The sequence below is a fragment of the Boleophthalmus pectinirostris genome, unplaced genomic scaffold, assembly GCF_026225935.1.
Source record: "Boleophthalmus pectinirostris isolate CB_2022bp ecotype Guang Dong unplaced genomic scaffold, ASM2622593v1 HiC_scaffold_7, whole genome shotgun sequence".
Classification (NCBI taxonomy): Eukaryota; Metazoa; Chordata; class Actinopteri; order Gobiiformes; family Gobiidae; genus Boleophthalmus; species Boleophthalmus pectinirostris.
Window position 1 is genome coordinate 29249868 of NW_026571473.1, and position 252531 is coordinate 29502398.

Sequence of the window (252531 nt, forward strand, 5' to 3'; positions counted from 1 at the left end):
CAGGAAAGGTCTGTCTTTATCCTATAGTCTGTGAATTTGTGACTCAAATTAGTCTCAATTTAATGCTAGTTTTACAGTTTTTGCACATATTTTGTCTAGTTTTTTAGATTATACTGGGATATTGCCTTATAGAAAAGACTTCTCATCTTTTTCCACAATAGAAATGCATAGTTTTGTATTTTTTTCTTGTTAACAACACAGTCATATTTTTAGAAGAGAAATGGCCTATATTCACAGTACACTGACATCTCCAGCTGCTCCTATCCTGCGCCTGTGTTTTCATGTGACGGTAATTGGCTGCAAACTGGAGATCAAATGAGCCTGAGCACAGATGTCTAATATGTGTATCTCCCTGACAGTGTCCCAGGCCGACTCCCAGGGGCCACAACACTCATGGGACAGAAATGAGAGGAGGAGAGGAGGAGAGAGGGGAGGGGTGACCACGTTCTGTCTGGACTTCGAACGCATCAAAACACGGAGCTGGATCGGACTTGGAGGATCAGGGAAGAAGATGGAGGCATGACAAATGAGGTGTGGAAGAATTGATTTGCTTTGTGTGGGGATAATGAAGACAGTGGAAACAAAGGCTATTCCTTTCTTTGGCTAGGCGTGTTTAATGTAGATAAAATAGTGCGCTAATTTTACTGCAATGTGTAACAGTAAATTACTAGTTTTCCTAATCTGTGTAACTATTAATGGGCCCATAGTAAACCATTTTTACAATGTTGTTTCCTCATCAAAAACATACCAGGAGACAGCTTTATGCCCTTTCGAAGACTATCTTGCTGGTCGTCCCTCCATCTAATAAACTACATTTAGTATATTCACAGGGTAGCCGCAAGGTTTTAAATTTCATCTTTCTAAATTAAGGCCTTAAAAAGTCTTAAATTATGTTGTCCTAATTTTTTTCACAAAGGTCTTAAATTTCATTAGCCTATTTTTTTATTTACTCAACCGGGCTGCAGTGCAATGTTAAATGGAGGGAGGGAAAAAAAACAACAATGTGAAATAACGTAATGTGAATGAACGTCTAATTTGGAGTATGCTCAAACAATACTTTGGCTTTTGGCACTGGCGGCAATGAGTAAATAATCAGTTTCATCTACACTGCCCAGGACGCAAAACTCTGGTCAGGTCTGCTCACATCACGTACACGTTTATGTCACATACATCACCACCTAAAGTCACTTCCGAGCCACCTGGCATGCATACCCAATCCAATTTCACACACCTTTGCATCACTGTATGCACACAGATTTCCTCCTGAAAACACTTGTCTAAACGCGGAATAAAAAGTGAAGACGTCGTGCCACTTTTGTGTCTTCTGTTAGGACCATCATCATATAAGCGTAGCCTTAGATTCTGGATATAGTACCGGTAGTTGGTTGGTCATTATTAGAATTAGACCTGGTGTTTTTTGCCCACATAATGGGTGTGAAGTTGGTCTGAAATTTTCATTTAAGTGGTCTTTAAAAGGTCTTAACAAAGTCTTAAATTTGGGGTAGTCAAACCTGGGGATACCCTGATTCAGCTGGAGTGCCTCGTTTGTACCTTGCCGACTTTTACATGTTTAAATAAGGGCTACATTTTGTTAAGATTCCAAGTTAACCTTTGTAGAGCACATGCACTGCTACTTTTGATTTTTTTATGATCTAGTGAAGCGCTTTACCTCTTTTCTTCATTTGACGGTACCAGGAGTTGTGTTTTGTTTCATTCACACATGTTTAACACACAAACCCTGCATATTTAGGCTGAGTTCTTCTCTGAAAACACTCCATCCACCTTGTGAGATAATTACAGCCCTGAAATTGCCAATCTTTGCTAAACTAAAAGGAAAAGGCAGTGGATTCCAGGACAGAAATCATCCCAATTCCAGTCAATTCCAGTGAATGGCTGCAGGATCTAGAGGCTGCCTTGTCTATATTTTGGGGTTGAGTCCATTTCCCTCTCCTCCCCAGTTACTAGTCTTGTCGTTATTGTCTGTACTGTGTTTTTGTTGTATGTGCTGATGTTGCAGAGGGGTTTATTCCTTTTTTTCCCAGACAGTTAGTATAAATTTCCAGATTTCAGATAGTTAGTTGTGAAGAAGATAGCTATGTCAGATTCCAGATAGTTTGTAGAAGGAGTAGAATTAAAAGATAATTATGTCACAAATCTCAAGACCAAAGTGTTCAGCTTAGCTTTGTGTGTCTGTATGGGGGTTTTGGAAGGAAATGTGTAATAGTTTTTAATCACTGTAAAGCGCTTTGTGTGGCATTTTTGTATGAAAAGTGCTCTATAAATAAAGTTTGTTGTTGTTATTGTTGTTGTATGGAGTTTAAAAACACAGTGGTAATACTTTACTGTATTATCGAATGACATCACAAGCTGGAGTTTTTTCAGTTTGAGAGAGAAGAACTTTGCCAAAATATGCAGGATTTGTGAATAAAACAAAACCCAACTCCAGGTATGTTTTTGATGAGGAAACATTATTACAACAGAAATATATGGGTCCCTTTAACATTCATTCACAATTGTGCAATAACTGAACCGCTTAAAGACATTTGCATGCATATTTAAGCTTATTTCTTGTTGCTATAGAAAGAATCCACCAAAACATCGTAATTTTCCAAGATATTTTGCGTGTATTTTACAAACTATAGAATGCTTTTTCATCTTGTCATTCCTGTGAGTCCATTCCAGAATAATCCAGTCTCCTTTTTTTCCTCCACAAACCTCTTCCCCCCTCCCTCTGTCTCTCTCCCCTCGTGTCCCCCAGGCAGGTACAGGGCTGCTCTCTGATTGGCCGGCTCCATCTGTGACTCAGCTCCTTCATCACAGTCTTCATCACACGACGCGCCTCTGTGGAACGGACAACCCCATACTGGAACTGCTCTTTTTGATGCTTGTGGAATATATATTTTTATTTTTATATTTATTTATTATAGGAAGAAGTGCAATGGATGAAGAAGACACAGGCAAAAATTGTGTTTAATTTTGATGATTTAGCAACAATGTAAGTAGCTATTGTGTCTGTGTTGACGTATGGCTCCATATGACATAGCAAATTGTCTTTGTTTAAATATGTTTTATTTCAGTAATGTTTTCTTTTAGGCTGATTCATTATGGATGTGGCAGTAGTGAAATTAATACTGCCACAGCATTTTTGAAGTGATATTTTTAGTAAATTACAAAACAAAACAAAATTAGGCTAAATTTAAATAATAAATCACAAAAAATTTTGGTTAGTGTATTGGCAAGATTTTTCCTTGGTATTCACCTTCAATTGTTTGAAAAAAAAAAGGTTAGATATTAAAATGTATCGTGAAAATGCATTCAATTCTTAACGTCTACTTATTTGCACCAGCTAGACTAACTTAAGTATCCATGAGAAATAAACATGCATCGGAAACACAGTATCTCAAATGTTTAATTCTAAAAAAAAAGAGTAAAGAGCAAATAGAATGGTCAAAAAAAAGTAAAATAATTAATAAAACATTGCACAATACAAACAATATTCATGATTCGTCACATTTACAAACAATAATAGAACTATGAATTGATAATACTGTTGTAAATACATCATAAATCAATATATTTTCTTTATTCTAACAGACACATCTGAACCAGGAAACTACCTAGTATCCAAAACAAGGAAGCGCTCACCTCTCCGCAGCAGACTATAGGGAGCAGAGGAGACCTAGGGGGCGTGGCCTGTCTCCCTGCCTTACGAGGTGGGCGGGGCTTGTCGGAGGAGAGGAAGAGGAGAGAGAGAGAGAGTGCGTGTTCGTCGGATGCGGTCCCCTCCCTGCGCTCCCTGAGATGCTGCTGTGGCTAAGGCAGGACGAGATGTCTGTTCAGGAGCTGCTACAGAGGGTCCAGTGTGTCATCACTCATGTCGGTGAGTCAGAAAATCTATAATCGGGTTATAAACATGAGGATGAGGAAGAAGGGATGCTCTGGTTGTTAAAATGGAGGAGGTTTAAATATGGAAAAGAGAAGGATGTTGGAAAGATGGAAAGATGGTGGCTAGTGATGCTGTGGTCCCATTGAGGTGTAATGGGATTGAACGCACTTTGTGGCAGGGAAGGGTTAAACTGCGCTGACTATTTCTTGACCTATTTATATAAAGTATTAAGTTATTTTGTCTATGTTTTTTTTTTTATTGTTGAATGACTAACACACTCTATTTTCTAATGTGGGTATAGACAATTTTGTTAATCCTCAAATTTTTTAACAAAAGAGCGAAAACTGATACTTAGTTTAAAAGGTTTTGCAGATTTTGTTGTTGCTTTTTCATCATTTCTGTTGTTTAGAATGCATCAAGAATTAAAAAAATAGTATATAGCGAAGCAAACTTGCCAAAATATTGTCACCTTTAAATGTTATTGTAACATGAAATATCTGATTCGAGCAATTACTGCAAGTTTTCATTCAAGATATAGTTTTTACAAAATTTCTGATGCTGTAGAAACATATTTATAATGGCAGACATAGAAAAGATGATTGTGTCCATTGTTTAATTTCTAATAAAATGGTTAGGTTTGTAATTGCAAGGTTATAGAGCACTGAATGAAAAACAGCTCAGTCTCCTTGGTTTGTTTGTTTGTATGGTTCAAAGTTGAGAGTGTATTGGTGGTTTTGTCGCTTATATCAATGACAAATGAATGTGAGTGCGCTGGGTGTGTTCTGTGGTGTGTGGGAGGCGGGGACCCTCGTTCTGTGGATGCAGAAGGATGCTACGGGCGCATGAGGGAGAGAGGCTAGGCTAGTGGTTTTACAGCACGCTAGCACCAGTATTAGTATTTGAAAACACAGAGACGGTGTGGAAAAATGAGAAGGCTTTGGAAAAATATCTTGCTGCGACTATGGTTGAAATGTTGCATATGATTTCTCAAGGGAACACAAGATTTCATTCAAGTTAATTTTGCCTTGTTCTTTGTATTTTGCAAAGAGTATAGATGATTTTGAGTTTTTAATGTTGCATTCAAAGAGCAGTACTCACTAAATAAAAGAACTATATTTAGCCTGCACTCTTACACTAAAAAAAAGTACTACAATCACTACTGTACCTGGGTTGCTAATGCCTTAACCTTCAGATAGAGAAACCTCCAGAATTCTCTCCCTGAGCTGCATAGACTGCACTAGCACTGCTTCATGACTCGCTGCAGGTGCTGGGGTTTAGTTAGTGACCTTTCAGATTGGAGAGAGGCATTTTTAGATTTACATCAACGGGATTCCAGCATTGAAACTGGCAACACAAATGAGAGACTCATATGAGGCTAATTTAGTTTTTCCAATCAGATTTTCTCTGAGTGGATAATCATCTGATCATAATCATCACGCCAAATTACATAAACAACCTGGTCATCATATCCGATGTTTTTGTAATTAAAAATAAATCAGCATTAGAACTGTTCCTTTCATTATAATAACACTGGAACACACAAGCTGACCATTTGGACAAAAAGGAGCATGAGATTGGCTTGCTCATATCACGTAATCATTAATATTCTTTATGAAAAACAGTAAAAATAAACTTTCAGTGCTTTTATATTTATTGTGAATGCTGATGCAGTTCTTGGCAGATCTAGAAAATGAAAAGGATTGTACTGGTGTTTCGTGGTTGTAGACATGTCTGTTTGTATAATGATATTTTTCAAACCTGGACTGATGAAGCATCTATTTCTTGGTACTGGATAATATATTGGTCTTAAAACTGTCTGAGCCATATAGTATACAAATTGGTCTACAGTATTTCCTTAATCTTCTTTACCCTTGGGCATCTAAGACCAGACAGACGCATCCCATTTGTCAATTACCATTTGGTGTTTTAAATCAATAGCATTAAATTCCCAGTAGGTTCTGCCTTGATCCTGCCTTGGCATAGTAAAGTGTATTGCTTCAGACCTCTGTGTTGATTAATCATTTCGGTGAGAACAGAAAGATTCTCTGACCAGTGTTATAAAAGGTATATTTTTAGAATTTGTTGGTAGGAGCAGGCAGATTTCCAGAATATCAATGATATCGTAATAGTGTTTTGAGAAGAAAATCTATTGTTTATAATAAAAATGCAGCAAAAAGAGGAGATTAAAAATTAAAATAGAAAAAAGTATGGTATGTTGTAAACTTATAACAAATAAAGTAAAGAGTATACAGTGATATTTGTGCATGTTTGTGTGTGATAATTTTAAATACTTACAGTAAATGGTAATACATTTAAAGATATTAATTTCTGTTAGATTGACATAATATCATCTGATTATTGTATTATCTGGATACTCCCTAAAGTAACTGTATTTTAGAAGTAACAGTACTTTATTTACATGTAATTCAAAATCCAACAAATATGGAAAAAAACTATACAGGATGGACTTAATGAGCTCTCATTGTTCAAAGATTTCCAATAAGGATCAATTGTACCGTTGACAGAAGCCGTGACCAGCATATAGTGTTTTCAGTTGTCAGGTCAGTGTCATTTTTGAAGAGAGAAACAAGCATTCAAATGATAACTCTATGACTATAATCCCCAAAAAGATGACAAGTGAGCTCCCTACTGGACAGAATATACCAAAACAGTGGGTCTCAGCATTCACTGTGAAAAAGCATTTGACATGTTGAATTGATAGTTCAGAGACTGCAAAGGCTAAATTTTGTTTGTCATTCACAAAAACTGAGCTGAGCTGCTACAGATCATTTTACTGTATTTTCAACACTATAGGGCGCGCTCTTAAACCTCCAAACCCATCAAAAATCGAATGCGCGCGCCACAATCCAGAGCGCCCTGTGCACACATCCACTCGGGTGTCCCAGCACGACTTCAGTAAACTACAAAACCGCACCACCCGCAGCACACGCAAACACGCACGGAGCAGACAGCGACCGCACAGCGAAAAACACCCACAGCCACACTCATCACTCCACGTCGACGAGGAACGGAAAGGAGGAACGAACTGAAAAAGTTAGTGCAATGTGCCACTTCTAGACACAACTGAACAACTGAGTCACTGCGAACACGCCGACAATCCAGCGGTCCCAGACAGCACCCTCCCTACACGCCACAACTGAACAAAGCCCAGAGTCGCAGAGAGTCACCGTGAGTGCGCCAAACAAAGTCCGACTGACCCATCTAAGTGTTGTGTTTCGTTTAAAGTCCGGTGCGGTTTATTTGTGAAAAAAATTTGAAAATAGACCATTTAATGACGGTGCGCCTTATAATCCAGAGCGCCTAATAGTGCTTAAATACTTAAACAGTAATACATTTAAAAACATTCATTTCTGTTAGATTGACTTAATATCATCTGATTATTGTTATCAGCATACTCTCTAGAGCAGGGGTGTCCAAACTTTTTTCATCAAGGGCCACATATCTAAACACAGACGAAGCAGCGGGCTGATCGAGGGCCGTAGACTGGTGCTCAGTACAGGGAATAATTGAAATATGTAGATGTTTAACACGTTAAAATGAGCCATCAGTCTTTATTCATGCTTAGATCCTTAAAACCACACACTCAATTAAATATTAGCTTTATCAAGGTAGATTTTCAAAAAGCTTGCAGTAAAAAGTTCATTTTTAATTGAAACGGGCCATAGTTTGGACATGCCTGCTCTAGAGTACCAGTAATTGTATTTTATAATCTTTATTTACACATAATGCATATCCAAAAATGAGATGTAAGAAACATGATACAGGATGGACTCGATGAACTTTAAGATGAATTAAGTCAAAAGCAATTGTAATGGGTGCATATAGCAAATCCCAAAGCTTGCAGTTATTTGAAAACTATAATGTCCATGCCAAAATTATCTTGACTTACTGTTGAAAACCTGCTTACCCTGCAGTTTGACCTCTACAAACAGTATAGCAGTTCATATTTTGGTTTTCTTTTAAATGGTAAGGCCCCTTGATTGAATTATAAAGGAAACTGAATTCTCATTTTAAAACACAAATCACAAATTCAGTCATAGTTTTTGTCAGATAAACTGTAATTAGGTGTTTCTCAGCCTTTCACTGTCATTCCTTCATATTATTAGAGCCAAAATGGTGACGCGGTGTCCATCTTCCTTGTGCGTTTCCCCTCTCTCTCCTTCCTCTTCCTGGAAGTGGGTTAATGTGCCACGCTGGAGAGGAGAGCGCCGCGTCGCTGTATACGGCGAGACTAGAGAGGGGGGTGTGTCGCCATGGAAACTGAGCTCATCTTTAACCAATCAGAACGCTGGTAATTGATTTATCGGCAGCAGGAAGGGCTTCTGCAGCATCAGCGACTATACAGTTTGTGTGGAGGTGAAACAGACGCTTGAAGCAGTGCAGTCCAGCTGAGAATGTAGTAGCGACAGAAAATTATGGTTATTTTATCATTTAGGATATATGACACAATTACAGCTGGAGTAACCCGTATTGCGGTATTTTCTGATTTATGTTATGATGTTGTTTCCACACCACAAACATATCTGGAGTTGTGTTTTGTTCCATTCACACATGTTTAACACACAAACGCTGCATATTTAGGCAGAAAACACACTGTTCCACCTTCTGATATTATTTGGGAATAGAAAGTGCTCAGTTGTGTTTTTAAACGCCATACACCTTCGCTAGAAAACATTTGGATGATTTTACACCTGAAATTGCCAATCTCAACTGAATAAAAGGTAAAAGGAAGCTGTTAACTTGCTGCTTCAGGAGATCACAAGGTGGAACAGAGCATTTGCGATCAAAATTCATTCTGAGCTTTGGAAATGTGCTCCAAAGCGCAGAATGAATTTTGATTGCGATTTCGATTTGTGTCAAACCTCCATACTCATATAATCGAGTTGAAACAAAACCTTAACAAGGTTTATTTTTGGAATATTTTTTATATGAATAAGTATATTTATTTTATTTTAAATTTTGAAGATTATAGAACATTGTTTCCCAAAGACTGACTCTTGACCCTCAGGTGGGTCACAAGAGATTTTTTTTTTTGCAGTCCCCTTGTCATTTATCTGCATGTAAGTCTGCAGTATACAGTTCTCACACATGCTGAAATGTTAAGACATGTTTTGTAGAATGTCTAATCTTTTTGTAATTATTTTATTGACTATTTTGTTCCAATATTGCTGGTTCAATTGAATGCTGAAAAGAAAAAAAAAGGGCTACATTTAATGTCCAAATAGGCGATTTATAGATCCTTTTATTGCAGGTTCAGTTACTGTTTTTCATTGTTTAAAACTTGAGTAATACTAATTGTTCACTCAGTCAACAATAAATATCACCATTAATGTCCAATAACAGTCATGTCCACCTTTATTTTGTGATTTACAAATAATGTCTATTGACTTGGGTTGCCAAGGTTTGTGACTTTTAAAATATGGGTCGCCAGAAAAGTTTGGGAAACACTGTTTTAGAACAGCTGGATATATGTTTTATTTTGGATATATTTATGTTTTTCTTTGCCTTATTTCATGTTCAAAGTATATTTTATTCATTTTATGTTTTATACATCACAAAACTGCTCTAAGGTGCACATTTGTAGCCTATATTTATTTTCAATTTGAAATTTTTGCATAAATTATCAATAACAAAATATTTTTTTAGAGAGTGTTATGACCCAGCTCGTTTGGGGTGAGGGAAGTAACAAAAATAAAAACCAAGATGTAAAATGGAATAAATTAAATAATGTTTAATTAACAGGAATGTAAAGGTAAATTAACAAAACAGACTAAAATATACAGAAAACAACCTAAACTAAGAAACAGAACAACAGAATAAACAGAGTTTTGTGCCAGAAAAGGGGTCACGCAGGCTTACACACAAAAACGAGTGGTAAAACTTAGGGACACACACTAAACTAAAACACAAGTTCCCCAAATTAAACCACATAAACCCACAAACAGAATCGAGTGACCAAATCAAAAAAGGCCCAAAACAGAACTAAACTAAACAATAGTGATGTGACGTTTCGTATCGAGGCTTCGAGGCGTGTGTCGAGTAGGGAGGGGGCGTTTCCGCGATGCGCGTATCGAGGCTTGCTTCTTTTAGGGGAGGAGCTGAAAATGATGACGTCCGAAGCCTCGCTGCCCGGCTGTACCATGTGACTGCTTCAGGAAGTGGTTCGGATTTTGCTGCGATTTCCGTTTTCATAATTTTCAAATAATAATTTTTCCATACTGCCAGTATATAGATACACAGTTCACTGCCATCACTACAATATACATGTTTTGCATACTTCTTTATTTTGCTGACCGTTCTATTCACAGGCTTTTTGCAAAATGTCACACAATTCAAATTCATGTCAACTGATATTTTTGTGTCCAGTAGATGTCCTGCTAGAGCAAATGAAGCTTCAAGAAGCTTTGCGCTAGAGTGAACCAATTGAATGAAAGGCTTCAATGCGTCATGAAGCTTCATTTGCCCATCACTACTAAACAACACACACACGAAACAAAATGGCAGACTGGCCACCAAGGCCAGCAGCCCCGAACAGGTGCTAGCAATCTCCTTAAATAGGGGGAGGTGGCTGCAGGTGAGGTGGGCGTCGACCTGCCCCACCAATCACAAACGAGGGCTCCCACAGCAGGAATCCAGGTGTGTCAGCAAACTTATTTAGAACACACAGAACAAATGACAATCCAAGGTCTGGGGCCGTAACAGAGAGAAATGCTGTATAAATGTATTGTTTATCTAAAAAAAAAAAATCATTTGAATAATCTTGATTTCAATATTGACCAAAATAAATGAATAACTAAATCGAGCAGCCCTAACTCCAGGTATGTTTTCGAGCTGTGCACAATTACAAAAGTGCTTTGACTGACACACAGATGACGTGACCTCAGATCTGACCCTGGATCTGTGTGGTTTATAGAGACTTGTGCATCTCCCCTACATCTCCCAGAATTGTCTTATTTTAATGCACATATGATACAAAACTAAATGCAGTATTGTTGGATTCAGCCCCTTGCAGCTTATTCAAATCATGTTCAGTAAAAATAGCAAGAAGTTACATAAAATCCCTCATTCTAATGCTGTAATGATGTCATCCTGAGTCATCCTCGTATCCCCCAGGCTCACTAACATTGTATAAATAAGGAGGGCTGGGTGATTTGGTGAGAAAAATCAAATTATGATCTCATCTCCATGTCAAAGTCTGCTAATTTGGTTCAATCATCATATTTTTGATTCATTATTTCTCTATTTAATGAAGCTGTGTGCTCAGACAGTCCGTGTGTCACATGTTCATTCGTTTTTCAAAATAAAACCAAAAATAAGAAATAAGAAAACGAAAAAGACAGCTGTTTTCTTTATTATTTGTCTCCAAAACCAAAATGAAAAAACAGATAACTATTTGTTTTTGTTTTTTCAGTTTTTGATTTTGTGTTTAAATGAATAATGGAAAAAAAGGATAACGGCCGTTTTTCATGTCAGTGATTCAAACTGCGATGCCAAACTGAACCAGGACTAAACCAGGACTGAACCAGGACTAAACAAGGACTGAACCAGGACTGAACCAGGACTAAACAAGGACTGAACCAGGACTGAACCACGACTAAACAAGGACTGAACCAGGACTGAACCACGACTAAACAGGACTGAACCAGGACTGAACCAGGACTAAACAAGGACTGAACCAGGACTGAACCAGGACTAAACAAGGACTGAACCAGGACTGAACCAGGACTAAATCAGGACTAAAGCAGGACTGAACCAAGACTAAACCAGGACTAAACCAGGACTGAACCAGGACTAAACCAGGACTAAACCAGGACTAAACCAGGACTAAACAGACCGGGACCAGACCAGGACTGAGACGGGAAACAGGACCAGGACTGAGATCGGGACTGAGGCCGGGACTGAGGCCGGGACTGAGGCCGGGACTGAGGCCGGGACTGAGGCCGGGACCAGACCGGAACCAGAGCGGGACTGAGACCGGGACCAGACCAGGACTGAGAGCCGGAGACCAGCACTTAGACCATAACCAGAGTATGACTGAGACTGGGACCAAGACCGGGAGCAGACCGGGACTGAGGCCGGAACTGAGGCCGGAACTGAGGCCGGGACTGAGGCTGGGACTGAGGCTGGGACTGAGGCCGGGACTGAGGCCGGGATCAGACCGGAACCAGAGCGGGACTGAGACCGGGACCAGACCAGGACTGAGAGCCGGAACAGGACCGGGACTGAGATCGGGACTGAGACCAGGACTTAGACCGTAACCAGAGCGGGACTGAGACCGTGACTGGGACCGAGACCAGACCGGGACTGAGACCAGCACCAGACCGGGACCAGACCGCACATTTTCACTGTTTTGATGATTAAAATGGGTGCGTTTCATATTCACTTTGCACAAGAAGCGGTTTAACAAAGACTTTTAGCATCACAGCCATGATTTATCCATAATTCTTTTAAAGAACTGTATCGAATCATAAGCTCACTGCTTCAAAATACGTATTGTGGCTTATGTATCGAGGTATGTATCGTATCTAAAACTTCTGAACGATACCCAGCCCTAATTATAACATGGTAAAAAGCTCCAAACAGTCGATTTCGCATAATACCCCCTCTGCAAAATAAACCCATTTATGCCTTGGAATAAACAGTGTAGCTTCAAGAGTATTTTTTTTTTGTCTAGTGAAGGCAATTTGAGAGCGCTGACTGGGGTGATGTCATCCTGAGTCATCCTTTCATTCTCTTCTTGCTTACACAGAAGTTGCATCTGCGGCATATTCCCACTATTGTAAAATTATACAGATTTCTATAGAATCCAGTCACAGCAGGACCCACGATGAGCCACCTATCCTGTCCTTTTTGTGTTTCTAAAGGAGGTGCATTGACCCTCTCGGCTGTCATATAACCTTTATTCAAACGTATGTCAGAGCTTTGATAGAAAGGCCAATACGTGAACAATAAAAGGGGCTTGAATGTTATCTGTGGTCAGAGTTATCACCCGGACGGACACCACAGCGAAGGGGCAATGGGGTGGCCATTTTGAAGTGGTGTAGTCCAATGCATTATAGATGTGAGGAAGAGAGGGATGGAAAGGAGAGAGGGAGTGAGAAAGAAAGAAAGAGAGAGAGGGTTACGGTAAATTACACAGATGCTGCCGCTCTGATGTCACCGCCTCCAAAGGGGAACCTGCGTGAGTCATGAGCAGAAGGGGATTATGGGTAACAAGAAACGACAGGGATTCCAGAAAGGTGTGAGAGAGAGCAAGAACTCGGGTCTAAATATGATCATGCGTAACGATTTATATAAGCTGTTCAGTAATGCAATTTATTAACAACTTATGAACACGTTTAATGAGTTTCGGTTTTGTTTTTGCTCCTCTGAGTCCCCCCCTCCATTTCTTCTCCCTCCCACTCCCCCTTCAGAGCGCTGTCACAACACGATTCGTGAGCATCCCGCTAATTAAAGTACCGCACATCACATCACATCATGTTTGTCAAGTTGTTTGGTGTTTTTGAATCATGCTTTTGTATATTTCTAGAGAACTGTAGGCTTGTGGGCTGTTCTTTGGATAAGATTGTACTGTGAACTGTAAGGAGGGTTTAAATAGGGCCCAGGAGAGATTGCTAGATTACTCAAACATGCATGGATGACATATAAAACCTCTTCGGGCATGTTTTTTTGATGAGGAAACAGCATTATAACATGGTAGAAAGCTCCAAAAGTCCATTTTACTTAATACTGCCTCTTTAAGGTACAGTTTAAAGTTGCTGTATGGAAATTTGTCCTTACTGAAAGGCCTGGGCCAAGAGCAGTGGTGGTGGTCAATGTTGTTATTTAAGTAAAAGTACAGATACTGATGACTGATTGCTTAGGTAAAAGTACCTTTTTAAAAATGTACTTAAAGAGTAAAAAGTATTTTGCAGAGAGTTTTAGAACAATTAAAAGGTTAAATGTTATGATTTTGATAATAAGTTTAGTGAATTTTAAGTGATTCAGTTCATTTTGTGATTTTTCTAGCTGTTTTGTGTTTTTGTGTGTTTAGTTTGCTCAAAGTTGGGACGGTAACTTAAAATGAAATAAGTCTCAGCCATTTCAGGAGGTCTCAAACGATGAAGAAAAGTACTTTTTACTTCTCAGTCCAGATCTAAAACTTAGTGGAGTAGAAAGTACAGATAAATGCTCTCAGATGTAGTGAAGTAAAAGTAAAATGTATTCACCGTGAAATGCACTTAAGTAAAATACAGATACCTAAAAATTTTACTTTTATTTTTTTACTTCATTGCTTTACACCATTAGGCAGGAGTTGAACTTGGAACATTTTTGTTAAGAGGTGAGAATTCTAGCCACCATGACACCATCTGCTCATTTGCTTGTACTTACATATAATATTTTCCAAAAAGCCCAAAAGTAGTTACACAGTTCGGAGCACAGAGCCTGTCACACCACCAGCATCTTCATCTTATTATTATACAGTGTGCTTCATCACCGAGGAAGCAGGTGTAAATGTGCTCTATTTTAAGGCGTAGGGTTGTGAACAGAAAGTCTAACACTTTTCTGCAATTCTGAGCAACTTTATCTTTCATGTACAGCTACAATCAAAGTTTTATCGTCATAAATTTGTATATAGTGTATTTAGTTTGTATCTTTCTCTTCTCTTAAAGGTCCAATATTACATAAAACTGACTCTTGTGAAGTTTAAGACATGTTATGTTGTTTCCTCATGGAGTTATGTTTTGTTTTGTTTCATTCACACATGTTTGAGTAACACTTTATAGTAGATCTCCAAAGCTCAAAATATTCTGTTCCACCTTGTGATGTCATCCAGTGGTAGTTTTCAACAGCTACCTTTTTACCTTTACTTCGGTAGAGGCAGTTGCGCTGAAATGATCTAAATGATTCTAATGAAAGTGTGTGGATTTTAAAAACACAGTGGAGCACTTCCTGTATTACCTCATGACATCATAATGAGACACAATGAGTGTTTTCTGTGGCTTTTAACATCGAGTGAGTTGTGTGGTCCTCTGTGTCTTTTATTTATTCGACTTATTTACTGCTATTTTATGATTTGTATGGTTTTTGCTTTTATTTATATTTTACTGGGTTTATGGTTTCAGGACTGGTATGACCACATTTTAGCAATTTACCTTTTTGTTGTCTTCATGTTATGATCTCTGTGCAGGACTTTGGAAACTGCTTTGTTTGTAAAATGTGCTATAGAAATACAGTGGATTTAGATTTGGATTCTGCTTGAGAGAAGAATTAAGCCTAAATATCCATGGTTTGTGTGTTAAACGTGTGTGAATGAAACAAAACACAACTCCGGGCATGTTTTTGATGAGGAAACAACATTATACCAAAGCAGCAACATTAGAAAATAATGTTTCTATTGCAAGTACTTATCAGGGATTATTGCACATAGTTGAAAGGTGCATGCTGAGCTAAATGGGCGAGAGACCTTTTTAACAGCACAAATAAGGCTGTGCAATTAATCGAATTTTGATCACAATTTTCGATTTGTGTGTTAAAAACGATCTCCAAACTCATATAATCAAAAGTTGAAACGATTTATTATAAAGTTTAACAAAGCTTATTTTGGGATATTTTTATATATAAATAATGTATGTTTGTTTTATTTTTTAAATATAGAGAACAGCTGGATGTATAGTTTATTTTGGATACATTTATGTTTTTCTATGCCTTATTTAATGTTCAAAGTAATATTTTATTCATTTTATGTTTTATACATCGCAAAACTGCACGTTTGTAGCCTATATTTATTTTCAATTTGAAAGTTTTGCATAAATTATCAATAACAAAGTGGGTTTTTTTTTGAGAGAGAAATGCTGAATAAATGCACTATGTAACAAAAAATAAATAAAAATCATCTGAATAATTGTGCTTTCAGTATTGACCATTGTGATAAGGATTTTTTCCATAATCGAGCAGCCCTAAGCACAATTCATCAGGTCATGTGTTGTAATTCCAGTTAAATCAGTTCTTCACGGTCAGATTGTGTTAAATAAAACTCAGATTAAAGTTCACAAGTCTTCAGACAGAGCAGGGCCTACAGTTAGAATCACATCCTTAGGGAACGTTGATGACCTGAGCTGCAAAGTATCAATAGAAACACTTTTTTTCAGCGCGTTCTGCAATATAAGTTCTAACAGAGGTATCAAGTGCAGTGTAAGATAATTTTCCCATTGTTCCGTTGCTGGTTAACCGTTCCCAGGCCAGTACACTGAAAAAAAAAATCGATGAATGGAGCGTGGAGAGAGTAATGTGGTTAAGAGGATTAGCACAGAGCCCCCTGACAATCCACACAAGTTATACACAGACAAATGTGCCCAATGTTTTTTTTTTTTCTTCTTCTAACTTTCCGAGCGCTGTGAACTGGCGGGGAACAAGGGTCGGATCTGTCGTTTGCATGTAGCTAATAGCTCCATCATGGACACATCAAAGCCCGGCATATTTTCCACACATGTGCTCAAGATGTTCAACATAAAGAATACATTTATTGATGGTACAATGAATGGAGAGTGTAGAAAAACAAGTCATTTTGAAGTATTTATGGTCTTGTTTATTCTTGGAATTGCTGTGGTGGAGATTAGTGGTTTTGACTCAGCCGGTTCATATGAAAACTTGAACAGGTGGAGAATTTTGGGAATTGTTAGTAATAATGTTTTTTTAAAGAACATGTAATGCATTCTTGTGGCTTTAATTATCTTTGAAACATGCTATTGGTCATCTTAAGATAATTATTATACATTTTCTAACTTTAAATAATGTCTGTGTAATAGGGCTGGGCTGAATTTCTCCTGCGGCTCAACAGCGCGGTATGCGGTGATATCGCACCCCCTCCCCCACCCCACACCCCCCGGAGTTACAATATTTCCAGTCGCTGAAAACTCTCTCTGATGATACACTTGTTGCGCAGATGCACATGTACCTTGGTTGTCGTGTGGATATATTGTGTGTAGCGTGGGAGAAGTAACATTTGGCTTTGGAACAAGTGCCGCTGCATCTCTCCAGCTCTCACTGTGGCAGCTTGGGTCAGAGTTCTGCACCAGGTCGCGTACCCACGGACTTAAGAGAGAGAGAACCCTGAGCCCGCGGAGCAGGTGTCCGCAAAGAGCGATTAGGCGACGGCCGCACTTACATCAGTGTGGCGCGGAGCTCTGCGCCGGTCCTTTCGCCTGAGGTCATCCGAGCGTCTACGTGGGCGCAACTTACTCCTGCGTTAGTCCTGTCCTGTGTTAGTCCTGCGTTAGTCCTGTGTTAGTCCTACGTTAGTCCTGGGTTAGTTCTGGGTTAGTCCTGGGTTATCAAGGGCATGGATGGTAACGGGTGGAATGATAATGAGTCTGGGCAGGTGCGGGTCTCTAAAAATGGAGCCATGCAGAACTCTGGGTCGGGTCACGTTGGTCACATGCGGTGATCGCGGTGGGCCTCTTAGTACCGCAGTGATTTATTTTTGCGGTTATCGCGACAGCCCTACTGAGTAAAAAAAACCAAAAAAGCTTCAACTCGGTTTGTAGTGAGGCCTTCCTCTGCTGTCAGCAGCGTGATTAACATTTAGAAAGTAAATTAAGTCTTTTTGCATTGTGAATGATGTGCTAATAGAACCCTTCGTTGTGAACATAATTCAACCATAGAATGAGTCTGGTGAAGGTTTATGGGCTTAAAAACAGCACAGGAGAAGTCTGGAGTTTTAGCTGTGATGCAACAGTCTGAGCAAAATGCAAACTGGGCATTTTTGAGAATCAGAAAAGACAACTTCTTAGATTAAAGAAACAAGGACGACTGTAACAAAATACAACTCCAGGTATGTTTTGGATGAGGGGACAACAATATAACTTGGTTTAAAGGTCAAAAAAGTTAAATTTGCATAATATGTGTTGTATATGTCTTTAAATCTTGCTGCTAGTTTTAATACCATGTCAGTTCATTGCATTTAGACAGCAGGAAATGTCCCAGAGTGCGGTGTAACTGAGCAAGACACTTTGTTTTGTTTTTTCAAGTTCGACCAGCACTGAATTAAAATATAACTTTACAAACAGTGCTGGATCTGTTGGTGTCTTTATTTATTATCAAAACTCAAGTAACTGTATTGGGACTGTAAATTGAATTGGTGCATCTTTATTGTAATTTCCCATTCAAATATTCACATTCAAAGTAAAGTTACTGTAAATATTAAATAATATGAGTACATAACCAGTTGAAGTAGACGCTTGTTCTGTTTATGGCAAGATGTCTCCATGATGAGCTGTAGATTCTTACGTAAGTGACAAACAGTAGACATATATTAGACCTGGAGGTGCTCTGTTCTAAAGATGTGTTCTCGTCTAACAATAGGAGCTGCTTCTGAGTGCAGACCGATGACAGATGGTTTCCTTCCAGCTACAGTTACATCACACTCACGGAAACACTTAAAGACACACTCAGAGGAGCAAACAGGAGCTACCCCCAAAGACCTGTCCGCACCACCAGGACTGTTCTAGGAGGATATGGGAGTGAAGGTCTTCTGCCTGAATTTTTTCCATGTTTTTGAACAAAATTTGTCTTGCCCCAGTGCAGATATATTGTAGAAGCAGCTCTTGTGGTCAAAATAAGTCTACTGTGTATTGTCTGCATCTAGTTTTTTGTCTGAGAATCAGGGAGTGCGTGTTTACATGCTAGTTACCGTGATGGCAGAACTATGTCTGGCATCTGAAAATTGTGAAAAGAGCCTATAAACTCATTGTAGTGAATAATTAGGATGCTCAGAACACATAAAGTAAGTAAGGAATAACTTAGGGATGCTGTAAACTGTTGAAAATAAACTAGTTCTTTTTTTTCACGTTTTAAAAATCAGGTACAATGCCTTTAATGAAAAGAGAAAATAGAATAAAATAGAATATCGAGCCACTCATATAGTAAAAAAAAGTATATGTTCGTAGTGTAATGCTCCGAATTGAGTTCTGTGATGTGTGGCAAAAATTTTCTCTGTATCTGAGCAAGATTTATCTTACCACAGCAATATTAGTGAAGATCTGTATCGATCAGATATGGAAAATTTAGACAATATTTTGACACCAACATTTATTTCTGACCATGTGCCAGTCCCAATTTGTCCTCAGAGCATCAGATTTGTTTTTTTATATCCCAGATTTTTTTTTTTTTTACAAAAGCGAAAAGTTAATTTGTAAACTTCACTCTAACTTAGAAATTTGAGGTAGAGGTCGAGGTGGATTAATATGATTTTTATTTTATTTTTTCATGGCTGATACTGATGCCGATTGTTTAGAATTGTTTATAGATTGTTTATGGCCTTTATGTAGGAAAAATTTTGATTTTTTTCTACAAATTTTGTAACGTAAATTTATTTTTTTACAAAAGCGAAAAGTTAATTTGTAAACTTCACTATAACGTATCAATTTAGTCCTTGCAATGGGTTTTAATATCAGTATCTGTGAATATCGGTTATCGGCCACAACAGCAAGACAAATATCTGAGATCGATATAGGCTCAAAAAATCCGTAAAAGACCATCTCTAACCTCAATAGATATTAAGGATGTAACGATATCTAAATCTCTTGATACAATATTTTCACGATGTGCATCTTACGGCACGATATTTATTGCAACATTTTGTGTTGGCTAAAAGTGGGAATATGCTCCTTTTCTGTTATAATCTAAATAATTAAATGTAATAAATAGTTGTGTAAGGATATCCAAGTCTCACGATACGATATTGTCACTGTATGAACATCACGGAACGATATTTATTGCGATATCGTGGGAAAGCTCACGTTATGGTGGAAAGGCTCACGATTAGAGATGTAACAATATCCAAATCTCTTATTATACTTACGCAATATTTTCACGATATACATCTCACGGTACGATATTTATTGTGATATTTGTGGAGGCAAACAAAACTCTTAATATGCTTCTTTTTCCTCCTAAAATGACAAGACTTAACCCAAAGAACTAAGACTCAAAAGTGCTTAGAACTGTTATTTCTTCTTGTAGTCTGCACTGAAATTGAGCAAAGGATCATGGTCTATGTAGTTCCCTCTGCCTTTTTTTAGCTATTGCTGCACCATAACTCTTGATTTAAGCAGAGAGACTTGTAATTCGATATATTGTGATGGTCCACGATATTATTGTGAGAACTTTGACGATACGATATCACGATATTTCGGTTATTGTTACATCACTAGTAATAAAGTTTAACACAAGTTATTTCTTCAGTTCTCTCTGTTTTTAGCTGTTGCTGCACTAAAACAATGAATTTCAGCAAAGAGACTTGAAATTCAATATTTTGTGATTGCCCATGATATTATTGCGAGACTTTTGACAATATTTTGGTTATTGTTGCATCCCTAGGAAATATACTGCAGCTCTTAAGGTAGAAATAAGACAACTGTGCGCTGTCTGTATTTTATTCTATTGTGCTGTCCTCTGATAATCTGTAACACTGCAAGCCCATTAACTATTTACCTCAATTATAATGCGTTAAACCACTATAGCAGATGCCCCCTGTAGCCCCCGAGGTAGAACATTCCTGTCTCCTGCAGTAAATCTGACTCTCATGTTGTGATGTCCTCCGCCGCTGGATTCCGAATAAACTGCTCTTTGTTGTGATGACGTCCGAAGCCCATTCTCCACACTTCCTCTTCCTGTCCCAAACCGCACTGAGGGGGGGAGGACGGAGGGGAGGGCAGGGCAGGGGGGGTACTGTATGGGAGGAGTGGGTGGAAGGAGTTTGTCTTTTCGGTGTCACCTGGGCTCGCGTCCAACTGAGTCCAACAAAACAACTACAGGACAATGGACGCTGTTAGCTGAATGGTGTGTGGGTGAACTCTCGTCTGACCTCTTTCTGGTGTAATGCTCGGAGCTTAGAGCGATCGCCAGTCTGGGTCAAGTGTGGCTTTGTAGCAGGTATGAAAACAGTTGAGTTTGATATTTCAGGTTCAAGTGAAGATTGTCATTAATGGCCCTGCCCTCGATTTTTTTCATGTATTGCTGCAAAACTTGTCTTCCATGAGTAGAGATATAATCTACAGGAAGATCTTGAGGTCAAAATAAGACAGCTGTACACTGTCTGCGCCTAAATATAGCGTTTTACTGTCCGATAATCAGGAAGTGCGTGATTAGCATGTTGTTGTTAGCATTACCATGGCAGCAAACTTTGCTCTGGCCTCTGAAAGCACTTATAAACTCATCATGGTGAATAATTAGGATGCTCAAAATGCATAAGGTGTGGACTTCAGACCACTGCAATCATCTCTTTCATTTTTTTAAGACTCCTTAAGTTGATTTACTTTTATGGTAGAGGATTGTTAACATACATAACATGGAGGCAGTGTGATGTCCACAGTTTACCAGTGGGCGATAGTGGCGTCAGGTGCTTGTTCACCAACCCAAAGTATGTGGTTCTAACTCCTCTCTGATGGGTTTTTAAGCAAGGCATTTCACACACTACCTATAGTGTAAATGTGGTGTAGGAGAAAAGAGTTTGTGGTGGTCGAAGGAACTTAACAGTAGAGGTTGACTGATATGTTTTTTTTTTCATAGCCGATACTGAGTAGCCTGATTCATCAGCTGGTTTCACTTCGTGGAAACCGTCTGACCTCACAGCATTAGAATTCGTTCACTTGACAGTAGGCGGGTACTTTTTTAATTTAACCAATCGCTGCTATTTGGTTGTGACTTTTGTAATGCGCCAAATCCTGTAGGAAGAAGGGCAATAACCTCTTTCCCCTTGATTTATTCACCAAACATTCTCTTTATTCCGTCTTTAAATCCTCGATCTCGGGAAACACAGAATGTATTGCTTCATTTACATCCATCATGTTTGCTGTTGTGCTGTACCACAAAAAGGCTCCAGACAGGCGCTTGAGTTTGTTGTCATGACTTCACAGCTCTTCACTGCTTGGCTGGTGTGCGATCTACAACTTCTGGGGTTCTTGCAAACCATCTAGTGTATTCTGATTCCGGACCTAGTCGCTGGAGAGAAATGAAATTGAGCAGAGACACTAGGTGGTGCCAGCCTGGCTAGATTCTGCTGCCGATTGTTTAGAATTGTTTATACATTGTTTATTTTTAGGCCTTCATGTGGGGAAAATTTTGATTATTTTCAACAAATTTAGTCATTTAAATTTATTAAGAACTCTGCCACTGCTGTTTTTACCACAACCCTTTAAGAGAGCTGTGTTCTCATGTTTTGTGTAATCTCTTTGCATTAATGGGTGTGTATTTTAGACAGTAGATTAACCAAAGCAAAATATCGACTTGTGCTGACGATTGAAGGCTGAAAAGTCCAAGTATCGGCCCCGATATATCAGCCAGACAATTCAAATGAAATGTTGCAGAATTAACTGTTAGCTCCACCCACATAGTGCTATTTCTTACTCCAGTGTTTCTGAGGAGGATCCATGAGGTCCGGAGGGACGTAGTCCAGGTGGGAGGCAATTGTTGTCAAGGCGGCTGCTGTTGTTTCTCTGGTGGAAACAATGAGATAGTTACAGGAAATTGTTTGCACATGGTTCTCATCCAACACACTCTCTGATTGGTTAAAATTGCTTGTCCCTGGTAGTTGCTTCCTTATGGTTCTCCTTCAACGAAATGCCTTTAAAGGGACAGTTCGGAATTTTGGACATAGAACCTCGTTTCCTAGTGAGCCAGAGTGTTGGAGAAGTGTGGAGACACTTTTTAAAATATTTCATCCAGTTCTTGTATTTGCAGAGGTCACTGGTGTTAGGCTAGTGCATGTCAATGGCCATAGTTATCCTGCAACTAAAAACAGTCTTTCCCACTCCACAAAACACCCGAAGCAAATCTATTATTACACCAGACTGTCGATGTAAATGCCTGTGTTGATAGAACAATGTTTGAAATAAAATTAACCTTGCATTGCATGAATCGTCGCATGTTGAGGGACTATTTTCTCATATATCAGTCCGCCGCTGCCAAGCTTTCTATCAGGAAGTACAACTCGCTGCTGCTGCTCAGACATAAATCCTTCAAATGCAAGGTTGGATTTACTTCTAAAATTTTTCTATCAACACACATTTACATCAACAGTCTGGTGTAATAACAGATTTGCTTCGGGTGTTTTGTGGAGTGGGTAAGACTGTTTTCAGTGGCAGGATAACTATGGCCATTGACATGCACTAGCCTAGCACCAGCGACCTCTGCAAATACAAGGACTGGATGGAATATTTAAAAAAGTGTCTCCACATGTCTCCAACACTCTGGCTCACTAGGAAATGAGGTCCTATGTCCAAAATTCCAAACTGTCCCTTTAAACATGTAAGCAGTATCATTCAGTCTCTTTTCCATTAATAACCGCATTGAGTTTTGTAAAATAAACTACTGTATGAAATAAAAAGCATTTTTACATACCCTTTGAATGAATGAATAATGATGTGAGTTGTTTCTGGACTCTATAGCTGCACAAGTACTTTCTGAATTGACAATGACGTCCAGTGTGGGATTTCCTTGATAAATGTGAACGTGGTTATAGTTCATATCAGGGGTCTAAAATGTCCCAATTCAGATTCACAAAAACATGGACAGACATTTGGCTGTACTGTAGAGGGGAATCCTAGAAAACCTCATTAGTGGAGACGACAGCTGTTCCTTGAGTTGTGGCTCTATTATCATTAATTATTCAGACAGACCAGATATCACAGTGTTTACCGCCTCCTCCCCCTCTGTTCTCTTTCCTCCTGTTTCTCTCTATCTCCTCATCTCTCTTGCACTGTTTCTGTCTCTCCTTCTTCCTCCATTCCCAGTATAGACAGATATTGAAGATTATCATGGATCGGATATCAGTTCCAAATTGATTTCCCATTTTGGTCTTTAAACTGGTTTAATAAGACTATTTTCTGGCCAGTGTAGCCTGAAAACTTCTCATACTATTAAACTTGGTTCTTTTTGTTTGTTTTTAAAGCTGTTTTGTAGTTACTTTAAATGATAAACATCACATCGGATGATTTTTGTCCATACATGATTATAGAAAATACATTATATTATTTCATTAAAAAAAATAAATTAAAAATTAAAGACAGCAGAATATAACATTTAACAAAATACAATAATCAACATAAAAACAAAGCACAAAAACACCCACAACAAATACAAAACAACAAAAATGCCCCCCCCCCAAAAAAAAACACACTGACACAAATTTTGTTAAATAAAACAAAAGTACAAAAGTGCAGCATAAACACACTGCTAGGCCCCCTTACATTGATATTTTGGCCAACTTATAATTGAAATTCATTTTTTTAATAATCATTTTCAGTCACTGTACTTAACTAATATTATTTTCACCATCATCATTCCTATCCTATATATCCTTTCTTCATCTTTTACTATTTACTACAAAGCATAATTTTAAAGGCATTCACTTCTTTTTTCAAATATTTTTTATAAATTTTCAGACCAAAAATGTTTACATGAACAACTGACCACATTAACATAGGTCAACATGTAACCAAAAAAAAGGAAAACAGGCCAATTCACACACTCACACACAAGCACATTCACATAAATAAATAAATAAAATAATAAATAAATAAATAAAAAATAAAATAAAAAATAATAAATAAAAAATAAATATATAAATAAAATACACACAAAATAATAAAATAAATAAAATAATGAAATAAAATAAAATAAAATAAACATTATTGTCATCATTATCACCACCAGTGCCAACAACAACAATAAAATATATAAATACACCTCAAAGGCATTCACTTTTATTTCTCCAGTCTCTTTCAGTATTAGTTGATATCGAGTATTGGCAGATACTTAAAGGTGCATCAGACCAGAAAAATGGACCAGAAAAATCTGGATCGGTGCACCTCTACTCTATACTCTCTCTCTCTCCTCTCTTCTTTCTCTCCATGCTCACACTGTAATGTTGTTGACGTTAATGTAAAGGGGAGACTCGGTGACTTAAACCCATGATGCAACAGGACCCCTCCCTGCAGCTGAAAACACTACATCAGTATCGACCACCTCGGAACTAGAGGCTGGGATCGTTATTCATTTCATAAATTGCTTTGGCAAAGGCTATAAACTGTATAATATAATAGGGACTATTTAAACATAATAGCTTTGTAGCAATCGCAGCAGTCTTAGTAATAGTAGGAGGTCTGTTACAAACCGTATAGGCCAAATGAAACTGACTCAAAATAAATACTGTAACACAAGATGTCAACTATTATGTAACCATATCCAAATCTCACGGTACGATATGATCACAATATGCATCTCACGGTATGATATTTATTGCAATATTTTGAAGAGGCGAATATAATTGTAGATGGGACACTTTTCTGCTTTTAAAATACCTTGACAAGATTTTGGTGTGAATTTTTTTCGTCATAATCCCAAGAATTCAAGTAAAATACATATTTCTTCATGTTTGCACTGAAATGAATCATGGGATATGTAGTTCACTGTGTTTATAAGATGTCGCTACTATAAAACCATGCATTTAGGCAAAGGAACTTGTAATTTGATATATTGTGACAGCCCATGATATTATTGTGAGACTTTTGACGATACGATATCATGATATTTTGGTTATTGTTACATCCCTAATTTTAACCATAGACTTGTAAATGTACATGTAAACCCAATGCACCTGACGACATGGTCTGAACGTAACATCAAACTAGACTTTCTGCACTAATTGAATGTTACGTTTTGTTATTTTAATTGTATAAAAAAGAAAAGTTCATAAAAAGCTTGACGTCAAACTTTAGATTATGTAACAGTGAGGACCTACACCCAGTTTTCTCCACTTGTATTTTTGAGTGCTTCAGTTTGACATATAAATGTAAACGTATACAGAATCAAGAATACTCCAATTTCCTGTTTACTTGAGAGCTGAATCTGATTTATATGAGCGTAGACTTTTAGAAATGACTGTTGTGATGTTTTAGCCAATGCCCCTATCAATCAAGATAGTTTTTTTCAAAGAAACAGGAGGTGCAATGAAGTGAAAGGAGTCCTTAAAGTAGACAAAATCTTTTAAACTTCACAATCACTGAACTTTTGAAACTCTTTATGTATTATATTCTTATTTTACAGATGATTTGTTTTGTTTACTTGGTGTTAATGGTGAATGCGACTAAAATTGAAAAGTGCATTGTGTAACTTTTCTGGTGGAGTGTCTGTTAACTGCTCTTCTCCATGGAGACGTTATTGCTTTGTCTGGAAAGTTTCACAGTATGGCATTAAACCTTTCGATCTTCATGGAGACCAAACCAGACCGAGTTACAGGTCAGATCTGTGGCGAGGCAGTCAGAATGTCTGTTTTTCTAGGTATTTTTGAGCTATAAAACCACTTGTAATTGTGGAAATGCAAGGTAGAGCTGTTTAATGTCACACTGTGGAACATTTCAGGCAGAGCAATGACATATCCATAGAAACAAGCAGGTGACAGATCCCTAACAAAAAAGTTACATAGTACACTGAAAATATAATCAATATGAACAGCTGCCTTCAACAATTGTTTAAATAAAATATCCAAAATAAATTTACCAATGAGCAGCAGTTCTGTGGTTAAAATGCTTTGATTCTAGCTGTTAAATTATCCATTTTACTTGTACAGCAACCTTGAAAATAAAAATATATAGAAGTAGTCCAGCCTTTTTGATGTGTGTATTTTTGTATATTAGTTGTTACTGATACTGAAACTGGACTCTATTGTTTTGCAGTTTGTGTTGAAAAAACATGTAGTTAAATATAGTTTTTGACTGTAAATTGCGCAGAGTAAAGAGGATTTACTGGAGACAATGAGGAAACTCAGCGGGACTCTGTCTGCTCCCGTCTATTTTCATTTACTTTATTATCCTTTTCTGTGTGCACGTGAGCGGCGGGTGTACTGCAGGTCAGTGTGTCTGAATATATTGTGTTACAGGGGTCAGTGACTGGGGAGAATTTGGTGTCAGATGCCTTGCCATTGTTTTTTATGCTTTATTTTCCTCATAGTGAGAATATTCTGACACCCTTCACCAAATGAATAGAATTTAAGAAGATCCCAGAAAGACCTACTGGCTCAGGTGGTAGAGAAGTAATCTTTTACCAGAACATTGACAATAAAAAGTCTCTCATTTAAAGGTTCTGTACCTAATTTTATCAATTTTTTAGCTAAATTGACAGTACAGATATATTGTATGATGTCCACTGTGTGCTGCCTGCTTCTAATTATAGTGTTTTATTGCCTGTTAATCAATAAGTGCGCAATTAACATACTAGCTGTTACGGTAAAACTCTGTCCTGGTTTCTGAACTTTGCTGAAAGTGCATATAAATACTAGCAGATAGAGACATGCACATCCAGCAAAAATTGCGACTGCGTGCTCGGTCCAAAGACAAAAACCTGAAGAAGTGCTTGACCTGAAAATATCACATTATGGTGTCATTGAAATAAAAATTTGGGAGCTTCAAAGAACTGCAGTGTGGATCTCTTTCTTCTTTTGCAAAATGCTTATAAACTCATCATGGTGAATAATTATTGTAAGGCAGTATAAAAATCAGGTACATAGGGTTCTCACAGTCATGGAAATCCTGGAAAAATCATGAAAATAGAAAATGTAATTTCCCTGGCCTGGAAAAGTCATGGAATTTTAGTACCCCTTTCACGCAATTACAGCATTCTGTTAAGTTATCATTAGACTAGTATGATTATTTCCGAACGTCTGCGCTTTTTGTTTAAAAGAGACGACAATAAATGCACATGACAGTATTTTGAATGTTATAAAATCTATAATACCAAACCATAAAGTGAGTGGAAAGGGTTAACATTTTATATTTAGCTCTGAAAGTCTGATCAATTCTACACATTTTGGTGCTGCAAAGTCATCGAAAAATTCACTTTAGGGCATGAAAACCTCATGGAAAAGTTTTGAAATTTTGTCACTGAAAAAGAGTGGAAACCCTAGATACAGCACAATACCGTTGTTGTGTCCTGGTCAAGGCATTTTACTCTTTTTGGCAGTCTTGGTTGGAAAGTGGTCACCAGAAATGTGAAAAGTAGGCATTATGTTTGTAAAATAACTTAACTGTACACTGCAAAAAAAAAAAAACATAATCTAGCCAAGTTAAGATGACTTGAATTAAGAAAGTTTCATCATGATTTGAGTAAATTTGACTTGACAAGTAAAATGATCTGCCAGTGGAACCAGACTTTTGTACTTAAAATATGAAAATACATCTTGCTACACTTAATAACTCTTAAAATAAGAAAAACAACAACTTTTTCAAGCAAAACTCTAATTTTGCTTGAATTAAGAAAAACACACTTATTCCATTGGCAGATCGTTTTACTTGTCAAGTTTAATCGACTCAAATTAAATGTCAAGTTAAATGTTCTTAATTTAATAAAAACTTAATTTACTTACACATTGTGAAGGTAAGGATTTTGAACTGCAGTAATAAGAACAGCTTTTAGCATTTTAGTTGACAAGTTGCGTAGCATCCTGACAGCAATTTGAGAAGTGAAATGATCAGAAAGTTGTGTAAACTTTAAATAAGAAAGACTAAATAAATAAGACTTTTAAGAACTTTTACCCGTGTTATAATTTACCCACTCAAAGCAGTTTTCAGAGTAATTCATGCATGTTTGAGTTAGGGATGGGCATGATTAATCGATTAATCGATAATTGATCATTAAGAATTTCATCGATTACGTTCATTTTAATCGACAAACCGAATGTAGGTTGCTGTGCGTAGCGTGACCAAACAGGGGTCCGTACATGTAGCTCTTTGCACTCAGAAGGAGCGAGCAAACACAAACAGTCGGTCAGTCTGCAACGCAAATGTGTATTTAACGATGACTTGTACAAGAAATTCCACGCTTTCCGTTGCGTTCGGGACAAGTGTGAGTCCATGTGCACAGTGTACAAAGCAGCACATATGTTTCGGTGTCCAGTGGGAAAAAGTTTTACCAGGTGAGAGTCGCGCAATGTCAATGACGAGGACCCACCTCCCACCCCCCGTACGGTGTCCTGGTTTTGACAAACGCAAATATGGTCACACTAACCTGTATTCCACTGAGTCATGTCTTTTAATCCAACAGAAGTTGACCGCATCAGCGACACAAGAGCTGTAGTTTTATCTTCGCTGAGTTTATGCAAATTAGCGATGCGGTTTTAAGTTTTGTTTTTGTGAGAGTTGCGCAAAACTGCGTTAAACACATTATAATCTCAAGCGGATTGATGTGGCTCTAGAGTCGTTACGGTTTATATGTCGTAAAGTTGAATTTATGTATGCAGGTTAGTAGTGCAGATAGTAATAATAATGATGATCATTTTAATATAAACACGTTAATGATTAATCGATAATCGATCGTTAATTCTTCCGACGATCGATTAAGAAAATTTCATCGAATGCCCATCCCTAGTTTGAGTAATCTTTATTCTCATGACACCATTGCTCTCTAGTCGCTTTGTTTGGTTCATTTTTGTTGTAGTACTACGGTATCCACGGTGATAGGGTACTACGATGTCAACACTTTATAGCCTCTTAAGGACTATTTAGTATCAGCAAGTACAAGATTTACAGTACTTTGACGTTTGGGAGTAGATTCCTGGGAGTTTCCAAGGGCCTCTCACGTGCCCCTTTTTGTTGTTTTGGAGGTGGAGTCTTGGGGAGGCAGTGGTCTGAGGAGGGGAGGATGCAGAGGAAGTGCCCGGTCAGAAGGAGCCTGGTGTGGGGCAGGACAGGGCACACAGCGGACCCTCCTCTCCAGACCGGGAAAACTAGAACGGGACAGGACCGGAGGGGTTATGGTGCCGGGGAGAAAAGATTAGAGAGAGGATATTGGAGCGCACACAAGCATGGGGTCTGTTATATGTAAGTACTTTCAGATTAGTGTACTTTTTTTTTTTTAGATGTGAGAGCTAATACAGTGACAAAATTTGAGTTTTCTTAAAGGTGCACTGTGTAACAAATGCTTTTCTCTATGGAAATGTTATTGCTTTGTCTGGAATGTTTCACAGTATGGCATTAAACCTTTCTATCATCCAAATTAGACCAAGTTACAGGTCAAATCTGTGGAGAGGCGACACCGCTCAGAGTCAGAATGCCTGTTTTGAGCTGTAAAACCATCTGTGATTGATTGAATAGAGCTGTTTAATGTCATACTGTGGAACATTCCAGGCAGAGCAGTATCCATAGAAACAAGCAGGTGATGAACTGTCCACCGTAAAAGTTACACAGTGCGGCTTTAATACAGATTGACTACTGATTGTCAATCCTCTGTCCATAAAAGCATGTGGTTTGGAGTAGAGCTGAGAATTTTTTTTTTTTTTTTTAAAGGCAATTATTAGAAGTATGTCTTGTATACATAAAATCGAATACAAAAAATATTATGTTTTTTAGTTTTATAGCTCTAAAATGCTTGGAATCCCATTTGCTGTCACATAATGAGGACATATTTTATAGAGATAAAGAGAATGCTTTTTGGGTTTATTGCAAACAGTTTGTCGCTGTAGCATCTGGCAACCCAAAGACTTGTATAGACTGTATGAGAGGGATGAGAAATAAAACAAAAAGTGTCAACATGAACAAATTGTGAATGATAAAATGAAGGAATAGGTTCGTTGTGAATAAATTAAAACATTTAAGAGGCACTGTGCAACTTTCCTCCATGGATTTGTCATTGCTTTGCTTGGAATATTCCACAGTATGGCCTTTTAACTTACCTAACTTGCATTTATTCAGGTAGTTTTATTTCTATAATACCTAAAACTTGCATTCTTACTGTGAACGGGTTTGCTTCTCCATAGATCTGACATGTAACTTGATTTGGTGGTGTCCCCATGCAGATGTTATGTCATGAACGGGTGGGTTCATATACGTTTTTTCTTCTTCCCACTCCTTTTCGAGAAACGTGCTGTTCTGTTGTTTACAATGTATATGTGGTATGATTATTGTTTCTCTCTTGGCACAAACTCAAAATTAAAAACAAATCAATGTTAAATGCTTCACCGTGGAGCACTCCAGACAAAGCAATATTCAGAAAAGTTGCACGGTACACCTTTAATTAAAATTGATGACTATGGTCTTTAAAAGTTTGTGTTATTTATTAGTTTTTTTGAGAAACACAGTTAGCTCAGAATATTTGGTAATATTTTTATTTTACAAAGTGCTGATAAGCTGAGGAGTGGCAGAACATTTTGCCAACTTGTTAAATTTACAAATAAAAACTAATTCTTTCCGATGATGACAACATTGAGGAAAAAAGTATGTAATTCCAGCTTTGCTCTCCGCATTTTTTGACAGCCTACAACTATTGAGCCGTAGATAGAAAAACGCTTACCTTGCTGTGACATTAGTGTGTGGTAATGGCTGATTTAATGATAGACTGTACACTATTGGCTCAGCTCCAGAAGTGTTTGAAATGAGAGGGTTCAGCGCTGAAAGAATTCCTCTTTAAATGTCAGAGTCGGAGTCAGAGTGAGATCATCAAGTCCGGCCTGGTTTGGAACAGACCGAATGTCAAACAAATGTTAAAAATAATTGAACTGATTTGAAATGCGCTCGTAAATCGCTCATGGACAGTTACACGAACCAAAAAATTGCAGAAAAAAATCACCCTTTTGACACTTTACAATGAGGTTGTTCTACATGTATGTCTATGGCAGAATGTTTATCAGTTACCATGGCAGCACGATGCACAAAAAAAGTGTTAAACTCATCTGAAAACGTATCTGAAAAACACTAAATGGATTTAAAGAGCACATTTTCAAGAGCCTGTGGTCAATGCAAGCGTTCATGGGTCTGATTTTCAACAACAATGATGAATATGACTGTAAATGTAGGGTGACCAGATTTTTTAAAATAAAAAAAACTAGGACATCCCCGGTTTGGGTTGGTTGGTAATAATAAAACTGTGAAACGAGTGCGTAATTAAGGAAAATTGTTATGTACTCAGCACTAATGTGAGTCAGTTTAGTTACATTTTCTTTGTGGTTTTGTCGTTTTTAAGCAGCTTTTCTGTATTTTGCCTCTCTTTGGTGATGGCAGGGATCAGATTGGTCAAAAATAAGGACACCTGGGACATTTCTTGTTTAAAACTGGGACAAATCACAAGTTTTGGATAAATCTGCTGGGACAGATCACCCTATGTAAATGAAAAACTAGCTTGTGACTGTAATTTTATGTGTGAGAGACTTGTTTAACAGCACAAATCAGCTAATTTATTGTAATCAGTTTGTTATGGTCAGATTGTTTTAAAATAAAGATCAGATTAAAGTCTAACACAGCTCCAGACAGAGCAGTGTCTACAGTTAGCGTCACACCCCCAGGAAATGTTGAAGACATCAGCTGCAAAATATCAGTATATTAAAAAAAAAAAAAAGAAAGAAAAGAAACCAAAAAAGTATTGATTTGAGCTGAGCAGGTATTGATAATAATTTAAAAAAAAAATCACATAAATAAACTGAACTGTTCTGGTGTAGTTTTAGAAGGTCCTGATTTACAGTAAATCAGAACGATAAGAACACTTGGTAATTAATATTAGAGTCTTTTATTTTGTGTTGAAAATGACATTGCTGTTGTACTACTGTACTTCAGATTGTGGTAATAAAATCAACATTGAGAATTAAGCCTTTCCTGAATTTTAGTATTGTAACTATATATTAGGGATGTAAGAAAAAATCTATTCAGTGATATATTGAAATACTTCATTGCACAATTCTCAAATCGATTTAAAATGCATCCAAATAGATTTTTCACAAAAATTAATTATTTACATTCACTGTTCTGATGATTTAAACATTTTTATAAACTATATTTCATACAATTGTCTTCTCGTGAAGGTGTAGCTGACTGTATTAATAGAAGTAATTATTGATAAATCGCCATATATTGTTCTGTTTTAGTATCGGGATATATCGAATCGTGACATGCATATCATGATATGTATTGTATCATCAGACTCAATACACATTTTAAATATATAGCTTTGTTTTATTTTTGCTGCCTTTTTCTTTAAACATGTTATAGCATTTTAATTCTGCATATCTTCAAAACTGTCACTTTAATATTATCTTAGGCTATTGATATTGTCCTTCCCTACAACTCTCTTCAGGCAATATAATACATTAAAATGAAACTAGTCAGGCTTTTTCATATATTTTCTCACATGTCCAGAGAACAGCCCCGAGATCAAGCTGTATAAAAACATTATATTTTCATGCTGAGCAAAATATGTCTTCTGTGTTTGACCAATCTTCCAATTCCACCATTAGAAAAAAAAAAGTCTTCTGTGTTTGACTCTTCTTTCAATGACAATCTGTCACAAGCAATGACCATAACCAAATCCAATGAGCTAAATTTAAGGTGAGGATTACATAATCTACTGTGCACCTGAGTAAACCGATATAGACACGGTGAGAACATCCAAACTCCGCAGAGAAAAACACCGATCACGTCTCGGAATCAAACATAAATACCTTCTTACTGCTATTACGCTCCCTATAGGCCACTGTGCTCCAAATTCCTATCTTGTTTTCTTCCTGTTATTAAGTCAGAGATTACCTTGCTGTCGGCCAATCCACATAAACACAGGGAGAACATGAAAAACTCCACATACAAAAGCACTGTGCACTCAAACCGATACCTTTTTGTGTTAATTTGCTTACTCTATTACGTGCTGCTGTTTCTTATCTTGTTTAATTCTCGTTGTTAAGTCAAAGATTATCTGTAGAACATGCAAACTCCACATGAACATCTAGAAAATGAACTTGTTACCCTCTTGCTTTGTGCTACTCCGCTCACTACACCACTGTGCTACAATTTTTTTCTTCTTGTGGGAGTTGCCGTGTGCGAACATCTGCTAATTGGCTTAAGCTTCTAACGCCGGATTATGACGCTGCAGTGAAAGCCCGCGTCCAGACGGCCTTCCTCGTTTTCATGTTGTAGTTAGTTTGTCTCCGGATGAGCAGATATCATGGAGCCGATACGCCGTTTGACTTTACCCAGCCGCTGTCCCCTCTGCGGGCAATACACTCGGGCGTACACCACCGTCCGCATCTCCACCAGCGAAATGGAATCGTACTACCACCTGCTGGGGATGTGCCGGCTGACCGCGTATCCAAGTAGGTAGAAGATCCCAGACCAAAACAAAACCCTCATCCCTAGACTGTATATATAAATGGCAGGGATGTAGCGGTATCCAAATCTCACGGTACGAAATTATCACGATATGCATCACACCGCACGATATTTATTGAGATATTTTGAAGAGGCTGATATAATTGAAGATAGGACACGTTTGTGCTTTTAAAATACCTTGATAAGATTTTGGTGTGAATTATTTTTGTCATAATCTCAAGAATTCAAGTAAAAAACATATTTCTTCATGTTGTTTGCACTGAAATGAATCATGGGATATGTAGTTCCCAATGTTTATAAGCTGTTGCTACTGTAAAACCATGAATTTAAGCAAAGGAACTTGTAATTTGATATATTGTGACACCCCATGATATTATTGTGAGACTTTTGATGATACGATATCACGATATTTCAGTTATTGTTACATCCCTACTTAACATGTCTATATTGTTGGTTTAATAATTATATAACTCATATTAAAGAATATATTTATATATATATTTTTAGCTATTAGAATTGTATTTTTCTGAGGAAATCCAGCTGTCACATCGCAGGACAGCACACTGACGCATGTTCACATATTTTCAGAAAAGTTGTATTTTACAAAAATAAGAAAATGATGATTATTAAATTTGTTTTGTATCTCAAACCCTGAACCCCAGATGTTTTTCTGGTGCTTACGTGACAGATGAGCTCCTTCTGGTTTTTGTGCAACTTTTTAAATGTGTCATTTTCATGTCATACTGCAGGAACATATTATTGTGAGACTTTTGACGATATGATATCACGATATTTCAGTTATTGTTACATTACTAATTGGAAGTGAACTTTTTTGTTTTGAAGTGAAGATGTTTGTTTATTTCATTCATAAAGTATAAAAAGACATTAACAGTGTCACAACATCAAACATACAAGAAATGAATGAAAAGGAGTAGAAAGAAGAGTCACCATCTTATGTTATCTGCCCCTTTTCCCCTTTCCAGACAAAACATCAACACCGATAGTCACTTTAAAACATTTCAAATCAGTACATTTCAGTTCAGGCACAATTATTAATCAACTGGAAATAGAAATCTTCACTTTTATGCACAACAACTTAGTTTCCTTTTTCATACATACACATTGCTCTGGGTTTTATGTGTTTTTTAAATGCCATCATTGTACTTGATTCTTTTATATCTTTGTCACAACTATTCCATAAATGAACTCCTTCGCTCCATAACTTTGGTTCTGAATACTTTTTTTTTAAACATGTAGGTTCCTTTTAAATGTTAGTGGCTTGTTCTTGTCTCAAACAGTCTTTGAATATTTACAGGTAATACTTTGCAAACATGGGCGGCGCTTCCGGCTCCATTGACTCTGGCTCCAATTGACTCTACATTGGAAAATTGTCATCCCTCCCTCTGTAACTGCAGCAGTGAGCTCTGTTCAGAAAATTGACTTTATTTTGCTATTTTGTCTGTAAAAAAATTGCTCATCCACTCTCCTCCACTTATGCCCTCAATTTAACTGTAAAGTCTAAAATACCTGCGTGACGAAATAGGTTTCAGTCAGCATCACAATATGTCCTTTTTGTTGGTTTAGTATAAAATAAAATTGTTCAGCATTAAAACCACTATACTCATCATACTGAATTCTATACTGGAATGAATTTTATTTTTACAGCGTATGCATATTTTAAGCCCTTTGTTTTTAATTGAGAAGTGGTAGTAAACAACTTTTTTACTACGGGTTTGCAATATAGTTGGAGGATATTGTCTATGATTTTATAACCAAATATACTGTACAAATGATAAACAACAAGATTAATAGCCCCTTATTCCATCTGGTCGCCTAATATCTAAAAGCCAATAAGAAAAAATGAGTTGTTGAATAGTTTTTCCCTTTTTGTATCAATATTCCACTGTAGGTATGGCTGCATTGTTGAGATGGGTGTTGTCTCAGTGAGAATAAGGAACATAACATTGTATTTCCGGACAATAAAGGAAGGAGGTACAATAACCTAAGTGGACTGTCAGTGGAGCCTGGGGCAGTACCAGTGATACATGGTTTGCATTGATTTTTAACTTGGCGTGGCTTCACATGAACATCCAGGAGCCTTTGAGAGCGGTCTAATAGAAAAAAAAACAACAACATGCGTTTCAGGACATGTTTTAAATAGGTTTGGAAATACAAGTTTAACAAATTGTGTAGACTTGTTATTTTTTGTTCATGACTGAAAATATTACTCGATAATTCCTGTAGTTTAAGATTGAGCTGGTGGACTGGTCAGAATCCTGTGGAAAAATTTGCTCTCAGATTGCAAATTCTATTGACCTATTTATGGTTAATATCTCAACAAAAAAGTAAACAATTTCCACAATAGCTTCAGAAAGTGGTGCCATTCACTCAACTCACAATATTTGCATGCTGTCAGTTCAAAGGACTTTAAGAAATAAGATTAATGTGGCAAGTTTGTGGAGCATGTTCCTAACAAATTATGATGAAGCTGAACATTTGTGAATCATAAATTTCTTTCCAAAACAGTAATTCTCCCATAGAGTTATATAGACCCCCATCTGTCATCTGAAATTATAAAATCTGAACGCTATATTGCTGTTGGTACTTTGCATCTGGTGTTATCAACATTTCTTGGGCGTTTGAGGCTAACTGAGGGACTGTTGTGTCTGAAGCTCTGTTACTCAATTTAGAATTTAATCTGAGGTTTGTTTTAACTCAATCTGATCATAAAGGACTGATTTAAGACAGGCATACACTGTGTGATTTTTAGCCCTTTTTGAGACGATTTTTCGACTCGTTTTTTTCAACTGTTTTCGGTATCGGGCCGAGTTTTGGCTTAATCTTGTCTTGTACTTCGTGTAGTACACATGGGGTAACAAGAACCGATTAATACCTCACGACCAACTCCCAATCGGCAATCGCAGTTTGCAAGAATATCAATTCTCGTTAAGGTTTCACACTGTTGAAATAGTTCGTTTAGTGATGTGAGAACATGAATCGTGAGATGTGAACTTTAAAATCCTGTGATTTCGTCGTACAGTTTGAGCTGGGGCTGAGTGAAATGATTGAAAATATTGCACAGTGTATGTCTGGCATTTGCTGGAACTACAACAGAGGAGATGATCTGCACTGTTAAACAAGTCATTCTCAAAAGACACTAAGTAAGTTTTTTCACTTTGTCACGCTCAACTTTTTTGTTGAAAATCAGTCTTAAACATGTAAACTGAACCATGAACGTTCACATCGATCAGATAAGTTGGAAATGTCTTGCATAAATTCATTTGGTATTTTTCTTGAGTTGTCAGACCATCTTAAAACTTTTTTTGGCAGTGTTTGCCAATGTTTGTATTGTGTCACCGTGGTAACTGCTAAACATTCCGCCATAAACACACAGGCAGAACTCCCAATCTTTCAGACCTATTCATGCATTTCAGCTTCTTGTTATCAGAAGTCGGAACTGGCAAGTCGACACTTGGACTCAAGCCAGACTTGAGTCTCTATTTTTAGAAGAGACTTGAGATTTGACTTGATAAAATGGTCTAAGAGTTGGGATTCGACTTGGACTTGAAGGTCAGGGATTTGGGACTTGACTTGGAATTGACGCCTGTGACTTGAGAAGACTTGATGCTTCTCCTAAAAAAAACTTCTGTTTTTAGAAAATACTTTTCTCTTTACAGTTGATAAATGCGGTGCTGAATTTTACAGGAACAAACTGGAACATGTCCCTCACACTTCTCTGTTTGATACTGTGATCTGCTATCCTCAAATGTAATACATTAATATACAGTACAATACAATAAAACAGAGGGAACTACAAAGGATATGATTTTTCCATTTCAGTGCAGACTACATGATAAAATAACTGTTAAAAAACACTCTTAAATTTTAATTCTTTCTATTCTGACCATAATCATTCACACTAAGATCTTGTCAAGACATTTAAAAAGGAAAAATTTGCATTTCTAAATACTTATATATAAATATACCATGACTTTTTAAGAACAATTTAGTTTAAAAATAATATAAATAGCACAAATCTAAGCTATATTTGGTAGTTTTTTTTTTGTTATAAATGGTTTGAAATGACTCAAGCTCAAAGCAGACGATTTGGACTCGACTTGGACTTGCCTGTATTTGACTTGGGACTTGACTCGCACTTGAGGTCAGCGATTTGAGACTTACTTGAAACCTTTGCAAAACAACAACTTGGACCCACCTCTGCTTGTTATATGCATGTTTTTTTGTTTTTTTTTCAATAGATTTACACATTATTGTTGTAAATTGTTAAAGAGTATTTCAACTGTCCTAATTTTTCATCGTTCCAAAAGTTCTTCTCTTCTCTGTAGAGGTAACCATGGACATCCTGTTTTGTCACCGACCTCCCTACAAATCTTTTTAAAGTCCTTGCGTAGGAGACAGGGTATTCCCAGTCCCCAAAGCAATACTTAGGTGTCATTTAAACTTTGACATGGTGCGTTTGTAACAGTGCGAAGTGTTGACTGGCGGACTGGACTACATGTGTCTAACAGCTATTATGCGCACACTGTGTCATTAGACATCCTCTGATTGTCTTCGCTCTCTGGCGCCTGTTTCCTGGACACTTCAGCCCCCGCCCTCTCCACCCACACACCCCTCACACCCCTCCTCCGCTCCGGTCCTTGAGGAATGACCGAAAATAACTACCTTTGTACAGTGTTATAGTATAGCTTCCTCCATGCCTTCTTTACATCTCAAACTTTTATGGATGCATTGGAACTGACTTGTTAATAGTTGTCAAGGGGCTGATCAGTGTTATGTAATGTGTATGTTTGTTCACTGTATAGAAAACTATTTTTTTTTAAGATTGTTGGCTCTACATGATTTTTATTGTCGTAAAAACACAAAGAACAGAACTACCGTAAATTCTGGACTATAAGCTGCTACTTTTTTCTCACACTTTGAAACGATGCGGCTAATATATGGACAGATTCTTCGCATTCATATTTATGGTTTATGGTTTGGCAACACAGTGGATACATGCAGCCTGAGTACAGAAAGCGTCACTGTCTATGTGGTTACACGTGGATCGAGGGTTCACATGAAGTTGCTACACTAACTCGCGATATTGTCAGCGCACTCAAATAGTTTATCGCCGTGTGATAAAATAAGTTATGATGCTAAATGAACATTAGTGAGGGGGATACATCTTACCTATATGTGTAAATGCCAAGAAGAAACGTCTCAAACTTCAGTAGGCCGACATCCACGCCTACCTGATGGAGAACTGAAATCTGCTGAAATCCTAAAAGACACTGACATGAGGCCAGACAGGACAGAGGCTCTTTCTGCAGGAGACATGTGCAGTAGAGCTCAGGGAGAGACGGGGGTTATGCGCTGAGGAAGATACTCGTATGATTGTGTTTTGAACAGTTATTTTGCGCTTCATACTAGGGATGGGCATGATTAGTCGATTAATCGATAGTTGATCATTAAGAATTTCATTGATTATGTTGGTTGCTGGAGGTTGCTGTGCGTAGTGTGACCAAACGGGGGTCCGTACATGCAGCTCTCTGCACTCAGAAGGAGCGAGCAGACACAAACAGTCGGTCAGTCTGCAACGTGCCGAAGCACAAATGCATATTTAACAATGACTTGTACAAGAAATTCCACGCTTTCTATTTTGGTCGGGACAAGTGTGAGTCCATGTGCACAGTGTACAAAGCAGCGCATATGTTTCGGTGTCCAGTGGGAAAAAGCTCACCAGGACAACGAAAACATGAAAAAGTTTTGCCAGGTGAGAGTAGCACAATGTGGATGACGAGTCCCCACCTCCCACCCCCCGTACGGTGTCCTGGTTTTGACAAACACAAATATGGTCACACTAACCATGTCTTTAAACTTTCTGAGAGAAGTTGACCCCATCAGCGCACAAGAGCTGTTTTTTTTTCCCTTCGCTTAGTTTATGCAAATTAGCCATGTAGTTTAAGTTTCGTTTCTGTGAGTTCCGCAAAGTTTATAATCTCAAACGGGCTGATGTGGCTCTAGAGTCGTTACGGTTTATATGTCGTAAAGTTGAATTTATTTATGCAGATTAATAGTGCAGATAGTAATAATAATGATGATACATTTTAATATAAAAAATTTTAATGATTAATCGATAATCGATCGTTAATTCTCCCAACGATCGATTTAAGAAAATTTTATCTAATGCCTATCCCTACTTCATACACACAACCTCCTCATGGAAAACACACGAAGAAATGCAGATGATGTGGCTTGTAAGTTATCGGCAATTGATGTGGCTGTAGAAGAAGGAAACAAAGCTGCTGCACGTGAGCTCGGCGTCAATGAGTCGATGGTGAGACGTTGGCGACGGCAGTGCGACGAACTGATTCAATGCAAAAACATGACAAAAGCTTTCAGAGGCGATAAAGCAGACGGCCCGAACTTGAAAACGTTCTTGAAGATGTGGACACCTGCGGTTTATATTCAGGTGCGACCTACATAGGTACAATTTTAAAATTTTGTTCAAATTTTGTTGTAGCGGCTTATATTCAGGTGTGCTCAATAGTCCGAAAAATACTATAATACAAGAACAGAATAAAAGGGAAAAAGGTCTTCTAAAAGGGAAAGTTAGGAAATTAAAATGTACCAGCTTTAGTGTTTGTCATAGAGGTCTGCAAATATGGAATGGATTAGATAACAACATGAAACAGTCTGCCTCATTATCCGTATTTAAAATAAATTTAAAGCATAAATTACAAAAAAATTATAGTGACGGACTGAGTACAGCTGATGTTTCTTCTTTTGCATGGTGATCTCGCTTTGCACATAACATACCTATATTATGTAGTGCCAAATTTCTGTTTCAAACCAATATAGAAATAAATAGAAACAATTAAATTAATGAGTTAAATATAAAATAAAATAAAATAAATATCATCAATTCTAATTAATCTAAAGGAAAAAGGGAAACATACGGAACCCTTTACTTAATTTTATTTATTACAATTTTTTATTAAATTTTATGATGTTATTTATTGCTTTTTTTCTTCTTGCTCACTTATTTTAATTTGTTTTGTATTGTTTTTGTTTGTTTTTGTTTTTGATTTTTTTCCTTTTTGGTTTATTATTATCATTATTGTTATTAATTTATAGTTTTGTGTGTGGCTGTAATTTAAACAAAAACTGAATCTGTTAAGACACTAATTTAATCACGCTGTGGTGATGGACCCCATATATACAAGCTTCCAAGCTTCCGTGGGAATCCATATTTTTTTCACAGTTAACACATATGGGCATACATAATATACATGTCAATACATGCATCCTGAATTTCTGACTTCCGGTCATCGTGCAATGTATACTGGGAAGGATCTTCCGAAAAAGTGAGCATCAGACTGCCATGTTTGTTTTCCCAGTGGGATGCGTCTATTGACAAAGCCGATCTTTTCAAGTCTTTTGAAACATATTGCTTTTGTTTCTGGTTCTGTTATTGTCATATTTTAGTTTTGGGATTCGGACATCGTAATTGTGTGGTTGTTGGATGTCCTAACAGTGGAAAACGTGCTTTGGAAGTTTGCGAACTCCATAACTGCAAAAGGGAATTAGATCTGACAAAAGGAGGATGAAAAAGGTAACAAAAAAGGTAACGAAAAAGGTAACCTTTGGCTGTCTAAGACATTCCAACAACCACACAATTATGATGTCTGAATCCTATAACTGAAATATGACAATATCAAAACCAAAAACAAAAGTGATATGGTTCAAAAGACTTGACAACTTTGACAATAGACGCGTCCCACTGGGAAATCAAACGTGACAGTTTGATGCTCACTTTTTCGGAGGACTCTTCCCAGTGCATTGTGCGATGACCGGAAGTCTGAAATTCATATATGTATAAATATAAAAATGTAATTGAATCGAACTAGCTTCAGATGGTTTGCTGTGTTCCAAAAATATTCTTCACTTTTCTAGCGCATTCCTAATTATTTACTGCTCAACTTTTTGCTAACAACTGCTAACATGCTCACAGGGCTACTTCCTGGTTCACAGAGGATAAAAACACTCAATAATTAGATTTAGACAGCTATGTTTCACTAATCTAATGCAAAGATTTTATATTAAGTTCCCTTATACTTGTCTGCAATTGCATTTTTGTTTCATTTGTGTTAATTAAAGTAAACTGGCATCATAGCAGCATACTCTGTCCCACTTTCTGATGTGATAATACAGTAGAGCTAATTTGTACCTTTAAAGTCCAAACACTTTCACCACACTCGTCATTTAAGTCTTTTTTTTGTGAAACTAAAGTTGAGCCATATTTGTTTGTGGTAGAAATTGTGATGGTTGAAAAGACTTAAATTACAAGCCTCTGCAGATTTTGTTAAACGCCTCTTTCCTTTTGGTTATTTTTACACATCTTCAAGGTGATTTGGCAGTCGCACGGTGGCACGGTTTACCACAGGAATGACGAGAATGTGCCAATATCCCGTTGAGCTGGTGTTCCTCCCTCACTGTCTGTCTGCCCTCTGCTGAAGGTCCACTCCAGGGTTGCCAGATTTTCAGAGAGAAACAAGCAACCAAGCCTTAAAAAAATAAAAAAATAAAATAAACATGCAACCTGAGCTCTATAAAAGAAGCACGAAATAGAAGCAATGAGTTAAACATTGTGGTCACAGCTGAGATGTGCATATTTAACATCAATAACAGATTTCAAACATTAAAGAAATGGTTTTACACTCCTATGGGCGAGTTTGAAAATGCTATATTATTCTCCGAAAACAAAGTATTCATATGTTTTTAATTCATTACAGTTTTATTCCCTCCTCAAAACGATGCAGAATCAAGTTATTAACATTAACGCCATTCATACTCACCAACAGAACATGAATCATAGGCTACAACACATGAACCAGGACTGAACCAGGAGAACTAAACCCGGACTGAACCAGGACTAAACCAGGACTAGACCAGGACTAGATTAATCTTGGACTTGAGAGCGAGAGGGACAACCCGAAGCCCTTGGAGCAGGGTGTCCACAAAGCGCAATCGGGCAAAAGATGTGGAGCTCTGCACCGGTTCTTTCTCCTGCGGTCATCCGACACTCAGTCCTGGTTCAGTTCTGTTTTAGTCCTGTTTTAGTCCTGGTTCAGTCTTCCTGGTTTAGTCCTGGTTTAGTCCTGTTTTATCCCTCTTTCAGTCTTGGTTGAGTCTTGGTTCAGTCCTGGTTCAATCCTCCTGGTTCAGTTCAGTTTTAGTCTTGTTTTAGTCCTGTTTTAGTCCTGGTTCAGTCTTGGTTCAGTCCTCCTGGGTTCAGTCCAGGTTTAGTCCTGGTTCAGTCCTGTTTTAGTCCTGTTTTATTCCTGGTTCAGTCTTGATTCAGTCCTGGTTTAGTACTATTTTAGTCCTGTTTTAGTCCTGGTTCAGTCATGGTGTTGTCCTGGTTTAGTCCTATTTTAGTCCTGTTCTAGTCCTGTTTTAGTCCTAGTTCAGTTTTGGTTCAGTCCTCCTGGGTTCAGTCCTGGTTTAGTCCTGGTTCAGTCCTGGTTCAGTCCTGGTTCAGTCCTGGTTTAGTCCTGGTTCAGTCTTGATTCAGTCCTGGTTTAGTACTATTTTAGTCCTGTTTTAGTCCTGGTTTAGTCCTTCTGGTTCAGTCCTGGTTTAGTCCTGGTTTAGTCTTGATTCAGTCCTGGTCCCTCATGTCTCAGGTGACTATAGGACAGTACTGCAGATATCATGAGCATATGCAGGTTGTTTTCACCGTTGCCAGTCGCTCCGGTTTGACATTTAAGTTGTAGATATTTTATATTTGTTTTGTTTTTTTTATATCTCACGTCGGGAGAAGTGGGTGGACGTCGTACCCCAACATACCACGGCCACTACACCCCTGATTATCACATTTACATCGGCGTGTATTCCGTTAATGAAACTACTGCAAATCACATCAGGTTTGTTAAGTCGTAGTGCATTTTTTGTATTGTCGTTGAATTTTGGGCTGAGCTTTAGGTACGGTTATACAGCTAAACATAAAGAGGGTTTAAATAGGGCTCGGGAGAGATTGCTAAATTACTCAGACCTGAATGGATGACGTTTAAGACCTCTTCAAGTGTGTTTTAGATGAGGGAATAATTGTAAAACTTGGTAGAAAGCTACAAAAGGTCAACTTTGCATAATAATCCCTCTATAACAGCTCGTAGTACCATCGACTGTATATAATTACTGGCTCTTTTAACAAGAAACAGCACTGAAAAAAGATCAAAATCACCTCTGTTATGACATTAAAATCCCTCTCAGTAGCAAGCCCAGAAAAAAACCCGCAACCCATGACTGAAATTGTGCCGAAGGTCGCTATAAAGAAGCAGACTTGGCAACTGTTGCGCGCTCAGGGAGGGTCTGGACTCTGGGCCGTAGGAGGCTGTTTACAGGAGCTCTGCCCAGATGTTAACCAGTCACTATGTCAGGCATGTCCCGGGGAATCCCTGCGTGGGAGGGGGAGAGATTAGCCACTGTTTGTGACACAGAGAGAGAAATGTAATCCCATATGATGCCAAACATGTGCGTGGGATTTTTACATGTGGTAATGTTGTTTCTTAATCAAAAACATACCTGGAGTTGTGTTTTGTTTCCTTTGCAAGTTCGAGTAAAGAGGAAGTAGATGTGTGGATGTTTGAAGAAGAAATTAGGTTGCTTGTTTAAATAATTGCTCTCTTTGCACTTTACTTCTTGGGTTCTTTTAAAAAGAACCCAAGAAGTTTAAAGTATTAAGAAGACAAAATGAAATCTTTTGCTTGCTCTCTTTGCAGTTTGGTTATTCTGAATATTTTGATGTTGCAATTTCATTTAGTTAAAGGTGCATTATGTAACTTTTTGGCGAAAGGTCCACCATCTACTTTTATCCATGAATTGCTTATCCTGGGATGACATTAACCAGACTGGCTCCACCTAGTGCCTCCGCTCAATTTCATTTCTCTCCAGCGACTAGGTCAGGAATCGGAATACACTAGATGGTGCGCAAAAACCCCGGAAGTGCATGTTCGGGCACCAGTCAATCAGTGAAGAGCCATACATTCTGTGTTGGCAAAGATTCCCGAGATTGAGGATTTAAAGCCGGAACAAAGAGAATGTTTGTTGAATTTTATCAAGGGGAAAGACGTTATTGCCCTTCTTCCTTCGGGATTTGGGAAAAGCTTAATATACCAGTTAGCCCTGTTAGCGGTGCATTACATATGTCATGACCAAACAGCAGCGATTGGTTAAATAAAAAAAAAGTACCCACCTACTGTTGAGTGAATGAATTCGAATGCTGCAAGGTCAGACTTTTCCCATGAAGTGAAACTGGCTGATGAATCAGGCTAGGATGTCATATCGTATAGCTGGCGAGGAGAAAATTCAGTTTGTCGACTGGACGAAAGTTAGTTTGGTTGAAGACGTTTGGCAGCTCATCCAAGCTGCTTCTTCAGTTCTGGTCAGAATGCTGATGGACATATCTGCGAAACGTCCATCCATCCATCCATTTTTGTCCGTTTATCCGGGGCCGGGTCGCGGGGGCATCTGCGAAACGTCTTCGACCAAACTAACTTTTGTCCAGTCGACAAACTGAATTTACTCCTCGCCATGGATTCTACCTGGACGGCTGAGGGATTCTTCACACATATCGTATAGCCTTAAACTTATCTTATTACCGTGAGTTTCATTTTCAACCCCAGGACCTGTAGCCAATCATGAATCAGTGCTAGTGCAGCCTCTGTGAGTGAATTCTTGAGGTTCTGAGCTTTCACACGATACTGACAATGAGAAAAACTTGTACTATGTGTCCGGTTGTGATTGTAGTACCTGTACTGTAAAAACGCAGGATACATACAGTTCCCTAAAAGTACATCGCTTGCTGTGTAAAATGCTTTCTGTGAACGTTGTGGAAAGTTCTAGATAAAATATTTGAAAGCAGTTAATTATATCTTAAGTTTAAAGGTCCCATATTACGCTATTTTGTGATCTACGCTTAAAAGCCTTACACTGTAGAAGCCTTTAAAAATGTGTATGAAGTGTCATGTTTTGAAAAATATAGAGCTCTGGAATGAATGAATTATGCATAAGATTTTGTTTATTTTATTGTTTATTTTGTCTCTTATATATACTGTAAGTCGTAAGTGAAATTGTAAACCCAAACTTGCTGGTTTTACTGATTTTCTTTCTTGGAATTCTGTCATTGTTTAAAAGGGTCAGGCATTATAAGTACTTTTTACTTCAGCCTAAACCCTTTTGATCATGATCCACGGGGGTTGTAGTTTATGTTTTGTTTTAGGTCTGCGGCTAAATGATCGAATATAACTACTACTACTAATGTTGTTTCTTCATCAAAAACATACCTGGATTTGTGTTTTGTTTAATTCACACACACTGAATACACAAACCCTGCATGTTTAGGTTCTTTTTGTAGTTCTTCTGACAAACGGAAAACACTCTGTTCCACCAAGTGATACAGGAAGTGCTTCACTGTGTTTTTAAATTCCAAACACCTTCATCACTCGAATCATTAGGAAAATTTTGGCCGTGGAATTTTCCATCTATACTAAACTAAAGATAAAAGGTAGCTGTAAACTTGAAAACTACTTTGAGGAGGTAACAACATTCTAACATGACTTACAGCTCACAAGAGTCAATTTTGCATAATTTATGACCTTTTAGACATCAAAATTTACAAGATTTCTACAGATATGAACATAAATAGTATAATAGAGTGTTTACTACTTGTTTATAAGTCTATGAAATGCAGGCCCTTGCTTTTATTTCCTATGAACTTCATCTGTCTGCTCCTGTTCCAAGCTCTATCTATTCTCAGGTATTTCACTTCATCACACTTAAACAAAAATGCTTTGCTCGTTGAAGTGTGTTTAATCCCTTGTGTCACATTACGCTGTGGAGTCCCATACATTTCTCTTCTCTGAAACCATAAATCTTCAAGTTTTTGTTGACTCTGCTGTAAATCAGTGGTGATAGGAGGGCATTCCAGGTTGCTTTCTAGTTTTGATACAGATCCAAAAATTCCTGTTCATTCTATTGCAACTACATATTTTCTTTGTTATGGCATTTAGACTTAGATAAACTTTACTGATCCACGAGGGGAATTTTTGGACACAACAGCTCACACATCATAATATAATATAATAACAAAGAGACACAAATATAAATGGTGATAATAAATCATAAATAAGTCGCAAAAGTAGCAAGAGGCTGGGGTCAAATAAGGCATAATTATACAAATTTTGAGACAAACTGCACTTTTATCTTATATCTATCAAGTGAGCATAAAAAAAGAACATTTATTGATAGTAAATATGCTGAAAGCTTTATTATTATTTACATTATAATGATTTATATGTGAGCTTAAGCCTGGGCAATTAATCGAATTTTGATTGTGATTTCAATTTGTGTGTCAGACCATTTCCAAACTCATATAATTGAGTTGAGACAATTTAAAAGCTTAACAAATTTTATTTTGGGATATTTTTACTATGTTTATTTTATCATTTAAATATAGAGATTGTAGAACAGCTGGATATATAGTTTATTTTGGATACATTTGTTTTTTTTATGCCTTTCATGTTCAAAGTATATTTTATTCATTTATGTTATATATATATATATATATATATATATATATATATATATAATATATATATTATATATATATATATATATATATATATATATATCGCAAAACTGCTCTAAGGTACATATTTGTAGCCTGCATTTATTTTCAATTTGAGGTTTTGTGTAAATTATCAATAACAAAGTGTTTTTTTTGAGAGAGAAATGCTTAATAAATGCATCATGCAGCTAAAAAAATAATCATTTAAATAATCGTGATTTCAATATTGACCAAAATAATCGTGATAATGATTTTTTCCGTAATCGAGCAGCCCTAAATCAGATGAAGATTTGGCATTTTTTGGTATTTAAATGCAGCTCAAACTCATCTTGTAGAAGTTTAATCTCGCTTTACAGTGTTTCCTACTACTTTTTTCTGCATAACATAAATAGTTTTTGTGCAGGTGTAGTCTTGTGAGTGCAGTTGGGTCAGAAACACAGAGATACACAATAGTTTTGACAGCTTTTTGAGTTGACTAATCAAACAGAAGGGTACGTCTTAAGTCAGCCAAGAATTTATTTTGTCAGCTACATGTGTAATTGACTTTTTTCATGGTGGAGGTTTTCTATATAGCTCCATATCTGATTCTCACACCATGAAAGAAGAAAGTAGTTATTTTCCATGTGGCTCTTTATTCTGTTTTTGTGATCAATAAACATTAGGTCAGATTAGGGTATGTAATTTGCATTCTTACAGTTTTAAAAAAGGTACTGCCAAAGATGTCACGATACTAACATTTCAAACTCAATGTTGATACTCAAGTACATATTCCATTACCCTCATTATAGTAAAAAACACTCTGTATTTAGACAATAGAATGTGATTTTCAACATTAAATCATAGTACTTTCTTTGATATTACCATGTGGCCTTATATCTGTGTAAACTTTCAGTCGTGGAGGTAGTTTCTAAAGTGGTCCATGGGCGTGTACTAGTCTGTTTGCTCTTACACTTGTTCTGATTCAGCTCAAGATTATTCTAAAGCTTCAGGAAAGGTTAATTTCTGTGCTGTGAATGTGAAGTTTTAAGTATGAGTCTCTAGTTCTAACCTTTTCAAGATAAAAGAAAAAGATAAAATGTTAACATGGAAAACCTGCACTGTAGCTTTAAGACTTGATATTACTGAAAAGCCTCTGTACCGATGGGGTTTGTGTTGGTCATGTATTCGGTCACATGCAGGGGCCTCCTCTGTGTGTGACCTCAGATGCCCTGGATTTGGGCTCGGTCACCTGCTGATCCTCAGGCTGCACTCCTCACTGTGGTCCATTGACTTCTATAGGCGGGATTAGAGCACTTCACTGCAAATGGTCCTTCATAATACGCGGCTGCTATAATCCGTCAGAATTAGGAATGCACCGATATCGATACTGGTATTGAATATCAGAGACGATACTGAAAAAAATTGCTGGATCGGATTCCAAATATCAGCTGATATTCCGGCTGGACATATAAATTGATTTAATAAAACTACTTTCTGATTGTAGTTGGTCCAGAAAGTCTCAGAATGTTTGAACTTTTATTTACACAAAGCTGTTCAGTTGTAAATGGTCACTTTTCTACCTTCAAGACACTCAGAGCACTTTACAACAAAGAACCACTCGCCCATTCACACTCACATTCATACACCAGTGCACGCAGCTGATGGGTGTGAGGTGGGTTAAGTGTCTTGCCCAAGGGCACAACAACAGCATTCATCTTTGGGGCCAACCTGTGGGTCAATGGATCTGACCACTCAACCAGTGATGTTATTATTATTATTTTTTTTATTTATTCTTTTGTGGAGAGCTACTGCTGCCCCAAGTAGTAATAGCAGAAAATAAATGCTGTTTTCAGTCCAATGAGTTTCATATGGTTTTCCGATAATTTATGTTTTTAGGTTATATAATAATAAGTTATGATTTTTTTTCAACTAGGGATCCAGCTTTTTCTCTTCTGATACGGATTCCGATACTATGGCTTTAAGTGTCTGCCTATACTCAACATTAAACAATACCACTGCAGAGACTGAAAAAAACACTCTGAGAAAGGCCGCAGGGAGCAGTCGAAACTGTCAGGTATGAAAACAAACTCTTGGTCTGAAATTAGGGCTGGGTATCATTAAGAAATTGACGATACGATACATATCTCGATACATAGGCCACGATACGATACATATCTTGATATATTCCACTTTCAATTCAGTATGATATATTTCAAATCAATTCGATACAGTTTAATAAAAAATAATGGCTAAATTGTGGCTGTGATACTAAAAGTCTTTGTTAAACGACTTCTTGTGCAAAGTTAACAGGAAACAGTAATTTTAGTCATCAAAACCTGTAAATGTTAAATGTGTTGCATGAACAAATTTACTTCCTCTAAACAAGCAACAAAACTGTACCACTGTAACAAGATAATTTTGTAAAATATACCAAAAAAATACTCTTGGCGATATATCGATACAGCAGCCCACAATATCGATACTGTATCATCACATTAAACGATACAATATATCGATATTTCAGTATTTTTGCGCATCCCTATCTGAAATAAGAACCTAATAAAATAAAGTCTTTTTTCAATTTCAGTATCTGCAGACACTTAAAGACATAGTATCGGAATCCGTATCAGAACTGAAAAAGCTGGATCGGTGCATCCCCAGTCGAAAATAATCATAACTTATTGATTTTTACCTCCGCCAAGGAGGTTATGTTTTTGCCGGCGTTTGTCTGTTTGTTTGTTTGTTTGTTTGTTTGTTTGTTTGTTTGTCTGTTAGCAACATAACTGAAAAAGTTATGGACCGATTTTGATGAAATTTCCAGGATTTGTTGGAAATGTGAAAAGGAAGAACTGATTTCATTTTGGGGGTGATCCGGAAGAAATCCTGGATTCTGGATCACTTTGAAATTTTAGTTAACATTGTGGTAAATGGGGCCAAAAATTTTGTTTCTCAATATCTCGGTTAATTATTGACCAAACCCCATGAAATTTGACTCAGGGATGGACAATGGGATCCTCTTTCATATTCCAAAGGCTGATCCGGATCTGATCCAGAAGACTGATTTTATTGCAATTTATATAAAAAATGGGGGTAGTCCTTGGCGGAGGTCTGCGCTCTCTGAGTGCTTTTCTAGTTTTATTTTAAATATATCAATACATAATGTAGTACTAATAGTATTTGAGATGCTGTAGTTTGTGCAAGTTTAAGTTTGGACATAAGTACTATTATATTCACTCTAGTGTCCATTTTCAACTTTTCGTCAGCTGCAAATGGCCACTCAACCTTAGGTCCTTGTTACAGTGTGCTGGACTAATCCTGTCAGTTATGTAAGAGTGTGTTGTGAGTGGGAGGTCTGAGCCTTCCTCAGTCCCACACACATTAACACTTGTGGACTTGGTCTTATTAAGCCTTATTAAATCTAATTTCCTGTAGTAGCACGCTCACCGAGGTACCTTTTGATAATAACGTGTTTGGAACAGATTTACTTCACTTTTTGTTGGAGGAAATGAATCTTAATTTCATGGCACTGCAGAAAACCTGTTTTTTATGACTCAAATTAAACACTTTAAACTCCGACATGCAAAATCTAACGACAATTTCAATCTCTAATAGGCTCTATTCACGCTTACGTCACAAACCAGGAAGGACGTTTGGGAAGATGCGATCACAACTTCCAGTGTGAGTTACCAACAAACCGACTGAAGTAAATGTGATCAGCGGTAAAATGAAGACTGCATATGTATCTTGAATTTGGTGTCCTCATCTCTTCTAATTGCATGTACCCAGTGCGCTCGAAGTTGTGTGTCAGCGGGGAAATGATGAAAACTGAAGTATTGTTGTAACTGTTGATGAGTCGAACATAACAGAACTCTACAATGACATGTAGATGAAGAAAACTGGGCCTGGGAAGTTGTAATCGCATCTTTCCAAGTCTTTCTTCCTGGTTTGTGACATAATTTTGTCATGCTATAGAAATACTAATCTCAGTTTTGACACTTCATTGATGATAAAATTAATAAACTAAATATTATTCATTGCACTGTCAGTATGGTAGTTGTTGTTCGCATTATTGTCATAATGAAACTCCACTTTGTCCCCTGAAAGTTGTGAAAAGCGATTAAACTCATTGAACTCACTCACAGAATTAGGATGCTAGGAATGTGTTAATAAAGTGAAAACTGATTATGGAAATCAGTACAAAATGATTTCACAGTTTGAAAAGTGAGAATTGAGTACAGCCTCATGACAATAAATAGTACAGTTGTTTTAGTCATTTTGCCAATTTATTGTTGTTCTTTTTTTTTTTTGTATCTATTCTATTGCCTAACAATTTTGGGAAAACATCCAATTGCAAATTTTCTGATGAGCAAATTTTCTGACTGCGATCAAGTTGCAATTAAAGCCACTGTACCTGATTTTGAATGTCTAAAAATGTGAAAAACAAAACTAGTTAAATTTAAATGGTTTGCAGTGGTCCAAAGTTACTCTTCAGCTACATTATGCATCAAGAACAAACTAATTATTGACAGCGATGAGTTTATAAGTGCTTTTCACAACTTTCAAAGACCAGAACTGAGTTTTGTCATCAGGGTAAAGCTACCAACATCTAGCATGCGAATCCTTGACAATGGATGTAACAATAATTGAAATATCGTGATATCGTATCGCCAAAGTTCTCACAATAATATCGTGGACAATCACAATAAATTGAATTACAAGTCTCTTTGCTTAAATTAAGAGTTATAGTGCAGCTATAGCTAAAAAAAGACAGAGGGAACTACATAGACCATGATCCTTTGCTCCGTTTCATGAAGAAATAACAGTTCTAAGCATTTTTAAGTCTTAGTTCTTTGGATTAAGTCTTGTCAAGGCATTTTAAGAGGAAAAAGTTGCATATTAACAGTTTTGTTTACCTCCACAAAATATTGCAATAAATATTTTTTAATTTTATCGTATCGTGAGACTTGGATATCGTTACACCTGTATTCTTGACTATCAAAAAAAAACCAAACACTTTATTTAATTAGATTGGAGACAGTTTGCGGGGGACTCATTTTGACCCCAAGAGCTGCTTATTAGGAGTGTAACGATATCCAAGTCTCACGATACGATATTGTCATGATATGGACCTCACAGTATGATATTTATTGCGATAACATGGGAAAGCTCACGATATGATTTGGAGGCTCACGATATTACGATATTATACATAATAACAAGACTGACATTATAAAATGCTTTGACCAATCTTTTGGTAAAACATTTATACTCATATTCTAGAGATGTAACAATATCCAAATGTCACAGTACGATATTATCACGATATATATCTCACTATATGATATTTACTGCGATATTTTGTAGAGGCAAATAATTAAAGATGGGACACTTTTTTGCTTTTAATATACCTTTACAAGATTTTGGTGTAAATTATTTCCATCATAATCCCAAGAATTTAAGAAAAAAACATTTCTTCATGTTGTCTGCACTGAAATGAATCATGGGATATGTAGTTCCCGATGTTGATAAGCTGTTGCTACTATAAAACCATGCATTTAAGCAAAGAAACTTGTGATCTGATATATTGTGGCAGCCCACGGTATTATTGTGAGACTTCTGACGATACGTTATCACGATATTACGGTTATTGTGAGACAAGATACAGTAAATTTGAGCTCAAATACATGGTAAAAACAGAGTACAGGGCCTTTAAATTGCAGCCATATTTATCTCCATTGAACAGTTCCCACACTGTTACTTTTCCATTGTGTTTGATGACAGAAATGCGACCTCATTGTACTCACTTGATCCCAATCCCCACTTTTGCCTTTCTTCACATTGTGGCTTGTGTTTTCATACAGAAATGTACAATGGGCCCTACAATAACAGGCCCATGGGAACGCCGCACTGTTTACGCACTTGTAGGAAATCGCTCCCAAATCCAGGCGGTCATCTTGATATAGTCTTTGTGCTTAAGACAATATGTGGGGGCGTGCACGTGAATGCTGTGTACATAGAGCCATGTGCTTCCATGTTTGTCTGGGCCAGGGCGCACGTGCGGGATTCCTGTGTTTGCATTGTTCTTAGTGTAAATCTAAAAGGGAGGTGTTGGGAGGCTTTTTTTGGGTCTAATTTGGTAACGTTCACAAAGAAGCTCAACATAAGGCCGGGATTTCTGGTTTCAGGAAGTACAGTTTTAGTTTTTTACTCAAACATTTTACTCAGATTTTTTTTCTCTCAAAGTTTAACAAACATACATGAAAGAACACACACACAACAAAAAACATTTCATAGTATAGTGTTAAACCTTTCTATCTTCATGGAGATCAAACCAGACCAAGTTACAGGTCAGATCTGTGGAGAGGCGACCCTGCTCACAGTCAGAATGTTTGTTTTTCTAGGTATTTTCGAGCTGTAAAACCACCGGTAATTGAATAAATGTAAGGTAGATATGTTTAATGCCATACTGTGGAACATTGCTCTGCTGCTAATGCTCTATAAAGCATCTTTGAGTGTCCAAAAAAGCTCTATATAAAACTGTAGTATTATTATTTATTATTATTCCAAGGGCAGAGGTATGACATATCCATTGAAACGAGCAGGTGACAGACCCTCAACCAAAACGTTACATAGTGCACCTTTAAACAAATTTTTAAATAAATAAAATTACATTTATTATTATTCTATATATATATATATATATATATATATATTATATATATATTATATATATATATATTTTATTGTCATCAAAATACTGTATATAGTTCTCAGACTCTTTGAAATAATGTGACATTTTCAAGCAAGTTGTTCAAAATGTACAGACTTTCACCCACTGACTGTAAGTTTAACAGTTTGATCCCAGCTATTTACTGTACATAAACCTCACCTGTTTTATCCTTTAGGTGCAGTTTGTGTAAGTACTGTACTTTTTCCTCCTTAAATCATAAATTATCAGTGGTTCACAACATGTATTTAAGTTCCAAAACAATAATAAGAAAAGCAGTCGGTGGCACTTTTTCCCAGAGCTCCAACACAAACATTTCAGATTTTCCTCCGTGTTGAACTCTGTGTACCCACTTTTGGCTGTGGACTTGTAAAATCTGGATCTAAATCACTGCCAGACAGAACATGCTTTTATACACTTTGAACATCTGTGTCCAGTCACTCCTGCCCACTTTGCCTGTTCTGCAATGCGTCTGTTCTCTCTCCTTCTCTTTTTTTTTTTTTTGACCCTCTTTCCCTCTTTCTCTCCCTGTTTCCCCATTTCATCTCTCTGTTGGTCTTTTTTGTTCTCTCATCTCTCTCCCACTCCCTCTCTATCTTACCACTCTCTTCTTCTTTCCTAACTTTCCTCTCATCATCTCTCTTTTTTCTCTCTCTACCCCCTCTTCTTTCATCCCTGACTCCTCTCTTTTCCAAAACTTTTTGCCGCCTTCCTTCTCCTTTTCTTTCTCCCCCATTACCTCCTCTCGTCTTCTTTACGCTTTTCTCTCTCTCTACCCCATCTCTTTTTCATTTTCTCTCGCTTCTCTTTCCCCCTCACACCTCCTTCTTTGTGTCACTATTACCCCATTCCCTTCTTCATTCTCTTGCCACTCTCATCCAACACTTCCTCACACCCTGCCCTCTCTTTTTTTCCTCCCCTCTCTCTCTCATCATCTCTTTCTCTCTCTGCATCCTCTTCTTTCATTCCTGACTCTCTTCTCCAAAACATTTTGCCACGTCCCTTCTGCCTTTCTCTCTCGCCCATTACCTCCTCTCCTCTTTCTCTCTCTACGCTCTTTCTCTTCCTTATTCTCTCTCTCTTCCTCTCTCTCCCCCTCACCCCTTCTTCTTTCTGTCACTATTACCCCCTTTTCCCTTCATCATTTTCTGTCTCTCCCCCTTTTCTATACCCTCCTCCCCACTGTTCCTCTCTTGCCCTTACCCCTCCGTCCTTCTCTCTATTACCCCCATTCCCTTCTTCATTCTCTCATCAACACGTCCTCACACCCCACCCTCTCCTTCTCTCTACCCTTTCTTCTTTCATCCCTGACTTCTCTCTTCCCCAAAACGTTTTGAGACCTCCCTTATGCCTTTCTTTCTCCCTCCTATTACCTCCTTTCCTCTTTTCTATTCTTCTCTCTCTCTCTATACCCCATCTCTTCTTCATTTTCTCTTGCTTCATCTCTCTCCCCCTCACCCCTCATTCTTTCTGTCACTAATACTCCCTTTTCCCTTCATCATTCTCGGTCTCTCCCCCTTTTCTATACCTCCTCCCCACTGTTCCTGTCTTGCCCGCAGCCCTCCGTCCTTCTCTCTCTATTATCCCATTCCCTTCTTCATTCCCTCATCAACACATCCTCACGCCCCATCCTCTCTTTCTTTCCTCCTCTCTCTCTCATCTTCTCTCCTTCTCTCGCTACCCCTTCTTCTTTCATCCCTGACTCTTTTCATCCCTCTCTCTTTTCTAAAACTTTTTGCCACCTCCCTTCTGCCTTTCTCTCTCCCTCTCTCTATTACCCCTCTCCTTTACTATACTTCTCTCTCTTTTTCTCTCTCTTACACCTCCACTGCTTTTCTTTCTCCATCACCTCTCCTTCTTTCTTTCTCTCTCTCTTCCATTTTTCTCTCAGTGTTGCCCCCTTTTCTCTTCTTAATTCTCTCCCTCCCTCCTTTCTTTACTCCCTCCTCTCCGCTATCCTTCTCTTCCCCTCACACCTCCTTCTTTCTCTCTCTCTTACCTCCATTCCCTTCCTCATTCTCTGTCTCTTTCTCTCCCTTTCTGTAGTCCCCCACGCTCTCTCTCTTTGTCTTTCCCCTTCAGCCTCTTCTGTACTTATCCCTTGTCTCCTCCCTCCTCTTTCTTTCTTGCGCTCTCCTTTTCTCTTTCTCTCTCCCTCCTCATTCTCTCTCCCTCCCACTCTCCCTCTCTCCGTCTGTGGGCTGGGTGCACAACAGAGCAGCTCTTCACCAGCCGCTAGAAGGAAAATGTGACCACAACAAACTCACAGCGCTGGTCTCTCTCTCTCTCTCTGTCTTTCTTTCACGGCGCACACACGCACAGACGGAGGAGCGGAGAGGGGGATTGGCTTGTTTGGGTTTGTCCTTATGGATTGGCAGGGTTCAGTGGGGATTATTATCACTACTGTTCATTATTATTGGATGTAACGGACCCGTCGTGCTTCCGGATTGGCTGTACTTATGACAGGACTTTGTGAGCGACGCCGGAGCTAGCAAGGATGAAGAGAGTCAAGCATGTCATAGGTAGGCTTTTGGAAGTACAACTGGGTACTAGTTTTGTACTTAATGCTATACTGTGGAACATTCCATCTCCATAAAAGTTACTTTCACCTTTAACAAATGTTGCTTAAATTACCCATATTATGCTATTTCTGATCTGTCATAATGTTATTCTCGTCACAAACATGCCTAGAGTTGTGTTTTTTTTCATTCACACGTTAAAGTTGACTACTAGTTTTGTACTTAATACTATACTGTGGAACATTCCAGGTAAAGCAATTATATCTCCATAAAAGTTACATTCACCTTTAACAAATGTTACCTAAATGACCCATATTACGCTGTTTCTGATCTATGTTATAATATTTCCTGATCACAAACATGCCTAGAGTTGTGTTTTGTTTAATTTTAGACTTGTTAAAGTTAACTAACAGGTTTGTACTTAATGCTATATTGTGGAACATTCCAGGCAAAGCAATTACATCTCCATGAAAGTTACATTCACCTTTAAAAAATGTTGATTAAATGACCCATATTACACTGTTTCTGATCTGTTATAATGTTTCCTGATCAAAAAACAGACCTAGAGTTGTGTTTTATTTCATTCACACAAGTTAAAGCTGACCACTAGTTTCGTACTTAATGCTACACTGTGGAACATTCCAGTCAAACCAATTGCATCACCATAAAAGTTACATTCACCTTTAAAAAATGTTACTTAAATGACTTAAATGAAAATTATAATGTTGTTTCCTCATCACAGACATACTTGGAATTGTGTTTTGTTTCATTCACATAAGTTAAAGTTGACTACAATTTTCGTACTTAATGCTATACTATGGAACATTGCATCTCCATAAAAGTTCCATTCACTTTTAAAAAATGTTACCTAAATGACCTATATTACGCTGTTTCTGATCTGTGTTATAATGTTGTTTCCTCATCACAAACAGACCTAGAGTTGTGTTTTGTTTAATTTTAGACTTGTTAAAGTTGACTACTAGTTTTGTACTTAATGCTATATTGTGGAATATTCCAGATAAAGCAATTACGTCTCCATAAAAGTTACATTCACCTTTAACTAATGTTGCTTAAATGACCCATATTACACTGTTTCTGATCTGTTATAATGTAGTTTTTTTCATCACAAACATACTAGAGTTGTGTTTTGTTTCATTTTACACATGTTAAAGTTGACTACTAGTTTTGTACTTAATGCTATACTGTGGAACATTGCATGTGAAGCAGCTGAATCTGCATAAGTTACATTCACTTTTAAGAAATGCTTCTTAAATGACCCATATTACGCTGTTTCTGATCTATGTTATAATGTTTCCTGATCACAAACATGCCTAGAGTTATACTTTGTTTCATTCACACATGTTAAAGTTGACCACTAGTTTTGTACTTAATGCTATACACTGTGGAACATTTCAGGCAAAGCAATTACATCTTCGTAAAAGTTGCATTCACCTTTAACAAACGTTACTTAAATGATCCATATTACGCTATTTTTGATCAATGTTATAATGTTGTTTCCTCATCACAAACATGCCTAGAGATGTGTTTTGTTTTATTTTACACATGTTACTTAATGTTTACTTAATGCTCTACTGTGGAACTTTCCAGGCAAAGCAATTGCATCGTCATAAAAGTTACATTCACCTTTAAAAAATGTTACCTAAATGACCTATATTACGCTATTTCTAATCTGTTATAATGTTTCCTGATCACAAACATGCCTAGAGTTATGTTTTGTTTCATTCACACAAAGTTGACTACTAGTTTTGTTCTTAATGCTATACTGTGGAACATTTCATATCCATAAGAGTTACTTTCACCTTTAAAAAAATGTTGCTTAAATGAGCCATATTACGCTATTTTTGATCAATATTATAATGTTGTTTCCTCATCACAAACAGACCTTGAGTTATGTTTTATTTAATTCACACAAGTTAAAGGTGACTACTACTTAATGCTATACTGTGGAACATTCCAGGCAAAGCAAATGCATCTCCGTAACACTACATTCCCTTTAAAAAATATTGCTTAAATTACCCATATTATGCTATTTTCTGATCTGTTATAATGTTGTTTCCTCATCACAAACATTCCTTGAGTTCTGTTTTGTTTCGTTTCATTCACACATGTTAATGCTGACTACAAGTTTTGTACTTAATGCTATACTGTGGAACATTCCAGGTAAAGCAATTACATCTCCATAAAAGTTACATTCACCTTTAACAAATGCTACTTAAATGACTTAAATGAAAGTTATAATGTTGTTTCCTTATCACAAACTTACCTAGAGTTGTGTTTTATTTCATTCACACATGTTAAAGTTGACTACAAGTTTCGTACTTAATGCTATACTGTGGAATATTCCGGGCCAGAGCAGGGAGCGAACTCTTGACTCAAGTTACATTCTCTTTTAACAATTATTAGTACTTAAATGGCCCACATTATGATATTTTCTGATCTATGTTATAATGTTTCCTCGTCACAAATATACCTGGAGTTGTGTTTTATTTCATTCACACATGTTTAACACTAGTCCTGTATATTTAGACTGAGTTCACACACTGTTCCACCTCGGGATTTCATGTGGTAATACAGTTCTGGATGAGGAAACAACATTATAACATGGCTTAAAGCTCACAAGAATCCATTTTGTATAATATAGCACCTTTAAAGCAACAGTGCGTAACTTTTTAACCAAAGCAATACTCAAGTAAAGACTTCTTTCTTCATTACCTCCGCCAAGGAGGTTATGATTTTGCCGGCGTTTGTTTGTCTGTTAGCAACATAACTCAAAAAGTTATGGACCAATTTTGATGAAATTTTCAGGATTTGTTGGAAATGTGAAAAGGAAGAACTGATTTCATTTTGGGGGTGATCCGGAAGAAATCCTGGATTCTGGATCACTTTGAAATTTGAGTTAACATTGTGGTAAATGGGGCCAAAAATTTTGTTTCTCAATATCTCGGTTAATTATTGACCAAACCCCATGAAATTTGACTCAGGGATGGACAATGACATTTTAGATATTTTTATTGCATTGAAAAACAGAAAAGCAGGCATTGTGACTGTGAGAGGGCTTGCATCTCCATAAACCTGACTCTTATTTGGGCTGCTTGTCTCCATGGAAATGTTGGTATGTCAAGAACAGACCTGGAGTTTTGTTTTGTTTTATTCACACATGTTTAACACACTAATCCAGCATATTTATGTTTACAAATAGACACTTTATAGTTTGCAGTTCTAGTAAAATACAAATAAATAAATTAATTGTAAAGCTGCTTGTTCTGGTCTCAAATTAGACTAAAGACGACTAAATAATGCATTTCTCCAAACTGTTATGTTGACACAAAGGCTCAAATGTCAGTCAGCTCCATAAACAACATTTGTCCTACATGTTTTAAATCATTTATAGTCTGCTTATCTTAAAGGTGCATCATGTTACTTTAATGAAGCGGTGTCAGCTACAGTAATGTTGTTTACCTGGAATGTTCCGATGTGTGGCATTAAACCTTCTTTACCTTATCATGCATGTGGCGTTTCTATAGCTGCATGTATTGTTTTATGTTGTCTCAAAATAGATCTGACCTGTGACCTGGTCTAATGGGGTGACACGCTTGTTTCCATGGAGATAGATAAGTTCAGTGCTATATTTATAGGTAAAACGTCTCCATAGTAACAAGCAGGTGGCAAAAAAGTTACATAGAGTTGGTAGTTTAATGGTTCATAGCATCATTTTGCACCTTGTCCACATGTTAAAAATTACATGTATTAGAGTGGGACTATTAGGCAAACTTTACTTTTCAAAACCGTGTTCTAGTTGTTTAATCTTTAATCCTTATTTTCAAGTTTTCACCCACACCCGTATATGCCCACTGCTCTGTACTTTTGTTTTATTTTCTTAATCTCTAATAAACGTTGGATTTGCGTAGTCATTTTGGTACATATGAAAAAAAAACTGCAGCTATCCATCGAATCTAATCCAATTTTATTTGTCTAGCACATTTTATAAACAAGACAGTTTCCAAAGTCCTTCACATAGCAACTCCAAAAAGTCGGCAGAATTATGTTCCAGACAAAAGGAACTAATAGAAACGAGCTATTCATTGGAGGTGCCGAAAACTTCACGGCTCTTTGTTTTGATGACGTTTACAGCGACATCAGCTCCAACTGGGTACCACCATTTTCTAACGCAGAAATCGCCAAACTTGTTTCTTTTATTGCGTTTTTTTTGGATGAACATTGCGATTTAAAATGTCCAAATTATGACAGAATGATCCATAGTGTCTATACAGCAGACACAAGCACAGTATGTCTTCTTTAAGGCTTAGTCCAAAACAAAAAAATCCGGGTCAAATATGCAGTTAATCCAGGCGCATACCAATACTGATTACATTCATACCAAGAATGTATTGTGCATAAATATTATTGTTAAAGAGTGTATGCTTATCGTCAAGATTTCAAAGGGCTGGCTTAAGTTTTCACTGTAAACCGCTCCATACGGATCCTGAGATTGATCTTATCGTACATTATCTCTGTGTTTATAGTTAGGCCAATGAAGGAATGTGCAATCAATCAAATCTTTATTGAAATTTGAGATTCGATATATATATGTATATATATATATATATTATATATATATATATATATATATATTTTTTTTTTTTATGTGGAGTGCCACAGCCAGTCCTCTATCAGTAAAAGCATGTGGTTTGAAGCAGACATCAGACGTGTCTGTGTTTATTTTCAGAAAATTTATATCGCAAACAACTGTTTATGTTTTTAATAGCACGAAATTAAATATAATTGGAGACAGGAAGTGAAGCTAACCCAACCCATGTTCTTCAGTCAGTTTGAGTTGATGCTGTTTTGCAGAAGATTCAGGGTCCCAAACTATAAACTGAACAGATTATTTTGTGCCATTAATCTGCTAAATTCAGAAAGTTAAAAAATAAAAGGCTTAGGGAATGTGCAATCAAAACCAAACACAGGTCTAGGGAATGTGCAATCAAAACTGCACATAGACTTAAGGAGTGTGCAATTATTAATAGAATACAAGATTGTGAAGGTCTTGCCTGTACAGAGTGACTTGGTTGGTTTATCACTCATGGTCATACTTGGTCTTTTATTTATTTATGTTCTGTGGTGGATGTTTGTTTGTTTGGTGCTTCTGTTTTTGTGATAAAGCTGTGATCCCCTGTTCCAAGACAAATTTCTCCCATGGGAGATAAAGGATTATCTTATCTCTACCTGGAGACACTGCTCTGTCTGCAGCTCTGTTACTCAAATTTAAGGTAGACTTTAATTCTGGGCTTTGTTTTAACACGATCGGGCCTTAATTATTTAACTTGGAACAACAGCTGGAATGGGTGAGCTGACTTTGTCCTGTTAAACAAGTCCCTCTCAGATAACATTACAGTCACAAGATAGCCAGAGTTGACATTAGCCAACGTTTTTTTGGGCACTTTCACTTTCAACTTTTTCTGTATAAATCGGTGAGTACAACCTTACTCCACTAACTTCTAATTTTTAAGTGCTAAATCTCACCATGGACTAAAACAGGACTCAAATTTTAAATGTATGATTAAAATGGGATTAAAAAGGGTCAAGAGAATGCTATTGCTAACCTAAATCTTAAATTATTACTTGCGCCCCAAAACACATGTTTTTATGTTTTTCTAATTATTACTTTTTTAACTTTACATTGGTAAATATTGTAGCTTTACACTAGTCTACTATTGTGTAATTATTGTCTCTACTATTGTTATGGAAGTTTGTGCCCTTTTTAGTATAGTTACAGTACATTACAGCTATGGAATCACATCTGCTGCCCATGTCCAACCAGTAAATTTAATTATTTTTTTAAATATATTTAACAAAAAATGTAAGATTTGTATTTTAAATTCCATTAAAATTACCAAACATTGTCCCCTGATACAAGGTAGACATGTTCAAATTAAATCTTTTAATGTATTGCTTTTTTCTAATGCTGATTTATTCTCAATTACAAAAACTTGCGCTCTTACTGCCACATGATTGGCTGTAGAGTCGATTAAAATACACTTGCCTTATCATCGAGTTCGACCAATCGTGATTGATCTTTTGATTTTTGGTACAGCCCTAGTGCAGCTAGAGGAGGTTCTGAGCTTTCATATGAGTCCACATGTCCTTTTCATATTGTGAGAAAGAGAAAAACTTGTATGCATCCTCTATCTGCAGGTTGAGGCATTTGCAGCTCATGTTCATGCTCATGTGATGGCAGTACTTTAAAATAACTGTACTGCTACTTACACACCACCTCTTTAAATCTAGTATGTTAACTACAGTTTTGTAAAATGTGCAGTAAAACTTGTCTTATTCCCCTCACATATTCACAAACAAACAAAATACAGTAGAACTAGTCCTCCAGTGCTGCATTTGTTTTTGGGTAGATGGACACATGATGTAAAGTTTTATTTAAGTCACTTGTGGTAGTCACTTTTCTGAATGTGTGCATTGATTGTAAAGCCCTTGTGCATTGAGTTCTTTGTTGCAGTTCTGTGAAGCAGTATTTACAGCCTCAGGGACAGGAGCTTATAAAAGAGTCCACTGGATGAGATTTCAGACGTCATTAACCAAAGCCAAACTAACCGGCAATATCTCTTAAAGGTGCACTGTGTAACTTTTCTGAAGGACGGTGTGCCACTTGTTGTCTCCATTAAATTGTAATTGCTTTCAGATGTTTTGCAATATGTTGTTAAATGTAAATAGTATATTAAATTACTTTATTGCTAAAAAATACCTCTAATATATTAAAAACATGAGTAGATTTGCTTCTCCACAGATCTGACTTGTAATTTAGTCTGGTTGACTTTACCTCTATGGAGATATAAAAGTTTAATGCCATACTGTGCAACATTCCAAGCAAAGTAATAATTAGGGTTGGGTATCATTAAGAAGTTGCTGATACGATACATATTTCGATACATAGGCCACGATACAACACATACCTTGATACAATGCAGTTTTGGGCCGATACGATATATTTCAAATCGATTTCGATACGGTTCAATAAAAAATAAAGGACTAAATCATGGCTGTGATACTGAAAGTCTAATATAAAACACACACATTTTAATCATCACAACAGTGAAAATATCAAATGTGTCGCATAAATGTGTTTCCTTCCTCTAAAGAAGCAACAAAACTGTAGCGCTGTAACAAAATAATTTAGTAAAATATACGAAAAATATACTCTTGGCAATATATTGATACAGCAGCTCACGATATTGATACTGTATCACCACATTAAACGATATCTCAATATTTTTGAACACCCCTAGTAATAATACGTCCATGGAGACAAGCAGGTGGTGGATCCTTTACCAGAAAAATTCCATAGTTTAACTTTAAGAAGAGCCATTTTTATGTTGGCATGTTGTTCATTTGTGTCTTCTAAATATATTAATGAAGAATTGTCATGTGGAGCCATGAATGACGTAGGCTTGTGGGCTGATCTTTGGACAAAATAATACTGCCAACCTGAAGAATTCTAATATTGCTCGAGAGAGATCACTAGATTACTCAAACATGAATGAATGACAAACTTTGTGTTTTCTTCTAATAAGACAAATTGCTGTGACTTGTCTCATATCAGCTGTTGATCCAGGCGTGCTCAGTTTCACAGATCTGACAGATTTATTAGACTGACCACACCTTGAACAACGGCTGATAAGAGACACAGGGGTCAGCTGACACCTGTGACGAAGGCGGAACCGCTGCCGTCGAAACATCAGGTAAATAAGCTATTTAGCATTTTACAATTTGTCTTATTAAAAAAACGGTCTCTGTATAATAAGAAGACACAATGAATGTCCTAAATATGAATAGATGACCTCCAAAACCTCTTCAGACATGTTTTTGATGACAGAATAATGTTATAGTACGGTAAAAACAAAATCTAAATCTAGAAACGTGATAAAACATGTTAATCTTACATCTTAAAATAATGGCTTGTTCTGTGCTGTACATTCAGATTGAACTACTTTCACCACTTATGTTTTGAAGTGCTAATGACTTTTCCATATGTTGCTGGCGTTCTCCTGTTCCACCTCCCTCTGCGCCGCGCTGGGTCTGACCACTGCAAGCGATTACCTGCATATTTTGCTTCGTGATTTATGACTATGTTTGGTAACTTTGAAATCGCTGTTCCACTCCTTATTTCCTCTTATTTTTTACTCTTTAATCTGGTTTTGTAATATTTGAATGTCACCATGAACTAATCTGAAAGGACTAACAATAACACATGCTCAGTATCAAGATTTCAGTGTTTGCAAACTGTTCCGTGAAAGAGATTAGTCATTTCTGAGGACGGGGTTGTTATGTTACTGTCGTGTTGGTTGACCTTGTGTTTATCAGATTCATAATGTGTATAGTTTTGTTGCTTAGTTTTTGTCTTGAATGTTAAGATTGTTGTAGTGATTTAATTTTCTCATGTAAATGTTCAAACTGTAATATGGACATGATTTTAGTATTCAGGAAAACATGACGTGATGTATGTGTGTGGTCTTGGTGAGTTTATTGGTGTAGATTAAAATAGACAAATTGGATTTTTTTTAAGGTTTTCATGACATGTGGCGTGTGTTATTTTTAGCTTATATATTCTTTTTTGGGTTCAGTTCAAGGCCTTTATAAAGAAGTGGACTAAGAGAGTGTGATGTTGCCCTATAGTCTTCGGCTCCAGTCAAATGAAGCTCATCAAGGCTGGCAGTTATCGGGGTGAATTTGGAGCCTTGGGAATTTATTTATGGACAAAATAGTGAAATAAAAACACAAGGATCAGGCAGAGCGAGTTAATATGCACATTTTAAGGAGGATCACTGCAGCAGTTACAGAGAGAAGGGTGAGTCGATGGAGCCCGAAACTCCCCCATGAACACTTATTTGGAATGTGATAGTGAGTGGGTTAGCTATGTCCATTTATATATACAGTCTATAGTTCAGTTTTGTCAAAATGTATATTTACATTTTGAATTTCATTGTGTTTTTTTACATATTTTTGTGAGGAACTGTAGCTGGCAACAAGTGGAAATGAAATTTGATAAAACACTGACAATAATAAAAAATGTGATTATACCTACTAGCTGCTGCATTATTTTTGATTAAATAGACTACATTCATACATTATGTGCTGCAATATAATCATAAGACTGCAAAATAATAATTATGACAATTAATTTGAAAAGTAAAGCACTTTTATCTTAGCTTGATTCATCAGCCGGTTTCACTTTGTGTAAACCGTCTGACCTCGTAGCGTTAGGATTCGTTCACTCGACAGTAGGCGGGTAAATTTTTTTATTTTGTGCGCCAAATTCCATAGGAAGAAGGGCAATAACGTCTTTCTCCTTGATAAAATTCACTAAACATTCTCTTTGTTTCGGCTTTAAATCCTTGATCTTGGGAATCGTTGCCAACACAGAATGTATGGCTTCGTCTACATCCATCTCGACCCCTTTGTTTACTGTTGTGTTGTACCACAAAAGGGACCCAGACAGGCGCTTCAGTTTGACGTCACGGCTTCAAAGCTCTTCGCTGATTGGCCAGTGTGCGGTCTCCAACTTCTGGGGTCTAGTGTATTCCAATTCCTGACCTAGTCGCGGGAAAGAAATTAAATTGAGCAGAAGCACTCGGTGGTACCAGCCTGGCTACTTTCATCTGGCCTAACATAACAAAACCCAACATGTGTCATAGGAAAAGTAGGCTGAATTCAGAACTTTGCGGTTAGGGAAAATAAGTGTTGTCTTAACGAGTCCTGGAGTTGTGCAGAGAAGCAGGAGAAGTTTATTTATTTCAGTCCACGATTTGAATACTCCAATGATGGAATAGCCAATAAAACACAACATTTCTCTTGTTGAATTCAACCTTCTTTTGCTATGGGATTACACAGACGTGACTTTGAATGATCACATACTAGACAAGATTAACTGAAGCAAATCTTGAGACATCCAGGAATAAGATATTATCACAAAATGAGTCAAAACAACTGGGCTTACTCAACGAGACAACAATGTAAACTACTGGACAGAATGAATGAAAGTGGATGTAGGATGTTAGTTATTAAATCTTTGGTCACGGTGTTAAAAATCATGCATAATCTTGATGTTCTCATTCTAATCGAAACTTTACAATGCGATAAGAGTTTCAGGCGCTAATAATATCTCTAGTGTATCTCGAGTGGTTAGTCAGCAGACTCCACTCCAAAGACTGACTGTATTGTTCCTGTATTTTGGCCCTGTGAACCTTGATCTCTGACCCCTGCAGCATCAGCATAATTTAGCCAGTCTGTCGTGCTTCTTCCCCTGGCACAGAGAGAGACTTGTTCCTTGTAAACTGAACCGGCGAAATCTAAGAGCCTCTAGGCCTAAACTTGACTACCCCATATATGAACTACTATACTGTCTGTCTATTGAGGCTTGTATTGTATGGAGAAGTACATTCAGTCATATAAAAGGCCATGTCTTGTGAAACGGGATGTTTTCCGTGTGAGAAGTCCCATAGAAACATCTGTTATGATCAAAACAGTGCATACAATGAAGCATGTTGTACAGAAGTGGGTCAGAAACGGACCACAAAATGTAAAACATACACAAACCTCATTTATTATTTACGACACCCTGGCGTTTACCACTGCAGTTTACAAGTCAAATACAATTAAGCAGGCTGTGTAAATACTGTGGGTTTTAGAATAAAGCAGTACATGTTTCTTACAGTACAGTAGTGATGAGCAATACCAGTGTTTTTGTTTTGTTTTGATACAATACCAAGTAATAACAATAGTGATACAAGCAAAGCAGCAAAAATCAAAAGATCTTAACTTGCCAGAGTGTGAAACTGGCAAAAATTACTTCAAAGTTTCTGATTTGTCCAGACAAAAGTATAATAGGTAGGGCTCCCAAAATGTGACACTAGTTGCTATAATGAAGAAATATTTGTCTGTGAAAAATATTGAGTTCAAAATGGATCTTGGACCCTTATTTGGCAGTTCTTGTACTCTGCCTTTGTATCATGAGCCAAAAATAAGAAGTCATGTAAAGGCAAAAGGCAGAAACTGACATTATCGTTATTTGCTTGAGTTTCCCCAGACTTCCATCCATTTTAAGAATACCTCACTAAGGTTGAGTCCTCATGGTGTTTGTTTGAAATGATATAGAAGAGCTTTGGATTTCCTGTTTAGTGCTGATCAGGATCGTGCGGCAACACTTACAGAGTTAAACAGTTTGACAGACAAGTTACTTTTGCAGTGTAATATGTACAGTATGAATAAATACACAAAAAGACTTTCACATTAAAGATAATTGAATACAAATGTATAATTATTTAATGTATTAAGACCCTGTGCCAAAACTGCAACAAAAAGAAGGAGGCGAGAGGTTGGATTTTAAAATAAAACACATTTATGAACTAAATCACAAACAAAACATACACTGTTACTGCCTTTTGCCTTTGCACAACTCCTTATTTTTGGAACATGATACAAAGGAAGAGTCTGGGAACTGGGTCAGACATCAATTTTGAGCTCAATATTTTTCACGATATTTGTTCACATGATAAAGGAGGTCTCACCTAGTGCCTTCTTTCCAGCGACTAGGTCTGAAATTGGAATACACAAGACGGTTCGCAAAAATCCCGGAAGTGCAAGTTCGGGCACCAGCCAATCAGCGAAGAGCCATACATTTTGTGTTGTCAACGATTCCCGAGATCGAGGATTTAAAGCCGGAACAAAGAGAATGTTTGTTGAATTTTATCAAGGGGAAAGACGTTATTGCCCTTCTTCCTACAGGATTTGGGAAAAGCTTAATATACGAGTTAGCCCCGATATCGGTGCATTACATACGTCACTACCAAATAGCAGCGATTGGTTAAATAAAAAAAAGTACCCGCCTACTGCTGAGCGAACAAATCCTAATGCCATAATGGTCAGACAGTTTCCATGAAGTGAAACTGGCTGATGAATCAAACTAGTCTCAAATACCCCCAGAATTTCATTAACTCATTTTTGACCAAACATGTTGCGGCGTTCTGCCTTTGTAGAGCAGCATGGTGTCTGATCAATGCAGATCTCGGGGTATTTCTTCTGGAAGGTCTTCTGCAACATTTGCTGGTACATTTGGTGTATAAAACCTGTAGCATCTCAGAGCTGCTCCTTAGTCCGCTCCTTAAGCTTGCCTCTTCTCTTGCACAGTCTCCATGGATACAGGAAAAACAAGCAGCTCATTTCACACAACAGTCTCTTACTTGTGTCCATTGAACTGCACACGCTGCACTTCATAGATGCCTCAAATCACATGGCATGATGTTAAAAACTGAGCTCACAAAAGACAGTTTCAAAAGTGCTCACTGTGTTTTTGCCAGGTAGCCACAAGAGCAGCCAACCTCTGATTTCTCCATTTCCAGCTGAGATTTCTTAATACTTCAGTCACTATAAATATATATCCATATTTAGTATTGATCCATCCCTCTGAAATGTTTCGCAGTGTGGCTTTAAGCTGATCTAACTTGCCTTTATCTGATTACACGTTTTTATTACTCAAAGATGCACTGTAAACATACATTCTTACCATGAGCTGCCTTGTTTCTCCATAGAGCTGACCTGTAACTTGGCCTTGTGCTGTTTTTATGGAAATAGACAGCTTAATGCCTTACTGCGGAACATTCCAGGCACGGCAGTATTACCATAGACACAATTAGGTGGCCAACAGAAAAGTTAACGCTGCACTTTTAGTAAGCTCTTCTTCAGCAATTTCTTACCATTTGACATGCCTTTAAAATGTCAGCTGTTTAGTCTGAATTAGTGGAAGAATTTCCTCTGGGATCAGAACAGCTGGTGTTTTCACTGGTGAAAGTTTTGTTCATGCCAAATGGAAAAGTTTATTGTCAGTTACATCATGGTTGTTGGTAGAGTTAGTAAGAATACGACATGTGTTTTATATCTGGAACTGGGGATGGGCAGTATGAAAAAATAAGCAATTTTTTCCACATTTATAAACTTTTTTTGTCATTTTCTTGTCTCATTGAATAAAAATGTCTTTCAATATTTATTTTATTTTCACATTCAGCGCAAGAAATGATCCGGTTTGAACTCTGAACTCCAAACCACAACTCTCTGTTAAAAAATCGAATCTGTTCACTGAAATTGCTGTATTCAAATTTGATGAATTGCACAGGCTTCTCTAGAGGGTTGACGGTTAAATCCAAGATTAAAGGTCTCATATTACACAAAATTGATTCTTGTGAGCTTTAAGCCATGAAAAAACAACAAAAACAAACCAGTAGTTGTGTTTTGGTTCATTCACACATGTTTGATTTATTGCTCTGGCAACATTTCCAAAGCTCTAAATGCTGTTGTTCAACTTGTTATGTCATGAAGCGGTAGTTTTCATGTCATACTGTGGTCCAAAGCAAGAAAAATGATCTGACGAAGGCTTTTTTGATGAAACATTATTCAAAAATGAAAAAAAGCTATTGGGACATCGACCGTCTGAGTGTGCTATGCATTTTTTCACTTTTAGTTTTCAAGTGAACCCCTACTTTTTACTTTTAGTTCAGTAGAGACTGGCAACTCCAGGGCTGAAATCATCCAAATAATTCTAGTGAAGGTTTAAAAACACAGTGGAGCACTTCCTGTATTACCACATCACATTATAAAGTGGAAGAGTGTAGAGTGTTTTCAGTTTAAGAGAAAAACTAGGAAGAATATGCAGGATTTGTGAGTTAAACATGTGTGAATGAAAAAAAACACAACTCCAGATCTGTTTTTAATGAGGAAACAACATTATAACATACAGTAGATCAGAAAATAGTGCAATATGGGCCCTTTAATCATGTCATCATATTTTGATTATAAGTATTTATGTGGGACAACAGCAGAAAGGAAAAGTGCGTGAGTTACCTGACGATGTGGTCTTTTTTTTGGTGTAAAAAGGCAGATTAAACAGATGAAGTTGAATCTTTTCTGTCTGTTTATATTGTTTCCTAATAGTTTTTCCATGTATAAATAGTTGTTTTTGCAGGAACTGTAATTATAGTGTTGTGAGTTCAGTTTGGGCCAAATACACAGAGATACATAATAGTCAGGACTAGGGACTTAACGATATCCAAATCTCTCAGTACGATATTTATTGCAATATTTTGGAGAGGCTGATATAATTACCTCCGCCAAGGAGGTTATGTTTTTGCCGGCGTTTGTCTGTTTGTTTGTTTGTCTGTTAGCAACATAACTCAAAAAGTTATGGACCGATTTTGATGAAATTTTCAGGATTTGTTGGAAATGTGAAAAGGAAGAAATGATTTTATTTTGGGGGTGATCCGGAAGAAATCCTGGATTCTGGATCACTTTGAAATTTTAGTTAACATTGTGGTAAATGGGGCCACAAATTTTGTTTCTTCAATATCTCAGTTAATTATTGACCAAACCCCATGAAATTTGACTCAGGGATGGACAATGGGATCCTCTTTCATATTCCAAAGGCTGATCCGGATCTGATCCAGAAGACTGATTTTATCGCAATTTATATAAAAAATGGGGGTAGTCCTTGGCGGAGGTCTGCGCTCTCTGAGTGGCTTTTCTAGTTTGCTTTTAAAATACCTTGACAAGATTTTGGTGCGAATCATTACTGTCATAATCCCAAGAAATCAAGTAAAAAACATTTATTCATGTTGACGGCACTGAAATGAATCATGGGATATGTAGTTCTCTATGTTTATAAGCTGTTGTTACCATAAAACAATACATTTAAGCAAAGGAACTTGTGATTCGATATATTGTGAGACCTTTTACGATACGATTTCATGATTGTTGTTGTTGTTACATCCCTAGTCAGGACATGTCTTTAGTTTCTTTAGTCGGCTACAGCCCTAATCCCAGGTCCGACTGAGACTTAGTTGTGTTGTGACATTGAGCAAGTCACTTCACATACCTTGCTTAATTTTGATTTTGACATGTGAGTGATGGATTGGCGGTGGCCATAGAAAACATATACGCAGTTATTTCTTTATTCTACTATATTTCCAGTGTGTAATAATGATTTTGCATGTGTAGATGTCCTTGTACTAACCTGTGTGTATTTCCTGTGTGTGCAGATGAGATCATGCAGCAGGAGATCCGGCCGCTGCTGGCTGTGGACATTATCGAGCAGCTCCATCGACAGTTCGCCGTCCTCTCAGGTAAAAAACACAAGAAAATGGACATATAATAAGCTACTGTTTGTCTACAGTTTTGCTCACGTAATAAAATCTACATCATTTTGGCCCAATACAGATACAGTACCGTATTTTTCGGACTATAAGGTGCACTTAAAATCCTTAAATTTCCTTATAATCTGGAGCGCCTTATGTATTAATTCTGGTTGTAATATCTGTCAAAATGTTTTAGTATGACTTTGGTAAGCTATGACGCTCCATCGACAGTTCGCCATCTTCTCAGGTAAAAACATAATAACATATAACATATAATAAGCTACTGTTTGGCTACGGTTTTGCTCACGTAATAAAGTCTACATTGTTTTGGCCCAACATACATTTGGTGCCTTATGTATTAATTCTGGTTGTAATATCTGTCAAATTGTTTTAGTATGACTTTGGTAAGCTACGAAGCCGCACCACCTTGATGGTTTGTCGAAGCGACTACCGTAGTTCACCACACATCCACCAAGACGATCTTCCAATGGAGCGTGGATGCCCTGGGCTGAGTTACTGTGAACGAGTTGAATAAAGTTTGTTTGTTTGTTTCGCTTAATGCACCTTATAATCTGGTGCACCTTATGTATTTAAACAGACAAGAGAATTCAACATTATTGATATTGCGCCCTCTAATCCAGTGCACTTTATAGTCCAAAAAATACGGTATATTGAAAAGGCAACTCTAGGGTCCAAACGAGACTGCTGCTGTCTGTGTTCTCCACGTCTAATTATAAAGCGTGTTTTATTGTCCGAGAAGCAGGAAGTGCACTGTTAGCATGCTAGTTGTTAACATTACTGTACCTGTAAATTCTAAAGTCTCTGAATTGTGAGAAGCATATATATAAATGTACTGAATATTTAGAATGCTAGGAATGCAGAAAATAAAGATTGACTTTGGGCTGCTGCGAATGTTTTTCATGATTTTAAAGAATTAAAACTTGGATATTATAAAAGACGTTTGTTAGGTTATAATGAAAATGAAAACAGCCCTAAAAATGAAGCCTTTTTGTTTAATTAAGTCTATGTTTATAATCAGTACAGCTAATGTAATGTTAAATGTTTGAGCTGGAGCTGCTTTACTGTTGCAATATTGTTATAGACTTTGGCGCAATCAGACACGATTTCGACATGTGATTTAAAGGAGATTATTAACAGTTCAGAATTAGGTCTCGGTAGCTGATCTGCGAAATGCTAACTGCGGTATTACTGGATTAACCTACAGAAATTATACTAAACACTTGGATTTAACCTCACAGTTTTGTTTCAGATAATGTTGTGAGAAATGCCTTTTAGGATGTAGGCAATGGAGCTAACTGAAGTAGTCTTAATGTTATGTTAAAGGTTAGGGCTGGGTATCATTAAGAAGCTGCCGATACATAGGCCACGATACAATACGTTTTTCAATACAGTGCACTTTCGATTCAATACGATTCGATACGATATATTTCAAATTGATTCAGTACAGTTCTGTGAAAAACAAAGGCTAAATCGTGGCTGTGATACTAAAAGTCTGCTAAGTCCACTAAGTTTGTGCAGAGTTAATATGAAAAACACACATTTTACTCATCAAAACAGTGAAAATCTCAACACAATGGTAGCTCTTATACAAAATAATTCAGTAAAATACACCTAAAAATACTCTTGGCGATATATCGATATAGGAGCCCATGATATCGATATTTCAAGTATTTTTGCACGGCCCTATCAAAGGTTTACCATGTAAATTTTTGGTTGGGGGTTTGTCACCTACTTGTTTCTATGGATATGTCGTTGCTCTGCCTTGAATGTTCCACAGTGTGACATTGAACAGCTCTACCTTACATTTATTCAATTGCTGGTGGTTTGTATTGCTCAAAAATACCTAGAAAAACAAGCATTTTGGCTGTGAGCAGAGTCGCCTCTCCACAGATCTGACATGTAACTTGGTCTGGTTTGGTTTCCATGATGATAGAAAGGTTTAATAACACACTGTGAAACCAGACAAAGCAATAACATCTTGACAGAGAAAAGCATTTGACGAACCTTCCACCAGAAAAGTTACACAACGCACCTTTAAATGAAGTGTATGTAGCTTGCACTCTTACATCTCTAAAACATATTATAACTAAACGAGAGTCTAACCTGCATATTAGTTTGTCTCATTCTCGGTATATGGGCAGGCTATAGGTTATGTGAAAGCTTAGAACCTCCAGAATTCACTCACTGAGCTGAAAAAGCTGCACTAGCACTGATTCATGGTTGACTGAAGGTGCTGGGGTTTAGGTAGAGACCATTCAGATCAGAAAGAGTCCTTTTAGGTTTAGATTTTGGATTTTAGCATTGATTATAAACAATAATAATGTTTTTGTAATGAAAAATAAATTAGCATTACAATTGTTAACCGTAAAGCCTACACTACTGGCCAAAAGTTTTAAAACACCCAGATTTTTTTCCAATTATTTATTTAATTCAAGTCGTGCAAGTCCAATGAAGAGCTTGAAATGGTACAAAGATAAGGTTTTAAAAAAAGATAAAAAGATAAAAGATAACAAAACAAAAGTCCAAGCTCTGCCAAAACTACCTCAGGAAAAAAGAACAAGATGGTAAACTTGAAAACATCAACTCAGTCTCCAGACTTAAACTCCATCGAGCTGGTTTTGGGTCGAACTGGACAGAAGAGTGAAAGCCGAACAACCTACAAGTGCCACATATTTATGGGAACTTCTGCAACAGACTTCGGAAGAACTTTCTGAACAATATTTGATTTCTGTTGTAAAAAGAATGAACCACAAGTGTGTTCAGCTGTTATATCTGCCAAAGGTGGACACTTTCATGAATCAAAAGTTTAGAATACGTTTTGGTCAACAGTAAACAGTAAAAAAATGGAAATGATGTTCTAAAACTTTTGACCGGTAGTGTATATTTTTACTTAAACATGTCTGCCTCTTATATCTTGGGCTCATAGAAGCTCATAGAAGTTAAAATCTAAATATCACTTTCTCTAAAACATGTGCCCCAGCTGACTATGTAATACACAGTTAAACTATAATTAGCAGAAAGCCATGCACAGTCACGAGTCTTTCTCCCTTTGGCCAGTTGACAGTCTAGTAGCTGTCTCAGAGGAGCTGCATGAACACAGCTCAGCGAGAGTCTAACAGCATCACAACATCTGCTCCGATCATTATTCAAGGAGGATGTGACTCAGAGTTTTACAGTAAAGGTGTCAGAGAGTCACTTTTCTGGCGGATGGGTTGGCACTTAGTTTGTCACACAATATGGGAATTTGCAACTTTCGCTATCAGCTAAACATGGCTGATTGCGAAACATTGTCTGCAAAAGTTCACCGAGTTCAGTTGTTTTGATTAACTTTGCGATAATATTCTTAGACGTCTCACGATTTTACTACATTTAACTTGAACTAAAGCAGTTAAATAGAAAAGCAGCTATTATTTGGAAACAGTATCCGATCTAATAAACTGTTTAAATTTAATAAAAGGGCAAATGGGCCCGGTCAAGCAGAAGTAAACAGCAAGGCCAAAAATTCAAGTTAATGCATCTGATATAAAAATGAATTCAACAGATACATATGTACTCTAGTTTATGAAACTGTTTACCTTTTTTCTGTACCATTTTTGGTTCTAAAGTTACATACATTTTAAACAGACCATGTATGAAACATGGAACAAAAATTATTTCTCAAATTTCAAAGACCTGCAAATCATGTAAATAAATGGATGTATTTCATCATATCTTGTGTTATTCGATCTTTGAACTGTTGATGAAGGTACATGATTTTTCAAAAAAAAAAATTAAATTAAAATGATAAAAATTTGCTTGGAAGGACTGACATATTTTATAGAAATAGTTTCCTTTCATTTTGAAGTAATATTAAAGTATTCGGGAAGAAAAAAGTTGACAAATTATGCAAAATCATGCACCTTCTACTTGCTTGCACAATTTTCCCTCCGTTACTTTTCCCTCCGTTACCATGACCTTTCTTAATAAAAAATCTCATGACTCAAAAAGTAAGAGGTTTTTCAACCTAATCTTGTACCATATGGTAGAAAACTATATGAAGCAAATATTCAAACCAGTTTGTTAAGGATATGTAAGTGAGAACCGTTAGTTATCACTGTTTGTATTTATTGCCCAAAAAGTGCTGCATATTTCATTCCCTCCTTTACCGACATGAGTTTTTAAATTTTTTGTCAACAACTTGAAAGAATATCACAGGTTTAACTTTACCCTGTTGGAGTGTTAACTCTTTCCTACATTCTAATACCTTACTTATTTCAATATTCCCTCTAGTTTCTGAATAAGAGCTATTTGAATGTAAAAAATCTGCCCCTGTTTCCCTTCGTTACCGCTTGACCAGACCCAAATGTTATTTTCAAACTGTTAAAATTACATTACATTTTACATCTGAATGGCTTTGATTTGATTTAATTTACTTTGTGTACACACATAACATCTACAAAAATACTTTCTGCCCTACGTTTTATACAATTTACAGTAATATTTTAATTATTCATTCAAATAATCATGTGTTTTCTGTGTTATACAATGAAATTGGTGGTTTATTCATATTCTTGGGGTGGGTGACAATATTGTGTTAGTCCTACAGATATGTTCTTTAAAGGTGCATTGTGTAACTTTTCTGTTGGAGGGTCTGTCACCTGCTTGTTTCTATGCAGGGTAGCCGCGGGGTCTTAAAGTCTTAAAAAGGTCTTAAATTTTATGTTTTATGTACTAAACTGGGCTGCAGTGCAATTGTTAAATGGAGGGAGGAAAAAAAAACAACGACATGAAATCACTTAATGTGCATGAACGTCTAATTTGGAGTATGCACAAACAATACTTTGGCGGCAATGAGTAAGCAATCAGTAGAGTGGAGGAAGACGTTGGATCGATCTTGGGGAAGTGTCGGTTTTAATCCACAGTGGCTCTTAAATTTTAGATATAGTACCGGTAGTTGGTGGGTCATTATTAGAATTGGATCTGGTGTTTTTTTTGCCCGCATAATGGGTGCGATGTTGGTCTTAATTTTCATTTAAGTGGTCTTTAAAAGGTCTTAAAAAAGTCGGTAACACTTTATAATAACTACACCTAATTTAGCCTTAATAAAGCATGAACAAAGACTTAATTAATAATGATTCACGCTTAGTAACTACTTAATTACTACCTGAATTAGCACTTAATTTGCGTTTAATTCGCCTGTGCTGTAAATAGTTACTCATAAGTATTTCTGACTTAATTACTCATCAACTATCCATTTGAATGTTTACAAATGTATATTTAAGTACAAATTTGAGTGTTTATTAATGAATAGTAAGCTATGAGAGAATGATTTACTAATAATGCAAAGCAATGATCATTCAGGCAGCTATTATCTGTTAGTTAAGTCTTTCTGAGAGCTTTTCTAAAGTGAAGACTAATTATGTTTATTAAGCATTTGTTAATGTTGGTCAAATTCCAGAGAAACAATAATGCATTACTAGTAAATCATTCTCTCATGGCTTACTAATCATTAATAAATGCTCAAATGTGTACTTAAATATACATTTACAAATGCACACGCAAATGGTTAGTTCATGAATAATTAAGTAAGAAATATTTATGAGTAACTTTTTATTGCATAGGCGAATTAAGCGCAGGTTAAGTGCTAATTCAGGTAGTAATTAAGTAGTTACTAAGTGTGAATCATTACTGATTAAGTCTTTGTTCATGCTTTATTAAGGCTAAATAAGGTGTAGTTATTATAAAGTGTTACCAAAAAGTCTTAAATTTGGGGTAGTCAAACCTGGGGCATACCCTGCTATGGATATGTCATTGCTTTGCCTGAGATGTTCCACAGTGTGACATTAAACAGCTCTGCTTAACTTTTATTCAATTACAAATGGTTTTATAGCTCGAAAATACTTAAAACAGGCATGTAACTATGAGTGGGGTTGCCTCTCCACAGATCTGACCTGTAACTTGGTCTGGTTTGGTCTCCATGATGATGGAAAGGTTTAATTCCACACTGTGAAACATTCCGGACAAAGCAATGACATTTCCATGGAGAAAAGCCTTCCACGAGAAAAGTTACACAATGCAACTTTAAACAAACAAAACTACAAAAGCGCAGAAATATCACTGTTTTATTTTACTGTTTTCAATCTTTCTGCATCATGGTTTGTTATTGATAAAACATCTCATACTTTATTTTATACATTCAAAACCACATAATGTTAAATTTTTTTTGATAATTTGCAGCAGCGGAACATAACGAAGTACTTAAGTATACATTTTCGGTATCTGTACTTTACTTTAGTACATGACTAAAAGCTCAATTTTAACCTTTAAAAGTTCTTTTCCTTCTCATGTTTAAGCCTCTCCCAGTCTGTAGCCGGTGCCCTCAGACTTTCCACATGCACGCTCGCTGGGTGTCAGAGGCTCTGTGGTTCCTCTGGCATGTTTCTCATTCTTCTCTGTCAGACAAATAACAACTCTCTCCAAAATCTCCTCCTCAGCATTACTCCTGCACTCTTATGTAAGTTATTAAAACCGACCTGTTCTTCAAAATCAACTTTTCAGAGCCTTTAACCATGTTTTTAGTTGTTTCCTCTTCTCGTTTACCCTCTCAAGTATTTGGAGTGATTTCGTGCATGTTTGAGTTCTCTTTAGTCGCTTGTTTTCATCATCACCGGTACACGCCCACCGCTCTGTGCTTAGTTTGTTCTCCAATTTTGTTTTCTTAATCTATGATACATGTAGGATTTGGCAGTATCGTCCTTTTAGTACAAATTAAAGAGTTGTGATGATGTTTACGGCAACATCAGCTCCCATTGGACACCACAGTTTTCCCATGCGGAAGTCAGCGCACTTGTTTCTTTTAGTTGTTTTAGATGAATATTGCGATTTAAAATACACAAATGATAACATAATAATTAGAGGTGTAACGATATCCAAGTTTCACGGATACGATATCGTCGTGGTATGAATTCATATTGCGATATCATGGGAAAGATCACGATATGGTGTTGAGACTCACGATTAGGGATGTAACAATATCCAAATCGCTCTCAGTACGATATTTTCACGATATACATCTCACAGTACGGTATTAATATTTTGTGAAGGCTATTAAAAATGTTAATATGAAAATCATCATCTCCCACAAAAATGTTTTCGAAAATTGTATAATGGCATCCTGTTGGATAAGGGGGAGAGCACATATTATGTGAAAGAAAACTGGGAAAGAAAGGGAAGGTTTTACAGTGAATGATTGGGAGCACATACATAAAAATACAATGAATCTCAACAGGGTCAAATATATGCCATGAATTTTGTTGGAAAAACCTAATGAGATTTTTCATTACACCAGTACAAAAGAGATAACAAGGAAGTGGCTTAAACCTGAGCGACCAACAATTGAGGACTGGATTGACATTGTGGGAGAGATCTACACGATGGAAAAGGTCTAATTTTTTTTTGAAAGTGCAGCTGGATTTATTTTACAAGATGTGATCTAAATGGACAGAGTATGTAAAGCCGGTGAGATCAGACTTCATATAAAACAACTTCATATTTGTAATGTTCTGTTAATTTGTGAAAGAGGTTCCCTGTTCCGAGTTTGTATATGTTTTAAAAATGTAAAAACAGGAATGTGTGATTTCAATTTACACATTGCAAGGTGTAATCTGCTTTTTCAATACAAAATAAATTTGAAGAAAAAAAAAAAAAATCTGTTAATATGCTACTTTTTCCTCTTAAAATGCCTTGACAAGATTTAATCCAAAAGAACTAAGACTTAAAAGTGCTTAGAACTGTTATTTCTTCTTGTAGTCTACACTGAAATGGAGCAAAGGATCATGGTCTATGTAGTTCCCTCTGTCTTTTTGGGCTATTGCTGCACCATAACTCTTAATTTAAGCGAAGAGACTTGTAATTCGATATATTGTGATGGTCCACGATATTATTGTGAGAAGTTTGACAATATGATATCACGATATTTCAGTTATTGTTACATCTCTAATAATAGTCCGTATGTAATAGATTATTAACTATATAGCTGGCTCAAACACAATATGTCTTCTTTAAGGGCCAACTCCAGGGAAGTTGTACACCATTAGTAAACTTTTGACACTAAGTACTAAACATTGGTACAGTGGTTGACGTCCCAAGTTCTGGTCCTGTCTTGGTCTTATACAAGGAGGAGTTTGGACAGTATCCTCCAGGAATACTGTGGGTTCATATTAGCGTAAAATATTCACAAACCAAGCTCAAAATCTGGATATGGGTCACTGGACACTGTACAGTTTAATCGAGCAGGATTGTTGGATGGATGAAATGGAAAAATCTAAATCCCCCAATACGATATTTACACGATATGCATCTCACGGTTCAATATTCACTGCAATATTTTGTGAAGTCTTACAGAATTGCCAATATGTTGCTTTTTTCCTTTTAAAAGACTTGAAAAACCTTTGGTACTGTTATAATATGAAGAGTTAAGATTTAAAAGTGCTTAATAAGTTATTTCTTCATGTAGTCTACACAGGCAACACCAAAGGATCATGGTCTATGTCAGGGATGGGCAAACTTTTTGACTCGTGGGCCACAAAAGTTCAAAAATTTGATGGAAGGGCCGGACCAGGAGCAGATGGATGGAGTTTTTTGGTACTTCTCCTCCATAAGAGAAAAATGTCAAATGAATATCAATGTCAAAAGAATATCAAATGAAACAGAAAACCCACACCAAAGTTCTTGTAGAGGTGTAAATGTAAGGAAATACCGTGGGACTTGAAAGACAGATATTTTGTTGGATGCTTTGTAATGATTTTCAGGCATAGCACACTCAGATGGCCAATGTACAAAAACTTATTTTTATTTTGAAATGATGTTTCATCAAAAAAAGCCTTTGTCTGATATTTTTCTTGCTTTGGACCACAGCTTTTTTTGCTGAAGCTATATTATTTGAAAATAAAAAGTTTTTGGACATCGGCCATTTGAGTGTGCTATACCTTTTTTCACTTTTATATTATTGAAATATCCCACAACTGAAAATTATTACAAAGCATTCAACAAAATATCTCTCTTTCAAGTCCCACAGTGTTTACTATTTATGGAAATGACTTTTAATACACTGAAAATTATTATTATTATTATTATTGTTCAGGTTTGGCGGGTTGGATTAAAAAATGATTAAAGGGCCGCATATGGTAACTAATATGTAGTTCCCTCTGTTTTTTAGCTACTGCTGCACCATGACAAGGCAAGTTTATTTGTAAAGCGCAGTTTGTGCACAAAGTAATTCCAAGAGCTTCACAGAATAAGAAATACATTAAAATCACACAGAAAGACATTAAAATCACCATAACTATTCATTGTTTGACAATACAGTATCACAATATTTTATTTAATTATTGTTATAGCTCGAGGACAAAAACGTTCAGGACAGATTTTCTTATGGGAACAATAAAGTGTTTGCTTGTGACCCAGAATACACACTTTTCAATTTTTTTACGAAGATGTGAGTCTCGCCCATGATGAAGTCTCCTTATATTTAGATGGCCGTGATTGACAGGTGGATTAGCAAATCGGGGACATGCAAGGCCCATCATTTTTGGAAAAAAAAAGGAAAAAATATATAACAGGGAGCTAAAAAACATGGCAGATTTATGCAGATTAAATGAGTGAAGATCTAAACTCTGATAATCTGAGGTGAGATAAATTTGATTTTATTTGTAAATGATAAATTGTCATTGAGCTCTTTTGTTTCATGCATTACTGAAAAAAAAAAAAAATCTGACTCGTTCTGTCTCGAAACGGCCTTTCTAGATCCGGCTTTAACTAACTACATTCTGCTATTTATTTATTTATTTATTTACTATATTGTACATTCAGAATACTTTTTTTTTTTTTGGCGTAATCCTGCTTTTTGTTCAATGCGTCAGTCTGATACATCTGTTTTAACATTATTTTTTGTCGTCTATATATATCAAACTTCAAAATGTGTTATTGTGACAGGCCTATCCATAAAGCGACAAAACCAGAACAAAACCAGACCTGAACCGGGTCCAGACCAGGTCTAATCCACTGTTACACACTGTGCATTCGTTTTACAAGCTTGGTTTTATATTTCCTTGCATTCCTTTGCGGTTGGGGCGAATACAGTAGTCTTGTAATACTCCTGTTCCTGTACTGTGTGGTGCAGTATTTTGTATGACCGAGTACATTTCGTAGTTTTTAACCTTTGCGGCACATGTGTAGGTTAATCTGATTGTGCAGCTATTTGTGTTTCTCAGCACTTTTACAGTAACAAGTTTAAAGCTGTCACTAGAGGTCAAGTTAATACAATTTGTGAAGAATTCTTTGTCTTTGTCACGTTTGTTTACATTATTATAATTGATTGACGGTATTATCGACTAAATCCCAAGTGTAATCAAATAAATTCTGATTAGATGATTGTGCATAGTGTGTATTTGCGCTTTGGTTTCTTTGTGTCAGTCTACTTCGCTACACTTTTGCTTTTAATTCAACTACAAAAGTACAAAATCTGCCTTGGTATGTGCACCTGTGAAAGTTAAATGATCAAAAAGCAAACCCAAGTGTGGTTCTCTGCTGCCATCTTGTGACGCTTTTGTGTAAGTGAATCTTTGCAACAGAAAACTCACTGGGTATTGATACTTGGCAGTGAAATCATGCTGAGGGTGTTCTACATGTATCTCTATAGTGGAATATTCAGCAGTTACCATCCATCAACCATTTTCTTCCGCTTATCCGGGGCCAAGTCGCGGGGGCAGCAGTCTAAGCAGGGACTCCCAGACTTCCTTCACCCCAGACATGTCCTTCAACTCCTCCAGGGCGACCCCGAGGCAGTTACCATGGAAACACAATGCACACATTAGCGAGCACTGTCAAAAAAGTTTTAAGATTGTCTCAAAAATGAATGTAAACAACAATTTTCAGGAGAGAAAGCATCAAATTACGGAAGCCCTGAGAGGCAAGAGAAGAAAAAAAAGAGGCAAGTAATTTGGGCTCTATTTTCTAAGTTTTTTGTTTTTTTTTCACCAACTCAAAAAAAAAAAAAAAAAAAAAAAAAATTCTACAAAAAAGTAAATAAAAATTCTACTTTTTTTTTTTTCTTTCTTCCAATTCCAAATTTTCTACAAAATTTGTTTTGCCTGCCTCTCAGGGTTTCCATATCAAATAGTGCAGCAGAGAGAAAAAACAATCAATATACCTGTACAGTATATACTCTTATACACTTATATCTTAGTATAATAAAGCAAGTGACTTTGAATTAAATTGTGTCAAAAATACACAAAACCAATCTAATCCAACTTTATTTGTGTCACACATTTTACAAACAAAACAGTTTCCAAAGTGCTTCACAGCAATGCAACTTTAAAAAGAAGAAGAAAAAAAATCATGTTTAATAAAGACACTAATAGAAAAATAAATAAAATAATAATAATAAAATCAATGAACAAAAATAATAAAATACATAAAAGTAGTACTAAAAAATTAAATATAAAATTGATAAAAAACAATAAATAAATAAATAAAATAAAAGACACAGAGGACCACACAACTCAGGTGGTATTAAAAGCCAGAGAATAAAAGTAAAAGAGAATAAAATCAACACAAAACCATAAAAAGAAGTCTAGGTCAAACAAATAAATGCTTTGTTAATGTAATATTTTTGCTTTCTTGTATTGACAATGCCTTTTTGTTGTCCAATCAATGTGCAAATGTTTGTAATGCCATACTCTTTGCACATTTAATAACTTAGTCTTGAGAAATGTTAGTTTAATGTAATATTATGTTGTGTTGCAGGAGGGCGAGGGAAGGATGGTGCTCCGATCATCACCTTCCCAGAGTACTCAGGCTTCAGCGAGGTCCCGGACGAAGACTTCCTCAATGTGGTCACCTACTTGACCAGCATACCCAGGTGACTAAACTAAAAACACTGAATAATTCTGTACTTTATTATAGCTAATGGACAGTTTTATTTGTTCTTGTTAAATAGGAGTGTACATGTGACTGCACTACCACTTCCTAATCCTAATGCATCCTGTTTCTTATCTCTTCAGTCTGGATGCTGCTAGTATCGGCTTCATCATCATCATCGACCGGCGGAAGGACAAATGGAGCGCAGTCAAGGCCTCTCTCAACAGAATCGCTGTGAGTTTCCTCTATATACGCACTGAACAAACTTACTTTCACATTAGTCAAAGTACATGTCACAACTTAATACTGATGACTTAATGCTTTGTTCAGCACATTTCCATGATGTGATGTGTTTTTTTTTCTCTCTCCAGGGTGCATTCCCAGGAAACCTGCAGCTGGTGCTCGTGCTCAGACCCTCCAGGTTTTTCCAAAGAGCCATCGCCGACATTGGAATCAAACTGCACAAAGATGATTTTAAGATGAAGGTACGGCTGAACCAGAGATTCATTTGAAATTCTGAAAACTCAATATGAAACTTCACTACAAGAAGCAGTAGCACGTTTGTAAAAAGAACGTGTTTGTAAAAGTCTACTCTAAACCATGTTGTATTAATTGCCTTTGTGTTGATTGCTATTTGATAACTGCAGTCAATAGTTTAAAATTGCCTTTTATTACCTATATATTTGCTGCTTTTTCAATTAATTACAATAATTCAAAAAGCAGTTTAAATTACATGATTATTATGCATGCATCCCAAGATGAGGGCAACACACAGCTATACAGTTTTATGTGTTTTTTTGTTGTTTTTTTTTATTGGCCCAGTAACAGCTATTGTTCTTTGCAAGGCAAGGCAAGTTTATTTGTATAGCACAATTCGTACACAAAGTAATTCAAAGTGCTTTACAGAATAAGAAATACATTAAAATCATAATAAAAACAAATCAAAACATAAATAATCATGAAGATTAAAATTAAAAAAGAGAGACATAAAATTGGAGAGAAGAGTGCGGAATGAAAACCTTTCAGTCATATGTTATATTATATTTGCCTGTTTCTTCTTCTCTATTATTATTTTTCCTTATGGGGCCTAAACGTCGATGAAAAGTCCCCAAACTAGTGAAAAATTTGATAAAACGATCATCACGACAATGCCCAAAGTGACCCGACTCAACGCGTAGAAGTGGACCCTTCGGGAGTGGGGTTAAGCAAAGTTTAGCGTTTGCAAAAGGATTTCGAAACAGTGATGGAGAACAATAAGACAAGCTAAAAGTTGAATTGGCACATGGCTCTATCAGGAACAGAAAGTTGGCCATATTGGATCCAAAATTTGCCACCGTTTTGACTACGTGTTTGTAAAACGCTACGAATTCCTGGTTTTGGTCCAAATGAGCTCAGATTTGGCACGTCACGTCTAGAGATCTGTGGGTGGCTCTGATTATTACTATTGCTTATTTACTGTTGACATGTTGTATTTAAAGTGAGAGGGTCAAATATATTCCGCTCTTTTGTCCCATTAAATACATTTGTGTTGTGTTTTCAGATTGTAATGCTCAACTCTGTGTCGGACCTGCACAACTACGTGGACAGAGCACAGCTGACCCGAGAGCTGGGAGGGCATCTGGACTACTGCCACAGCCAATGGATACACCACAGGACGGTGAGGAAAACACACATTATTTGTCATTAAATTTTACCAGAACCAACCAAACTGGAAAGCATTCTATGTCCAAACTGCCCCTACATTGTCAACCGACGTACATTGTGTTGAGTTGTTCATCTGTTTTATTTGTTGGATCTTTATTACAATTTTACATAATATATTGTTTTTAGGTTACTGCTTGCTAATGTTTTTAAAGGAGACAAAATCAACTGTTTTGTTTTGTTATTTTTTGTTATAAGTTACGGTTTTCCCTCACCATCGTGCATGTTTGTGAATGTAAATGGCGATCACCTGCTTGATACAAGGAAATGACACTAAGATGTTTTTATATTGAGTGTAAAAGTGTAATATAATCATCTTTTAAGTATGTTATTATTTACCACATTTATCAAAACTTTGCAAGTCTGAAATGTGAACTGGACCTAAACAGAGGGATATCTGTTATTATTATGTCAACTACTGTTTAAAGCTCAACAATCCCACCTACTTCCGGAAGTAAATTTTCCATTAATTTTCCCATAGACTTAAAGTAAAATTCAAATACGACGAATGGTAACTACCGGTAATATCAATAATGTGGTTGTTATCAATATGTCTAAGACTTGGGAAAATGCTTTAACAACTAAGCTGTGTATAACATTTCAGAAACAGGATTTAAATACAATCATAGGTCTTGTATTCATTAGTTAACACAATTTTTCAGAAAGTCTATGGGACAAATGAATGTGTTATTTAACCCTGGGATGGGATATCACTGTTGCGCTCCATACGCGGCACTCCACAAACTGTTTCACAATGTCTTAATAAAGATGATCTGGTCTCACACCCGTGTTATATTTCACTGTGTTGTGTTTTGTTCACGTTCAGGCCATAGAGAACTTTGCAGTGACGGTGAAAAGCACGGCACAGATGCTGCAGAGTTTTGGCACAGATCTGGCAGAGACGGAGCTGCCCAACGACGTCCAGTGCACCAAAGACATGCTGCTGTCTCACACCGACAAGCACAACCAGCTCAAGGTGCTCAGCTACTCACTATATACTCATAGATGTCAGAATTTTTCCTCTTGCAAAGATATAATATTTAATTAGTTACTGTGGCAAGGTGCTAGATTTTCATCCCTCACTCATAGATCAGGCCAATCATTTGAAATTCTCATAATCTCTTAATATGCCTGATCACAATATACACTGCCCATTTTTTCCCGAAGATATCCCAGTGTAATAAATGTAGTAGTAGAAAGTAAAAATGTAAATGCACAAATTATATCAGATAAATACATCTTGTAATATTTTTACAAAAATGTTAAGTTAATTTGTGAATTTAATTACATTTTTACCACAATGTGTTGGTCCTGCTGTAGATTTTGAAATATTGAAATTACATGTATTTATTATTTTGTATTAAATGCAAAGTACAGGAAGAGGAGAGAAGAGGAGATAACTTAGATTAGTGATATACTCAGATGTTATTGTACATGAAATCAAAGTGAATGTGAGTGAGAATAAAAGGGGCAAAAGGGAAAGCTACAAACAGTTAGCTTGTGTTAATGTCAGGCTCTCTTTTAATCATAATGTAGGTTATTTACTATCAGAATTAGACAATGAATTATTTTTGTTTTGTTCTTCTCCAGGATGAGCTGAAGCTGGCTCTGAAACAGGGCACCACGCTGTTGGGCTGTATAAAGGAACAAGCGGGGAAGTCTGAGTGCCGCAAACTCAACCCGGACGAGATGGAAAACCAGACCACCGTGGAGAGGTAATAGTGGGCCTAAAGTCATGGAGGAATTAAATTTTATAAAGCTTTAATTGGAAAGTAACTACAGTTATAAATCCAAAGTATATTAAGAAAGATCTCAGGTACAACTTTTTTTTTAAATGAACATGTGTAACTTTTCTCAGTGGTGATGTAATTGCTCTAAATGGAATGTTTCACAGTCACATGTGTTTTTATTTCTCAAATATCTTAAAAAACATGCATTTTACTGTGTATATAGTGCACTGTTAAACAAATGTATTCAAATAACTTGTGATGACTTAGCAGGCAATCTATCACCTGCTCATAGGGATGCACATACAGTATGTGTGACTGAGTTGTGGTTTGGTTGTTGCAGACTGCTGGCTCAGTTGGATGAGACGGAAAACGCCTTTGAACAGTTTTGGTGCAAACATCACCTGAAACTGGAGCAGTGTCTGCAGCTCCGACACTTTGAGCAGGACTTCAGAGAGGTACCACTCAACTTATCCACGCACCAGTGAACATTTTGACAAGACATTTTGGTCTTGTGATTTTTTGATACATTTATACTCTCTTTTTTAGTTTTAATCTTACAAAAATATAACATTGAAAAAAAGACTAAAACATTTCAGTCGTCAACCTTTTTTACCCTCCTATCACTGAGTAGGGGCATACTCCTGTTATTAGTCCTGTTTCAAACCCGCCTGTCCTCTTCCAGGTGAAGGTGTCTTTGGACAGTCTGCTGCTGAGTCTGGGCGAGCTGCCAGACACTGGGGACTGTGTGGTCCGAGTGGAGCAGCTGCTCAAGGAGCTGAAGGCTCTGGAGGAGAAGGCTCAGGTCAGTCACACAAAAGAAATACACTGCACTCGTGTTGTATATAGTTTATCTGACAAGGCAATAACACATTATTGAAGTGTGGAGGATTTAATTTGGGTTTGTATTTATATATTCACAGTTATACACAGTCTATAGGCCTATGTATGTTGCCAATTATAATATTTTGTACGATAATCCATAATCCACAAAACAGAGTAGGTTATAATACTTCATCAGCTATGACAAAAACATGTGAATAAAGTAATAAGTAATTAAAAACATATCAAGTTCGTTGGAGTAGATTTGGCTCGTCATGTAAAATGATACCGTACCATACTAAGTACTATTCAAGTACTCAACACAATATTGAGATCCCTAACCCTGATCTGCTTTTTCCCAGGTGTCTCTGGAGAAGGCCCAGCTCCACGCGCAGCACGGGGACCAGCTGATCCAGAGCGACCACTACGCCGTGGACTCCATCAGGCCCAAGTGTGTGGAGCTCAGGAGGATCTGTGACGACTTCAGCAACGAGAACCAGAGGAAGCAAGAAGTGCTCACCAAGTCCCTCCAAATATTACAGGGCATAGACAAGGTCAGTGCACACTATGGGTTCCTCCATCAACCCAAAACATGCACAATAGGCCAAACCCGCCAGGGAAGGTAGTTCTGACCAAGAGTAGCTCAAGATCTAGAGCTGGGTCTCCTGGTCCTGACAGGTTACCCCAGTGGCATTGAAGGATAGGTCAAATACTCAGTAAAGTAAACCTTTATCTTAGCTAATAGTTGCTGTTTGTTGTGCAGGTGAACCAGTGGTGTGAGTCGGGGATCTACCTGCTGGCCTCTCAGGCGGTGGACAAGTGCCAGTCTCAGGAGGGAGCCGAGTCTGCGCTCAGTGACATCGAGAACTTTCTGGATTCTGCTCAGAAGAACCAGCTGACAGAACTGAGGAACCTGCACAACCAGAACGAGATGGTGCTGTCCGAGGAGCTCAAGGTGTGACACAAAATGAAAAGCCTGAGTTTATGTGATTTTTTTTTCAGTATAATCCATTAAATATTCATCAAGTATATTATTAATCAGCTATTAGTTTTTTGGACCATATATAGATTCTAAAACTTGTTATGTCCTTGGAAAATAAGTTTTATAACTCACTCAGGCAGAGCAGAAATGTCATTAAAATGATACAAGAAAATGGAAATGTATTGTTTTATATGAATAAAACGTTTAGACTTTGTATATTCTATAACCTGTATCAAAATTGCATTTACGGGCTGTTTTACAGGCCATTTAATTACTAATTGATAAATAGGGAAAAGATGTACTGACAGATTTATCAGTGAGCAAAATAATGATTGTTTGCAGCATCAAAAGTAAATGCAATACTGTTTCTTTAAGAATTGTATCGTTTGTGATTTCCCAATGAAAAAATAATTCTTCAGATTACATTGTAAAAAGTCTTATAATAGCCATATTCTGATTGACCACTATCCAAAATTTTCAATTACGTTCCATCTTTAGATCAAATGAGAGTGCTGCATTCCAATAAAAAAGACATTTTGCCATAGATGTGATAATGAAATCTACCCCAAACACTTACTTTTATTCCATCCTGCTATTGTTCTAACAGTAATCACAATGAAACTCTTACTTTTTTAGATTGATGTGAGTAAATTGACATTGTATTTTACATTTGAAAACTGCTAAACTTTATGATCTGTATGCTACTCTTTTTAATGCCAATGCTGCCCCCTACAGGCCAGCGTGCTGAAGGCTCTGAAGCGCCTGGAGGACGTGCAGGAGATGTTTGAAAAGAGGAATGTGAGTTTGAAGAGACTGTCGGCCAAACAGACCCGACCTGTGCAGCCCGTGGCCCCCAGACCAGAGTCGTCCCCCAAGAGACCCTCCCTCAGGAACACGCGGAGCACAGGCGGACAACAACGTACGTACAGATAACCATAACGACAATGAAGAATATATAAATGTACATTCTTAAACTGTGTCTCTTGTGAGGTTTAAGCCATGTTAGAATGTTGTTACCTCATCAAAAACATATCTTGAGTTATGTTTTCCTTCACTTCATTGAGTAATATTTTATTATTAGTCCGTCTACATTTCCAAAGCTCAAAATGCTCTGTTCTACGACGGAATGTAGGGGTCAGATAAAAAAAAAAAAATGCTGGCGCTACGAGAATAAAGTCTTTTCATTTCGACATTAAAATCGTAATATTATGAGAATAAAGTCGAAGCCAGAAAAAGTTGTAATTTTACGAGAATAAAGTCGAAGTTAAAATAAAGTCGTGATATTATGAGAATAATGTTATAATATTACGAGAATGAAGTCGTAATAAAATCAAAGTCAAAGTGAAAAATGCGGCAGAAGAAGAACCTTGTTTTTCAATTTAAAACTAAAAATAAGAAAACAAACAACAATTTTCTTCATTATTTGTGCCTCCGGACTGAACCAGGACTAAACCAGGACTAAACCAGGACTAAACCAGGTCCGAGACCAGACCGGGACTGAGACCAGAACTTAGACAAGGACTGAGTCAGGGACCAAGACTGAGACCGGGATCAGACAAGAACTGAAAATGGTTTAGTCCTGGTTCAGTCTTGGTTCAGTCCATATGCGGCGCAATAGTCCCGCATCGCACTTTGAAGTCACGTAAACGCCATTTCCCATTTCCGTGACTTAAACCAGGAGTAAACTAGGATTAAACCGTTTTCAGTCCTGGTCTGGTCCCGGTCTCAATCCTGGTCTTTCTGGTTTGGTTCCAGACTTGATTTAGTCCTGATTCAGTCCTTGTTCAGTTGAATGAACGAATGATACGCGGATTTAGAAAATGCTCCAAATTCTCCATTCTCCACTCATTCATACTTTCCGAGCAGCCTATATTCTCGTAATATTATGACTTTATTTTGACTACGACTTTATTCTCATAAAATTACTACTTTATTCTTGTAAGTTTACGACTTTATTCTTGTAAAATTACCACTTTATTCTCATAATATTACGACTTTAATGTCAAAATGTTACGACTTTATTCTCGTAGCGCCAGCATGTTTTTTTTTTTTATCTGACCCTTATACTCCGTCGTACTGTTCCACCTTGTAGTTTTCAAAGTTACCAGCCACCTTTTACCTTTTTTAGTTTTGTAGAGATTGGCAACTCCTGGACTAAAATTAACCAAGTGATTCTAGTGAACATGTGTGAATGAAACAAAACACAACTCCAAGTCTGTCATATGGACCCTTTAAGTATATAAAATATTTTAAAAAGCAACTATTATTAAGATTGATACATGATTGATTACACTATTGTGAAGAGGTCATAGTTTTTTTTTTATGTATTGTATAATTTATAGTTTTTGACAACACTGTGTGAAATAATAGAACTAATTTTGAGGGGAGGGGAGTATTTTTTTTAACTTGTGTAAAATAATAATCGCTCCTTTATTTTTTATCACAGCTCTGGCTCGCCGTTTGTCTGATAACACCAATAATGGCAAACCCCCAGTGGACAATGATCCCAACAAGAAGAAGAACATACGCAAAGCCAAAGGAGGCATCAAGGTAAGATTTATACACGTTCTTCAGGGACCTATGCATAAACTTACATGCAATTCCTACATTTAAGTACAGTTGTAGTAATAGTAGTGCAAGTTATTGTAGCAGCAGTAGGTAAAGTGTCACGGTTAGTTGTAGTGGGAAATATTTTATATATAGTCATAAACATCATTACGAGTCTGCAATAATACTGATGATACTTTTTATGCTGCATACTTGGAGTTAGAACCAGTAGGAGGCGGTATTTTAACATGAATTTTAAGACCTCTCACGTTTAGGTTTATTTCCAATGGGTTTTTGTTTATAGCAGGGGTGCCAAACTCAAATTCACAGAGGGCCATAATTAAAAACTGGGATGTCATGGGCCAAACTAAATATTCATTGAAAAATTTAAACCTTTTCTTATTAAAATAAATGTTTAATAATAGATTTGCTTAAACATTGAATCCAGAACAAGCATAATAATATAAAAAATAATAACAACATTTTAAATAAATTATGTATGTATAGCCTGTAGTCGACGGGCCAGCTCTAATACATATTTGATGTGATCTCGCGGGCCAAATATAATTACTGTATATCGCGAGTCTGACATGTCTGGTTTATAGGATCTGGAAGCCAAAAAGTAAGGAGCTCATTCTGTTTTGGATAACTGCCTTGATCAAACCAGAAATTGGAGAGAAGAATCATGTTTTTTGTTTGGAAATAATAATTAACATTACTTTTTTAACTGTTAATATCAGTTTCAACACGTAGATAGGTACTGTTTATAAAATATTGAAGCATCACCTTAATCTACTAGGCCTACCTTTGAACATGAGCAGTGATACTATTATGTTCTAGACAGTTACGTGAGTTGAGTGGGATGACAGGGAGGGCTCATATTTCACTCTCCCGTGACAAAAGGCCAGAGCAGCCCTCTCGCTTTTCAACGCGTCTGGTTTCCACTCTTACTCAACCAACTCAGTCACTACACCACCAAAGCGCTCTGTGTTTGTTTAAAGTGACAGTGCATAGTGCCGCCTAGGACATAATGACAAAAACGCGACATAAAAAATAATCCGATACGCACACAAAAACAATAATTTAGGTCACAGACGCTTTTGTCACTTACAGACTTACACATTGCAGGATAAGTAATCAAAACTTTACACATTTAGGATATAGGTACTATGGCTATAATAAATATTTATGATGAAACTACTCGTAAAGTTCCTGTACAGTAATTTTTTTCCATGTATTTGAGCAAAATGTGCATTGCCCCAGTTCAGATACAGAATATTGTAAAAGGAGCTCATGGTCAAAATAAGGCTATGTACTTCCTGTACGGCGTTTTACAGTCTGATTATCAGGAAGTGCACGGTTAGCATGCTATTTGTTAACGTTACTGTGAAAGCAAAACTCCGCTCTGATCTCGAAGTTGTGCAAAATGCTTATAAACTCATCACGGTGAGTAACTAGGATGTTTGTAATGCATAAGTGAGGAATAACTTTGGACCACTACAAACAGTTTTAAATGAGCGACTTGTGTTTTTTTTTTTATGTAGAAATCATCGACAGTGTCTTTAAATATGTTGTTTGTTTTTTTTGTATTTAATATATAATATATAACTGAAAGGTTTTCATTCCGCACTCTTCTCTCCAATTTATGTCTCTCTTTTTTAATTTTAATCTTCATGATTATTTATATTTTGATTTGTTTTTATTATGATTTTAATCTATTTCTTATTCTGTAAAGCACTTTGAATTACTTTGTGTACGAATTGTGCTATACAAATAAACTTGCCTTGCCTTGCCTTTAATCCAAAAGCAGAATAAGTTCCTCACTTTAGGTTCCAGATCCTACAATTTAAGAAAGTTTGCAATAACATAAAAGTGTATATAATATAACATAACATTACATAAAATAGTCTATAATATACTGTTTCATAGAATGTGTCCTCAGTATATGCCAGGCTCAGTTGAGATGTGAGTGCAGTGTTACAACTGTTACATTTAAAGCCCCACTGTGTAATATTTCTGCATAAAACTCCCAGGATAGAGCTGCTCGATTATGGAAAAAAATCATTATTATGATTATTTTGGTCAAGATCGAAATCACAATTATTCAAACGATAACACAATGCATTTATTCAGCAATTCTCTCTCAAAAAAAGCACTTTGTTATTGATAATTTTAAGCAAATATATAATACAAATATGTACCTTAGAGCAGTTTTGCGATGTATTAAACTTAAAATGAATAAAATATACTTTGACCATGAAATAAGGCATAGAAAAGCATAAATGTATCAAAAATAAATTATATATCCAGTTGGTCTATAATCCCTATATTTAAAAAGTAATATAACTATACTTATTTATATAAAAAACCTATCCCAAAATATACTTTGTTAAGCTTTAAATGCTTTCAACTCGATTATATGAGTTTGGAAATCGTTTGACACACAAATCGAAATCATTATCAAAATTCAATTAATTGCTCAGACTTATCTCAGGATTTTGCATAATACCTCCTCTTTAAGTAACATTAGGTACAATTTCTTGAAAAAGGTAATACTGATGTCATTACTACCCTCATTTTTACATGAATGAATGAATTCAGTTTATTTCTTTTTTTATCTTTTATTGATACAATAAACAGTTGCAGTATTAGTAGTAGCAGTTGGCGTCAGTTCAAACGTTGGTCTTGGCAAACATCATCCAAACACTAGAGCAAACTGATCCACTGCAAACCCACACAGTCTTATTAAATATTAACCCACGGATGACTGATAAGGGGAAAAAAATGCCCAGCTCCGCACCTTTAACGTTTGGTTCCTATGGTTCCCAGTGCAATAAAATCCCTGACTGGGAAAAAGCATGTCCAATGTCCATTTTTTTTATTGTTTGGACATATGTGACATGTTTAGATTATCGTACTGGTTTAACCGTCACATGTCACTGTACAAATGTGAATTTAAGAAGTACACCAGAATGAAACCCAGGACTAAACCAGGACTAAAGCAGGAAACCCCAGGACTAAAGCAGGACAAACCCCAGGACTAAACCAGGACAAAACCCAGGACTGAACAAGGACTAAACCAGGATGAAACTCAGGACTAAAACAGGACTAAAGCAGGACGAATCCCAGGACAAAACCCAGGATGAAACTCGGGATTAAAGCAGGACTAAAGTAGAACAAATCCCAGGACTAAACCAGGACTAAACCAGGACTAAACCCAAGACTAAATCCAGGACTAAACCTGGACTAAACCAGGACGAATCCCAGGACTAAAGCAGGCGGAAATCCAGGACAAAACTCAGGATTAAAGCAGGATGAATCCCAGAACGAATCCCAGGACGTATTCCAGGACTAAAGAAGGACTAAACCAAGACAAAATCTGGACTAAAATCAAATCCAAACAAGGGATGTTAAAATTATTCAGGTAAACGACTATTGTAGATATTCAGGTAGTATCTAATTAGATTAAGAACTAAATATTTTGTCACAATTTTAAAATAATATAGGCAGTGAAAACCACATTTCCACGGAGTCAAGATAGTGGGTCTTCAAACAGAAAAGAAGTGCTCACCCTTTTAAACTCCATGGATACTTTTATGGATAATTTCAGCCCTGGAATTTCCTGTCTCTACTAAACTAACAATAAAAGGTTGCTGTTAGCTTGTAAACTACAGCTTCATGACATCACAAGGTGGAACAGAGCATTTTAAGCTTTGGAGATGAAGACAGACTAATAATAAAGTGTTATTCAAACATCTTGAATGAAACAAAACACAATTCCGAGTATGTTTTTGAGGCAGTAACAGCATTATAACGTGGCTCAAAGCTCAAAAGAGTCCATTTTGTGTAATATCGGACTTTGAAAATATCACTTAATCGTGCCATTTGTTCTGTTTTCTTTGTTGTAGATTGAGGTGATGCACGAGGGGAGCCAGGGCGGGTCCACTCAACTGGTCCTGACCAATGAGACGGAGGAGAGCCTGTCCAACCGCCGCAGGTGAGGTCAAAGTTCGAACTCCTGGGGGCTATTGTTTCAAAGAAGGAGGTTGGGGTCCTTTGCTTTGAACGCATTGTCCTTCGAATTGCTGGGTTTCAGATAACAACACACAACAATCTATAGTGTTGAAAATACTATAGTAGTAAGTCGCCATGGTCAGAATTCCTCAAAATGGTATCTACAACAATATAACTCGGACAGGTGAGTCGGATAAGGTTGCCAGTCTAAATGTTTGAGATACTTAGGTTTTAAAGTTCGTGTAGCACCAACATGCTTTGACAAAACTTGTAGCAGACGTAGATCGATATATCGCTTGGCCAATTTATCGATATTTGCACTTTTAAACATATCATCTATCGGCCATAATCTTCAGAAGACACTGATACTTTTTTTGGCCCAATAAGTACCGTAAATATGCATGAAAAATGTTTGCATGAAGCTTTGTTTGAACACTTTAGTCCAAAGAGGGTACTGCAAAAATTATGACTACCGTATTTTCCGGGCTATTAGATGCGCTCTTAAGCCTCTAACTCCATCAAAAAACGACTGTGCGCCCCGTAATCCAGAGCGCCTTATATACAAATCCACTCGAGTGTTCCAACACAACTTCAGCAAACTACAAAGCCGCACCAGCCGCAGCACTCGCAAACACACACGGAGCAGACAGCGACCATGCAGCGAAAAGCACCCGCAACCACACTCATCACTCCACACGGACGAGGAATGGAACGGAGGAACGAACCAAAAAAGCCAGTGCAATGTGCCTTTCTGACCCACAACTGAACACCTGAGTCACTGCGAACACGCCGACAATCCAGTGGTCCCAGACAGCACCCTCCCTATACGCCACAACTGAACAAAGCCCAGAGTCACCGTGAACGCGCCAAACAAAGTCCGACTGACCCATCGAACTGTTGTGTTTCGTTTAAAGTCCGTTGCGGTTTATTTGTGAAAAAAGTTTGAAAATAGACCATTTAATGAGTGCGTCTTATAATCCAGAGCGTCTAATAGCCTGTAAAATACGGTACACTAGACTGTACACAGTTTGTAGTAAAAGAAGGAGTTTGTACTAAATTTGAATTTGATAATTTGAGGGAAATTACCTAAATCAGCCCAAAAATATCGGCAGAGATCATTGGCCATCGGTTCCTCTGGATTTTAAGCAATCAGCCATGAAAAAATACATATTTGTGTGGTCTCTAACATGTGGGGTCTGGAACCATATTTTGTCTCTCCGATTTACATGATTGACAGGTGGGTTAACCTATCAGAGAAAGGCATGGTCTCATTGCGTCAAAACAGTAAAGTAAAAAAAAAAAACAATGCAGAGGACTCAGAAACAGTGCAGAATCAACAAGCGTAGCACCAAATTTATATTGATCTCAGGTTAAAAAAGATATATGTTTATTCTGAATTGTGCAAGGATTTCAATGTCCTCCGCGTTTGAGACAGTCCACGTAGGTTGCAGTTCTGGAGTATGACGGCGCTGGAGGAAAACAGTTTCTGGTAGCTTCGTGTTTGATTCTTCTCAAATCTCTTGCAGATAATTTGCGTCTTTTTTTTTTCCTCAACACGTTTCTTGCCACTCTGTTGACAACAAAAAGTCTGATGGTTCTGTGACCACGCCCCAATATCTTTGCAGTTTCAAGAGTTCTGCATCCCTCTGAAAGACTTTTTTTTATGCTTTTTGACTTCTCAGAGTCAGTTAAATCGCTTTTTTGGCCTGTTTTGCCTGAGGAAAAGAAGCTGCCTAAAGATAATAATTTTGATATAGGGTGTTGATCTCCTTAAGTCACACCCCACCTGCAAATACACATCAGGTGATCTGCTAAAATCCAATAAGTATTAAAGTTTATACAGCTATACAAGCTTGGAGTTGTACAAATTCAGTTTACAGTGCACTATATTGACTTATCGTTCACTGTAATATGATAGCTGGAACAGTATATTCTGTGACCAGCGTTTATCACGTGCATGTTTGTATTGCAATAGTGGGGAAGTTTCTGCTGTTTATTTGTTGCAGCTCATGCTTTTTAATTATACTATTTTTAAAAATGGTTTACTGGGATTATCCTGCTTTATTTTTTATAGTGTCAGTGGTAAAAATTTGTTTTAAAATTTTTGTTATCGTGATAGTCCTCTGTAGCAATTATATGCTTCAAAAACAAACAAAAAAAACTTCGAAAAATATTAATGTTTGATGATTTTCTGGCAGCTATGGCAGTTTTACCGCCAAATTGATGACTTGAATCATGAAACACTCCCAGCGTACACACAAAAGGCACAAAGGTTAATTAAACTTTCTAATGCTAATATTTGCTTTTGGAATGTTAATTAAAAACAGGCTTTTGTCATGGCTCATATCAGTCATGTGTCTCGCAGTATTTACTCACTTTCTGCCTGGCGTCAAAATGCATGCTATGTGCTGAGTAATATATGAAATACGCTGAGAGGACATGCTGAGAGATAAACAGAGCGGATGTTTTGTCATTTTAGCAAGATCTACTAAAATAATGCTGTGATTTTTACCATATAATAAAAGCTATCATTTCCGAATGTCTTTTACAATAAGTTAGTCGATTAGAAAATGCCAGTATCAGGAATTCTGTTACTATTATGTGACCAAACAAAGCATGAGACCTTGAAAGGGAATGCACACATTTAGATTCATAATATATATGAAGGATTAGTAGCAATGTTTTGTTTTTTTATGATAATATTTGTGAATCTACCTTCTCTAAAATATGTCACCTTGTTTAACCAATTTAAATTTTCTTTATTTTGAGGTGTTGTTGGTTTAACTCTTGGTTTAACTCTTAAAGTCTTGACTTTGAACTTTAAAAGAACTGTTTGAAACTAATTGTATGTAGTGAGTGTGTTGTGTATACAGTGAGTGTGCTGGTGTTGTGAACTTTAGTGCTTGTTGTGATTTTACATCAACCTGCCGAGGGACTGAAGATGGAAATTAGCCATGTTGGCTATAATCTTTACATATTTAAATTTTTAATGTTCATTAATATGTACTGTCCCTTTACACATAAATAAAAAAAGAAATAAGAAAATGTTACAATAGGCCCTACTCACGGAGCTGCATGGATAGTTCTGATTCAGTAACCGTGAAACCGCACTTCCTTTTCGTGCTGGGAATTTGCCGAGTTGTGCTGAAAATTAATCTATATTCAAATATTAGAGAAATCACAGCAGATTACAGATACATGATCACAGATAGCGTGTTAAGATCTTTGCTACGAGCTTCTGTGTTTAGGAAAGTAAGTGTGTCTAAAAGGTAATGCTAATCTAAACCTAATCTAAATCTCAAAAAAACAACTTTATGAAAATACTAATCTGGTCTAATGACAAGTGACATTGTTTTTCTGTGTGAGATCATTTAGATCATAGCGCTATTTTAACATCACTACTAAACGTTGATTGCAGTTATCATTACCTTTGAAACACAAAGACCAACTTCTCTGAACACGAAGCTTCGAAGCAAAGGTCTTAACACGCTATCTCTGTTTATGTATGTGTAACTTAATGTCCTCTGTCCAATATTTAACTATAGACTTATTTTAGCATGACTCGGCTAATTCCCAGCACACGATGAATGGAAAAGGAAGTGCAGTGAATAGGACTAATACATTACAGGTCAGAAGATCTTAGAGAGGCAAAGTCGCTCACAGTGCATGTTTTTGCGGGGTTTTTTTTGCATTAAACACCTGCAATTACATAAATACAAAAAAAATAATTGATGTCATATTGGCATCTTAAGATGTTCACTTATGTCAGTACATTAACTTGAGAATACCTGATCTCATCACATCCCAGAAGCTAAGCAGGGCCTGGTTAGAACTGTGATAGAAGACCTATAAGGCAGCAGTGATTCAGGACTAGTGTATACAGTTGTTGTTCCTTGTGCAAGACACTTCACCCATCTTGGCTCCCATGTTCATGTACACTGATGTAAGATTGAAAGAGTGTTTATTAGAGCAAATACTGGACACCTGTACCTCATGTGTGTACACTGTCGCTTAAAGAAAACCAAATAATAATTGTTGTAAGCAATATAATATGGACATGCTGACCCTGAAAAGTAGACCTCTTCAAATATATTCTGAAATTATGGGGTCTGATGTACAATGCTAGCCTGATCCATCAGCCGGTTTCACTTCGTGGAAACTGTCTGACCTTGCAGCATTAGGATTCGTTCACTCAACAGTAGGTGGGAACCTTTTAGCATTTAACCAATTACTGCTATTTGGTCATAACATATGTAATGCACCGCTAACAGGGCTGACTGGTACATTAAGCTTTTCCCAAATCCCGTAGGAAGAAGGGCAATAACATCTTTTCCCTTGATAAAATTCTCCAAACACTCTCTTTGTTGTGGCTTTAAATCCTCGATCTCTAGAATCGTTGCCAAAACAGAATGCATGGCTCTTCACTGATTGGCTGGTGTCCGAACTCGCACTTCCGGGTTCTTGCAAACCGTTTAGTGTATTCCGATTTCTGACCTGGTCGCTGGCAAGAAATGAAATTGAGCTGAGGCACTAGGTGGCAACAGCCTGACCAGTACGATGTAGGACAAATGACCAAAGGCAATCTAAATAAATGATTCTTATGTGAGACTCATATTGAAACATTTGGACATTTTGAGCCAAATTAACCTTAATAATTAATAAAATAAAAAATAAACACCATACAATTTTAATACACTGAAGATTTAAATTTCAACAAATTTTTAAACATATTTTTGTTGTAAATCAATCAGATTTGCAACAAAAATATGTACAATTATGTGTATTATAGTTGTTCAACTTTTCTCTTGTTGCTGTAAAACCTGATTTCTTGCAACCAGTAAAAACAGAAAATGTTCAGTGCTTAAATATCTTCATTTTATTCCAAGACTTCCATGTTACATTTACACAACACTGAAATTGTAAAGGACAGCACGACATATTATCTAACCTTCTCCTTTCTTATGTATTCGTAAACGCTCCCATGCATCCGTACGTATTTTGCTTATGAGGTAAACACAACAATGCCATCTTCACCGCTGTACAGTACAAGTTCTTCAGAAAACTTTTGGACAGTTCCTTCACTTTGGGATGTGTCGCCTCTTTCCACAGCTCCTTCACGTCGTCCGTGTGTCCGTGCGAAGTGATCATATCTGCGTAAATGCACGGGTGATACCTCGTAATAGCCTCTCCCGAAAAAAACACATAATCCTGGGGGGAAACTCCGATAGCTTGCGCGCACATCCCCATGAAAACGTCATCGATGTACATGGAAGAGTTTAAGATCTGCGAAACTTGGTGGATTTTTGCTGCTACGTCTCTGGAAACCACGTAACCCGCCCCAGCTGTGTAGTCCGGGTATGAAGGCCACGGGTACAACTCCACTGAGACGTAATATTTGTTGTTCTGACGTCTGATTGGAGGAGAACCCCTGTGTACATGCCCCACCCAGAAGTTAGTCACACTCTTTTCCTCCAAACTTCTCAAATATCTGACCATATTCGGCATGTGAACGAAAATATCGTCATCGGCGGACATGACGAACTTGGCTTTGGGGCAGTGCTTGGCGAACCAATGGAACTGCATGATCAGCTTGGTAGTTAAGTTATGAAAAGTATCCATAAAGTTTTGCTGGATGACGTCGTTGTAAATCCGATTTTCTTTTCTGATGCGTGCTTGACTCTTACTTCTTTGCGTCGTATCTGGATGCACACCAAGAACGAAGACAATTTTAACGTTTGCGTCCAAATTCTTTAGAATATTGTCCTCGTTCCCCCAAGTTTCCCTGATATTGCGTCGCCGTTGATCATTCTCTGGAGACGATTTCACCAACAAAAGCAGAAGGATGTCGTCACTGTCGCTACATTTTTCCAATTGGTTTATAAGGTACGGATGCAAAGGCGTTGGAGCTAAGAAATTCCCAAATCTCCGTTGACGATCATTCGGACTCAGCGTGTACGAAGAGTTGAGGAAGTCGTAGCTGTTGATCAGGTAGCGGTAGGAATAGGAACGGACGTGGCTTACGACGTGATGGTCCAATTCCTCCCAGCAAAGCATAACAACGCTGAGAACCAAACCGGTGGTCAGCACTTGAGCGATCTGGAGTTTACGAAAGCGACGGAGATTTATAAACATGGCGGAAAAAATGCAATAAATAACTCCTAAAGACGATGGTTTCAAACTCTCCTTCCGACAATTTGCAGTTAAAGTTTTCAAGTCCAGTTCGTTTCGTTTTGCCTCTTTAACAGTCCAGGTTTGGTGAAGGTGATGGAGATGTGTGGTAGGTCCCTCATAGTGAAAAAACAGCAGCAGATCTGTTGCAAGTGGATGTCAGCATTGTGTCCATCTTGGTGGAAAAGTGGCGGTTGGTGAGGCTATGAGGTTGTGTGGTCAGGCACCTGAAAAAGCCAGGAAAAAAAATGTTTAATTTAAAAAAAAACAAGTATGAGATTTTGATTTAAAATTCTATAAACAATCTGCATATGATCTATAATGAAGAAGAATGGTCTGAAATTTGTAAAAAAAAAAATAAAATAAAATCCTAAATGTACACCTATATCAATACATGAATAAAATCATAAATTATTTCATCGATTCTATTATACCCCAGTGCATCTTGGTTATAAATGTCAAAATTATAAAGGCACTTTAGTACATCTATTCTGGGATTGCGAATATTTTCATCAATTTTGGAGAGATGTACATGTTGTTACTCAACAGATTACGGGAAAAACTTGAGTCCTGTCATTATCATTGTATCTGTAAAATTTTTGTCCTGACAAACTTTTTGATGTTACCCAGTCTATGTTAATGATTATGATGTCTTTGGCAAGATAATGTGCTCTTTTGAAGTGGGTAACCCCGCACTTACCCACACTGGACTTATTTGCATATATTTGTTTGTTTTTTTGTATCATTATTAATGATGATGTTATTATGATTATTATTTATTTATTTATTTAGGATGAAGGGGGGTTTGGGAATGGGGAGGAGGGGGGTTGAATGTGGGATTTGTATATTTATACATCCTGTGGCATTATTGTGTGGCCATAAGACCACAATATAGGGGGAAAAACTAAATAAAATATATATGACAAAAAATGTAATTCTATAAACATGACCGGTCTGTGTCCTTAGATACAAGGTCGACAAATCAAATACCTTTTACTGATAAGAATTGTTCTTGAGGGAATAAGAAATCTCATCGCAAATAGTTTTTTTTTTAAATATAGTATCATCACCAATATTAGATTATCAGAAGTATTGTTTTCGTATATTGGACTATGCAAACAGCAAAGATTGGTAGAGCACATTGAATTAAAGCAGCATGATTAGATCAGCTGCTGTTTGCTTAGTCAGACTTATCAGACTATATAACATGCCAAATATTTGTGCAATTTTAACTTGGATGATTTCCAGAAAATTGCTTCCCAGTAACGTTATTTTCAGTGTCTAGAAAAGCAGAAATATAGTGAATTAAACAAAACAAAAATGCAGGTGAAAGAGTCTAAGAAATCTTATAATACCCAACAGTTTTATAATACTTTGCTGAAAACAGGACTAAAAAGTTTACGTTGAAATTTTATTGTGTTGGCATCTCTGTCCCGTGACTTGCATTGCAGCATGTCAGACAGAGAAGTTTCAATTTATTTGGACAAAAGTTAATAATTATTTACTTTCTGTCTGTAAAATCCACACTTATCTCTACATAACCTGTGCTTAGTGACCCAAGCTTTTTCATTGTTTTCCGGGTTTGACTTGAAAAACATTCCTCATTTTTATATGGTCATAATTCTGTACACGTCACCAGTGTTTTTCCTCAACGAGCGTAAATGGACAAATACACATACAGTATTTTTATCCAACTTTGCACTTTTATTTGAATCTAACGTCCCTCATCGCAATTAGTCTTGTCACGAGACTAAAATTTCAGACTGATGCTCGAAAAATCCAAGCTTTACAAAACGTCCGGTGGTGAGGTGATACTCAAGGATGAACTTTAAAATGTTCTGGTTGTAAAATACACTCTGATGCAGGATGAAATCATAATCTGACTATGACGAAGGTTTTCCGAGTGGAGTCTTTGAAGCTTGCCTTAAAATGGTCCTGTGTGATGTTATGCAAATAGGGTCATAAAAGTGTGAGCGGTTGGAAACAGCATATATAATCATCTTCTACATGCAGATAACTTCGTTGCATTCAGTCCCAACAATTTTGACCTTCAAGAGCTTCTAAATGTATATTCACATTATGACACAAACAATAGGGACGTAGCAATAACTGAAATATCGTGATATCGTATTGTCAAAAGTCTCAATAATATCGTGGGGCATCACAATAGCTAAAAGAAACAGATGGAACTACATAGACCATGATCCTTTGCTCTGTTTCAGTCCAGTTTACAAGATGAATTAACTTTTTAAGCACTTTTAAATCTTAACTTTTCGTTTATGAAAGATCCAAAGGTTTGTTAAGACATTTTGAATGTAAAAAGTAGTATATTCAACCGCCGCATGTATATAGGACTGAAGTAGTTGATGTATGAAGTTAACTTATACATATGTACTGCCCTCAAAGTACTCTAGGCTATACTTATCTGAGTAGTTTTTTGATGCATAATTTTCACTTCTACGGAAAATATATGCGTATATTTTTAAATGAAGTAACAGTAGTCTAAAATGCTACAAGTCTACAAGTGTATAATAAAAATACTAAACAAAATCGCAGACTACACTTATCTGTTTTATCACTTTGTTTTTATGTCCTTGTCCATTGTCATGAACTGTTATTTATCACTTATCACAAAACAATTGTGTAGTGAAGTTGAAGGCCACATTTTAAACAGATTTATTACCACTGTTGGGCAAGTTACTTTAAAACTGTAATGTGTAATTTATTATTTGTCACTGTCATTTCAAAGTAATTACATTACAATATTACTGTGTTTAAAATGTAAAACATTGCGGCACTTTTAAGTTACTCTCACCAAAATAACTGTGAAGATGCTGAACTTTTGTGCCGTATATGGACTGAATCAGGTCTAAACCAGGACTAAACCAGAACTAAACCAGAACTGAACCAGAACTCAACCAGGACTAAACCAGTTCTAAACCACAACTGAACCAGGACTAAACTAGATCTAAACCAGGACTAAACTAGGGCTAAATCAGAGCTGAACCAGGGCAAAGTGCGATCGGGCGTCGGCTGCGATTAGCCTCGTGGAGCATGGAGTTCTGCGCCGGTCCTTGACGGTCTACATGGGCGCACCTCCGCTGCTGATATCACGGTGATTTTTGTGAATTTGTATGGAGAAAAACCCACTGCTTCAATCAAGGTTAACAAGCATTGTAACGCGCATTACTGACATCCGTACCAAGTAAAATATTAAAATTTTTTTCCTTGTACATTTCCTAGCCTGATACGACCTCGCAGCGTTAAGATTAGTTCGCTCGACGGTAGGCGGGTACTTTTTTTCATTTAATCAATCGCTGCTATTTGGTCATGACATATGTAATGCGCCGCTAACAGAGTTAACTGGTATATTAAGCTTTTCCCAAATCCTGTAGGAAGAAGGGCAATAACGTCTTTCCCCTTGATAAAATTCACTGAACATTCTCTTTGTTCTGGCTGTAAATCCTCGATCTCGGGAATTGTTGCCAACACGGAATATATGGCTCTTTGCTGATTGGCTGGGACTCGTACTTCTGGGGTTTTTGTGATGCGTCTAGTGTATTCTGATTCCTGACCTAGTCGCTGGAGAGAAATGAAATTAATCGGAGGCACTAGGTGGCAGTGGAATAGATGATATTCATGTTTAGCGTGATGAAAACGCTGTTCCGCGTTTTACCATGTTTTCTCAATCCTGGCAATGTTTCTAAAAAGCCAATAGATTACGTTACAACATGTTTCATTCATTCATTTGGCTAAATTACTTTTTTGTGTGTGTGAATGAAAATACTGTTTTACATTTAATGTGTTTTCTCAATCCTGGCAATGTTTTTAAAAGCCCAACAGTGGATTACATGTTTATTCAAAGATTAAATGTTTTCTGTGGCAAAATGTTGGTGTTTTTTTGCCGAAGAGGAAGGGTTTTCGACAGTGGGCGGAAATCACTAAAACCAATCTGGCACCACTGGTGACAGCTAAAATGTGCCTAGATGTTTTTTGACTATTAGAAAAGTGCAGTTCTTCAACTTTCAGTTTACAAAGCAAACCTAGACTTCTGTGTATTTATCCAGAAACCCTTTGAGAAAACAGCTTATTACAAACTAAAGGATCAAGCTTGACGCCGAAGACACAGCCTGACTTTCTGTTCCTATTTAACCAAAAACCAAAAACCTCAAATGCAAGTGTGTGGATCCAAGAGATGAAATTACGCCAAACCAACATTTTTATGCATCACTTCTCATGTCAAAAGTGCAACATGAGCACACAATGAAGGTCTATGGTTTTGTTTTATTTTTTTATCTGTGTGTAAAAGAGATTACTGCTGATAGAGCCTAAGCAATGCAAATTAAGGTTGTCAAAAACATCGAAAATCAGATACTAATCGAAACTATGCACTCATCTGAGCAAGTATCGACACTAAAAAAGTTATATTCATCTTTAGAATGATCTTGAGCAGTATCAGAACATTTTAGATCTGCACTGAAAAGTAAAAAGTCCTTTTCTTTATGGTTTGAGACCTGCTGAAATGGCTGAGAATTATCTTTAGCACGTTTAGTATAACTTAACATCCCAACTTTGTGCAAAACACACACACAAAAACACAAACACAGCTAGAAAGTTAATCACTTATACCACTACATTTGTCAAAGAAATCACTGCAGAACACTTTTACTTTTACGTTTTGAAACTTAAGTAGATTTTTTCATGTGATACTTTTACTTTTACTTGAGAATCTTTTGCTTTTTATATCTGTACTTTTACTTAAAGGTGCACTGTGTAACTTTTCTGGTGCAGGGTCCGTCAAATGCTTTTCTCTATGGAGACCAAACCAAACAGAGTTACAGGTCAGATCTGTGGAGAGGCAACCCCACTCACAGTCAGAAAGCCTGTTTTTCTAGGTATTTTGGAGCAATAAAACCACCTGTAATTGAATATAGTATTTAAAGCTGTTTAATGCCATACTGTGGAACATTCCAGACAGAGCAAAAACATCTAGAAAATGAATCACTTAAAATCAGCTAAAATCTTTTTCAAAACTACTACATTTGATGCTGTCGTTGTCAAAGAAATCTCTCTTTTACTTTTACATTTTGAAACTCAAGTAGATTTTTTCATGTGATATATGTTTACTCGCTTTTTGTATCTGTACTTTTACATAAAGGTGAATTGTGTAACTTTTCTGGTGGAGGGTCCGTCAACTGCTTTTCTCCACGGTGACCAAACCAAACCGAGTTACGGGTCAGATCTGCGGAGAGGGCGACCCCACTCACAGTGAGTGCGTATACATGCACATCAATAACCCGGTTATGATCGTTTTTTTGAGTATCCCGGTTTCTTGATGGTGCATGTATACGCAGTAACCCGGTTTCAGTAACCCGGTTATGGCAGTATCCCGGTTATTAGAAACCGGGTTACTGTAGCTGGTTTATTCCGATAGTAACCGGGTTACTTGTGGCATGTAAACGCAGTACCCCGGTTACTGCAACATAAAGTTGAGTGCGCATGTGTCCAAAAGACACTTTCCAGCCTTTCACCACAACAGTAGTCACATAAATAAATTGACCAACATAAATAAAGTGACCAAACGAGTGAAATGACTATAAAATAAAGAGCTGCGCTAAACCTGCACACGTACAATCTGCACTCGTACGACCTGCACTCGTGTGACGCTGAAAAGCTAAAACATGAACTATCTCCTATACTCTTTATGCACGGAACACACTTACCATCATTAGCGCCTCTTCTGTCACAGAAATAACACACATAATCCACAGAGTCGTGTCATTTAGTCCAAAAGAAACTGATCACATCAGCGGCGCAAGGAGCGAGTTGTTTTTATCGCCACTAACAGTTTATGCTAATTAGCCAAACGGTCTTAACAAAACGTTTCTGTAAAACGTAAACAAATGTGATCAGAGCTGAATGATCTGATCAAATGGGTTGATGTGGCTCTACAGTGTTTATGGTTTATATGTTGTAAAGTTGAGTTTATTTATGCAGAAGATTTTAATAAAGAATCTGTTGGGTTTGATATGTGCAGTGGATTGTGGGATAGCTCGTAGCTCCTTAGCTTCTTATGCTAATGGAGCTCACGGTTTGTATTTTTCCTGGTTTATGAAATTGATTTAAGTTAATTTTTGCGCCTGCGCATTTGTAAGATTATGTCAAGAAACCGGGATACTCCATTTGATCATGTACACGCGGATATGAGTGTCCCGGTTTGTCAGTGCGCATGTAAACGCAGTAACCCGAATACTGACATAACCGGGATATGGGGAATAAGCGGGATACTGATGTGCATGTAAACGCACTCTATTTGTTTAGGCGTAATCGCTCCCTATGTTATTGGTTTTACTTATTCGTTATCTGCCTGCGCACTGATATGTTATGTTGCAGTGAAGTAAAGTAAATGAATGAGAGCTCACGAATTCATCTAACCTCCGAGTTGAATCTTTATTTACCTTTTTCATATGTTGTAGCAAAGACACAACAAATTGGCGACGAGGATGGGATTCGAACCCACGCCTGCAAAGCGCTGATGGGCATGTATACGCACTCAGTGAGAATGCCTGTTTTTCTAGATATTTTTGAGCAATAAAACCTGTAAATTATTATAATATTTAAAGCAGTTTAATGCCATACTGTGGAACATTCCAGACAAAGCAATAACATGTAGAAAATGAATCTCTTAAAATCAGCTAAAATCTTTTCCAAAACCGCTACATTTGATGCTGTCGCTGTCAAAGAAATCTCTGCAAAAACAATTTCACATTTACATTTTGAAACTTGAGTAGACTTTTTCATGTGATACGTTTACTTGCTTTTTGTATCTGTACTTTTACTTAAAGGTGCATTGTGTAACTTTTCTGGTGGAGGGTCCGTCAAATGCTTTTCTCCACGGAGACCAAACCAGACCGAGTTACAGGTCCGATCTGCAGAGAGGCGTCCCCACTCACAGTCAGAATGTCTGTTTTTCTAGGTATTTTTGAGCAATAAAACCACCTATATTTGAATATAATATTGAAAGCTGTTTAATGCCATACTGTGGAACATTCCAGACAAAACAATAACATCTCCATAAAGAAAAGCATTTGACGAATCCTCCACTAAAAAATTTACACAATGCACCTTTACTTAACAAAATTGAGTACTTCATCGACTATTGCATGACAAAACTAGAGCAAGTACCTTCAGTACCAATTTCGAATCACTCAAAAAAAAAAAAAAACTTCCTGACCTGGTTTATGTTTCACCCACTGACCACAGGCTCCCGTACTTACAGAAGTTCACCATAAATTTACATAAAGAGTCTGTCGCATTCATGACTTAGTTGTAGATGATTTGAATTGTGGAAAAAGAGGAACAGACTGTATTTCTTTGCCAAGTTACTCCATGTTATATGGCCCTCTCTCATTCACACAATAATATCTTATCTTATCCGCTTTGCGGTCTTTGGCTTTCCTCTGCTGGGCACATGTACGATAAACATCCATTATTACTGCAATAAAAGTCTATAAAAATCAATGAGTTATGAAAGATTTATAGTTTAAGTTCCATAAACATGAGCATGGCATGTTCAGATCAAGAACAGCTTTTATTGATAACGATTCTAAAGCTGATTTAATCTTAATTACCAAAATAAATTTATTAGTGTCATAAATGTGTGTTTTGGTTCTCAAGGCAATTATCCAGTCCGAGCGCAGAACGAGCCTCACATCACATCAGTCTTTGATTTGGGTTGCCAGTTCCAATGCTGAAATCCAGTAGCCTGATTCTTCAGCCGATTTCACTTCGTAGAAACCGTCTGACATCGCAGCGTTAGAATTCGTTCGCTTGATGGTAGGCGGGTACTTTTATCATTAAACCAATTTTATCGCTGCTATTTGGTCGCTAACAGGGCTAACTGGTATATTAAGCTTTTCCCAAATCCCATAAGAAGAAGGGCAATAACTCCTTTCCCCTTAATGAAATTCACCAAACATTCTCTTTGTTCTGGCTTTAAATCCTCGATCTCAGGAATCATTGACAACACTGAATATATGGCTCTTCACTGATCGGCTGGTGCCCGAACTCGTTTCCGGGGTTTTTGCGAACCATCTAGTGTATTTTGATTTCTGACTTAGTCGCTGGAGAGAAATGAAATTGAGCAGAGGCACTAGGTGGTGCCAGCCTGGCTAGAAATTCAGTGGGTTTAAACCTAAAATGCCTCTCTTATCCCTAAACCTCACCACCTGCAGCTCAGTGAGTGAATTCTGAAGGTTCTGAGTTCTCACGTAAAAAACTCGCTTTGCCGATATTTGCAGGTTGAAACTGGCGACCCAGTTTCAGTTGCAATTTTAGTAGTGTTTAAATAACCTTTACATATATTTAGAGATGAATATAATTTGAATTGCATACACCAGAGATGACTAATGTAGTATATTTTGGAGATAATGTTTGAACTAAAAAGTAAATGACTTTAACTCTCTGTACAATTCAAGGGCCTGTATTATGTTAGTGACCCATGCTGCTCGTCAAAATCATACCTGGAGATAAGGCTGAGCAATTAATTGAATTTTGATCGAGATTTTGATTTGCGTGCCAAACAATCTCCAAACTCATATAATCAAGTTGAAACAATTTAAAGTTTATTTTGGGATATTTTATATATAAATAAGTATATCCATTTTATTTTTTGAATATAGAGATTGTAGAACAGCTGGATATATAGGTAATTTTGGGTAGATTTATATTTTTCTATGCCTTACTTCATGTTCAAAGTACATTTTATTCATTTTATGTTTTATACATCGCAAAACTGCTCTAAGGTACATATTTGTAGCCTATATTTATTTTCAGTTTGAAAGTTTTGCGTAATATATCAGTAACAAATGTTTTTGTTTTTTTGAGAGAGAGAAATGCAGAATAAATGCATTATGTAACTAAAAACTATTATTTGAATAATCGTGATTTCAATGTTGACCAAAATAATTGTGATAATGATTTTTTCCATGATCGAGCAGCCCTATCCAGAGTTGTGTCTTGTTTCATTCGCACATTTAACACACAAACTCTCCGTATTTAGGTTGAGCTGTTTTCTCAAACTGAAACACTCTGTTCCACATTGTGATGTCATGTGGTAACACAAAAAGTGCTCACCTGTGTTTTTAAACTCCACACACCTTCACTTGCATCAGTTAGATAATTTAGGCCCTAGAATTGCAAATCTCTACTGAACTGAAAGGTAAAAAGTAGCTCTTAACTTTAAAACTACCGCTACATGACATCACAAGGTGGGACAGAGTGTTTTGAGCTTTGGAGATGTACACAGACTGATTATAAAGGATTACTCAAACATGTGTGAATGAAAAAAAACACAACTCTGGGTATGTTTTTGAGGAGGTAACAACATTCTAACATGGCTTGAAGCTCACAAGAGTCAATTTAGTGTAATATAGGACCTTTAATTCAGAAATATGATATAAAATGTTATGTTGTAACCTGTTTTTTTAATGGTACTTTACTCCCATAGCAAAAAAATCTGCAAATCTACTTTTAAATTTAGCTTTTAAATTTCAAAGCGACCTGCCATTGTAAACTGTGTTGACTATTCCATGCCGGATTCCCGTGTGACTGTGTTTGTTTATAAGTTAAGCTTTAAAGTGAATGCTGTTGTCCACTCAGCACAATGTCTCACAATGAACAGGCTTTAGACCGTAACCCATAAAAGCAGCTGATCTCTGTGTGCGCTCTGCCAGCAAAGACACAGCTAATTCTATAGTGCACCAAACTCAACTACAGCAGGGCTAAAACTGTGAGAAAAATAGGGATGGACAATAGAGCAATAAGGGCTGTGGTTTACAAAAGAAATTCTTAGCAAAAGTTCTCAGAAATATTACGTGTATCTATGTATCTGGCCCAAACTGTGCTCACAAGATTACAAAAACTACTATATATGCAGTAGGAATATAAGAATAACCTAAATATTGTGATGCCGTATCGTCAAAAGTCTCTCGTGGACCATCACAATATATCGAATTACAAGTTTCTCTGCTTAAATTCATTGTTATGGTGCAGTAATATCTAAAAAAAAACACAGGGAACTACATAGACCATAATCCTTTGCTCCATTTCAGTGCAGACTACATGAAAAAATAACACCTCTAAGCACTTTTAAGTCTTAGTTCTTTGAATTAACTCTTGTCAAGGCATTTTAAGAGGAAAAAGAAGCCTATTTACACCTTTTTTTTTTTTTTTTTTTAGCATCCACAAATATCGCAATAAATATCGTACCGTGCAATGTGTATCGTGAAAATATTGTACCGAGAGATTTGAATATCGTTACATCCCTAATATGCAGAGAAAAGTACTAGGAAACAATGCATTGAAATTAATACAGATTAAAGTTGTGAATCAGCCTTTTTACACATAGATATTAAAAATACTCAACTTTTTGGCCATAGATTTTAACATCTCAGATTAGCAAATGGTGGTAATTGGTCAAAACTGCAATATAAAATAGGCTATCAGTGTTTTTTTAAATTTATTTTCTTTGCTTTTTTTTTTTTAATATATATTTTTTTCACAGTTATACCAATTACATTTTATTTTTTTCATTCAGACCACAATGCACATTTTACACATTTATAGCACTCATATTACTAAGTTAATGTTATGTTAATGTCCACCTTGTGATGACATGTGGTAATACAGGAAGTGCTCCACTGTGTTTTTAAACTCCATACACCTTCACTAGAATCATTTGGATGATTTCAGCCTTGGTATTGCCAAACTCTAATGAACTACAGGCACAAGGTCGCTGTTAAAACCACTTTATGACATCACAAGGTGGAGCAGAGCATTCAGAGCTTTGGAGATGTAAACAGAAAGGATTACCCAGACATGCGTGAATGAAAAAAACACAACTCCAGGTCTGTTTTTGAGGAGGGAACAACATTAAACTCATAAGAATCAATTTTGTGTAATGTAGGAACTATGTGGGGCTGTCAGAGGTTGGGACTTGCAAGTCGTGATTTGGACTCGAGTCAGAATTGAGTCACTATTTTCAAGACATGAGGCTTGACTTCATAAAATAGACCAAGACTTGGTACTTCCTATTCTTGAGAGGACTTTCTATTCTGAGCGTAATGATTCACATGGAAAGGAAAGGAAAAATAGCATTTCTACAACTCTTACATAAATACTCATATATAAATATACCAAGACTTTTTTAAGTACAGTTTAGCTTAAAATTCAGATAAACTGCAAAAATCGAAGCTATATTTGGTACTTTGGTTTAAAGACTTGAAATGATTTGAAGCTCAAAGCAGACGACTTGGACTTGACTTGGACTTATGGGCCAGTGACTCGAGACTCAACTTGGACTTGACTCGGACTTGAGGTTAAAGACTTAAGACTTACTTTAGACTTGCAAAACAATGACTTGGTCCCACCTCTTGGTCACTAAACCAAAATCATTATATCACAATTAATTCTTATTACTATTATAATTTTACCAACATTTAATTCATAATGCACTTTCTAAATACAATCAGGAGCATTTGTGAGAAACTATTGAACTATGAAGTACTTAACTAAGACAAAGATCACATACTTCCATATAATATCGACTGAATCTATAGAGGACATGTTTACCAGTTCTAGTCTCATGTTTTTGGTCTCGAGTTATTTTTAGACACTGGTTAACTTGTGTAACCATTGTCACCTTTGTGTAAAAATATGTGGTGCGTGTGGCATTTCACAAGCTCAGCCAGCAGAGGCCCACAGCACATCTCCTGTCAATATGTTTACAAGCACCTTTAAAGACACACTATGCAGATTTTCCCATGTTACTTAGTGTGTGTGTCTACATGTCGCTACAGAGATGGTAATGGTTTGTTTAAAGTATTCCACAGCATGGCACTGGACTTATTTCTTCAGTTTTTATTGCTTAAAAAAAGAAAGAAAGAAAGCAGGCATTGCTGCTGTGAGCGGGTCACCTCTCCACTGATCTGACCCGTAACCTGGCCTGGTGGTGTCACTGCTAGAAAAAAATTAATAAATTTATAAAAAATACTAAAATAAAACAATAATAATAATAATAATAATGATAATTTGATCGTGACCATTCAGATCGGAGAGAGTCTGGAACAGGCAACACAAATGAGATTCTTTTCTTTTTTTTTTTTTCCATGTCATGGTGTGGAAAATCCTAGTCAAAGCAGTTATGCAAAATTACCCTATTTTCTTTCAGGGAAATCCTGGAAAAGTCATGGAAATTGAATTTTGGTATCTCTTTCACACAACTATGGCACTCTGTTAAGTTTTCATTAGGCTATTAGGATTATTTCTGAACTTATGCACCTTTTGTTTAAAAGAGACAACAATAAATGCACTGACAGTATTTTGAATGTTAAAAAACTATAATACCAAACCATAAGGTGAGTGGAAAGGGTTTACATTTCATACAGGGTAGCCGCGGAGTCTTAAAAGTCTTAAAAAGTATGTTATTCAAGTCTTTTTTTTTTCCACAAAGGTCTTAAATTTCATTAGCCTTTTTTTTAGTATACTCAACCCAGCTGCAGTGCAATGTTAAACGGAGGGAGGGGGAAAAACACAACAACGTGAAATTACGTATATTGAATGAACGTCTAATTTGGACTAATCCCGAACAATACTTTGGTTTCTGGTGCCGGCGGCAATGAGTAAACAATCAGTAGAGTGGAGGAAGACGTTGGATGGATCATGAGGAAGTGTTGGTTTAATCTACAGTGGCTCTTAGATTCTAGATATATAGTAGTTAGTTGGTCATTATTAGAATTGGATCTGGTGTTTTTCACCTGCACTGTAAGTGGTCTTTAAAAAGGTCTTTAAAAGGTCTTAAATTTGGCGTAGTCAAACCTGGGGACCCCCTGTCATATTTAGACCTAAAAGTATGATCAATTCTACACATGCAGAGTGAAAATTCACTTTAGGCCATGAAAAAGTCATGAAAACGTTTTGAAATTTTGTCAGTGAAAAAGAGTGGGAACCCTGCCTTTTGCTGTTTTGTTAGTACAAACCTTACAAAAATACTGGATGCTATGGCGACACTTCCGTCGTGTGTTGCGTTACATTGAGAAACCTCATTTGGCTTTCACAATGCATTTTGCCATGTATGTTATTATGCTGTGTGTCAGTGTGGTGTTTTTCCAAATGTCTGGACACATGGCTCATATGTTTATGTCATATCAAAACACTGACTAAAGCTGCACTGACTTAAGACAAAAGGTTACGCTCACAACATAGAACTGGATGTCATGATTTCAGATGGGAGGAGTGGATACAGTTTCAGTCACAGATGCCATTTTTAGGACTTTTGACCATTCAAGAAATAGAAGATAATTTGTGCAAAAATACTGAAATATATTGTTTAACGTGATGATACAGTATCAATATCACGGGCTGCTGTATCAATTTTCATATTAATTTGCACAATAAGTGGTTTAACAAAGACTTTTAGTATCACAGCCATGGTTCAGCCTTTATTTTTTATTGAACCACTTTGAAATATGTCGTATCAAATCAAAAGTGCACTGTATCAAGAGATCGTATTGTGGCCTATGTATCGAGGTATGTACCATATCGGCAACCTCTTAATGCTGCCGAGCCCTAATCTGTATGATGTTTTAGTCAACTAAAAGGGGGCATGGCAAAAGCTCTCAAAACTGTTACGTATCTCTATGTATCTGACCCAAACAGCACTCACAAGACTACACCTGCAGGGAGTTCATGCAACAGCTTCTATTTATGCAGAAAATAGTACGAGGAAACAATGTATTTATATAAACTTGAGTTTTGGTTCTCAAAATTGTGGCACAATTTTTATTGTCAAAGAACCAGGAAATGGACAAACATTGCTTTGTCGGCAATACAAACAGAGAAGAGGATATTACACATCTGAGTTACTTGAGAAATGTTGAAATTTTTGTCTAACTTGACTAATGCTTCCTTCCTCTAAAATTTGTGTTGAGAATGCAACTCTGGCAGCACATATTCCATAGTATAACATTACATTTTCCTCGTGTATTTGGGCAAAACTTTTCTTACCCCAGTACAGATATATTGTATAAGCAGCTCTTGAGATGAAAATGATAAAATAAAATTGCCAAAGTGTGCTGTTAGCATGCCAGCTGTTGTTAGAATTATAGTGATTTGCAAAACTCATTTCTGGTCTCTGAAAGTTGTGTTTGTTTGTTTTGTTTTTTTTACTTTTAACCTATATTTTGTTCAATCACATGTGTTTTTATTGCTTTAAAAATGTATTTGCTGGCTTGCGTGTCCACAGATCTGACTTATCACCTTTTTGTCATCAAGAAAAACAGGTTTAATGCCAAACTGCGGAACAGGTTTGTGCCTGTATAGTATATTTTGTTGTTACAGTGTACATTTTCACTTTAATATTGTTAGATACTTTGCTATTTTTTAAAATCCATCTATAAAAATTGGGATTTCTTTTCAGATATTCAAAAATAGTTTGTGCATTCCTACTCCATACCGTTGTATTTACAGAAGTGAAAATCCCCCCCAAGAACTTTTGCAACAAATTTTCGGTAAATGCAGTACATGAGTCAACCTTTCTTTCGTATACATTAGAAATAGTAGTGATGTAGTAGTTTAATTGTTTGTTGTCTGGTAGCACATACAAGTTCCAGCTAAGTGACTCATTGACTTTGAATTTATATGGCTTTTTGGAATCCTAATGGGATCTGGGTCAGTGATAAACTGATATTGCTTTTAGAGAACGTCATTAGTGGACAGGCTCTAAGGACATGGTGTAGTTAGTGCGTCAATTATTATTTTAATAGTCAGTTACCGAGCAGTTATTGTTTATGAGTGATCATACACGTTTTTCTATTGTATCTTGAGATTTAAAATATGTTGACGGAAAACTTTTAGATGTATATTTACAAGTATTAGTAGTATTTCTTTCATGAAAATCACACATTGTAATTTTTTTCATGTGGAGGGTTCGTCTAACGCTTATCTCCATGGAAACGTTATTGCTTGGTCTAGAATGTTATTCAGTATGGCGTTAAACCTTTCTATTTTCATGGAGACCAAACCAGACCAAGTTACAGGTCAGATCTGTGGAGGGGCGACCCCGCTCACAGTCAGAATGTTGTTTTTATCGCCATTTTTGAGCTATAAACCCATCTGTAATTGAGTAAATGTAAGGCAGAGCTGTTTATTGTCACACTGTGGAACATTCCAGACAGAGCGATGACGTATCCATAATAACAAACAGGTGACGGACCAACCAGAAAGTTACATAGTGCACCTTTAAGTCATGTTATCTCATCAAATACATGCCTGGAAGTATGTTTTGTTTTCTGTCAGACATGCTTGAGTAATTGAATATTTGAGTAATTATTAATAATCTGTCTGTCTGTGTCTACAAAGGTCAAAATACTCCTAGTTCCTCCGTGTGATGTCATGTAGTGTTAGATTTTTATCAAAATGATTCTAGTGAAGGCGTATGGAGCACTTCTTGTTTTGCCACAAGGTGCAAACAGGAAATTTGCAAGGTTAAACACGTGTGAATGAAACAAAGTGAAACTGTGGGTATGTTTTTGATGAGGAAACAACATTTATATCATAGCTTTGAAAATAGTTTATTTATTGCTAATGCTATTTAAAGATAACAGCAACAACAACAACAAATCTGATATTTAACATAAATACATAGGGATGCAACAAAAAACGAAATATCGTGATATCGTATCGTCAAAGTTCTCACAATAATATCGTGAACACTCACAATATATCGAATTATAAGTCTCTTTGCTTAAATGAAGAGTTAAGGAGCAACAATAGTTAAAAAAAAAAAGACAGAGGGAACTACATAGACCATGATCCTTTGCGCCATTTCAGTGCAGACTACAAGAAGAAATAACAGTATCAGCACTTTTAAGTCTTAGTTCTTTGGATAAAGTCTTGTCAAGGCATTTTAAAAGGAAAAAGTCGCATAATATTCACAGTTTAAGCTGATTTGCCTCCACAAAATATCGCAATAAATATTGTACCGTGAGATTTACATCGTGAAAATATCGTACAGAGAGATTTGAATATTGTTACATCCCTAATCGTGAGCCTCCCCACTGTATCATGAGCTTTTCCAAGATATCGCAATAAATATTGTACCGTGACGATATCGTATCGTGAGACTTGGATATCGTTACACCCCTAATTATGACATAGCTTTGAAAAGTTGTAATTTATTTACTTTTTTATTTATTGCTCATGCTGTTTAAAAAGAACAACAAAAGCAATCTGACATTTTACATAATATTCACATACACATTTCTACCCTTATCAGCCTGATCTTTGCTGCATGAGCAAAAGGAAAAGGAAGAAGATAACTCTTATAAACCGGAAGGTTACAAAATAGTGTGATGTGGGTCCTTTCATTTATAAAAACTAGTGAAATTATTGAATCAAAAGTGATTATTATACCTTGGATACAACTTTCACTGTTTTTTAAGAGGTGGTCCTGGTCTGATCTGGTCTGGTCTGGCGTGGTCCATGGTTTAATCCTTGTTTAGTCTTGATGTAGCCTAGACATCCTTTCATGGTTTAATCCCGGTTTAAAGTTAGTTATAGCTCTGTATTGCCCTTTTTTGGTCATATATTTGTCTGATGCTGTCAACAATTCATCGAGCAAATCCACAAGCTACTTTGCATCTGCAGTCCCTGGGTGTGTGACGCTAATTGAAAGCACTACTTTATTAGTTATTAGATTTTAATTTGATCTTTATTTTAACACAGTCTGACCAGAAACAGCTGACATAGTTGGAACTACAACAGGGGAGGTGATTTGTGTGCTCAAGCATGTTCACAGGGCAGTGACCAGTTGTATTGAGCCAGTTTTGTTGTTATTTTAAGTTTTCACACTATGTTAAGAAGTTTTTGGTAGTGTTTGTGCCATGGTTTTGTTAAGATACTCTAACATTTTACAAAATCATATCCTGAAATTAATGCAGAGAGTAGGTCTTAGTAAGTATTCTAACCCAAGCCTTTTCCCCCCAAATTCTAAATTAACTCAGCATAATGAAAATAAGTCTTACCTTTACTTAAGCACAGTTAGCTTTTCCATGCCGTTATGTTTACTCCAAAATGCTGGGTTACACTGGCCCTCTTGTGTTTAAGTACAGGTTCATAGGAGCTCTTCTTAGCTGAGAAAACACTGTTGCTGTGGCGATGCCTGTGAGCTGTAACTGTCAGTGAAAAGAGGGAGCGTGAAGAGAGCGAAGGAGGGAGGGACAGAGGGAGGAGGAGTGGGGAAGTCTGGCTCCTCCCATTCTCACTCGAAATAAGAGTTCACACAGGTCATTAACAATGAAAGCAGCTGTAGTAGTAGTAGTAGTAGTAGTAGTAGTATTAGTAGTAGTAGTAGTAGTAGTTTTTGGGAGCTGGAGTAGAAGAGTTGGAGTAGTAGCAGCAGCAACAGAAGCAGTAATAGTGGTAGTAGTAGTAGTGTTGCTAACTAACAGTTCCAGGATGAAGTTTAAGGACTGGGGCTGTAGTTTTGCGAGGATTCACGTGGCTCGGAGGGACTTAGTCAAGGCGGGGGACAATTGTTGTCAAGGCGGCCGGCGGTCCTGTATTGAAATGGTTCGGCATAAATACATATACCATTACACCCCTAGTAAAAGTAGTACTAGTTGTAGGAACTGTAGAAGTAATTATACTGTATATATTTCGAGATGTTACACAGCAATAGACCAATTAGTCACAAAGAAATACACTCTGAATAATCGCAGTAAGGAGCAGTAGTGTTTCCACAGTACTTGAGTTATTCATGACAAATAATAGCAGTACTAGTTGTATTTGTATTATTTATAGTAGTTGTAGTAGCTTTAATAGTTGTTGTATTAACAGGTATAGTAGAGTTGCATGTTACAGTAGTAGTAACTAATGTAAATATAACATTAGTGGTATCATATTACTCTCAAATACTCCCAGTTAATTTAGTTTTTAGTTTAGTTGTATTGTCTGTTTCTATATTCTTACACTCCACAGCTCAAAAACCACACATCTCTCCATCTCCACATAGTCCATGATTTGTTTCTCTTTGAGTCCAGGAAAATGTGAGAGCGGTGGGCCATATTTTGGTCATGTTTTCCCTTATGACTCACTACTCTCCTCCACATATTATGGGAAAGTCAATGGTAAAAGATATGAGATGCTTTACTATGTGCAGCTACTGGCATTTAGTTGTTCCATATTTAAACTTTTGAATACTTTCCCTGAGAAAGTTTATTTCTGTACTTGTTTCTTACTTGTGTGTGTGTGCTTGTGTGTGTGTACATGAAGATAAAATGACAGCCTTTAAAGATGCACTGTGCAACATTTTCGGTTCAGGGTCCGCCACCTCTTTGTCTCCATGGAGATATTATTTCTTTGCCTGGAATGTTCCATGATATGATGTTAAACATATCCATCTAGTACTTTTTAATTATGGGTGTTTCTATTGCTTAAAAATGCAATAATTCCTTCTGTGAATAAGGGTGAATCTCCACAGATCTGACTTGTAATGTAGTGCTGTAACTTCTCTCTCTTGTAATATATAGGTTTTAATATATATTGTGGAATATTCTAGACAAAGCAATAACATTTCCATGGAATTAAGCAGGTAGCGGACCCTCTTCTAGAAATGTTACATAGTGCACCTTTGAAGAGGGGATATTTTACTTCTATGGGGTATTAACAGCAGAATAGACAGAATAGATGCCCAAGCCTCAGCTGCTCTTCTCGACGTGGAGGAGCAGCGGGTCTACTCTGAGCTCCTCTGGTGTAACAGCGACTCTTTCTAACGGAGCACCCAGCCACTCTGCGCGGGAAACTCAGTACAACTGCTTGTATCTGTGATCTTGTCCTTTCGGTCATTACCCAAAGCTCATGACCATAGGTGAGGGTAGAACTGTAGATTGACCAATAAATGTAGAGCTTTGCCTTTCAACTCAGCTCCTTCTTCATCACAACGATCCGATACAACGAACGCGTCACTGCAGATGCGAAAGATAAGTAACTTGGCTTTCTGAGTTTTCCAAGTTCCCCCTTCAGAGCACTATCACAGCACAATCAGCGTGGGATAAATTGCTAAACTACTGAATCATGCATGGATGACATCTAAAACCTCTTCAGGCATGTTTTTGACGAGGGTAAAATGTTAAAAACAATGAAGATTATTCTTGTATGGGCAAACTGTTTTTGTATTGTTTTCTGATAAAGCATGGATGGAATGTGAGACATGCACATTGACGTCAACACTTCAGTTATCACTGTTAAATCTTTTTTTGCTTGAGTGAAAATGTAGTTAACACAGTAAATTTTCATTTCATTGCTTTGCCTGGATTATTCCTCAGAATTAAACGTATTTGTCTTGCATTTATTCTGTTGTTTTTTATTGCTAACAAAAAACTTGAAAAACATGCATTCATACTGTGAGTGGGGTCGCCTCTCCATAGATCTGACCTGTAACTTGGCCTGGTGGTGTAACCTGCTTGTCTCATGGAAAATGCAATGTTTAATGCTGTGGAACTGTGGAACAATCCTGGGAAAGCAATAACATCTCCATGGATACGAGCAATATTACATAGTGCATTTTTATATACACTGTAAAGAATTTCTCTGTAAAATAACAGTAAAGAGCTGGCAGCAGAGACGCCTGCACAATACTGTTATTTTACAGTATTTGTACTGTGAATTCACCTCACGGCATATTGCTGTAATAGTGAATTACAGTATATTTCTGTATTTTTTTAAATTTACAGTAAAGTTCTGGCAGCAGAGACGCCAGCACTTTACTGTTATTTAGTAATTTGACTTTACAGCTTATTATTGTTTTGGTGAAATACAATATATATGTGTGCTTTTTTTAAATTTTTTATTTACAATTAACTACTGGCAGCAGAGATCCTCCAATATACTGTAATTTTGTAGTTTCCATACTGTTGACCAATTCACAGATCATAACCTATTACAGTAAAAATAAAATGCAGTATTTCAGTGATTATTTTAATTTACAACGTCCTTGGGTTACTAAATGTTTACTGTAGCCAGGCATAATACAGTGACTCAGCACTTTAGAATATCTAAAATCTCAAAATTCACTGCAATCAAAATTAAAATTGTTCTGTGGACTATTCCTTAAACCTATGCATAATAACCAATAAACAATTTACAAAGGATATAAATCACACAGGCATTGTCAATATGAATACTGTTACTGTAATAATACAAAATAATAATAATAATAATAATAATAATAATAATAATAATAATAATAATAATAATAATAAACAAAAAATGTTACATGACAAGCCAAAGAGATTCTGAGTAGCAAAATAAAAATAGCCAAATAGTGTCTGCAGGATGCAATGGCAATTAACAAAAAATTCTCAGATTGCATGTCAGAGACCTTACCAAACATGAAAGCACAAAAAAGTTGTAACTGTTTCCATACTATTGTTTAACAAATACCATACTGAACTTTACCTTGGATCAACCAATTGGGCCAAACACTGAGGCGACTAATACAAAGGAAATGAGTGTTTAACCTAGAAAGAATTAAGGAATGCTTATATGCTCTCAAAAGGCAGTTTAAGTATAAATTTACTCCAGTGTATTCTCTGCTGTTTGCAAATATGCATCACTAAGAACATCTAAAAGTATGTATCAATAACAACATTTGTAAAACACACTTTTCCAAGATTTTGAAAATGTATATTAAGACAATTGTGAAAATACACATCAGTAAGAACTTGTCGAAAATAGGCATCAGTTACAACATTTGGGAAGAAACTGTAGGTAAGCTGTTTTTTCCTAGTCCTGTGAGGTACATGTATATGTTCTATCAAAAAGAAATTATATCTACAGCATATAGATTTACTGGAATGTATTATCTACTGTCTATAGAACTATACCTCAGTAAGAATTTCAGTCAATGGCAACATTTGGGGGAAAAAACTATCTAGTCCTCCTGGTTCAGTCCTGGGATCAGTCCTGGTTTAGAAATATTCTTGTGCATAGGATAGAAATCCGTGCATATTTGTCTGTAGTTGAGCATAAAATAAATATTTGTAAAGTCTCAAATTAGTCCAGTCATACATAGAATGTATTGTGTGCATTTTATCCATCAGAATACAAATTGAAAAGTTACAACATCAAGACTTACAATCACGAAATGAGAATTTACGATTACACTTTCTTCAGTACGAATACAAATTCACAGACACAACTCGACTGTCAAAAATACAACATCATTTCACAAGCAGAAGAAACATCAATCGAGATACCGGACTTTTGGGCCGCATACAGACTGAACCAGGTCTAAACCAGAACTGATCCCAGGACTAAACCAGGTCTAAACCAGGACTAAACCAGGACTACACCAGGACTAAACCAGGACTAAACCAGGACTAAACCAGGACTCAACCAGGACTCAACCAGGACTAAACCAGGACTAAACCAGGACTGAACCAGGACTAAAACATGATTAAACCATGTAACCATGCATCTCGATTGATGTTTCTTCTGCTTGTGAAGTGATGTATTTTTGACAGTCGGGTCTGTGAATTCATATTCGTACTGAAGAAAGCGTAATTGTAAATTTTCATTTCGTGATTGTAATTCTTGATGTCGTAACTTTTCAGTTCGTATTCTGATGGATAAAATACACACAGTATATTTTATGTACGACTGGACGCATTCGAGATTTTACGAATATTTATTTTATGCTCAACCACAGACAAATATGCACGGATTTCCCAAATATGCACAGATTCTATGCACACAAATATTTCTAAAAGCGTTCTTACTCCATAGTTTTAACTCTTAAAATAGGTCTCTGAGGTACTTTTACTTCTTAAAGGAGTTCTGTGACATAGACTCATGTTTTAAACTTTTAAAATAGTATGGTGAAGTTTGTGTAGCTTTTAAACAAGTTCTGTGAGTTAGGCTTGAGCTTTACCACCAAAGAGTCCTGTAAGGCTTGTGTTTTACCTCTTAAAAGTAAGTGCATTCGTATGAGTAGGTGTGGACAGTGATTCAAAGAGCAATCATCTCAGTCATGGAGAAATGAGTGTCACCAGGCTAGTTGTTGTTCCTCTTCCTCACTTTATTCCAGCGTTGCCACTCTAAACAGCAACAAACACAATAATCAAAAATAAGGGACGTACAATCCGTGTATCATTCGTTCATTTGTTTTTCAATATAAAACCAAAAATAAGAAAACGAAAAAACAACAGTTTTCTTCGCTATTTGTCTCCAAAACCAAAATGAAAAAACGGATATTGATTCGTTTTTTCAGTTTTCGATTTTGTGTTTAAATGAAGAATGGAAAAAACGGATAACGGCCGTTTCCCGTTTACGTGACTTCCGTGACTGCGATGCCGAACTTTTGCACCGCGTACGGACTGAACTAGGACTGATCCAGGTCCGAGACCAGAGCGGGACTGAGACCGGGACCAGACCGGGACCAGAGCGGGACTGAGTCTCAGTAGCGCTCTGGTCCCGGTCTGGTCCCGGACCTGGTCCATCTGAACCAAAAGCTCTTAGTTCGGTTCGTTTTCGTTGGGGTGAAAGCGTCAGTCGGAGACTTTGCACCACCTCGGAATCAGCCGCGGTTCTTGAGCGCGGAGGACCAGAGCAGCTCGGTCTGGTCTCGGACCTGGATCCGTCCTGATTCAGTCCGTATACGGTGAGACTGGGACCAGACCGGGACCAGAGCGGGCCTGAGACCGAGATCGAGACAAGACCAGGACCAGACCGGGACCAGACCGGAGGCTCAGAGCCCACGACAGGGCCGGAGCTCCAAGCTGAGGCTCGGACCCCATGGAGGCTCGGAGTCAAAGCTCGGAGTCCGGTCTGGTCCCGCTCTGGTCCCGGTCTGGTCCCGGTCTGGTCCCGGTCTCAGTCCCGCTCTGGTCTCGGTCTGGTCTCGGACCTGGATCAGTCCCGGTTCAGCCCGTATGCGGTGCAAAAGTTCGGCATCGCAGTCACGGAAGTCACGTAAACGGGAAACGGCCGTTATCCGTTTTTTCCATTCTTCATTTAAACACAAAATCGAAAACTGAAAAAACGAATCGTTATCCGTTTTTTCATTTTGGTTTTGGAGACAAATAACGAAGAAAACTGTTGTTTTTTCGTTTTCTTATTTTTGGTTTTATATTGAAAAACGAATGAACGAATGATACACGGATTACGTACAATAACATTACATCCTTCGTAAGCTAGGTAACCATGAAATAGTTATTGAGGATTGTTTCAGACGGAGCACTACTGAAGGCCTAGGTGTGAAATGCACGCTCTGCCACTGGAATTATTATTATTATTATTTTTTTTCCATGAGACCACTTTTCATCAGCCAATTTATTCCTGTCTGTGTGCGTGTGTCTGTGGCACGCAGGAGACCAAATAACATATTGCAACAGACAGACAATTTAGATAAATTAAATTCAAAATTTCAAGAAAGCAAACCCATTTTCAACAGTCTAATTGTTACAAAAATTGTTACGCCTCATGTAAAAGTTGTTTTACCAAACAAGGATTAACGTTAGCTAACTTGCCTCAACTCAGTGTTTAACAAATTTCATTCAGACTCGACAGGAAGTAAAATAAACTCACCACACCATCTCTGTTCTCTGTCATTTCACTATTTCCTCATCAACCAACTGTAGTTTACTCGTTATAACCCCTTAATACTCTCTGCTAGATGTAAATATGTTCTAGCTTTAATTCATGCACCTCTTTCCCTCCTGGTTATGCTAACGTGACTGTGTAGCATTAACTGAGCTGCTTTTGTCACTCGTTCGAAGGAAGAGCAGTATATTAAATTGACCATAGCAAAATCAAATGCAAAAAATAAATTACAATAACACACTCACTCACTAGATAACAGTTCGATTTCAAACATGATTTTACTTGTATTCTCTTGGCAAAGACAGTTTTTACTTACCGTTTTATTTGTAGATGCACAATCCGATGCAGAGGAAGCAGGTCGTCTTGCAACGCATGTCTCCGATGCACTGGCAGTAAAACTTTCCCTCGCAAGTTTAGCGCACACCAGATTTACTCTGATTTATTACATTAACATACTGTTGAAGGCACGTGTGCTGTTGCTTCACGTTCAGCAGCCCACAATGCATTGCAAATTACAGTATAAAACTGTATTACAGTAATACAGTATATTACTGTTGGAAATTGGCCGTAAATTTACAGCAATTGCTTACAGTGTAGTCTTAGACTGACCTTTTGATATAGGCATATAAAAATGTGACTAACCTAAGTTTTAAATATGATATTGTATTAGTATTTGCACTGCATTATTTGAAGATCCTATATTACAAAAAAAAAAAAAGATTGTGAGCTTTAATTCATGTTATAAATTTTTTATCATATTGTATCAAATTGTTGTATACACATGTTTACGGTAATCTTTTTAATTAGTTTGTCTACATCTCCAAAGCTCATAATGCTTTGTTCCACCTTGTGATGTCATGAAGTGGTTGTTTTAGCTACTTTTTACCTTTTTTTTGCGATCAAATTTTTATAGCTTCTGTTTACCTTTTCTTCAGCAGAGACTGGCAATTTCAGAAATCATTCAAATGATCCTACTGAAGGCATTAGAATAATTTAAATGATTTCACTGTGAAGGTGTATGGAAACGCAGTGGGGCACTCCCTGCATTATCACATGACATCACAAGGTGGAACAGAACGTTTTGAGAGAAGAACTCAGCCTAAATTTGCAGGGGTTGTGTTAAACATTGTGTGTATGAAACAAAACACAACTTCACGTATGTTCTTGATGAGGAAACATTATAACACAGATCAGAAAATAGTGTACTATAATCCCAAACCGCTTTACGAGTACAAAGCATTATTCATTCACCCCGTTTTCTGTGGCGGTTAGCTGCCTAAAGACACAACTGCACTTTTACCATTTAAAATTAACATAAAATATGCTCTTTAACTGTGCAGCCGTAAGAAAAAACTCCAACTGAGCGTAAATCAGACTCGTTTTTCCAGTGTGTACAGCTCGCTTGTCTAACCCAATTACATCTTCCCCCATAGATAGAATAGAGACAGTGTAGAACGAGGAGGTGCAATTTTTAACATGGACACTCTGCACCGGCCCATAATGAGGAGATACTAATCTGATTGTGCGAGACATTCCTAGCTCTAATCGCGTTAGGGTAAATACTTATACTATGACTCACCAACTCACCGCGACTGAGACGTTGCTCGAACCACAGTGCTCTGATAATTGCTTCCATCAGTGGAGTTGTTTTGGATAAAAAGTACAGTTGGTGTTTGGTTAGACTTTGCAGTAATTTCGCTTTTAATAGTCTTAAAGATGCATTTTTTAACTTTTCTGGTGGAGAATTTGTCAAATGTTTATCGCGACAGAAATGTTCACAATATGGAATTTTCATGGAGACCAAACCAGACCAAGTTACAGCTCAGATCTGTGGAGAGGCGACCCCGCTCACAGTCAGAATGCCAGTTTTTCAAGGTGTTTGTGAGTTATAAAACCATCTGTAATTGAATAAATGTAAGGTTGAGCTGTTTAATGTCATACTGTGGAACATTGCAGGTAGCGCAATAACAATCAGGTGACAAATGTCCAAACAAAAAATTACATAGTGCACCTTTAAAGCTACCTTCTGTATATGTTAATTTGATTTCTTTTGTTACCAGTAGATGTCAGATATAAAACCTCCCTCCTTTCCTCACCTGACCTTTGTTCAGACTCACCTGAACAATCTAATTATAAATGACAGGTTTAATGAAGCATAAAGAAACTTAATTCTTAATGAACAAAACCTTTATTAAAGGTCCCGTAATTAGCAAAATTGACTATTGTAATCTTTAAGCCATGTTATAATGTCATTGCCACATCAAAAACATTCCTAGAATTGTGTTGTGTTTCATTGACACATTTGAGTAACGTGTTATTAGTCTGTCTGCATCTCCAAACCTCAAAATGCTCTGTTCCAACATGTGATGTCATGAAGCCGTAGTTTTTAAGTGAACATCAACCTTTTGTTCATTATAATATTAAAAAAATGGCATAATATAGGCCCTTTAAAAGACATACCATATTTTTCAGACTATAAGTTGTTATAATATAAGTTATAAGAATATAAGGCTATAAGTTATACTATAAGTATAAGTCACACTAGCCAAAATATGTGTAATGAAGAAGAAAAAAACATATGATACTGAACTATAAGTCTCACTTTTTGGGGAAATGTATTTTATAAAATCAGAGACCAAGAACTGACATTTCATCTTGAAAGGGAAGTTATAATAACAATAGAACAGAGAAGAACAGACTGAATAGGCGTTAATGTGTTAATGTAACATATGAACAGTTATTCAGATAATTATAGCATAAACAACAGAACAAAAGTTTATCAAAATCTTGATCTACTCCAAATTACTAAATCCATTGAATTCTTTATCTTCGGTGTTACTTCTGCGCGACGTCCGGAGATAAACCATAGATCCATGATGTAAACTGAGCGCCGCTTCCTCTTCTGTGTAGCTGTCGTCAGACTCAGCATCAGTTCCAGTTTGAATTATTCCGGCCTTTCTGAATCCGGTTGTCACTGAAGTTCATGCTTTGTGGATTCATCCAGTGACTTCCAGGAAAGTTACATGGTGCATCCTCCTGGTTACCGTCAAGCTGTGTTCTCCATCCCCGCTTTCCACCAGTCCCTCACAAGTTTCTCGCTCACTCCAAACTTTCTTTCTGCTGCTCAATTACCGTTTTTGGCTGAATATTTCGCTACTTGCAGCAGGACAGAGGCTTTTTCTGCAGGAGACATGCACAGTAGAGTGAAGTGACAGTGGTACAGGAGTAATAGTCGTACTAGATAATGACACACAAGCCTAGAGGCTCCCTCTTGCCGCTATCAGCGTGAAAATTTTAATATATAAGTCGCACAGGAGTATCGCAGGACCACCCGAACCATGAAAAAAAGAGCAACTTATAGTCCGAAAAAGAAGGTATATTATGCAAAATTGACATTGTATTTTCCTTCATTCATACTTGTTTCATTAATCCATTAAGGTACAGAAAATGTATTTGTATAGCACAATTCATAGACAAAATGAATTCAAAGTTATTTACAGACTAAGAAAAACATCCAATCCAAAGTAGTCTGAGAACTCAAAAATTTGCATTCTACCCAGATTGTTGCATCACAGGTAAAACCCAGATCTCTCTAGATTTATATTTTATCATACAAGGCTGTTTTTGAATCTCTTGCTGTTACTTCCACAAACTCATTCATTGTGGAAAGCTGTAGATTGTGGACAGGGTCAGCTCTGTGTGGCTTGTGTCATATGGGAGAGACCAGTACATTTGCCAGACTTCTATTGTTTCATAAAAATGTGCACACTAAAGATAAGGGTGAATTCTATCTGTAACTGTACTTTCCAGCAACAAGGAAGTATTATACAGTTACTGCCGTTGTTGTAAAAAATTTTAAACTTTAAGCTGTGTTAGAATGTTGTTTCCTGGACCTGTGTTATTTCATTCACACATGATTGAGTAAGCTTTTATTATTAGACAGTCTACATCTCCAAAGCTCAAAATGTTCTGTTCTACTTAATGATGTCCTGAAATGGTATTTTTCAAGTTAACAGCTACCTTTTACCTTTTATTCAGCAGAGACTGGCAATTCTATGTATAGAATTATCCAAATGATTCTAATGAAGGTGTATGGAGTTTAAAAACACAGCGGAGCACTTCTGACATCACAAGGTGGAGCAGAGTGTTTGCAGCAAGAACACTAAATGCTAAAATATGCAGGGTTTATGCATTAAACATGTGTGAATGAAACAAAACACAACTACGGCTTTGTTTTGATGAGGAAACAACTTTAGAACATGGATCAGAAATGTAACATGGGCCCTTTAAAGGAGGCGTTTGTAAATTTGGTCATATCGACACTGTATCGTCACATTAAACGATACGGTATATTTCAATATTTTTGCACACCCCTATGGAGAGGTGAATATAAAGAATATAAATTTATGTTTTTTGAGATTTTTGAGCACTTAGTTGAATAAATACTAGACAGATTAATACCATACTCTGGATACTTTAGACCAAACCTTTAACATCTCCATGGAGACAAACAGGTTGTGGACATTCTCCAGAAAAGTTACACAATGCAAACCCTGTATATTTAAGCTGCATTCTTCTCTCAAACAAAAATAAACCACCTTATTCCACCTTGTGATGTCATGTGGTAATATGGGAACTGCTCCACTCTTCCCTGAAATTGCCGATCTCTACTGAACTGAAGGTTAAAAGCAATTGTTAACTCGAAAACTACCTCTTCATGACATCACAAGGTGGAACAGAACATTTTGAGCTTTGGAAATGTTATTAAGACATATGTGCATGAATCAAACACATCTCGCGTATGTTTTTGAGGAGGTAGAACCATTCTAACATGGCGTAAAGTTCACAAGAGTTAATTTTGTTTAATCTAGAACTTTTAATATTGACATGGGAAAAATCAGATATCACTAATAACTGTTTAGGGACTATATATATATTACTATCTACACTGTGAGAGAACAATTATATTATTTTCTTTGCCACAGGCCACTCTTGATGTTGTGGTCGTCATATTGCCTCACATTTAGAAGCTTTTCTAATTAGATCAGAGCCCACTCCCCTGAAGCGATCCAAAGCTGTTATTGTTTATGAGAGCTTGAACAGATCCTCTCTGTCTGAAATCGATGAAATTATAAATATTTAATGCCTGTAATGTTGTTTTCCAGACACATCATGACGGAGCTGATTGAGACGGAGAGGCTGTATGTCGAGGAGCTTCAGAGCATCATGGAGGTAAAGGCACAACAAGGCCATGTCCCATTTCTTCTCTCTCCTTGCCTTGTCTCCTTAATAGATTGTAAAAGGCCAGTATTACCCTATTTTCAGATTTATAATGCTATTTTCTCATCAAAAAACATATCTGGGGTTGTGTTTTGTTTCATTCACACTAGAGATGCGCGGATTGCGGTTACAACCGCGGTATCCGCGGTTAATCCGCGGGTCGGGCGGATGACGTGACGAAAAATTATATTTTAATTAAATTCGGGCGGGTGGCGGTTTAACTACTAAAAAAAAAAAAAAAAAAAAAAAAGTTATTGTTAGTCAACTACATCTGAAAAGACGAGTCTCTGTCTATGCTTGTAGTATGAAGTGTACGTCATATCCTTAATTAGCCCATTTGACCTCGTGTTTATGCTCTGAAGGTTAAGGTTGTGTCGGGTTATTGATGCCTAAGGTTTACGAGGCACATATTATATGCAGTTTATTTTATTATTTCTAATTTATTTCAGCTGTTTGCCAACACATAAGTGGCTATAGGGCCATATTTATTTAGTTATGCTTTTTTTTTGTTTTGTTTCGATATCAGTTATATTTTAAAACACGCAGACATTATAGTGTAGACTACCACTCGGGGGATTTAAAACTTAAAGAAAGACCAATGGAGTGAGGCTATGACTTTGAAATAACATCGGGCAATGGCAGAATGTTCAGAATGTAACAACATCCAACATGAAGGCAAGAAGGTTCAAAAATAGCCTAGTCGGAAAACGTTGTCAATTAATTAGCTGCGCAAGAAAACCAGGTAAGTTTGGGGTTGTTACGGACAATTAAGAATGCGAACATACACGCTGAGCGAATTTTGGAATGAATGAGCTATAGAGTTTGCATTTTTATCGAGGCTCCTTAGTTTGTTTGCTGTATGATTGTTCTAAAATCTAAAATCAATCGGCGGATGGCGGGCGGGTGCGGTTTTGAAAACCTTCGGTGCAAAATGGACAGCGGGCTGATGATGAGTTTTATGTTGCGGTTGCGGATGAAAAAATAGCTCATCCGCGCATCTCTAATTCACACATGTTTTGCACACAAATCCTGCATATTTAAGCTGTGTTCTTCTCTCAAACTGAAAACACTATGTTCCACCTTGTGATGTCATGTGGTAAAACAATAAGCGCTTCACTGTGTTTTTAAACTCCAACACCTTCACTAGATTCATTTGGATAATTTCAGCTGAAGAATTCCCAATCTCTATTAAACAAAAGGTAAAACGTAGTTGTCAACTTGAAAACTACCACTTCATGACATCACAAGGTGGAACAGAGCATTTTGAGCTTTGGAGATGTAGACAAAGCTCAAAAATAATGCAAGATTACTCAAACATGTGTGAATGAAACTAAATACTCCAGGTATGTTTTTAAAAAGGCAGAATCTTTCTAACATGCCCAAAAGTCCTGAAAAGGTGTCAGCCTGTGTTTCCTAATGTGTGCATTGTGTCGCCATAGTAACTGCTGAATATTCTACCATAGACATACAAGTACATACACAGTGTTGGGGAGTAACAGATTACATGTACCAGAGTTACGTAATCAGAGTACAAATTATGAGTAACTGTATTCAGTTACAGTTACTGTTTACGTAAGCGGTAATTGGATTACAGTTACTTCATTGAAATAAATGGATTACACGGCGGTATTTTCCTGTTTTCTTGTTTTCACATTTTGGGCTATATCCCCCCGCTTTTTTTTTTTTTTTTTCCTGTAATTCCACTCATTGCCGGAAACTAAACTAGGTCTAAACTAGATCTAAACCAGATCTAAACCAGGTCTAAACCAGGTCTAAACTAGATCTAAACCAGGTCTAAATCAGGTCTAAACCAGGTCTAAACTAGATCTAAACCAGGTCTAAACCAGGTCTAAACTAGATCTAAACCAGGTCTAAACCAGCTCTAAACCAGCTCTAAACCAGGTCTAAACTAGATCTAAACCAGATCTAAACCAGGTCTAAACCAGGTCTAAACTAGATCTAAACCAGGTCTAAACCAGGTCTAAACCAGGTCTAAACTAGATCTAAACCAGGTCTAAACCAGGTCTAAACTAGATCTAAACCAGGTCTAAACCAGGTCTAAACTAGATCTAAACCAGGTCTAAACCAGGTCTAAACTAGGATCTAAACCAGGTCTAAACTAGATCTAAACCAGTCTCTAAACCAGGTCTAAACCAGGTCTAAACCAGGTCTAAACCAGGTCTAAACTAGATCTAAACCAGGTCTAAACCAGGTCTAAACCAGGTCTAAACCAGGTCTAAACTAGATCTAAACCAGGTCTAAACTAGGTCTAAACCAGGTCTAACCTAGATCTAAACCAGGTCTAAACCAGGTCTAAACTAGATCTAAACCAGGTCTAAACCAGGTCTAAACTAGATCTAAACCAGGTCTAAACAAGATCTAAACCAGGTCTAAGCCATTTCTAAACCAGGACTAAAACCAGGTCTAAACTAGATCTAAACCAGGTCTAAACCAGGTCTAAACGAGGACTAAAACCAGGTCTAAACTAGATCTAAACCAGGTCTAAACCATGACTAAACCAAGATTTAACAGGACTAAACCATGCTGTGTGGACGTGTCTCGTCCTCTTCTATCAATAATATTTTTAATACAGTTAAGTAAAGTCTGGGCTTTTCATTTTTTTTTAGCAGACAAAACATCTTATGTTACAATATCCTAGACTTTGCTTCTCTACAGCAAATCAAGTAATCCAAAGTATTCAGATTACGTTACTCACCTAAAGTAATTTAATGGATTCCGTTACAAACTACATTTTGGGGATGTAATCTGTAATCTGTAGGGGAATACATTTTAAAAGTCACCTTCCCAACACTGTTCATACAGTATAGAACTATTGTGATGTCACTGCAAAATATCAGTATGCCCCTGCCCTCCATCTGAAATGAAGAAGTCATCAAATCCTAGAACGTGAACACAACCTATTCCTCAGAAAAGGCAAGGTGACAGATGACCTAAGGAAACAAGGAGCCAATGAAGGGGAATGAGATGCAGCCAAAGTTTTGTATCTATACTATTACTACACAGCAAAAACTGGAGGGTTAAAATTACAGTGTCAAATATTTCAGAGTTGTTTTTAAGACAAAAAGTGTTATTTTAACAATTTGAAAGTTACATAGAGAAAAATCCCGCACACCGTCTTACTTGCAAATTGTGAGATTTATTAGGACAAACTGTGCAACGTTTCGGCACCAGGATGAGAGCTCAGGTGGCCAATTTAATTAGAGTGTGGCAAGCACCCAAGGGTGACAGGTCATAAAGAAACAGTGCACTCAAAACCCCATAATTCAAAAAACAAAGACAATCAACATACAGTGTAGTGAAGGGGGAAGAAAAAGAAAAGAGAGAGCAGAGAACTGATCCATAATAATAATAATGAAATATTAATAATTAGTAGAAAACTCATTGAATAATAATAGAAAAATAAGAATATCTGGATACATATAAACAGAGTAAATATTCACCCAACTATAAAATAATACTGTCGTGCCATGTACACATCTATATATATATATATATATATATATATATATATATATATATATATATATATATATATATATATATATATATATATATATATATACAATGGATTTTAAAATATAGCCTATATATAGCCAGTGTTGGGAAGGTGACTTTTAAAATGTATTCCCCTACAGATTACAGATTACATACCCCAAAATGTAGTTTGTAACGGAATCCATTAAATTACTTAAAGTGAGTAACGTAATCTGAATACTTTGGATTACTTGATTTGCTGTAGAGAAGCAAAGATGAGGAAATCTTCACATAAGATGTTTTGTCTGCTACAAAACAATAAAAAGCCCAGACTTTACTTAACCATATTAAAAATATTATTGATAGAAGAGGAGACTCGTCCATGCAGCATGATTTAGTCCTGTTAAATCCTGTTTTAGTCCTGTTTTAGTCCTGGTTTAGTCCTGGTTTTAGACCTGGTTTAGACCTGGTTTAGATCTCGTTTAGATCTCGTTTAGACCTGCTTTTAGTCCTGTTTTAGTCCTGGTTTAGTTCTAGTTTAGTCCTGTTTTAGTCCTGTTTTAGTCCTGGTTTTAGACCTGGTTTAGACCTGGTTCAGATCTAGTTTAGACCTGGTTTAGTTTCCGGGAATGAGTGGAATTACCGGGGGAAAAAGGGGGATATGACTCAAAATGTGAAAACAGGAAAATACCGCCATGTAATCCATTTTTTTCAACAAAGTAACTGTAATCCAATTACCACTCACTGAAACAGTAACTGTAACTGAATACAGTTACTCATAATTTGTACTCTGATTACGTAACTCCAGAACATGTAATCTGTTACTCCCCAACACTGTATATATCCCACCTGAAGCGAGAGACCTCATGATATAAAAAGTGTCTACAAAAAAATGCTAAGATTAAAATCGTCATTGAGTCCCTTTGGAGCTAAAGTTTGGAGAATCCAAAAAGCTTCCCTTTGTTTAAATATACGAGCATGGTCCCCTCCTCTGAGTGGAGGGGGGACATGCTCAATGCTACAAAAACGGAGAGAACTACTATCGTGTCTCTGATCATTCTTTCTGATGGAACTATTTGAAAGTTAAAAGGGGGTTCGAGTTGGCGTTATTTTCCAGAATTGATATGGTTGACATTAAATCAACTTCCCCTAGTTTTAATTTGGCACCTCACACCCACCACTCAAAATCCCTCGAGAGAAGACCAGTTTGAACCAGTTTTGAACACAGTTTCATCTTAAATTGACTAAAATAAAGCGACTCTGTTTGTGTGTTTAGATAAATCAGGATAACCCTACAAAGTGTTATCTGTTCACTCTCAAAACATGAATATAACTCTTGATTTACTGGTCCATAAATGTTAAATTAACTCAAGAACAGACTGGACTGATAAAAACCCTGAGAATATTTTAAAACTGATTCTGTGAGAGTCAGTTTTAGCACTCCACTTTCTGCTGTGTATGTTCTTTGATTATGCTTTCAGTCTAAGTTTTGTCAAATTAAAACTGCATTGTGTAATTTTAAAACCATGAAAAGAGGAACTATACATTTAAATCTAACTGTGTCTTAGCTCCTTTCTCATACATTAATATCCACTTCACTAAATGTACAGCTTCTTTAGATGGAGAAGTGAAATCGCAGTCATCACGCAAGTTAAGTCTAGTTCTGCTTACAACTTTTACTCTGATGTTGAAAACAGATAAAATATTTTAGTATCAGATGCAGACCGTCCATATAAAGGGATGCTTTTGTGATATATACTACTACACCTACTACTGGACCTACTGGTCAACAACAACTGTAAAAGATCAGATATTTTGCAAATAATTACGCACAAATGTACCCAAAATTATCATAAATAAAATGTTAAAGTATAAAAGTATCAACTATGCACCAGTATCAACTTCCAGTGTCCAATCCAGTAAACTTTTGATGCCATTTTCAGCACTTTTGACCTTTCAGAAGGTATTTTCGTCATTCTGAAGTCCACAAAAACAAGCTGAAATATCTAGTGACCTGTTTTAACTTAGTACATCTTAAAATCACTTAAAGAATAACTGTTGCTTAATATATTTTGATCAGTTTTCTAGTTATTTGAGTTGAAAAAAACAACTTGAATTGGCATTTCTGCACAGTTGGTATTGGTATCCGAACTCGAAAGAAATGAAAACGCTGTGCTTGTGCATTACTAGATAAAGCTATTTTATAATCAAAACCACAACCCACTTAACATTTATCTACTCGATGTACTCACCTTCACCTTCCCCAAGTTGAATAGCTCTAAATGTTTGTGTTTGTGTTCAGGGATACTACTCAGAACTGGACAACTCAGAGCTGAGTCACCTCATCCCCCCGTCGCTGGAGAACAAACGAGACGTGCTGTTTGGAAACCTGCCAGAGATTTATGAATTCCACAACAAGTACGTGTTTCAATTTGTATCATGTATTATTATTTATTATTATTATTCAGGCTGATAGCTACCAAATTCTTTTCACAAGTTTCTTTTTTGCGTGTCTGACTGATTTGCTGTAGGTAATACTTACATCATTTAGTCAGAAAGTACTTAGATCATGGATTTATTACAGGTTGAAGGTCCTGTATTACACAAAATTGATTCTTGTGAGCTCTAAGATGTGTTATAATTAGGGATGGGCATTCGATGAAATTTTCTTAATCGATCGTCGGAAGAATTAACGATCGATTATCGATTAATCATTAACGTTTTTATATTAAAATGATCATCATTATTATTACTATCTGCACTACTAATCTGCATAAATAAATTCAACTTTACGACATATAAACCGTAACCACTCTAGAGCCACATCGATCCGTTTGACATTATAATGTGTTTAATTCAGTTTTGCGCAACTCTCACAGAAACGAAACTTAAAACCGCATCGCTAATTTGCATAAACTTGCATAAAGATAAAACTGCAGCTCTTGTGTCGCTGATGCGGTCAATTTGTGTTGGATTAAAAGACACGACTCAGTGGAATACAGGTTAGTGTGACCATATTTGTGTTTGTCAAAACCAGGACACCGTACGGGGGGCGGGAGGTGGGGACTCGTCATCGACATTGCGCGACTCTCACCTGGTAAAGCTTTTCCCCACTGGACACTGAGACATATGTGCTGCTTTATACACTGTGCACATGGACTCACACTTGTCCCGAACGCAACGGAAAGCGTGGAATTTCTTGTACAAATCATCGTTAAATACGCATTTGTGCTTCGGTACGCTGCAGACTGACCGACTGTTTGTGTCTCGCTCCTTCTAAGTGCAGAGAGACACATGTACGGACCCCTGTTTGGTCACACTACACACAGCAACCTACATTCGGTTTGTCGATTAAAATTAACGTAATCGATGAAATTCTTAATGATCAATTATCGATTAATCGATTAATCATACCCATCCCTAGTTATAATAGCATTACCTTTTCAAAAACATACCTGTAGTTGTGTTTTGTTTCATCTGTATGTTTGAGAGACTCTTTATTATTAATCTGCATTCATGTTAGTTAATGAATTTATTACAGGTTGAAGGTCCTGTATTACACAAAATTGATTCTTGTGAGCTCTAAGATGTGTTATAATTTTGTTACCTTTTCAGAAATATACCTGGAGTTGTGTTTTGTTTCATCTGTATGTTTGAGAGACCCTTTATTTATTTATTCGTCTGTCTTCATCTTTCTTCATCTCCAAAACTCAGAATGTTGTGTTGCACCTTGTCATGTCTTGAAGTGGAAGTTGAAACAAAACACAACTCCAGGAATGTTTTTAATGAGGAAATATTATAGCACAGATCAGACAGTTGTGTAATATGGGAGTTTTAAAAGTGAATATTCCAGGAACAGCAATAAGATCGCCATGGAGACAGACACACTCCATTAGAAGTTACACAGTGCATCTTTAAAAGCTCTGTACCAAACCAATTTTACCATCTTCTAAACGCGAAAACTGTTTACAATGGTTATTATCTAACTCATTAGTAGGAATGTAATGATATCCAAGTCTCACGATACGATATCATGAACCTCACAGTATGATATTTATTGCGATATCGTGGGAAAGCTCACGATTAGGGATGTAACAATATCCAAATCTCTCGGTACGATATTTTCACGATATACATCTCACGGTATGATATTTATTGGGATATTTTATAGAGAATAAACTGCTAAAACTGTTAATATGTTACTTTTTCCTCTTAAAATGTCTTGACAAGACTTAATCTAAAGCACTAAGACTTAAAAGTGCTTAGAACTGTTATTTCTTCTTGTAGTCTGCACTGAAATGAAGCAAAGGATCATGGTCTACGTAGTTCCTTCTGTCTTTGTTTTTTAGCTTTTGCTGCACCATAGTTCTTAATTTAAGCAACGAGACCTGTAATTCCATATATTATGATGGTCCACGATATTATTGTGAGAACTTTGACTATACGATATCACAATACTTCTGTTATTGTTACATCACTACTCATTAGCATCCTGATTTTTCACTAAGATTATTTAATAACGCTTTTCAAAACATGCTGTCACAGTTACAAGCAATAGCATGCTAACAACGCAATTCCTTATTCTCGTACAATAAAACATACAATAATTCAATCAGATAACACATGATGGTCTGATTTTTATCTTAACAGCTGCTTATACTATAAAATGTACCTGTGCTGGGGCAAATTAAGTCTTGCTCAGCTATATGAAGAAAAAAAAAAGACTGGTGCAGCCACTTTAAGTCCATAATTATCTTGAATTTAAAAAAAAAAAAAAAGCTGTGTTTGTTTTACACATGTGTTGGAAACTGGAGCTGTGTGTAGCCTATTGTTTAGCAAATTGTCAAGCTGAACAGGACACCATATACCGGTACTAGTACTTGTGTCCTGTATAGTAAATGTTATGGTCTGTTCTGTTTATAGTAGCAAAACTGGTTTCTCCTCTGTTTCTCTTTCGCCTCCGTGTACGATGTTACATTTAAGTGCAAAGTACACAGTCCATATATGGAAGAGGCCACTCCAGGGTTATGTAAACTCTAGTTCCAGAGAATTGCATGGTTTCATATGGCATTCTGATGGACAATCACATTTAATACAGAAGTGGCAGTGTTTTGTTGTCAGTAACAGAAATGATCAGCTTCAATATTTGTGAATTTACCTTTTTTAATGGCAAAGTACAATGTAATCAATAGGGAAATCTGCTCCTCATCTGGGAGTATGACCTAGTAGTAGTAGTAGTAGTAGTAGTAGTACTAGTAGTAGTAGTAGTAGTAGTACTAGTAGTAGTAGTAGTAGTAGTACTAGTAGTAGTGGTAGTGGTATTAGTAGTGGTAGTAGTAGTAGTAGTAGTAGTAGTAGTAGTAGTAGTAGTAGTAGTAGTAGTAGTAGTAGTAGTAGTAGTAGTAGTAGTAGTAATGCTAGTAGTAGTAATGCTAGTAGTAATGCTAGTAGTAGTAATAGGAGTAGGAATAATAGTAGAAGAAGTAGTAGTAGAAGAAGCAGAAGTAGCAGGAATAGGAGTAGTAGGAGTAATAGTAGAAGTAGTAGAAGAAGTAGTAGTAGTAGGAATAGGAGTGGAAGAAGTAGTCGGAATAATAGAAGTAGTAGTAGGAGGAGAGGGAGGAGTAGGAGTAGTAGTAGTAGTAGGAGTAGTAGTAGTAGGAGTAGTAGTAGTAGGAGTAGTAGTAATGCTAGTAGTAGTAATAGGAGTAGGAATAATAGTAGAAGAAGTAGTAGTAGCAGGAATAGGAGTAGTAGGAGTAATAGTAGAAGTAGTAGAAGAAGTAGTAGTAGTAGGAATAGGAGTAGAAGAAGTAGTAGTAGTAGTAGTAGTAGGAGGAGGAGGGGGAGGAGTAGGAGTAGTAGTAGCAGTAGGAGTAGTAGTAGTAGGAGCAGTAGTAGGAGTCGTAGTAGGGGTTGTAGGAGTAGTAGTAGGAGTCGTAGTAGTAGTAGTAGTAATGCTAGTAGTAGTAATAGGAGTAGGAATAATAGTAGAAGAAGTAGTAGTAGAAGAAGCAGTAGTAGCAGGAATAGGAGTAGTAGGAGTAATAGTAGAAGTAGTAGAAGAAGTAGTAGTAGTAGGAATAGGAGTGGAAGAAGTAGTCAGAGTAGAAGAAGCAGTAGTAGCAGGAATAGGAGTAGTAGGAGAATAGTAGAAGTAGTAGAAGAAGTAGTAGTAGTAGGAATAGGAGTAGAAGAAGTAGTCGGAGTAGTAGAAGTAGTAGTAGGAGTAGTAGGGGGAGGAGTAGTAGTAGTAGTAGTAGTAGTAGGAGTTGTAGTAGGAGTAGTAGTAGGGGTTGTAGGAGTAGTAGTAGTAGTAGTAGTAATAATAGTAGTAGTAGTAATTTTCAGTCCCTATTTTGGATATGAAAACATACTAACTAGATATGGATAAAAATTAAATATGAAGCATATATTATATTTATATTTTATATTTTATCTGTCTATATTTATTGTGTATGGACAGATAAACACTCCTTGTTTGGAATAGGACAACTTTATAGCACATTACACAATAGTATCCCGAGTACCACACCTGGCGTCATAGAAGAGTACAGTGTATTATCTCATGTTTTCAAAGCCATAAAGATACGAGGTCAGATTGGTTTGTTATCGGAATACACTGGTAGTAGCAGTGTACACTCAGTATTCGGTAATACATGTACCGGTACATGTAATTATTAATTTTAATTTTATTTTTTTGTAATTTTGAATGTTGTTTCCTCATCACAAACAGACCTGCAGTTGTGTTTTTGTTTCGTTTACACGTTTAATACACAAATCCTGCACATTTAGGCTGATTTCTTCTCTCAAACTGAAAAAACTCTGTTCCACCTTGTGATGCCATGTAGTAATACAGGAAGTGCTGCACTGTGTTTTTAATCATTTGGATAATTTCAGCAAAAGTAAAGGGTTTCTCACATGTGTGAATTGAACAAAACACAACTCCATACATTTTTGAGAAGGAAAATAAACAAGACTTAAAGGTCACAAGAGTCCATTTAATATAATATAGGAATATATGTTATTTTAAAAATCTGCAGTATAACCTGTTAAAAACGCTTTAAATATTCCAATAATTTCCTCTCAAGTTATGACACTGACACCTTTGTAAATGCCCAGCCATTCAAACAAACTGAATGCTCAATTTACGAACAGGAAATAAACGATGTGTAAATATGTTTTGAGTTGTTTGTTGTTTTGACCTCCAGGACGTTTCGAGGAGAGCTGGAGAACTGTGCCGAGAAACCGGAGGTCGTGGGAACCTGTTTTCTCAAAAGGGTGAGTAACAGAGAGTTCCAGCACAGAAAACAAGAACTACTGCAGGTAAACATACACTGCACCAGGAGTAAGCCACTGAAAATAACAAAAGTGTATTGCCTCTGGGAAATGGTTGAACGCGTGCCAGTTTTTCAGACTTTTGATGTCTTTTTTTTTGTGATGGTGCATCCTGTCTTTTGTCAATTGTTGCCCTTGTGTTGTCCTATTAGCTCATATTGAAACCAAGAGGTCATAGAGGTTAAAAGAAGTGCCAGAGCCTTAACCCACAGACAGGGGACACATACATGTATCATTTTTCTCATTCTCAAATTATAACATAAACTTAATGGTCATCATGTCCAGTGTTTTTGTAATTGAGAGTAAAAGAATGCTACAAATCCATCAAATTTTCCCACGTATCCGGTGCCGGGTCCTTGGGTAAGCAGTTTAAGCAGGGACTTCCAGACTTCCCTCACCCCAGACACTTCATCCAGCTCCTTCGGTCAGACATCAAGGCTTTCCCAGACCAGCCGAGAGGCATAGCCCGTCCAGTGTGTCCTGGGTCTTTCCTGGGGCCTCCTGCCAGTGGGACATGCCTGAAACACTTCCCCAGGGAAATGCCCAGGAGGAATACAGAACATTCCATTCTCTTCTGGAATGCTACACGTGTTATTTATAAATATTTGATTTGAACATTTACTTTATATTAATTTTAAACCACATCCTCAGTTTATTATTGTGGCCACATCAGCTTTTCAAAGCCCGATCTTGTCAGACCTCAGGTTCAGCAGTGGGGCAGAAGTGGAAAAACTGTTGTGTCCTTAGACAAGACACTCAACCTACGTCATCCAGCATGAATGTGGCGTCTGTGTGAGTGTTGGAAGTGGTTTGAGAGGCAGATGATGCAGATTGGCAGCCTCCCCTCTGTCAGTCAGTCCCAGGGAAGCTGTGGCAGATTGAGTGTGGAGAGAATGAATAATGCTCTGTAAAGCACTTTGGGTGTCTTCAAAGGCGCTATATATATCTAATGCAGTATTATTATTTATTCAGTGTTTTTTTGCTACAGATGAATAATATTGTACAAATATTTGTCTGTGACAAATATGGAACATTACTGAATCAGATGGAAATCTTTCCAAACACACATACAGAAATGAGGTCACTTACTTACGTCATTGTGGTGAGGTGGGTTGTGGATGCGCCTTTTTTGATTTTGCATTGTCCAGACCAAAGGGATTAAATGACCTCTTTGATTATTTTGTGGTTAATTTGTCAGGAAATAGTGGTGGAAGTTCCCATTATTTGCAAATAGCATTAAGACTCTGGTGGTTCAAGGATTAATAAAGGTTTTAAACAGGACTGACTGTTCCAGAGCTGCTCATGACCCATGTCTGTGCCGACATTTATTTAAAGACGGGGTATTATGCAAAATAGCTTTGAGCTTTCTGTCATGTTATAACATTGTTCTCTCATCAGAAACATGCCTGAAGAGGTTTTTGATGTCATCTATGCATTTTTCAGTAATTTAGCATTCTCTCCCGGGCCCTATTCAGATTTTTCTTACGATTAGATTCTGTGCCGTGCTCCACCGCAAGCCTACATCATCCATGCCCACGTGACAATTCTCCATAAATATACAAAGTTATGATACAAAACTTTACACAACAACTTTCCAAAACTGATGTGATGTGCAATAGTTTCATTAGTGGGATGTATGAAGGGGGAGTGACTTAGGAAACTTATAAAACATGTCAATACATTTCGGTGAATATAGCATTTTCAAAACAATAAAAGGTAACATACCCCGTAGAAATAAAATGCCCCGTCTTTAAGTAAATTAAGATAGGAAAACTTACCTTACAGTGTTTGAATTTTTAGCACATGAATGATCTCTTGACATTGTTTCAAGTTTTGCAATTATACAAGTAACTTTTGTTGTTTATTCTTACAGAAAGAGGAGTTGAAGGTGTATGAGAAATACTGTCAGAACAAACCACGCTCTGAGGTGCTCTGGAGACAGTGCGGAGACTCACTCTTCTTCCAGGTAACAAATCCAAGTCTGATCTTTTCATTTATTTAAATTGACTAAAAAAGTATTTTTACACACCATATTTTTGGTATGGAATGTCCCAGTTTCCCCAATTATCCCAGTGGCTCTCAAACTTTTCACACCAAGTGCCGCCAGAGGAAAAGTTTGGCTTTTCGAGTACCACCAGATCTAAACCAGGTCTATAAAATAATTATTAAAGGTCTAAAGTAGGGCTAAACCAGCTCTTAAAGATACTATATTACACAAAATTGACTCTTCTGGGCTTTAAACCATGTTAGGATGTTGTTACGTCATCAAAAACAGACCTGGAGTTGTGTTTTGTTTCATATGCTATACATGTTTGAGTGACCTTTTAAAGCACCCTTTATTAAACAAAGCACCTTCTGCTACATCAAACGCGTCATAGGCGTAGCTGCCGCGTCATCGTTGTAGCAGCTTTAGTCACGTGGGAGGGTTAAAGAAATATGCTGCAATTTGTTAAAAAAAAAATGCTGAATCAATCTAAAAAACACATCGGCAACAGGTAGAAAGCTCTGAAAAGTTGATTTTGCATGAGATGGACCCTTTAATAGTCTGTTTACCAAAGCTTCATGTGATGTCATGAAGTGGTAGTTTTCTAGCCTGATTCATCAGCCGGTTTCACTTTGTAGAAACCATCTACAAACCTTGCAGTGTTAGAATTCGTTTACTTGACTGTAGGCGTTTACTTTGTTATTTAACCAATCGCTGCTATTTGGTCGTGACGTATGTAATGCACCACTAACGGGGATAACTGGTATATTAAGTTTTTCCCAAATCCCATAGGAAGAAGGGCAATAACGTCTTTCCCCTTGATAAAATTCACCAAACATTCTCTTTGTTCCAGCTTTAAATCCTCGATGTCCGGAATCGTTGAAAACACAGAATATATGGCTCTTCGCTGATTGGCTGGTACCCGAACTCGCACTTTCGGGGGTTTTTGCGAACCATTTAGTGTATTTTGATTCCTGACCTAGTTGCTAGAGAGAAATGAAATTCAGCGGAGGCACTAGGTGATGCCATCCTGGCTAGTAGTTTTCATGTTAATGGCTCCTTTTACCTTTCATTCAGTAGAGATTCCCAGTTCCAGGGCTGAAATTATCCAAATGATTTTAGTGAAAGTGTATGGAGTTTAAAAATAGAGTGAACACTTTCTGTATTACCCCATGACATCACAAGGTGGAACAGAGTGTTTTCTGTTTGAGAGTGAAATGAAAGGAATGAAACAAAACACAATTTCAGGTATGTTTTTGATGAGGAAACATTATAACAGAGATCAGAAAACAGTATAAAATGACCCCTTTTCAGTGGACTACTTCAATTTTAAACAATCATCCTAAAAGATCAAAACATGTATAAAATGAACTCTAAAAACGCAAGAGCTGTCCAAGTAACAGCTGAAGGATCTGAAGGCACCACAATTTCAGAAACGCTGTATTAACCTATAGTTTTTGTCTGTGTATTTCAGGAGTGCCAAAAGAAACTGGACCACAAACTGTCTCTAGACGCCTACCTCCTGAAACCTGTGCAGAGGATCACCAAATACCAACTCATGCTCAAGGTACTTTAACATTTCAAAGTTCTGTTTAAGTATGAGATGAAGTGAAAAAGCAGTTTACCAGTTTATCTAATTTAACAATGGGGGTTTTCAGATTCTAAAAATGTGATGATGTGAAGTTATCAAACCCTAGAATTTTCTATTTAACATCAAAATCAGTATTCTGACAATATTAATTTAAGCTCCTCCCCCTTAAATCTTTAATAAATGTTCACTGTGTAACTTTTTGGCTGGGGTCTATCACCTGACATTGCTGTGCCTAAAATGTTCCACGGTGCAACATTAAACATCTCTACCTTACGTTTATTCAGTTACAGGTGGTTTTATAGCTCAAAAATACAGAGAAAAACGGGCATTCTGACTGTGAGCGGGGTCGCCTCTCCACAGATCTGACCTGTAACTTGGTCTGATTTGGTCTCCATGAAGATATAAAGGTTTAATACCATATTGCAGAGGTGGGGACTTGTAAGACGTGACTTGGACTTGAGTCAGACTTGAGTCACTATTTTTAGGACTTGAGAATTGACTTGATAAAATGGACTAAGACCTGGGACTCGACTTGGACTTGAAGTTCAGTGATTTGGAACTTGACTCGGACTTGAGGCCTGTGACTTGAAAAGACTTCTCTTGAAAAAAAGTTTTTAGAAAATACTTTTCTCTTTACAGTTGATAAATGCGGGGCTGAATTTTACTGGAACAAACTGGAACATGTCTCTCTCACTTCTTATTTTTGGATGAAACTGAAGTACTGTGATACGACCTCCTCAAATGTACTACAGTAATAAATACAGTACAACACAGTAAAACAGAGGGAACTACATAGAACATGATCCTTCCCTTTCAGTGCAGACTACATGACAAAATAGCTGTTATTTAGCACTTCTAAGTCTTAATTCTTTCTATTCCGACTATAATAAGATCTTGTCAAGACATTTAAAAAGGAAAACTAGCATTTCAACAACTCTTATATAAATATGACTTTTTAAGTACAATTTAGTTTAAAAGTCATATAAACCTCAAAATTCAAAGCTATTCTTGATTTGAAGCTCAAAGCAGACGACTTGGACTTGACTTGAACTTATGGGACTTGAGACTCAACTTGGACTTGGCCTGCATTTGACTTGGGACTTGACTCGTACTTGAGGTCAAAGACTTGAGACTTACTTCAGACTCGCAAAACAGCGACTTGGTCCCACCTCATTTCAGACAAAGTAATAACATCTCCATGGAGAAAAGCATCTGGCAAATCCTCCACACAAAGCATCTTTAACTTACTTTACTTATATACTCGATATTTCTGTTGAGTATTTTTTGGTAGCTGAAGTTTTATTTTTTTTATACTTTCTACTTGCAAAAACATAACCTTGTCAAAAACTCAAGACATATTAGTTTGCAAAGTTAACACTGTTTCATCAGCATTGCACATTCAACATTTCTTTTATTATGATTATTATTAAGTGGCTGTACCCGATTTTTGTTTTTTTTTGTTTGTTTGTAGTGTAGCAAAAGTGATTTATTTTTGCATTTGTACAGATATATTGGAAAAGTAGCGGCGTACTGCCTGCTTCTAAGTATAATTAAGAGTGTTACCTTTAGGAATCAGGAAGAGTGCTGTTAGAATGCCATTGTTTGTTAGCATTACTGTGACTGTAAAACTACACTCTGACCTCTGGAAGTTTTTTTCTTATAAACAGATGGCGGAGTATAATTAGAATGCTAGGAATGCCATACTTGGAGTGGCTGGTCGGGCAAAGGAATGCGTTACGAATATGAGAAATAACTTTGGACAACTGCAAATGTTTTTAAATAAACTACGTCTGTTTTTCAGTTTTTTTAATACAGTAAATATCAGGTACAGTCCATATCCTAATGCACAAACTAATCTTATTGTTTTTGTCCCTGGGTATTGTCTTGCAGGAGATGCTGAAGTGCAGTAAAGGCGAGGGCTGTGCTGAGCTGGAGGAGGCGTTGGCCACAGTGGTGGACATCATCAAGTCTGTCAACGATTCAATGCATCAGATCGCTATAACAGGATATGAGGTCAGTATGAATGAGATAACGGGTTTGATAACAATGTTTTATAGACTATTGACTTGTGTCTGCGGGAATGTTTATATGGCCAATAAGATTTTATTTGCATGCGTTTACAAGCACAAGCAGTGTGGGGAAGTAACTGAATACATGTACCGAAAATACATTGTTTGAATATTATTTTTGAGAACCTGTATTCCTGTTCTTCTTCATTTGGTGGTGTTTAGAATAGAGTTACTTTAAATGAAATAATTACTAAAATCAAAGGAATACACCACGGTACTTCATTCTGTCATTTTGGCTTCTAATCTTAATTATAAAGGTTGTAACTGTGTTTTAGTAAAATGGTTTATACTTTTTAGTTTTAGTTTATACTACGAACCACCTAGTGCCTCTGCTCAATTTCATTTCTCTCCAGTGACTAGGTCAGAAATAGGAATATACTAGACGGTTTGCAAGAAACCCAGGAGTTGTAGACCACGCACCGGCCAATCAGCGAAGAGCTGTGAAGCCATGACGTCAAACTCAAACGCCTGTCTGGGTCCCTTTTGTTGTTCAGCACAACAGTAAACAAAGCGGTCGAGATGGATGTAGACAAAGCCATACGTTCTGTGTTGGCAACGATTCCCGAGATCGAGGATTTAAAGCCGTAAAAGAGAGAAAGTTTGGTGAATTTTATCAAGGGGAAAGACGTTATTGTCCTTCTTCCTACGGGATTTGGGAAAAGCTTAATATACCAGTTAGCCCTGTTACATATGTCACGACCAAATAGCGGCGATTGGTTAAATTAAAAAAGTACCCACCTACCGCTGAGCGAACGAATCCTAATGCTGTGAGGTAGTTTCCACGAAGTGAACTCGGCTGATGAATCAGGCTAAGTATAAAATGTCATAGGCACTTCAAATAGTCAATGGAAAAGGCGTGAATAACATTATTTTGAAGTTTCTATCTTTGCCTCATTTGTTTATCCTTTGTTGCACACATTTCCTGGTGTGCTTCTTCTAAAAAAATATGTTTTCACTTCTCTATTTCTTATTTTAAATGTAACTGAAGTACTGTGATATGGTATCATCAAATGTACTACAGTAATATACAGAATAATACAGTAAAACAGAGAACTACATAGAACATGATCCTTCCCTTTCAGTGCAGACTACATGACTACTATTAAGCACTTTTAAATCTTAATTCTTTCTATTTTCACTGTAATGATTCACACAAAATTCTTGTCAAGACATTTAAAACGAAAACATTTGCATTTCTACAACTCTTATATAATTACTCATATATAAATATACCATGGCATTTTAAGTAAAAAGCAAAAAATCTAAGCTATATTTGGTACTTTGGTTTAAAGACTTGAAATGACCGCTGCTGATATCGCGGTGATTTTAGCAAATTAGTATGAAGAAAAAGGAAAAACCCACCACTTCAATCCAGGTTAATAAACATGCGTTACTGACATTTGTACCGAGTAAAATATTACCACTTTTTTCCCTGCAATGCCAAACATTACTGCGTTACAGCAAGAAGCAATGCATTACAGTAATTTGTTACTTTTATAACGTGTTACTCCCAACACTGAAAATATTACATCAAATAAATAAAAAATATGAGGTCAAAAATTGGAAACTGAATCATGTGGCTCGTCTCGTCTTGTGGAAATTGTGTCTCATCCCATTCCTAGTCTTAGACATTTTATTTCCCTAAACAAATGTGGTCAAATTTGAATATTATTTTATTTTGCTGGTGACATACTGTACGGAACTCTTCTGAAGTGATGAATCGTAAACAGAGTGGTTTTGAGGTGAGCACATCTCAGTCAAATAAGGGACAAAATTTGAAAATTAAATTAGAATATTAGAGCAGACGACAAAGAATGGTCATGTTGTCCTATTCAAATATTTTACACCCAAATATCAAAATATAAACAGAGCAATGAGCTCAGTGACGCAGTTTGATATCAGGTTGTTGCACGCGATGAAAATATATTTTAATTTCAACCTGGAGAAACTCAGACGGACGCAAAGAGAAAATGTTAGTAGTTTTATTGAATGTCAGATGTTGCGATAAAGAGGAGGTGGTAGAGGTGAGGCTGAGGAGAATGAAGGGGCGATGAGAGGATGAGGAGAGTGAAGGGAGTGATGAGAGGGTGAGGAGAGTGAAGGGGGAGATGAGAGGATGAGGAGAATGAAGGGGCGACGAGAGGATGAGGAGAGTGAAGGGAGTGATGAGAGGGTGAGGAGAGTGAAGGGGGTGATGAGAGGATGAGGAGAGTGAAGGGGGCGATGAGAGGATGAGGAGAGTGAAGGGGGTGATGAGAGGATGAAGAGAGTGAAGGGATGATGAGGAGAGTGAAGGGAGTGATGAGAGGATGAGGAGAGTGAAGGGAGTGATGAGAGGATGAAGAGAGTGAAAGGGGTGATGAGAGGATGAAGAGAGTGAAGGGAGTGATGAGAGGATGAGGAGAGTGAAGGGATGATGAGAGGATGAGGAGAGTGAAGGGAGTGATGAGAGGATGAAGAGAGTGAAGGGAGTGATGAGAGGGTGAGGAGAGTGAAGGGAGTGATGAGAGGATGAAGAGAGTGAAGGGAGTGATGAGAGGGTGAGGAGAGTGAAGGGACGATGAGAGGATGAGGAGAATGAAGGGATGATGAGAGGATGAGGAGAGTGAAGGGAGTGATGAGAGGATGAGGAGAGTGAAGGGGGAGATGAGAGGATGAGGAGAGTGAAGGGGAGATGAGAGGATGAGGAGAATGAAGGGACGATGAGAGGATGAGGAGAGTGAAGGGAGTGATGAGAGGATGAGGAGAGTGAAGGGAGTGATGAGAGGATGAAGAGAGTGAAGGGGGTGATGAGAGGATGAAGAGAGTGAAGGGACGATGAGAGGATGAGGAGAGTGAAGGGAGCGATGAAAAGAAGAGGAGAGTGAAGGGGGCGATGAGAGGGTGAGGAGAGTGAAGGGACGATGAGAGATAAATAAATAGATTTATATGTAGTTAGTGAAGGTACTGAAATATTTTACTATTTGAAATACATACTTATCTTTGTTGTATTAATGAACTTATATATGGCTGAAATGTAAATATTTTGTGTAATTATCATATATATATAGGAAAAATAGTGTCAGTGTTTTCATGACTAAATTAGATTTAAAAAAAAAATTAATACAGATGGAGCAGCAAAAGTTCATATTGTTAAAATTCAGATTTCTGTGGCAATATAGTTAGTTCTTGGGTCTAGTTACTAATAGAAATAATCAGTTTCAACCAGAGGTGGGACTTACACTTGAGTCACTATTTTTAGGACTTCAGACTTGACTTGATAAAATGGACTAAGACATGGGACTTGATTTGAAGGTCATTGACTTAATACTTGATGCTCAGGAAATCTTTTTCTCTTTAGAGTTGATAAATGTCATACATGATGGAACATGTCCCTCTCACTTCTCTATTTGTTACTTTGGATGTAACTGAAGTACTGTGATATGGTATCATCAAATGTACTACAGTAATATACAGAATAATACAGTAAAACAGAGAACTACATAGAACATGATCCTTCCCTTTCAGTGCAGACTACATGACTAATACATGAGTAATATTAAGCACTTTTAAACCTTAATTCTTTCTGTTTTCACTGTAATGATTCACAAAATTCTCGTCAAGACATTTAAAAAGGAAAAATTTGCATTTCTACAACTCTTATAACTACTCATATATAGCATGACTTTTTAAGTATAATTTACCTTGAAGGTCATATAAAAAGCAAAAAATCTAAGATATATTTAGTACTTTTGTTTAAAGATTTGAAATGACTTGAAGCTCAAAGCAGACAACTTGGTTTTGACTTGGACTTATGGGCCAGTGACTCCGGACTCGACTTGGACTTGCCTGTATTTGACTTGGGACTTGACTCGGACTTGAGGTCAAAGAGGTAACACTTTATAATAACTACACTTTATTTAGCCTTAATAAAGCATGAACAAAGACTTAAGTAATAATGATTCACGCTTAGTAACTACTTAATTACTACTTGAATTAGCACTTAACCTGCGCTTAATTCGCCTGTGCTGTAAATAGTAACTCAATACTTCTTAGTTACTCATGAACTAACCATTTGCATGTTTACAAATGCATATTTAAGTACAAATTTGAGCGTTTATTAATGAATAGTAAGCTATGAGAGAATGATTTACTAATAATGCAAAGCAATGATCATTCAGGCAGCTATTATCTGTTGGTCTGTAAGTCTTTCTGAGAGCTTTTCTAAAGTGAAGACTTATTATGTTTATTAAGCATTTGTTGAGGTTGGTCAAATTCCAGAGAAACAATAATGCATTACTAGTAAATCATTCTATCATGAATTACTAATCATTAATAAATGCTCAAATGTGTACTTAAATAAACATTTACAAATGCATACACAAATGGTTAGTTCATGAGTAATTAAGTAAGAAATATTTACGAGTAACTATTTACAGCACAGGCGAATTAAGTGCAAGTTAAGTGCTAATTCAGGTAGTAATTAAGTGGTTACTAAGCGTGAATCATTATTAATTAAGTCTTTGTTCATGCTTTATTAAGGCTAAATAAGGTGTAGTTATTATAAAGTGTTACCGGTCAAAGACTTGAGACTTATTTGAGACTTGCAAAACAACGACTTGGTCCCTATTGCAGCATTTGGCTTTAGTTCTGACAAGTAAGGACATAACCAGAGCTTATGTGATTTCTTTTGTTGATTTCTGTGTTGAATTTTGCCTTTTTATCAGCGAGATTACTGATTTTGTGCACATCGTCTCTATGACTGCATCTCATTTCGCTTTCCTCGCTTCCGTCTCCTTGATTCCTCTGCTTGATTCTGCAGCAAATGGGCGAGGAAGGAGGAGAGACAGAGAGAGCAGAGAGGATATAAACTCCTCACTGAGACAATAAAGTTTGATTATTTTATCTGATATCTACCTCCTGGTGCCTCTCTCATGTTTACTCCTTCCTTCCTTGGTTTTCTTTGGGACAACACTTAATATGACACATTTGACTGGCAGCTGAAAAATGGAGGCTCGAGGGGAGGAATGAAGGAGAGCATTTCTCTCCAGCGACTAGGTCAGGATTCGGAATACACTAGAGCAGACATGTCAAACTCAGGCCCGGGAGCCAAATTTGTCCCGTGATATAATTATATTTGGCCCATGAGATCATATCAATTATGTATTAGAGCTGGCCCTCTGGCTACCGATATTCTATAGAGACATTATTTTATAAAAATGTTGTCATTATTTTATATTATGCTTGTTCTGGATTCAATATTTAAGCAAAAATATTATTAAACATTTATTTTAATAAGAAGAGGTTTAACATTACATATCCTGAAAGTAGAGAAAACTTGCAGAAGTTGTTGAATTTTTTTCAATAAATATTTAGTTTGGCCCACAACTTTGTCCCAGTTTTTAATTTTGTCCCTCTGTGAATTTGAGTTTGACAACCTTGCACTAGACGGTTTGCAAGAAGTGTAAGTGTGAGTTCGGGCACCAGCCAATCAGCGAAGAGCCATGTATTTCGTGTTGTCAACGATTCCCGAGATTGAGGATTTAAAGCTGGAATAAAGAGAAAGTTTGGGTGAATTTTATCAAGGGGAAAGACGTTATTGCCCTTCTTCCTACGGGATTTGGGAAAAGCTTAATGTACCGGTTAGCTCCGTTAACAGTGCATTACATACATCACGACCAAATAGCAGCGATTGGTTAAATAAAAAAGTACCCACCTACTGTTGAGGGAACAAATTCTAACACTGTGAGGTCAGATGGTTTCTACAAAGTGAATCCAGCAGAACAATAAAGCAGTATCAAACCATGTAAAGCCACTAAATGGAATAAAAAACAGCCCACATTTTGCTTCTCAACAAAACATTCCAGTTGGTTTAAGCCTAAAAGGACTCCCTCTGATCTGAATCCTCACAACCTAAACCCCAGCGCCTGCAGCCAGTGTGCTCTATATGCAGACAGAGACACTTGCACCTCAGCTGTGACGGTAGTTCCTTTTTAGAAGAAGCAAGAATGCAGGCTACGTACCGTCCTTTTAAAGAGGAACTTTGAACTTTAGTTGAAGTAGATTAGACCCAGACTGGGCTCGCACTAAACTCTCATGTATGACACAGGGAGATAACATTCTTAACCTTAACACCAGACTTCAATTAGCTAACCATTTAGTGACTTATTAACCTCTTTAAATTCAACATGCAGCCACATCAAGTTAATCTCTAACATCACTAAAATGTAATTCTGCCACAATGTTTGCTCATAGTGCAGTAGTGCCACAGTAACCTTTAGTACAAACATAAAGGCGCCAGCTCAGTAAAAATCTGTAATATTTGATGTTTTTTACTGAAAACGGTGTTATTCATATTAACACTGTTCATAAGCACCTACAGAACATAAATCATAGACTACAACACATGAAAAGGGACTAAACCAGGACTAAAACAGGACTAAAACAGGATTAAAACAGGATTAAAACAAGACTGAACCAGGACTAAACCAGGACTAAAACAAGACTAAAACAGGACTAAAAGAGGACTGAACCCGGACTACACCAGGACTAAACCAGGTCTAAACTAGGACTGAACCAGGACTGAACCAGGACTAAATCAGGACTGAACCAGGACTAAACCAGGACTCAAACAGGACTGAACCAGGACTACACCAGTACTAAACCGGGTCTAAAACAGATTGAAAACAAAACTGAACCAGGACAAAAATAGGACTAAACCAAGATTAAACCAGGACTAAAACAGGACTGAACCAGAACTAAACCAGGTCTAAACCAGGTCTAAACCAGGACTAAACCAGGACTAGTCTTGGACTTGAGAGCAAGAGAGAACCCCAAGCCAGTGGAGACCGTCGGGTGTCCACAAAGCGCGATCGGGTTTTGATTGCGCTTAGCCCCGTGGAGCTCGGAGCTTTGTGTTCAGTCCTGTTTTAGTCCTGGTTCAGTCCTGGTTCAGTCCTTGTCCCTCATGTCTCAGGTCACTATAGGACAGTACTGCAGATATCATGAGCCTCTGCAGGTTGTTTTCACCGTTGCCAATAGCGATGTGATATTATATAACCCTGTATGTCTTACTCCGAGTTTATTTTATTACATCAGAGTACAGGGCTGTGGGTGGAGCTAGCTAAGTTATTGATAAGGGAATACTGTTATGACATGGTATAATAGGTATAATACGTCTCCTTTAAACTATTTTTATACATTTAAGTAAACCTTAAATAATGTTTAAAACAACTAAAAGGCAACTTAGCTCAGAGTTTTACCTTAAAGAACAATAAAAGATTGTGAAACAACTCCACCTGCTGGCGTAATGAGGAATGACACACTGAACTGAACTAACTGCTCAGTGAATGCAAATTGAGCATAGAAAAAAAAAACAGGTCAATTATGATTACATTTTTAAAAAAACTTTAAATAGCAGGGATAAATACGTGTACATATTGTTGTGTTTGACAGGGAAACCTGAGTGAGCTGGGGAAGCTGCTCATGCAGGGATCCTTCAACGTGTGGACGGACCATAAGAAGGGACACAGCAAGGTAACAACATCTACTTTATGTTTTATGGGTGATTTCTCATGTGTCCTCGTGTGCCTACAGTCTGAGAAAAATGCTCAAGGACATGGAAAATAGGAAAAATGCAGAATTGTAAAGATTCCTCAGTCTGTCACCTTTGTCATCTGTGTCAAACAGCAGGAGGAGGAAGTATATATTTGAGTCTATCTAACTGTTTCCTACAGCTCTCACAAATACTTTTTGACATGCATGAATTTCAGACTCACTTTAAAATAGCTTTTTTATATGCTGAAGTGAAACAGGCAATCCTACTGCTGCTTATAGCTTTTACTTCTGGGTTGGCAATAGACCAAATATTGTATCATTAGATGCACACAAAGTGCTGCTTTTATAATACTCTATATACTCTTTGGAGGATATAATACAAAATTTACTTCTTTACAAGAAAAATAACCCCACAAAATACTGCCCAAAATGACTGCTCGAACTTGAACACATGGAGCACATGTTTTATTTGAACAGATAAAAGTGTTTTCATACATTTGTCTTCATCAAATGAAAACTATTGTGTAACTTAAAGATACAGTGTATACCTTACGAATAGAAAGTTAAAACAATACTTATGAACCATTCTCCATGGAAAAGCACAACATTGCCATGGAAACAGGCAGGAAGAGACTAAGAATGTGTTATGTTTTTTTTTTTATCAGTACAATAAAAATAAAATGTTTTATTCTAATGAGACAACTTGTGAAAAGCTAAATAGCTTTTTTCCCTGACTGAAGTGTCTCTTAGCAGTTCCCAGACTTCTTTTTTTTGGCTAGAAAGTGTGGCTTTAAGTGAATGTTACATAATTATGTTTCACTAAAAAATGAAGTCCAACCGGCCCGTAGGTAAAATCCCCCAGACCAAGCCTAGCTCAAGGACACAGTTCCCTATAGAGACAATAAAGTGCACCTTATATGCACTTTGAGTAATGCTATTGAAACCATATATCCAGTTCAAACTAAAGAGCGTTTTGTGTATTTGCAGGTGAAGGACTTGGCGAGGTTCAAGCCCATGCAGAGGCACCTGTTTCTGTACGACAAGACTCTGCTGTTCTGTAAGAAGAGAGAGGAGACCAGCGAGGGCCACGAGAAGAGTCCGTCCTACAGCTTCAAACACTCGCTCAAGGTCTGGACTAAACGTACACACAATATAATACACACAATATAGAATCAAAAATCAGATACTAATCCATCCTGAAATTAGTATCAAAACTAGATATTCATTAGAGCAGGTATCAATACTTAAAAAATCACATTCACAGGACAGAAATGAACCTTTCCTGAATAGCTTTAGAATGATCTTTAACTGTATCCGAGCAAGTCTAAGAGAACATTGACTTATTATCGATGGATTTTGAAATGTTAGTATCGTGACAACACTACTGCACTTAGGCTGTTGTTTTTGTGTCCTCTGGCAAGACACACTTGTATAGGTCTGTCAGGAAAAACAACCTTTGTGAATCGTGATATGCCGCTACAAAAAGGTTACAGGATTTATGAATTGATTTCCTTTTACTTCTTATTATAATCTCTTTGTAATCCATCATTTTTTCCGGGTTCGTTCCACTGCAAAAAGAAATGTAATTCTTTCCAATGGACAGTTTTTTGTAGCAAGAACAAAAAAGTATAGTCTAGCTGACTCAATTCTCATTATAAATTCATACAATTTACTTTTATGCAACCTTTTTTATTATTATTTTACAAAAGGTAGTGTATGAATGGAGGACAATGGAGATATAATGGACATTGATAAAGACTAAAACAAGTATCCAGACTAGATACTCATTTGAAAGTAATTTTATCTGGGAAAAAAAAACATATACAGGGGACAAATTTTGAACAGTTTTATAATAATCATCTTGAGCCATATTAAAACTAGTGTGAGCCCTCATATTGAAGAAATTTTTATATATTCAGGGTTATATAAAGCGAGTTAAGCAGCCGTCTTTCTGTCAGTTTACCCCAGGGCAGCTGTCGAAATACGGAAAGTGAATGAATAATAATAATAATAAAGCCAAAGCAAACTTATTTTCATAGGGATTAAAGGTATTACTTGGATTCTATTATTGCTCATTATAGTGTGTGCTCAAACTGAACCTGTTTATTACAAAAGAGCCGTACTGACAGACCAGACTGAGAAAAAGTACAGGAAGTTAAGATCACCTTTTTGTATTCTCCACCACCTGTCACTTCTCAGAAACCGTCTGGAGTTTCACCTTACGTAAAACAAGCTGACATTTCCAGTCAAACGTAAAATCGTGTTTAAACGTCTGATATTACGCAAAATTGACTCTTGTGAGCTTTAAGTCATGTTAGAATGTTGGTGCCTCTGCAAAAACATATCTGGATTTGTGTTTTGTTTCATTCACACATGTTTGAGGAACACTTTTTATGAGTCTGTCTACATTGTCAAAGCTCAAAACACTCAGTAGTAGTAGTAGTAGTTTTCAAGGTTTCAGCTCCTTTTACCCTTAGTTTAATGGAGATTGGCAATTCCAGGGCTGAAATTATCCAAATGATTCTAGCGAAGGTTTATAGAGTTTGAAAATACAGTGGAAGACTTTCTGTATTACCACATGACATCACAAAGTGGAACAGTGTTTTCTCGGTTTCATATGTTTTTATTTGTGTGTAGACAAATATAGATATGTCATTCAAACAACACATGTACGCACACTTTTTTCATTTTTATGCAGATAAAACATGTAAAAACTTGATAAACTTGTAAAGTTAACTAACAAACACAAATCACCCAAGAAATACGAGTAGTGTCAGACAAAATAATAATAATAGAATGATAATATGTATGCTACTACTATTATTAATAACAATAATAATCATAACCATAATCAAATAAAAATAATAGTAGTAATAATACAAATATTAACAAATAAAATAGGGGGGGTTCATTCAACAGAATTGAATGAACTCAGCCTAAATATGCAGGATTTATGCGTTAAACATTTGATTGATTGATTGAATGGTTGCATTTATATAGCGCCTTTCAAGATACCCAAAGCGTTTTACAGTTCATTATTCATTCACTCCACACTCAGTGGTGGCAAGCTACTATTGTAGCCACAGCTGCCCTGGGGCAGACCGACGGAAGTGAGGCTGCCAATCATGCACACACTACGTTTATACTAGGCAATGTGGGTGAAGTGTCTTGCCTAAGGACACAACGACACTTTCTGCCACTGGTGCCCCACATTTGTGAATGGAATAAAACACAATTCCAGGTCTGTTTGTGAGGAGGAAATAACAACATTGATCAAAATTGCCTAATATGGGCTCTTTACATGTAGTCAGACTGGCACCACCTAGTGCCTCAACTTGATTTCATTTCTCTCCAGCGACTAGGTCAGGAATCGGAATACACTAGACGGTTCGCAAAACCCCCGGAAGTGCGAATTCGGGCACCAGCCAATCAGCGAAGAGCCATACATTCTGTGTTGGCAATGATTCCTGAGATTGAGGATTTAAAGCCAGAACAAAGAGAATGTTTGGTGAATTTTATCAAGGAGAAAGACCTGTTAGCCCCATTAGCGGCACATTACATACGTCACGACCAAATAGCAGTGATTGGTTAAATAAAAAAAGTACCTGCCTACTGTCGAGCGAATGAATCCTAATGCTGCGAGGTCAGACCGTTTCCATGAAGTGAAACCGGGTGATGACGCAGGCTACTTTAAATATGCATTATGTAACTTTTCAGGACGATGATCATCCACTTCCTTGTTTTGCTTGTGCTTGCTTGCCAGGCCAAGTTACAGGTCAGATCTGCGGAGAGGCAAGCCCGTTCACAGTAAGAATCCACGTCTTTCAAGGTAGATAAGCATCATTCTGTGTCAGAGAAGGGAAGTGGCAAACCCTTCACCCAAAACTTTACACAGTGCGCCTTTAATAATAATATGCATTTGATTTATATGCGTATCATCTTTTAATAATTTACAAATGTTAAAATAAAACAAAATGTGAAAAAAATTTTAGACACACTTTTACCTTTTACTTCCTTTTGCTTTTACTTCCATATGTCCAGGATTATTTACACGTAAACTCTCACTGAAGGCCTCAAAACTACGAATGACTCAAACGGAATGTAGCAAACAAAAAATAAACTCTAAATAACTTGTTTTAAGATAAAAAAAAATAAACAATAAAAAAAATAGCCACCCTTTAGGTTGAAATCTTGTTTGTGTTTCTTTAGCTTTCTTTGCATTTCTTTTTGCATTTCTTTTGCATCTGTTTTCTTTTTACATTTAGTCATCATGACATTGCACTTTTGTAAAAAAAAAAAAAAAATATATATATATATATATATATATATATATATATATATATATATATATATATATATATATATATATATATATATAGAAAGTAGAAAGCACAAAGAAAAATTCACGATTGTGAGGGTGTGTCCAAACTTTTGACTGGTAGTGTATGTTGAGAAAAAACATTTCTTGAACATGCACTGTGTAACTTTTCTGTCATATTCTTTTCATCATAGACATGAATTGATGTGTCTAGAATGTTTCACAGTATGGCTTTAAACCTTCCTATCATCATGGAGACCAAACGAGACCAAGTTACAGGTCAGATCTGTGGAGAGGCGACCCCGCTCACAGTCAGAATGCCTGTTTTTCTAAGTAATTTTAAGATATAAAACCACCTGCAATTGAATAAATGTAAGGTTGAGCTGTTTATTGTCGTATTGTGGAACAGTCCAGGCACAGCCGTGACATCTCCATGGAAACAAGCAGGTAACAGACCTTCAGCCAAAAAGTTACACAGTGCACCTTTAAGAAGCATGTATATAAACCACTTGGCCATTCTGCGCTCCTTCCAGACTTTATTCAAACATCTGTCCCGAACCAAAATCGTCACATTTCAGAACATCTCGTCTAGTTCTGCAGCCTTTAGTAGCTGAAGCACGCCTTAATAAACATGCAGCGCGCCTCATCTAATCGCAGAGCCACAAATGGGAGAAAATTCGGTCTCCTTTTGTCACGCATCCTCCCTGTATTTGAGTTTTACATATTTCTATTCCTGAACTAGAACATGAGCTGCTTTTCATTTGTACCAATGAAAAACAAGTTTGTCTGGTACCGAGTACACCCTCTTTGAAGTTGAGCGTTAATGCACGAATTTGCACATATTACAGCGGAATTTGGCATTGCTTTCTCTCGTCTATTTTTGAATACGCGTTACACGGTTATATTTTAGATAATACAATTCCTCCATAAGTCTCAAAATATGTGGATTGAACAAGACGCATATATGCTTTTTACGGGGTATTAATCCTCTACAGATTACATATTTAGATCACATATTATTTAGACAGATGACGACAATCAGGGTGCATTAAAACTACAGCACATCGCATCAGGTTTGTGAAGTTGTAGTGCATTGTTGTATATTTATGGAGAATTACAGTGTGTGTGAGCTGAGATTTGGATTTGAGAGACTGCTCAAACATTACTTTACTCTAGTTACTTTAATTTAGATTACTCAAACATGCATGGAGGACATCTAAAACCACTTCATGTCAGGTTAGGTCGCTTTATTCGTACCCGTAGGTAAATTTGTTTTGCAGATTTGAGAGGCAGGTCCCACATTTCACATTTCATTCATCTACATTGTGTGCAATAAACGCGTATAAAAACACAATTACAAAATAAAGTTTGTCAGAGCTCCAGTGTAGAATGGCTTTGTTCCATAAACAATTCATCCATCACGCTTGGTTAATAACACAATAAATATTAAATATATGTAAAAACACATGATTTCTCCAAGACAAACATGCTAAAATTGATAGATAAATAGATTACGATTTATTCATAAGTCTGATAGCAGCTGGAACAAAGCTCCTTTTAAAATGATTCGTTCTAGATCTTTAGGCATGTTTTTGATGAAGGAACAACTTTATAACATGATAGAAAACTCAAAAAAGTCAATTGTGCATAATAGTGTGTGTGAACTGTGCTCTTAAAGTTTTAAAGATTTGGGTTGCCAAATGCCAAAGGCCCTGTACTTGATTCTGAAAAATGTGAAAAACAGAACTAGTTTTAAACATTTTAAAGAGTTTGCAGTGGTCCAACTGTATTCCTCACTTACCTTATGTTTTCTGATCACCCGCAATGAGTTTATTAGCACTTTTCACAACTCTCAGAGACCAGTTGCGAAGGTAAAACAACTATCATGCTGACACACACTTCCTGCTTATCCGACAATATAATGCTTTATAATTTGTTAGATGCAGACAGTACACAGTATGACTTATACTTTCTTATACAATATCTATATCTATTATTTCTGTTCAAATACATGATAAATGTACCTAGCCCCTCCACTCAATTTAATTTCTCTCCAGCGACTAAGTCAAGAATCAAAATACACTAGACAGGTCGCAAAAACCCCGGAAGTGCAAGTTTGGGCACCAGCCAATCAGCGAAGAGCTATATATTCTGTGTTGTCAACAATTCCCGAGATCGAGGATTGAAATCCGGAACAAAGAGAATGTTTGGTGAATTTTATCAAAGGGAAAGACGTTATTGCCCTTCTTCCTACGGGATTTGGGAAAAGCTTAATACCCGTTAGCCCCGTTAACGGCGCATTACATGCAGTCAAGCCCAAAATTATTCATACCCCTGACAAATTTTGACTTAAACACTTTTCGTTAAAATGTAAATAAAAGCTGAGAAATATTCCTTTTCCACCATGATGCCTCTTGTACATCATCTTATGTCGTTTCCAATCAAGAAAAAATTTGCTGGTTGAATAAAAGTAATTTTAAGTCAAAATTTGTCAGGGGTATGAATAATTTTCGACTTGACTGTACGTCACAATCAAATAGCAGTGATTGGTTAAATAAAAAAGTACTCGCCGATCGTCGAGCGAACGAATCCTTACACTGCGAGGTCAGACGGTTTCCACAAAGTGAAACCGGCTGATGAATCAGGCTATGATAAACTATGTGTTCATTAAGAATTAAATGTTTTTCATCCTTTATTAAGGCTTATTAAAGATGCACGATGTAACTTTTTGGTTGAGGGTCCTTCACCTGCATGTTTCTATGGTTATTGCTCTGCTTCGAATGTTCCACAGTGTGACATTAAACAGTTCTACCTTACATTTATTTAATAACAGGTGGTTTTATAGCTCAGAAATACCTACAAAAACATTTATTCTGACTTTAAGCGGTTGCCTTTCCACAGATTTGACCTGCAACATGATGACAGAAAGATTAAATGCGAAACTGTGAAATATTTCAGACAATGCAATGACACGTTCATGGAGAAAAGTATTTGACCGACTTCGCACCAGAAAAGCTACACAATGCACCTTTAAGAATCATTAAGGCCTAGTTATTATAAACTAACAGTTATTTAGAACAAACAAGTTTTAGTTCCTGTATATTTGGTCAAACTAAAGCATCTAATTCCTCTTTTGCACTACACTATACCGTAAAATAGTGGTCATAGTGAAAGGGCGTACATAATCCAAGTTTTGACAAATGATTATGAACCTTAACATTAAAACTATTGCCTCCTAGTGGTTTGGTAGATGTAGTCATTTGCAAAGGTATTTTATTCCATTTTATAGTACAGCCAATAAACTCTCATCCAAAAGCAATTTATTAAAAGTTTTACACCAAATGCAGACAGTGCGCAGTGCTCTGATTTAGTCCCCAAATGCTTCTTTTTATACACTGAGGAGGAAAAAAATACTAGTCATTTACAAGTGAAAAATATGATAATGCAGTCTCCATGGAAGCAAGCAAGCTGTGTCTGCTCTACCTGAAAAATTTATAAATCACATAATCAGTTACATTTTTACCAATCTCCGTAAATGATTCACCTTATTGTAGAGGGTGTTGTCATGGGCGTTGTTGTCATTATCGTCTTTCCAACTGTATGGTTTTGCATGTGGCTGCAGATCTCAATTGCAAATAAGATGTATACAGACAACAAAGCCCTTTTCAAAGCACCAGAGAAAAGGCGCAGTGTTGAATCTGTTCACATTAATTACACAAACACTTACTAACTGTGAGACTGCTCTATAAAGATTGTACTGGCCGATAACAATAATAATGACTCGATAGCTGTATTGCCTGATATGAATATTCCAATTTTTTTTAGGTTGTGTGCCCTTGTGTTTTATGTTATTTTTATTTATTCAATATTTTACCAGGTAAGTCAGTTGAGAACACTTCCTCATTTGCAATTACGACCTGGCCAAGAGGCAATGTAAAACAAAAGCACAAACAGAAAACACTTACACATAAACTATAACATGAAACAGTGAATAGAGACAGTAAAACATTTGCAGATTAAAGATATAAAAGTGTCAAAAACATGTGCAATTATCCTGTAAAATACTCTGGATGGAGTTTTTAAAAGTCGACAGAGGTAAAAACGAACTAAGTGTGTGATTCCCAGTTTGTCCTCAGTGCATCAGATTTGTCTTTTTGACGAGACTCATGAGTGAAAATGGAAATAAAAAAGGTTTAAATGTAGTATCAGCGTCTATACTGAAAAATTTGCTGGACTGGATATCGGCTTCCATATATTGATTCAGCCGATATCCTGATTGGACAATACTGCTGGTCATAGTATTTTTGAATTTGCATTTATACAAAGGTGTTCTGTCATTACTTGAGCGATAAATCACAGTTACAGCGTCTGATTTTACTTTTGTTTTAAGGAAATAGATGTTGTTTTCAGTCTCTTCACTGGTATCGGTTGATATCAGGTATTGGCAGATACTTCAAAGTTCAAAGTTAGCTTTATTGTCAGTTTCTTCACATGTACTAGAGATATATAGACATATGTAGACAAGGACTGGGAGAGTGAGAGACCGCTACGTCTGCATCTGCCATGCAAGTCATAACACCATTCAGGTTTTGCTGCAGAAAACTGTTGCAGTTGCGTGGCCTTTGTGTCTCTGTGCAGTTTAACAGGAGGACTGGTCAGGAAGGGTCAGTAAATCTGTGTCAGGGCAGTTTGAGACGATGAAGGGCCAAAAGTGTCCGTCCTCTGTCTCCTGCAGCATCACAGCAGCCTCCAGGGGGCGCCAGGTGAGCACAACGAGAAAGGTCTCATTCTTTCTCCACTGTAGTATTTTTGGTTGGTGATGAAATGGTTCATTCCCTCATAGTGTTTTCTCTGGAAGGTCTTCTGCCACATTTGCTGCCACATATGGTGTGGAAATGCGTGTAGCATCTCAAATGTCCATAGCTCTTAAACACATACCGTATTTTCTGCCCCATAGACCGCGCTCTTAAGCCTCCAACCCCATCAAAAAACGACCAAGCACACCCTATACACAAATCCAATGCTGCACCACCCCGCAGCGCATACAAACCCGCACAGAGCAGACAGCGACCACGCAGCGAAACACACCCGCAGCCACACTCATCACTCCATGAGAACGAGGAATGGAACGGAGGAACGAACCGAAAAAGCGAGTGCAATGTGCCACTTCTAGACACAACTGAACAACCGAATCACTGCGAACACGCCAACAATCCAGCGGTCCCAGACAGCACCCTCCCTACATGCCACAACTGAACAAAGCCGAGAGTCACCGTGAACGCGCCAAACAAAATCCCACTAACCCATCCAACTGTTGTGTTTTGTTTAAAGTCCGGTGCGGTTTATTTGTGAAAAAAGTTTGAAAATAGACCATTTAATGACAGTGTGCCTTATAATCCAGAGCGCCCTATAATGCAGAAAATACGGTACTTGAAGCCATATTATCGAAAATTTTAAACCCGACATATTGGTATCTGCAAATATCATAGTCGTCCACAGCAACAGGCCAAATAAGGATATGGTATTGGCTCAAAACAAGAGGCTACTTTAGAAGAACCTTGTCAGAGCTTGAGTCCCACTGACATTCCCTCACAGTCAGAGCATTGACCCTCATCTTAAACCCTGTTTCTGTGTCTGTGTGTATCTACAGATGAGCTCTGTGGGCATCACTGAGAACGTCAAAGGGGACATGAAGAAGTTTGAGGTCTGGTTCAACGGCCGAGAAGAGGTCTACATCATCCAGGTACTGTTCTGTACTACGGGATAAAGTACATATGACAGCTTTTCATGTCTTTACTATTATGTGGGATATTACCTCAATATTTATCATAGTTTTACATCAGTTATGTCGTAGTTTGTGGGGAAAAGCTTAAAAGAAAAGTACAGAAATACTGGGAGTAGTGGTGAGCTAATTTTAAGGCAAGGCAAGTTTATTTGGATAGCCCAATTCGTACACAAAGTAATTCAAAGTGCTTTACAGAATAAGAAATCCAAATCCAGTGGTGGAGTGTCAGGTCCTGCAAGTCCTTCTCTGCTGACCTAAAAAAATCTCTGAATCACAGACTCTTGTAAATTATATTATTATTATTAAATAATTCCAAATGGTCTGTCCACTTCCTTTCAGAGCTTTTCCGATGCTTGTTCTGCTTCCACACATGTATTTTCATATTAAAGCATTTGACCAATCACATTTCAGCCATCACTTGTTGCTAGGCAGAGTCAAAGTCAAAGAAGAGTGTGTGACGCCTTCAGAATCTGTTCTGCAGGCCCTTGAGCTCTAAATACATGTCCATGAAACTGTTACTTCAACCAATCAGATTTTGAGTTGGTGTCACCAGGGTCTTCCAGCAGGCGTATGACATCACCGGATTCAGACCCGCTGATTGGACAGTCAGAGAGCGAACCAGCCAAAGCAGTAAACTGCATCTGTAGCGGAACCAGGACTAAACCAGGTCTAAACCAGGACTACAGCAGGTCTAAACCAGGTCTAAATCAGGATTACACCAGGACTAATCTTGGACTTGAGCGAGAGAGAGTGAAAGCGAGTGAGAGAGTGTCCGCCAAGCGCGATCGGGCGACAGCTGCACTGAGCACCATGCGGCTGCCGGGGCCAGTGCTCCATGCAGCGCGGTCCTTTCATCTGCGGTCACCCAACAGTCTACACGGGTGCACCTTCGGGCCACTCCCAATAAACAGTCCTGGTTAAGTTCTGGTTTAGTTCTGGTTTAGTCCTGGTTTAGCACTCCTTACTTCTCCGTCCACAGAATCTCCACGGCTCTTTATTCTGTGTATAACGTAACCATAAAATAGTTATTGAGGAGGAGCATCGAGGACTGTTTCAGATGGAGCTCTACTGAAGGCCTAGGTGTGAAATGCACGCTCCGCCACTGATCAAATCACAATAAAAACAAATCAAAACTTGAATAATCATCATAAAATTAAAAAGAGAGAGAGACATTGATTACATAAATTAGAGACAAGAGTGCGGAATGAAAACCTTTCAGTCATATGCACAGCGAAACACACCCGGTTTGAGCCTGGATTTAAACAGCGTCAAAGTAGGGCCATCATTTGACAAAATAAAGAAGTGGTCATGTATTTTATTTGTCAAATCATAAGTATTGTGCAGTTTAGACACGTTTTGACCATGGTTAAGTTATGGAATTACCTCTATAAAGTCTGTATGTCATATTTGCTGCTCGTGTCCAGCCAGGAAGTCAAATTATAAACTTACAACCTACATTAAAAAAAAAAAAAAAAGTATATTATAATGTTTCTATGCAGGCTCTAACTTTGCATACAGTAGAGATTCTACAACAGAATAACAGATGTCTTTTCTATTCTGCGTTTATGGGTGAATTATTGAACCAGTTTAAGCCAGTTTATGGTCTGAGAGAAATATGTTGACCACTTCATAAAACCTTCGGTAAGAACACTTCCATCCTTCACTGAGGACACTACGGATGTACTAAACAGAATTGGATCTTTGCCCAACATTAAAGACCAGTTTCTTGTGACAATGGATGTTGAAAGTTTGTATACTAACATTGAACATCAAGAGGGTTTTTCTGCTCTAAAATATTTTCTTACTGAGAGTGATATTCCTAAATCTGCTTGTGACTTTTTGGTGAAACTTACAGAATGGGTTCTTCATAACAATATTTTTATTTTTCATAGGTGAGCTTTACATTCAAAAGGTTGGGGTCCCAAAAAGTTCTTGTTTTTCGCCTAACTATGCTTGTTTATTTTTGGGTCTTTGGGAGAAGAACTTTGTCCTGAATACAGTCGCTATATTGATGATATTTTGTTGATTTTTAATGGTACTTTACAAGAACTATTGGAATTGCACAAATATTTAAATTCTATAAACCCTAATATTAAATTATTAATGGAATATTCACAAAATAGTATACATTTTTTATATCTCACCATATTTAAGGGGAAAGGGGGGATCGTTTGCATACTACACTCTACAGAAAAGAAACATCACGTAATACTATCCTCTTTCCTCCTATTTCATCCTCAACCAGTGTCGGGGAGTAACAGATTACATGTACTGGAGTTACCTAATCAGAGTACAATTTATGAGTAACTGTATTCAGTTACAGTTACTGTTTCAGTGAGTGGTAATTGGATTACAGTTACTTTGTTGAAATAAATGGATTACAAGGCGGGATTTTCCTGTTTTCACATTATTTTTATTTTATTTTTTTATTTTGTTTTCGGTAATTCCACTCATTGCTGGAAACTAAACCAGGACTAAAACCAGGTCTAAACCAGGACTAAAACCAGTCTAAACCAGGACTAAACCAGGACTAAAACCAGATCTAAACTAGATCTAAACCAGATCTAAACCAGGACTAAACCAGGACTAAAACTAGATCTAAACCAGGACTAAAACCAGATCTAAACCAGATCTAAACCAGGTCTAAACCAGATCTAAACCAGGACTAAACCAGGATTAAACCAGGACTAAACCAGGATTAAACCAGAAATAAAACAGGACTAAAACAGGATTTAACAGGACTAAACCATGCTGCGCGGATGTGTCTCCTGCTCTTCTATTAATAATATTTTTAATACGGTTAAGTATCCTAGTCTTTGCTTCTCTTCAGCAAATCAAGTAATCCAAAGTATTCAGATTACGTTACTCACTTGAAGTAATTTAATGGATTACGTTACAAACTACATTTTGGGGTATGTAATCTGTAATCTGTAGGGGAATACATTTTAAAAGTAACCTTCCCAACACTGTCCTCAACACCTAAAGCGAAACATCCCTTATGGGTAATTCCAACGTCTACGTCGCATTTGTAATCGGGAAGAGGATTTCGTAGAACAGGCAGAGGCTATGTCCAACCGGTTCCTAGATACGGCCTATCAGCTTACAATAGTCAGAAAGGCTTGTGACGTAGGGTTGAAAAAAAACAACAAACAACCTAGTACTGAAACTAGATTGTAATTTGAAGTATGCATATATAAACAATGCTTAAATAGGTTCAGATCAGTTCAGTTAGTCGTCTTTATCAGAACTAACATAAGAACGCATGACACTATTAGAGAAACTACATATTAAAAGTCACATTCTATTCTCTAAAATAAGTGTTTGTTATTATTGTGGTTTCAAAATTTGCAATAGTATGGAGATCAAGTTTGAAATTTTAGTTTGTGACAACGGTAGTGTACTGTGAGATAGATGTTATATTAATCACTTTTTTCACAATAGCTGTAATGTTACAATCATTTGAGGAGCAAATGTCTCGAGTGTGATTTATGTTTTAAGTTTTCCTTTTCAAAAACTGAGATTTTTTAATTTCATTTCTGCCAGTTGTCTGCAGTTTTCTAGCTGTCCACATGATGGCAGTGTTGCACCATGCTTTTCTGTCCAAACCACTTTCTATTTGTAAAAGCAATAGTTCTCCTCTCTCTCCTTCTCTTTCACTCTATCTCTGTACCTCCCTCTCTCTTTCTTTCGCTCTCTTGCTTTCTCTCTTCACTGTTTGTCCATCTTTCTCCTATCCCTCCCTCCTCTCTCGTTCATTCAGTCCGCCCTTGTCTCACTCTTCTCTTCTTCTTTTCGTCTTCCATCTGTCCCTCTCTGTCTGTCTTTCACTCCCTCGCTTTCTCACTCTCGTCTCCTCTTCCTCTCTCTTTCTATCTCTGCCTTTATCTGTCTCACTCACTCTCTGTCTTTCTGTCTTTCCCTGGCTCTCTCCTGTCTCAACTCCCTTATGTCCCTTCTTACTTCTTCAATCTACCTCACCAAGCCCTCAACCGTCTCTCTCTCTATCTCTTTCTCTCTTTCTCTTTCTCTCACTCTCTTCTGACAGTGCCTCTCCTTTCTGCTCGCACTAGCTGAAGAGGATTCCTTTAGCCTATTACTTTCTCTCTCTCCCTACCTTTGTCTCTCTTTCTCCTTTCTTCCCTGTTTCCCTCCCTCCCTCTCTCTATCTCTCTCTGCTCTCTGTATCTCTCTCCCTTCTTCTCTCTCCTCCTCTATTTTCCTTCCATCCTATATGCATTTACTGTATACATCCATAGGCTTTGTCCCACATTTCTCACTTTTTGTCTCTCTCTTGCTCATCAGTTTCTCTTTTCCCTCCTCTCGCTTTCCTTCTCTCTTGTCCCTTTCTTTGCATTCCCTTCACCCCACCCTCTTTCCCCGTATCTCTCTCTTTCTGTCAGTCCGTGTCCAGCTCTTTCCCTTGACTTGATTGTATTGTGTGTTTCTGTAGCCTCCGTCTGTAAAAAGTGATGGAGTATCTGTCTCTCTCTCTCTCTCTACATTCTTCTCTTTCTCCATCTCCCTCCCTTTTTCTATCTCTCTTCCTACCTTCTTAATCTCTCGTTCTTTCTCCCCTTTCTTTCCCTCTCTCTGTCTACCCCTATGCAGTGTTGGGAAGGTTACTTTTAAAATGTATTCCCCTACAGATTACAGATTACATACCCCAAAATGTCATTTGTAACGTAATCCATTAAATTACTTTAGGTGAGTAATGTAATCTGAATACTTTGGATTACTTGATATTGTCCTGCTTTTTAAAACTACATGAATGTAGCAGCGCATCCTGAAAATTTTTGTTTGTTCTCTTCCAATTGTCTGTTGAGCCCAAGTCTCCATGAATAAGAAACAGTTTACTGTCGAGAAGCAAAGACCAGGAAATATTAATATAAGATGTTTAGTCCTGGTTTAGACCTGGTTCAGTCCTAGTTTAGTCCTGGTTTTAGTCCTGGTTTAGACCTGATTTTAGTCCTGGTTTAGTCCTGGACTGGTTTAGTCCTGGTTTTAGTCCTGGTTTAGACCTGGTTCAGTCCTAGTTTAGTCCTGGTTTTAGTCCTGGTTTAGACCTGGTTCAGTCCTAGTTTAGTCCTGGTTTAGTCCTGGTTTAGTCCTGGTTTTAGTCCTGGTTTTCGTCCTGGTTTAGTCCTGGTTTTAGTCTTAGTTTAGACCTGGTTTAGTCCTGGTTTTAGGCCTGGTTTAGTCCTGGTTTTAGTCCTGGTTTAGACCTGGTTCAGTCCTAGTTTAGTCCTGGTTTTAGTCCTGGTTTAGTCCTGGTTTTAGTCTTAGTTTTGATATGGTTTAGTCCTGGTTTTAGTCCTGGTTTAGTCCTGGTTTTAGTCCTGGTTTTAGTCCTGGTTTTAGACCTGGTTTTAGTCCTGGTTTAGTTCCTGGTTTAGTAGTTTAGTCCTGGTTTTAGTCCTGGTTTAGTCCTGGTTTAGTCCTGGTTTAGTCCTGGTTTAGTCCTGGTTTACCTGGTTTTTGTCTTAGTTTAGACCTGGTTCAGTCCTAGTTCAGTCCTGGTTTAGTCCTGGTTTTAGTCCTTAGTTTAGACCTGGTTTAGTCCTGGTTTAGTCCTGGTTTAGTCCTGGTTTAGTCCTGGTTTAGTTTTCCTGGTTTAGTCCTGGACTGGTTTTAGTCCTGGTTTTAGTCCTGGTTTTAGTCCTGTTTTAGTCCTGGTTTAGTCCTAGTTTTAGACCTGGTTTAGTCCTGGTTTAGTCCTGGTTTTAGTCCTGGTTTAGTCCTGGTTTAGTTTTTAGTCCTGGTTTAGACCTGGTTTTAGTCTTAGTTTAGACCTGATTTAGTCCTGGACTGGTTTAGTCCTGGCGTTGGTTCTGGTTTAGAGGCGCACAGGAGAACGGTGGTGTCTGCGCAGTACGGAAAGCGACGTGGGACATAGCCCAAAATGTGAAAATGTGAAAACAGGAAAATACCACAATGTGATCTATTTATTTCAACAAAGTAACTGTAATCCAATTACCACTCTCTGAAACAGTAACTGTAACTGAATACAGTGACTCATAATTTGTACTCTGATTACATAACTCTGATACATGTAATCTGTTACTCCCCAACACTGCCCCTATTGTATTTATCTTTCTCCATCTTTCTCTCTTCTCCCCTTTTCCATTCTATACTGTATTGTGGCTCTTCCTCACTCTCTCTCTCTCTCTCTCTCTCTCTCTCTCTCTCTCTCTCTCTCTCTCTCTCTCTCTCTCCTCCCCTCTTTCCTCCTACATGTCATGACGTATCACAGTTGTTGTGATTATTATATGTATTATACAATGTCTATAGTTGCTACCCTCTCTCTCTCTTTCTCTTTTCCTTCTCTCTCTATCCCTCTCTCTCTCTCTCTCTCCCTTCTATATGCCCTGACTGCATTATATTGTGTCTGTAGTCTCTCTCTCACCTCTCTTTCTCTCTTTCTCTCTTTCCTTCTCTCCCTCCCTCCTCTTCTCTTTCCTCCTATATGCTCTGACTGTATTGTATTGTATTGTCGATATGTTTGTAGGCTCTGCCCCACCTCTCTTTCTCTTTCTCTCTCCATCCCTCGCTCTTCTTCTTTTGCTGTTCAATAATTGGTATATGTATATATTTTTCAGCCTTTTATACACATGTTTTTTATCTCTTTGTCAACTTTGGTCAACTTTGACTGCTTTATAAATAAACTGGATTTGGATTTCTGCTTCTCCATCTCCTCTCTCTTTCCCTCTTTCCTCCTATATGCCCTGACTATATTATATTGTGTATGTCTATAGTCTCTCTCCCACCTCTCTGTCTTTCTCTCTCTCTCTCTCTCTCCGCTCCCCTCTCTTTCCTCTTTCCTCCGACTGTATTGTGTTGTGTCTGAAGTCTCTCTCTTTCTCTCCCTCCTTCTCTCCCTCCTCACCTGTCCTCTCCTCTTTCCTCCTGTACCCCTGACTGTATTATATTGTGTCTGTAGTCTCTCTCTCTCTCTCTCCCCCTCCCTCTCTCCTCCCCTCTTTCCTCCTGTACCTTCTGACTGTATTGTATTAGTCTCTCTCTCTCTCTCTCTCTCTCTCTCTCTCTCTCTCTCTCTCTTTCACTCCCTCCTTCTCCCCTCCTCTCACCTCTTCTCTCCTCTTTTATGTATTATATTGTGTCTGTAGCCTCTCTCTCTTTCTTTCTCTCTTTCTCTCCCTCCATCTCCCCTTCCTCTCTCTCCTTTCCTCTCCTCTTTCCTCTTATATCCTCTGACTGTATTATATCATGTCTGTGGTATCTTTCTCTCTCTTTCTCTCCCTCTATCCCTCCCTCTCTCCCTCTCTTCTCTCCTCTTTCCTCCTGTACCCCCTGACTGTATTATATTAGACTCTCTCTCTCTTAGTCTTTCTCTCCCTCTCTCTTCTCTTTTCTCTCATATGCCCTGACTGTCTCTCTCTTTCTCTCCCTCCTTCTCCCCTCCTTTGTCTTCCGCTCTCTTCTCCCAGTATCTTACAGAAGATACTCTTCTGTAGTATCTTTCTCTCTCTTTCTCTCTCTCCTCTTCCCCCTCCTCTCCTCTTTCCTCCTGTATACTCTGTGTCTGTAGTCTCTCTCTCCCTCTCTCTCTCTCTTTCTCTCCTTCTCCCCCTCCTCTCCTCTTTCCTCCTGTACACTCTGTGTCTGTAGTCTCTCTCTCTCTCTCTTTCTCTCTTTCTCCCCCTCCTCTCCTGTTTCCTCCTGTACACCCTGTGTCTGTAGTCTCTCTCTCTCTCTCTCTCTCTCTCTCTCTCTCTCTCTCTCTTTCTCTTTCTCTCTTTCTCCCCCTCCTCTCCTCTTTTCTTCTATATGCACTCACAGTATTGTACTAGTCTCTCTCTTTCTCTCTCTCTTTCTCTCCGTCCATCTCCCCTTCCTCTCCTCTTTCCTCCTTTATGCGCTGACTGTATTATATTGTGTCTATAATCTCTCTCCCACCTCTCCCTCTCTCTTCCTCTCTTCTCTCCTCTTTTATGCCCTGACCGTATTATATCGTGTCTGTAGTTTCTTTCTCTCCCTCTTCCTCTCCCTCTCCCTCCCGTCTCTCGTCCTAAACCCCCTGACTGTATTATATTGTGTGTATGTCTGCAGGCTCCTTCCATGGACGTGAAGAACATGTGGGTGTCAGAAATACGCAAAGTCCTTCAGGGCCAACTCGAGGCATGCCGAGGTAAACAGCACCTATATATGTTATGTATCCATCACATATGCACAGCTATTGCACAACAACTGCAAAACTCCTACTGCATTTTAATATTTTATACTAACACGTAAGGTTAGCATGTAAAATTGTAATAGTACTCCAACTATTTCCTGGAAACAACCGCAGAATATTGTTGAAGTACACAAGGAAGTATACTACCAGTCAAAATTGGACTCGCTCTCTCAATGTTTTTTTCTATATTCTAAATGTTATTGTTGTACTTTCTGCATTTTAGATACATACAGAAGACATCAAATATATGAGGAAAGAAATATGGAATTATGTAGTAAAGAAAAAAGTAAATAACAACATTTTTTGACAAAGTAAAGGGTGGTTAGTTTGAGAATTTAGTCATAAAATATTGTTTCTGTGTAGACTCTGCACATCTGACTGGGCAACAGGTGCGTTGGAGGAGAGGCACTTAGCTGTTTTTGAAGAAAAACTCCAGTACACTGCCTTATTCTTGAGTTTTCTTTTATTGGCACAACATTTCGGTCCCTCAGACCTTCCTCAGGTCTCTATCTTTAAAAACAGTCATAAAATATTGAACAAATATTATTAAAATATTCAAATTAAAATATAACTTTTTTTAGTTTGGTACATAATTCCATTTACTTCATATATTTGATGTCTTTGGTATGTATCTGAAATGTAGAAAGTATGATATGTGTTTTAAATAATTGATAAACATGCAGCTTGAATCATTTTATACTAAGGCAATGATTCAGATTTGAAAGAGAAAAATGATTCTTTGTTTTCATTATTTGAAGAAACTGCATGTAGTTTTTTTTTTTTTAAAGGTCTTGTATTACAAGAAATGGATTCTTGTTAGCTTTAAGTGATGTTAAAATGTTGTTACCTATTCAAAAACATACCTGGAGTTGTGTTTTATTAAATTCACATGTTTGAGTAATCCTTTATTTGTCGTCTGTCTACATCTCCAAAGCTCAAAATACTCTGTTCCACCTTGTGATGTCATGAATTGGTAGTTTTCAAGTTAACAGCTGCCTTTTAGTTCAGTAGAGATTGGCATTTCCAGGGTTGAAATCAACCAGATGATTCTAGTGAAGATGTATGGAGTTTAAAAACACAGTGGAGCACTTCCTGTATTACCACATGACATCACAGGGTGGAAAAGAGTGTTTTCTGTTTGAGAGAAGAACTCAGCCTAAATATGGAGGATTTGTGTGTTAAACATGTGTGAATGAAACAAAACATAACCCCAGATATGTTTTTGATGAGGAAACAATATTAGAACAAAAGATACTAAAATAAAAGTTGAAATATCACATGAAAAACTAAAGAAGTAAAAGTAGTAAAAGTGTATTTTGCACAGATTTTGAGGTCTAATAAAGCTTCAAATGTCATGATTCTGATAGAGATTTATGCTGCATTATGTACAAGAGAAAAAACAGATTTTTTTTTTCCTTGCAGTTTTTATTTGTATATTTTTATCCATATTCGTATCCTCTGTAAAATGTACTTAAGTAGAGATACCTAAAATGTATACTTAAGTAAGGTACTTTTCTACTTTTACTTTGTTGTCGTTTGTGTGTGAATGGAACAAAACACAACTCAACTCAAGTTTTTGATAAGGAACATTATAACATTATATAAGAGCATAGTGTGGGCCCCTAACTGTGTTCCCAAACATGAGGTAAACATGTTCAAATCAAATATAGCTTTTACATTAATAATTCTAAAGCTGACTCAAAAACATAAACACTGGACATGATGGACAAGTTGTTTATGTTGCAATGTGGTTCTCAAGATGATTATCCAAACAGAACGCAGAATGAGCCTCACATGAGTCTCTCGTTTGGGTCACCCGTTTCAATGCTGAAATCCAGTTAGTTTAAAACTAAAATGCCTCTCTCTGATCTGAATTGTCTCTACCTGAACCCCAGAATCTACAGCCTGTCACGAGTCAGTGCTAGTGCAGCTTTTGCAGCTCAGTGAGGGAATTCTGGAGGTTCTGAGCTTTCACATGAGGCCTGTCCATTTATTGAGAATAAGACAAACTTAAATGTGATTTACCGTATTTTTTGGACTGTAAGTCGCCCCACAGTATAAGTTGCACCAGCCAAAAAAATGCATCACGACAAAGAAAAAAACATATATAAGTCGCACCAGACTTATACCACCAGCATTTTTTCGGAGAAATTTATTTTATAAAATCAGAGACCAGGAAGCGACATTTCATCTCGAAAGGCAAGATAGAATAATAACAATAGGACAGAGAACAACAGGCTCTTAACGTAAAATATTAAGAGTTATTCAGATAACTATAGTACAAACAACATAATGTAACAAGTTTACCAAACTCTCCATCTCACTCCAAATTATTAAATCCATTGAATTCTTCATCCTCGGTGCCACTTTTGATCAACTCCGCCATCTCCAGAGGTAAATGGAGCGCTGCTTCCTCTTCCACATACCTGTCGTCAAACTCAGCTTCAGTTCCAGTTAGAATTTCTGAATCCCAACAGGATGGTTTCGGTTGTCACTGACATCTAGGCTTTGTCGATCCATCCAATGACTTCCAAGAAAATTGCATGGCACACCCGCCCGGTTACCATGAAGCTGTGTTCTCTATCCCCGCCTTTCGCCAGTCCATCAAAGTTTCCCGCTCACTTCTTTCTGCTGCTCACTTACCATTTTCAGCTGCATATTTCACTACTTACAGCAGGACAGAGGCCCTTTCTGCGGGAGACATGCGCAGTAGAGGACGAAGTGACAGAGGTACAGAAGTATCAGATAGTGACACACAAGACTAGAGTGCCCTGAAAATTTTAATATATAAGTCACACCGGAGTATAAGTTTCAGGACCATCCAAACCATGAAAAAAAGTGCAACTTATAGTCCGAAAAATATGGTAGTTCCTTTTTTTATAACAATAAAAGGGAAGGCTACATGCAGTTCCTTTAATCAGTAACAATAGCATTCGTATTGTATAAAAGAAATATTACGTTGAATATGAAGTTCACTTTTTGATTTTTGGCTTTGAGTTTTGATTATATGGTGAAATGGGAACAAGAACGTCTTCCTACCTTTTAAATTCTGAATCTCCCAGAATGTATTTCTTTGTAAATGTATTCAGTAGCCTTCTGTCAGGTCCAATCTAATTCTGCTTGCCTTGATTTAAAAAAATAAAAAAATAAATAAATCCTCATATCATACCACACACTTCCTCAATCCACAATCTTCCCAGAATGCTTTGCTCTGTAGTCTTTGGGCTCAACTCTTTGTTCATTCTGCGGTGGTCGGGGTGGGTGGTCGTGGCTGGCTGCCCCTCTGACAGTGAGGGAGTAGGGGGGAGTATGGGGAGAGTACTGGGGCTCCTGTCAGCTCTCCTCTGCACTGTACTGAACTAACAAGGCTCAGACAGACAGGTAAATTGGACTGGGACAATGGAGAGGGGAGAAACTAGATGTGATGGAGGGGGAGAGGCAGGTTAAACTCAGCTAACACCGGGGCATGTCGGATTGACTTCCTTAAAGGCGTCAGAAAGTACAGGTGAATGCGAAGGAACATAGTACAAAGTCAAGTCAAAAATACAAATTGAACAGAGTAAAGAACACTGTGACCTCCTGATTTCTATTTTGTGTGGTGCATTTGGCCGAGTACAAAATGTCACTTTTTGCCCCTTTTTGCCCCTGAACCTCTCAAAATTTTCAGGTTTAAGACATCATAGATAAAAAATGCACAGTTTTTAAGGCTACGTTTATAATGATGACCGTCTGGACAAAACACGCAAAAGTGGCGTTGCGTCTTCACTTTTTATTCCGTGTTTAGACGAGCGTTTTCAGGAGTAAATCTGCGTGCATACGGTGATGCAAAAGTGTGTGGAATTCGATTGGGTTTGCTTGTACTTAAAGCAACAAGGGCGTCTTTGGACATACAGAAGTTTTCACGCCACACATTTTCATCAGCTACTCGTTCCACAAAGTTGTTCCACCATCGACTGGTTCTCCCAGGTCTCGTCCATATCCGTCTGACTCACCTGCGACGAACTGGTGCATCCAGAATTTGACAGAGCTAATTGCAGATCCTTCTCTGTTCACTAATAGTATCTCTGCAGATTCTGTACATTTGTTGTAATGTCTCTTGTAAGTTTATTAGAGCTGCCAGAGCCGCTTGAAGGTGTGACGCATATGCAGAAAATGATCCAACATGTTTGTTTCTGTGTACTGTATGTATGTGATGTAAATGTGTACGTGACGTGAGCAGATCTGGCCAAAGTTTTGCGTCTTGGGCAGTGTAGACGGAAACGCTACGGCGGAGAGTATTCAACTTTTCCACTCTGGAGGGTGGTTTCAGATTTTTGTGTTTTCAAACCCAAAAATGCCATCACCATCTAAACAAAAGGCACTTCCGATAAAATATTTTGTCATTTTTAGCCGCAAATGTTGTCTCGTGTAAACAGCCTGAGTCGATAAATGAACATCAGACTTTTTTTTAAGCATCATTTGCTGTCAAACTGCATTCGTTGCTGCTGCATTCTTACATTAACATGGCTTGTTACTCATTGCCTAATTTAAATGTTTTTGTTGAGGTGAAGCTGCCAGTAGATGGCGAACTGCAACACATCACACATTCATTTTCTATTTCTTCTTCTTTCTTTCTTCTTTTCTTTTTTTTTAAGACAAGGTTGTAAATCATGTAATTCCAAATAAACAACAACACTGCATGGAATATTCAGTTATCCAAATATTATTTTTATTGTATTACCAATGGAGATTTTTTAGAAGCTAAATATTAAAGTTAGCCTTCATTCACAAGTATTATAATAATATTTATTTATAAAGTGCCTTTTGTGCTTGTTAGCAATTCAAGGTGCTTTCCAGAGGCATAATAAAAACAGAATTACAATATTAGAACAATAAAAAATACAGTGTAATACAGAAGACAGTTAATTACAGTAGAGGAACAAGATAGATTTGGAATGAGCTGGAGTCTGTCGATGGCGTTCCCTGGGAGTCCAGTTAAAACATCTTTGCAGTCGTCTAGTCTGATGGTAATAAAATAAAAGCATGGATAAGTTTCTCAGTGTCATTTTGACTTTGGCAATGTTTTGTAGTATGTAAATGGCAAGTATTATCGTATGATCTCCAATAGTTTATCAGATTGTTTCATGGTGCTTTTGTTTACTTTTTTAAGTTGGTTTTGACAGTTTTTTTCTTGGATCTTTGACACATGTTGCCAATAACATTTCTGATGTTCATTCCAAAGCTCTATCCAACCTTTTCTTGTATATTAACATACATTTCTATAAGTGATGTAACAATAACCGAAATATCATGATATCGTTTCGTCAAAAGTCTCACAATAATATCGTGGGCTGTCATATCGGTTTTATAGTAGCAACAGCTTATAAACATTGGGAACTACATATCCCATGATTCATTTCAGTCCAGACAACATGAAGAAATTTGTTCTTTACTTGAATTCTTGGCATTATGACAATAATAATTCACACCAAAATCTTGTCATGGTATTTTAAAAGCAAAAAAGTGACCTATTTACAATTATATTAGCCTTTTCAAAATATCGCAGTAAATATTGTACCGTGAGATACTGCCAGGCTGGCGACACCTAGTGCCTCTGCTCAGTTTCATTTCTCTCCAGCGACTAGGTCAGGAATCAAAGTACACAAGACGGTTTGCAAAAACCCCCGGAAGTGCAAGTATGGGCACCGAAGAGCCATATATTCAGTGTTGTCAATGATTCCCGAGATCGAGGATTTAAAGCCGGAACAAAGAGAATATTTGGTGAATTTTATCAAGGGGAAAGACGTTATTGCCCTTCTTCCTACGGGATTTGGGAAAAGCTTAATATACAAGTTTGCCCTGTTAGTGGCGCATTACATACGTCACGACCAAATAGCAGCGATTGGTTAAATAAAAAAAGTACCCGCCTACCGTCGAGCGAACGAATTCCAACGCTGCGAGGTCAGATAGTTTCTACAAAGTGAAACAAAGTGAAACCGGTTGATGAATCAGGCTAACCGTGAGATACATATGGTATTAATTAATATTGTACCATCAAATTTGGATATCGTTCCATCCATTGTTCAAAATAACAAGAGGTCTGTCGAGATAGGAGTACACACAAAGGAATAAAATGTTACGCTCAGAGACACAAATGCAGCTTTTGTAAGATTTGATCTGGTAACCTCCTCGTCTGTAGGTGCTTTAAATACAAGACCTCCGTTTCCCCATTCTACAATTGGAATACTGTACAAAATTACATCCGCAAACATTTGTTTTAACAAAATAACCTCCCCTCCACTCATCTAATTCACTACACCAATAATAATGACACCATGTTTATTTTATGCCAGCCTCTTCTCCTCACAGCGCAGAAAGCAGCATTACAGAGCATTATAAAACCTTATTATTTAGATACAGCGTGGTGTGTGTAGTGCTCCACCTCCACTGCTTTCCATTCAAATGTGTCTTATTTCATTTTATAGAGCAACAAAGTGCTTTTTATCCGACTAATAAAAGACGTTTACTGAGCGGACGCAGCAGTTTGGGGGAGTTTGGGAGAGATCAAACAGAGATGGAGTGGGCCGGGAACCTGCTGTGGAAAAATGTGCCACAGCTTAAAGAATGGTGTAAAGACGGAAAAGAAAAAGCAGCAGAGTCTGTGTTTTGGTGAGGGGTGGGAGGCGGGGGGGGGTGTCTACGGAGGAATGTTTAGCAGTTGCCATGGCGACACAACGCTCGCATTAGCAAACGCAGCGTGATGAGATTTTAGATGCTCTGAAAACGGAGGAAATAATACAAAGCCTGTGCTGACAAAAAGGTGAGAGTGACTAACGGAAAAACTGTTGTGATAGGGACAGCACAGATCGGCTCACCTGTTGTAGCTCCAACTAAGTCAGGACTTTTAGGTCAGATCGGTAAAAAACAAAGCTCAGAATAAAGTCCAATGAGTAACAGAGCTTCAGACGGAGCAGTGCCTCCAATTTGTAACCTACACTAGATCAGAGTATGAAGAGCACCAAGGCTGTGAAATAATGTTGTTTTTTTTGTTTGTTTGTTTTTTTAATTTAAAAGGTGCACTGCGTAACATTTCTCATGGAGGATCCGCCAACCGCTTGTCTCGATGGAAATGTTATTGCTTTGCTAGAATGTCCGACAGTATAGCTTAAACCAATGTTTCCCAAAGACTGGGTCGTAAGAGATTTTTTTGGGTCGCCTTGTCATGATCTGCATGTTTGTCTACAATATATAGTTCTGACACATTGTTTTGTATAATTTCTAACCTTTTGTAATTATTTTATTGACTATTTTGTTCCAATTTTGCTGGTGCAATTGAATGTTGAAAAGAAAAAGAAATGGGCTACATTTAATGTCCAAACAGGCGACTTATGGATCATCTTTTCATCTTTATTCCGGACTCATGGTCCACTTTTAAAACAGACAAGGACAGTGACATTACAAAACAATAAACATTTAGGTTTTTAAAAGACAACCATACCAGTGTCTCTACATATTGGACTGAGATCTTATTGCACTGAATCTCAAACTGTGTGTGACATTATTATTTCTGATTTGTTCAGTCTGCAGATAAAACTGTACATTAAAATTCTAAGTGCAACATGCAAAGTGTTCACTCGTACAATAACAAACATCTCAGTTGCAGTCGTCCATCGTGGCCTCCTCAAAAGCAGCCGTAAAGCGTCATTGCAGGCCACCTGCAGTCTTTGCAAATTTACTTTTTTATAATGAATCCAGAGGTGAGCTGTGTACAACAGTGTACAATATGATTTAAACAATAACAACTTTACATCATTTGTACAAGTTCCTTTTATTGCTGGTTCAGTTGAAGTTTTTTGTTGTTTAAAACTTGACTAATACTAATTGTTCAGAGAGACACGATCACTCAGTCAACAATAAAATATCCTCATTAATGTTCAATAATGGTCAAATCCACCTTTATTTTATGATTTACGAATAACGTTTAAAGGTTTGTGACATCTAAAATATGGGTCCCCAGAAAAAAAAGTTAGGGAAACACTGGCTTAAACCATAATCATAAAGGAGACAAGCGGATTTCAGCACTGTGCTACATTACAAATCAGATCTGTGGAGAGTCGCCCCTGTTCACAGAGAGAATTATTGTACTTTTGAGCAATAGAAACACTTGTAATTAATGTCATACTATGGAACACTCCATGTGGATAAGCAGGTAGCAAACCCTCCACCAGAAAAGTTGCACAGTGTATCTTTAAGCCCAGGCCAGTACAAATCATGTATAATATTTCTTCTTTAAATACATCCAGTTAACAAGAATTTAAAAATATACTTTGAATATGATTTAAATACTTATAAAGATTAAAAAAAAATAAGTGATTATGTACAATATTTCTTCTTTAAATACATCCAATTAACGAGAAATTAAAAATATACTTTGAAAACAATTACATATTTATTCAGATAAAAAATAAGTGATTATGTGGTTTGATGTACAGTACAGTATATTCCTGTGTTTTATTAATTTTTATTAAACGTTATTTTGTATTTTCACAGAGGCAAGTCACCAAAAGTTTTCCGACAACATCTACGGAGGCCCCATCAGGTAAATCCCCAACAATCCACACACATCCCTGATACACCTGCAATATACTAGAGTGGTTTGGAGTTAGTGGATTCATTATATAGTAAGTAATCTGGAATAATTCTTAATAAACTATTTGTTCATTAGGAATTAAGTCTTTGTTCATATTTTATTAAGGCTGCTAATTAAGGGGCCCATATTACGCTATTTTCTGATTTGTTATAATGTTGTTTCTTCATCACAAACATACCTGGAGTTGCGCTTTGTTTCATTCACACATGTTTAACACACAAACCCTACATATTTAAGATATTAAATTACTCTCTCAAACCGAAATGGATGATTTTAGACCTGGAATTGCCAATTTCTTCCCAACTGAAGGCAGCTTTTAACTTCAAAACCATCTCAAACCATCACCAATAGTAGCTTACCATCACCAGGGTATAGAGTGAATGAATGAATGCTGAATGAATAATGCTGAATAAAGTGTAAAGCGTCTTTGGGGACAAAAAATGTCTGTGAAAGCGCTATATAAATAAAGACTTACTTACTTACTTACTTCATGACAACATCACAAGGAGGAACAGAGCATTTTGGGTTTTGGAGACATAGACTAATAATAAAGGGTTACACGAATATGTGTGAATGAAACAAAACACAACTCCAGGCATGTTTTTGATGAGGAAACAACATTATAACATGACTTAGAGTGCACAGGAGTCAATTTTTGCATAATATAGGACTTTTAAATTGTAGTTATTATAAAGTATAAACTACTATTGTTAACAAAACAAAAGAAAATCTGATATTCATTTTTGTCAACATCGCCCACCTTTGCTTTGCTTAGACTCCAGACATTTGAATATCTTTGTTGTTTTTCTTGTTGTTTTAGGAACGTGAAGAAGATGGCTCTGAGGCAGTCCGATTCTTCTAGTCCAGAGAGCGGCTTTAAGAGGACCAACCCCAGTCCCAACACCAGGCAAAAGAGAAGTATGTGAATATATATTCTCTCAATTTGCAGTGATCCGTGTTAAAAATCGTCTAAAAGAGTCATTTATAGAAGGTCCAAATGTTGCTCGCGTGTGTGAAAAGTTGCCCGCTGATTATAGACCCATTAACCTTTGTGTAAACAGAATACATTTGTAGGCAAAAACAAACAAAACTATGCATCTCTGTTGTGTAATTTAGAAAATGTGATGACCACCGTTCACTTTCCAGCATATGGCTACTGAGCTAAAACGGTGTCCCAAACCACAAATATTGAACCAGTGCCGTTTTCAGTTCTTATATTTCAGTGAAAAACCCGAAGCATGAAATCTCTGGTGTTAGAGCTGATACCAAAAGTGCTAAAACGTGCACTTAACTTCTATTATTTAAAATGTGTGCGTCAGCTGGGATGGTTTTTGCCGGACTAGACGGTAAATAAAATCAAGGATGGCTCTCGCGTGCAGTAGTGGCGTGTTTGTGTGTTTGTGTGGTGTTAAAGGCGTTACTATTGTTAAAACAAGGTCAGAGTGAAAAAGTCAGTGCATCAAATTTTAAGCTCAGTTTTTCTAGTTTAGTCACATTTAGGTATTTTGACCTGGTTTTGAAGTTGTGTGTCGTAGCTGGGTGTTTTAACGCATTTTATCTGAAAATCTCAACGAAGCACATTTCAGTATTTAACCCTTCCAGACCTAAAGGCAATTTTAGTACATTTGTCCTCGCCTTAATTTTGCAATTAAAACTCCCCCTTTTACCCTGTAATGAAGTGTTATACATGCTTTTTTCAGTACAACCTGTTATTTCATAATCTGCGTGCTGTGGTGGTGCTGTAATAAAAGCTACAGGACCAGAAATACAAACGGGGGAAAAAAAAAGGAAAATAAAAATTCACAAAACACATACCAAACATGTGTAAACAACATTTTGGATATGAAAAATGCTTAATTTAGGGCCTTGGCTTCAAAAGTGCAAAATATCAATTCTGTAAGTATATTTAAAAAATTCCTTATTGCCCTCAAAAACAAAAACAAAAAGAAAAGTGTAACGTTTCCATTTACTGGTGCCAGTCATGGAAACAGCTCGTGTCAGGTCCAGGGCACAGACCCACATCACTTGCATTTCCATCGTGTATATAACATTTGGATTTGTACATTTTGATTGAAATAAACGTTTCAAATAAAAAATAACAAGGGATGCGCAAGTTCTCAGACCAAGATGCATAATTTCTCATTTATTTGAGAAATAACTGCACTTAGAGCGGCTTTTTCAATTGTTATGAACACAGAAGCTCAGAGCAGTCGACCATCTTGACTCGCTACACTCTTTGGCAAAGTTTGGGCCAATCAAAACGTATAAAGCACATGCATCTGGTGGAAAGCAAAGTTCCTACTGGACACTCGTTTTTCCTACATCATCAAGGCGCATGGGTGTGATGTGGGATAATGCCGGAAATGTGCTCAGAAAGCTGAAACTCTCCAAAAAGTTTCTATCTTTTATAGTTGGAAAGTTACGCACCGTTACGTAGAACATGTCCGCCATCTGGAAGGGTTAACAGTACGTTGTGTAACTTTTCTGGTGGAGGATCTGTCAAATATTTGTTTCCATGGAGATGTTTTTGCTTTGTCTGGAATATTTCACAGTATCATATTAAACCTTTCAATCTTCACGGAGACCAAACCAGACCAAGATACAGGTCAGATCTGTGGAGAGCCAACCCCACTCACAGTCAGCATGTATGTTTTTCTAGATATTTTGAGCTATAAAACCACCTGCAATTGAATAAATGTAAGGTAGAGCTGTTTAATGCCATACTGTGGAACATTCCAGGCAGAACATCAGAAAAGTTACACAATGCACCTTTAAGTGAAATACTTGTACACCATAATTTTATAGGTTATACAGTATATTTAAAATCGCAATATTGATCTAAAATGGCCAAAAAAGTGCCGCATTACTGAAACACCCTGATGGTAGTGAGAAGTGATTTTTAAATTTTTTGGTGCCAAAATGGCTCCCCCACGCTGTTGAATCTTCTGTGTTACTCCATTATAAATCTATTTTAGAAAAGGAGCAGCGGGCGTGTATGGGGGTGTCTGTGAAACCAGGGATTATCAGAGCTATGGCGTCTTGACAACAACAATTACTCAAACATGCATGAATCACTCCAAATACAACTTCGAGAGGGTAAATGAAAAAGGAAACAACTACGCTATGCTTAAAAGCTCGTCAACGTCCATTTTGAATACTAGACTTAGACTTAAACTTAGACAGAATTTATTGATCCTCAAGGGAAATGACTTGAAACTGTAACTGAGACTGAAATATTGCACCATGTTTCATAAATAATAATAACACAGCTTTGACTTGCATCTAAACTAGAAGTGCTCTGATCTTTTGAATACTCAAGAGTCTCAAAGCGAGTTGTTTTACTGTAGACAGGAAACAGTTGACATGAGGTTCGCTCACAAATTTGTAGCCATGGTCCGCAGTCATATCCCAGTGCAGTCTTTACGATCGGAGATTTAAAATCTCGTAAGATTCTTCTCTCGTCTGTGGTGTGCGCTTTTTGTCGCACATTTAAAAATCATACAAGATTGAAAAATCCTGTAGTGTGTGGCGACCTTTAGTCTACGTCTTAACATTATGTAATATCGAACTGGTATCGGTATCGGCAAGTACACTAATGCCAAGTATCGGATCGGATCCCCAAAAATTTTTATCGGAACAGTATTACTTTTGAGTGCAGTTTTAGTCAGACGCAGAGATTAGGAGTGTAAGAAAAAAATGATTCAGTGATATATCGTGATACGTTGTTGCCCAATTCTCGAATCAATTCAAAATGCATCTGAATTTATTTATAAAAACAGTATTTTTCACAAAAATGTGTTAATTACATTCACTGTTCTGATGATTTAAATATTTTTATGAATTATAGTTTGTACAATTGTGTTCTCATGAAGGTGAAGTTGACTGTATTATTAGAAGTAATGACTGATAAATCGCAATATATGATCCATTGTTTTAGTATCTAGTATTTAGTATCTATTTAGTATTTAGTAGTAGGATATATGGTGATATATTGAATTGGGACATGCATATCATGATATATATTGTATCATCAGACTCGAGACAATACACACCCCTAATAGAGATACGTAATAATTTTGAGTCGACCAAGAATTTATTTTACTGACTGCATCTCTAGTTTTCTTTAGTCTTTACATCCTCACACCTTACTCCATATCAAGGAGAGGATCACCACACCCGCTGCTCCAAACTCATCCCCCAGCGACCCAGAAGAATGGGTCAAATCCAGACTTCACTTTTTCCTTACCACAAACCCGAGCTCCCAAAATACCAGCTGGCTCTAACATTGTCGCTGAGTGCACTATGTTCTTCTGTACCTTTTCTTTGGTTCTTTCTCCTCATTGATTCCTCTCATCCGCCCGTCTCTCCCTGTTTCGATTTGTTGTGATGGCCTAAGCTGCTCTAATGAACGGTTTGGGGACGGCCACTGAAGGCAGAGGAACAATCGAGCAGGTTCAGTTACAGCTCTGTGCTAAGAGGAGGGCTTTTATCTTTGTCTGTCTGTACTACACTGAGGAGGAGGAGGGAGCATTTTTTGGTGTTTTTTTCTCCGCACAGAAGAAGAAGAAGAAGACTGTATGGGTTCAATTCAGTTAACTTTTCTATCATGTTATAACGTTGTTCCCTCATCAAAAACACGCCTGAACTCGTTTTAGATATTATCCGTGCATGTTTGAGTAATATAGCGATCTCTCCTGGGTCCTATTCGAACCGTCTTTACATTTAGCGGCAAGATTCTGTTCAAAGCTCCGCCCACAAGCCCACGTCACCCATAAACCCACGTGACAATCCTCCATAAATATACAAAACACGCTACAGAATGCACAGTTGTTTCATTATGCGGATTGTGTTGTGATAGTGCTCTGAAGGAGGAGTAACTTAGCGCTGAGAGCAACTGAGAGCTCAGAGTGTCAAAAATGAAAGTCAAACATTTTTATTTGTTGTTTCTGGTGAATATATCAATTAAAAACGGTAAAAGGTCACATAAAAGTGTAATGTCCCCTCCATAACGTACAGTATTTGCATCTCTCTCTTTCTTTCTATCTCTATCAATCTGTCTATATTTATTCAGCAGCCCCTCTCTTGTTTCTCCTCTCTTTCTCTCTTCTGTTTCTCTCCTTGCTCCTTCTTTTTTTTTTTTTTTTCTCTTCTCTCTCTGGCTAGAAAGATCATGCAATGCATGCCCTCTACCTCTCTCGTCACCCTTTCACTCTCCTCCTTTTTGTTTTCTCTTCTCTCTCTCTCTTTCTCTCTCATTGTCAGTCATTCTTTCTCTCAGCCTCTCCTGTCTTACTTTTTCTCTCTCCTCTCATCTCATCACCTCCCTTTCTTACTCCTATCTGTATATCTAGATACAGTATATATCTGTCTTCTCTCTTCTCTTTTTCCTATCTTCTCTCTCCCTGTACCCCTCTCTCCCTTCATCCCTTCATCCCTCCCTCTTTCCCTCCGTCTCTAGTCTCTCTCTTTTGCTCTTCTTTCATCTCATCACTTCCATTTCTTATTTATATATCTATCCAGCTACAGTATACGTCTCTCCTTTATCTCTCCCTCCCTCCCTCTCTCTCCCTCTATAGTTTTTCCCTCGCATTCTCTTCCTCCCTTGTCTTTCCCTCTCTTTTCTCTACCCCCCCTTCTCCTCTCATCTCATCATCTTCTTCTTTTTTTTACTTCTATCTATATATCAGTCTTAGCTGTGTATCTCTTTTCCTCTTTCCCCTTTCTTTCTCTTTCTCTATCGCTTCATCCCCCTCTTCCTCCTTCTCTCCCTCCCCCTTCTCTTTATTTCTCTCCTCTCTCATCTCATCCCCTCCCATTCTTTCTCCTATCTATATATTAGCTATCTAGCTACAGTATCTCTCTCTGTCTGTCTTTTCCTTCTCTCTCTTCATCCCCCTCTTCTCTCTCTCCCTCTCTATCTATTTCTCTTTCTGTCCTCTCTCTCCTCTCCCTCTTTCCCTCTCTGGTTGCTCTGTCTCCTCTCATCTCATCACCTCCCTTTCATACCCCTATCTATATGTCAGCTTTCTCTTCTCTTTCTCTCTCCTCACCCTCCTCCTTTCTCTCCCTTCTCCCTTCTCTCCCTCCATCCCTCCCTCACTTCCTCTCTCCCTCTCCCAAGCCTTTTTTCTTTCTCTCCTCTCTCTCATCTCATCATCTCCATTTCTTATTCCTATCTATATATCAGCTGTCTCACGGTATCTTTCTTTCTCTTCTCTTTCTCTGTCTTTTCATTGCTCCTTCTAGTCTCTCCCTCTCTTTCTTTCTCCCTCCCTTCCCTCTCTGTCTCTCTCTTTCTGCCCTCTCTCTCTCCTCTCTCATCTCATCGCCTCCCTTTCTTACTCTTATCTATTCTTTCTCTTCTCTTTTCCTATTTTTTCACCCCTCCCTCTCTTTCTCTCCCACTCTAGTCTCCCCTTCTCTTTCTCTGTCTCTCTCTTTCTGTTCTCTCTGCTCTTTCTCTCTCTTTTCATCTCACCATCTCTCTTTCTTTCTATCTATATACCACCTATTTAGCTACAGTACTGTATCTCTCTCTCTCTCTCTCTGTCTTTTCCTTCTCTCTCTTCAACCCCCTCTCCTCTCTCTCCCTCCCTATCTATTGCTCTCTCTTTCTATCCTCCCTCCCTCTTTCCCTCTCTAGTTTCTCTCTCTCCACTCATCACCTCCCTTTCATACTCCTATGTATACATCAGTTATCTAGCTAGAGTATCTCTCTATGTCTGTGTTTCTCTTCTCTCTCTCCTCTCCCCATTCCCCCTCTCCATCCATCCCTCCTTCACTCCCTCTCAAGGCTTTTTTCTGTCTCTCTTCTCTCTCATCTCATCTAAGCTATAGCTATAAGCTATCTAGCAGTGTCTCTCTTTCTTTCTCTTCTCTTTCTCTCTCTTTTCATTGCTCCATCTAGTCTCTCCCTCTCTTTCTTTCTCTCTATCTCTCTCTCTTTCTGTCCTCTCTCTCTCTCCTCTTGCCTCTCATCACCTCCCTTTCTTACTCTTATCTATATCAGCTATCTAGCAGTATCTCTCTCTTTCTCTCTCTTTCTCTCCCACTCTAGTCTCCCCCTCTCTTTCTCTCTCTCCCTCCCTCTCTCCCTATCTCTCTCTCATCTCATCACCTCCCTTTTTTCCTCCTATCTATATATCAGCAATTTAGCTACAGTACTGTATCTCTCTCTGTCTTTCTTTTCTCTTTCTCTCTCTATCTCTTCAACCCTCCTCTTCTCTCTCTCCCTCCCTATCTAGTTCTCTCTCTTTCTCTTTTTCTACCCCCCCTCCTTTTTTCCCTCTCTAGTTTCTCTCTCTCCTCTCATCTCATCGACTCTCTTTCATATTCCTATCTATACATCAGCTATCCAGCTACAATCTCTCTCTCTGTCTGTCTTTCTCTTCTCTTTCTCTCTCGCTCCTCTCCCTACTCCCCCCCCCTTCTGTCTATTCGTCCCTCATGCCCTCTCTCTTTCTTTCTCTCCTCTCTCTCATCTCATTTCCTCCATTTCTTAATCTTATCCATATAAGCTATCTAGCAGTATCTGTCAGTGTTTCTCTTCTCTTTTCCTATCTCTTCACCCCTCTTCCCCCGCTTTCTCTCCCACTCTAGTCTCCTCTTCTCTTTCTCTTTTCTTCTCTCTCTCCCTCCCTATCTATTTCTCTTTCTCTTTCCCTCCCTAGTTTCTCTCTCTCCTCTCATCTCATCACCTCTCTTTCATTCTCCTACATCCACATATCAGTCTAATATCTCTCTCTCTCTCTCTGTCTTTCTCTTTTCTTTATCTCTCTTCACCCCCCACCCTCCTCTCTCCCTCTTGTCTCTCTCTCCCCCTCTCTCTCTCCATCCAAATCCCTATTGATCCGTCCCTGACCACTCCGTCGGCTCCGAGTCCTACAGTGTATCAGAGACGCGGCGCTCGCAGATTTGACGTTTATTGATTGAGTTATCGTACGCGCCGGGCTCCTGTCACTGTCCGTTAGCGCCGTCCCTGCTGCTGCACCGGGCCTTATTAGCACATTCACCAAAGTGTCATTTTCACACCCGCCAGACGTGTCCGTATCCGCGCGTCGTCTACGAAACCGCGTCCGGATATTTATTTACACCCGAAATATGTAAAATTATATATATGAAACTGTCCCAGGTGTTCATTTTAAACCGTTTGCTTAGTTAATTATTCACTGCGATGAGTTTAAAATCACTTTTCACAGATTTGAGACGCCAGAGTGGAGTTTTGCTGTGACAGTAACACTGACAACAGCTAGCATGCTAACAGAGCACCCCCTGTCTTGCTCCTGTCTTTATGTCTCTCTAACTGTACATATGTCTGTACATGTTTCTCCTCTTTTTCCCATTTTCTCCCCTCGCTCTCCCTCTTTCTCTCCCTCCCTCGATATCTTTGTTCCCTTCCTCTCTCTCTGTCTCTCTCTGTCCCGTCCTCCCTCTATATCTCTGTCTGTCTTCTTCTCTCTCTGTCTCTCGATCCCTCCCTCTCTCTATCTCTCTCTGTCTTTCTCCCCCCCCTCTCTCTCTCTCTCTCTCTGTCTCTGTCACTATCTCTCCCTCTCTCTATCTCTCTCTGTCTTTCTCTCCCCCCTCTCTCTCTCTCTCTCTCTCTCTTCTCTCTGTCTCTCGATCCCTCCTCTCTCTGTCTCTCTCTGTCTCTTCTCTCCCTCCCTCTCTCTCTCTCTCTCTCTGTCTCTCGATCCCTCCCTCTCTCTATCTCTCTCTGTCTTTCTCTCCCCCCTCTCTCTCTCTCTCTCTCTGTCTCTCCTCCTCTCCTCTCTCTCTATCTCTCTCTGTCTTCTCTCCTCCCCTCTCTCTCTCTCTCTCTCTCTCTGTCTCTCTCTCTCCTCTCTCTATCTCTCTCTGTCTCTCTCTCTCTCCCTCTCTCTCTCTCTCTCTCTCTCTCTCTGTCTCTCTCCCTCTCTCTCTCTGTCTCTCTCCCTCCCTCTCTCTATCTCTTCTGTCTTTCTCTCCCCTCCCTCTCTCTCTCTCTCTCTCTCTGTCTCTCTTTGTCTCTCCCTCCCTATCTTTCTCTTCTCTCTCTCCCTTCCTCCCTCTCTCTCTCTCTCTCTCTGTCACTATCTCTCCCTTCCTCTCTATCTCTATACCTCTCTTTGTTTCTCCCTCCCTCTCTCTCTCTCTCTCTCTCTCTCTCTCTCTCTCTCTGTTTCTCCCTCTGTCTCTATCTCTCTTTTTCTCCCTCCCTCTCTCTCTCTGTCTCTCTCTCTCAGTCTCTCCCTCCCTCCCTCTATATCTCTATCTCTGTCTCTCCTCCCTCTCTATCTCTCTCTGTCTGTCTCTCCCTCTCTCTCCATCTCTTTCTCTCTGTCTGTCTGTCTCTCTCTCTATCTCTCTCTCTGTCTCTCCCTCCCTCTCTATCTCTCCTCCTCTTTTTCTCCCTTCTTCTCTCTCTCTCTCTCTCCCTCTCTATCTCTCTCCCTCTTTCTCTCCTTCTCTCTCATCTCATCACTGCTCTTTCTTACTCCTATCTCTCTATACAAGTATGTAGCAGCAGTATATATATTTATCTGTCTTTCTCTCCTCTCTTTTCCCAAAACCTCTCTCTCTCTTTCTCTCCTTTTTAGACCTCACTTTCTCTCTATCGTCTCTCTTCTTCCCTCCTCTCTCATCTCATCACCTCTCTTTCTTACTCCTATCTTTCATTCTAGCTACAGTATTCTCTTCTCTTTCTTAATCTCTTCATCCCTTTCTTTCTCGCTCCTTTTTTCCCTCTCAAGCCTCTTTCTGTCTCTCCTCTCTCTCATCTCACCACCTCCCTTTCTCTGTATATCTCTAAAATATATATAAAAATATTAGATTGTAGCAAAGAGACAGATGTCAAATAATATAAATGTACATGTACAAGTCAAAATAAAATAGAAAATAAGTAATCTAAATTTTAAAAAATAATTTAGATTATAATAATATAATCTAAATTGGTATTTAGATTTATATTATTCACTGACAGCGCACAGCAAACTTATATAAACCCTTAATTTGAGTTGATTTAGAGTATATTTGTTGTTTTTAATAGTGCTTTATAAATAAACTAGATTTGGATTTAGGTTTGGATATTTGTTCTACTTTTACTGCTACTTTTACTTTTATTACTCAAGTAGAAGTAGAAAGTTGTGATTCCAGAAATTTGAAAAGTAAAAGTAAAAAAAATTGTATATGTATATTTTGGGAATACTACTCAACTAAGAGTAATTGTAAGAGTAACTGTGCGTAAATTCAGATTTAGAAGTTGATGCTTTTGAAGAAGATTTACTCACTGTGCGAAAAGTACTGACACAAGAGAACTGTTACTTCAATGAAAATATTACTAAGTAGACGCAAAAGTATGGTGTCTGAAAACTACTCAGAGAAGTACTTCCTTGAGTAAATGTATCTGAGTACTACCCACCTGTACATTTAGGTCACAGTCTCCATCAGATCTTCCTATAACTCCTGCTAACCCTGTAGTTTAGACCAGCATGGGATTCTTGTGTTCGTTTAGCAGTTCAACCCTGTCTTCTCTCACTGTTTATGCTCCTGGACATGTCTACTATGCAGACCGAATCTTGATTTAAAAACATAAATCTATTTTGAGAAATTATGAGCAGATCCGAAATTTTTCAGACATAGGAAAAAACTGAAAAGTAGACCCAGTTTTTTCCACGTCTTCCTTGAGCGTCCTGTCAGAAGAGATTGTATTCCAGCTGAGCGCACATATTTGACTGCGGGTCTCTAACCTACAGCCAGAGGAAGTGCTATTTTTAGATTGAAAGGTGACATCGCTGTTGCCATAGTGATTTAGCCTGTATCAGAAATGTAAAGTGAAAGTATGAAAGTATGACATTTGACTTTGCAGAATTCAGAAATGTGTCTAATTAGCTGAACCTGCAAGTTAAGTCTAAAGTGCTTTTTTAAATTAGAACAAAACTACATAATTATACTTCACTGTCACTGTGTAATTTGACACATTTGTACATGGTTTATACTGGTGTCCCTCGCTATATCGTGATTCACCTTTCACGGTCTTGCTGTTTCTCAGATTTTTTTTTGGCGCAATTTTGCATGCTTTTTTGTTTTGTTTTTCAGAGTATGAACGTGCATTGTGTTGTTCCCCCTGCGTCCTGATTGGTTAAGGGATTATAGACCATTTTCAATCTTTAGTTCTGGTTTAGTTTTGGTTTAGTCCTGGTTTAGTCCTGGTTTAGTCCTGGTTTAGTCCTGGTTCAGTTCTGGTTCAGTCCTGGTTCAGTCCTGGTTTAGCTCTGGTTCACTTCTGGTTCAGTTTTGGTTCGGTCCTGGTTTAGACCTGGTTTAGTCCTGGGTTAGTCCTGGTTTAGTTCTGGTTTAATCCTGGTTTAGTTCTAGTTCAGTCCTGGTTTAGTCCTCCTGTTTCAGTCCTGGAATTAGTCCTAGGTTAGTCCTGGTTTAATCTTGGTTCAGTCCGTGGCGTATGCAGTGCAAAATTGTATATATTACACAGTATTTAGCAAATACTTTCTCTAGTACTTGTTTAGTTTTACATGACACTGAGCTGTATTTTGTATCTTCATATTTGTAGACTAGTGTTATGGCAAGTTAAATATTTCACATACATGGAAATTTGATTGACGTAATTCTAGTTAAATAATATTTAGTTATTTTATTAAACAAATTCTGATTTGCATTATTAAACTACTATGTTATTTGTATGCTTTATACACAATATAGATACAATGAGTGAATCAAGCTTTATTTCAGACTGCAGTGGGTCCGTATAGAACAGGGATCTCCAACCTTTTTCCTTTGGTGAACTACCTTTTATGACACAAGCACGACTAATTTTAGCGGTCACAATAAATTGAGAAAGTATAAGAGCCATGGCGAGCCTTAGACAGCATACAGTTAGATGCCTATAAAACATAAACCATCATCCATTTTTTTGTGTACAAGTTAGGCATCAAAATTACACATTTACAATTTTAATAAATCAGATTTTGGTTATTAAGCGCATTACATATTATTCAGAAATCCTTTTGCGAGCCACTTGGAAAGGGTTAGAGACCTACTGGTAGCTCCCAAGCCACAGGTTGGAGACTCCTGATACAGAACATTTAAAATCAGACAGAAGACAAACAAAACAGTAATAATGGTCTATTGTCCATATAAGCAGCTGCTCCAGTGTTTCGAGAGTTCAGAAGTGAACCTGACACTATTCTGCTCAGGCATTATTAAAACATTTATAATTTAATTTTGTGAGTCCTCGAGGCGCTTCATAAACTTGCATACAGCGTTTCTGATAACAGCATTCATTGTAGGGACATTATTCTGCACAAACAGCAAACTGGCACTTGTCCATCGAGGGACGTTCAGCAAAATATGAAACACATCATTATATGCAACCTGCAGCTTCAAATTTAGTTTTACTGTGACTGCGCCACAAGTGGGCAGTATAGAGCGGTTTGCAGTAAGATCTCAACAGCTATTATCACAGAACTTGTACACATATGACATTTCCGTGCCAATGTATTTGCTTGTGCGTACTGCCGGAGTACTGCCTTTGAATGTCATCATCATCTCTGAGTTCACTCCTGATCATGTGACCAAGGTATTTGACCTTATCCACAACAGACAGCTCCCTCCAGACAAATAAAAAGCAGGAAACACAGTCTTTAGGTGCTCCTCAGTCCTCACCACCAACATTACCATGCTCTTTTTGGAGTTAAACTTGACATAATATAAGATAATGTACATTAGTTAAATATTTTCAACCTACCTATCTACCGTCTATGTTTAGTTCAGTTGAGATTGGCAATTCCACACTGAAAAAAAAAAATCTAGGTCAGTTAAAATGACTTAAATTAAGAGCATTTTAAGGGAGCATCTTATTAAGAGCATAAGTCAAAAAAATGATATAGGTTAGGTAAGTTTTTTTAGCGATTCAATTACACGAGTACCCAGTTTGGTACTGTTTTCAAACTTCACATGCTCACATACTTTGGTGTAAGTGCCGAAGTTGCTATGGTAATCGTATTTTGAGATTTGTTTTTAAAGGTTTAAAGGTGCATTTAAAATGTGTATTGTATAACTATATTTGAGTAGATTCAACTTGACAAGTAAAATTATCTACAAATGGATGAATGATAAAAGTGTGTTTTTCATAATTCAAGCAACATTCGATTGTGTTTCTTATTTTAAGTGCAAAAAGTTGTTTTTCTTACTTTAAGATGTATTTTCATACTTTAAATACAAAAAGTCTTATTCCACTGGCAGATCATTTTTTGCCAGGCTGGTGCCACCTAGTGCCTCTACTCAATTTCATTTCACTCCAGCGACTAGGTCAGGAATCAAAATACAATAGATGGTTTGCAAGAACCCCAGAAGTGCAAGTTCGGGCACCAGCCAATCAGTGAAGAGCCATACATTCAGTGTTGTCAACGATTCCCGAGGTTGAGGATTTAAAGTCGGAACAAAGAGAATGTTTGGTGAATTTCATCAAGGGGAAAGATGTTATTGCCCTTCTTCCTACGGAATTTGGGAAAAACTTAATATACCAGTTAGCCCTGTTAGAGACCAAATAGCAGCAATTGGTTAAATGATAAAAAGTACCCGCCTACCGTCGAGCGAACGAATTCTAACGCTGCGAGTTCAGACCATTTGTACGAAGTGAAACGAAGTAAAACTGTCTGATCAATCAGGGTAGATCAATTATTTGCCAAGTGAAATTTACTCAAATCTTGATAAAAATTTCTTAACTCAAGTTATCTTAACTTGACTAGATTTTGTTGACTGAAATGATTCTAGTGCGGGTGTTTTGAAGTTTAAAAACACAGTGGAGCACTTCCTGTGTTATTATATGCCGCCACATATGCAGGTTTGTGTGTTAAACATGTGTGAATGAAACAAAACACAACTCCAGGTCTGTTTGTGATGAGGAAACAACATTATAACATACCGTAGATCAGAAAATTGCGTAATCTGGACCCTGTAAAAGAACTGCCACGCTTCTTTCACATCTTACTTCTCATGTCTCTGCTGAACTCTTTGTACTAACCGTGGCTCATCTCACTTCCTGTCAGCTGACCCCTCTGTGAGCCAATCAGCCGCTAACGCTCGGAAACGCTTCAGCTTACAGGGCCTGTCCAACCGGAGGTCCCTCCCCGCAGGTAACAGCCAAACCCCTCACCCCATTATAATCCGTGTGGTCCACCTTCGCTCTCTGTGCCATCGTCAAGTCTCCATGTCATGTCCGTTTATTTTTCATTGTTCAAGCTCATTTTAAACAGAAGTCTTTGTCGTTAATGTCTGTGTGTTCGTGTTTTCTAGGAATTTAAAGCTGTATTGTGTAACTTTTCTGGTGGAGGGTTTCAGGGAGATGTTATTGCTTTGTTATTGCTATTTTTGCACAATAAAACCACCTGTAATTGAATAAATGTAAGGTAAATCTGTCATACTGTGGAACATTCGAAGCAGAGCAATGACATCTCCATAGAAACAAGAAGGTGACTTACTTTTCATTTTCGGCAAGGCGGTGAATCTATTTCTTGGTGCAGAAAGATGAATTTTCACCAAACCAAAACAAAAATGGTGAATTCGTTTTCCACAGAAATTATGACAATTTTGTTTTTTGAAAAAGAGAGCAGAAGGAAATGTGTTGTGGATTTTGGAATGAGGAAGATCTCTGTGCTCTCTTCTCAGTTTGATTTCTCTGCTAGAATTCTATCTTTTTGGACTCTTTGGCTAGAATAATGGAATAATAGACGTTTTCAGTGTTTGTAAAGTGTTTGAGTATCGTATTACTTAGGCTGGCACTGTTCCATTTGTTCGATCTTATGGATTTTTAATGGGAGATTTAGTGTTTAGCCACGAAACATCACACATTTTGGAAGACCGGGGCTGTTTTATGTACATTTATTTTTATGTAATGTATTTTATTTGGAGGATAAGCCATCTCGTTTTCAAATGAGTCCTCAAAATGACCACAACGAGAAAGACAGATACAGTAGAGCAGACAAACTACATAAATTTAAGATAAAACTAAACAAATCAACAAAATGAACACACACTCACTCACACTTAACTGTTAAATACACAATAAATAATGTATGAATGAAACCTAATACAGAATTCCGATATGTCACAAAAAACGATCAACATAAATTAAGATAAAAACAATTACCTGGGTTATGTAAATATTGCACCAGAATATTTTTTACTGGAAGGGACTGAAGTTAAAGAGTGAATGAGGAAGATTTTTAGCAACTCAATTGCAAGAGTACATAATTTGGTGCTGTTTTGAAACTGCACATGCTCAGATACTTTGGTGTAAGTGCTGAAGTTGCTATAGTAACTGTACTTTGGACAAATCTTACTTTTGAGATTTGTTTGATCAAATTAAAGGTGCATTGTATAACTTTTCTGGTGGAGGGTTCGTCAAATGCTTTGTTTGGAATGTTTCACAGTATGGTGTTAAACGCAGGCTTCCCACGGTCATGGAAATCCTGGAAAAGTCATGGAGATTGAAAATATTATTTTCCTGGCCTGGAAAAGTCATGGAATTTTAGCATCTCTTTCACGCAACTACTGCATTCTGTTAAGTTATCATTAGGCTGTTATGATTATTTCCGAATGTATGCGCCTTTTGTTTAAAAGAGACGACATTAAATGCACTGACGGTATTTTGAATGTTAAAAAAAAACTATAACACCAAACCATAAGGTGAGTGGAAAGGGTTAACATTTCATATTTAACCCTAAAAGTCTGATTAATTCTACACATGTAGGTGCCGTAAAGTCATGGAAAATTCACTTTAGATCATGAAAAAAGTCATGTCAAGTTTTGAAATTTTGTCATTGAAAAAGAGTGGGAACCCTGTAAACATCACTATCTTCATGGAGACCAAACCAGACCAAGTTACAGGTCAGATCTGTGAGAGGTCAAACATACTGATGGCATCACACTAGGGAGAACTCTCTCCAGAAATTCTGCTCATTTTACACCGAGTGTGGAGTGAATGAATAATGAACTGTAACGCGCTTTGGGTGTCTTAAAAGGCGCTATATAAATGCAGTGATTAATTCATTCATTCATTAATAAGAAACACATTTTCTTCTGATACTTTAAACATGATTTCAACAGATTAAAGGTGTTTTCTTATATTTGTATTTGTCAGAGAAGTTTTGCTACGTAACAGTTATAGATTGTCAAGGTCAAATTTTAAAGCTAGTAAACTGTGAAATTGGGAAAATAAGTGAGAATGTTTTCACAAAAATCTTTCATTTAAAGGTTCACTGTGTAACTTTTCTGTTGGGAGTTGCACAATATGACGTTTAACAGCTCTACTTTACATTTATTCAATTGCAGGTGATTTTATAGCTCGAAAAATACCTAAAAAAAACAGGTATTCTGACTGTGACTGGGGTCGCCTCTCCACAGATCTGACCTGTAATTTGGTTTGGTTTGGTCTCCATGAAGATAGAAAGGTTTAATGTCATACTGTGAAACATTCCAGACAAGCAATAACATCTCCATGAAGAAAAGCATTTGACAAACCCTCCACCAGAAAAGTTACACAATGCACCTTTAACATTTCACCTCAGATCAGAAGAGTTTTTGATTTCGAGTCTGAACTTTGTGCATCGCTCACTTAGTTTGGACTCGAAAATGTCAACATTTAATTGACTCGAATTATATAGATACCGGATCTCGTAATGTGTGTTAACTTGGTCTTGTAGTTTTTTTGTCCTTCTTCTGAAGAGTAGCAGTAAGTTTTTGCAACTCCAAGTTTTTTTCGTTCGGGTTTTCCGTTTCTTTCTGGCCTCTCTGGTCTGGTCTCTGGTCCATTTCTTTCTTTTTCTGAGTAGTCTGGTTGTGGAGTAGCTTTGAGCTCTTTCAACTCCCTTTTTTGTTTGTCTTTTTGGGTGTTTCGTTAGTGACTTTTTTGGAGTTCGCAAGCTCATTTTCCTGTACTTTCATTTAAACAATTACAGAAGGTTTTATAGCTCAAAAATACCTCGAAAAACAGGCATTCTGGCTGAGAGCCGGGTCGCTGCTTCACAGATCTGACATGCAACTTGGTTTGGTTTGGTCTCCGTGAAGATAGAAAGGTTTAAACCATACTGTGAAACATTCCAGACAAGCAACAACATCTCCATGAAGAAAAGCTTTTGATGGACTCTCGGAAAGAAAAATTACACAATGCACCTTTAACATTTCACCTCAGATCAGAAGAGTTTTTGATTTCGAGTCTGAACTGGACAGCTCACTTAGTTTGGACTCTAAAATGTCAATATTTCCCTTAAAGGTGCACCGTGTAACCTTTCTTGCGAAGAGTCCCTTACCTGTGTTTTACTCAAATGAGCAGTCTAACCTTCCTAACCTCGCTGCTTTAAGACGACCACTCTTCTCCGTCCGTCTGCGGTCACTAGATGGCAGTGTTGCGGGGTGCTTGGCTGCCCCCTGGCTCGTGTCCCCGGTGTTGCGGTGGGTTGCGTCAGTGCTGTGTCTTAGTATCGCCGCTTGAGTGACGTCTGACAGTCTGACATGGCTCTGAAGACTCCACACTGCTCCACGCGGCTCAGAAACAATGACTTCAAACACATCCCCAGACGCGCACGGAGAGGACACATGGGCACACGCCGGGCGGAGGAAGCACGCTCAGAAATATAAAGACGCACTGTGGAACTTCTGTTTGTCTACATCAGGGATCTCGAACTCAATTGGAGCAGGGGCCGAAGTTATAAAATCAGTGTTGCTTACATTTCACAGGCAAGAAATCATAGTTTAGTGAAAAATAAACAAGTATTCACGCTGCCATTTTAATTTTTATTGAGTCATTTTGCAGCACGACAAAACAGACCACAACTGGATCATGACAGAAAGAGTCCAAGCTAAACCAAAACTACTGAATCCTATTAAACAATAATGGTATTCCACAAAAGAAAAGACAGCAGCACATGAAAAACAAGTTTGCATTTACAACTGTACATATAAGAAACAAAATATGAGTTAAAACAAACAAAATTTTACGCACAGTTCATTCACTCCAGAGCTCTTTATCCTAAAATATAAAATAATGCTTTAAAATAAAATCTAAATCTATCTAAAATAAATAAAATAAAATAAATAATAATCAAATTAAATAAATAACATAAAATAATAATAATAATAAATAAAATAATCAAAATCTATCTAAAATTTAAAAAAAAAAATTAAATAAAATAATAATCAGATAAAAAAAAACAATAATATAATAAATAAAATAATCTATCTAAAATTAAAAAACAATGCTTTATACCCATCACTCAGGTTGTTCCATAAACCAACCCCTCCAACAGAAACACAATCACTTTTTTCTTAGTTCTTATCTTCATTTTTGTTTTTTTTTTTTTTTTTCCCAAAGATGTCAGCTTTGATTTGTGTTTTGTTTTGTTTCGTTTATGGTCGTACAGACTAATATTAACAAAGGCACAAAAGTTTATCGTTTATGATCATAGAAAATAAACTGTAACGAGAATGAAAAAAATGTAAGAATCTTTTGATTTCTTTACTTTTCTTTACCCATTTCTGCTTAAAAACAAGCCACCACAATATGAAGTATGTGACTGGCATGTGAATTAAACAATGTAAAAATAAAACAATAAAACATGAATAAGTACTAAATAAAGGCCAGTGCACACATTTGAAATATTTTTGTATTTTTTTTTAAATAATGCAAGTGTAAATGGTATGGTTGGACGTGCTTGATGCCTTGTTGCCCTCCTCTGCTCCTCCTCTATGGTGCCCGATGATCTTTTGGGGGTCTGAATCGGTGTGCTTTTTCACTTTCACAACAAAACTTCACGAAATGCAGTTACTCTTGTGCTGATAAGAGTCCAGAAGACAGCAACTGCATCTTTCTGGAGAGTTTCTCATTTTGTTTGTTAGTTAGATCTCCACCAACGTCAATGCAAATGGTTTGAGTTTCCATTATAGCTGCTTTGAGTATTTCTTTTCATCTTCTCAAGGACTTCACTGGTGTTGGCTTTGTCTCTCACTGTATTGTTATAGAGAGATCTTATCTTCTTGTGCGCACTAACTTGGCTTTCCAGCTCTTTCTCTTTCTTCCGGAGAGTAGCTTTGAGCTCTTTCAACTCCAAGTCTTTTTCGTTTGTCTTTTTGGGTGTTTCGTTAGTGACAAAACCTGAAAAGTAGCAGTGAGCTTTTGCAACTCCAAGTCCTTTACTTTTTCCATGACTTCTTTGGAGTTGACAAGCTCTTATTATAGTTGCACATTTTCCTGTTTTGTAAAATCATACAGGTACCGGAGCGCCTTATGTGCAGTAACTAGGTCTTGAAGTTCTTATCCTTCTTCTGTAGAGTAGCAGTGAACTCCAAGGCCTTTTCTTTGCCCATCTTCTCCTCAGTCTTAAGCTTGCGGTCCAAAACAAAGCTTCTTTGGAAATGATCTGCAAACTGGGCCTGTGTCCGCTCCAACTCTTCACGCAGCTCTCTCACCAGAGCGCTGTCCTCCAGGGGTGTAAGTTCCCTGGACGAGACTTCTTTCCTCAGGGTTTGAGGAGTCCTGGATGTTGGGAGACACCAATTGGGTCTCACATGGCTCCTGAACGCCCCCTGTTGGTGTGAAGCAGATCAGAGCCTCCAGGTCGAAGTCCTCATCGTAGAGGTGCTCTGATGTCTAGAGGCAGGGGCTTGAGTTCATTCTTGTGTTTTTGCATCTTCTTCCTGTGTCTGTAGGTTTAGTTTAAGTTTTTGATGGTCTACACTTGTTCTAAAACACACTAAATGGATTGATAATTCTTTTGTTTATCATAGGGTTGTGCAGTTTGTTGTCTTTTGTAGTTTTGTACTTTTTTATTAGTATTATGCTTGAGTCTTTTTCAGTGGAGTGGTTCACAGCCAATCCTCTTTAAGTAAAACCACGCTTTTTGGAGCAGTGTGGAGTTCAGATTTTTGAGGTATAAATTACACTATTTTTTCCGTAAATGCCAAATATTGAAGGTCTGTTTTGTTTATTTCCATGAGATTTAGATAGAGATTTAGATAGAGATATACCCCATATGTTGTTTTATTTAATAAGAGATATCAAATGAAATAAAAATTGGTCAATACAAGGAAATAATCCAGATACATTTTTTTGCAATATCCGCCTTTCTTATCAGCGCTGTTCGCCCGTTACATTTTTGCATATTTTCAATCAAATTCATGTCATTTGTCAGTATCATTTTGTGTGAGTCTTGTCATTTCCGTTTTGTCCATAGTGATCGCTTAATATTACGCAAATATAGCTCCATAAATCTGTCTCATCCTCACCTGTTGTAAAATAAGTATTAACTAAGTCGAATGTTTCTTCTTTCCACTAACCACTACCATGACTTCTCTCCCTTTCCCCCTAATTACCCCCCTCTCCTCCGCACCCGGCTCTCCTTTCTGTCCCTTAGAGCCCACGGTTAAAGAGACAGAGGTCCCACGGCGTTTCTCCCTGACCTCCTCTTTAGCCACTTCCACTTCCTCCACTTTCGCAGCTCGACGAAACAAAGGTATCTCTTCATTTAATTACACTGCAATAACTACTCTGTGAAAAAGAACTTTGAGATTTATAGGACCCTCCACTTTGGACAATTAGAACTGGACAAAGTAGTAATTGTAGTAATCAAAATAATTACTGCGATTTTTCATGCACTTCCACTAATGGGTATTAAACTTGCACCATGAGTATTTTCAGTAGCGTAGTTTTTGCAAACACATTTGAAACGCTCAATAGCTGGCTCGTAATATCAGTATTTTTAAAAAATTTGGATAAAAATATTCTATTCTATATATCTATTTTTGTATTCAGACTAAATATGTACTTTGCAAAACCATTACATGCACAATTGGAGTATGTAACTGTAGGCACTGCTCTGTCTGAAGCCCTATTACTCGACTTTAATCTGAGTTTTATTTTAACACAATTGGTGGATGAAGTACTCAATTGTGTTACTTAAGTAAAAGTAAAGATACAGGGGCAAAAGTTTACTCAAGTAAAAGTAAAAGTATCACGTAAAACCAGCTACATTAGTAAAAGTATCAAAGTACCACTTTAAAAATGTACTTTAAGAGTAAAAAGTGAAAGTTTGCAGAGATTTTTTGAACAATTAAAGCATCAGATGTAGTGATTTTGATAAAGATTTTAGCTGATTTTAAGTGATTCAATTGATTTCTTACTTTTTCTAGCTGTTTATGTGCATTTGTGTATTTAGTTTGCTCAAAGTTGGGACAGAAACTCAAATTAAAATTGCTAAAAATAAGTCTCGGCCATTTCAGTGGGTCTCAAACCATTAAGAAAAGTACTTTTTACTTTCCAGTCCAGATTTAAAATGCAGTGGAGTAGAAAGTACAGATGCATGCTCTCAAATGTAGTGAAGTAAAAGTAAAAACTATCCACTGTAAAATGTCCAAAAGTAAAAGTACAGACACCTAAAAATGTTACTTTTACTTTTGTACTTCGTTACCTTCCACTACTGAATCTGACCATAAAGAACTGACTTAAGGAACTATAACTGGAGAGCTGATTTTTCGCTGTTAAACAAGTCCTTCTCAAATAAAAATTACAATCACAAGATAACTAGCATTACCAACAGTTTGTGAGTTAGTCACTCTGATTGTTTTTGTAAAAAATGTTAAAAACACCTACGCAGGAACAACATTCGCATTGATCACAGGTTCCTGAAAACTGTTATTAAAACTGTTAAATAATTTTTTTATTTATTATTATTATTACTCTTGAGTTTGCAGACGATGTAATAACTGTTTGCTTTTAATAATCAAAACAGTTACTATGAAAGTTAAGCTTCTCCAAATCCGATACCAGCACTAGTTTAGTTTCTCGTTTGTACTAGTATTGATACTGGAAAAAATCTACACGAAAAAAAAAGAAATGAATAGGCTACTGTGGCCACTATTTTGTTACGTGAAAATTAAATTGATGACGATATATTTATTTGTCAGTTTCCCAAAAAGTTGTGACCCATCAGATGATCTATATTTTGTCAAAAGGATCCATATTAAACTATTTTCTGATCTGTTATAATGTTGTTTCCTCATCACAAACAGACCTGGAGTTGTGTTTTGTTTCATTCACACACGTTTAACACACAAACCCTGCAGATTTAGGCTGAGTTCTTGTCTCAAACTGAAAACACTAATGCTCCACAGTGTTTTTAAACTCCATACACCTTCACTAGAATCATTTGGATAACTTAAGCCTTGGAATTACCAATCTCTACTGAACAAAAGGTGAGCTGTTGTCATGAAGCGGTAGTTTTCAAGTTATCACAAGGTGGAACAGGGCATTTTGAGCTATGGGGAAAACAAGCACAACAAACAAAACACAACTCCAGGTATGTTTTTGAGGCGGTAACTGCGTTCTAACATGCCTTAAATCTCACAAGAGTCGCTTTAGTGTAATATGGAACCTTTAAGAGCATATGTTATTACCCAGTTGTCTATCACTTTGCATCAGAAACATGCGGCGGTGGATATAGCCATTTCTCCTTCACGCACATTTAGCCTGTGTTGAGATGTATGAGATGCATAGAGAAAGCCAAGTCGCCTCCGAGAATCAAAAGCGTGTTAAAGCTACAAAGTGCACATACACTCTTTCATAAAGGAAGGATGAGGTAATAATAGTTTGTGAAAAGATGACATTTGAGGTGACATTCAGGGAGCAGCACAAAAGCAGTTTAGCTCATGAATACAGATGTGTAGTGTTAAGAGCCACACAGGCCCACATCGTGATTAAAACCATCCCTCTCCAACTCGTATTCCGTTTATTTACACTCTTCAAAAGGAAAAACACAGCTCAAAATCTATACATGCGTTCAAATGCTAAGGAACTTTGGCACTTGTCAGCCTGTCTGGTGAAAAGTTTTGAAAGTTAGATAAAACTTTAGTAGAAAAATAAACTTTTAGCCTGGTGAAAATACAGTGTTTTACAGACTGCAAAGCTAACATGTTTTAACACATGCCTGTTACTGCTATAGCTCTCTGCACAACTTGTAGAAATATTAAGTTATAAATTTAAAGGTGCACTATGTAACTTTTATGCTCGGGGTCAGGTAAAGGGCAAAATATAGTTCTGCGTTGACTCAATGCACACTGCTGCCATTGCCTTGTCGCCCTTGTTTTTGATTTTTGGATATTCGTCGAGGTCTATGCGCCGCAAAGTAATCACCGCCACAACGCTCAGAGGCTAAGATTTAAACCTGGTGTTCGTGTAAACCAGGGGACAGCAACCTTAAATATTCAAAGAGTCATTTGGAGCGTCTCCCACAGAAAAGAAAACACCTTTTGACATCTAAAATGAGGATAGCGCTGCATTTTTTTTTTTTTTTAACCTGTATGAGTCGTGTCCTTTTTAACTCCGACAGATGACCGCATCAGCGCACAAGGAGCAAGATGTTTTTTTTCAGTGATTTGTTTATGTAAATTACCCATGTGGTTTTAAGTTCCGTAAGAATTGTAAGAAATTTCAGACATTTAAGGAATGTATGTAGAGCGGTGGTAGAGAGGACCAATCACAGCCCTTATTGTCTTCGTCTCTTCCTCCTGCTCTCTGCGTCGTTTCAACATGCAGTTAGAAAATTTCGGAGGTGCATGTTGGTTTACACAGACTTTGGATGGGGGTTCACGATGATGTAGACCAGGGGTGTCAAACTCATTTTGGTCCGGGGGCCATATCCAAACTACTTTGATCCCAAAGGGGCCGGATCAGAAAACTCATGTCATATAAACCCCAAAAATAACAATAAGTTCAAATATTTGTGCAGAGAAACACAGATCTATTACAGAAATATTTTTTTAATTGATGAACTGTTTCTTTTACAAAATATAATATTAAGAACAACCTGAAACTTTAAGAAAAATACAATTTCAACACAATGTTTTAACATGAAGTTGTATGCAAATTTGAATAAGTCAATTTTTCTTGAAAAATCCTGCACTCGGCTCCACTTTTCTCATGTTGGACATTTTGTTGATGAGGGTGTCACGGTCAACAGTCAAAACGATCGTCCTTTAAGAGCGTTTGGAAAGAGACAAGTCTTCATTTGTGCTGCTCTGGTGGGAGGGGCCACGTACAGAGACGCTGGAGACACTGCTGTGATAAAATATTTTAATAGAAAATCAGCCGAGGGCCAGATTAAAGGTCTTGGAGGGCCGGATCTGGCCCCCGGGCCGTATGTTTGACACCTGTGATGTAGACTCTCTGTTTGTCTCCATGGAGATGTTATTGCTTTGCCTTAAATGTCCCACAGTATTCCATTAAATATCTCTACCTTTACCTTGAAAAACATGCGCTCACATTTACTGTGAGTGGGGAAGCCTCTCCACTGCTTTGACCTTTAACTTGGCCTAGAGCAGCTCTGTCTAAACTATGACCTGAGGGCCAAATGCGGTCCTTCGATCAATTTCATTTGGCCCGAGGACCTCCTTCTGAATTGGCCCAAATGATCAGAGGCTGCATTTTTAATATAAATGATTCTACAACTATAATCTTTAGAACAAATAGTCCTTTGTGATACATAGGCTGCCTTAAAAAAGTTTTCCAAACCTCATGAAGCTACAGTGGCTCTGTCAAACCTCTGTTAAATGCACCCATCTGAATGCTTCACTGTATTGATTACCTGTCAGCTCTTCCTTCTGTTTGATTTCTTTCAATATGGGCCCTCGGTGGAAAAACATTTGGACACCCCTGGCCTAGAGATGTCACCTGCCTGTCTTCATGGAGACAGATAGAAGATTTAATGCCACGCTGCGGAACCATAACAAGCAACGCAATAACATCTCCAGGGAGACAAACCAGTTCATCTACCAGAAAGTTCCATAGTGCAACCTTTTTTATTAATTCATTTATTTATTTATTTGAAAAGGGACAATGCACATTAATCAACATCAAAACAATGTAAATGTGCCCGAGTTAGTGATAAGAGCTCATTTGCCAGATGTCAAAAAGGCATCCTAAAAGAAAATACACTTAAAAGTTACATATCAAAAATTACACAAATGTACAATAAGATTACAAAATACAATAAAAGTTTTAGTGTTCACACATTTGCGTTTCTAAAAGCCACTAAAGACCTTATCAAAAATAATAAATCATGTTAGTGGGATGTTGGTAAATGCATCTGAAGTTCATTCTAAGTTACTGCATCATAATAGATTCATTTTTATCATTTTTAATTTCAAAAACATTATTTTCTTTTTGTTTTCAAATTCTACAAGTGAAACTCATCAAGAAGGAATTACTTTATATTATTTTGCATGTAAAGAGGTTTGGCCTTGAAAAAACTATTCTGTTTCAACAAGCCTCTAGATATTCTTTATTAAATATTTTTGCAGATGAATTATTCAAATTGAAAACGCAGTAATAGTAAAGTAATGAACAGAGGCCTTTGCGCGCTCCGGTGTATAGACAGACGCTGTGTACAATTAAATGTTATGAGTACATCTTACAATAGACTCAACTATACAACGCGTCCACCATGTTTAACTTCTCTGCTCTTCTCTGCTTTCTAACTTTCCCCAACCCGCTCATTATCATTAGAAAACTCAGAAGTTGAATCACGTCTCCGTTTTTCTAACTTTAGCCACAGTTTGAATAAGTCGCTGAGCAAAGGTCACTACGAACACAGGAGCTGACATTTGCCTAGTATTTCTCCTCCAAGTCCTTTTTCATTTGCATTAAACCGATGATAAAAAAAAAAAACACTGCATTGTCCTTGGTCAGGCCCGCTCTCCGCCAGTGTAAAGAGCAAGAGGCACGAGATTAAGAGCGACCCCACGCCGTTCGGTTATGAAGGTATAGTCCGTTTTCTGCATGCTAATTGTGATGCTAATGCCATGCTAATGGGGAAGTGTCTTGATGTGTTTTGTTTGTATGCTTTTTCAAACTTTTCTAGACAAGTTTCTAGCCATTTAGTTACTTCTCAATAAGATGTGAGGTTAATGTGTTTATATTTATTCACATGCATGAAGCTGTGTGAGTGTTTATACTAAGCAGTTCGCAGTGTTGGGAAGGTGACTTTTAAAATGTATTCTCCTACAGATTACAGATTACATACCCCAAAATGTAGTTTGTAAAGTAATCCTTTAAATTACTTAAAGTGAGTAACGTAATCTGAATACTTTGGATTACTTGATTTGCTGTAGAGAAGCAAAGACGAGGACGTCGTAACATAAGATGTTTTGTCTGCTAAAAGAAAATAAAAAGACTTTATTTAACTGTATTAAAAATATTACTGATAGAAGATGAGGAAACATGTCCACGCAGCATGATTTAGTCCTGTTAAATCCTGTTTTAGACCTGGTTAGTCCAGTTTTAGTCCAGTTTTAGTCCAGTTTTAGTCCTGGTTTAGGCCTGGTTTTAGACCTGGTTTTAGACCTGGTTTTAGACCTGGTTTTTAGACCTAGAGTTTAGTTTAAGTCCTGGTTTTAGTTTAAATCTAGTTTAGACCTTTTTTTAGTCCTTGTTTAGGCCTTGTTTAGTCCTGGTTTTTTTAGTTTTACCTGGTTTTAGACCTTTTTAGTTTACCTGTTTTAATTTACCTGAATTTTAGATTAATATTTCAGCAAAGTAACTGTAATCCAATTACCACTCACTTAAACAGTAACTGTAACTGAATACAATTACTCATCATTTGTACTCTGATTACATATTTCTGGTACATCTGTTACTCCCCAACACTGGCAGTTAGTATGTTTAGGGAGTGCACGTGTAAATTAGCATTCAGGCTATAACTGGAACTAGCATCTCTCTCTTAATGTTTTCTTGAGCATTGTCTCTACAGGACTGCTTATAAAACCTCAACATTATCATATCATGTGTGATCAAATAAACACAGTTGGCTTTCAGCTATGTAAAAATAGGAATTTGAGAAAAACAAAGGGCTTGCATTATAGCAGGATAAGTCAAAGTTAGAAGGAATGTGCATATGATTCCAGTGGAAAGTGGCTAAAATGAAAAATGAAAATGCCTTGGTGTGTGTTTCTATAGACCTTTTTCACAACAGCCTTTAGGGATGTAACAATTACCAAAATATCGTGAGATCGTACCGTCAAAGTTCTCACAATAATATCGTGGACCATCACAATATATTGAATTACAAGTCTCTTTGCTTAAATTAAGAGTAATGGTGCAGCAACAACAACAAAAAAAAAAAACAAAAAAAAAAAGAGAGAGAGAACTACATAGACCATGATCCTTTGCTCCATTTCGGTGCAGACCACAAGAAGAAGTAACAGTTCTAAGCACTTTTAAGTCTTAGTTCTTTGGATTAAGTCTTGTCAAGGCATTTTAAGAGCAAAAAGTAACATATTAACAGTTTTTGCCCACAAAATATCTCAATAAATATCGTACTTTGAGATGTATATCGTGAGAATATCGTACAGAGAGATTTGGATATTGTTACATCCCTAATCGTGAGCCTCCCTGTGATATCGTTAGCTTTCCCATGATATCGTAATAATATATATAATATTGTAAAGTGAGGTTCATACCGTGACAATATCGCGCTTTTCTATGGTAAAATATCTGTGGAAATGTCTCGCGTACTTTCCACCAGCTTCATAAATCTGCCCCATCATCAAATCTTCATCAAACAAGGTCCACAAAGGTAAGAAAGACGAAAACGTAAAGGTGAACAACTACTCCTGAGCAAAACTAACATAATGGTAACGAATAAAACATAAGTAATAAGTAATTTGTTAATAAGTAACTTGTGAACTCACGCTGATTCCAAAATTAAAATTAAAATCAGTTTCATGATGTAGATTTTGGCATGGACATGTCTAACATTTAAACTGCACAAGTATCTCTGTCTATGCTAATATCTACATCATTAAATTGATTATTCATTTTAATTGTAGAATCAGTCTGAGTTCACAAGTTACTTATGTTTTATTCATGACCATAATGTTAGTTTTGCTCAGGAGAAGTTCACCAAGTAGTTAACCGTGGAGTGTTTTAAGTCTCGTCTTAAGACCCGCTTTTACTCTCTGACTTTTAACACCGCGTGAGTTTTGTGGTCTTCTGTGTCTTTTATTTATTTTTAATGTATTTTATAGACATTATTTATTTTTGCTTTTCTATGATTTTGCTCTTATTTTATCTTGCTGGTTTTATTATTTTAACACTAGTATGATTAAATCTGAGCGTTTATTTTATTATTGTGGACTAATGCGTCGTCGTTGTTCGCCTTTACGTTTTCGTCTTTCTTACCTCAATAGTTGTGGATAAATTACTCATGGTTAGAATATTTCCTCTGTCGACCTTGTTGGATGAAGACTTCGTGATGGTGCAGATTTATGAAGCTGGTGGAAAATACGCAAGACATTTCCACAGATATTTGGTCATAGAAAAGCATTAACGTAAGTGACGTTTACCCTACATTGCTGCACTTCTGGTCGTTGTGAAAAAGGTCTATTAGGAATGAAACCGCATCACATCACATTCTTGAAATCATGATGAAAATATTATAATGAATTTTAATGGTTAAAACGATTACATTATTAAATACAAATGGTAAAAATATTTAGTTTAAGCTCTTTTAGTATTTATTTTGACTTTATATTTAAGTGTTTGGCATGCGATAGTGTGGATATTGTGGTGTTGTAATTTTGCTTTGCTTTATTGTGTTGTGTAGCATGGATTTTTTTTTTTCTTGCATGAAAATATGCTCACGTTGACGCATATTTACAGTGCAGTTGGTGGTTCAATGCTGCTTTTGCCACCTTAATTGGGCAAGACACTTCACCATACATACAAGTAAATTTGTGAATGTCATTGTCAAAAATTATTGTTGGAACGATTGGACTCTTACTTTATTTATTTGTTCATATTATTTTTGATTTTGTGTTGTGGGTTGTGGCATGATTTAAGCATCTTCTTGTCTTGTTGTCTTGTGGATTTTGGGTGTCACTAACGTAAAATAAATAGATGGGTAAACAGGAAGTTGGTTGGATTTGTTCAGACACGCTGCGAGGTGCTATGGCTTCAGTGAGGAAAAGGCAAAGCATCATCAGCGATACAGGGGCCGGAGCTCCGAACACTGTCCCCAGATCTACCTCCCAACCAGGTAATATTCCTCCGAATCGAGTTTTTAAGTGTTGTTTATTTCTTAAGACCCACTTTTATTCTTTGGCTTTTGACACTGTGTGAGTCGTGTCATCCTCTGTCTCTTTTGTTTAATTTTAATGTTTGCTTTATGTATTTTAATGTTTTTTTAAATTGTTTTTATTTGTGATTTACTCGATTTATTGTCTTAATTTGTCTGTGCAACACTTTGGAAACTCTCATGTTCATATAATTTGGATTGGATTTATTACCTGCGCCAAGGAGGTTATGTTTTTGCCGGCGTTTGTCTGTTTGTCTGTTTGTTTGTTTGTTTGTCTGTTAGCAACATAACTCAAAAAGTTATTGACCAATTTTGATGCAATTTTCAGGATTTGTTGGAAATGTGAAAAGGAAGAACTGATTTCATTTTGGGGGTGATCCGGAAGAAATCCTGGATTCTGGATCACTTTGAAATTTTAGTTAACATTGTGGTAAATGGGGCCAAAAATTTTGTTTCTCAATATCTGGATTAATTATTGACCAAACCCCATGAAATTTGACTCAGGGATGGACAATCGGATCCTCTTTCATATTCCAAATTGAAAGATACGAGACAAATATTTATGGAAAACACAATTAATATGAGGGGGACTGTCCTTGGCGGAGGTCTGCGCTCTCTGAGTGCTTTTCTAGTTTATTATCATTTTGTGTGCTGTAAAACACAAAACCCAGTCAAACTCAGTCTTTTACAAGCTCATTTTTAAAAGATGTTTCATAATTATCTTAATAGAACAACATTGTGTAACTTTCTGAAAGTGGTGCTTCACCTTCACGATTCCATGGAAACAGAAAGTTAGAGATAGTTGAGAGTTTTATACCATATTATAGAAAGTTATAGCCAAAGGAAACAGGTGCAGGCCCTCCTCCAGGCCAACTAAGAGTTAGGTTTGTGGAGATTCAAGCCCACTCACTCACAGTAAGGATGCATATTCTTCCGTGTTTTTTAAAGCAAGAAAAAAAGTGTAGTCTCTTTTTTTGGGGTTAGAAAGTTACATGGTGGGGCAAACATTTCTATAGTATTTGCACAAATTTAATCAATCACAAGTTTAATCAACCTCAAGAAAGCACAATAATTGGGCAAAGTGACCCTTAAAGTTTTCATAAATTGCAAGAGATCTGCATAAGTAACAACATCATCTAAAATATCTTGGTTTTTTTTGCTTAGTGACGTTTGTACCATTTTGGATCAATTGGACTTTTTAAATCTTCACATATTTGATTGGAACACTTATGGCAAATGCTAAACGGTTACATTTTTATGCAACGCTTTTCTACCTTCAAGGCTCTCAAAGCTCTTTACATCAAGGAGCCACTCACCCATTCACACACTAATGTACACAGACACTAGGTGGCTTAAGTGTCTCGCCCAAGGACACAACTACAGCCTTCTGATCCGTGCACAAACGCTCTCACCGACTGAGCTACTGTCGTCTCTTGTGAAATCCGACTAAATGTTCCCATATTCGCTGTGTGTCTCCAGGTTGGACACAGCGTCGTCTTCCCTCCATGGACACCGAGGACTTTGAGACCATCCCGTCCAGCGCAGAGGAATCGTCCAACTCTTCAGAGGAGGAGGGCAGCAACAAGAACGTGAGGCCATAGATCATACCGTACCACTTGTGCATTATTCAGGGATTGGTTTTGGAATTTCTCTTTTTACAATTATAGGTGGGCGTTGACAAAATCTATAATATAAATATTCCTTTTTTGACTATCGAATACAATAATAAGCTCTGTGATAAATATGCTAAAATGTGACTCTTGGTTGAGATCAGATGATGCCATAAAAACTGAATTGACGCTAAAACTAAACACATAATTTTTCTGATCTCTTTTTGACAGTGTTCTCATTACATACATTATTGATACTTTGAAGCTGATGTTATCAATATTCCCTGGGATTGTAAAGCTAACTGAAGGCACTGCTCTGTTCGAAGCTCTGTTACTCAAGTTGGACTTCGGGCTTGTTTACACGAGAATGCTTGCGGGTACAAACAACAAAATATTTTATTTGTAATATAATATATAACTATTTGCCTTTCATTTAGACAATGACAGCGTTTTGGGGCCTCAAAAACGCAAAAAACAAAAACCACCCTCCAGAGTGGAAAAGTTGAATACGCTCCGCCGTAGCATTTCCGTCTACACTGCCCAAGACGCAAAACTCTGGTCAGATCTGCTCACGTCACATACATACAGTAAACAAAGCAAATATGTTGGATCATTTCCATGCTCTGGCAGCTCTAATAAACTTACAACAAATGTACAGAATATGGAGAGCTACTATTAGTGAACACTTTTGCGTCACTGTGTGCACGCAGATTTACTCCTGAAAACATCTAAACGCGGAATAAAAAGTGAAGATGCGACGCCACTTTGCATCTTCTGTTCAGACCGTCCTCATATAAACATAGCCTTAATCTGATCTTTTATTTTAACATGATCTGACCAAAAAGAGCTGAATTGGTTGTTGATTTGTCAAGTCTCTCGCACATAAAATTACAATCACAAACTATCTAACATTAACAGTTTTTCAGTTTGTCACTCTCCCCTTTTTGAAAATCAAACACCTAAACAGGACCATGAACCCAGGTATTTGTACAGACGAAATCTCTTTTATGAAGACAATGCAGTTTAAATAATGTTAAAAACAATAGGTGTAACATTGCAACATTACTTGAAAGTATTGCACATGGTGAAGGTGTATACGCTTTAAAAACACAGAGGACCTACTGTGTAAAAATGCTGGTAGGAATCATGCAAAACTGATAGAAAACGCAATTCCAGATATGTTAAAAGATAGAGCTTTTTTACAATTGCAAATTAGTGGCAAAAGTGTACAATTCTTTCACATTTTAATAGCTTTCCACAATCAATATTCCTAAAACAAAATAAAACAAAACACTTATTTCTTGCTCCGCTGCTTTGTATTCAAGTTCAATTCTTTCCACTGAGTACTGCAGTAACAGAACTCCACCCCCCCGTCCTACATAAAACTCCACTTCACACCTATAGTTAATGGCGTATATGATATTAATACATTCATTACTGACATTCGGGAAGTTCACATTGTCATAGTTAGAAATGCAATCCGACCTGACCCGTTCCACTGGAGTTAGCTCGGCCCATTAATCATCACATCCCCGCATCAGTCAGTGTCCGGAGGCTCCATGTGTCTACGCACGTCCACTCGCTCCCACTGTCCCTCAACGGCGCCCCCTACCCCACGGACGAGCCCTCTGCCGGTTAATTACTTCCCACGGACGCACATCTCATTAGCGGCCCCGCACTGACGACTTGACATTTAAGAAGCGAGGGATGAGAGAGGAGATGAGGGGAGAAACAGAGGAGAAGGAGAAGAAGGAGGAGGGGGGGGTGTTTCTACAGCTATTAAGATACGTGTCATGTAGCGGCCACTGGATCGCGAGAGGACGGCGTATCAAAGTCCTTTTGTGTATTCTGCGTCGGAGATTTTAATTGTTAGTGTTGGGGGCATATGCGGTTGGTGCGATGTCAGAAACAAAACAAGATGTTAAGGGACAGTTTTGCTTGGTCATGGACAGCGTGTATAATGGCAGGGAGGTGGGAATAGCCTCGTAAGAAATGCTTGAAATTAATGTGGATCGAGACTAGAGCATTGTCTAAAGTCATAAATTGTAAAACACAGTGTAGCTAAGAGCCGTGCATATTTTTATACTTTCAGCCCCAGGTACTGATGTCTTAATACTACGATTTTTAACTGATTACTATATTAAAATAAAGCTTAAATACTGATTTTGAAGTCACAGTGATTGTAAAAAAAAAACACACACACACATTTTTATAACATGTATTAGACCAAGTGTATCCAAACTGCTGAACTGACCTAAATGATCATAAGTTTTCACTGCAAACTGATGCAAATTTTCATAAATCTACCTCTATAAACTCATTGATATCACAATTCATTTTGACACACTCCTAAAATGGATGTCCCAAGCTTTACTAAAGATACAGTATTAAATTTCCTCTGGTGGGACAATAAAGTTTATTTTATCTTATCTTATAATAACTATAATAACTATAATAACTCACTGTACTGACCATCTGTCTTTGGCCCTTAGTGAAAAAGGTTTGGACATCCCCATATTAGATTTATATAAGGAAGATTATAGATTATAGAAGATTATTTTCAACACAGATGATGAGATTTTATAATATTGTGGTCACACCGGTTTGTCAAAGCCTGATCCCGTCAGAGTTCAGAAGTTAAGCAGGGCTGGGCCTCTAGGTGCCACTGGTGTCCATAAAAAAAAAATAAAAAAAATTGTTGTGTCTTTAGCAGAGGTGGGGACTTGCAAGTCGTGACTTAGACTTGAGTCACTTTTTTTAGGTCTTGAGACTTGACTTAATAAAAAGGACTAAGACTTGAGACTCGACTTGGACTTGAAGGTCAATGATTTGGCACTTGACTCAGACTTGAGGCCAGTGACTTGAAAAGACTTGAGAAGCAACTAAGCCCTAATGAAGACCAGGTTGATCGAAACATGTTGGCTTTGGCCATTTAAATAAAGGCCTTTTAAGTATATTTTCCTTGTGCGATTTTTACTTCTTTGGAGTGCCTGGAGTTCGTTGTTTTTAGCCTTGAGAAGCACTTTTAAATCTGAATTCTTTCTATTTATAAAGGCCATAATGATTCACACCAAGCTCTTGTTGAGACATTTAAAAAGGAAACGTTAACTAAATTAAATTCTACAACTCTTATATACTCTATAAATACTCATATATAAATATACAATGATTTTTTAAGTACAGTTTAGTTTAAAAGTCATATAAATTGCAAAAATCTAAGTATGTTGGTTTAAAGACTTGAAATGACTTGAAGCTCAAAGCAGACGACTTGGACTTGACTTGGACTTATGAGCCAGTGACTCGAGCCTTGACTTGGACTTGCCTGTATTTGACTTGGGACTTGACTCATACTTGAGATCAAAGACTTGAGACTTACAAGAGTCCCACTTGTCCAAAGACACTTCAACCACATAGCCTTGCTGTGGAGTGAATGAACACTGCTCTGTAAAACACATTTTTAATTTATTCATGTGTTTATTGAAACCTACTCAACCAAGTATCTAGTTTCGATTCTAGATTTATTATCAAATATTATAAACATATTGATTTTTGACAGCCCTATCGCTTAAGTATCGTACCAGCACTATATATAATTAGTGTGGGGAGTGAATAAATAAGATCCCACGATAATGTTTTTAAGCACTTTGTCAAGCTTGTAATTATTATGATTATCTTGAGATCCGTCTCCATATTTTAATTCCTGACACAAGCACTTAACTTAATAAAAGAACAAATCTTTACTTTATTATGATTAATTTTACATTTTTAGTGTGTTGATTAGACTAAAATGTAGAAGTAATGGCTTTTAATTGGTTGGTGAATCCTCTCGTTTAGTTTTGTGATATTCAGTTGTGGCTGTGAACTGCCAATTGAAATTTGTACACAAGATACAATTTAGATTCGACTAGATTAGATTAGAAATACGGCTCACGGCCTGGCTCCACCTCGCCTGGCGCTCCCTGTTTGTTTTATCGCTTGTGCCTTCCGTATTTGCATGTCCTGTGTGGTACCTGCCTCCTGATTGGTGGGTTTGGTCTGGCTCCGATGTTCGTCGTGCCTGGTTGGAGGATTGACGTCCCGCTCCTCCAATCCCCTTCCTACACGTCCAGTTTCAGTTCGCCCCTCTCATTGATAGACGTTTCTCTGGTTGACTTGTGAATTGTGACTCTAGAGGTCGTTAGAGTAACAGTTCACTCTAACCTCTAACACTTATCCAATTAGAGGTATTGTTTAGTTACATTTGGAAAGTTTGATTTATTTTATGAAAAACATCTCTTTTTCTGTTATTATACTTACTTACGTTTACTATATAAAAGCCACTTACGTATATTATATCACATCTTGTTTGCGTTACTTTCCTTTGTCCCTAGCACTGGTTTGTAACATACTTATTATCCTGAAGGAAATTCATTAACTCACTTTAATCAAGAACTCACTTTATGCATGATAAGGTTGCTACTAACAGGGGCATCAGACTGGGGGGGTGAAGGGGGCTGTTTACTCACAAAGGCCCCTCACAAAGCCTGTAATGTGCATCTTTCATTAGACAGTATTTAGTGCAGGCCCACCAAGACGATTAGAACCCAGGGCCCAGAATTTGGCGCTACACCCCGGGCTACGAGTTATTATTTTGTCTGCTTGAGAAAGGGTTTGCTTAAATTTGATAAATGTTGGCTTTATGTCAGATTCTGTGTCATACTGATATATGATCCATTGTGTGTCCACGCCACAGGGGGACAGCAGCCGTTACCGCGTCCAGCTGACCTACGAGTCCCGTGACCCCCGCGACCTCTCTCTGGACTCCGGGGAGATGGTGCAGTTTCTGGAGGAGGCGGAAAACGGACAGTGGTCAGTTACATTTTACATTTTATCCGTCCCCTTTCATCACGGTTTCACTTTAGTTTTTTTTGCCATCTTCCTGATTAAACCAAAACTGATTCATCTACAGATTTTATTATTGTAAATTTACCCATTTTGTGCTTTTTTTTCTATTTAAAGATTTGTTTTCCAATCTCTTCCCAGCATATTACAGTTATATTTCATCATAGCTTCACGCAGGTCAACAGAATGAGTGGTTACTTATACTAATCTATCATTAAAGCTGCACAGCGAAACTTTTCTGGTGAAGAGTGCCACCTACTGGTCTCCATGAAGATGTGATTCCTTTGCCTGAAACGTTCCACAGTACGGCATTAAACCAATCTATCTGATCTCTAACTCAGTTGATCTGACCTGTAGCTTGGGCCAGTGGTATTATACGTTTGTCTCCATGGAGGTAAATTTAATGCCATACTGTGAAACATTATTACATCTCAAGCAAATATTATAGAGTCGAATCCACTTCCCTCTTTATCCTGGTTGCTCGTCTTGTCCTTATGTCTGTGCTGTGTTTTTGTTGTATATGCTGATGTTGTGGAGCGTTTCTTTTTTTTCTTTATGTACTGGTTCCAGATAGTTAGTATAGTTTCCAGATTCCAGATAAATAGTTGTAAAAAAAATAAAAATAAAATAAAAGTAGTTATGTCACAGATAGTAATTTCAAGACCCATCTGTTTATCTTAACTTTGTGGGAGGGGGTTTGTGGGAATTGTTTTTAATCACTGTAAAGAGCTTTGTGTTTTTTTTGTATGAATTTTTTTGTATGAAAAACGCTCTATAAATAGTTTGACTGATTGATTGATTGATTGAAAATGCCACAAACCAGAAGAGTTACATTGTGCAGCTTTAACAGCACTTCTTAAACACTAGATATTTTTCTCATTCTCAGTTTTGTAATCCTAGTAAGCACTATTTTATGTTCCTAATATTGTACGAACATAAAGTAAATTCTGTATTATATTGAAAAGACAACAATGTGGCTGTGTGCTGCAGGTGTTCCAATCAGTGGGAGCAGGTAGAGGGCGCTCTTGGAAAAAGGATCAAAACTTAAAACACAGCGGACTCCAGGCACTCCAAAGAAGTAAAAATCACACGAAGAAAAACATAGTTAAAAGGCCTTTATTTAGATGGGCAAAGCCAACATGTTTAGGGTGACCAAATGTCCGTTTTTCCCCGGACATGTCAGTTTTTTGCATCCTGTCCTGGGCGTCCAGGTTTTTTTTTTCTTAAAGTGATGTAAATGTCCGGGTTTTCATGATCTTTCATTGGGGCCATTAAATTGAGCGGCTCTCGTAGCTCTCTGTACACTCAGAAGAAGCGAGAAGACACAAACAGTCGGTCAGTCTGCAACATGCCGAAGCACAAATGCACATTTAACAATGACTTGCACAAGAAATTCCCCGTTTTCCATCCCGGTCGGAACAAGTGGGAAGCCATGTGCACAGTTTGCGAGGTGAGAGTAGCCCCGGTCACCCTAATATGGTCATCCTAAACATGTTTCAGCCAAACTGGTCTTCATCAGGCCTCCGTTAAAAACAGGACATGGGCATTTCCTGTTTTTAACTGAGCCCTGATGAAAGCCTTTTAACTATTTTTCCTTGTGCGAGTTTTACTTCTTTGGATTGCCTGGAGTCCGCTGTGTTTTAAGTTATATATTATATTACCTTAAAATACAGAAATTAAAGGGCCCATATTATGCTATTTTGTTGTATCCTCATTGCAAACATACAATATCTGGAGTTGTGTTTTGTTTCATTCACACATGTTTAACACGCAAAACCTGCATATTTAAGCTGTGTTCTTCTCTCAAACGGAAAACACTCTGTTCCACTTTGTGATGTCATGTGGTAAAACAGGACGTGCCCCACTGCTGTGTTTTTAAACTCCGTACATCTTCACTCGAATCATTTGGATGATTTCAGCCCTGGAAATGCCAATCTCTACTGAAGTAAAGGTAAAAGGTACCGCTTCATGACATCACAAGGTGGAACAGAGCATTTTGAGGTTTGGAGATGTAGACAGACTAATAATTCAGGATTATTCAAACATGTGAAAGAAACAAAACACAACTCCAGGTACATGTTTGTGATGAGGTAACAACTTAATAACATGATTTAAAGCTCACAGGAGTCAGTTTTGCGTAATATAGGACCTTTAATATAAAAATGAGCAAAAGCACGAAACAATAAACAGACCTGCTTGTATCCCAATTGTACGGTGTCCAGCAGGGTCAAAAACAGACTTGAAAGCAGCGCCCAATGAAAGCACGTCATTTCAATGCCATTGGAACCGATACTCTTCCACACACAGGAGCCTTTTAGTTCAATTGTTTAGGACCAAATAAAGCAGTCCTCTGTATTCATAAACAACATCAAACGCCACATCTCTCTCTTTTTCTTTCTCTCTTTGACCAGGAACGGAAATACGAACTCCGCGATCGCTTTCCCCCCGAGATTAAAGCCCCAAATTTGAATTAAAATTTAATCCACGCCGCCAATACAAAACGTGTAGTAATAGACCGTTCTCGAATCCTGGTCAGCGCTTTGAAAATACGCTCTTTAGATGAATAATGAAAAGCTTTGAATGAATTTTACGCCACACATCGAATCATTTAAAAAAAATTTCTGGAAAATATAAGGCGGAATACAATGTTTTCTGAGATCGCCGAATTTCGGGAGTTGCTAATGCCGTCTCGGATAAAAGCGCTTTGAATATTCTCATTTTTCATCTGCTCATGCATTTTTCAAAGCTAAAAAAAACATCTCCTGTCTCGAGCTTCTATCATTTTTTTTTTTTTCTGCTAAAAGGCCTATCTCCCTCTACGCTTGAACAAAATGAAGAATTTATAAACCCCCGTCGCTTTTTTGTCGGATCAAAGTTATCTCGCAACTTTTGGAACTTTCTGGAACGGACGGTGAAGGTGGCAGTGTCATTTTGGGCATGGCTAAATCGATTTGAAGCTTGGTTTGGTTCTGTATTGATGTATTTGGAGACTTTTTTTGGGAACAGCTGCCAGGACAAGAAAAGAATTCAAACATATGAGCACGATGAAAATGGCCCAATACCAATTTTGATTCAACATTGCAACAATAATAATCATTTTGGGTATATCCAAATTGATTTTCCACTTGGTTTGGCTCTGTATGGATGTATTTACAAGTCTTTTTTCTTTTTTTTCCAAGAGTTCTTTTCATCAGGACCAGAAAAAAAAGTCTAACTCAATTACAATACTATGAAAAGAGCTCAACGGTGATATTAATACCGTGATTATTATTTAAAAAGTCAACATTTTTAATAATAATGATAAAGCATTAGTCTTATATAGCAACAATAAAGCACACAACAATGTATTTCTATAATATTAAAGAGTCTGTACCAGATTTTTTTCTTTCTTAAAACTACTTTGTAGGGGTGGGACGAGATGCAATTACCCATAATACGAGACAAGACATGAGATTGGATGTACGAGAACGAAACAAGACGAGATTTTGACATTCTTTATAATAAATAAAATGCGTAATCCAGTTCCTTCACCATTTTTGTTTTACTTTATTTAATATTTTTGCTGACATTGTAGCACTGCTTCTCAAAAAATGTACCTCACCAGTACTTGATTCATTTTTTTTAATATCCAATCCAAATGTAAAAACATGGGAAAAAACTCTCACAAGATAATTTTTCTCTTGTGTGCACAATCTCATGGCAACTTTGTCTCGTGAGATCTTGTGGCACAAGGTCTTGTCCCATCCCGACTAATTTGTGGTCCAAAATTATTCCTCAGTTAACTTATGCTTTCCGAGCATCTTCACTCTTCACTGCAGTGAGTTTACAAGCGCTTTTCACAACTTTCAGAGGCCAGAGCAGAGTTTTGCCTTCACTGTCACTGCACACTTCCTGATTATCAGACAATAAAATGTGTCATATTTAGATGCAGGCAGAAAACAGCGGTCTTATTTTAACCCTCAAGAGCTGCTTATACAATATATCTGTACTGGGGCAAGACACATTTTGCTCTAATACGTGAAAAAGAATGAGATACAGGCCCTTTAACATATGGTCATGCTATTTCAATAGATCAAGACCATGTTGTATAGAAATTTTCCGGAAAATGACACATTTCTCCTCCATAATTTACGCAGTATTGATACCTGTTTATTTAGTTTTAATACTAGTTTTATTATCACTTTCTATTTTTGTCGCTAAAATGTCTAGCCTCTCTTGTCAGACAAATCCAGAATATCTCTCTGTATTATGATTTTTTTTAATCAGCTTGATATCAGTCTGGTTCCCACGCTCTACTCCAGACATGTCAAACTCACGCCCGGGGACTAAATTTGGCGCACGATATAATTATATTTGGCCCATGAGATCATATCAAATATGTATTAGAGCTGGACCGCTGACTACAGATAGACTATAGAGACATTATTTATTTAAATTTTGTTATTATTTTATATTATGCTTGTTCTGGATTCAATGTTTAAGCAAAACTATTATTAAACATTTGTTTATTAAGAAAAGGTTTAACATTACATATCTCGAAAGAAGAGAAAACATGCAGATGATGTTGAAATTTTTCAATAAATATTTAGTTTGGCCCACGACTTAGTCCCAGTTTTTAATTTTGGCCCTCTGTGAATTGGAGTTTGACACGCCTGCTCTACACTCAAACCAAGCATTATCGTCCAATCAGTTTGTTTTTTTGTTTTTTTTTCAGTGATACATGCAATAGTAAGTTGGTCATCTGTCATTTACACACAAAATGACATTTCTCTCACCTCAGATTAGCAGAGTTCAGTGCTTCACTCATTGATTCTGCATAAATCTGTGATGTTTTTTCTTTTTCTTCCTCGTAAGCAGCCATATTTCTTTTGATACAGTCGGACCATGAGTGTCTCTGATTGGCTAATCCACCTGTCAATCACAGCCATCTGAAAAGTTGGGAGATTCACCGATGACCAGACTCTCATCTTTGTAAAGTATTGAAGAAGTGTGTGTTCTAGATCCCAGGCAAATCCCTCTCCACGCTTGAACAAAATGAAGAAATTATAAACCCTGGCTCTTTTTCGTCGGATCAAAGTTATCGCGCAACTTTTGGAACTTTCCAGGCCAGACGGCGAAGGTGGCGGCGCCATTTTGGGCATGTCCGAATCGATTTTACCGCTCGGGTTGGTTCTGTATGGATGTATTTACAAGTCTTTTTTTGCCGGAAACAAGCACGTCCCCTCAGAGAAGCTGCCAGGACCAGATTTAGATTTCCATTTCACACTCGTCTCTCGGCGCACGCTCTCTCCTGTGTGGTGTATTGGTAATGATAGCACACCCAGACACTTACAGCTAGCACAGAGTCACAAGATGGCAGAAATGTGGTATAAAAGGGGATTATAAAGCAATGTACTTGTGAAGCTGTTAAAAAAAGAAGTATATTCTCAAAAAGTCTAGTCCCCCATGACTGCTGGTGTTGCTTCTTAGATTTAATAGTTCTTTAAAAAGAAAGCTGCAATCTGGTCTGTTGGTACAACCGATAAACTAATTAGTTAAACAAAATAAAACACTAAAGGTGCAATATGTCACTTTTCTGGTGCAGGGTCTTGACACAGTTGTTTGCATTAAACATATCGATCTTGCATTTATGTCACCTGAAGATTAATAAAATGCCATACTGTGGAACATTCAAGGCAAAGCAATAACAAAGCAATGGAAACAAGAAAGTGGCAGCCAGAAAGGTTAAATAGTGCACCTTTAAAACATTACAAAAGGAAGTTACTTTAGATCCTTCAGAGTGCACGAGAGATATCATATCATCTTTTCAGAGTTTTTAATTAACAACCTAAAATGTGTAAAAGCTGTTCAAATATGAGGTTTATTTCAAATCAACTTTTTACGAGTATGGATACAACATTAAAATAGTTACATGAATTACCAGTACTAATCTTTAAACCTTGAGACTAAGGGTGTAACAATCCAATCCAATTCTCACGATACAATATTGTCACGGTATGAACCTCATGGTACGATATTTATTGCGATATCGGGGGAAAGCTCACGATATGGTGGGGAGGCTCACGATTAGGGATGTAACAATATCCAAATCTCTCTGTACGATATTTTCACGATATACATCTCACGGTACGACATTTATTGCGATATTTTGTGGAGGGTAAACAGCTAAAACTAATGCGACTTTTTCCTCTTAAAATGCCTTGACAAGTCTTAATCCAAAGAACTAAGACTTAAAAGTGTTTAGAACTGTTATTTCTTCTTGTAGTCTACACTGAAATGGAGCAAAGGATCATGGTCTATGTAGTTCCCTCTGTCTTTTTTTTAGCTATTGCTGCACCATAACTCTTAATTTAAGCAAAGAGACTTGTAATTCAATATATTGTGATGGCCCACGATATTATTTTGAGAACTTTGACGATACGATATCACAATATTTCGGTTATTGTTACATCCCTACTTGAGAGACTGGCATGTTGTTTCTGTGAGACTCACAGAAACAACATGCACAGAAGCAGACTCTCCTCCAGCCTGGTACTCTTTCATCACAGCCCTGGTTCAGAGCAGGATCCCCAGGCCTGCACTACAGCTGTCCACTGTACAGGTTGCTCCAGCAAAATTAAAGAAAGGATCACATGCATAGGTGGAGTTTGCGGGGGTCAGGGGTGGCACTGCTTCCCGTAGTGGCTGAAATATGTCGCAGGTCACTATAGGACAGTACTGGCGATATCATGAGCCTATGCAGATTGTTTTTAACCATTGCCAATAGCTCTGGTTTGACATTTAAGTTGTAGCTATTTTATATTTGTTATATCTCACATTGGGAGAAATGGGTGGACGGTGTACCCCTGTGCACCACGTCCACTACACCCCTGATCATGTGTGAAGCCCTGTGTAGTTTGGCTTTATAGGAGGCTTATGAACAGTACGTATGTGTTGTATGTGTAATAGCATTATAACTATTCTTTGTAATTTCACAGAATAGTTACAATGCACAGCAATGTGTACAGTAAAGCGGTGATTTCATTGTACAGGGCGACGTTTCTTTACTGTGCACATGGCAATATGCACTGTAAATCTTGAATCTGTTGTTGACGTTAAAATGTTCGGCCCCCATAGAGCAAATGTCAAACTCCGCCTATGATCACATGCTTAAAATAAATATATACAATTAATATCAAAGATCATAATAGGGGTGAGAATGTTCTGCTGATTTCTTTAAATTAAAAATTGAAAATGTAAACACTACAAACTGGTGCTGCTTTTTGATAGGTGGTGTTGGAGTTAGGATGTCCAAAGCATGCATGTCCAGGTATCTCAATGTATAGATTAGACAAAGTTACACGTGTGTAGTGCCCCACCAACTGTTTTGTTACTTTCCATAGTGCATAGTTTCTAGAAATAAAGATTTCAGATACCCTTTCACAAGCCTGTAAATAATATAATCCCAAATGTTGTAGTAGAAATATTTGTAATGTGTTTAAAAAGGAATGTTGCATCATGTATTCATTGTTTGTAAAAAATTAATGAGGTAAAATTTGTTTTGCCCCAGTTCATTTACATTGCAAAAACCACCCAGAACTTATGCATGTTTGTTGGTAGACACAAATAATATCAATACATATGAACACATGCACATACCAAGGCATATTGTTATTAAAATAATTTCAAGTTGGTGTTTTTATTCCTCAAAATAACTTGGAAAACATGCATTCACAGTGAGCAGAGTAGATCTGACATGTAGCTTGGTCTGGCGGTGTCACCTGCTTGTGTCAATAAGAAGTTTAATTCCAAACTCTTGAATTCCAGACAAGCAGGTGGCAAATCCTCCCCCAGAAAAGTTTCTTAGTGAGTCTTTAAGGTAGCAGGCCATTCATAACCCCACCCAGTATGCAGTAGATCATTATCCCATGTGTATTGTGCATCCAGTGAAGAATGTGTTTGATGTTCTAGGCTAGTGAAGAGTCTTAGGACAGAGGAGACAGGACTGGTGCCGTCTAGTATCCTCCAAACAGCGTCTGAAGGAGGTCACACTCTCTCTCTTTCCTTTCTCCTCTCTCCTCTCCCCTCTGTGCAGTCGTGCTCGCCCTAACCACCGCAGTGTGCACTCTGCTCCGGCACTAACTGACCCTTTCACAAATGTATTCCTCCTCCCTCTGTCTACACACTCCCACTACAATCACTTTCATTATTCACAGCACATGGAGCCTTGTTTCGTCAGAGGCTCTCCCCTTGCATAGCCCACATCTGTAGCCAGTATCAACTTAATATTAAAGGACACATATTATGCAAATTTGTCTTTTGAGTTGTTGTTCATCATCAAAAACATACTTCGATTTGTATTTTCCTAGCCAGGCTCGCGCCACCTAGTGTCTCCGCTAAATTTCATTTCTCACCAGCGACTAGGTCAGGAATCAGAATACACTAGACGGTTCGCAAAAACCCCAGAAGTGCGAGTTCGAGCACCAGCCAATCAGCGAAGAGTCATACATTCTGTGTTGGCAACGATTCCCGAGATTGAGGATTTAAAGCCAGAACGAAGAGAATGTTTGGTGAATTTTATCAAGGAGAAAGACGTTATTGTCCTTCTTCCTTCAGGATTTGGAAAAAGCTTAATATACAAGTTAGCCCCTTTAGTGTGACATTACATACGTCACGACGAAATAGCAGCGATTGGTTAAATGAAAAAGAAGTACCCGCCCACCATCGAGCAAACAAATTCTAATTCTGCGAGGTCAGACAGTTTCCACGAAGTGAAACCGGCTGCTGAATCAGGCTAGTATTTTCCTTCATTCAGGTTTCTTTCATGAATCCTGTTTACAAGGTTTTCTTACTCTGAGCCCCAGAAATCACTTTGTCACAATTTTCCCAGGATTGTGACATTATAGGTATAAATCCTGCACTATTTTTAGGTCCATAAACCCTTGCCAGACTCGTTCTGAGCTTTTCTGCCATCAAATTGTTTTCACTACAACTCCAAGCTTGTAATAGCATGCCAGTTGAGTTGCGTACATGGTTCATTCCCACTGCTGCCAGTAGATGTAAAGGCGCCTATCTGATAAAACATAATTTGCGTTTTCTATGCACAGCCATTATTTTAAGTTCAAAAACATGAGATACCAAAGCAAAGGTGCTCAATAGCATGTTCAAAGACCAGAAAGAGTACAAAAAATGCATAATATGTGTCCGTTGTTGTTTTTAGATCACATTTTAGCAGCTTGGAATGTGTACACTCAGCTGCTTTCTGTTATGTTGTTAACTGTAGGAGCACACGAAACAAGGGACGAGGGAGTAGGGAGCAGTTTTGGAAAGGGCCACGCTCAAACACTGCCCCCTAGAGATTGGGAGGGAGGCTCTTGTGCATAGGTGGAGTCTTGGGTTTGGTTCAAAAGTTGGAGCAGATGGAGGTGGCTTGTGAACTCAACATTTAGCGCATGAGGATCATCACTGTACGGGATTTTTTAGGATACAGGATATGAGTTTCAAATTAAATTCAAGCCACGCCTATTTTTGATACACTTCTAAGTCTTTTTCTGTTCCACAAAATGAATGACATTTGAATCACATCATTGCTCTGCTATCAATTTCCCATTTAGTCTTAGTAGTGCCTTTCTTACAAGTAAGGCCAATTTCACTCTACAGTTGTACAGTTGTAAGTATATAGGCCCGGAAAATGGAAATAATGGAAATTGACTAGCGGCAAGAGCACATCTCAAAGACTGAACTTAATAGAAAATAGAATATGCTTTGTAAAAAACAATCTCCATGGTTTCTTACTTTGTATAAAACCTGCTAACCATGTATTTTTGTTCTTTGTAGATCTAGACCGATATAGGCCGATATTTGCAGTTTTTACCATATCAGCTATCGACCTTAAATCTCTCGCAAAGGCCGATATTTATAACCAGTAGCCTAAAGATTACGCATAAAGCTTTATTTTAACATTTTGTAGTAAAACAGATTTGTGGATGAGTTCAGAGTCATTTCAAATCACTTAATTTAGGGAAAATAATCCAAATCAGCCTTGTAAATCAACCCCAAAATATCGTTTTCTCTAGATTCTAAACAATCGATATTGGGAAAACACACAGGTTGATCTCTAGTCCTTTACAGATATTCTAAAATGCATGTGATTCTTGCCTCTATATGCACTGCGATTATGCTCTGCTTGGGTCCACCTCCTTTAAGCCAGTTGCTTTTAGAACACTGAAGGGTCCTATATTAAGCAAAATTGACTCAAAAACAGACCTGAAGTTGTGTTTTGTTTCATTTACACACGTTTGGGTAACGCTTTATTATTATTCTCTCTACATCTCCAATGCTCAAAATGCTCTATTCCACCTTGTAATAACATGAAGCTATAGTTTTGAAAATCACAACTACCTTTTAGCTTTTGTTCAGTAGAGATTTGCAATTCTAGGGTTGATTTTATCCAAATGATTCCAATGAAAGTGTATGGAGTTTAAACACACAATGCACAGAGTGTTTCTGAGCTTAAATATGCAATGTTTGTGTGCTAAACACACATACATGAATGAAACAAAACTCAACTCCAGATATATTTTTGACGAGGAAACATCACAATATTGATCAGAAAATAGCGTAATATGGACCCTTTAAAGAATGAAACACGCTTTATAGTCTTGCCCGCACTATAAACAAAACACAAATGTTTCTCTATCTGATTCTTATGACTTGACTGGTACATATAGCATTGTTACATTAGTATTTGGTTTGCCCCCGTAGTCAGATCCTGCTGTGGCCTATATGCACTGATTGTCCGTATGTCTCTCCTCCTCATGCCCCCTGGCCTGCTCTTTGAGGCTGTGTTATCGGCATGCACTCTTGGCTGTACATGCCCCATCAAAGCCACTGTATTTAAACCACCGACTGTGAAAAGGGAGTGTTACGTCATAATTACAGCATGGAAATTTTCATGCCATTGCAGCTGCATTAGAAGTTGATAGCCTTTTTGCATCTTTAACTTCAAAACAAAAGCAGATTATGTTGAAAATAGTCTTAAAAATGCACTTTGTAATATGTTTTGAATATTGCTGGCAGGATTTTATGTTAATAGCTTAAAAATAGCTTGGTAACTAAAGACTAATTTATGGTAATTACATGCAAATCTACTATATTTCATGATAGTAAAACTAATCCTAAATAGTATTAGTAATAATCTGAAAACATAGTGGTAGAATGCATTTAAAGGAGCACTATGTAACTTTCTGTTGGAGGGTCTGTCATGTTTTAGTCTCTTGATAAGGATATTGCTTATTAATATCCTGAATAACAATTATGTTTTTGTAAGATGGGTCACCATTTCATAGATTAGATATTTCAAACTCAGGACCAGGGGCCAAATTTGGTCCACGATATAATTATATTTGGCCCGCGAGATCACATCAAATATGTATTAGAGCTGGCCCGCTGGCTTCAAATAGGCTATAGAGACATTATTTATTAAAAAAATTTGTTATTAATTTATATTATGCTTGTTCTGGATTCAATCTTTAAGCAAAACTATTATTAAACATTCATTTTAATAAGAAAAGTTTTAACATTACATATCTTTAAAGAAGAGAAAATATGCAGATATTGTTGAAATTTTTCAATAAATATTTAGTTGGGCTCATGACTTAGGCAAGACAAGGCAAGGCAAGTTTATTTGTATAGCACAATTTATACACAAAGTAATTCAAAGTGCTTTACAGAATAAGAAATACATTAAAATCACAATAAAACACATCAAAACATAAATAATCATCATAAAATTAAAGATTAAATTAACTTAGATTAAATTAGAGAGAAGAGTGCAGAATGAAAACCTTTCAGTCAATATGCACAGTTAAACAGACTTAGTTCCAGTTTTTAATTTTTGGCCCTCTGTGAATTTGAGTTTAATACCCCTGCCGTAGATCACACCTGTATATTGGCCTATTTTGATCATAAATAAATGTAATGCTATACTGTGGAACATTCCAGGTAAAACAGGTGGCGGACCCTCCTTCAGGAAAGTTATATATTGGACCTTTAAAACTTGTTACGCCAACTACCGAAGTTGATTTGATTATTTGACTTTTCCAAGATGATTCTACTAGTAATCAATTGTGTTAAGCCCTAAGCCCTGAGTAATTATATAAAATTGTCAATAGCGTTTAGTTTCTGGCCATGCTCACTCCACTCCCTTTGACTCTCAGTGGTTTAAATGTAGCTTGTTTGCACTAAAACTCCACAGCTTTACAACGTCAGTTTAACTAACTCGTAATTGTTTATGTCTTTTCAGATATCTTCAGCGACCTGTGCACAGCAGCGCTCTCTGACTCAGATGAGAATGAAGCCAGCACATGGGGAGACATTTCTGAGGGACACTGAGAAACCTCCATGTTTGTAGTTTTTTTCTATTGGACTACAAGACAATGATGTAGCATTATAAAGCCTCAAACTCAAAAGGCTGAATTTTACACACTGAAACTTAAGTATTGAGTAACCTGCACTTGAAAATAAGTATCACCTGTTGATATTAAGGACTGTTTTGGACTTTTTACTTCCTGGAAACCAAGCTGGAATGTCTGCTGCCTGAAAGACCATTTGCACCATCTTTCCCCATAAGATTTCTCTTCACTTTCAACTTTTTATCAACCTGTTTTTGTGGATTCAAAATAGAGAACTTGGTGGATGTTTGACGCAAAATAATATTGTCACTCACTGATATAACTTAAAAACTATAAATTGTTTAAATCTTGATTCAAATGGACATAGACGACAGTGGAAATGACTCGAACCATAATAGGATTGAACAAAATCATGCAGCAAAAGAAGATGCCAAAATTGTTCATGTTTGTGTAGTTAAGGGGAAGTAAGTAATTATCCATCAAGTATTACCTGTTATTGCAAAATTTAGCCAAGTTTCTGGTAGAGGTTTGTTGGATTAAAAGCCAAATAAATTTTTTTGGGACCTTTTTAGAATTCAAAAGATAGAATATTTTGATTGAAATTCTTAATTACCACAAAAACAGTGGACATTTTTTAATCACACTGAAACATGTGGAAAGATATAAGAAGGCAAAAACGAAAACTGATATTAAAACTTTTAATCCAAGGTTTAATAGATTTTTTTTAAAATCTAGTTATTTTGTCAAAATATTTAAGAAAAATTCAAAAACTGTTCAATCGTTCAGACCATTATACTAGACCTATACCAAACCACAATCTGAAAATTTGGCTTTTACTTTTGCAATCATTTTGTCCATATCATATCAGAAATGTTACTCTTACTTCTTCTTAACTACAATTTCCAAAAACTATGTTCATTCATTGTTACGTTATGACCGTACATTACCTCTATAGGCTGCATTAAGAAAAAGCCCAGGTTCAGTGGATTACCTTGTCTCATCCCCCTATTTCTATAAATGGGCTACAGTTGGGCATATCCACCGCAAACGCTGGATTTTAAAAGGGACTTGTACAAAGCATACATTTTTTAAGAAGACTTTTTTTTGCAACCTCTTCCCACTCCTCCATTCTCCCTCTGTACTTCGTTTTAATCCAGATAAATCTTTTTTTTCCCCCCGCAAACGTCTCAATTTCAGATAATACGGCGCTGCTCCTGTGTGAAGTGCCTCTAATTGCTGGGTTTGCACCAAGCTCTGAGCCCGATATCTGGCCGAGCAGATAGTGTTTATCTGCTTCATCTGTACAAGGAGGATCGGAGCGAGATAGGAAACATGAGAGGAGCCGCAGAGATGAGGAAATACAAGTGAGATAAGGTGAGAAGTGAGCTACAAAAACTGTGCATTTCTTACATGTTCTAGAGATATAGTGGAATCTGTTCGTATTTATGACCTTGACAAATATGATAGGAAAAAATCTGTGAAAATATAGAGATTAAAGGTACAGTATATGACTTTCTAGAGGTGTCACCTTCATAATTGTAAGGAAATAGAAAGTTAAAACCATACTTTGGAACATTCTCCTTCAAGACGTTTTTGCCAAATTTAAAACCATAGGCAAAGGAACAATATTTCCAAGGCCAAACAAGAGTCAGGTTTGTGGAGATGCAAGCCCGCTCACAGTAAGGACGCATGTTTTTCAGAGCAATAACGCAACCCAAAGTTAAAACATGGTTTTATTTTAGTCTGTTTTTTTGGCTAAAAGTAAAAAAATCTAAAAGTACTAACCCTATTTAAAAAGTACCAGGAATTGCAGGACCATTCTTATTCTTAAAAGTTGGATAATATTGCTTGTATATTTAACGCATATTAAACTTACTGCACAGTTTTTGCATCTAAATTTTGGTTTCGTTCACATTATTGTATTCGATGATATCTCTATTGATTAATATGGAAAGCCAGTGTCCTTATTTTGTTGTAGATGGACCATTTGTTTTGAAAATCTAATTGTGAATCTGAATTTTTAGATTAGAATAATATTTTGTGGCATGATGCACAAAGTATGCCAGAAATTTTCAGAGCTTCATTTGAATTTTGAGAATCAGGATCATCAGCAATCATTGTCATTTTTTTCAAATTACAGAAGAAGGTAGCATTGTCAGTAAAAAGGAGTGGACAAACAGTAGTTGAAAAATGTTATCTTAAATCAACGTATATATTTTTCTATACAATGTCCAATACACCATTTTATTTTTCCACTAAGAGGCTAACCCCGCATGCTGCAGCCGTTATAATGGGAACGCTATCTTACTCACAATGATAAATGGTAGATTCTCTTTTTCAGATCTCTACCCAAATAGATTTTTCTCTTGTTCCTCGGCCAATTACTGACTCAAAACACCTACAGGAAATACAACAAAAGCGAACTCTTGTTTTAACATTGCCCACTCAACAAAGCAACTACATCACAACATGAATTTGAACCATCACTTCAGCTGAGCATCATATTAACCAACGTGAGTACAAAGAGAGGTAACAAATACATTTTCTTAATCAAATCGAATCGAGTCTTTTCACCAATGGAGCAGATGTTTGGACAAAAATGTAATGTACCATTTAGTATTGTCAGTCATATTAGAATTTTAACACATTAAAATTTTAGTTTAGCGAAAATGTGGCATTCACAAAGGCATAAATGTTTTAGGGAAGTCAATGTAAAATGATAAAATCAACAGAATTTTAATCACGAAATTATCACAGACAAAACAGCCATAGCCCCAAATGAAAGTCAAAAGCTGCTTGCAAGTCGTGACTTGGACTCAAGTCAAACTTGAGTCACTGTTTTTAGGACTTGAGACTTGATTTGATAAAATAGACTAAGACTTGGGACTCGACTTAGACTTGAAGGTCAGTGACTCAGGGCTTGACTCAGACTTGAGGTCTGTGACTTGAGAAGACTTGAGAATCACTTTTAAATCTGAATTCTTTCTATACTGACCGTAATGATTCACACTCTTGTCCAGACATTTAAAAAAGAAACATTTGCATTTCTACAACTCTTATATACTCTATAAATACTCTATGTCTATATCTAAATATACCATGATTTTAAGTACAAGTTTAGTTTAAAAATCATATAAATTGCAAAAATCTAAGATATATTTGGTACTTTTGTTTAAAGACTTGAAAAGACTTGAAGCTCAAAGCAGTCGACTTGGACTTGACTTGGATTTATGGGCCAGTGACTCGGGACTCGACTTGGACTTGCCTGTCTTTGACTTGGGACTTGAGTCGGACTTGAGGACAAAGACTTGAGACTTACAAAACGACGACTTGGTTCCACCTCTGCTGCTAAATGGGACAAGACCTGTGCTCAAATATATGTGAAGAAAAGTGCATGTAGGGGCTATAAAATATAAATAAAAAATGTTAAATTAAATAAAATGTAACGCTTGTAGTTGCTGTCAACATTAGCTATTCTTCCAGTTAACTTTTTCTAATATTTGACCCCCTAATCTCATGAACACAGACTGATTCCACATTTAACCGGACATACAATCAGATTACAACACAACACAGCCTATTCCAATTCCACCATTATTCTATTTGGCCCCCGGATTACAAACAACCATGCATGCGCTTTTATTTAAGACCTGACAGCGCATGAGGCTCGCTGCATGATTTGTGTCACCGATGCCACATTTGCTAACATTCTTTTAAGCTAATGACTTCTAAATGAGCTTCCGGCAGAACAGACACACGCCGCTATCAATCACCAGCGACGCTTTTGGGGCCGATCCGCGAGAAGAGGGAGAAAAAGAAAGGAAGAGAGGGAGAGAGGAGCGGGCATAAAATGACTTGGGATGTAAATTAGGAACATCTCTTGCTTAGATGAATTGAATGGCGAAGATGTAAATCACGTTGCGAAATGCCATGCTATACTAGCCGCATTCTGTTTTTCTAATAGGATTGCCCGGCTTTGTGCGAGCATTTCACACTTGTTCTTGATTTGCAGGCGTAAACTACAAACCGTGCAGGCTCTATCTTAAAGACGGCGGCGATGCAGTCAAGCGCACGCCAGGATTATTGAGTACATAGCTGGATTTAAGATGATGTCACAAAATTCTATAGGCCAAACATATTTAAACGTGCATTGTGTAACTTTTTTGGTGGAGGGTCCGTGAAATGCTTTTTGAGATGCTTTTGCTTTGTCTGGAATGTTTCACAGCATGGTATTAAACATTTTTATCTTCGTTAGGGCTGGGTATCATTAAGAAGTTGCTGATACAATACATACCTCGATACTTAGGCCTCGATACAATGCACTTTCGGTTTGATACGATATGTTTGACATCGATTCAATATGGTTCAATAAAAAATAAAGGATAAATCATGGCTGTGATACTAAAAGTCTTTGTTAAACCACTTCTTGTGCAAAGGTACTACGAAACACACACATTTTAATCCTCAAAACAGTGAAAATGTCAAGTTTCCTCTAAACAAGCAGCAAAACTGTAGCTCTGTAACAAAATAATTGAGTAAAATATACCAAAAAATACTCTTGGTGCTATATCGATACAGCAGCCCACGATATCAATACTGTATCAACACATTAAAAGATTCAGTAAATCAATATTGTGATGTTTTTGCACACCCCTAAACCCATGAAGACCAAATCAGACCAAGTTACAGGATCAGATCTGTGGAGAGGCAATCCCGCTCAATTAGAATAGATCTTTTTTTAAGTATTTTCGAGCTGTAAAACCATCTGTAATTGAATAAATGTAAGTTAGAGCTGTTTAATGTCATACTGTGGAACATTCCAGACAGAGTAATGACATAACCATAGAAACAAAACCTCCAACCAAAATGTTACATAGTGCACTTTTCATGTAGATGGGGGCTGCTAAAATAAATATAGTTAAATTCAGATTTCTGTTGTGACACAGTGAGTTTTAGGGTCTAGTCACTAATAGAAATGATCAGATTCAACATTTGAGAATTGGTGGTTTTCAGATTCAAGAAGGTGATAATTAGTGACGGGACAAGATCTCACGAGACAAAACTGCCACAAGACTGTGCACAAAGGAGAAAAATTATCTCGTGAGATTGTTTCCCCTTGAATTTACCTTTGGCTTGGACGGAAAAAAGAGTTGAGAGCTGTTGAGTTATGCAGTTTCAGAAGCTGTAGTTCCAAAAAGCAGCACTACAATGACTGTTAAAGTATTACATAAAATAAATGAAGCAACATAGTGAAATGATTGCACTGCTTAGTTATAACAAATTATGTCGAAATTTCATCTTGTCTCCCAGTCTGAACCCAGTCTCGTGGTGTGTCTCGTGAAAATTGTGTCTTGTCCCGTCCCTAGTGATAATGTCCCAAGTTCCAGATGAGGGAGCAAGAGCCAGTTTTCCCAATTGATTACATTGTACTTTGCCATTAAAAATATCCAAAAGTTAGGGCCTGTTTACATGGGAACGCTTGCGGGTAAAAACTACAAAATATTTTATTGGAAGTGCCTTTCGCCGAAAAAATCTGAAACAACCCTCCAGCGTGGAAAAGTTGAATACACTCCGCTGTAGCGTTTCCATTTACACAGCCAAAGACGCAAAACTCTGGTCAGATCTGCACACGTTGCTTAAGCGTTTACGTCACATTCATCACCAACACGCGTCTGGCATGCATACCCAATCGAATTCCACACACTTTTGCGTCACCGTATGCACGCTGATTTGCTCCCGAAAACGTTCGTCTAAACGCGGAATAAAAAGTGAAGACGCGACGCCACTTTTGCGTCTTCTGTTCAGATCGTCGTCATAGAAACGTAGCCCCAAATTCACAAATGTTGAACATGATCATTTCAGAGGGTGGTCAGAGGGACCAATGGCGCCGATTGGCATGGCAGCTGTGCTTCTGTCAGTATGCCCCAGGGCAGCTGTGGCTACAATAGTATTAATAGTAGGAATAGTAGTAATAGTAGTAATAGTAGTACCATCACCGTGTGTGGAGAGAAAAGAATAATGAATCTATAATGCTCTGTTAAGCGTTTTTGTGATATATGTCTATGGAAAGCGTTATATAAATAAATACTGACTTACTTACTTACCTTGGAGGACTAAAGAAAAGAGCGACGGATAAGGATGGGCGGGGTCTAGAGGTATGAGGAACAGCGTGATTGGTCCAACCTGTATCCGCACTTTAAACTCCTCCCCTACAGTAAGGTATTTGGGATAAAAAATGCCAGGGTAGTCTTGAGTGATGTCACCAACTACTTGAAATTGCAGAACAGATAGGCGTTTCTTGACCAGAAAGCTGCAAGTTTACCTCGTTTGCACTAAATTGTCCAAAAAAAGAGACTCGAAACAGTAGATAATGCTATTAAAACACAATTTACACAGTTTAGTAGCGGAAAAAGTGGTTTCAGCGTTTAATTCCACTTTAATAATACCATTTTTTTTGTGCGTGTTATGAAACGTCTTTTGGTATTAAAGTCTGTACAGTCCAGATAACAATTATTATTTTAGAAGTCAATTAGTCACAATTATTCTGATAAATTCTCGCAGTTCTATTACTAAACGTCGTCTTTTGCTAATAGGATTGCCCGGCTTTGTGCTAGCATTTCACAGTCTTTTTTTTTTTTTTTTTTTTTTTTTTTTTTGATTTGCTAGCGGAAACTACAAACCGGGCAAACAGGCTCTATCTCAAAGACGGCGGCGATTCATTGAAGTGCACGCCAATATCAGATGCCGTCCACGTTTACGCCAAATGTGACTCGGCTCACTCGCGTGGGAAGGGAGAGCTCCGCAGATCTTATCCCCGGCTCACTGCGTTGGATTTGGGCGTCCTGATGGTGTATTCATTCATGCACAGCTACGGATTATGTTATGTGGAAACACGGTCTTTACTTTGGTTCCACTACATTGACAAGAAACTATTTGATTCAGAAGTACAGTTTTGAACATAGGTGTGCTTTTAATATGCTGGGAAGCAGAGGTGAGGGCTTGCGAGTCGTGACTTGGACTCGAGTCAGACTTGAATCACTATTTTCAGGACTTGAGACTTGACTTGATAAAATGGACTAAGACTTGGGACTCGATTTGGACTTGAAGGTCAATGACTCGGGACTTGACTCAGACTTGAGGCCTGTGACTTGAGAAAACTTGATGCTTCTAAAAAAAATATATGTTATTAAAAAATACTTTTCTTTTTACAGTTGATAAATGAGGTGCTGAATTTTAAAGGAACAAACTGGAACATGTCCCTCCCACTTCTCTGTTTGTTACTTTGAATGTAACTGAAGTACTGTGATGTGGTATCCTCAAATGTACTACAGTAATATACAGTACAATACAGTAAAACAAAGGGAACTACATAGAACATGATGCTTCATGACACTGTCGCACTTTTAAATCTTAATTCTTTCTGTTCTGACCGTAATGATTCACACTAAGATCTCGTCAAGATATTTAAAAAAGAAAAATTTGCATTTTTACAACTCTTATATAAATACTCATATATAAATATACCATAAAGTACAGTTTAGTTTTAGATTCATATAAATTGCAAAAATCTAAACTATATTTGGTACTTTCGTTTAAATACTTGAAATGATTTGAAGCTCAAAGCAGACGACTTGGACTTGCCCGTCTTTGACTTGTAACTTGACTCAGACTTGAGGCCAAAGACTTAAGACTTACCTGAGACTTGCAAAACAATGACTTGGTCCCACCTCTGCTAGGAAATTAAAGCAAGCAAGCTTACAAAAGTAAGTAATGCAATATTTTAAACCCGTGTTTCCCAAACTTTTTTCTGGGGACCCATATTTTAAAAGTCACAAACCTTCGTGACCCAAGTGAAGAGACTTTATTCGTAAATCACAAAATAAATTTATGACCATTACTGAACATTAATGTGGATATTTTATTGTTGACTGAGTGGTCGTGTGTCTCTGAACAATTAGTATTACTCAAGTTTTAAACAATGAAAAACAGTAATCAGTGTTTCCCACAGAAAATTGGTTAGGCAAGGTGGTGCATGGAGAAGAAGTAAAGAGCAGGGAGGCGAGAGCAGAGATATATGTATGTATGTATATTGTATCTATATGTATATTGCAGAACTACATGCAGATCGTGACAACAAAGCAACCCAAAAAAATCTCTTGCGACCCAGTCTTTGGGAAACAATATTTTAAAATAACTGTGTTGAAAATGCAGTTGGTTTGAATTCAAGTACACTGCATGCATTTTTCGGTGAAGGGCACACTACCTGCTTGTCTCCATGGAGATTTGTATTAACTATGCTGAGAATGTTCCACAGTATGGCTTTAAACCTATCTATCTATCATTATTGTTTATTACAGGTGGGTTTATTATTACTCAGAAATACTTTGAAAAACATACATTCTTACTCCACAGACCTGGTCTTTCACTTGGACTGGTGATGCCACATTTTTGTCACCATGGAGATAGTTAAGTAAGCAACGAAGTAATCAATCTAAGATGCTTTCCAGAAAGGTTAAACTAAATGGTGTCTACATGTATGCAATGTTCCAAAAATAGCACTTCTTCTCCTTCTTAAAGGTCCACGCTTTTATTGACAATGGTTCACCTCCTTATACTGCTTTTTTTACATTACAAAAAATATCATGCTGAAAAAATGACTAGATTTATTTAATAATTTTGAGTTGATCCAAAGCAGATATTTAGATTTTTATTTATTGTACTTAAAAATCAACACAAAATATTTAAAAGAATAAAGGTAACACAATACATTTAGTTAAAATCCTACAGTATGTTAGACAAAATTGACTTTAAGCGATGTTAAAATGTTGTAACCTCTGCAAAAACTTATCCAGAGTTGTGTTTTGTTTCATTCACACATGTTTGAGTAATCCTCCGAAGCTCAAAATGCTCTGTTCCACCTTGTGATGTCATGAAGTGGTAGTTTTCAAGTCAAATGACCAATTCCAGAGCTGAAATTATCAAAAATTTTCCAGTGAAAGTGGAATTTAAAAACACAGTGGAACTCTTCCTATTACCCCATGACATCACAAGGTGAAACAGAGCATTCCGTGTTTGAGAGAAGAACTAAATATGCAGGATTTGAGTGTTAAACATGTGTGAATGAAACAAAAAAACAACTCCAGGTCTGTTTGTGACAAGGAAACAAAATTTTTAACAATTTTAAGTGTCGTCATCCTCTACCTCCCAACTCCACTTCTCCCGGACAATTTGTACATTTCGTCCCAGCAACACTTGAGATATTTTAAAACTTATCTTGAACCTAAAGTTTTTCTTCAGAGCACAGACCGTTCTTTTGTCCTTTTGACTTATTTGTGGTTTCAAACTTCGGATATGTTGTTTTTCTTTTTTTTTTGGGTGATTTTTCAGGGAAACTCCGACATTACTCTCACCATGTCAAAGCGCAAACTGACTGAACTTTGAAGTGTCCATTTGTGTAAATATATTCCTCAGTATTATCTCTTCTTGACATATTTGTATTTTTATTGTACATATGATTGTGTAACTGCTGTATTGGTTTGTGTACATTTCTACTGACAATGGGTATGTCTTGAAGAGATTACATAAGGGCTGGCAACTATTGACTCTTCACCTTGAACCGAAATGGAAAATGAACTGCGAATAGGGCTGCAAGAAACTTTTTTTAGTTTACTTTTTTTTTGTTACTTACTCATCTTGTCAGTATTTTTATTTTTATTTTTTTCAATTTATAATCAGATAAATATTCCAACTGAAAACTTATTAGAGAAATGATCAAAATCAAGTTTATAATTGATGAAAAATTACAAATTGTTCATTTCTTGGTCATGCTTTTGTAATGAAAGATCATGTGTTTTAGAACTTGTACAGTCCAGATGACAACTAATACAATAGCGTCTAGTCAGTAATAGAATTGATCAAGTTCAACATTTGTGACAATGATTATTAACATGTTATAGTTAATTTATTAATGAGTAATATTCTGATTAATTTTTGCAGCCCTAATGCTAAACATGAAAATATACGGAGGTTAAGATTTTCACATTTTCTTTTGCATATTGAGACTTTGCAGCTAAAGTCGTCAACATCTCTGGGTAGTGTAATGGTATCTCTAAACACTGCTCTGTCTGAGGTTTGTTAGACTTAAAGACTTTAATCTGAGCTTTATTTTAACACAGTCTGACCAGAAAGAGCTGGTTTGGTTGGAACTAAGACAGATGAGCTGATTTGTGTTCTTAAACAAGTCTGTCACACATAAAATTATATTCACAAGCAAAATCTCTCACCTATTTTTGATGAAACTCAAACTCATAAACAGGATCATAAACGCTCGAATTGATCACAGGCTCCTGAAAATGTGCTGTTTAAATCTGCTTTGTAACTTTTTCGGCAGTGTTCGCTAATATGAGCATGAATAATAATGATATTGCATCAGTTTTTTATAGCACTTTTCTGGACACTCGAAGACGCTTTACAGAGCATTATTCATTCACTTGCCTAAGGACACAATGACAGTTTTGGCACCTTATTTTCCCACCAGTCTCTCATCCAAGTACTAACCAGACCCGGCCTTGTTTAGCCTCTGAGATCTGACGGGATCAGGGTCTGACAAGCCGGTTTCATCATGGTAACTCTTGTACATCCCAGCGTACAGACACATGCAGAACACCCCCAGAGTGAAATCAGAATCAGAATTTATTTGTTATTTCAGTATAAAAAAATACACAGAAACGAAATACTGCACTCAGGTCCAGGTCAACAGCAGCATAGATAATGATAAGAATAAATAGTTAAAATATTGTGTCAAATACAGTCTTTAAAAAACAGCCCCCAACCTGCCCCCGTTTCCTAAAGTGCGTTCCAAGTCAGTGCTGTTTCGTAAGGTGCGTCGGTGCAAAGTATCAACATGGTTCAAATGTGGATTCGTGTAATTCTTCAACCGTGGAATCAGTTTTCGACAACCAAGAACTGAAAAACGTAAAATTGTACAATCGACTATTCTAATTTCAAAACATTGCATTTTTCTCCTCGCAAAAGTTGAAATTCCAGCGTTTTTTGCCGTAAAAGTTGCCAGCCCTGTTCACTCAACTCCCTTGTATAATATGTAACACGATATTGTACATACCATTGTTGCAGGCAAACAATGAGATTAACAAAATGAACGTGAGATATTGAAAAAGATGTTTATGTACTGTATGTATGGAGAGGGGTTGTAAAAAATATATTTGGAACTGGGAACTTGCAGAAGGTTGTCAGGTTTATCAAGTTGGCTAAAAGGAACCACAGAAAATGAACTTGGTATTAAATTGTGTAACTAGTGCATGGGATTTTTAGGCTCTGACTTTTGATGACCTTCGAGTGCCTTTTGCTAGTTTGGTTTCCCTCGTATTATAACAAACGAATGAGTGAACACACAATAACAAAAATCACATGTTGACTTTAAATGAATATGTAATCTTTTTCGATGCAAATATTAAGAACTTGCTTGATTTTTACTCTTAAAAAAACGTGAAAAACTGAACTTTCTCTTCACTCTATGTATTCTGAGCATCCTAATTATCCACCGTGATGAGTTTATAAGCTGTTCGCACAACTTTTCCAGAGTTTTGCTCTCACACTAATGTTAACAACAACTAGCATGCTAACCACGCACTCATAGGACAATAAAACGCTTTATAACTAGATGCAAACTCACTTATTTTGACCTAGTTGCTTATAAAACTGTATCTGTACTTGAGCAAAATGTTGGTTTCCTTTAATCTGCTTAAAATGTAACAGCTAAATTAACATAAAGCATTTAGTAAAAGAAAAAAAATGTTACATAACTCATTTATTTTGAGTCAACGTGTCTTTTTTCGGCGTATGATGCTATAGATTAGCAGTTAGCCTCAGGGCCATCTACAGTAATTATTCTCCATGTCAAACTTGCTCTCCTTCCCACAGATATTGTACAGTCGTCTCTTGTACCTGAAGTCCTAATATTGTATGTTTGTAAAGACATATTTCTATTATTGCCCCGCTCCTGTTGCAATTAAAATGCCATTTAAAGAGAATGTACCACGTTTGTATAAAGTTCATGTTTTATTGTTATGTACATTTATGAATTGTGATAATATGCTCTGACAATATCAACACTGCCTCCTGTGTTTTATTACTTATTCTTCCTTGTATTTCATGTAGTTTAAAACCTTTTTTGCGCCATGGACAGGTTTAATGTCCAACAGTATATTCACGAACCAGGGGAGGGGGAGTTAGCCTGATTCATCAGCCGGTTTCACATTGTAGAAACCGTGTGACCTCACAGCATTAGGATTCGTTCGCTCGACAGTAGGCGGCTACTTTTTTAATTAACCAATCACTGCTGTTTGGTCGTGACGTATGTAATGCACTACTAACAGGGCTGACTGCTATATTAAAGGGCCCATCTCATGCAAAATCAACTTTTCAGAGATTTCTACCCTCTAAGAGTGATGTGTGGGCCTTGTATATGTTGCCGAAGTGTTTTTTAGATTGATTTGGCATTTTTTTAACAAATTGCAGCATATTTCTGCCACCCTCCCACGTGACAATAAACTAAAGCTGCTACAACGATGACGCGGCAACTACACCTATGATGCGTTTGACGTAGCAGAAGGCGCTTCGCACCTGCCCCCCTCACCCGCTCCATCACGTCTGCCCCACTCATCCCACATCGGCCGACAGTTCCCACATGAACACCTAAACAAAAGCGACAGCATAAGCTAATTGTTTTACACTGCAGTGTGCATGATATAATAATTTTATCTATTAGCGTTTATTAATACTTTACCAATCAGTAATGTTCAGCTGATGCCGACGCGGTGCTTGCGCTTCGTGCACCTCCAAGTCCTCGTCCGATTCCAGGTCCAACACATGCGGCTGAACGCGCTGTATCGCCATGATGAATAAAAGTTTATTCCTACTGCTGTCAGGGTCACGCCTGTCTCCCCCTCCCGCCCTGAGATGGGTGGAGTTCCTGGTCTGTGACGACCTCCAAGAAATCAGTAAGATTTCATAACTATTGTGTGATGGATGTTCCAAAACCCAAATTGTGCTTGTATATGTGCAGAAGATACAATGTGAAAAGAGTTATTTTGCATGAGATGGGCCCTTTAATCTTTTCCCAAAGCCCGTAGGAAGAAGGGCAATAACGTCTTTCCCGTTGATAAAATTCACCAAACATTCTCTTTGTTTGTTTAAATTCTCGATCTCAGGAATTGTTGCCAACACAGAATGTATGACTCTTCGCTGATTGGCTGGTGCCCGAACTTGCTCTTCCGGGGTTCTAACAAGTGTATTTCGATTCCTGACCTAGTCGCTGGAGAGAAATGAAATTGAGCAGAGGCACTAGGTGGCGCTAGGCCTGGCTAGGGAGGGGGGTTGCGGCATCTTAAAACGAAATTGAGGACCCAAACGACCCGGTGGTTGGGGACCCCTGGTTTTTGTGATCTATGTTTTAATGTGTCCTGATCACAAACAGACCTGGAGTTGTTTTGTTTCATTCACATGTTTAACACACAAATTCTGCTTATTTAGGCTGAGTTCTTTTCTTTTACGGAAAACACTCAATTGCTCCTTGTGATCTCATTAAGTGGTGATACAAGTGTTTTTAATCTGCATTCACCTTCAGTGGAATAATTTCGATCGCTGCAATCCTGGAAAGATACAAACACAAGAAATACCAAAAAGGGCAATAATTAGTTTATTACTCACCGTTAAAGCGATGAGGTTAAACTGTAGCATTCATCTCTGTCCTCTCAGTCTCCAGTATTTTCTCCATGGCTCCGTCCACGGCACCCAGTCCACGAAACATTGATAATAATAATAATTATGTTAAAAAAAAAAATGAAAAAGGCAAGAGTAGCTCCTCACTTGTGTCATGGTTATATACACTACTGGTCACACTTTTTCCAGTTTTTTACTGTTTACTGTTCACCAAAACATATTCTAAACTTTTGGTTCATGAAAGTGTCCATCTTTGGCAGATTTAACAGCTGAACACACTCATGGCTTGTTCTTTTTAACAATAGAAATCAAATATTATTCAGAAAGTTCTTCCCAAGTCTGTTGCAGAAGTTCCCATAAATGTGTGGCACTTGTAGGACGTTTGGTTTTCACTCTTCTGTCCAGTTCATCCCAAACCAGCTCGATGGGGTTTAAGTCTGGACACTGTGCTGGACACTCCATGTTTTCAAGTTTACCATCTTGTAGTTTTTTTCCTGAAGTAGTTTTGGCAGAGCTTGGACTTGTATTTTGTATCTTTTATCTTTTTTTTTAACCTCTGTCTGTTCAGTTCTTACTTTTGTACGATTTCAAACTCTTCGTTGGACTTGCAAGATTTGAATTGCGATAAACAAATGGAAACATTAGGGTGCTCTAAAACTTTTGACCAGTAGTGTCTGTGCAAAAATACTGAGGTACTTTTGTTTGTTTTTTTTAATTATTATTAATTTTAACACTTCACAAAACAAATATAGACAAAACAAACAACTACTACGCCCCACCCCCCTTCTGCACACACCACAATCCCAAGTCAAGTCAAGTCAAGTCCAGTCTCACCAATATGTCCAAGAAAGACATCAACATCAGCTCAAAGTCCTGTTTTTTCCCCCTCACAAAGTATACGTAGAATCTTCTCCAGAGTACAATAGGCTCATTAGTCCAATTTGTTTGACTGGGAGGAGCATATTGAGCTACATTTTTAGGAATAACACACATCTGACTTGTGTTTAATCTATAAATGCTATGCTCTGATCGTTCATAAGAGATGTCTCAAAGCGAATCACTTTACTCTAGACAGGAAACAGCTGACGTGAATGTGCAAGCTTTGATAACTCACAATCTTTAGCTTGTAGTGTGCAGTCTTGGCACTTGGAAAAAGACTGGAAGATAAAAAATTCAGACGATTCTCCTCTTGAGACTCAAAATAAAATCTTGTAGTCTGTGGTAAGCTTTAGGTATTGTTAAGTCCTGGTTTAGACTTGGTTTAGTTCTACTGTAAATCTGGATTCTACTAATTCTCCGCTCTCACTCTTCAGAGTCGTGGGCATTTTGAGTTTTCTTTATATTATTGTTCGCCTCCTGAAAGCATTTACTATTCTATACAGCAGGTACAACACAAATAAAACATATGCATCCCTGGTTGGCTGCTCCTTTACTGATCCTGAGGCTACATAAATGAAGAATGAAGAATGTGTCTGTCTCTCGATGCTCGGAGGTGGTGAAGACTGAAAAGATGTAAGTAAGACTCTTGTTGACACTGAACACTGACACTACAGGGGCCTTTGGGAGAAGCTGAAACTGCCAGGAGAGACTATAAGGTACAAGCTATAGCAGAGGCGCCTAAATCATGCCCCGTGGGTGAAGTGTCTTGCCCAAGGACACAAACAGAAGCAGCCAAGTGGGAATCGATACACGGGCCTTCAAGTCTGATAGAGACATTGCAAGACTGAAAAGTGAGAGACCCATCAGATCGTTTTTTATTACCAAGGTCATGTTCAGTTGCAGTATTTTGTCATAAAAAATCTTTCAAAATTGCATTCTGGCTGAGTGACTATAGTCGTGTTCATGAAAGAATGAAGTCTGGCTGTCCAGGCCCATGTCCTAAACACTAAAACAGTCAGTCAGAGCAGAGACTCGAGAATGTGGATCAGGTACAAAGCATTTTTCAAATGTCAGAGCAGAGTCTGTTTCAGTTTCTGTGTACTCCCCTGAGCGTTTACGTGAACTCCCTGTGAGCGTGCACGTGAACTCCCTGTGAGTGTGCACGTGAACTCCCTGTGAGCGTGCATGTGAACTCCCTCTGTGAGCGTGCATGTGAAGTCCCTGTGAGTGTGCATGTGAACTCCCTCTGTGAGCGTGCATGTGAAGTCCCTCTGTAAGCGTGCATGTGAAGTCCCTGTGAGCGTGCACGTGAACTCCCTGTGAGCGTGCATGTGAAGTCCCTGTGAGCATGCATGTGAACTCCCTCTATGAGCGTGCATGTAAAGTCCCTCTGTGAGCGTGCATGTGAACTCCCTCTGTGAGCGTGCATGTGACCCTCCTGTGAGCGTGCATGTGAAGTCCCTCTGTGAGCATGCATGTGAACTCCCTGTGAGCGTGCACGTGAACTCCCTGTGAGTGTGCACGTGAACTCCCTGTGAGCGTGCATGTGAAGTCCCTCTGTGAGCGTGCATGTGAACTCCCTCTGTGAGTGTGCATGTGAACTCCCTCTGTGAGCGTGCACGTGAACTCCCTCTGTGAGCGTGCACGTGAGCTCCCTGTGAGCGTGTATGTGAACTCCCCTTGAATGTGCATGTGAACTAGTGTTGAGTGTGTATGTGAAGTCCCTGTCAGTGTGCACATTACTTTCCTGTGAGTGTGCACATGTATGATCTCTGTGAAGTTGGCCCCCATCAAACGTAAACCTACACAAAAACTATATCATTTGTGCTCCGTTTGTGCTGCAAAAAAGTTTTGTTTGCACTGCTTTAGTTTGGGAGATATTAAAAATTCTTTTATAGGTCAAATTGGGGTCAGCCAGCCTCACATAGGGTTCCCAATCTTTTTCACTGACAAAATTTCAAAATTTCCATGACTTTACGGCACCTACATGTGTAGAAGGTAGTTGTCTAGGGACTACAGATGGAAATGAGCATTGTTGCTATAATCTGTCATATTTACACTGCAGTGTTGTAGATGTTCATTAATATGCACTGTCCCTATTAAATAAATAAATAAATATAATTGATCAGACTTTTAGGGCTAAATATGAAATGTTAACTCTTTCTGTTGTAGAAGTTTTCATCTTGTCCAAGAAAGGGTGGAAGTAAAAGACTGGAGACCAACTGGATGTCTTAAGATGGAGAAGTTTATTTACCATCAATAATCTGGCCCAGGGGACTTGAAAAGTGAAAACATAGTATGATTTCAAAAGTGAACATAGTATGACCTTTGAGTGTTCAAGCCCCTTTGACTAAGCTTCTAAAGGAGGAGGTTTATAAAACAAGTGGTGAGACTATGAAGGCCAGTAGACACTTGTTAGACAGCAGTATGCCACAGTTTAGACAGTGGTATGCCAATGGTATGCCAAGAGAGGATCATGGTGTAAATACAGCTTTTGTGAGTCAATGTTAAACTGAGAGATGCACGTGGAGGATAAATTGCTTAAATTCTCTTACATTTTCCACTCACCTTATGGTTTGGTTTTATAGTTTTTTAACATTCAAAATATTGTAATTGCTTTTATTGGTGTCTCTTTTAAACAAAAGGCGCAGACATTCAGAAATAATCATAATAGCATCATGAGAACTTAACAGAACGCTGTAGTTGCGTCAAAGAGATACTGAAATTCTGTGACTTTTCCAAAACTTTCATTGAATTTACAAAATTCCATGACTTTTCCAGGCCTGGAAAATGACCTTTTCAATTTCCATGACTTTTCAAGAGTTCCCATGACCGTGGGAACCCTGCCCCAGGAAGATTAAAATGCTCTACAACCCAAAATGGTGTAAGTCTGTTTTGTGCTGCAAAAAGTTTAATTTGTGCTGTTGAGGTTCTTAAGATGTTATTAGTTTTATTTTCGATGACGTCATTCAGCCCTTCAAAATGTTAAATAGACTCAAAAGAGGCAGAAAATTATACGAAACATTTGTATTTCTTTTGTGCTGTTTTGTGCTGTGACAATTTTCATTTGTGCAAGTATATTTCTAAAAAGATACATTTTTATTTTGTGGAAATTATATAACATCGTTTCCACTCAGCTGACCACATAATCTTTTAGTCTTTTCAACATTTCGAGGAGCTGGTTGATTTCATCGGCGAAAAATAAAACTGCTAATATGCAAAGAACCATAATCGCACAAATGAAACTTTTTGCAGCACAAACGAATGACACAATTTGACCTATAAAAGTAGAAACTTGTGTGAAACTTTTTGTAGCACAATGCACAAACGATAGACAAAGTTTTTGTGTAGGTTTGTGTGGGGACCAACTTCATGTAGGTGCTGTAAGTTTGTACGTGAACTACCTTTGAGCGTGCACTTACCTTCTTGTGAACGTGTGCGTGAACTTCCTCCTTATGAGCGTGCACTTGAACTCCCTGAGAGCAAACACGTGAACTCCTTACGTTTGTAAAGGTGACTCTTTGTTGTTGAGGGAAACATGGGTGCGTCAGTTGCATCACGGTCTTCAAAGAAACATAAGTGTAAAATCAGAATGAGAATTAGCCCCAATGACGTCTGAAAGTCAAATGTGAGCAGTTTAATAGGGCTTTAATAGAGATGGGATTAAACAGATGGATTTGCATCAGGCTCTGACAAATCCACAGAACAACTTTTCACAAACTTTACATGTAAGAACCTTTTATGTTGGATGTGGTGTAACAAATAGGTTGATCCATAGAAGAACAAATCTGGTTTTTAATGAGCACCTTTTAAATTGGTGATCTAAGGCCACTGTACATCATTGATTGCTTATACCTGAATTTTGTTTCAGTTTGGTCGCACCAAAGTCACAGAAAAGTCTCGACATGGTGGGTTGTCCATTACCTGCATGTCTAGATGAAGATGTTATGGCTTTGTCTAGAATGTTCCACACTATGGCATTTAAATATCAAGCAGTTCATGCCATTAAGACAAGTTACAGGTCACATCTGTGGAGAGGGGACACCGCTCACAGTAAGAATGTATGTTTTTCAAAGTACTTTTTCACAATAAAAACAGCTGTAATTGAATAAATGCTTGATCCAATCCAACTTTATTTTTATGGCACATTTTTAAAACAAGACAGTTTCCAAAGTGCTTCACAGAGCAGTGTAAAACATGTCACTTTAAAAAGTCAGCAGAATTATGCTCCAAACAAAATGAATTAATCGAATCAATAGATAAAAGAATAAGAAAAGAATAATGAACAAAAATAATCAAATTAATACATAAAGGCAGTACTAAAACAAAAGAATAGATAAAAACAATAAATAAAAGACACAGAGGACCACACAACTCATGGTGTTAAAAGCCATAGAATAAAAGTCAGACTTAAGACGAGACTCAAACTGTCCACTGTGGGGGCTGTTCAGACATGGGAGGGGTAGAGTTTGGGGCCGGTCACAGAGAAGGGCCTGTCCTCCCTGGTTTTAAGTCTCGTTTTAGGCACCACGAGCTGGAGTTGGCCCTTGGACCTCAGAGAGCGCATGTGGGAGTAAATCTGGATGAGGTCTGAGATGTAACGTGGGGAGAGTCCATTCGAAGCTCTAAAAACAATAATGTGACTTTTTGCTCCTTGTTAAAAGCAGAGTTCTGGACCAACTGCAAACGATGAAGTGCATTTTAGTTGACTCCTGTGTAGAGTGCACTGCAGTACTCCAGATGAGTAGAGATAAAAGCGTGCTCAACCTGTTCAAACTTTTCAAAAGATACAAAAGGTTTCCCTTTAGATAAAAGACCAAGGTGATAAAAACTGGATTTAACAACAGAAATGACCTGCTTGTTAAGTTTAAAATCACAGTCTACACAACCCAAGTGACGCCAAGGTTGGTGGCTGAGGGACAAATTAGATCCTTGAAGGGACCCATTTCAGTCTACGTTTATATGAGGACATTCTGAACAGAAGACGCAAAAGTGGCATCGCATCTTCACTTTATATTCCGCATTTAGACGAGCGTTTTTGGGGGGAAATATGCGTGCTTACAGTGACGCAAAAGTGTGTGGAATTTGATTGGATATGCATGTACTTAAAGCAACAAGGGCGTCTTTGGACATACAGAAGTTTTCACGCCATGCATTTTCATCAGCTACTCCTTCCACAAAGTTGTACCACCATCGACTGATTCTCCAGGTCTCGTCCATTTCCGTCTGACTGCGACGAACTGGTGCATCCATGATTTGACAGAGGTGATTGCAGATCCTTCTCTGTTCACTAATAGTATCCCTGCAGATTCTGTACATTTGTTGGGAACCTCCTTTATGTTTATTAGAGCTGCCAGAGCAACTTGAAGGTCTGACGCATGGAAAATGTCTGACATGTTTGTTTCTGTGTACTGTATGTATGTGACGTAAATGCGTACGAGACGTGAGCAGATCTGACCAGAGTTTTGTGTCTTGGGCAGTGTAGACGAAAACGCTATGGTGGAGCGTATTCAACTTTTCCATTTTGGAGGGTGGTTTCAAATTTTTGCATTTTTAAGCCCCAAAAACACCATCACTGTCTAAACAAAAGGCACTTCCGATAAAATATTCTGTCGTCTTTACCCACAAGTGTTCTCGTGTAAACAGGCCCTCAGTTGATAGTTAATGCCACAGTGGAACATTCCAGGCAAAGCACTAATATATCCATGAAACAAACAAGTGTCAAACCTTTCTCCAGAAAAGATACACAGTCCACCTTTGAAACAAAACTCTTTATTAGGATGTATTATGCACAATCGATTTCCGAGCTGTTCCCGTCTCAAAAACGTTCCATCCATGCATGTTTCAGTAATTTAGTGATCTCTCCCGTGCCCTATTCGAACTCCTCTTATGGTTATCTGTAAGATTCTGCACAGCGATCAGCCCACAAGTGTACGTCATGACACAAAACTGTACACAACAACTTGACAAACCTGATGTGATGTGCAGTAAATTTATCTACACTGATTGTGCTCTGAAGGGGGAGTGACTTTGCGCAGGGAGCATTTTCAAAACAATAAAACATAATGATCCAAATTAATACCCCACAGAAGTAAAATATCTCCTCTTTAAAGACAACAAATGGTTTCAAATTCATTTCCATTTAACACAAAAATATATTTTCCAAACTGCTTCAAATGACGTCAATTAAAAACCCATTTCCTATCACTGACAATTTAACAATATAATCACAAATTTATAAAGTACATAGAGTTCATAACACGCTCTCCAAAGACGCCTCCTCCTCCTCCTCTTCCTCCTCCCTGCGTCTTGTTAAACTCACAGATCCTCCAGTAGAAAGACAGAGGCTGGTGTCTGGCCCCGAGCGGCTGTCGTTGAGTGCATGTTGTTGGGGGAAAACAGTCGCTTCCCTCCCCGTTCTCCGGAGGTTCTCTTTGGTCTTTCGCACACGAGCCCCTGGAAAACATGTTCAAAGGGCTTTTATAGTGAGAGATCCACCGGCCTGCTGTTTTATTCATGCGCACATACAGGTCCATAACGGCGAGATTACAGGCAGCAGAGGGAGGGAGCAGGTGTGGACACTGTGGATAAGCTGATATGAAACAATTATCGGAGAGTCTCGGAAAAGTCTTTAAAGAGGAGGTGTGACGCTGCTGTGGGGTATTAACTGCGGACACAGGACATGTTTATTTACTGATCACCGTGTTACCAACCTTTTATTGTTTTGAAAATTCTGAACTTGCAAAAAATGAAACGCCCACCCTTTGCTCTCTACACTAAATCACTCCCCCTTCAGGCTTGCTCGTCACCTGCTTGTCTTCATGACAAAAAAAATAAAATAAAAATTTAAAAAAATGCATTTTAAACTCTACAATTTAGTCACCAAAGTGCAGTATTAGACTGGACCATGTATCCAAATAACAACATTTTAATGAGTAACTTTGCACAAACTCAGTGCTCACAAAGTTTAAGTATTAATAAAACTTTCCTTTAGATAATAACTTTAACTACGGTTACTCAAAATGCCTCTGTAGACATCAACAAGGACCAGACCAGGACTAAACCAGGGACTGAATCAAGGAGTAAAGAGAGATTAAACCAGACTAAACCAGGATTAAACTAGGACTAAACTAGGGTTTGACTAAAACTAAACCCAGACTGAACAAGGATTAAACCCAGACTCAACCTGGACTATAGAACCGGACTAAACCAGGACTGAACCATGGACTAAACCGGGATTAAACCAGACTAGACCAGGCCTAAACTACAGCTAGACCAGGACTAAACCTCGATTAAACCAGGATTTTACTAAAACTAAACCCAGACTGAACAAGGATTAAACCCAGACTCAACCAGGACTATAAACCAGGACTGAATTGGGACTAAACCCAGACTGAACCAAGACTAAACCAGCACTAGACCAGAACTAAACCAGAATTAGACAAGAGCTAAACCAGAACTAGATCAGGACTAAACCAAAACTAGATCAGGACTAAACCCAGACTGAACCAAGACTAAACCAGTACTAAACCAAAACTAGACAAAATGAGAACTAGATCAGGACTAAACCTAGACTGAACCAGGACTAAACCAGAACTGGGACTAAACTAGGCTTTTATTTAGAGTGACCACATCCTTATTTACCCGGGACAGTCCAAGTTTTGAGCCCTGCGTCCCCTGTCCCTGTTTCAGGACTGAAACAAAACTAAACCAGAGGACTAGAACCAGACTTAACCACTATTAGACAAGGACTAAACCAAAACTAGACAAGAGCTAAACCAGGACTAGATAAGGACTAAACCAAAACAAGTCGAGGACTAAATCAGAACTAGATAAGAGCTAAACCAGAACTAGATCAGGACTAACTCTAGATTGAACCAGGACTAGTTCTAGTTCTAAACTAGAAATAAACTGGGACTAAATCATGGAACTAAAATAGCTCAATGGACTAAACTAGACTTTTATTCTGCCCAAGCCCTACCCTTATACTGCCTATTACTTAACAAAATTAACTTCATTTCCATTTGCCCACTACGTTCCCACGTTTTGTCAGCAGAGACGACATATT

General features: G+C 37.4%; 2 protein-coding genes across 2 annotated transcripts; one reads left to right on the forward strand and one right to left on the reverse strand.

Annotated features, from left to right (window-relative positions):
* The first annotated feature begins 33862 nt into the window (after positions 1-33862).
* mcf2l2 (MCF.2 cell line derived transforming sequence-like 2) lies at positions 33863-231175 on the forward strand. Its single transcript, XM_055165252.1, has 30 exons — positions 33863-34010; positions 71995-72078; positions 83896-84010; positions 84153-84243; positions 84381-84494; positions 85550-85666; positions 86537-86686; positions 87301-87425; positions 87781-87895; positions 88123-88242; positions 88622-88813; positions 89023-89214; positions 89977-90160; positions 91688-91791; positions 95697-95785; positions 130794-131079; positions 136706-136821; positions 141615-141684; positions 143615-143707; positions 145200-145292; positions 147207-147329; positions 154820-154900; positions 155909-156049; positions 164890-164982; positions 173092-173170; positions 181745-181793; positions 182665-182762; positions 212441-212550; positions 217304-217419; positions 229736-231175. Coding segments are annotated over exons 1-30 (3489 nt in total). The 3' UTR covers positions 229737-231175.
* Positions 100656-119198, reverse strand: LOC110161218 (lactosylceramide 1,3-N-acetyl-beta-D-glucosaminyltransferase A-like). Its single transcript, XM_020925935.2, has 2 exons — positions 119052-119198; positions 100656-102197 (listed from the first exon to the last, which is right to left on the reverse strand). Exon 2 carries the CDS (start codon positions 101932-101934, stop codon positions 100762-100764), a length of 1173 nt encoding a protein of 390 aa, XP_020781594.1. The 5' UTR covers positions 101935-102197; positions 119052-119198; the 3' UTR covers positions 100656-100761.
* Positions 231176-252531: the final 21356 nt, after the last annotated feature.

What these genes read in the sequence shown, in the direction of transcription:
- mcf2l2 (XM_055165252.1), top strand. Translation starts at nt 33,863, where the DNA reads ATGGAGCCGATACGCCGTTTGACTTTACCCAGCCGCTGTCCCCTCTGC. An exon ending in CCTCTCTCAACAGAATCGCT is followed by an intron (nt 84,244 to 84,380) that starts GTGAGTTTCCTC and finishes TTCTCTCTCCAG; the next exon opens with GGTGCATTCCCAGGAAACCT. An exon ending in CAACACCAGGCAAAAGAGAA is followed by an intron (nt 182,763 to 212,440) that starts GTATGTGAATAT and finishes GTGTGTCTCCAG; the next exon opens with GTTGGACACAGCGTCGTCTT.
- LOC110161218 (XM_020925935.2), bottom strand. Translation starts at nt 101,934, where the DNA reads ATGTTTATAAATCTCCGTCGCTTTCGTAAACTCCAGATCGCTCAAGTG.